General features: G+C 47.5%; 38 protein-coding genes, 2 long non-coding RNA genes, 1 other non-coding gene and 2 pseudogenes across 49 annotated transcripts in view; 22 read left to right on the plus strand and 21 right to left on the minus strand.

Moving 5' to 3' along the window:
• Positions 1-7,869: 7,869 nt before the first annotated feature.
• On the minus strand, positions 7,870-12,108 carry LOC117852693 (uncharacterized). The gene is made up of 2 exons (XM_034734899.2): positions 11,296-12,108; positions 7,870-9,429 (listed from the first exon to the last, which is right to left on the minus strand). Exons 1-2 carry the CDS (start codon positions 11,772-11,774, stop codon positions 8,118-8,120), a joined length of 1,791 nt encoding a protein of 596 aa, XP_034590790.1. The 5' UTR covers positions 11,775-12,108; the 3' UTR covers positions 7,870-8,117.
• A 10,058-nt stretch (positions 12,109-22,166) lies between these two features.
• Positions 22,167-27,022, minus strand: LOC117852692 (ruBisCO large subunit-binding protein subunit beta, chloroplastic). Of its 3 annotated transcripts, none has more exons than XM_034734897.2 (14): positions 26,907-27,022; positions 25,778-25,936; positions 25,559-25,684; positions 25,111-25,248; positions 24,693-25,031; positions 24,368-24,602; positions 24,121-24,290; positions 23,955-24,032; positions 23,791-23,862; positions 23,526-23,630; positions 23,313-23,405; positions 23,128-23,220; positions 22,552-22,675; positions 22,167-22,421 (listed from the first exon to the last, which is right to left on the minus strand). In XM_034734897.2, the coding sequence occupies exons 2-14, from the start codon at positions 25,928-25,930 to the stop codon at positions 22,408-22,410; spliced, it is 1,740 nt and encodes a 579-aa protein (XP_034590788.1). In that variant the 5' UTR covers positions 25,931-25,936; positions 26,907-27,022; the 3' UTR covers positions 22,167-22,407. The 3 variants fall into 3 exon arrangements, with proteins under 3 accessions (XP_034590788.1, XP_034590789.1, XP_034590787.2); XM_034734898.2 differs by having other exon boundaries at positions 25,778-25,932; positions 26,907-27,016; XM_034734896.2 differs by lacking the exon at positions 26,907-27,022.
• A 1,604-nt stretch (positions 27,023-28,626) lies between these two features.
• On the minus strand, positions 28,627-28,698 carry TRNAD-GUC (transfer RNA aspartic acid (anticodon GUC)). Its single transcript has one exon. It is a non-coding gene; the product is annotated as a tRNA-Asp (tRNA).
• A 104-nt stretch (positions 28,699-28,802) lies between these two features.
• Positions 28,803-37,234, plus strand: LOC117854251 (pentatricopeptide repeat-containing protein At5g48910). The gene is made up of 2 exons (XM_034736550.2): positions 28,803-30,405; positions 36,876-37,234. The coding sequence occupies exon 1, from the start codon at positions 28,834-28,836 to the stop codon at positions 30,394-30,396; it is 1,563 nt and encodes a 520-aa protein (XP_034592441.1). The 5' UTR covers positions 28,803-28,833; the 3' UTR covers positions 30,397-30,405; positions 36,876-37,234.
• LOC140222472 (uncharacterized) lies at positions 32,356-34,626 on the plus strand. The gene is made up of 3 exons (XM_072293131.1): positions 32,356-33,424; positions 33,569-33,642; positions 33,808-34,626. The coding sequence occupies exons 1-3, from the start codon at positions 32,356-32,358 to the stop codon at positions 34,624-34,626; spliced, it is 1,962 nt and encodes a 653-aa protein (XP_072149232.1).
• Positions 37,235-41,551: 4,317 nt separating the features above from the next.
• Positions 41,552-42,784, minus strand: LOC140222473 (1-aminocyclopropane-1-carboxylate synthase 6-like; annotated as a pseudogene).
• A 965-nt stretch (positions 42,785-43,749) lies between these two features.
• Positions 43,750-53,543, plus strand: LOC117851222 (uncharacterized). 5 transcript variants are annotated; one of them, XM_034732996.2, is made up of 15 exons: positions 43,750-43,892; positions 44,073-44,258; positions 44,350-44,614; positions 44,713-44,941; positions 45,068-45,233; positions 45,543-45,665; positions 45,791-45,907; positions 48,231-48,731; positions 48,825-48,883; positions 49,172-49,223; positions 49,365-49,781; positions 49,890-50,060; positions 50,170-50,336; positions 50,693-50,761; positions 52,791-53,543. In XM_034732996.2, exons 2-15 carry the CDS (start codon positions 44,097-44,099, stop codon positions 52,885-52,887), a joined length of 2,595 nt encoding a protein of 864 aa, XP_034588887.1. In that variant the 5' UTR covers positions 43,750-43,892; positions 44,073-44,096; the 3' UTR covers positions 52,888-53,543. The 5 variants fall into 5 exon arrangements, with proteins under 5 accessions (XP_034588887.1, XP_034588885.1, XP_034588886.1 ...); XM_034732994.2 differs by having other exon boundaries at positions 43,755-43,892; positions 44,045-44,258; XM_034732995.2 differs by having other exon boundaries at positions 43,766-43,892; positions 44,048-44,258.
• Positions 53,544-53,849: 306 nt separating this feature from the next.
• Positions 53,850-60,101, minus strand: LOC117851510 (uncharacterized). Of its 2 annotated transcripts, none has more exons than XR_004639566.1 (5): positions 59,973-60,101; positions 59,318-59,880; positions 55,725-57,452; positions 55,518-55,591; positions 53,850-55,029 (listed from the first exon to the last, which is right to left on the minus strand). It is a non-coding gene; the product is annotated as an uncharacterized lncRNA (long non-coding RNA). The 2 variants fall into 2 exon arrangements; XR_004639565.1 differs by having other exon boundaries at positions 55,518-55,596.
• Positions 60,102-61,294: 1,193 nt separating this feature from the next.
• Positions 61,295-65,484, plus strand: LOC140220045 (uncharacterized). Its single transcript, XM_034733523.2, has 2 exons — positions 61,295-62,250; positions 62,342-65,484. Exon 2 carries the CDS (start codon positions 62,343-62,345, stop codon positions 64,161-64,163), a length of 1,821 nt encoding a protein of 606 aa, XP_034589414.1. The 5' UTR covers positions 61,295-62,250; position 62,342; the 3' UTR covers positions 64,164-65,484.
• Positions 65,485-65,492: 8 nt separating this feature from the next.
• Positions 65,493-71,006, plus strand: LOC117851656 (uncharacterized). The gene is made up of 12 exons (XM_072292981.1): positions 65,493-65,757; positions 65,947-66,167; positions 66,259-66,846; positions 67,176-67,301; positions 67,426-67,542; positions 67,708-68,261; positions 68,555-68,606; positions 68,703-69,107; positions 69,212-69,370; positions 69,480-69,640; positions 70,028-70,099; positions 70,724-71,006. Exons 6-12 carry the CDS (start codon positions 68,023-68,025, stop codon positions 70,812-70,814), a joined length of 1,179 nt encoding a protein of 392 aa, XP_072149082.1. The 5' UTR covers positions 65,493-65,757; positions 65,947-66,167; positions 66,259-66,846; positions 67,176-67,301; positions 67,426-67,542; positions 67,708-68,022; the 3' UTR covers positions 70,815-71,006.
• Positions 71,007-72,223: 1,217 nt separating this feature from the next.
• LOC117851876 (uncharacterized) lies at positions 72,224-74,092 on the minus strand. Its single transcript, XM_034733785.2, has 2 exons — positions 73,059-74,092; positions 72,224-72,902 (listed from the first exon to the last, which is right to left on the minus strand). The coding sequence occupies exons 1-2, from the start codon at positions 73,148-73,150 to the stop codon at positions 72,479-72,481; spliced, it is 516 nt and encodes a 171-aa protein (XP_034589676.1). The 5' UTR covers positions 73,151-74,092; the 3' UTR covers positions 72,224-72,478.
• Positions 74,093-74,247: 155 nt separating this feature from the next.
• Positions 74,248-76,553, minus strand: LOC117851877 (uncharacterized). Of its 2 annotated transcripts, XM_072292982.1 has the most exons (5): positions 76,355-76,553; positions 75,167-75,267; positions 74,831-74,932; positions 74,597-74,746; positions 74,248-74,486 (listed from the first exon to the last, which is right to left on the minus strand). In XM_072292982.1, the coding sequence occupies exons 3-4, from the start codon at positions 74,922-74,924 to the stop codon at positions 74,601-74,603; spliced, it is 240 nt and encodes a 79-aa protein (XP_072149083.1). In that variant the 5' UTR covers positions 74,925-74,932; positions 75,167-75,267; positions 76,355-76,553; the 3' UTR covers positions 74,248-74,486; positions 74,597-74,600. The 2 variants fall into 2 exon arrangements, with proteins under 2 accessions (XP_072149083.1, XP_034589677.1); XM_034733786.2 differs by lacking the exon at positions 75,167-75,267 and having other exon boundaries at positions 76,355-76,544.
• A 205-nt stretch (positions 76,554-76,758) lies between these two features.
• LOC117851872 (uncharacterized) lies at positions 76,759-80,335 on the plus strand. The gene is made up of 8 exons (XM_034733782.2): positions 76,759-77,101; positions 77,684-77,792; positions 78,119-78,234; positions 78,332-78,451; positions 78,561-78,650; positions 78,934-79,067; positions 79,330-79,594; positions 80,016-80,335. Exons 1-8 carry the CDS (start codon positions 76,808-76,810, stop codon positions 80,166-80,168), a joined length of 1,281 nt encoding a protein of 426 aa, XP_034589673.1. The 5' UTR covers positions 76,759-76,807; the 3' UTR covers positions 80,169-80,335.
• A 402-nt stretch (positions 80,336-80,737) lies between these two features.
• On the plus strand, positions 80,738-83,185 carry LOC117851873 (gluconokinase). The gene is made up of 4 exons (XM_034733783.2): positions 80,738-81,648; positions 82,001-82,043; positions 82,394-82,473; positions 82,607-83,185. Exons 1-4 carry the CDS (start codon positions 81,447-81,449, stop codon positions 83,044-83,046), a joined length of 765 nt encoding a protein of 254 aa, XP_034589674.1. The 5' UTR covers positions 80,738-81,446; the 3' UTR covers positions 83,047-83,185.
• LOC117851875 (protein DESIGUAL 2) lies at positions 83,138-86,025 on the minus strand. The gene is made up of 3 exons (XM_034733784.2): positions 85,696-86,025; positions 84,543-84,745; positions 83,138-83,690 (listed from the first exon to the last, which is right to left on the minus strand). Exons 1-3 carry the CDS (start codon positions 85,789-85,791, stop codon positions 83,369-83,371), a joined length of 621 nt encoding a protein of 206 aa, XP_034589675.1. The 5' UTR covers positions 85,792-86,025; the 3' UTR covers positions 83,138-83,368.
• A 2,893-nt stretch (positions 86,026-88,918) lies between these two features.
• LOC117852412 (uncharacterized membrane protein At1g75140) lies at positions 88,919-91,095 on the minus strand. The gene has a single exon (XM_072292983.1). The coding sequence runs from the start codon at positions 91,032-91,034 to the stop codon at positions 89,118-89,120; it is 1,917 nt and encodes a 638-aa protein (XP_072149084.1). The 5' UTR covers positions 91,035-91,095; the 3' UTR covers positions 88,919-89,117.
• A 266-nt stretch (positions 91,096-91,361) lies between these two features.
• Positions 91,362-93,161, minus strand: LOC117852580 (acyl-CoA-binding domain-containing protein 1). Its single transcript, XM_034734719.2, has 4 exons — positions 93,001-93,161; positions 92,416-92,533; positions 91,912-91,974; positions 91,362-91,818 (listed from the first exon to the last, which is right to left on the minus strand). The coding sequence occupies exons 1-4, from the start codon at positions 93,010-93,012 to the stop codon at positions 91,736-91,738; spliced, it is 276 nt and encodes a 91-aa protein (XP_034590610.1). The 5' UTR covers positions 93,013-93,161; the 3' UTR covers positions 91,362-91,735.
• An 8,155-nt stretch (positions 93,162-101,316) lies between these two features.
• On the minus strand, positions 101,317-102,183 carry LOC117851777 (putative cyclin-dependent kinase F-2). The gene is made up of 2 exons (XM_034733673.2): positions 102,042-102,183; positions 101,317-101,965 (listed from the first exon to the last, which is right to left on the minus strand). Exons 1-2 carry the CDS (start codon positions 102,057-102,059, stop codon positions 101,564-101,566), a joined length of 420 nt encoding a protein of 139 aa, XP_034589564.1. The 5' UTR covers positions 102,060-102,183; the 3' UTR covers positions 101,317-101,563.
• LOC117851776 (superoxide dismutase [Fe] 1, chloroplastic-like) lies at positions 101,946-104,169 on the minus strand (annotated as a pseudogene).
• Positions 104,170-106,136: 1,967 nt separating this feature from the next.
• On the plus strand, positions 106,137-109,990 carry LOC117852357 (protein CYCLOPS). The gene is made up of 12 exons (XM_034734411.2): positions 106,137-106,404; positions 106,506-106,778; positions 107,019-107,065; positions 107,524-107,664; positions 107,752-107,800; positions 107,932-107,984; positions 108,062-108,696; positions 108,878-108,924; positions 109,007-109,052; positions 109,278-109,326; positions 109,422-109,550; positions 109,657-109,990. Exons 2-12 carry the CDS (start codon positions 106,584-106,586, stop codon positions 109,775-109,777), a joined length of 1,512 nt encoding a protein of 503 aa, XP_034590302.1. The 5' UTR covers positions 106,137-106,404; positions 106,506-106,583; the 3' UTR covers positions 109,778-109,990.
• A 959-nt stretch (positions 109,991-110,949) lies between these two features.
• On the minus strand, positions 110,950-112,032 carry LOC117852361 (uncharacterized). Its single transcript, XM_034734417.2, has one exon. It carries the CDS (start codon positions 111,928-111,930, stop codon positions 111,184-111,186), a length of 747 nt encoding a protein of 248 aa, XP_034590308.1. The 5' UTR covers positions 111,931-112,032; the 3' UTR covers positions 110,950-111,183.
• Positions 112,033-112,393: 361 nt separating this feature from the next.
• Positions 112,394-114,558, plus strand: LOC117852363 (small ribosomal subunit protein uS8my). The gene is made up of 3 exons (XM_034734418.2): positions 112,394-112,648; positions 113,522-113,682; positions 114,175-114,558. The coding sequence occupies exons 1-3, from the start codon at positions 112,519-112,521 to the stop codon at positions 114,271-114,273; spliced, it is 390 nt and encodes a 129-aa protein (XP_034590309.1). The 5' UTR covers positions 112,394-112,518; the 3' UTR covers positions 114,274-114,558.
• A 2,767-nt stretch (positions 114,559-117,325) lies between these two features.
• LOC117852358 (cyclin-dependent kinase F-4) lies at positions 117,326-122,007 on the plus strand. The gene is made up of 18 exons (XM_034734412.2): positions 117,326-117,510; positions 117,591-117,719; positions 117,859-118,052; positions 118,144-118,222; positions 118,354-118,422; positions 118,501-118,590; positions 118,687-118,825; positions 119,452-119,554; positions 119,635-119,687; positions 119,781-119,847; positions 120,150-120,258; positions 120,363-120,428; positions 120,525-120,593; positions 120,669-120,735; positions 120,822-120,941; positions 121,047-121,081; positions 121,163-121,244; positions 121,326-122,007. The coding sequence occupies exons 3-18, from the start codon at positions 118,045-118,047 to the stop codon at positions 121,583-121,585; spliced, it is 1,416 nt and encodes a 471-aa protein (XP_034590303.1). The 5' UTR covers positions 117,326-117,510; positions 117,591-117,719; positions 117,859-118,044; the 3' UTR covers positions 121,586-122,007.
• A 696-nt stretch (positions 122,008-122,703) lies between these two features.
• Positions 122,704-125,970, minus strand: LOC117852359 (growth-regulating factor 5). The gene is made up of 4 exons (XM_034734414.2): positions 125,314-125,970; positions 124,488-124,839; positions 123,149-123,588; positions 122,704-123,030 (listed from the first exon to the last, which is right to left on the minus strand). Exons 1-4 carry the CDS (start codon positions 125,594-125,596, stop codon positions 123,023-123,025), a joined length of 1,083 nt encoding a protein of 360 aa, XP_034590305.1. The 5' UTR covers positions 125,597-125,970; the 3' UTR covers positions 122,704-123,022.
• A 2,628-nt stretch (positions 125,971-128,598) lies between these two features.
• On the minus strand, positions 128,599-133,022 carry LOC117852360 (syntaxin-43). The gene is made up of 8 exons (XM_034734416.2): positions 132,705-133,022; positions 132,013-132,289; positions 131,816-131,905; positions 131,650-131,727; positions 130,193-130,270; positions 130,012-130,077; positions 129,850-129,930; positions 128,599-129,133 (listed from the first exon to the last, which is right to left on the minus strand). The coding sequence occupies exons 1-8, from the start codon at positions 132,902-132,904 to the stop codon at positions 129,026-129,028; spliced, it is 978 nt and encodes a 325-aa protein (XP_034590307.1). The 5' UTR covers positions 132,905-133,022; the 3' UTR covers positions 128,599-129,025.
• Positions 133,023-133,415: 393 nt separating this feature from the next.
• On the minus strand, positions 133,416-135,592 carry LOC117851556 (chloroplast protein FOR GROWTH AND FERTILITY 1). Its single transcript, XM_034733379.2, has 2 exons — positions 135,249-135,592; positions 133,416-134,687 (listed from the first exon to the last, which is right to left on the minus strand). Exons 1-2 carry the CDS (start codon positions 135,540-135,542, stop codon positions 133,845-133,847), a joined length of 1,137 nt encoding a protein of 378 aa, XP_034589270.1. The 5' UTR covers positions 135,543-135,592; the 3' UTR covers positions 133,416-133,844.
• Positions 135,593-139,187: 3,595 nt separating this feature from the next.
• LOC117852525 (protein ENHANCED DISEASE RESISTANCE 2) lies at positions 139,188-147,305 on the plus strand. Its single transcript, XM_034734638.2, has 22 exons — positions 139,188-139,604; positions 140,397-140,471; positions 140,719-140,772; positions 141,286-141,351; positions 141,742-141,842; positions 141,952-142,010; positions 142,124-142,240; positions 142,349-142,389; positions 142,489-142,589; positions 142,664-142,759; positions 143,362-143,426; positions 143,508-143,579; positions 143,677-143,832; positions 143,988-144,199; positions 144,286-144,325; positions 144,437-144,570; positions 144,658-144,759; positions 145,722-145,766; positions 146,157-146,297; positions 146,373-146,468; positions 146,585-146,686; positions 146,775-147,305. The coding sequence occupies exons 1-22, from the start codon at positions 139,341-139,343 to the stop codon at positions 146,877-146,879; spliced, it is 2,244 nt and encodes a 747-aa protein (XP_034590529.1). The 5' UTR covers positions 139,188-139,340; the 3' UTR covers positions 146,880-147,305.
• Positions 147,306-150,635: 3,330 nt separating this feature from the next.
• On the plus strand, positions 150,636-153,018 carry LOC117854090 (multiple organellar RNA editing factor 2, chloroplastic). Its single transcript, XM_034736372.2, has 4 exons — positions 150,636-151,070; positions 151,184-151,281; positions 151,388-151,453; positions 152,660-153,018. Exons 1-4 carry the CDS (start codon positions 150,697-150,699, stop codon positions 152,800-152,802), a joined length of 681 nt encoding a protein of 226 aa, XP_034592263.1. The 5' UTR covers positions 150,636-150,696; the 3' UTR covers positions 152,803-153,018.
• Positions 152,992-155,002, minus strand: LOC117854089 (formiminotransferase cyclodeaminase-like protein). The gene is made up of 2 exons (XM_034736371.2): positions 154,090-155,002; positions 152,992-153,767 (listed from the first exon to the last, which is right to left on the minus strand). The coding sequence occupies exons 1-2, from the start codon at positions 154,598-154,600 to the stop codon at positions 153,244-153,246; spliced, it is 1,035 nt and encodes a 344-aa protein (XP_034592262.1). The 5' UTR covers positions 154,601-155,002; the 3' UTR covers positions 152,992-153,243.
• Positions 155,003-155,121: 119 nt separating this feature from the next.
• On the minus strand, positions 155,122-159,980 carry LOC117854241 (chaperone protein dnaJ GFA2, mitochondrial). The gene is made up of 17 exons (XM_034736542.2): positions 159,776-159,980; positions 159,589-159,672; positions 159,389-159,480; positions 158,940-159,023; positions 158,803-158,841; positions 158,457-158,591; positions 157,911-157,961; positions 157,747-157,834; positions 157,585-157,649; positions 157,433-157,507; positions 157,012-157,084; positions 156,825-156,913; positions 156,654-156,725; positions 156,144-156,200; positions 156,004-156,052; positions 155,643-155,709; positions 155,122-155,555 (listed from the first exon to the last, which is right to left on the minus strand). The coding sequence occupies exons 1-17, from the start codon at positions 159,891-159,893 to the stop codon at positions 155,456-155,458; spliced, it is 1,338 nt and encodes a 445-aa protein (XP_034592433.1). The 5' UTR covers positions 159,894-159,980; the 3' UTR covers positions 155,122-155,455.
• A 5,652-nt stretch (positions 159,981-165,632) lies between these two features.
• LOC117852413 (aspartyl protease family protein At5g10770-like) lies at positions 165,633-166,236 on the plus strand. Its single transcript, XM_034734514.2, has 2 exons — positions 165,633-165,690; positions 165,803-166,236. Exons 1-2 carry the CDS (start codon positions 165,633-165,635, stop codon positions 166,234-166,236), a joined length of 492 nt encoding a protein of 163 aa, XP_034590405.1.
• A 4,307-nt stretch (positions 166,237-170,543) lies between these two features.
• LOC117852049 (uncharacterized) lies at positions 170,544-171,810 on the minus strand. Its single transcript, XR_004639728.2, has 2 exons — positions 171,313-171,810; positions 170,544-170,820 (listed from the first exon to the last, which is right to left on the minus strand). It is a non-coding gene; the product is annotated as an uncharacterized lncRNA (long non-coding RNA).
• Positions 171,811-178,161: 6,351 nt separating this feature from the next.
• On the plus strand, positions 178,162-179,155 carry LOC140222432 (uncharacterized). The gene has a single exon (XM_072292984.1). It carries the CDS (start codon positions 178,325-178,327, stop codon positions 178,973-178,975), a length of 651 nt encoding a protein of 216 aa, XP_072149085.1. The 5' UTR covers positions 178,162-178,324; the 3' UTR covers positions 178,976-179,155.
• A 13,672-nt stretch (positions 179,156-192,827) lies between these two features.
• LOC140222474 (uncharacterized) lies at positions 192,828-193,348 on the plus strand. The gene is made up of 2 exons (XM_072293133.1): positions 192,828-192,940; positions 193,141-193,348. The coding sequence occupies exons 1-2, from the start codon at positions 192,828-192,830 to the stop codon at positions 193,346-193,348; spliced, it is 321 nt and encodes a 106-aa protein (XP_072149234.1).
• A 17,671-nt stretch (positions 193,349-211,019) lies between these two features.
• LOC117854044 (aspartyl protease family protein At5g10770) lies at positions 211,020-212,899 on the plus strand. Its single transcript, XM_034736325.2, has 2 exons — positions 211,020-211,195; positions 211,295-212,899. Exons 1-2 carry the CDS (start codon positions 211,048-211,050, stop codon positions 212,617-212,619), a joined length of 1,473 nt encoding a protein of 490 aa, XP_034592216.1. The 5' UTR covers positions 211,020-211,047; the 3' UTR covers positions 212,620-212,899.
• Positions 212,900-219,064: 6,165 nt separating this feature from the next.
• Positions 219,065-220,888, plus strand: LOC117851620 (aspartyl protease family protein At5g10770). Its single transcript, XM_034733466.2, has 2 exons — positions 219,065-219,301; positions 219,495-220,888. The coding sequence occupies exons 1-2, from the start codon at positions 219,193-219,195 to the stop codon at positions 220,736-220,738; spliced, it is 1,353 nt and encodes a 450-aa protein (XP_034589357.1). The 5' UTR covers positions 219,065-219,192; the 3' UTR covers positions 220,739-220,888.
• A 17,765-nt stretch (positions 220,889-238,653) lies between these two features.
• LOC117852934 (uncharacterized) lies at positions 238,654-241,538 on the plus strand. Its single transcript, XM_034735242.2, has one exon. The coding sequence runs from the start codon at positions 238,834-238,836 to the stop codon at positions 241,282-241,284; it is 2,451 nt and encodes an 816-aa protein (XP_034591133.1). The 5' UTR covers positions 238,654-238,833; the 3' UTR covers positions 241,285-241,538.
• Positions 241,539-241,675: 137 nt separating this feature from the next.
• Positions 241,676-243,033, plus strand: LOC117852935 (uncharacterized). The gene is made up of 2 exons (XM_034735243.2): positions 241,676-242,424; positions 242,553-243,033. Exons 1-2 carry the CDS (start codon positions 242,320-242,322, stop codon positions 242,853-242,855), a joined length of 408 nt encoding a protein of 135 aa, XP_034591134.1. The 5' UTR covers positions 241,676-242,319; the 3' UTR covers positions 242,856-243,033.
• Positions 243,034-247,100: 4,067 nt separating this feature from the next.
• Positions 247,101-248,198, plus strand: LOC117853869 (uncharacterized). The gene is made up of 2 exons (XM_034736148.2): positions 247,101-247,501; positions 247,592-248,198. The coding sequence occupies exons 1-2, from the start codon at positions 247,335-247,337 to the stop codon at positions 247,791-247,793; spliced, it is 369 nt and encodes a 122-aa protein (XP_034592039.1). The 5' UTR covers positions 247,101-247,334; the 3' UTR covers positions 247,794-248,198.
• Positions 248,199-249,723: 1,525 nt separating this feature from the next.
• On the plus strand, positions 249,724-250,185 carry LOC140222475 (uncharacterized). The gene has a single exon (XM_072293134.1). The coding sequence runs from the start codon at positions 249,724-249,726 to the stop codon at positions 250,183-250,185; it is 462 nt and encodes a 153-aa protein (XP_072149235.1).
• Positions 250,186-250,661: 476 nt separating this feature from the next.
• On the minus strand, positions 250,662-253,582 carry LOC117851618 (uncharacterized). The gene has a single exon (XM_034733463.2). It carries the CDS (start codon positions 253,389-253,391, stop codon positions 250,908-250,910), a length of 2,484 nt encoding a protein of 827 aa, XP_034589354.1. The 5' UTR covers positions 253,392-253,582; the 3' UTR covers positions 250,662-250,907.
• Positions 253,583-255,728: 2,146 nt separating this feature from the next.
• LOC117853177 (aspartyl protease family protein At5g10770) lies at positions 255,729-257,601 on the minus strand. Its single transcript, XM_034735547.2, has 2 exons — positions 257,307-257,601; positions 255,729-257,165 (listed from the first exon to the last, which is right to left on the minus strand). The coding sequence occupies exons 1-2, from the start codon at positions 257,410-257,412 to the stop codon at positions 255,925-255,927; spliced, it is 1,347 nt and encodes a 448-aa protein (XP_034591438.1). The 5' UTR covers positions 257,413-257,601; the 3' UTR covers positions 255,729-255,924.
• A 14,368-nt stretch (positions 257,602-271,969) lies between these two features.
• LOC117853090 (aspartyl protease family protein At5g10770) overlaps positions 271,970-272,849 on the plus strand; it is a 2,039-nt gene continuing 1,159 nt past the window's right edge. The window contains exons 1-3 of the mRNA XM_034735457.2: positions 271,970-272,234; positions 272,374-272,645; positions 272,744-272,849. The exon at positions 272,744-272,849 is cut by the window's right edge and continues 1,159 nt beyond it. Coding sequence (XP_034591348.1) covers positions 272,093-272,234; positions 272,374-272,645; positions 272,744-272,849 — 520 coding nt within the window. The 5' untranslated portion in view covers positions 271,970-272,092. The remainder of the gene's footprint in view (positions 272,235-272,373; positions 272,646-272,743) is intronic.

The raw sequence follows: 272,849 nt of genomic DNA on the forward strand, positions 1-272,849 counted from the left end.
GCCAATATATAATTTATTAATTTGTTTCCACGTGACACCCGCTAACAAATTAAGATGGCATGTGTTAAGTATTTTGATGTGAATAATACAGCAGAAAAACAACTACTCCCTCCGTTCCAAATTGTAAGTCATTCCAAGAATCTTGGAGAGTCAAAGTATCTCAAGTTTAACCAAATTTATATGATAATATAATAACATTTATGATGTCAACTAAGTATCATTAGATTCTTTATCAATTATATTTTCATAGTATATCTATTTGATGTCATAAATCTTTATATTTTTCTCTATAATTTTGGTCAAACTTGAGATGCTTTGACTCTCCAAGATTCTTGGAATGACTTACAATTGAGTACTCTTCTAAGGCAGCAAATGCTTGAGGAAAAGATGACAACATCTATCCTCATAAGTACAACTATATTGCAGCAACTATATTGAACAAGGAGCCGAAAATATATTTTGTTACGCGTCAAATGCATGGCCTCGCACGATATTTCCATCTGCAAAAGACGTCTGGTGTGAGCCGGTGTCATCTTGCAAGAAAAAGAGCGCTGAATCCATCAACACATCTCTGCACCACCAGCATCAGTCCAGCATGCATCATTTATTCATTTGGAGCCCTGCAAAAATATCTATTCTCGAAAACTGGCGCCAAAAACTAGGAACACAAGCCAGTAGTATTTGGGCCACTTGGTGACGTGGGCTGGACCACACTAGCAACAATAAAAGGGGCCCATCCTGGGCTGGGCCCAAAAGAAGATTCAGCAAGGAAAGCGTCAGCCAGCCTAGCGATCTACTAGCTTGAGTTGTGCCGTGTCCATTATTTCATCACGGGGATTCCCTCCCTCCCTCCCTGTTCAACGGCTTGCCTTCCTTTTTTGCAGGAGCCAAACATGATTGATGTCCTGTTCCTCTTTGGCGCCAAAAAACATTTGAGTAATCGTCTCAACTGTGCAAGATTTCAGCCCTGCACTGCCCTTTGCTGCAGCCATTAACTTGGTTTTCAGCAACTCTAACACATTTTTTGTGTCATTATCCTCCTCTTTTCTCAAAGTTATATGCTCATTATCCAGATTTCATGAATTATTTTAAAGGTCATCCAATCAGCAGGATCCCAAAGTAAAGGAATAATCCATCACCACATTTTTTACATGTGGCTATCGCTTTGTTCATCCTTTTGGGTCAAAACTGCCGTGATGCTATTGCCCCCTCATGTTTACTTTTCTTCCTCTCGAAAGCATGCATGGCCCTATCATCATCATTTGGAGGCCTGCAAGTACCTCAACATCTTGATGGCTTTTGCATCGGCAGTTTTTCACCAGTGGAGAAAAATCAGACGCAGAAACTTGCACATCCACGAGCATATGGCAGATACAAGGAACGGGAGAGGACTCTAGACTTTGAATTTCTGGACTTCTTTGGCTTTGAGTGCCAAGAATTTCAAACAAGTCATGCAGGCATGGCTATCCACACACTGACACCTGGTCGTGCAGGTAGTCCAATGTGACTGACCGGCCGGCAGACCAATGCAGGCTCAGTCTCACCACAAATTGGGCAACTTTCAAACATGGATGGGAACATATTTCCCTTTTTCAACGAAAATAAACAGGAAATTTGCATCGTTTTCGTAAAATGGAACTGGGCGGTGAAAACGATGATATTGCTTGTATTGACACTCTAATTAATTTTGTGTGCGCGCATAATTCAAAGTCCTCATTTTGTCTAGATTCTTCCTCCCCCTGACTAGACTGTTAGTATGATTTCGCCAAGGGTCAATCAGGTATAAATTGAACTAATGTTTTTTTTTCTAAAAAAATTAAATTGAACTAATGAGATGAGGCATGGTTTGAGATGAGCTTCATGAACTCAATGGGTTCCAAGAGAGGTACTTCAAATGGATTGGGTTTTCTTTATTTATTTTGGGGGTAAATAAGCTTTCCTACTCCATTTCTTCCTATCCTATTTGTACCTTTTTATCTACCTTTTAATGAGAGACAAGCAGTTCTCCACCTGTGTTTTCAGAAAGTCGCACTCATTTTACTTTTGAATTTTCATAAACGAAAAGAGGAAACCACACGTCATAACCAATAAAAACTTTTGGTGTCACATCTACTAAGAAAACACATATGACAAATAGCAACCTGACAAGCACATCCCTGTTGTGTATATCCAAAAGAAAGAGAGAATCAAATAATTGAGAAAAAAAAACCATAGATTTTGTTCAGTCTCCATCCATACACAGGAGTAGACTTGTATAACACACATGACAGGGAAATTGTGTGTAGGAGTGGATGAGATGGGTTGGAATTTCATTTGGAAGATGCCAAGGGCATCGTTAATTCAGACCTAGATAATAGACTTTGTGGGCGCATGTCACCTCTGCTTTTTTTTTATATATTTGTTTTCTGGCTTCCTCACCTTGAGAGAAAATGGGATTGGGTGTGATGTCTCTTTTGCATATGACACTAGCAACTTCTAGACAAATGTCATGTGTACTTCCTCCCACTGTTCACACCGAAAGCTTACATGGTGCTCTAATGTTACAGTATGACAGTCAATCAATTCATCCACTCCATTATTCCAAAATAGAATCATCGTGCATAAGAAAAAACTCTCTGACTATTCCTTCACCAACAGTTGTCTTCAGAAGGTAAAAATGTAGAGGCTGATCAGAATTCAGAACAACTAATACCAAATGCTAGCGACTGAAAACGGTGGTCTAGAAAATTAGTTTTGCATAGATGTACAGACAGAATGTGTTAGTAGTGTCCATATACACGAGTAGCTTGTTGCTGCTTTATTTCCTGAATCTAGGGTTCTTGAAACATACTCATCATGGTGTTGGCCGCTGCACCCGCACCAACTCTCGCACTAGGAGGATTAGCGCTTTTGTGGCCAGGTGCCCTGTCGATCCATGTGAGAACATTGCGCACTGGATGTTGGCCGCCGTGGCTACACAATCTTGAGCATCAAGTGACAGACAACAAGTACTAATCCTCGAGAAAAATAAAGGCATGTAGCAGTTGTATCTTCAGTTAGTGCTCAGAGGTAGCTGGACACTTTGCAGTTTGCATATACCAGCACATGACATTGCTTGCAGCTGGGGCCATTTGCATTAGACTCATGCATGTATAACTTGTACGAACAAATTAAAGCAGCTAGATGATCAGATATTTCTTGTAATTATGGGTTCATGTATGTTCTGAATTGAATTTGTGCACCAGTATATGAAAGTGCTAATCATGAGGTCATAATAGTAAGAGAGGAACACACAAAATAACATTTAGGCCTAAATTTTCAGCAGTTCAGTGGTCAGTAATTATATATTTACATCTTTTCGCCTCCATTTGTCTACTTGTTTCTAGTACAGCATGCAGGACATCATATAAATCTGTCTCCTCTTCAATGAAACTTCAATGAGAAAAAAAAAAGAAAAGAAAAGAAAACAGGAGTAGCTAATAAGCAGCAGGTACTGCTTGTACTGTACTAACTAATTTTTTGGTTAAATTTAAAAAAAGTAATCGGAGAGCTCGGTCAGCTTAGGATGGTGCGGATAAAGATGAATCTCAGTCTCACCTAATAATGCTCCTTTTCCCTGGTCTCCCCAAATTCAGCGACATTAAACATTAACAAAACGGCAGGATATATAGTAGAATGTTTCTTTTTTCCTTTTGGCCGTTCAAAAGGAGTTGGCGCGCTGGCTTTCTCTCTCTCTCTCTTGCTCGTAGGATTGTTTTGATTTTATTAATGCAAAGGACATGATAAAAGCAATTTGAGCCTGGCCGATCTTCAGAATCAGAAAAAGTGCACTACTCTGGTCAGGGCCTGCGGTAGCAGCTGCCATTCTTCTTAATTGCAGTGCAATTACCATTGCCTTTTGTTTCTTTGTTAAAACACTACTCCTTCCTTGTAGATCGTTTTAATTTTTTAAGTTCATAGATATTATTATGCATTTAGATGTAGTGTATGTCTAGGTAAAAAAAAAAGTTAAAAACGACATCCAATTTGGAACGGAGGGAGTACTAAATAAAGCATGCAATTATATTGGTTAGAGAAGTAACTACCTGCTGATCTCTGGAGAGGCAAGCTTAGGCAGGCAAGCAAGAATCAATGGCCAGTTGAGGCTTCACTATATCCATGGCCATGCTGCTGCAAGCAGAAAACAACAGGAGCAAGCTACCATCAAGAAGACAACACTGCACATATACAGTTGCAGGTCTGCTTGATTCCAGGGCACATTGATAAAACAAGTGATTAGGACCCCATCAAGGGCTATTATTTCCTACTGCCTACACTAAGGGCCAATCTTAGTTACTACTATCCTTTTGTTAATTGTCTACAGTAGCATCAACAGGAGTACTAACAACAAACTATTAGGTGCATGTGCGCTGGTCAACTCTCTTCCCTCGGCCAGCCTGCACCTGCCGCATGGGACAGGAATAGAATTCACAAGTGGTCTAACCGGCGATTAGAGCGGCCAAAAGCACATTAATCAGTGGCGATTAAATTACACTGGGTACTGGTTGGTATTCCATTGAAGCACTGTACTTAGAGAGAGAGAGAGAGAGAGGGAGGAGAAGGAAGACGGCAGGAAGATTTGGATTTTGGAACAACAGCACTTACTAAGCTACTGATTGACACTCAACCGTTGCTTGTTAAGCCTGTGACAACACTACAGCAGTGATGCACATGCTGCAGCACTATTCGAACTTGAATGATGCTTGTGCGGCAACACTATTCTCTCTCTCTCTCTCTCACTGCACATGTGCACCGTGCGCTCTCTCTCTCTCTCTACATGACCGTTGGGCCGGCGGGCCTGACACAGAAGCTACAGTAACGGCTAGTACAGAAACGGGTCAACATTACATTTGCACTCAGATGTAACGGGAAGAGAGAACAAACGAACGGGATTCTTTGCGTTACAGTGGTCAAGCGGTCAAGCCAAGAAGGCAAGAACTGAAGAAGAAACAAGCCTGCACCTGTCATCATCACGGATCAGTTTCAGTTTCAGGGCATGGCTTTCCTCTAGCAGCTCTCCCTCTGCAGGTCTCCATGGCCATGGCCTCCCCTTCCCTCTATCGTCTGTCCGTCTGACCGCTCTTTGCTCAGCCCCAGCTACTGATGTGGGGAATTCTTTAATAACCGTGCACACATGTTTGTCTTCCAAGGTGTTTGGATCTAAAATTTATGTCACATCGAATGCTCGGAGGCTAATTAGGAGGACTAAATATAGGCTAATTATAAAACTAATTACACAGATGGAGGCTAATTCACGAGACGAATCTATTAAGCCTAATTAATCCATCATTAGCATATGTTTACTGTAGCATCACATTGTCAAATCATGAACTAATTAGGCTTAATAGATTCATCTCGCAAATTAGTCTCCATCTGTGCAATTGGTTTTATAATTAATCTATATTTAATACTCCTAATTAGTATCTAAACATTCGATGTGACAGAAATTTTAGGAGGTACTAAAGAAACAAACGCACCTTAACGTGGTAAAAAGAGAGAGAGGAGAGACTGCAGGTCTGGCACCTCTGGCTACCAGTTTTTTTTAAAAAAAATTGGCAGGTACAATACTATTTTTCAAAAATAAAAAGAATGCTTTTACCTTCTACCAAATTTACCTAGCTGAGATGAGTCGGTAAAAAGGGCACGAGGCCGTCTGTTTTGTCGTTAGCTTGTTTCTGGTGCGCACACACCCTTGCCCCTCGCTTATTTGCTTTCTTTTACAATGACAGCGGGGCCCGCACTGCACTGCACGTGACAATCATCATCCTCACCACACTACCACACCAGGCTGCACACAGTTTTTGAGTGTGACAGCACCTTAGCAGGCCACAGAAATCATGAAAAACCTACCCATTCTCACACAAATATCAGAGGACAGACATGGAATACAAAAACAAAGAGTGACAAGGGACAACACGACCCCGTGCATGAGGCATGGCATCAACCAGACAACCACCCATGCCCCCTGCCGTGCCTTGCCTGCCTTGACTATGCCTATGTGATGTGATGTTCATTATGCCACCATGATAGTAAATCCTAAGTATTTGTAGTAGGTTAACCAAACAAATGCCCTCTTGCAAGCTCATCTATATCCCTGTCAAACATGACACCATGATGATGTAGCACTCAAAATCATACTGATAGAAAACAACAACTAGTTGCATGAGAAAAAAAATTCTTTCAAAAAGGTTGCATGAGAGTTTTTCAAAAAAAAAAGTTGCATGAGGAAACTAGATAGACATATGACCAAGTTTGCCAATAATACTAAGATTCCTTGAATTCTCCTATATTCCCTCCATTTTAAAACATATAACGTTTAAAACGAACAAACTAAGATTCCTTTTAACAATAACAAGCAGTTAACAGGACCCAAATGTCCAGGTAAACGCTTTCTACAACCATCCCACTATCCAAAATCTTAAAACCTACCACAACAATCTTTTTCCATTGACACAGAATATTAATGTGCACTAGCACTCTTAATCACCTCTTGCTTTCTCCTTAGCCCCCTGTACTTTAGTCTTTGTATACACATCATTAAGTCCAACCATCATCTATTGAATTATTGGCACGCAGAAAAGTCGCACTTGCACATCTGAAAATTGCGGTTAAATCTTCTCCAGCACGCCCCATAGAATCCTTGAAAATCCACTGATAATTCCATGGCCACTGAGTTGTTCAGAGGCCGCAAGACTTTGCACAAAAGCATTGTTCTTGTTTTTTTTTTTGTGAGGATAAAGAAAACTGTTCTTCATGTCTCCATCTAACCCGGTCTAGAAGGTAGCAATTAAGTTGACTCTGGCAATAGAACAAGTGAGATTAACAAATGGAGCATGAGACCATTAACATGCCGTAATGCTGACGCTCAGACCTGCTCTGGTCGTGTCTGGATGTGTACGTCGAGGCCGTTGGACGTAGACGGCTCCGTAGACCTCCTTGTACTTATCGCGTATGCCAATTTGACCTGCCACTCACCACTAGAGTTTTTTTTCTTTTCTTCTTTTTTTTGCTGTGTTGCTTTTAATTCTGGCGTAAATTGACTGCAATTCCAGCGAATTGGAGTCTTTTTTGGCAGGAGTCGTCTCTTGACTTTTGGAGCTTGGTGAGGTGAGATATTCTCCGTTCATGTGAATGAAGACAAGAACGCAAGCAAAATATGATTAAACCTGGTGCGAAAAGCTGCCCTCCAACAGACTCTGAAAGAGCAACTAAGGCTTAATTTTGTCATGATGCTGTTTTTTTAGCCGTTGATATCTTGTTATTATGCAAAGGGGGTACAATGTGTGTCAGATGCTCATAGTCACAACATGATGAAAAAAAAGAATGTAACTTTTTTAATTCCTTGTTCTGATGTTTGCACAATTTAACTAGTGGGCGGAAGTACAATGTCTTGTGCAATGATTAGCAGATAAAGTCAGAAGGAATTGCATCACATGCTGTTGAAATTACTCCAGATGCAGCCTTCAACGAGATTAAAATTGGCTTCAGTAATCTTTGTTTATAATGGCCTCTGCAAGCCTGATTATTTGGTAAAAAGGAACTCGCAGGCATTACATCATTGGCTTCAAAGTTCAAACAAAAAGAAAATACGGTACTTAGTTTGATCATATAGCTAGCTACCCGCAACTCGATGAGCATGGCTGATCAAGACCTTGAAAGTTCTCTACACAGAGATATACTGAAACGGCACTTGGGTGACCGACCACTGAAATGCATATGGAACATAAGACATCGGAGCCAATGAACACTAGAGTTTACAGCAGAAGTTTATTTCACTCTACACAATCACATTTTCCAACAGAAATTAAATTATGAATGAAGCTTGACTGCTAGAGATTTTTGGACGGGTGGTGAACAAAGAACCATATCATCAGTTACAATTGTCTTGCAAGCAAAAGAATAACACATTAACAACTAGCACACTCCTCTACCACTATGTCATCCATCATCATGCATCAAAGGGGCAACGCACTGGGATTAACAGTGTCACTGAAACATGACCAAGAAACAAGAAAGAAGAGAACAAATCCTTCTCACAAACACAACCTCCACAGCAATGCAGTCTTTTCCTCCCAGAAATACACCATCTTGAATCGTCATCATACCCTCCCCCTGCCTTCGCCGGAATCCGCAACAGCACTGCCCATGCCCTCGCCTTTCTCCATGCCAAGACCACCCATCCTCTTCTCATCGTCCATTCCCTTGAGGTGCCCAGCAGCCTTCAGCGCCCCGATGTTGCTGACATTGCCGAAGATCAGTACTATGATGCCCAGGAAGCTCCCAAGGAATGCTGCAGCAAATGATCCTCCGGCACGCCCAGGGCCAGCCGATGCAGCAGCATAGCCAATCATAGCACCAGTGCAGCGGACAAATGCATACCAGACAGCAAATGCACCCTCCTTCCCCGGCGGTGAGGCATCAAGGAGCAGAATGCGGCCAAATGAGTACAATATACCGTTGGCGGTGCTCTGGACAAGGGCGATAACAATGATGTGGGCAGCTCTCCACCTGTGGCTCTTGAAGTAGAACCCGGCACCAGACACAAATAGGCAGATTATGAACCCAAGCAGCTGCATGCGCACAGCATCGGCACGGATGATGATCTGGATTGGGTGGAGAAGTGGAAGCGAGATCAAGGGGAACAGGAAGTAAAGGATCCACAGCACGAGCACAAGCACCGGCTTGATGCAAACACCACCAATAGCATAGAGTGTGCCACTGGTAAAGATGCACATTGTGGCGAAAGATGACAGGAACACTGCAACCAAGCTGCCAATGGCCTGTGGGTAGCGCAGAAGGGTCATGCTGTAGCCAAGCTTGGTGAAGAAGTTGGGCTCAAATGCCGTGGCAGGTGATGAGCTGCTGGGCCTGTTTGTGAAGAGACCGTGGCAGATGCCGATGAACCAGATAAGGCCACTGAAGATGGAGACAACCCAAAGGCCAGTGAGCTGATCAGTGCGCCGCAGCATGTGGTACATGAATGCGGCCATGAGGGCTGCCCCAATGCCTCCAATGGCAGTGCAGTACAGGCTGAGCTGGCTGGCAGCAGCGCGGCGGCGTAGAACAAGGTGCTTGCCTGAGTCATGAGCAGCAAGGCCACGGATCATCAGTCCAAGGTTGCGGGTGTGCACTGCCTCAGCAACAATGATCGATCCTGCAATGAAGAGGATGTAGAAGAGGAACACCCAGACTGTCTTGAAGAAACCAGTGAGCAGGCAGAAGAATGACCCAAAGGACGTGGCAGCAATGAGGATGAGCGACTGATACTGGCCACGGTCAAGGTGGTGAGCAGTCTGAGTGAGGATCGGCGCCACGATGAGGATGCCAATTGCCCATGACAGACCACTCCAGCCCAATGGTGACAAACGCGATCCATCAATGGCGATGGAGTGCCTAGTAAGCCTTTGGTACCTGGCCAGTCAACAAATTTGATGTCAGCAAAGTATGTTTTGTTGCATACCATTAACTTTGAATGGTAACTACTGAAGAATGAACATGAATGTAACTACGAACTTTACAGATTAACAGAGTCAGAAAGAACATTTGACATTAGAGAGTTGGGGTGTCAATGTTCATGCATTTAAGGAACAGCAATCCCCCTCCCCTTTGCAATCAAGAGCAATTAGTTGGCCTGGTGGATTTTAAGCATAACAAGCTGTAGCACACCTACCAGTTGGCTGGGCCTGCAGTTGGCCACCAACAGTATTTTGCGAGCAGAGATCTCTGTAATTGCAACGTTAAAGACCCTCTTTTCCTGTTCAAAAGGAAAAAGGGCCAAGGCCAAAGAGATGGGGCAAAGCATGGGCCTGCTTTTGCGCACTCATTTTTCTCGGTTCTATCAAAAGTGAGACAAAAGGCAATGCAACCCCCCAGCTGTGCCAACTAGATCTATCAGCCAACAATGTACAGATTGCAAAAGAAATTTACTGCTAGGGTGTGAGCAGTAACTCCTTGAATTTGGTCAGCGTTTCATCGCGGTAATGCGAAAACTGGAAGCTATCTGTAGAATGGATTCAAGTTTCTGAGCAATTTAATGAGATGCACAGGCCTCCTCTTGGCACCTCATAAATTTCACACTTATGGCTCCCTGTGCTCCTTTCCCATCTCAGGAATAGCCTCCCTATTTCGATTTCACCACCAAATGTTCAACGTCACAAAAGATTTTAAAAAAGTTTTACAGACACACCCACCTAAAGATTTCCTGTTTGACCTTATCCTCCCAGAGAGCTAACAAAAAGATACTGACAAAAAAATGCGTATTCCAAGACCATGTATAGAGAGAGAAAATCTAATAAATAGATAATAGCAAAAACGAAAGAAATGGGTGGTATGAGATGCCTAGCTAAACTGCTACTCAACTAGATAGGGCCAAACAGTAGCATCTTTTGGAGCTTTGCTCATGAATCTCTTATCTGCTACTAATAATTGAGAGCACGGAAATAGGGAATCTCTAAGGAATCAGGGTCTTTTCTTTTGGGTTTTCTTTCGCATATACACGGGATATATGTAGACTAAAGCTACGAAAAAAAATCTAGTTTTTTGTGCTTCATCGGAGTTTGCTTCCACATTTAGCGTACGGGGCAGGTAAACAACCGTGGTAGAAGGAAGAGTAGGCATGTACAACATCACAAAATGAATAGGACCAACAAAAACAAGCTGAAAACTTCAGAGCTGAGCGCCAGATAGACAGAGAGCCCGGTGACACAAACAAGGCAAAAAGAACATGTTTTCCAAGTGAAGGATGCAACGTATGCTTCCTAGTTTGCTAAACAAAACAAGATTTGCTTTTAAGAAGACATCAGGTGGAAACCTGAAAAGCAGACACCAACTTAAGAGCTTTTAAACAAGATGAGCAAGTGGATAAACTCTACACACTTGGGGAAAGGAAACAGCCTCAAAGCAAAACTCACTACTCAGTAGCTCAAAGTTTGAAAAAAAAGAAGAGGTAAAAATCACAACCTGCCACATGGAAACACAACTTGCTGAAAGGAAAAAATTTGAAAGGCACAGCTCTATCTAGTTCAGACGCACTCTTGCTCTGCACTTAAATCTTGGAAGAAGGAAAAAAGAGACAGAAAATTACACCAAGAAAAAGACAAATCACTAAACCTCCGAGAAAGAAACAAACTAAAACGCCCATCTAAACCCCAAGAAACAACCACCAAGAACTCAAAAAACAGGGGAAGAAGGGGGAAAGGGCTGGGAAACAAAGGAAAAATATCAAGAACACGCAAAGGGAAGGAAAAGGGCTGGGAGAGGAGATGGTGTGTCTCTTACATGGACATCTCATGGACGGAGCAGATGGCGCCCTTGACGGTGTACTTGGGGTCCGGCGTGAAGTCGGAGGAGGGGAAGGCGACCTGGGTGATGATGGCCGGGAAGAGCACCGGCAGCAGCAGGTGGGTGATGAAGTAGGAGCAGAAGCCGTAGAGGTACCAGCCCACCGACTCCACCATGGCCGGCGGCTCCTCGGGGATGACGTACGCCGGCGCCGCCGTCTCGCGCCGGTACGCCTCCCTCACGACCTGAATCTCCCGGGCCGTCTCCTCCCCGGACTGGGGAGGCCCTCCGCCGTTGTTCCCGCCGTTGCCGCCCCCGTTCTTGCCCCCGCCGTTGCCGCCGCCGCCGCCGCCGCCGTTCTTGGGGACGGCCGCCTTGTCCTTGGCCGCCGCCGCGGCGGCCTTCTCCTTGTCCTCCTTCTCCAGCGCCTCCCGCATGCTGCTCCGAGGCTGCGGCAACGGTTGCTGCTCCGACATTGCTCCTCCCCCTTGGCTCCCCTTCTCTTTAAGCCGCTGCAGCTAGCTGGGAGGAGTGAAGAGGAGAGAGAGCGCGGTCACGAGCTATGAGGAGGGAGTGGTTCTTTTGAGGAATCCTTGGCCTTGGGTTTGGTTTGCTTGGGGTAAAGCAGAGCTGAGCTGAGCTGAGCTACGGGGGTAGGGGAAGTGTGACTCTGCGCGTGCTTGTGTATGTGTGTATGTGCAAAAGGTGGCGGATTTCAAACCTGGGATTGAACTGGGGTTTATGGGAGGGAGGAGAGAGGGGGGGGAGGACGGCTTGCTGTGCTGGGGGATGGAGTGGTGCTCGCCATTCGGCCAATGGAGGGGTGCTTTTATGGGGTGGGGTTCTGCTAGGGGGACCAAGGAAGAAGGACGGGATTGCACACAACACACAAGTTGGTGTTCGTGAGTTGGCCTAGGCCTCCCTTCGGTTGCACTGGAGGTGTAACCGTCTGTATACAGGTGATCAAAATATTCTATCGCTCTCCGTATGCGTACTCGTTCACATGTAATTTTCTAAACATGTGAAACCAAAGCTAGGGTGTTCTCTTTTGTGTTTTTCTCATCCTGAAGCTATATATTGCCAAACGGCCGGTGTGCCACGAGTAGAAAGGTTAGGACTCATATATCTAGTAGTATTTAACTAAATTACTTTGTAATATCAAAATACATGGTACAGTACTACTTTAGAATCGTGATCATATATAGTTGGCGCTTCATGAGAAAAAGACGCATGAGGACAAAATAAGAGTTGGTTAGTTTTGTAGCTATCGAATGTGCTTATATGATTTGTTGGCATCACCTTTCGTTTTCTCTCACAAGTACTTTAATATATAGATAGAAATGAATGGTTTGCCGGCACATAATTTGCAAGGGTCACATTATTTAATTAAATTTTTAGCATCACAAAAAATTATAAACTCCATGTTTTATCTGCACGGAGCTATTTTCTTCCTGTATAGAAAGTACTGTTACCACTGGTAGCAGAGTACCCGAGTTGGGGGGACCTATAGCAGTTCCTCCTGATGGAGAGGAACATGGGCCTTTGGATACCTAGCTCCATTTACCTTGCCCTATGCCCTAGGAGACCTGCTCCCGCAGGTGGTGGTCGCTGCTTTGAGAATCGGAAATTTTGTTCATATCGGTGTTTTTACATTACAAACGCCACTGTACTTATCCTCCACCTTGCATGCCGTGCAGCTCAATGCATTTCCCCCATTTTTCACCTTTTATGCACTACTATTTCACCACATTCCGTTTTCCTGAGGTCACGTTTTTGTACGCTTCTCTCTCTACTCTCTCTACTCTCTCTCTCTCTAGAGGTGAGAGGTGCACGCATGGCCCTCGGCCCTCGCCACATCCATTGAGGGCAGGCAACCTCCATTTCGTTGTCTTGACAAGCAGGTCATATGTCACAACAATACTACCAACTTGTACAACAAACTGCTGCTGCTGCGACTTTGCCTCGTAGCAACTAACGTTTAAGCAATAATGGCCGTCTGAACAAGATATAGTTTGGGCCTACATCCATCCATCCATCCATCCAACTGCTACGTCGTGGACAGCGATACGTAGTAACAACGCTGCGATGCGGTCATCAGGATGTCACGCGCCACGGTCACCCCAAAAGCCGCTTGCGTGAACGACATGTAACCCTTGTGGCGTCTGTTTGTATAAACACCCAGTGGATGATGGAGAGATCATGCCAAGATTCGTGTGACAATGACCCAGCCTAAACCACATTACAGATTTTCTTTCTTTCTTTCTTTTGAAACAATAACATTACAGACGTTAACAAAGCACTCCCTGTAAAATTGCAATCCATCCATTTCGGTGGCCCTTCAGAGGGGTCCGGCCGGCTGGCTGGTCATGGTGGATTCCATCCAATCCATGCATGATGCATGTGAAGGAGCAGCTCAAAAACAAAGAAAAGAAAGAAACTGCGAGTGTGCTACAGTGAGCATAAAGTGAAGCCCGGGTGTGGTTTTTAACCTCACCCCAGCCGAGGTCCTACCATGTGTGCTCCAAGAGGCATGGTCACATGCTAGGGGTCTCGAGCTAAAAGCCTAAAACTTACCCCTGGGAGGTTTATTTTTGCTCGCCGGGCGGTTGAGGCAAAAGACAAAAGGACCACCCTTGCCCCCAAAAATGCCACTCGTCCTCGTCGGCTCAATTATTACCAGCTTACGCGCACAATGCAACCAAAACTGTGGATCAGCTTAGCTGGCCGTCGAAAACATGTCTCACTTGCATTAGTGCTAATCCGAACTTACTACTGCTGCAGTGAGTGAGCCTCACTTGCACTGCATGCATCCGAGCTGAGTGTGTGTTTGGTGCGTAATGTTCGTTTGGCTGATGAGAGGGGAGGGGGGTCCAAGAACTTTGGTGTTCTCTTCTCATGGTGTTGCCCTTTACAGAGAAACCGTCTTGGATTCCAACGAGAGCAGAAAAGAGGACACCGGTTGCGCAATGATGCCGGCATGCCGGAGCAGCAGCAGCCCAACCACAGCCAGCAAGCCCTTTCTCTTTCCCGGGCGGCCCTTTTGACTTGGAAGCTGGGTCGAGGATCGGATTGCAAAAACCTCACCTTTGGCCCTTGGCCCCCCAAGAAGTATCATTTTTTGCACAAAAGGCCCCCCCTCTTGCTAATGATATGCAGGCCAAGACAGCTGGTGTTGCTGTTCCCCAGGACCCCCCCCACAAAGCATCCCATTAATGGTTTGTTTTCTTCAAAGAAATCAAATGCGAAAACAACTCATTTCACAGCGTCCCAACGATCGTCTCCTTCTGCAGCTGTCCTCCTCCTCTGCGTGCATTCAGGATTCAGCACTTGTACTGTACAAGTAGAACTGCTATTCATAATATTTATAAAAGCTTCTCTATTTTTTTTCCTTGCTCACCTGTACTCTAGTTAAGACAGGTTGCCACTATCTGGCAGCTAGCGAGCAGGTGATGTTCAGCATGTGGGAGTTTGCTTCCTGGGCTTAGGTTTGATCGTTGGACAAGAGAATATTGCAGAGCTTCCTCTGCAGAACGACGACTTCTCCCTTTCTTTTCTTTGTTTTTTTAAAAAAAACTTTGTTTCTTTGGTCAGGGTCGGTCACTCCAGTTCGTTCCCAGCTCCCAGCTCGACATTTTCAGTTGGACAAGCATTGCATTTACATGTTGCCCGCAATGATGGCTGCTAGCTCATGCGGCACGTATCGGTGTCTCGCTGGAACCAACCCAACCAGCAATTCTGTGGCAGAAAAGAACACTCGAAACAAACCTTGTAGCAAGTAGTACAAACTATGCACGGTTGTACATTAAAAAAAAATGAAAACAGAGCCTCAAATGTAAATCCAACAAGACTCCTAGGCTCCTACAAATACATGAACTACTGTAAATGTACGTGAAACACTCTGTGCACCATCTGACGGTGCACTCGATCTAGCGATGCATACGAGTGAAACCAAAACGTACCCAACAGTTAGTACACACCTAGAGGTAGCATGCGTACAATGGTCCGTAGAGATACGAGTAGACCGGACAACACTGGAGGAAGATACGGCCACAGAGCAGGAATGAGTACAAAGTCCTGGAGGCAAGGCTACCATGGTCCGGTGCTGTTTGTCCCTGTCCAACGGCCACAACTGGCAGGAGACGCTGGATCACCGCAAGCGGTACACACAATGCCCAGGGCGGGGATTTTCTCCGCATCTTGCATATCCATCCGATTACCATTTACATAATGTTCTGGACTTTGTACTAACCTAACCGTACAAAGCTGCCAAGTACTTTTTTCTTCTTCTGTAGAGTACACTTGAAACAAATGATGCGTCAGGGCAGGTGCAACAGCTGTGAGACGTGAGATGGATGGAGGAGGAGCTGTTTGTGCGAATGAACAGCACGTTGCAGCATTGCAACGTCCGCGGTTTGTAGTAGCTTGTATGGCTGCCTTGGAAGGTACCCTTGGGTTGGGTTGGGTTGGGTAGGACGTTGTTTTTAAGGTGTCAGGCTCCCGACCCCCAAGTGCCGAGCTCGAGCAAGCATCTGGGCGAGGAAAGGAATGGAAGCTGGCGAGGGGACTCGGGGCTCTGAATGTGAAGGAAGATGGCATTGCTTTTGGGGACGGCGTTTGCAGTTAAAGGAAGGTGATGCCGTGATGATTGCACTCCCACATTGGTTGGGGGATAATCTGGCAGCTCAGCTAGGAGGAGAAAGGGTGAGCTGGGAGAGGGAGACGCTTGACTGTACCACTGGCACACCACCAAAAGGACGTACGGCGCGTAGATGTGAACCTTGAATGGCACATTCACATCCTCCCAGACTGTAAAAAATCTTCGCGCAACAGGCATTAAAACCTCTCTACGTATGCAATACGGTGGATGTGTGTACTAGTACCAGGAAAAACCTCTTTTTTTTTTCTTTACCAACACAAGGGGTAGGAGAGAATTTTGCTAGGGAACTAGAAAAGAAAGCAAAGGTTCAACCAAAGGTGCAAAAGCAAGGAGGGAGAGATCAATCAAACGGATATATTTGGTAATCCACAAGAGATATTCCCCTCACCTTTTGACCCTTTTACACAAATAGCTTGGCATATTTTCTGTACGTACGTATCTTTTGCCCGTAGACCCGGTCCAATACCAGCTTTGTTTTGTGTAGCATGCATGCATAATACTACAGGAGGAGGAGCATCTTCTCAAGCCACTGTCATATGAGCAGGATGGTAGTGCTATCAGCCAAGCCAGACACGCGAGGATCAATATTTTAGTCCAGCGCGATGCGTGGTTTGGAGTTGGAGCACTAGCAACTACTAGCAGAGGGGGTGGAGCAGCAGGATCGGGTGCACCAGCGGCCACACGACGCAGCAGCACACTGGAAGGGAAACGGCGAACGGGAGTGAGCGAGCGTGCGTGCGCGCTGCGCGACACGGCGCACGGGTAGGCCAGAGGGCCAGGCCGCGGCAGTAGCTAGGCGGCATCCAGAGCAGCGCCAGAGAGGCAGAGAGAGAGAGGAGCAAGGCCGCCGCATAGACTAGTAGTTGTTCACAGCTTTCCATGCAGCGAGGGCATCCGGAGCTCATGCACACACAGTCACAGAGAGAGAGGACGGGGGAATATTAATGGCCAGCCGGCCGTTGGGCTCTCCCGTCGGCTGCCCGCCGCTGCCCTGGATAAGATGCACGGCACGGACGCTTTCAAGTGGTTGCTGCTCGGCTCGTATGGCCGGCGCACCCCGCCCCGGGTGGTGGATCTGTGTGTGTCGTCGTCGTCGTCGTAGCCTAGCCTCCCTGTAGGACGGCGTTGCACTCGACCACAGTCCATGCTACTCCCTCCTCCTCCTCCTGATAAAACTAGCCGGGACGAAGGCGAGCCCGTACACGCTTGGGGGGATGATGAGATAGGTTACGCTATACACTCACCTGGCACCACCAACACCAAAGGCTGTGGACAACGCGTGCAACAACATGCGTACGAGCACCTGTACTGCGTACTCTGCGCAGTAAAAGTACACCAGAGGCTTGGCTTCGATTGGAGGATCCAACGGTATCTCCGTTCGTGCTCCAAAGGAGGAGCTCGCGAGCTCCCCTGACACGGCGGGGTTTTGGAGTTTCCTCCCGTCCTCCGGCTTCCGGGCTCGGCCGGCAGCTCGAGACCACCACCTCGAGCAATGTAAAAAGGTCAAGGCTGGGGCTGCCTGTGTGAGAGAGAAACGACTACGGCCGGGCCCCCACTGGGTTCGCCGTGCTGCTCGCTACGCTACGGTACTAGCCGCGTACCACCAAACCACTGCTCCTCCTGGCTGCTGCTCACTGCCAAAAGATCGCGCAGCCGCAGCGGCATCCGATGTGCGTGCGTGCGTGAGCCTCATGAGCCATGACCCCTCCTCCTCGGCTCCTCCTCCATGGAAAATCTCTGCTTCTTCAATACAATTGATCAATGAGCAGCACGATGCGTTCCAGAACCAGAATCCAACGAGGACGTACTTCACTAGCCTCCGTACTGCACCGTGTGCTATACTTTTCTACTGGGACAAGATGATGAACAGCATGATGCACATTTTGAGGATGAAACAAAGCATGCATTCTTCGTCTGAAAAAAAAGATGGGCATGCGTGTGGTGTATCCATGGAACATATATGCATTGCCGAATACAGAAGCGACATGACATGCATACCTGAGTTGGAGTAGAATTTCGATCCCCATTGCTGAAAAATAAAACCGGAGCACCTTTCTGGTCGGTCGGTTAGAATCCAAGGCCTGCTGAACGTGACACCAAGACATGGATTAAGGACCGGTCAAAAAAGCTTCCAGGGAATCAGGTAGCCTAGGCTAGGCAACAGAGTCGGCCGTTGGTTACGTTTTACCAGCAGCCAGGCGTTCAGGGGTTCAGCTGTTCAGTTCAGGCTCCTCCGCTCGGCGTGAACATCCACGCCCACGCCAGAACTCGGAACTGATGAGTGTCTTTGCCACCGACGCAGCATGATGTTCCAAGGATCCAAGCAGCACATCACGACCTTCTGTTTACCACCAGAGGAAACAATCGACCTGAAAATGTAAGGAACATAAGGTTCCACTGTACTAATGTTCCTACTGTGCACCGCAAATGTTCCACTGTACTAAGGCACCGACAACACATGATAACTATGCTATTGCCCCAGAAACTACTGCTTGGAGCTAATTTCCCTCTAGCTCTACTCATCGTCAGAATTATTTTTTTTTCTCAATTCAAGCAAACAAATGATTGTGGAGTTAAAATCCTTTTGCAGTTGAGAAATGCATCAGACTGTACACACAGGGGGGAAAATAAAAAGGAACGCTTAGCAGCATTTAGAACAACATTTTATATAAGGTTATTATGGGAGTTAATCAATAACCTAATAAAAAAAGAAAATGATAAAATCTTCGTAGGTGCCGATGACCAGAACTCCATTACAAAATGCCATAGCTTAGAGACCTAGCAGCCATCTTCTCTTGTTTGCTTGGAGACCTAGCAAAGCTGCCTGGCTCAGGCAGCAACCTCAGGCGCACGATTTCGTCAGCCTAGGGTGGAGATTGCTGCCTGGCGCTGCAGCTGCCTGCCAGGCTGCAACCAAACAGCCCTCACTGAAAAGAACCTGATTGCAGAGATCTATTTTCCAAATTTTATACTCACAAGCTGCGAAAACCACTCAACCATACTCTATAACTGAAAGGTATTCAAACCTTCTCAATCACAGGTTGATAGCACTGCTCATCTATTTACAATAAACTTAAGCGGATAATTCAGAGCGTTCCTCGCAGTTTCAGTCCCAACGACTTTCTATTCATTTCTTCTTTTTGGTTTCATACAACAGAAGGCCCGTATACTCACCTTGGTGGGGACTGACTGCTCTCGGCACACTCCGATACCATTGATGTCTAGTAGCTTTGATAGTAATGGCTGGATCTACCTACAACAATTTTTACAACATGCCACTATTTGGTAGCTGCAAACATAACTTCCAACTAAAGTTAGACATGAACTGGTAAAATAATAGCTTTGATGAGTTTAGACATGATGACGGTCTTCTACCTGCTGCGTATCATTCTCAAGAGATTCTATGATGGAATCAACTTTTGATGCCAGCCTCAAAAGAGTACAGCCATCACCAACAATTCCTTCCTCAACAGCAGCCTAACAGAAAAGCAAATGACAATGAATTAGCAACTGGATACTAAAAAGTGTAGATAGTTAATACATTGCTACAGCACATCAGGCCCCAGAAGTTAATGAACTGCTACGGGAAACATAGCAAGTATGGTGGTTGAAGATGCAAAAGAGCATTCACCTTTGCTGCATTCAGAGCATCTTCAGCCAAGGTTGAATACGTTCTCCAGCCTATATGGCAAAATTGGGTGACTCCCTTCTATTTAGTCAAGAGCCACTGGAAAGAACTGACCGACATACGAGCCAGACTGTCAAGTAGACATACCTTAATAATAGCAACAAATAAGAGAGCTTAACTAACCTGTCATTCAAGAGGTTCTGTTTCTCATACTCTAGCTCCACAGCTTGAAAGATAAGGTTAACTCAAGAGTCAAGACATTCAGATCCTAAGATAAGAACTAGAGGAATTTGATAAATAGACGTTCAAGCAAGTAAGCAGACATGAGAATCAAGTTCACATTGTAGCAAATTTGGAATTATGGATATACTGGCCATAACAAGTAGTACCATATCTTGGCCAGAACATCCTTTCTTTGGCATTCGATTGGCTCCTGCGGAAACCACTTATAACCTGAAAAATGTTAAACTTTGGTTCTCTTGCAAACTAATGGCTGAATTCCAAGCATTTACAATGCTGTTTTTATCTTAAAACCAGCGGTTTCATCCCCCAGTCAAATCACTGGTCCTAGAAACTACTCTACTGACCAATGTGGCTCCAATATTTTCTAATGGATCCTCAAGGTCAACCTGCTTCAGTGTAAAATATCTATTTTAAACAACTATAACTGGGATCACGATTGTTTTAGAGGTCTAATGTTTGTGTGAACTAACAGGTTCAAGTAAAATCATCAATGAAGTAGACACATACCATGATCCTGTGGCTTTAATTGTTCAATGAAAACAGAAAACTTATGAAGAAAGAAACAAAGAGCAAAACCAAACTGTGATTTCAGTCTGAGGCATTCGAAACGATGTAGCAAAGGGTAAAGATGGCTTGATGTAAGGATAGACACCTCTGCTATCGGACAACCAGTACTAATGCTGTGGTAACTAGTGTAACACGACAATAGTCACAGAATTGCAGGTAATAACATATGTCAGCCTATTTTGAGTGCTTTTCGTTAGAAGAGTGCACAACTTTATTACTTTTAATCTACTTTGAGGGAGAAGATGGTGCTACTAAGCATATCATGATTCTCAGTAAATAATAAGTTACCTCTTGCATTACTTGTAGCACCATTGTTGACAATGTTAGGTGACTCACACATTCTCAAGTAGACTGAGCCCCTTTCAGTCCACGAGTAAGTCCAACAATGTCTTAAGCATATTGGCACTAATATACATAATAACAGCAGACTTATCCAAAGAGAAAGTAGGGAGTCATATTTGGCTGACCTACAGCCAGAGTTGAAGAAAGGATATGACACACAGAACATACGAAATTGCTAGTCACTCTGACGAATTTAGTATGCCATTATGAGAAAGATGAGGTGGATAACTCACTTGCAGCTTGTTGACAGCCAACACATTCCGTGTTGAAATGCTATTCATTTGCAGCAGTGAATGAGTAAGACTGCACGTTTGCGGAATGGCCCGGCCCAAAGGTTGAAGCCATAACTGTTGGACTGCTGCAGATAATATCAGTTAACACCACTGCTGGTTCAACAGCACACGCAGAAAGAGAAGTCAGGAAACTGTACTCGGCTGATCAACAGTAGCAGCAGAAGAAAGGACTGCTTCACACTCGGGAACATACGAACCACTTATCTCAATAGTCAATATTTCAGCGATCCCAGGGAGAACACAACGTCACGGTCAATCAGAAAATAACACACAATGATATGATGGATAATCCACAACCAAATCATGTTGAGAAGTACACTTGCACCAGCTCATGGATACAGCCGTACAGCACGTAAACAGCAACAGAGTACATGGCTCAGGATGGCCCAAACTACACCGTTCAAGCAATTAGAGGACCTAAGTTATCCTCAAATGAGTAGCAAGCAAGGCCAGAAAGCAGAGATGAGCCCCCAAGTTACTTGCTGTTGCTGACCGACCAGCCAACCATCAAACTAGAGGAGGACTGGACAATCCAGCTGCTTCTCCAATACGAGGACTACGAAGCCGACCAAGTGGACACCGCAGAAGGGTACACCAATCGTAACGGTCGCGCCCGAGATCTGCAGCAGGCATCGCCGAATCGAACACAATCGCGGCGGCACTACACAGCGGCGATGCGTCCGGTAACCACACCAGTGCAAACCCCAGGAGCCTCACCCCCGATCGGAGACGATGCTTGGAATCCCCCAAAATCCCCTGAAAAAACTCCCCGGAATACACGCGATAGACCAAGCTGCGCGAGTCCGATCAACTGGGGGACGGAACGGAAATTCACGCACAAGCATCGGGGGGTCAGCTAGATAGGGAGGGGTACCTGTGCCTGCGCCGCCGCGCGCGATGAGGCAGGGCCGGGCTAGGGTTCTAGGCGCGGGGGACGGAACGGCCGTCTCTTTGGTGCTCCTCACTGGAAGAAGGCGGCCGTTCGAATGCGCATCAGCGCAGTGTCATTTTGGGTTTCGTTGTGTTTGTTTCGTTGTTCCATCACCACCAAGAGCTGGTGATGCTTAACATCACAAGTTCTTAGCTTATAGAACGAGAGCGCGGCCACGATGGACAATAGCTGGAACCAACGCTATCATCAGTTTCAAAATCTTTCAGCAATTTTTTGCTTAACTCGACTGCTGTTCGGTTCCAGTTACATCGCATCGCAAATTTGGACTACAGTTCCTCAGCTTATTCAGCCTTTCGGTGGTACAACAATTTCACCTCTTTTTTTTTTTATCTCAAATCTACCTCAACCGACCTCTGAAGACTCGCCTACCAAAAAATACGGTGGAACACCTTCTTCCCAGGGGCAACCGTGGCTTGGCCATCACTCATCAGTATCCGTAGCCTGGTCGTGGCAAAAAGTAGCAACAGTTAGCAAAACATCTCTGAGGTGCAAACCGTTTGTGACCATGAAATGCAAAGCATCATCGTTCCATAAAAAAAAAGAAAAAGAAATACAGAGCACGGTCATGTACCAGAGTTGTCCATCGGGTTAGTGAGGGGAGCTGCCTCAGGCTCCTTGATCTCGACGACCACGACGTCCGATGTGAGGAAGGTCTTGGCCACCGACGCAGCGTGCTCCAAGCAGCATCTCACCACCTACACAGTTCATCATAGTTTTGAGATGTTTGGCTCGGGGAAAAAGTTAGGAAAGAAAGCTGGAAAAAAAAGTTATGTAATAATCATACTGTCAACCACGTGCAAGGACTGAAATATTCATTTCTACTGGCTATTACTGTTGCTTTAGCTTTGGGCAGTTCCCGAAGTTCTTTTTATATCTATTTTTACTTGAGGCTCAACTAAAGAACTGAGCTACTTAAATTAGGTTGGCTTAGCCATTTCACGCCTAGATCTAGTCTCTACATCAGAAACTAATGAACTCAATATAACTCGTCGGCTTAGCCATTTCACCTAGATCTAGTCTCTACATCAGAAACTATAATGAACTCAATATAACTCAACAGCAGGGTACAAGCATTGAATGTCTGAAGCTGCAAGATCAACTAACCAGCATTCAAGCAAAAGGATAGGAAAGCAACTGGGCTACAAACCTTAGTGGGGTCAATGATACCAGCAGCCATCAAGTCCTCGTACTGTCCGGTAGCAGCATTGTAACCATACTTGAAGTTCTCATTAGAAAGAACCTGGCGCATAAAAACATTTCCATGAGATTCAGAATGTCAGATCCACACCATGAAATGCAGAACACACAATAACTTGAGTGAGCGACCCATACCTTCTCAGTGACAACGCTGCCATTAACACCGGCGTTTTTAGCAATCAATTTGAGTGGGTAGCTCAGGGCCCTCCTCACTATTTCAGCTCCAACCTACAAATATTGACAGTTCAGCGCATCACTTTGGATTGCTCAATGGTGCAAGTCTAAGACGTTTCTGCACTGTAGCCTCCTCTTTGAAATGAATGAACTCATTACTGATTTCGTTCTCACCTTCTGCTCATCATTCTCCAGTGTGTCCTTGATGGCATCAACTTTAGCAGCAAGCCGCAAGAGAGTGCACCCTCCACCAACAACAATACCTTCCTCAACGGCAGCCTGTGGAGAGGAAGAAACCATTTTAGTCACATGTGACCAGAAGAAAATTCAGCAGAAAATGTAGAATGCTTCAGGAAGTACTACAATGCAGAATTCTCGTTCCTTGTGAAGCAAATAAGAATCTGGCAGCACAAAATATTAATTACTCCGACAGACTTACCTTAGTTGCATTTAGGGCATCCTCAACTCTCAACTTCTTCTCCTTTAGTTCAGTTTCTGTTTGTGCTCCCACCTGTTGAGCAACACCAAACATGAATTACAGTTACCTACCATCCTTGTAACATTGAATCGATGAAATGCACGATCCATGTACTTTCACTATACCTGAATGACAGCAACACCACCAGCAAGCTTTGCTATCCTCTCATTGAGCTTTTCCTTTTCATATTCCTGTTCTGCTACCTGAAATTAGGTCGATAAAAACATTGCTTCAGACTTTCGCGTGAACAGTAATACTAAGTCAACTGAACAAGACAGGAAAAGGTCAGACCTCAATGAGATTTTTTATTTGTGCAACCCTCTTAGTAACTTCTTCCTGGGTGGTGCCGTCACCAACAATTGTTGTAGACTCTTTGGTAAGCACGACCTTTGCAGCTGTTCCAAGGACTGATTTGTCCGCCTTGTCAAGTGAGAGCCCAACTTCATCTCTGATTACAGTTGCTGCAGAAACGAAGAATGCTTATAAATAAGAAGCATACATGAGCATAAGGATGCTCCAGAATAGAAGTTCAGCTGACCTCCGGTAAGGATGGCAATATCATCCAAGTACTGGGTCTTGCGCTCTCCAAAACCAGGTGCTTTGATAGCAGCAATCTTCAATGATCCTCTAAGCTTGTTAACAACAAGGGTAGCAAGAGCCTCCTGCTCGATATCCTCAGCAATTATCAGGATTGGGTATGCACCTCTGATGGCTTCCTCCAAAACATTGATAAGGTCCCTTGCGTTGGTGATCTTTTTGTCCACCAAAAGCAGCTGAACAAGAAAATATAGTAGCATCAATAATCTGAAAGTCATACAATGAACAGCAAAAAAATCAAATTGATAGCTCAGATTCCATACTACCTTGCAGTTCTCATACTCAGCGGTCATTTTCTCACTGTCAGTTACAAAGTAAGGAGAGATGTAACCACGCTCAAATTGCATTCCCTCCACAACATACAGAAAGTTCTCAGAACTCCTCCCCTCTTCAAGGGTAACCACACCCTTGCGACCAACCTTGCTCATAGCCTCTGCTATCATGTTACCAATTTCATAGTTGTTGCCGGCACTGACTGCGGCAACATCTGCAAGCTCACTATCTTCAACCTCCTTTGACAGCTTCCGTAGTTCATCAACTAGTGCTTTTGCTGTTTTCTCGATACCACGGGTAATCTGAACAGGATTAGCACCAGCTGCCACAACCTGTACAAGAGAGTATTTAGCTTACAAGCGATTCATCGTTCAATTGTACAGGTAGCAAAATTCCCAGCTAACGGCATACCTTAACACCCTCAGCAATCAGCCCCTGAGCAAGGACCACGGAAGTAGTTGTCCCATCTCCAGCTAGATCATTGGTCTTAGCTGCAGCTTGCCTGACTAATTTAGCTCCAATGTTTTCAACTGGATCCTCCAGCTCAACCTGCAGTACAACAACAATTACTATAAAACTCTGCATGGACTTGAAAGCTATGCCACAAATTGCATGACAATCCAAAAGCCTTCAGAACAGACTGGTTCATTAGCGAAATTCAATTATTTGCAATGCTCTTTAGGATAACAAAACAAAGGGTGCACCATCAATATGGTATAGACAACAGCTAACAAGTTTATGCTTGTGTTCTCTTTTAAAGTTTAGGTGTCATGAGAATGGAAAAAATATATATACAAGCAAATTCTAAGTAGAATGCTGATCTCTCTAATTCTTTGAAATGATAACATTTGCACTGTACCTCTCTTGCAACTGTAACACCATCGTTAACAATCTTAGGAGACCCATACTTGCTCTCCAAAACCACATTCCTTCCCTTTGGTCCCAGTGTAACTCCAACTAGGTCTGCAAGCTTATTAACTCCAGTCTGGAACATAGAAAAAACTTATCAATGTCTGGTTAAGACACAACAGTACATCATCATTAAAAACATAGAATGTCCAAGAACGGTGAACCTCACCTGGAGCTTCTTGATAGCGGAGCCATCCTTGTTGAAGTACAGCTCCTTAGCTGCTTTTACTCTGAAGTTAGCCCTCCTCTGAAGGCGCACATTCTTACCGGTTGGAGCAGCCATAAGGCCAACCGTAGAAGTGGCACCGAATGTGGAAGCCATATCTGCCTGTGCACAAGGAACTAGATTAGCATGCCAAAACAATTGGAGCGGACACATAATCTATAATCTTAACAGCTCTCAAACAGAAACTAACAGAATCATATTTTGACTGGATAACATAAAACATCACCCTTACAACATGTATCGAGGTACCAATACCAAAGGGTAATCAAAACCAATTTTCATGGTGGATTAACCATTGCTGCAGATATACCTTATCTAGTTTCAAACGAAAAGGACCCACACATATCACATATGCACATCGCCCAGTGGCACCGAATGTGGAACCATTGCTATTCACCCAGTCCTACAATTTTGGCAGCTTCTAAGGACTCAATAATCACTAACAAACATAGCATTTCTGGCATTTTCCACTACCCAAGTGGCAATTGCACAAAGCATGTACATCTGGTTTTGGCTAGCTGAAGGATATCATAAACCCGACGAAGGCAATGGCAATGGAAAGCAAAAGCGTGCTACCGACAGATAGCAAGGCCCCACCTTTTGGCATGCAGTGGCAGGCAGATGAAATATGTATCCCAACCCACCCTACAAACAGTCAGGGCATGAACCAAGGGACCTTTAAGTACCCTGCTTTAGAAATTAGATAAGACTAATGTGGCAATTCTACTGAGCTAACTACACCTCAACCACAAAACCCTGCGAGATTCATTAGGCCCAACCGCCCACAGCATTCGGGCGAAACTACTACTAGCTCTACATGGCGAAAAGCGCCCACGAAACAATCCCGAACCCACGCGCCATCAACCTACGCGGACGAACTGTACCCATCTCGCTCCCAAACCACCCGCGGAATCGGAGCCAAACGCGGCACACGCAAACCAGCTCGGCCCAATCCTCGAACCCACGGCTCGAATTGGCAGCTAGAACGCGCCGCCGAACCGGGGGGGAGAGCGCGGAGGAACCTCGAATCCGGGGCGGGGAAGGAGCGCAGGAGCTCGGGTTAGGGATTCACCTCGCGGATTGGAGCCGGAGGATGGCGGAGGCGGAGAGGATAAGGCTGGTGGCGGCCTCGGGGGGGTTGGGTTGGGTCGCTGCTGCTGCGTGTGTGAGAAGGGGTTTGGGGGCGGGGCAGAGGGGAAGGGATGAGGTGTTAAATACACGCGAGGGTTTAGCAGGAAGGCTACCCGTTCGCGCATACACCCCTGGGATTATGGCAATTTGTTAAAGCACCATTATCGTACACTTCTTTTCATTCACCGAAAACATTTAGCTAGTTTTGACGTATGTTTGATTGTATCCACAGCCATCGAAAGATTCTGCTCCAGCTAACTAGCCACTGATTTAGAAAAGTATGACTTTTAGACTTGTTAAAGTTCTGCGAAAATTCTAATTGTTATTTTTCCAAGAAAATTTGATTGTTGGATAGAATATCATGGCAAATATGAAAATCATATCTTAGTGTGACACCTTATATTACCTTTTCAGCATGTGTACTCCCTCCCCCGCAATACCTAAGACACGAGTTGACCCAATACCACCTCCAACACCACACTTTTATCGTTGATATATCATATATTATGATGTTTATAGCATTAACATAGTTTGGAAGTGCTTTTAATATAAATCCAACAATATCAAATTTGCATCTATAGTATAATCTACAAATTTCTTAAGGCAAGTGTTCGGTCAAAGTTTGAAGAGTTTGAATCTTGACTTGTGTGCATACGTTAATTAAAAAGAATCATTCGATAAAAAAAATTTGAACTAGTGGACGGTTCGTGGACAAGGTTTACCTTGCCTTGCCACCAAGAGCAAGCCTCACCTTGAGTTAGCCAAAATGGTACGCCGTTGGAAGCAAGGATTTTGTCGAGGCTGCTTGCTTTTCAACTAAACATTAAATCTTCTTTTGTAGATTCTCGCTGGTGAGCCTTGCTTATTTGAGAATCCAAATGGCCCTAGAACAATACATGGACAGAAAAAAAATTAAAGATCTAGTTTTGCAGAAAGTGCATATAGAACACTAGAGATCTCCGCTAGTGACAAGATGTAACAAACTCATATTACTCGTATCATGACTAATGAGGATCACTTGTATGAAAAAGTAAAACGCATAGTGATAAAATTACAAAGTACTTTCTCTGTCCCAAATTATAGGTCGTTTTGACTTTTTTATATTCATATATTTTGTTATGCATTTAGATATACCATATGTCTAGATGCATAATAATATCTATATATTTAGAAAAGTCAAAACGACCTATAATTTGGGACAAAGATATAATTTGGGACAGAGAGTAGAATGTGTTTTGTTATAATCACCATACAAGCTAGATGTAAAATACATGGCACCGCATTGCGACCTATAACGGGATTGCAATAGTTAAATCGTTGCTGAGGAGAAAAACCTCAGAGCGTGATGGATTAACAAGATTCGAATAGACACTTAATGCAAAATCCGACAATTCCTGGGGTGCAGATGGCGAAGGTGTGGCTGGATGGGCAGGACGAGCGCCAGCCATCGGATGCGGTTGATCCTGAGCGCACCCTCGACCGTTGTGGAAGCGTCTAGAAGCAACCAAGCGATCACGGTGAGCGTCGTTGTCGTGGGCTCTGGATGGGCCTCGAGCTAACAACCCCCTGGGCTTGACAACTTGCTGTTGGTTCCACGGGCCTGGCATGAGCATCGGTCGGCCCAATAACTTCAGGCAGGGACAAAAAAGGAAAACATTAATCGCCGTTGCCGGGGATCGAACCCGGGTCACCCGCGTGACAGGCGGGAATACTCACCACTATACTACAACGACTTTCTTGATGAAGCAAAGGATGAGACCCTAAAAATCTAATGAAAAGTAACACCTACGTAAGCCTCTCGTTGCTTATCCAAAACTCCGACCAGAGACCACGGCGCATTGCCACTTGCCAGTGTGCCGCTCACTCACATGCCCATGGCGCAGCAGCCACTCCATCTCCCGCACAGCAGCAAACACGCGACTCCAACTTACCATCGCCGGCATGGAAATCCCAGGGCCGATGCTGTGTCGCCAGTGTCGGTATCGCTCCGGCAAGGCGCCCCGACCGACGCCCGCGGCCTCCGGGCGCTCATCAAGGCGCTGTCCGCGTCCCCCGCCGCTGCCGCGGCCAACGAGGCGGCGGCGGTGCACGCCCACGCCGCCAAGCTGGGGCTGGACTGCGAGCGCACGGTCCGGAACGGCCTCATCGCGCTCTACCTCGCCCGCGGCGACCGCGCCGCCGCGGGGGCCCTGTTCCACGGGTTCCCCGACGGCCGGGACGTGGTTTCCTGGACGGCCATGGTTACCGGCCACGCTCGCCTGGGGTTCACCGACGAGGCCGTGGCGCTGTTCCTCGACATGGTGGGCGGCGATGACTGCGGCGTGGCCGTCGACGCTGTGGCCGCCGCCGCGGGGTTCGCGGCCTGCGCGGAGGCGAAGGACATCGCACTCGCCAGGGAGGCGCACCGCCGCGTCGCGGCCGCGGAGGTCGCGCTCGACGTCGTCGCGTGGAACGCGCTGGTGGACATGTACGCCAAGTGCGGCGACGTGGCGGCGGCGCGCCGGTGGTTCAGGGCGATGCCGGCGGGCAAGACCGTCGTGTCGTGGAACACGATGATCTCGGCGCTCGCCCGCGCCGGCGAGCACCGCGAGGCGCTGGCTCTGTTCCGGGAGATGCAGCGCGCGGGGGTGCGCCCGGACGACGCGACGCTCGTCGCCATCCTCGGTGCGTGCGCTCATCTCGGCGCGCTCGACACCGGCCGGTGGGTGCACTCGTACATGGGCAGGCAGCTGGGCCGCTGCGAGGCCGCCGACGGCATCGTCGGCAACGCCCTGCTCGACATGTACGCCAAGTGCGGCGCGGTGGACCAGGCCATGGCGGTTTTCGACGCCATGGAGCGGCGCGACGTGTACACGTACGCGTCCATGATCATGGGGCTCGCGACGCACGGCCGCGCCGAGGAGGCCCTGGCGCTGTTCGCGGCCATGCGGCGAGCCGGCGTGCGCCCGAACGGCGTGGCGCTCCTCGGCGTCCTCTCCGCGTGCTGCCACGCCGGCCGCGTCGACGACGGCGTCCGGTACCTGAGCGACATGGCGCGGTGCTACGGCGTGACGCCCGGCATCGAGCACTACGGCTGCGCCGTCGACATGCTCGGCCGCGCTGGGAGGCTGGACGAGGCGGAGGCGCTCGTCGCGGCGATGCCCGTGCCGCCCGACGCGCTCGTCCGGGGCTCCCTCCTCGCGGCGTGCCGGGCGCGCGGCGACGTCGAGCGAGCCGAGCGGGTGATGCGGCGCATGAACGACGGCGGCGACTCCGGGGACTACGTTCTCATGTCGAACATCTACGCGTCCAGGGGACGACACGGCAGGTCAGTGCGAGTGAGGAAGCAGATGAGGAAGAGCAATGTGAACAAGGACCCCGGTTGCAGCGTCATCGAGATCGACGGCGTCGTGCACGAGTTCCGTGCTGTTCCGGCCAACTCCATCTCGTGATTTCTACAGGTTCTCCATTAACTTACTTCATACCTTCCCACTGTAAAATGAACTGATGATCTGATATTGGTTTAAACTTACGTACTCATCACTGTACTATGTGATGAGTACTTCATACTCCCTCCATTTCTATTTGTAAGGCATACACGCATATATATTAAGATTCAAAGTTTACTACTCCCTCCGTTTTTATTTATAAAGCGCACACGCATATTAAGATTCGAACTTTGCAATCTTTGATCAATAATTTAATTATTAGTTTATTTTTATAATATAAACTTTATATGATTTGATTCGTAATCAAATATACTCTACCGTGATTATAAGTTTATAACCATAAGTATTAAGTATTATGATATAAGATAAATGAATGGTCAAATTGCTATTTGGAAGACTGTACCAAGTCATGGTGTGCCTTATAAACATAGATGGAGGGAGTATCTTTGACCAATAATTTAGTCAACAATTTTTTATTTCTGTACTGTAAATTTGACAAGATTGGATTTGCAATCAAATGTACTCTATAGCGAATATAATTTTATAACCATAAATAATATAAGATAAGATAAATGAATGGTCAAAGTCTAATTTGATAGACCACGGTGTGCGGCAGCGGCACTGGGGCAAGTGGGTGGCGGAGATCCGCCTACCCATGAACCAGATGCGGCTGTGGCTCGGCACCTTCGGCTTTCGCCGAGGATGTTGCGCTCGCCTACGACAAGGCGGCCTTCCGCCTCCGCGGCGACGCGGCACGCCTCAACTTCCGCTAAGGAGGAGCGAGGGCGGTGGTGGGGAGGAGCGGGGACGGTGGCGCCGGCGTGGGTAAGAGAGGGGGCAGTAGCGGCAGGGAGGGGAGCGAGCGAGGGAAGGGTTCAGGATGGGTGGGAATGGACAATAAATGAGGGCTAGGGTGTCCTCCTGAATTTTAGTCTACTTTAATCACGTGAAGGATGAGAAGACTAAACCTTTTAGTCCTCCTTTTATAGTTCCTATGTTTAGCAGTTTAGAGACTAAAAGAGTACTAAAGTAGTCCTACGGAACCAGGATCTAACTGTAGTTGGTGTGGTGCTCTTCCTTCCAGGTTAAGGGGGTGTTTGATTCTTTAATCCCTCCTAAACTTCCTATCACATCGAATGTTTAGATACTAATTAGAAGTATTAAACATAGATTAATTACAAAACTAATTGCACAGATGGAGACTAATTTACGAGATGAATCTATTAAGCCTAATTAGTCCATGATTTGACAATGTGATGCTATAAAAACATGTGCTAATGATGGATTAATTAGGCTTAATAGATTCGTCTCGTGAATTAGCCTCCATCTGTATAATTAGTTTTATAACTAGCTCATATTCATCCCTTTCCACTGCGCATTTTTCGAACAAAGAAGACTACTAAAGGATCGAATTCGCTTTTCGTGGTGAACTGGGCCGTCCCATACCTTCATTTTTTCTCATGTGTGTTGAACATTGTCTTCCTCGGTTCCAGCTTCACTGATGTAGGTAGGGTTGGGCAAATCTTTTTAATTAGCCTGCAAATATTTGATGTGACATGAATTTTTAGTGCGGACGGCCTTAAGTCATTTCGAAAGTTTGAATCCGAGCGAAATTTGGGCAAGCCGATGGATGGATGCGTGGGACACGGCCTGTGTGAACCTCGATGGATGGAGTACCCGGATCTCGACGCGTGCGAGCAGTGGGATACTACAGCTCGTAGACCCTCCCTCGTGTAGAGTAGAGTAGAGTAGAGTAGTAGGGCAGCGCCACGGAATGGAAGAGAAGCCGACAAGCGCCTGCTGCCCGCGCGCATCGGATTCCTGCGCGCGCCTTCCGAGGCAGGAGCCAGCGAATGGAGGCCGGGGGGAATTACGGACGCGCCCCTCGGTTCGCCCGTTGGGGTTGGGGGTTGACCTTGCCTGCCTCGGGGCCAGCTACTTGGATCCGTTGGGGATGGAACCATGCATTCTCCTGCGTCGCGCCAGTGCCTACTGCTGGTCCTCCTCCTTCCGCCCCCTTCTTCCTCCGACGCTTCTCCTGCCACCGCCTTCAAACACCTCGCCGCCGCCGCCGCCGCCGTGACCATCGGAGATATTGGAGTACCCGCAGACATCGGAGAAGCCATGGATATTAAGAGTTCCACCACAACCTTTACCCAGAGCTGGGGCAGCACTCAAGGCCGGCTGGTGCGCGTGGAAGTCCTCGTCCTCTTCAGCGCCTTGATCTGGATCCTCCTCGAGCTTTTTGGCTCACGCCGGCGGCGGTATAGCCAGGGGTTCTTCCGCTTCTTCGTGTGGGCGGTGTACACGCTCTTCACCGTGCTGGGCCCCTACACCATCGGATTGCTGCAGGATGGTGCCTTCCGTGACCAGACTTTCGTCCTGTGGGGCACCATCCTCCTCTTCATCCAAGTGAGTGTCGATTCCCTCTCAGTTTACAGCATACATGACATTGAGCAGAGGAAGAGGATGCTTGTGCAGCACTTGATACAGATCATCCTTGTGCTATGGCTGATTGTGAATTGCAAAGGTCACAGCAGAACCTACACTGCAAACATCTGGATATTCTGGATTCAGAGCGTCATTTTTACGTATAGAAACTATCAGAGTTCAAGTAACGCGAGCAAAAAAGGAGGTTTACTGAAGCTGTCTAAAGCAGTCGCTGATTACATGATGATTGAGCATGAGCAAATACCTCTGGGCTTGAACCCTAACCCTAGAACCATGGAAGGGTACAAGTACATTTTCCACGGTGAAGAAAAAGTAGCTTCCCTGCTTCCCACCGCACCTGAATATAGAGTTGAATTTACAGAGGCCACAAAGAGAAAATTCACCACCATTGATTCCGTGTGGCGATGGATTGAGAGTCAGAGCGCTTTCAACCAGGAAGATAAGGAAACACTAAAGGACATTGCGCTCTCCTTCTCACTGTTTAAATTGTTGAAGCGGAGGTTGTGCGGATACCAGATTGGTGAAGCTGGCCTCGCCAAGACAAAAGATTTCGTGCTTCATGGGCTCATCTCTGGACAAGGTAACTATGTTCGTGCTTTTGGAGTTATAGAGATGGAGTTGTCATTCCTATATGATTTTCTCTATACAAGGTTCGACACACGGTATTCTTGGTTTAAGGTCTTGACAGCGAATCTTGTCGTATTAACCGCTGTTTCAATCTCAGGAGCATTTCGCAGCATGCACTACCATCGCAGTAGTTTGGAACAGAGAGTTCATGGAATCGATGTTACTCGTTGGGTAACCATTGTGCTGCTTACCATTGTGTCAGCATTGTTTTTTGTAGTAACTCGCACCATACGACACACTAGGTGGGTCACGGTGTTAGATCTCCATTCCCAAAAACGACCGTCAAGTTTCGATGAAACTCCTAATGTAAAACGGGAAGAAAAAAAATCGTGGCAGAGAGCGCTTGGGCAGCACTCCCTGTTACTCAACTTCGACTACCACCCGAGAAATGTGCTATCGCTTCTGTCACTGGGTTTGGTCGACGCAACAAGAGAAGGACAGAAGGCTGGGGAAAAGATCAAGTTGACAGATGAACTCATCGAGCGCGTCCTTTCTGGGTTCAAAGAGAGCAATAGGCAGTTACAAGATGGGCAATCGGCTCTAGCCAAAAATCAGCTGGGAAGCCAGTTCTCATGGGCCTGCACCCTGTCCACACATATACATAAGATTCTTGTATGGCACATCGGGACGACCATCGCCATGGATGGTCACCCGGTTCCTCCAACCGGCGACCACCGTGTCGCCAAGACGCTATCGGACTACTGCGCCTACCTGGTGGCTTTTGTTCCAGACATGCTACCCGGCCATCGCTATGATACCCAGCGCATCTTCGACGCCGTGGTCGTGGAAGCTCGGAAAAGCATCACCGGTTGTGACAGTATAAGCAGCCGGTGTGAGAAGCTGGTGATGGCGGTCTTGCCGAGCAACAGCAGCTGCACAATCCTGGAGCTGGGGGCCAGGCTCGGGAGGGAGCTCAGGGGCGTGGTTCCGGAGGAGCAGAGGTGGAAGGTGTTGGCTGACTTCTGGGCCGAGTTCATCCTCTTCCTCGCGCCATCAAGCAATGTCGAGATCCACACTGAGACGCTTGCCGCCAGTGGGGAGTTCATGACCCATCTCTGGGCACTGCTCACACACGCCGGCATTCTGGAGCGCCCCTCTACGACCGACGGTGCGCGAGGTAACAATGGTGCCCCTGCACAGGATTTACCTGTTTGAGGGATCAAAACATTATGGTCTGAAGCGCACTGCTAGCACTTCTGCTGGAGTGATACGTTTGTGATGATTGCTGATTCGTCAGATTTGATGTTGATTTGGGTGAATCTTGTTTTCACATGGTTGCGTATTTGTGTTGTAAGTTAGCACTTAGCAGTGTGCTGTGATTCATTTACTTTATGTATATGTACTTTCTGTTGAAATAATGGGCCTAGCCCATAAGCAATTTCAGAATTTCAAACAAATCTCAAAGGTCCATGTGGGCAAGAGGTGGAGTGCAAAGTCTTTAGTCCCACATTGCTAGTGGAGGGGAGGGATGGCCAAGTTAAATATGGAAGTTGTCTCCACTCCTCCAAGCTATGTGTGTGGGGAGGGAAGGAGAGCTCCACACGCGCGCGCTCGCTCGCCTCGCCACGCCTCGCCGGGCCGGGCGAAGGGCGCGCGTCGCCGGGCCGGGCCGGGCCGGGCGGGGCGAAGGGCGCGGGCGCGCGGCACCTGCGTGAATGGTTCACCGAAATCCGGCCCCTCGCCTTGCGGGGGCGCGGCTTCCTTTTGCCGTTTTATTTTTTTGGTTACTTGGTCATTAAGTCAGCGAGATATATGGAATCCTAACCGGTTTAGATCACGATCGCGACGTGATAATCGTGGGCTCTCCTATATATGCGACCTATCGACCTCTACCAGAAACAGATCTATTCGAGCTAGGGGTTTTGCCTCCTCTCGCTGCTGCGCCGCCACCGTAGTCTACTCCATCCCGATTGTCGGCGTGCACCGGCGATTGGGAGAGTAGGTCTCCGGAACTGTCGTCTTCAGCGATCCTGCACCGGGAGAGGGCGAATAAGGTTTTTGGGAAGCGCTCTGCGCGACTGCTCGATCGCTTCCTCCGCTTCGTCAACTTCTTCGTCGACTCTTTCACCACGGCTCGTCTACCTCTTCGTCGCTCGGGCCTCACTCGTCGTCGCGAACAACGTCAGGCTGCTGATCGTCGTCGCCTGCTGTATCCGGTAGTCGTCCAGGAACCGGTTTTCATCAAGAAAGAAACGTACGTTCTCTTAACTCACATTATGTCTTCCGTACTAGCTATTATGATCTGTTGCAGTCTGATAGCACTGGATAGTATGGTAGAATGTCTGATTCTATTTGCAATAATAGACTTGTCTAGATCTTGCGTAGACATGTCGAGTTTAATCTGCTGCTTGTTCATCATATTCATGATTTATTTCTGGATTAAGTTAAAACTAAAAGTGCTTATATATCCAACAATCCAAAAACCTTATTGTAGGCACTTTAGTTTTATGGCTGGATTTCTTGATGCACTGAGGCCAGCACCGTTTGCTGGCGTGCACTTCAAGAGGTGGCAGGTGAAAGCCACGCTATGGCTTACTGCCATGAAGGTGTTCTGGGTGTCCAATGGCAAACCGGAAGGGGTTCTCGCTCCTGAAAAGGAGAAAGAATATTCGGAAGCCAACACAATCTTCTTGGGCGCTGTGATTGGTGCACTTGCAGAACATCTGCAGGATGTGTATCTTCATCACACGGTCGCAAAGGAGTTGTGGGATGATCTGACTGCCAACTACGGTGGCTCAGATACTGGCACTGAACTGTACATCATTGAGCAGTATCATGACTACAAGATGGTTGACGGAAAATCTGTAGTCGCTCAGGCTCATGAATTACAGTGCATGGTGAAGGAACTCGATCTGCTAAAGATTGTCGTGTCCGACAAGTTTGTGGCTGGGGGCATTATTGCCAAGTTACCTCCATCCTGGAGGGATTTCACCACTTCTCTCAAACACAAGAGGACAAAAATTTCTGTTTCAGACTTGATTGCGTCTCTTGATGTTGAGGAGAAAGCTCGGGCTAAAGATGGACGATCTAAAGCTGTTGAGGGTCAGACCAGTGCCAATATGGTGCACCAATCACATCACAATGGCAATGGTGGTAAGGGCAAGGGCAAGAACAATAAGCCTAAGCAGTCCACTACCTTCAAGAAGAAGAAGAACAAGTAGAACGAGGGATGCTTCGTGTGCGGTTCTACTGACCATTGGGCAAAGAAGTGCCCAAACCGCAAAGGAAGAAAACCTCCACAGCAGAAGTCTGTAAGCATGGTGACCAGCGCTGGAGATGGAAATAGTGGGTATGGTAATTTACCTTCTGTTTTTTCAGTGTTTCATTCTAGCAATACTTGGTGGCTTGATACTGGTGCTAATGTTCATGTGTGTGCTGATGCCTCCTTGTTTTCATCTTACCAGGTCGCTCGGGATTCCTCCGTCCTAATGGGGAATGGGTCACATGCTTCTGTTCATGGTGTTGGTACGGTAGATCTGAAGTTTACTTCGGGAAAGATCGTGCAACCGAAGAACGTGCAGCATGTCCCTTCTATCAGGAAGAATCTAGTTAGTGGCTCCCTTTTGTGTAGGGATGGCTTTAAGGTAGTGCTTGAGTCTAATAAAATTGTCGTGTCTAAGAGTGGACAATTTATTGGTAAAGGCTATGAGTGCGGAGGCTTGTTCCGCTTTTCCCTTACAGATTATTGCAATAAGTCAGTGAACTATATTTGTGATGGTATTAATGAGAGTGATGCTAGTGTTTGGCATTCACGTTTATGTCATCTGAATTTTGGTTCTATGTCTTGACTTTCCAGCCTGTGTTTAATTCCGAATTTTTCCATTGTCAAAGGGTCTAAGTGCCATAGTTGTGTGCAATCTAAACAATCTCGAAAACCTCACAAGGTAGCCGAGGAGAGACACTTGGCACCACTTGAACTCATTCATTCTGATATATGCGAGATGAATGGTGTGTTGACCAAAGGTGGAAAAAGATATTTCATGACTTTGATAGATGATGCGTCTAGATATTGCTATGTATATTTATTGAAAACGAAAGATGAGGCTCTTAACTACTTTAAAATCTATAAGGCTGAAGTTGAGAATCAGCTTGAGAAAAAGATCAAGAGAATTAGGTCTGATCGTGGTGGCGAGTATTTCTCTAATGATTTCGACTTGTTCTGTGAAGAACATGGTATTGTACATGAGAGGACGCCTCCCTATTCGCCCCAATCAAACGGGGTTGCCGAAAGAAAGAATCGCACTTTGACTGACTTGGTGAACGCCATGTTAGACACCAGTGGATTATCTAAGGCATGGTGGGGGGAGGCTGTATTGACTTCATGTCATGTCCTGAATAAAGTACCCATGAAGAATAAGGAGAAAACTCCCTATGAAGAATGGATTGGAAGAAAACCATCACTTTCATACTTACGCACTTGGGGTTGCTTGGCCAAAGTTAGTGTGCCAATCAACAAGAAACGTAAGTTGGGACCTAAAACTGTGGATTGTGTCTTTTTGGGATATGCTCATCATAGCATAGCCTATAGATTTTTAGTGGTTAAATCAGAGGTGCCTGATGTTCATGTTAATACCTTGATGGAGTCTCGTGATGTTACTTTCTTTGAGAATATATTTCCTATGAAACAATTGCATAGTATGTCTAGACTATCTTTTGATATGATTGCTGAGACAACTCCTGAACCTATTGTGCTTCCTGATCATGCTGAACAAACACTTGAGCCAGCTCATGAGGAGGTTAACAGTGAAGCTCCTAAGTGGAGCAAGAGACAAAGAACTGCAAAGTCCTTTGGTGATGATTTCACTGTCTATCTCGTAGATAATACTCCTAAGACCATTTCAGAGGCATTTGCATCTCCAGATGCAGATGATTGGAAAGAAGCTATCCATAGTGAGATGGACTCTATTCTTTCTAATGGAACTTGGGAGGTTGTTGATCGACCGTATGGTTGTAAACCTGTGGGTTGCAAGTGGGTGTTCAAGAAGAAGCTTAGGCCTGATGGTACTATTGATAAGTACAAGGCTCGACTTGTGGCTAAGGGTTATACCCAGAAAGAAGGCGAAGATTTCTTCGACACTTACTCACCTGTTGCGAGATTGACTAGTATTCGAGTATTACTTTCCCTTGCTGCCTCACATGGTCTTCTCGTCCATCAGATGGATGTTAAGACAACTTTCCTTAATGGAGAGTTGGATGAGGAAATTTATATGAATCAGCCTGATGGATTTGTAATAAAGGGTCAAGAGAACAAGGTGTGTAAGTTGCTGAAATCTTTGTATGGCCTGAAACAAGCACCTAAGCAGTGGCATGAGAAATTTGATACTACACTCATATCAGCAGGCTTTTCTGTCAATGAGGCTGATAGATGTGTGTACTACCGCCATGGTGGGGGTGAGGGAGTTATATTGTGTTTGTATGTCGATGACATACTGATATTTGGTACAAATCTTGACGTGATCAAAGAGGTCAAGTTATTTCTGTGCCAAAATTTTGACATGAAAGATCTGGGAGAGGCTGATGTAATTCTGAATATCAAGTTGATCAAAGGAGAGAATGGGATTACTCTCACGCAATCTCATTATGTGGAAAAGGTCTTGAGCCGGTTTGGCTTTAAGGACAGTAAGCCTTCTCCCACACCTTATGATCCGAGCTTGATACTTCGAAAAAACAAGAGAATTGGTAGAGACCAATTAAGATACTCTCAGATTATTGGATCACTTATGTATTTAGCCAGTGCTACTAGGCCTGACATCTCATATGCTGTTTGCAAACTGAGCCGGTTTACCTCTAATCCGAGAGATGATCATTGGCGTGCGCTTGAGCGAGTCATGCGCTATTTAGTTGGTACTATGGATTACGGAATTCACTACTCCGGGTATCCTGCGGTGCTGGAAGGCCATAGTGATTCAAATTGGATATCTGATGCTGATGAGCTGTATGCCACAAGTGGATACGTCTTCACTCTTGGTGGTGGTGCTGTTTCATGGAGGTCATCCAAACAGACTATCTTAACGAGGTCTACCATGGAAGCAGAACTTGCAGCATTAGATACAGCCACAGTTGAGGCTGATTGGCTACGTGAACTCTTGATGGACTTGCCTATTGTCGAGAAACCTATGCCGGCAATACTTATGAATTGTGACAATCAAACGGTGATTGTCAAAGTAAACAATTCTAAGGACAATATGAAGTTATCAGGACACGTTAAGAGACGTCTGAAATCTGCCAGGAAAATGAGAAACTCCGGAGTAATATCAGTGTATTACATCTCAACTGATAAGAACTTGGCAGATCAGTTCACTAAGGGGCTGTCACGTAATGTGATAGACAATGCATCAAAGGAGATGGGTATGAGACCCATATGAGCTACACCATGGTGGTAACCCAACCTATGTGATCGGAGATCCCGTGAAGTAGGATCTGGGAAGAACAAGCCATGGGATAGCATGAGAGTATCCTACTAACCCACTCGAGAAATGATGCAACACTCTCAAACCACTGCATGGCAGGCTGGCTACTGCCTTAATATATTTTGTTGGCTTTAATTAGCAAAGATGTTGCCCTGCAGAACATCTTGGAAAAATATACCTATATGAGCCCGACTGTTGTAAGGTCGCAGTCTGTGAGACTTGGGTAATCTCTATTAAGCTCATGAAGAGACCAGGGGGGTACGACCTATATGCCCCACCCGCGGGGTAGGCTACAGGCAGCCAGGTACTAGTCCCGACTTTGAGTGAAACTTGTCCGCACAAAACTTGCAATTCAAGGCTTTGTCCATTGTTCAAGTTGTGGATGAATGTAGCTTGAAGCTCTAGGTGAGAGTTCAACTTAACAGTCCTCGCCGAAACACTAGTATATAAACAGCAGTGAGAAACAGGCAAAATCTCTGATGGGCATTTGAGATCTGGTGGGGGATTGTTGAAATAATGGGCCTAGCCCATAAGCAATTTCAGAATTTCAAACAAATCTCAAAGGCCCATGTGGGCAAGAGGTGGAGTGCAAAGTCTTTAGTCCCACATTGCTAGTGGAGGGGAGGGATGGCCAACTTAAATATGGAAGTTGTCTCCACTCCTCCAAGCTATGTGTGTGGGGAGGGAAGGAGAGCTCCACACGCGCGCGCTCGCTCGCCTCGCCTCGCCGAAATCCGGCCCCTCGCCTTGCGGGGGCGCGGCTTCCTTTTGCCGTTTTATTTTTTTGGTTACTTGGTCATTAAGTCAGCGAGATATATGGAATCCTAACCGGTTTAGATCACGATCGCGACGTGATAATCGTGGGCTCTCCTATATATGCGACCTATCGGCCTCTACCAGAAACAGATCTATTCGAGCTAGGGGTTTTGCCTCCTCTCGCTGCTGCGCCGCCACCGTAGTCTACTCCATCCCGATTGTCGGCGTGCACCGGCGATTGGGAGAGTAGGTCTCCGGAACTGTCGTCTTCAGCGATCCTGCACCGGGAGAGGGCGAATAAGGTTTTTGGGAAGCGCTCTGCGCGACTGCTCGATCGCTTCCTCCGCTTCGTCAACTTCTTCGTCGACTCTTTCACCACGGCTCGTCTACCTCTTCGTCGCTCGGGCCTCACTCGTCGTCGCGAACAACGTCAGGCTGCTGATCGTCGTCGCCTGCTGTATCCGGTAGTCGTCCAGGAACCGGTTTTCATCAAGAAAGAAACGTACGTTCTCTTAACTCACATTATGTCTTCCGTACTAGCTATTATGATCTGTTGCAGTCTGATAGCACTGGATAGTATGGTAGAATGTCTGATTCTATTTGCAATGATAGACTTGTCTAGATCTTGCGTAGACATGTCAAGTTTAATCTGCTGCTTGTTCATCATATTCATGATTTATTTCTGGATTAAGTTAAAACTAAAAGTGCTTATATATCCAACACTTTCTCAGCCGAAGGAGCATTCGCCAATTCTTTTGCGCTGAGTTGTTGTCCACGTTAAATACCTTATTTACTATACATGATTACCAGAATTTTTGTGGAAGTTTAGAGACTGTAGCCCATAGCTAGAGTTGGAACCTCTGTCAACACATACATCAAATTTCGAGGATGATATTATGAGAATAATTTTTCGTTTTATTTTGTTGATGTCTCATTTCTTCATCTCAACAAGGCCTTTTCTTTGATTTCTTCCCCAATTACTAAGCTCGAAATGGCATATTGAGTTGCCTGAGGCATTTTGGTCAACCTCCACAAGTTCAGTAGATGTTTGATGTTTCCTTCCAAGAAACAAGTAAAGATTTCTTTTTGAAATTGAAAACAATTAAAGATTGCAACGCAGAATTCTTCTCATTATTTCCCCACCCCTCCATTGACTGAATTGTTCTGCTCATGAACCCCCCCAAAAAATAAATCGTTTTCAGTCACAACGTATAAACAGCGTCCAAAACCCTGGCACATGCAGGAACCATTGCTTTACAAAACCCGAACCTGAACACTAACTTATGTAACCAAAGAACCAAAAGAAAAGGAAAAAGGAAAAAAACAAACAAGAGCCGATCCGGACGAAAGGATTGGCTCGGCGCCTCAACCTTACCACCAGATGGGCAATTTGTCATCTGAATCACCAGAGTGCTGCAGCATCATTGCTCATCAGAAACAGCAGACAGTTGGCCAATAGAAACATGTAACCCTCCTGAGCCTTTCCACCAAGACAGGAATGTCCTCCTCACTCAATGCTGTGAAACAACACCTGAACCATCCAGGCTCAATGCAATGGCAAGATGAACCTGGAGTGACATTGACCTTTGCCTCCTCCAACAGCCTGTCCCAGAGCTTGGGTTCTCCTTTCTCGCTGTAAGACCGGATGTACTTGCTCATGTCTGCCCAGCAGTAGAACCCTCCACTGCTCTTGAAGCATTCAACCCCCACTTGTTTCAAAGCACTGACGAACAAATGGTACATTTTCTGGAGCCTGTCTCTGTTAACCTTTAGGTATTCTGAAATGAACTTTTTGTCTGAAAGCATGGAAACAAGCAAGCGTTGTGTTGGCGTTGACACTGACGAGAATCGAGCAATTTTAGCAGCAGCTGTGACAATGCTTTCATTGCAGGAATATATCACTCCAACTCGAAACCCAGCAAGATGTAACCACCCTGGGTAGGAATAGAGAGTGAGCAAACATTACCCTGGGTAGTAAGGTGATGGGACAAGAAATGCATTTCCTGGATCAGCAATACAGAAACTCAGTGTATTTCCATTGCAGGAGTTGCACCAGATGTAACCACCATTTGAGATGGGTCCAAGGATACTGATTCATGCATGATTTGCCTCATGAATCCAGCAAGAGCCTGAAACAGAAACCGAGTTCATATTGGGAAATTAATTACCACACCAAAAAAAGAAAACAATTTAGCTGCCACGGTCTCTGATTATGCAGTCCTGTGTGAAGCATGTTCCGTTTCTCCACCACAAGACCAGCAGTCTCCATAAAAGCAGGTAGCTGCTGCATCGTGAAACTCAAAGACCACACCACCTCCACGGCCCATCACTAGTAGTAGACACCAACAGATGGGCCCGGTCCATATAATCAACGCATTTGGCCCAACCACCTTGCTAGGCCGCTGGGCTGTCCGAGCCCCTTCTCTCTCGTCTGTCTCCATCACACCCACCCACCTCACAGCTCAGATTTCAGAAGAAGAGATGAGCTCTAAAAAAAGGAGGAGGAGGAGAGATAGCCTGCCTGATGATGAATTGATGATGGAAGCAACTTGGGTGTGTCGCTCTCCCCGCTGCCAGATCAGACGCAGGCGCAGCGCAGCAGATTTGGTCCAGTCCAATCAGCACGCAGCGGCTGGCCTCGACAGTCGACACTGTAGAGACTAGAGACGATACGACGATCGCCTACTGAGCGGCTGGAGATCTGATCGGATTGTAACCGGACGATGCATTCCTCGGTGACTGGTACTAGAAGAAAAACAACCATACTAAGCTCTATGTGAAACTTTTTTTGAGTACTGTGTTCTTACCCCTATTTCAAACCTCAATTATGATTTTACCCCTATTTTTCTTCACTTTGTGTTTTTACCCCTACTTCATGGAAACGAATCCTCTGCTTACCTCCATTCGTAACTCTGTCAGTTCCATCCGAAATAAATAAACGAAATAAAGAAAATAGGAAAACCCTTCGTAATATGGTGAAAAGGCACCAATACCCCTGTCCCTTCCTACCCCTCCACTCCCACCCACCCGACCAGGCAAGTGGCGGCGCCAGCACCGAAAACGCGTGTGGCCAATACCGTGTGGAAAAGGGGTTTACTTGGACTTGTTCTGTATCGAATCATTGAAAGGGGTGGACTTGGACTTGGACTTTTACTTGTTTCCTGCCATACTCTAGTTGTTGCTCTCTAGCTACTTGGTCGCGCACCTCCGGTCATTGCTACTCCCTCGACACTTGCTTTGGGCCTCCCGGTCCTGGTAAGTTGTGCTAGCTGCTGAATACTTGTATTTGTGCTAGCTGCTGGAATTTATGCTAGTTGATTGAGAGTGATCATCGCCTGCTGAATTTTATTCTTCTATATCTGTTTCCACTTCTCTGAGTTTAGTGTTGCTTGTATTTATTGGTAAAGGAGATTTATCAGGTATTACTCGTCCTAGGCAGCAAGGTTCTTGTATTAGAAGATGGCTCGCGATCAAGAAGCCAGCCGCCTTGCCCTGGAGAAGGCGTTGCATGATGAAAGCGTGGAGCCAAGCTTTGTTCCTCTCTCACTTCTCGAGGACATCACAGGGAATTTCTCCGAGGATGCAAAGATTGGCCGTGGAGCATTTGCAACGGTATACAAGGTGTGTAGTGTACCCTACGAATGGAATGTATAACCCCTTCTTGACCTGCCTCTGCTACAAAATAAGTAACAACCAACGATGTAATCTGAAGGGAAGGCTTGGGAATGGAATGGTTGCAGTGAAGAGGCTAGAGAAGATTAAAAGGGAAGACTATAAGTTTCAAGATAATGAGCTTAGTTGTCTGATAAAGGCTAAGCACAAAAATATTGTAAGGCTCTTAGGATACTGTTGTGTGGCAGAAAAAGAATGGGTGCCCATGCCCGGACCAGAAGGCTGGTCCTGGGAAGACGCAAATCGCCAATTGCTCCTCTGCTCCGAGTACCTGCCTAATGGCAGCCTTGACAGGTATATCAAAGGTAGGATCAATCATGTACGCATAACAAAATTTACTTCTTGCAAATCTTTTTTTGAATTACTTGACAATTGACATATATATGCTGCATATTCTCCGTAGACGAATCTTGCAGATTCCAATGGAGCACACGCTATCAAATAATAAAGGGAATTTGTGAGGGCCTAGCCTATCTTCACCAGCAAACTAAGCCTATTATTCACAGGGATCTCAAACCTGAGAATATACTACTAGATCATAACATGGTGCCAAAGATCGCGGACTTCGGTCTATCAAGGATCTTTAGCGAAGGACAAATCGACGCCTCTACTGTAAACTTCGCTGGAACTTTGTATGCTTCTGATCGAGTCCTCTGTCAGAAACCCAGCATTTGTTTTGGCTTCAACTACTAAGTATGTTGCATACATAGCCTTCAATTCATCCATTAACAAACGAAACTACATGAATTATTTTGCAGCGGATATGTGGCACCAGAGGTGTGCAAATTTGGCACCAGGGGATTTAGGATCTCAAGAAAGGCTGACATATATAGTCTTGGCGTTATAATCATGGATCTTCTCGTGGGACATGATAAAAATAATTTTCTTTGGAATGAACAAGGGGGACGCTGCAAAGTTGATAAGGTAATAACCATCAAAATGACTGTTCCCAGTTACAGCATAACATCCTAAAAAGTCAGAAAAGGTATTAAGTACAACTGACAATATGTTATGGAAACAAGTCTTAGATATTAAGTCATCGGCAAAATAATGATAGATATTAAGTCATGATGTACAGCAAAAAAAAACATTCTCCTCTGCATTGTTTTATTTGTTTGTTCATGGGGATCGCTGCATGTGGTTTATACAAACATTATGTGTGTTGATCTCCTCTGCATTGTTTTATTAAGAATGCCGTTCCCTTTCTAAAACTCATTGTGGTTGTATTCGTAGGTACTTCAGATTTGGGAGGAAGCGTTTAAGACACTAGCATGGAACCGTAAACTAGTTAAACAACAAGTAAAGTTGTGTGCTCAGATAGCCATGAAATGCATGGACATGGATCCACGAGATGAGGTAAGAGAGAATAGTAGCCTTATCACTTCTTTTTATCGCATTAGTATGTCTGACAAAAATTGCCTAGGGTGCTTTTGTTTTGATGATGTCTAGCATCCATTTTTCATTTTTTATGTTTGTCGCAGACCACTGGCGCCTCAGTTTCCAAAGAGAGGACGACCCCTGAGCAAAGGCCTACGGCATCTGAAATCACCCGTAGGCTTGCTAAAATGGAACAATCAAACTTGCCAGCACCAGAGAAGGTATGTGTGTAACCAAAGTAGTCACGATGACAGAAACTTCATTTGAATATATTGTTATGCAATACCTCTCTGGTATCTTCCTTTTCATTTTTCAATTTGCTGTGCATAGTTTTTTTAAAAAACTTTTTGGGATAAGGTGTGTTATTGTAGGAAGAATAGATTGCGTATAATACATGCATTGTATTGCATTGAGGCCTCAACCGGTATATATAGAGTACAGAGACTTGGGGGGCAAGGCTCCCCCGGATACATATGGAAATCTACGATACGTATATCTACAACATCCAAATATACTCTAACATCCCCCCGCAATCACAGTGGGAGCACTACAGACGGTGAGACTGGAGAAGAAGCCGAAGGCAAAGCTGACGGACTGACATCTCCCTGTAGTGATAACGTCGGTGCGGTGCGGATGCTGTGACTGGAGAGAAAACCGGCGAGTAACTCATGCAGATGATAGCCCTTTGCGCCGATGTCGAGATAGCCGAGCATGAGGACGAGTAGCCGTGGTTGACGTAACAATCGAAGTTGTTGCCAAAGACGAGGGAGCTGCACATGAAGCCGCGGGAGCACGAGGAGGCGCCGTGAGGATGGTGGTGCATAGAGGAAGACGCCAAAGACGAAGATGGTGACACGTCAAGGCAATTGTAGGAGGGAAGGGGGGTCGATGCCGAAGTCGATGTAGTCAAGCTGACATATACGAGGCATATCCGAGTTTGCCAAGCTCGAAAACGCGTCGGGGATGATGGCACGCACTAGTGTTGCCAATACTGGACGTGTGAGGTAGAGAGCACCAACCATGTGTCAACATCTAAGGGACTAGCAGAGAAGGTCTCCAAGACGGTTGCAGGTGCATAAGAATGGCGAGGTAGAAGATGCTGATGCAGCCTGCGGTTGTTGGAGTAGATGAATGAGGTGGAGATTAGACGGCGACGAGATGGTGCTAGACGAAGCGAGGAGGTAGACCCAGATGATTTGATGCAAGGCCTGATGATCCGGATGACGCGGCGGCGGAGCTCGAATGAGACGGCGAAGAACTCCAACAACCTGATGAAGACCATGCGCGCAAGGCGCAACGACTTGTAGTCGACGACGAGGTCATTGATGCGGTCGGCGGCGGTGAGGATGCAATGGTGAAGAAGACCACGGGTGGCGCCACCACTGCCCGAAGAGGCAATGCAACGGTAGCCCTCCATAGTCGGGGAAGAGGTGCGCAATACAAGGACGAACGTCATAGGAGCTGGGCAGATCACACACATCGGCTGATCAGATCGAGTATGCGCGAGGCGAGGCGACAATGGGCGAAGTCGGTGGAGGCATCCCGATTGGTGAAGGCGACAACGAGCCAGCGGAGGCCGACATGCGAACGAAGCAGCGAGGAGGGCGGTGCACACGGGCGTCCCCTAGGGCACCGTCTATCTCGCCAAGCCGCACAGTCAGAGACAAGGCAGGAGCTGGTGAAGTCGATGCCGATGTCGAAGTAGAGGTGAGAGGTCGCCGGGTGGTGGGCGACGCAATCCCGATCTTTGATCGGGCAAAAGAAGAAGACACAACAAGAGCATCTCGTATAGAACCTCCAGGTGCACATAGCAGACCTTATCCCTAAACCCAGCTCACTCGTTCGTTCATCTTCCTACCTCCGTGGTCAACGACGGCAAAGAAAACAAAAAAAAACAAAGAGAGCAGAGGGACAGGAGCAATCGGGCTGAGCAGGGACCAATGATGGGGCGCGTGGCCGAGAGCGGCAGTGCGAGGAGCGGGGGTCGGGGGGGGGGGGGGGGTGGAGGGGAGGGGGGCGGCCTAGGGTGACGGTGCGAGGAGTAGGGAGGCGCGTGGCTGAAGGTGCGGAGCTGAGGAGGGAGGATGTGGCCAGCTCATGGAGGATGACACCCGGGCAAGTTTCTTCACAATCTGATCTTGTTTGACGATGGAGGGCGGCGGATTAATTGGATCCGCCGCAAAGACGGAGGGCGCTGCCCCCGGCGGAGGTCATGGGCAACCTCTCGAGGGCGCGCTAGGAGGCCGTCGAGGGGGCCCGCTGGATGTGCGCCGTGAAGGACGGCCGGCGGTGCGCGGTAAGCAGGGGGGACGAGCGGAAGCGGAAGGTTGGACCTAGGATCTGAAACACTAAACTCATGATACCATGTAGGAAGAATAGATTGCGTATAATAGATGGATTGTATTGCATTGAAGCCTCAACCGGTATATATAGAGTACAAATACTTGGGAGCAAGGCTCCCCAGATACATATGGCAATCTACGATACGTATATCTACAACTACCAAATATACTCTAACAGTTATTATTACATGTGTTGTCGCAGCTAAGCCTTGTTCGACCAACCGAGAGTGAGGCACTATCAGCACTCGACATCCATCCTCGCGTGCTCTGCTTTCACTTCAAGGCTGGTTTGGGAAGCAGATGCTTATTGAACCTAACCAACAGATTCGATGATCATTATGTTGGCTTTCAAATTGAAACTCCTCAGGGCATCTATGCCGGTACGAAATACGGAGGCATTGTGGGTCCACTGAATACTCGTGTTGTCAAGGTGACGTTAAATGGATTGTTGTCAAAGGGATTGGATGACCCACCTGTGGACACGGGCGTAGTCAAGATACAGACAATAAAGATGAGCAAAATGCGGGTGGATGACCTGAGCAGCAAGGGGATCATTGATAATGAAGGGTTATTCGCTACAAAATTTCGTCAAAATCAGCTTGAAAATATCAGCAAATCAACTGAAGACGCCTCATTTGGGGGCAAATGGTTGCATGAGACGGTGCTGACTGCTGTCATCTGCCCATCATCGTCAGTAGGTGAGGTATGTGTATGCCACATTATATCTTTCAAGTTAATTAAGGCAAGGCCATGGGGGTGGATTCTGGTGATCTCAGCTAGCCTTTTGTTTTGACAGGTCGCAGGAGAAGAATATGATAAAATTCATTCCATAGATGTGCATCCGGCCAAACCATGGTATGCGGGCTAGAAATCCCTCCGTCCACAACCTAATTAGTTATTAATGCGTTGACATAATTTAATGTTAAACTTTGATGATCCAGTATTAGGTTGATATAATTTGTGAGTTGCTATATGACAGAAAAGTGGTTCTTTACAATTATTGTGTGTCTCTTTTATAAACACGTTCTCTCACGTTCAGTCATTAATCATTACAATTATTGTGTGTCTTGTAGCTTTTGACCATGCAATTTGTTCCCCCCCCCCCCCCCCCCCCCCCCCCCCCCCCCCCCCCCCGCTAAACAGGATTTTGATGAGTCACGGAGAGACCATTTCCATTTGGAACTACGAGGCGCAGGTAACAGTACATAACACCGACACAACTAACTCATATACAACTTGTTGTGTTTCCATCTTGACCTGCTTATATTTATTTATTATCTCATCATATATACGCGTGCATGTGCATGCATCAGGCTAATGTGTTCAGTAATCTCAGGAGCAAGAGAAAAGCTTTAAACCCGGTAATAAGGAAGGCACCTTCAAACGTGGCCGAACTACGATTAAACTGGTCAAATTTATGCCAAGAGACACAGAACAATGGATCGTGACCGGAGATAGTTCTGGTGTCATCCGTGTGATCTTGTATGATAAAGAGAAAGAAATGAAAACATTCCGACATGACACGGGTGCTGCTATCACGTCGCTGGCAATCCACCCAGAAAAACCACTCTTGCTATCGGCGGATGCAGATGGTGTGATCTGGCTAGAGACCTGGCAAGATGATAGTGTCATTGGGAACACCTGCAATCACACAGCATCTCATGAGGTACCCGCCAGGAGGACCCAAGTCAAGTTTAACCCAAAGGACTACTACAACACCTTTGTTAGCACTGATGAGCATGGCCGAATGAAGGTTTAATTGTGTTTTCTGTTGAATGCACTACCTACTTCATCATCTGTTTGGTAATTGGATCATACATCAGATTAATTTTGGTCCTCTCTACTCGAAATTTATTTAAAGGTCTGGAAAGTTAACTATTCCACCCAGCCACCTACCGCCATGCTAGAAGAAGGAAAGTTGGGGCAAGATAACGGGTTGTCCACAGAGCCATTTGATTATGTTTGCGCCGATGACAGTGGTCAGCAGTATATGATTACAGTGAAGAAACTGGTTGGAGGGGCTATCGCATACGTATGGCACCCTCCGCTAAAGAAAACACACAGCACATCTAATTCTTGTTTGCATCTTTTGTTAGTGATCTGTGCAACTAACGCTTTTCCTTTTTCTTCTGTTGAATCAGAAATGGGATTGGGATTTGCAGGCAGAGGAAAATCCTTACACAATTGTTTTCCAAGGCCAGTTAATTACCGCGATGTCGTGCCACCCAACACTTCCAGTAATAGTTTTAGGTACATGGTCGGACTCGGACCCCTGCGCTATTTCCTTGTGGAACTCCACTAATAACAGGTAAAACTCTCTTTTTTTGTTGTTTGTATCCATAGGCACGTCTGATGTTTTGTTCTTCAATTTTCCTTGCACCTAACTTTTTCAACGAAGAAAATACAAAGGTAATAAATATGCAGAATAAGCTTTCTCATGTTCTTCCTCCGTCTGTTTCCATTCACTTTTGGAAAAGATAAGCGTTCTAGCTTCGCACATTATCATTTGGAAAAAATTTGAAACACCCAAGGAACAGTGCCTGACCTAGATGTTTTCCAAACTGCATGTTCCAATGATTCGATAACTTTTGCTGATTTTTTATGAGTCGGTTATGTCAAATGGTGCAACTAAGTTTGGTATGTGCACACTTCTTATGTTTACAGGGTTGAAAAAGTGTTTGATGGCTCAGACTTACATAAAATTGAAGAGTTTGGTTTTATAGGCTCAACAAGGTAATTGATCTTACTACTACTTTTGTACTTTGCTAACATTAAAATTGCACATGTACATACATATATGTGAATAAAGCTGCAATTATGTGAATAATATCATTTTTGCATAAATAAAAGTAGTATTGGCTAAAGTGCGCTTCTCTCTGTATGCATAGAAATAACGTTGTTTAGAACCTAAGAGTAGAATAACATATTCTACTCTATGGTTTACATTGAATATTTAGACTACCACATGGATCATATGAAATTGCACATGTACCCTAAGAGTAGTGAAACTATCAAACATAGAACATATGGAAGGTTCGAAAAAATTATTGTGTAAACAATTGCCAAAGCTATGTCTATTCACTATCCTTATGATATTATATTGATCAGTTATTTCAGTTTCTCCGATATAATGTCCTTACAACAATTTTAAGATTTGTTCAATGCCCTTGCAATAAGTTCCATCTACTTGCAATTAGTGTTGGGATACGAGGTAGGCTACACTAGCACAAATAAAAAATTTCTACCGCGTAAACCAGGAAAACTGCCGTATAAGGATCACGGGATTACCACTCGACGCACTACTGGTGCGGAAGATGTAGATTCGCGTCGATGCAGCGAAGTCGATCAGCGTAGTCGTACGTAGTCGATCACGTCGACGTCCAGCAGCTCCTCAGCAGCTCGTCCACGTGCAGCAAGATCGCCCTCGTGCCGCGGCTCGTCGTCAGCTCGTCGTGGCTCGTCAGCGGCTCGACGTGGCTCGTCAGCGGCTCGTCGTGGTGCTGCAGGCGCAACACCTCCAAGGTATCCACACGTGCAGGGAGGAAGCGTCGCAAGCCGGACTGCTAGATCCGTGAGTTGCAACAGGCAAGGGCGTGGGAGGTGCGGCAGATGTGTTTCGCCAAAAGGTGTAAACCCTAGGGTGCCCCCACCCCTCTATTTATAGAGGTTCCTAACGGGCCTCTGGGTCCAAGGCCCATTAGTACTTCTAAACCTAATCCAACTCGGATCACATCCGAATTGGGCTTCCAGCCCCTTAAGTGTGTGACCCTATGGGTTCGGATACGTATAGACATGGCCCGAGTACTCCTACTTGGCCCAATAGTCGGTAGCGGCCTCTAGCAAGACGTGCCAACTCCTATACGCACACGAAGATCATATCAGACAAACCATCACAACATTATATACATGCTATTCCCTTTGCCTCACGATATTTGGTCTAGCTTCAAACCGACCGCTCTTTCTCGATCCTGTGATTCGAAATCCCTTTGTAGGTTAACTCTTAACCGTACGTAGCATGGCCATGCATTTTCGGATCCGATCATTCGAGGGACCCAGAGATATCACTCTCAATCAGAGAGGGGCAAATCTCATCTTGATTGACCATGTCTCACAGCATGCTTCTTAACAAACCCGAAAGCTACCTTTATAACTACCCTGTTACGGCGTAGCGTTTGATAGCCCCTAAGTAGGTCGATCCACATCTTGAATACATGCGACAATCTCAGATCTAAGGACAAAGCGTATATGTTATTTAAAGAGAGAACTATTTCTCGTGTTGGGTCAGTCCTAGCACATGTCTCCACATGTGCCCACATTATTAGTTCAACATCTCCATGTCCATGACTTGTGAAACATAGTCATCAACTAATACATGTGCTAGTCTAATACTCATGTGTGTCCTCACATGAACTCCGACTAGGGACAACTTTAGAATAACCATACAAGTAAAGAGTTTCACACACAATTCACATAATTGCAAATTAGTTCAAGTAGCCTTTAATTGATATTCAAGGAACACAATATAAATCATGGATACAAATGGAATATCATCATCTCTATGATTGCCTCTAGGGCATACCTCCAACAATTAGTTCATTTTCTTGTTGCAGTTGTTATGGTCTCTCAGTTGCAGCTACAAGATGGGTGCGTTCTTAACGGATAATCCACTTTGTTGTATTTTAGCCTCGCCGTTGCATTTCGACTTGTTTGTTTTTTATCTCTATTTTCCATACTTGTGACCTAAACCGTTCAAATTGTGTAGGCTCGTCGTCAGATATGAAGGAGATGAATACAAAGGAATTAAAGATGGAATAAGAGTCCTGGAAATCGATATGACAAGAATAGCATATCAGCAATAGCAGCAACCATGTTGGACTTGGCGCTCCATACTACCATCAGTCCATCACAAATGATCTGCCAGGACTCGGCATTACCTTTGATCGATTTGATTTGAAAAATCAATTTTTTTATGTATGTGTTGACGGGAACAATAATGCAAAGTGCCACTGTGCGTGGAAGAGAGATTGCGTAGTAAATAGAAAAAAAAAATTCAGACTAATCAAAGGAGGAATGGCAAAATGGCGCGGTGCTCTGGCACCCAGTGCTGCTGGTCTTGTGAGCCGTCAGTGCCGTTGCTGGTTGCCTCCACAGGAGGAATGAAGACCCTCATCTCTTGATCGGACATCCACTCTTCATCCATGGATCCGGGTCGCAAAAACCTAACTCGTCGCTAATGAGCTTTTGGGCAATCATAGGCCAATCTACCACTACCCTTATTTTTCCTTTAAACATGAGGGTTGCTGATGAGCTTTTGTGCAACTATTGGACCTGTAACCTCTTGTTCAAGTCGCTAACTTGCTAGTGTCGCGTGGAGACAAAGAAGATCGGTGGACCATAAATCACCTCACAAAGCCAAGAGGTCATAAATTTGGCATCATATCAAACATGAGATGGTGCATGTCATCAAACTAAGGGTCATAAATTTGGCATAATACCGTTGATTTCCTTCACATTACATACCCATTGATTCCCAAATTGCCACTATAGCTGATTTCAACACTACCCTACGGAGCTAGTCAACTCCATCGTGAAACCTACGGTGTAGATCTTCACTTCGCATGTGAATAGGCATTGATTAATTACCATGTTGATTGTGTTTGTCATAATTTTTTGCTTTGCCTTGGGAATGAGCCTCTACCTTTTATAGTCTTTCTCCTAATTATTTTCATACTAAGATCATACCCGTGCGTTGCTACATGCGAAACAAATCATTTCCATAAACATTAATTTTCATTGTATAAATTTTTTGTAACAACATGTATAATAGAAGCATTCACTTTGTTTTAAACAGAAGTACAAATAATTGTTAAAAATAGAATGCCAGTTTCATGTAATCTTTCTGCCGCACAACTATCAACCTACTTCCACCACCCAGACGCTGGCAGAGAAAGCTCCATGCTGGCGTGCTGCTAGCAGCTAGCGGCAACCTCCTTTGCTGCCACTTCCCATCGTCAACTGCTAGCATCTAGCGGCAACCTCCTTTGCTGCCACTTCCCATCATCAACATCTCCATCAGCACGACCACCATCCCTCACACTGCCAACTGACCATCCATCCAACCAGTCAATAATGCAACGGTTCAAGAAAAAGAAAATGATGTCAATATAAAATCACAGGTTAGGATACGAGGCCTCATCATATTACTACATACCTTCAATAAAACCTACAATATGCTACCGATATTGGTAATTGGATGGCACAAAACAGATTATATACTTATTTTAGTTTTCATACAAGACCTAGAACTTTTTTATTTCTAAAAGGAAATAGCAATTCATTTTCTTACCTACACAATCAAATAATATCAATGGTTTCAATAAAATTACGATCTCACACCTAGCTACTTGCCATGCTAATTTATATTTCAGACAATGACTAATTAAACATGATGCTATGTTTCAACCTAAATGCAATGCTATCTCTACCTAAGAAAGGACTGATTTTTCAGGGCAATAGTAAAATGCAATAACAAAATGAGCTTATTGTATCCATTCCACTTCCTTCACGAGTCATAACCCAACACCTCATTTCCTTTTTCTATTTTGAACTGTAAAAATCTGGTGCTTAAAATGTGCAAGGTGCAAGTCACTATCACAAGTTGCTAGGCAGACTACAACCTACAGACCAGCACGTATCTCCAACTACCGGCGCAAAGAACAGCAGGTGGTAATAACTTGCAAGGCTGTACCATGAGCTTTAAGTAATAGCAACATCTGCAGGCTGCCATACGCAATCAAAGCCTAACATACTGCGAAATTAAATTAACTTTCTGGATCAGAGTCTTGGCTTTCTCAGCATCTTCCTCCATCGCATCGGTGACCGCCTTAATCTCCAAGGCGGTCTCCTTGAGATTTGAATTGATAGGGAACGCGTCGGCGACCTCGCCAGTGACCTTCTCCATCGTCTCTGCCACCGTGTGGATCACAGTTTCCAGATGAATTCTAAAAATTATTGATCAAATTAATCAAATGACTGCTATGCCAATAAATGAAATAACCAAGATGTGGGTAACCTTCAGCAGCAGGTATTGGATGGGCACTATATGAAGACATAATGACACAAAAATATGTTTTATAGCACCCAAATGAAAATAGAGGATTATAAGCAGTGGGATCAGCTTTCCTTGAGCTATTTGAGCATAGCATTAGGATTAGCTTCCCTTACATTATCATTTCAATATAGGAAATACAACTTTGGTTTACCCACCAATTAGGTGCTCACAAATTTCTAAACATTACCTCCACCAGGACAGATGTTTACCACCCAATATGCCAAGGATAACCTATCTAATAGACTGAGTTAAACAACCAAACTTTTTTTACTTAGAGCCAGTACAATATGAAGCAAGTTAAATTCAGTCCAATTTCTTACTTCAGCTAAGAGCATAGACTGGAACAAGATAAGTAGAGAAATGACCATCTTGCAATACCTTTTCCACCATAAGATGATTCAGAACATCAAAATGAGAATTTTTAGATAACAGGTTCAGATTGTTCCTTCCTTCTATCCTTGAAAATCCAAAGGTGTGGGACCAATCAGATCATATCAGTGATTGCCCAAAAAATTCAGGCTGCAGTTCTAAGGAGACAAGTGGAAGGAATTGGACACTGGCGTTTAGTGGTCAGAGTGCACTTACCGGCGTAACATGATATACTGCCAACAGCATAGCATGCAGCCCTTCAGTTATTTCGTGAAGACAGTATGGCTTCATCATAGAAAACACATGGGTATAACTCTAACCAGCAGGAGCTTTGCACCTCACAAAAAAAAATGCATACAAGTAGATGAATGGATTCTAGCAATGTGAGAAAACAATCTTAAAAGACACAAGTGTGAAAAAACAGTTTGAACAAATGAGATTGAGAACTCATATAGAGCCACCAAGATTTTTTTTTTGAGGGTCACCGGTGGGGAGATCCCCACCTGAATTTCATTAGGGCCTATAGCAGGCCAAAAGTCTTGTACAAGGTTTTCAGCAGGAAAAAAGGGGGAGGGGAATTGTTTTACAACTCTTGCTAAAGGATTTACATTGAAGTAAACAGGGCGCACCAGGCATCAGTTACGAATTGCTCTTCCTGTTTGAAGCGTAGACTCCAGAGCCTGGCCTCATCTCTGCATTGTATCCAGAACCTGGGAAGATTCGGCTGTTGGTGTTGAAAGACAAGGTCGTTTCATTGTTTCCACAGAAGCCAGCTGACGAGGAGCAAGAAGGCTGAGAATTGACGCTTGGGAACTGTTGCCGGACGGGCTACAGTCCATAGGAGCTTCACTGTGGCATCTGCAATTTGGAAGCCAAGCGAGCTCCAAACCTGGGACGCGAAACTGCAGTGGAGGATGATGTGATCGCAGCTTTCCTCCTGCCCACATAGCGCACATGAGGAGTTCGTCAGAATGTTCTTCTTGGCAAGGTTCACTCTGCACTGAATTCGCTCTTGCATGAGGAGCCATCCGAAGAACTGGATCCTGGGTGGCGCGTGATTGCGCCAGACGAAAGCAGCAAAGGCTGAGTTGGTTGAGCCAGCAGCAGTTTTGAGTTTGACGTATGTGTCAACAGAGGGCAAGAGGGTAGTGTCGCGACAACAGGGATTAAGCCACGAGTCCTCAGCTTCACCGAGCGACACATGCTGCAGCAGATCGCGCACCTTTGCCAGTTCCGAAGCTGCTTGAGCTGTTAAGCGTGTAGTTAGGTGAGCTTCCAAGCCGTCAGTCACAACTTGGGCTACACTCACGTTATCATCAGTTGCATGGCTCAGGAGGAGGGGGAACAAATCCGCAAGATGCCCGGCACTTAGCCATCGGTCTCGCCAAAAGCTGGTGTTGGATCCATTGGAGACCGCTGAGTAGGTAAGAGTCTGATATGTTGGTAACAGGCTTTGCAGATCCTGCCAGTGGGGGCTTCAAAGATTTCCTTGGAGGTCAGTGAGGTTGACCAAGCTTTGCACCCAGCGTGCCCATGAAGATCCATTAGGATGGTGTAGCCGGTGGATTAGCTTTAGGAGCAAACTCCTATTCTAAACGGCGAGGTCCTTTAGCCCGAGACCACCATGTTCTTTCGACTGACAGGCCCTTTCCCACGCCACCAAGATTTGATATCGCATCCTCAAGCACCTCATCAGAGGAGTATGTGACAAGACCAAACCCCCTTGACCTCCCATTCTCCCTGTCATAGATGAACCTAGCTTCCAGGACCTCCCCTTGCTTGTTGAACAGGTTAGCAAGCACTAAATTGTTCACACTCCATGAAAGGTTGCCAACATACCCCCTATCGGCTTCACCCGTGGACCCTCCAGGTGAGGACTGCTCCCTGGATAGTGGGTAGTGTTGACCCTGAATGCAGCAGAGTCAAACTCATCCTATCAAGTACCTGATTTCAGAGATAGAGGTTAAGCTAAAGAACTATGGGAACAAATTTGAAAACATGCTTCCTCAAATATTTTTTTTGAAAACATGGTGTAATATAGCATTTGATTAAGCAAAGCAAAACAGCTCAATAGCTAACATATATACTTGACTGCAGGCTAAAGTGTAAGAATGAGCTCAGAAAAGAAGAGAGTTGCAGAAGCAGGTAGCAAAGCAAAGCAACCACCGGGCTTTCGGCCAGCCACAAAATAGCCAGCATATTATCCAAGATCCAATGTTATATGCTTTATATCAGAACCTAGACAAATATGCTAGCTAGTAGTCCTGAAGTGTTGTAATTAACCATTGCTAGATAGTAAGCACGAATGACTAAAAGACAAGGAATGAAAAGTCATACATTTATCATCCTCTACAATCGAAGCAATATCCTAAAGCTAATCTTTTAATGCAAGCAATATCCCATCCATCGAGCCATTTCACAATACTGACAGTGTTGGTGTTTAGACCCGGCAACCTAGGGGTGCCCGAGGTAGTGTTTGGTTTGTGGGGCTTGCCGAGATCAGGAACTTGAAGGTGAACACATACACACGATTTAGACAGGTTCGGACCGCTAGATCTCGTAATAGCCTACATCCTGTATGTTGGTTGGATTGACTTTCTTCATTGTTGTTTTCTGGTAATAAATTAATATAGATATCAATTGTCACGATAGTGTTTTAAACCTAATTTTTCTTTTTCTTTTGTTTTGATGCATCTCCTTAGCAGGTAGCACCATGGAAAGCACATACATGAACACCACCACCATGTCCATGCATTTGGTGATGGTCAAACCCCACAGGGTTGGGCTGAGCTCCCACATGAAGTTTTGCACTCCATTATTGAGTTGTTGAGCTGCACTTGCCTTGATCGCCACCTGCCGCAATTGGCGTGCAGTCTTCATGAAAGCCAAATCCTCTTTCTGCAAGCTCTTCCCACATCTGATGATCCGAAGCTGCGCCCAATTAGAGCGTGATTGGTAGCTGGGAGGGCACTATCCGCTGCATGACCCCGAACCTTCCCGTGCACTCTCGCGTGTTCGGTTGGCCTTCTGGAACCGAAACGCCGCACCCCCCGTTCCTTTCTCCCATTCCATCCCGCATCGGCCCGTCCGCCCAGAGGGCTCCTTCGCTCGTGAGCTGGGATGGAGCGATGCTGGCGGGAATTTTTCGGCGGAGCGCGGGAGATGGCGCCGTCCCGGGGCTAAAGGCGCGGGAGGCTTACGGTGACCTCCCATCCTCCCACCACTGTCTTCGCTCCCCTCCTTCCTGGTATGCCTTCTCCTCTCCCTCCTCCTGTTCGACCTCGGTTCGCCGGTGGATTGAGATACTCCGGCGGCGCCCTGTGCCCCCGCCGGTGCTGCGACGGTACATCTCCCCCTCCTCTTATGCTGCTTCATCCCCTCTCCCTCGCTGATCTGTCGATTCGTCTTATTTTGGTTGGTGTCGATGAACCCTAGGTTCTTCTTCTCTCAGATCCATGCGCTCCTTTTGTTGTTCTGTATCTGGATTTATGGTTGTGATGAACCCTAGGTACTTTTTATGATGCAGATCTATGGTTGTCACATATAGAGGTCGATCTGATTTTTTTTGTTCTTGTACCATCCTCCCGGTGGGTCGAGGTCCTCCGGCGGCACCCTGTGCCTCCACCGGTGCTGCGACGGTACATCTTGCTTGGTGTCAATGAACCCTAGGTTGTTTCTGATACGGATCTATGGTTATTCTGCATCTGCATTTATGGTTTTGATGAAACTTATGTTGTTTCTTATGCGGATCTATGGTTGTCATGTATCTTTGTCAATCAGATTTTTTGTGTCCTTGAACCATGGCTTACTCCTTTGTCGAGTGGGTTGGCGTGGATGGTGACGCGGTTGTGCCTGATCTCGGCGAGCGGCCTGTCCCCCCGGTCCTGTGTCTGCGCCTTCTCCATGAGGTCGAGGACCTCGAATCCGTGGATGACCTTGGCGAAGATGGTGTAGTGTCCGTTGAGGTGCGGCTGCTTGACGTAGGTGATGAAGAAACTGGCTGCCGTTGGTGTTTGGCCCGCTGTTGGCCATCGACATGATCCCCCTTGCGTTGTGCTGCCGACAAATTAATCCAATCCAGAAGTCAGTAAGTTAGCGAGGGTTGGTTGGGTTTCGTCAGAGGAAGGAATCGAATTCGATCGACCAGCGAGTCAATCAATCATCAGATCAGATCAACGGTACACTCCCTGAACTCGTCGGCGAACTTGGCGCCCTAGATGGATGCGCCGCCCTTGCCGGTGCCGGTGGGGTCGCCACCCTGGATCATGGATCCCTTGATGTTGCGGTGGAAGACGGTGCCGTCGTAGTAGCCGCTGGCGCAGAGGGCAAGGAAGTTCTCCGCCGTGCGGGGCACCTGGTGCAGCGTCACCGACTGCGAAGCATATCCATCCCATCCGTCCGTCGATTCGGTCAGTAACAAGGGGTAGAAATCGAGCGAGAGAGAGCGAGGGGGGAGAGTATCACCATGGCGCCGGGGCAGAGCGGGAGAGGCGGCGGGGGGAGAGAGACGGGGAGACAGACGACGGGTGGTCTGCAGGGCAGCAAGGGTAGTGTGCGGGCCGGACGGACGGAGAAGACAATCAAGTCTGGAAGAAGAAGAAGAAGGCGGTGTGGGCGTGTTGGGCCGCCGTATAGGCCGGGATTAATTTGGTGGAACGAACGGTGAATTTTTTTATTTTTATTTTTTTCAATTTTGCCGAAATAAATAGTTGAATTAAAAATTTGCAAAAATAGACGTACGCCGCCGAACCAAACGGCGGTAAGGTCCTTTTCGCCGTATGAAATGGTAGAAGGGTGCCGACCACCACGTGCTGCATGCCTCGTCGGCTGAAACGGCGGGGTCCCCCGCCGTTTCAGCCGGCGAGGCAGCGCCCTGACGGGTTGGCGACCTATAGCCAGTTGAAACGGCTATAAGGACCTCTGCAATTATTTTCCCTTCATTTTTTAACTTTTATCAATTATTTTTGCTTTATTTTTTTTATTATTTCAATTATGTAGTTGTATGGCAATACGTAACTCGTCATTTGAGGTTATACCTCTATCTTGAATATTGTTCCTTTAAATTTTTATGACATTTTTGAGAGAGGTAGTGTGATTGCACGAAATCATTTAAAATCATGAAACTCCCGATCTAGATAGAGTAGTCTGCAGATGATCACACATCGTGCGCTTTACAATTGTACACATGATAGCCTGTACCGGTGTACAAAAGATAAAAGAAGTCTTACGCACTAAATGTGTCATCACCTTGAAACAAGGCCGGTCACCCCGACCACGACCATGCCTCGCTGCTTGCCCTCCTTCCTTCTCCTCTCCCTCCCTCCCTCTCTGGCGCACTCCCTCTGGCTTGCTCGCTCGGTTTGGCTCGCTCTGGTATGGAGCAGGGGGAGGCGGTGGGGGCACCCTGCGCGCCTCTTTTATAAGGGGCAGCCTCGCCAGCTTGTCTGGCGGTAAGGGATCCCTTCCGCCATTTTAACTGGCGGGGAACCCTTACCGCCGAATGAAACGGCGATGGTTCCTTGAAACCGACGCTAGTGGAATCCGTGGGCGGGCTGCCGGTTTGGGAGGCGGTAAGGGTCTTACCGCCGTTTCACCCGGTGGCAAGACCCCATCGCTATTTTGTTCGGCGGCATACGTCTATTTTTACAAATTTTTGATTCGATTATTCACTTCTGCAAAATAAAAAAATATAAAAAATATAAAAAATCAAGAGCTCTCTGCAAATCATTTTTGTCTAATCTAATTGAAAAAAAGAGCTATCTGGAAATGAAGCGCGCACGCCGCCCGAGCCCTACCGTTTCCTGTCGACCTTGGGCGGCGGCCACCGCTCCGCTCCCCACACCGGCCGCCCGCCCCAAGCGCGCCTCGTCGGCAACAGATTTCACACCCCGCGGCCCTGGCAGCCGTAGCCGCCTCCCCTACGCGTCCCGGCATGCCGCCTCCGGCGTGCGCGCACGACGCCGTGGCACCCAGACAACAGAGCCTTGCGCTGCACAGCTCGCCACAGGGCTGCGTAAGGCGGCGCAGCAGCGGAGCGGAGGAAACGAAGCGGGATGGCGAGCAAGCAGGACGTCGCGGTCCTCCGCACTGGCCTTTACTCGAGACTGGCGCCGTCATCATGAACTTTCCCCCGGCAGCGTAGCTGATGCTCGCAACATGCTCGACAAAATGCTGACCGCATGTTCGGCAAGGTTTCTTTTTCAATATCGGCATGATATAAGGCAGAGGCTGGCACGTGCGATGCCCAACAAATATGGCCGTGATCATCGAGAGAGTAAGGGGATGAAGCTGTTAGTGGCTAAGTAGCGCTTCACCAGATGATGCTTGCCTGCTGCCTGCTATTCAGCATTCAGGGCCTTTGCCATCATGCACCGGTGAGTACAGAGATCAGATTAAATCCGTCTGCGTAAGTATCTGTCTATAAAATGTTGTCGGATCAGATTTAGAGTAAAAAATGGGCATATGCATATCAGCTTTGAGAATTTTAGATTGCACCACAAGCCAAGCAAAGAATTATGCTTTTCTTCCGTGTGTGCTCTCCATATCCATGACCATTGGAAGGTGCTGCAAGTACCGAGCGTTTGAATGTTGTAGGATGATTTTGCCGTGTACGTTCCATCAATATTCCATCTCTGGGTGATCTGTTCTGGTTGATCATTGAATTGCACTTGTTCTACTGCATCTCATCGCAATACAAACTCAGCCATTTCTACAGCAGCGGACCATTCGCCAAAGCCCTCAGGTCCGGTTCTGATTCATGACATCCTCCCTCACTTTTTCATCACCATTCATGTTAATTTGGTCTAATTATCTCTTCTTCTGCCTCCAACTAGCATGGACAAGTTTGGAGTACCCGCAGTCACTGGAGAAGCCATGGGGATCAAGAATTCCACCACAGCCTTTACCCAGAGCTGGGGCAGCACTCAAGGCCGGCTGGTGCGCGTGGAAGTCCTCGTCCTCTTCAGCGCCTTGATCTGGATCCTCGTCGAGCTTTTTGGCTCACGCCGGCGGCGGTATAGCCAGGGGTTCTTCCGCTTCTTTGTGTGGGCGGTGTACACGCTCTTCACCGTGCTGGTTCCCTACACCATCGGATTGCTGCAGGATGGTCCCTTCCATGACCAGACTTTCGTCCTGTGGGGCACCATCCTCCTCTTCATCCAAGTGAGTGCCGATTCCCTCTCAGTTTACAGCATACATGACATTGAGCAGAGGAAGAGGATGCTCGTGCAGCACTTGATACAGATCATCCTTGTGCTATGGCTGATTGTGAATTGCAAAGGTCACAACAGAAGCTACACTGCAAACATCTGGATATTCTGGATGTTGAGCCTCATTTTGACGTACACAAAGTATCATAGTTTAAGCAATGTGAGCAAAAAAGGAGGTATGCTGAAGCTGTCTAAAGTAGTCGCTGATTACATGATGATTGAGCATGAGCAAATACCTCGGGGCTTCAACCCTAACCCTGAAACCATGGAAGGGTACAAGTACATTTTCCACGGTGAAGAAGAAGTAGCTTCCCTGCTTCCCACCGCACCTGAATATACACAGGCCACAAGGACGAAATGCACCACCATTGATTCCGTGTGGCGATGGATCGAGAGTCAGAGCGCTTTCAACCACGAAGCTATGGAAACACTGAAGGATGTTGCGCTCTCCTTCTCACTATTTAAATTGTTGAAGCGGAGGTTGTGCGGATACCAGATTGCTGAAGCTAGCCTCGCCAAGACATTAGATTTCGTGCTTCATGGGCTCATCTCTGAACAAGGTAACTATGTACGTGCTTTTGGAGTTATAGAGATGGAGTTGTCATTCCTATATGATTTTCTCTATACAAGATTCGACACAAATTATTCTGGGTCTAAGGGCATGACAGCATGTTTTGTCATAATAACCGTTATTGCTTGCAATAGTATCTCAGGAGCATTTAACTGGGGGCACTACCATCGCAGTAGTTTGGAACAGAGAGTTCATGGATTCGATGTTACTCGCTGGGTAACCATTGTGCTGCTTATCATTGTGTTAGCGTCGTTTCTTGTAGCAGCTGCCAACCAAGGCTGGAGGTGGGACATAGTGGAGGAGCTCCATTCCTACGAACGACCCACGTGGTGGTCGTCAGGTTTGACTAATACTTCTTGGGTAAAACGGGAAGCAAAAAAATTATGGCAGAGAGCGCTTGGGCAACACTCCCTGTTACTCAACTTCGACTACCACCCAAGAAATGTGCTATCGCTTCTGTCACTGGGTTTGGTCGACACAACAAGAGAAGGACAGAAGGCTGGGAAAAAGATCAAGTTGACAGATGAACTCATCGAGCGCGTCCTTTCTGGGTTCAAAGAGAGCAATGGGCAGTTACAAGATGGGCAATTGGCTCTAGCCAAAAATCAGCTGGGAAGCCAGTTCTCATGGGCCTGCACCCTGTCCACACATATACATAAGATTCTTGTATGGCACATTGGGACGACCATCGCCATGGATGGTCACCCGATTCCTCCAACCGGCGACCACCGTGTCGCCAAGACGCTGTCGGACTACTGTGCCTACCTGTGGCTTTTGTTCCGGACATGCTGCCCGGACATAGCTATGACACCCAGCGCATCTTCGACGCCGTGGTCGTGGAAGCTCGGGAAAGCATCACCGGTTGTGACAGTATAAGCAGCCGGTGTGAGAAGCTGGTGATGGCGGTCTTGCCGAGCAACAGCAGCTGCACAATCCTGGAGCGGGGGGGCAGGCTCGGGAGGGAGCTCAGGGGAGTGGTTCCGGAGGAGCAGAGGTGGAAGGTGTTGGCTGACTTCTGGGCCGAGTTCATCCTCTTCCTCGCGCCATCAAACAATGTCGAGATCCACACTGAGATGCTTGCCGCCGGCGGGGAGTTCATGACCCATCTCTGGGCACTGCTCACACACGCCGGCATTCTGGAGCGCCCCTCTATGACTAACAGTGCGCGAGGTAACAACGGTGCCCCTGCACATGATTTACCTGTATGAAGCGCACTGCTAGCACTTCTGCTGGAGTGATTGGTTTGTGATGATTGCTGATTCGTCATATTTGATGTTGATTTGGGTACAGGGTGAATCTTGTTTTCACATGATTGTGTATTTGTGTTGTAAATTAGCACTTTGCAGTGTGCTCTTCGTGTGATTCATTTACTTTCTCAGCCGAAGGAGCATTCGCCAATTCGTTTGCCCTGAATTGAATTTTGGTGGAAGTTTAGAGACCGTAGCCGATAGCTAGAGTTAGAACCTCTGTCAACACATACATCAAATTTCGAGGACGATGTTATGAGAATATTCTTTCATTTTATTTTGTTGATGTCTCATTTCTTCATCTCAACAAGACCTTTTCTTTGATTTCTGCCCCAATTACTAAGCTCGAAATGGCATATTGAGTTGCCTGAGGCATTTTGGTCAACCTACAGCGCTATAAGGGAAGCAACCGAGAGCCACAGGGTGTAACCATCCAGAGTGCTGCAGCATCATTGCTCATCAGAAACAGCAGACAGTTGGCCAATAGAAACATGTTTCCGGAATCCCATTCATCCCATTCTTTTTTTTATTTCAAAAAAAGAATCCATTCATCCCTCCGCCAGATGAGGGGCTCCTAGCAATTGTCTGTTCCCGTAGCAAGAAGACACTGAATTTCAGAAAAAAAAAAGGAAAAAAAGGAACCTAGTCTTTTAACTGTTTGACTTGACCCTCCTGAGCCTTTCCACCAAGACAGGAATGCCCTCCTCACTCAATGCTGTGAAGCAACACCTGAACCATCCAGGCTCAATGCAATGGCAAGATGAACCTGGAGTGACATTGACCTTTGCCTCCTCCAACAGCCTGTCCCAGAGCTTGCGTTCTCCTTTCTCGCTGTAAGACCGGATTTACTTGCTCATGTCTGCCCAGCAGTAGAACCCTCCACTGCTCTTGAAGCATTCAACCCCCACTTGTTTCAAAGCACTGACGAACAAATCGTACATTTTCTGGAGCCTCTCACTGTTAACCTTTAGGTATTCTGAAATGAACCTTTGGTCTGAAAGCATGGAAACAAGCAAGCTTGCCTTGGTTGCCTCACCAAGGTTAGAATATTTTGATGTCCTTGATTACCATCTTTTGATGACGGGTAAAGTGCAGTGCTTCCGGTTCTTAATTATTTCCACCCACACCTCTTCACACCTTTAATTTGATTACTTGGTCGCGCACCGCCGGTCATTGCTACTCCCTGCTCTCCCTCAACACTTGCTTTAGGCCTCCCGGTCCTGGTAAGTTGTGGTAGCTGCTGAATACTTGATTAGTGCTAATTAATGGAGATTAGACGACCTCTCTTGATTCTACATGTGGATTCTGTATCCACAATTGTAACTGGAATTTATGCTTGTTGATTGAGAGAATTTTATTCTTCTATATCTGTTTCCACTTCTCTGAGTTTAGTGTTGTATTTATTGGTAAAGGAGATTTATCAGGTATCACTCGAGCATCGTCCTAGGCAGCAAGGTTCTTGTATTAGAAGATGGCTAGCAACCAAGAAGACAGCCGCCTTGCCCTGGAGAAGGCGTTACATGATGAAAGCGTGGAGCCAAGCTTTGTTCCTCTCTCACTTCTCGAGGACATCACAGGGAATTTCTCCGAGGATGCAAAGATTGGCCGTGGAGGATTTGCAACGGTATACAAGGTGTGTAGTGTACCCTACGACTGGAATGTATAACCCCTTCTTGACCTGCCTCTACTACGAAATAAGTAACAACCAACGATGTCATCTGCAGGGAAGGCTTGGGAATGGAACGGTTGCAGTGAAGAGGCTAGAGAAGATTAAAAGGGAAGACTTTAAGTTTCAAGATAATGAGCTTAGTTGTATGATAAAGGCCAAGCACACAAATATTGTAAGGCTCTTAGGGTACTGTTGTGTGGCAGAAAAAGAACGGGTGCCCGTGCCCGGACCAGGCTGGTCCTGGGAAGACGCAAATCGCCAATTGCTCCTCTGCTCCGAGTACCTGCCTAATGGCAGCCTTGACAGGTATATCAAAGGTAGGATCAATCATGTACGCATAACAAAATTTACTTCTTGCAAATCTTCTTTTGTGAATTACTCGACAATTGACATATATATGCTGCATATTCTCCGTAGACAAATCTTGCAGATTCCAATGGAACTACATGAATTATTTTGCAGCGGATACATGGCACCAGAGGTGTATACATTTGGCGCCAATAACAGAGATAGGAGATTAATGATCTCAAGAGAGGCTGACAGATATAGTCTTGGCGTTATAATCATGGATCTTCTCGTGGGACGTGATAAAACAAAAGATTTTCTTCGGAATAAACAAGGGGGACGCTACAAAGTTGACGAGGTAATAACCATCAGTATGACGTACTGTTCCTAGTTACAGTATAACATCCTAAAAAATCAGAAAATGTATTAAGCACAACTGACAATATGTTATGGAAACAAGTCTTAGATTATTTGACTTCTTATTAACCCCTAAAAAAAGGCAAAATAATGATAGATATTAAGTCATGATGTACAGCAAAAAAAAAAACATTCTCCTCTACATTGTTTTATTTGTTTGTTCATCAGGATCGCTGCATGTGGTTTATACAAACATTATGTGTGTTGATTTCCTAGTATATATTAAGAATGCCGTTCCCTTTCTAAAACTCATTGTGGTTGTATTCGTAGGTACTTCAAATTTGGGAGGGTGCGTTTAAGACACTAGCAGAGGAGCACCGTATACTAGTTAGACAACAAGTAAAGTTATGTGCTGAGATAGCCATGGAATGCATGGACATGGATCCACGGGATGAGGTAAGAGAGAATAGTTGCCTTATCACTTCTTTTTATCGCATTAATATGTCTGGCAAAAATTGCCTAGGGTGCTTTGTTTTGATGATGTCTAGCATCCATTTTTCATTTTTTATGTTTGTCGCAGACTACTGGCGCCTCAGTTTCCGAAGAGAGGAGGACCCCTGAGCAAAGGCCTACGGCATCCCAAATCACCCGTAGGCTTGCTGAAATGGAACAATCAAACTGGGCAGCACTAGAGAAGGTATGTGTGTGTAATCAAAGTAGTCACGATGACAGAAACATCATTTGAATCTATTGTTATGCAATACCCCCTGGTATCTTCCTTTTCATTTTTCAATTTGCTGTGCATAGTTTTTTAAAAAACTTTTTGGGATAAGGTGTGTTATTATTACACGTGTTATCGCAGCTTTGCCTTGTTGGACCAACCCCAACCGAGAGTGAGGCACTAGCAGCACTTGACATCTAGCCTCGCGTGCTCTGCTTTCACTTGAAGGATGCTGATGATCACTTGAAGGATGCTGATGATGAGGAAAGGACATGCTTACTGAACCTAACCAACAGATCCGATGGTTATGTTGGCTTTTGGATTGAAACTCCTCAGGCCATCTCTTGCGGTAAGAAATGCGGAGGCATTGTGGGTCCACTGAATACTCGGGTTGTCGTTTTGAGGTTAAAAGGTCCACCTGTGGACACGGGCGTAGTCAAGATACGGACAATAGCGATGAGCATTTTGGATGGCCTGAACAGCAAGGGGATCATTGATAATGAAGGGTTATTCGCTGACTATCTACTGGAAATGATCTGCAAATCAGCTGAAGGCGCCTCATTTGCTGGTGGAAAAAGGTTGCATGAGACAGTACTGATGACTGCTGTCATCCGCCCATCATCATTAGTACGCCCATCATCAAGACGACAATATGGTCAAATTCATTCCATAGATGTGCATCCGGACAAACCATGGTAAGCACATACTGCAATTAGTTATTAGTGCGTTGACATAATTCAATATTAAACTTTGATGACCAACATTAGGTTGATATAATTTGTGAGTTGCTATATGGCAGAAAAGTGGTTCCATTATATTCTTATTTATAAACATTACCATTATTGTGTGTCTTGTAGCTTTACAATAAATTACCCACAATATTAGATTATATCTATCTAAGGGGCGGCGGGCCGGGAGTAGCCTTTTAGGTCAAACTGTGCAGGCACTGGTGTGATCCATGCAATTTGTTTTTCCCCCCTTAAAACAGGATTTTGATCAGTCTCGGAGAGACCATTTCCATTTGGAACTACGACACGCAGGTAACTCATATTGTGCTCCCATCTTGACCTGCTTATATCTCATCATATATACACGTGCATGTGCATGCATCAGGCTAATGTGTTCAGTAATCTCAGGAGGAAGAGGAAAGCTTTGCACCCGGTAAGCAAGGCAAAGGCAAAGGTTATGACCTACGTAATTATATTGAACTGGTCAAATTTATGCCAAGAGAGGGAGAAGAATGGATCGTGACCGGAGATAGTTCTGGTGTCATCCGTGTGATCTTGTATGATAAAGAGAAAGAAATGAAAACATTCCGACATGACACGGGTGCTGCTATCACGTCGCTGGCAATCCACCCAGAAAAACCACTCGTGCTATCGACGGATGCAGATGGTGCGATCTGGCTAGAGAACATGGATGATGGTAAGGTCATTTGGAAACAAAAGGTACCCATCACCTCCAGGTGGATCCATGCCAAGTTTAACCCAAAGGACAACTACAAAACCTTTGTTAGCATTGACAAGTATGGCGTAATGAAGGTTTGTGTTTTCTGTTGAATGCACTACCTACTTCATGATTTGTTTGGTAATTGGATCATACATCGGATTAATTTTGGTCCTCACTACTCGAAATTTATTTGAAGGTCTGGGAAGTTAACGATTCCACCCAGCCACCTACCGCCATGCTAAAGGAAAAAAAGTTGGCGCTAGATAACTTTTTCGATTATCTTTGCGCCGACGACAGTGATCAGCAGTATATGATTATATCGAAGAATCCGGTTGAAGGAGGGGCTATCGCATACGTATGGCACCCTCCGCTGAAGAACACACACAGTACATCTAATTCTTGTTCGCATATTTTGTTAGTGATCTGTGCAACTAACGCTGTTCCTTTTTCTTCTGTTGAATCAGAAATGGGATTTGCAGGCAGAGAAAATAGCTCACAAAATTCTTTTTTTCCAAGACCTGGGAATTACCGCGATGTCGTGCCACCCAACACTTCCAGTAATAGTTTTAGGTACCTCCATACATGGTTCCTGCGCTATTTCCTTGTGGAACTCCACTAATAACAGGTAAAACTCTCTTTTTTGTTGTTGTTTGTATCCATAGGCACGTCTGATGTTTTGTTCTTCAATTTTCCTTGCACCTAACTTTTTCAACGAAAAAAATACAAAGGTAATAAATATGCAGAATAAGCTTTCTCATCTTCTTCCTCCGTCTGTTGTTCAAGAAAAATTCCATTCACTATTGGAAAAGATAAGCGAACAATACATATTTCTTCTGGCTTCACACATTTTCATTTGGAAAAAAAATTGAAACACCCAAGGAACAGTGCCTGACCTAGATGTTTTCCCAACTGCAGGTTCCAATTATTCGATAAGTTTTACTGATTTTTTCTGAGTCGGTTGTGTCAAATGGTGCAACTAAGTTTGGTATGTGTACACTTCTTATGTTTACAGGGTTGAAATAGTGATTGATAACGACTACTCTGGTGCTGCAATTAAAGAGTTTGGTTTTATAGGCTCAACAAGGTAATTGATCTTACTACTACTTTTGTACTTTGCTAACATTAAAAATTCCATATGTATATACATATATGTGAATAAAGCTGCAATTATGTGAATAATATCATTTTTGCGTAAATAAAGTAGTATTGGCTAAAGTGCGCTTCTCTCTGTATGCATAGAAATAATGTTGTTTAGAACCTAAGAGTAGAATGATGTATTCTACTCCATGGTTTACATTGAATATTTAGACTACCACATGGATCATATGAATTTGCAAATATACCCTAAGAGTAGTGAAACTATCAAACATAGAACATATGGAAGGTTCGAAAAAATTATTGTGTAAACAATTGCCAAAGTTATGACTATTCACTATCCTTATGATATTATATTGATCAGTTTCACCAATATAATATCCTTACAACAATTTTAAGATTTGTTCAATGCCCTTGCAATAAGTTCCGTCTACATGCAATTGGTTCATTTTCTTGTTGCAGTTGTTATGGTCTCTCAGTTGCAGTTACAAGGTGGGTGCGTTCTTAACGGATAATTCACCATTGTATTTTAGCCTCGCCGTTGCATTTTGACTTGTTTATTTTTTTATCTCTATTTTGCATACTTGTGATCTAGACCGTTCAAATTGTGTAGGCTCGTCGTCAGATATAGAGGAAACCCGTTGGTCAAAGATTTCATAAGAGTCCTGGAAATCGATATGACAACAATAGCATATCAAAAATAGCAACAACCATGTTGGACTTGGAGCTCCATACTACCATCAGTCCATCACCAAATGATCTGCCAGGACGCGGCATTACCTTTGATCAATTTGATTTGAAAAATCAAATTTTTTTATGTGTGTGTTGATGGGAACAATAATGCAAAGTGCCACTGTGCGTGGAAAGAGAGGTTGCGTAGGAAATTTGTTGGCAAATTTCTGTTCATATACGTTGAAATGTTGTCTAAATATATGTAGCGAAATAGGGGTATGAACACCCTCGTCTCTTGATCGGACATCCACTCTTCATCCATGGATCCGGGTAACTCATCGAGACGCATTTTTCTCCTTGTCAGGCATAAATTTGTCAAACATGAGGGGTGCGGGGTTTGTTTTAATAAAAACATATACCTTGCATGCTCTTATAGATGGTGCATAACTTTGACGTAATACCGTTGGTTCCCTTCACATTATATACCCAAATTGCCGCTATAGCTGATTTCAACACTACCCTACGGAGCTAGTCAACTCCATCGTGAAATCTACGGTGTAGATCTATCTTCACTTCGCATGTGCATCGGCATTGATTAATTACCATGTTGATTGTGTTTGTCATAATTTTTCCTTTGCCTTGGGAATGAGCCTCTATCTTTTATAGTCTTTCTCCTAATTATTTTATTTTCATACTAGGATCATGCCCGTGCGTTGCTACGGGCGAAACAAATCCTTTCCATAAACATTAATTTTCATTATATAATTTTTTAAAAAAATATATATAAGCATTCACTTTGTTTTAAACAGAAGTACAAATAATTGTCAAAAAAATAGAATGCCTAGCTATTTGAACACTTGGTAACAGATTCTTTCCATTGCTAGTTTCATGTAATCTTTCTGTCTCACAACTATCATCCTATTTTCACCACCCAGACGCTGGCAGAGCAAGCTCCGTGCTGCTAGCAGCTAGCGGCAACCTCCTTTACTGCCACTTCCCGTCATCAACATCTCCATCAGCACCACCACCACCACCATCCCTCACACTGCCAACTGACCATCCATTCATCCAACCAGTCAATAATGCAACAGTTAAAGGAAAAGAAAATGATGCCAATATAAAATCATCTGCTATTGCCATTTGTTGGATCAATCGCTGCTCAGGTAAGTTGGTGCTTCGATAAAGACTTGTATTGGTTGGTGCTTCTTTGGCTTCGATAAAGACCATGTTTATGGATACATTGCAAAATGCTGGTGTTTGTACTCTCGATGTACCTGTGAACCCTTTTTCCCCCATTGAGTTGTTGTTGCTTTGTTTCCATTTTTTTTCTTTATACGGTATGCTTCATTTTCTTGAGGTCGCACCAGCTGACAGGCATGGCCCAATCTATACGTATCGAGAATGCTCATCCATGTGTCAACAAGTCAACAGAGAACAGGGGTACCGGGTACAGATACAGTGCCTTCACAGGTGACACAGACTACACTGGAATGTGTGCAGGTTACTGAAGTTGCCATTGCCAAAGAACTTGAGATGCGAACTCTTGGAGCTCTGAACTGATAACTTCTGGAACGTTCTAGAAAGAGGAGACACGGTTTATTCCATCATCAGAAAGCTTATTTGCTACAGGCCTACAGCTATCGTCCGGGGTGAGAGCCTACACGGTCGTCGCCGGCGGCGCGCATGGTGGGGTTGTTCACTTGGCGCCGCCGTGGGCGCTGGCCATGTCGACGGGGGGCCTCTCGACGTCCTCCATGTCCTCGCGCACGAACACCGCCTGGTCCAGCACCGACGGCCCAGCAGGCTGCTCGTGCGGGCCGCCGTGGCCGTTGCCGGCGGCCTCCTCGGCGGGGACAAAGACCCCCGTCTCCTGGTCGGGCACCCAGGCGTCGGCGGCCTCCTCGGCGCCCACGCCGCCCAGCGCGTCGGCCGCCTCGTCGGGGAGCAGCGTCGCGGACCGGTCCCCCTGCACCACCTCCACGTTCTTGCGGTTCAGCGACGCCTCCACCTGCGCCGCGGTGACCGCCGCCGCCGCCGCCGCGTCGTGACGGTCGCCGGCGCTCTGGTCCTCCCGGCGCTGTTGGGCGCTGCTGTGCGACAGACCCCGAGTTCCTCCGCTCCTGCAAAAGACCAACGCAGACATGAATAGTGATGCGCATCAGGATCGTAAAGCTTGCGAGGACGCAAGATCCGAGGAAAGGGAAGAGCTTGCTGATCGAAATGCACCCATCGTCAACTCCGAAACGAGCTCAGATGGTCTGCTTGTTATATGTTACCTGCACGACGAGAGAACGGCGGCGAGCCCACTCTGCTCGGCCGCCCGGCGGCCGGTGACGACGGCGGCGAGCGCTCTCGTGGCCATGGACATGATGGAACGGTGAAGAAACAGCTAGCCTGAGGCTCTGAGCAGAGGCGGATCAGCGAAGGAACGGATCTATCCAAGGATGAGAGTAAGAACTTATCCGTACGGTCCTTTCCCCTGCTGGAGTAAAGTTTACTACTCCCAGATCGGGGAATGCGACGACGTGTGCGGGAATCAGCGGAGGTGGTTGCTGGTGAGTAATGGCGTGGCGACACGATGCCATGAGGGGCCGGGCGTGGTATTTTATAGGGCCTGGCGCTGGTCGGTGGAAGAAAAGCAGGGAGAGCCGAGGCGAGGCCGGCCGGCGACGACGACGCCACTCGCTGCGAGTGCGTGGCACCGGCCACCGCCCTTTTCGCAAATCACGTCAGCAAATCCGCAGAGTCTTGACACCTCGAGAAAATTTACTTGCTCATTATTCTTAAAAAAAGAGAGAGAGAAAAAATTCCTCGATCATAGTTTCTTGTATCAAACGGAGTCTCAGTGCTGCAGCTCGATTTCTACTATCCATTTTCTAAAGAAAATCTTGAACAAACTTGTCTCTCATTTTCTTTCCTTCTGAAATCTGATCATGCTGATATTTCGTGATGATAAGCTCAAGGGTCGAATGAAAGATCCCGAACAATTCTTTGTCTGAACAGCTCGTAAGCCAAGTCTGAACCTCGCTCCTTGGCAGAACGCTGTGGAGACTACTACTGGCGGAGAGTTCAGTCAAAACGCGAGATCTTCCAAGATGGGAGGATCTACGCTAGCTGTTTCTACCTGATAGTATAAAAATTTACAGCTGTGTCAACCATCCCGTTGCGGATCACCGCACCTTGACCAAAGGAGTTAAGCAAAGCAGCTGCGTGCATCGCTAACAGACACGCAGATATGCGTGAGGGACACTGGAGAAGCGCCTGGAGAACGGCAAGATTTTTTTTTTCCTCTTGCGAAGAGGTTGGCTACTGAAACTTGCAGTAGCTTCAGATGGAGAACGGCATCTGGAAGCTGGGGTTGAAACAGCTGCACCAGATCTTCTTCTTTTTTCTTGCATCGGAGACAAGGCACATATTCCAGTCACCCAGCGCGACAGATCACTCGACAACCACAGACAGAGCACAGGCACAAAGTTCAGGCTACTGGCTACACAGCATAAGAACAATCATCCAGGATGACAAATGTCTAAAGGAAATATGCCTCTGAAGAGACAAGACTGCACTAGACGAAAGGTAGCACTGTGATTTATTCAGACCAAGTACTACGAATCCGGGAACACAGCACAGGCAGCCTGTAGCTACAACCATCAGTACATCATCGTGTCCAGTTTGGGCCATCAGACCACGACCATCACCACCTGAACCTGCAATTGAAAGTTCAGGTTCAGAACTTCAAATCCAACAGGGTGAGTGAAACAAGTATTGCCAACGGGCAATTGTTCAGGCAAATGGCACGAAAGACTTTGCCTCCAACCTGATCAAGGCTTGATATCCTTGACGATGAAGTTCTGGCGGCTGATGGGGTTCATGACCACCGGCGGCCCTGCGGTGCGAGGCCAGGCCTGGAACTGCTTGTCCGTCGCCTCCCACCACTCCTTGTCCGACACCGTCCTCGGTGTTGTGCCTGATCACCATTCAATACAAATTGTAAAAAGAGCAGAGATGTTTTGCAGTAGTAACTACTCGAGATCGGGCACACCATTCTTACCTCCAAAAACCTTCTTCTGTGCCACTAGGACATCGGAAGCATATGCGATGGCGGCGGAGGCAGCAAGGGCGGCGATGATGTACTTGCCAGACATTGCTGAAACTACAGAATTTAGCATGCAAGAAGTCAGTGATGCAGGGAAGGAGCGTGTTACACAGTAGACGTGCATGCAGGAAGCATGGGCATACCATACACAATGGAAGAAAGGAAACAAAAGGCAAGTGTCATGCAAGAGGCATGGCTTACAAGGAAACATTTAGTTGGGTTATTAATTTTCAGAGGGTAGAAAAATCAAGTGCTTTGTATCCGCCCAGGATAGGACAATGGCTAGATAACCTGTTGTATTCTCTTTCCCACCCTCCTCTTTGCTTCTCCGCTTTGTAAATACTCCGCTTTAATTTTATCCAATATATACAACCAGTAGGGGGCAACTCCTCCTATTTCATCCCAAAAAGAAAACAAGGGCTGCATTCAGAAAACTACAAGTATGCCATTCAGCTGAAAATGGAATCACAGGAAGCCTGGCCTAACTGATCTATGGGAGTACAAGTCTACAACATGAAAATGAGAGGTGAAGAGGGATAAATTATGTTTATCCCCATGTAGGCATCCAAGTTACCCTTGAGACCTTCCAAAAAATAGGTTACCCTTGAGAAATCGGAACACATTACATAGGATTGTATCATTTAGTCTGATATAGGATATTCTCTAAGGGCCCCAACTGAAACTAATCAAGGGCCACATTACATATATAGTATTCAGCAAATAAGCGGTTTATCCAATTCTGCATTCATAACAATCTTCTTACTCAACATCAAAACTGTATTGTAAGGAAAAACTAAAACTGAACCCAACCAATTCCAGGCCAGCAGGGATGTTACAAAGACCCTTAACAAACCCAACAGTAATGCCTCTTGCAGGCACTACAGATTCAGAGTCAGGGTAAATAAATGCAAGTTACTAGCCCAAAAATTATGACCTTTCTGTGCATTAGTAACAGTGGATAGACCAAAACACAGGAGGGACAACAGCTCCTCCATGGAGACTGCAATGGTACAGCCATGCTGGTATACTCTTTGCTGATGCATCAGATCTGCCACATCCACATCCCCCCTTGGCACTTGCTACTGTTTGCTGCTCACACATCGATGCCCAGAGCTCCGATACCCGGGCGAAGTTAAATTACGCTAGATAGCAGCACAATGCAAACAGGTTTGGACGGTGAAGCCTCGTAATCCCTGCCACTTGCTGCAGGTGATTATACTATATATAACACAAGTGGCGATTCAAACTGCAGCTTCGTACGCTTGCCCCCAGGAAAGAAAGAAAGAAAGAAAATCCTACCCGCGGAAAGGCACAAATCCCGATTATTATACACAAGACTAGCTGTCGCATCTTCAGATCTTTGGGGTGGGGAGAAGTTGAGAAGAGAACCGAAAGAGATGCCGGAGGCCAGTAACAGTAAAAATTCAGGCAGGGAAGGGGTTAGGAAAGGGGTGGATTTGGATTCCTCTAATTTTATACCTCTGGGTCGTGGCTTTCCCGCTCCTGATCGAGGGGTTCTTGTTCTTGGTTGCCACTCCTCTTCAGCTCGCGTTCTTGCTGCTCTCTGTATCTGTTCCAATCTCTCTCTTGCTGCTGCCGATGCGGAGCGGAGGGTTCTGGAGAGAGCGAGAGATGAGGGTGGGGGAGAGGGAGACAGAGACAGTGCGCCGTCGTCTCGTCGGACCACCAACGTACACGTGGAGGGATACACAGGACAAGACACAACTGCAAGGAGAGGAAATGAAACAACCGGGCTGAAAAGCGAGCAGGCGATCTCGGCCCAAACGTATGCGTAAGTGGCCCGATTAAATGGGCCTACAGAAATTACGGCCCATATAGGCTTTTTCCCTGAGACTCCTGCAGTCTGCCTTCATTCAGTTGGGCTGAAAAAAAGAGAGCCCCGGACCCCCGTGCTGGTGCGGAGGCTACTGGATGGAGCGCGCAACTCCCCACGCCCACGGCCGAGACGCGATGGCCGCCGGACCGCCGCCGCTCGCCGGCGCCGGCGACCGGGGTTCCTTCTCCTCCTCCAACCACCATCACCACCCGCCTCCCCCGCCACCGCCCAAGATCCTCCTCGCCAAGCCGCCGCTGCCGCACGCCTCGTCCTCCGGCGCCGACGACGAGGGGGGCGGCGCCGGGGCCCGCGCGCGCCAGGCGCCGCAGCCGGGATCGCTCAGCCTCGTCTCCGACGCGTGGGAGGTCCACACCGACAAGATCCTCCCGGTGCGCGCAGCTCCCGCCCCCCTTTGCTGTCAGTTGTCCGCACAGCCAGTGCAGAGGGCTTCACCTTTACTGGTTTCCGTACATACAAGAGGAGGCTATGTTAGGCACTTAGGATGTGCTGATCAACGGAAAACGATTATTGTTCTTGTGGGCTGCAGCTAGTTTTAGGGCTGTTAAGTGTCTGGGTTTAGCGTTCACGCTGTTATGTCGCATTGTTCAGTCTAGCTTTACCTTTTAGGGCAGATTCTTGTAGTTGTTTCTGTTCTTGGTTGGTGATCATGTTCAAGTAAGGCTCCTATGTGCAGTGGGTTGTTTGATTTTTGCAAGTGGTTCGTGGTTCTGTACATTCTTGTACAATGTGATTCTGCATTCAAGTGGGAATCCTGCTGTGTCTTTCTATGTTCTGCACTAACCATATCCTACCTATATGCAGTTGTTACTGTGATTATTTGCATAAGCATGGCCGTTCTACCATTTAAACTTTAAACAGGATATGAGGCTTGGATAGTGTCGAAATTAGTGAAAGTATTTTCTTAGTTCGTTCCTGAAAGCTTACTGATGTGCCCTGGCTGTGTTCTGCAGTATTTGACAGAGAACAATGACTTCATGGTCATTGGGGTAATTGGTCCACCTGGTGTAGGCAAGTCAACCATCATGAACGAGCTTTATGGATATGATGCAAGCTCGCCTGGTACGGTACTACTTCACTTCTCTTATGTTCTTTTCATATATTGAGCAAACATTCCGATTTGCATTGATTGTCATAGTGGTATGCACTTATAAGCATTATTGTCTACATCCTCTTTGCAGTTAATGACATGAACACTGTTTCAGTTTCCACCATATAAAATTTAGCTGCCCACAGTCTTCTATCTTCCACAGTATAAGCACTATAAACCTCTTTTGTGTCCATAATGCTGCCGAACAATCCTTTTCTTTTTTCTTTTTTGCTTCACTGTTTGTTCTGTACTAACACTTAGATCAGTCAAAACTCATATTGTTGAGCATTGTGTTTAGGTATGCTTCCTCCTTTCCCTACACAAACTGAGGAAGTCAAATTGATGGGGAAACACTGTACTACTGGTATTGACCTCAGACTTTCTAATGAGCGAGTTATACTCCTTGACGCTCAGGTGAGCTTAAATTATGTTTATTCTGTTTCTGCAATACAAACATGTTCTGAATATCTTGCTTGCCAATTTGTCAAATGAAATCCCTTTTTCCCTGCAGCCAGTGTACAGTCCCTCTGTTCTAATTGATATGATGAGGCCAGATGGTTCGTCCACAATTCCTGTCCTTAACGGCGACCCCTTATCAGCAGACCTGGCTCATGAGCTAATGGGAATCCAGGTAAAGACGATACTTCAATTGTTAAACTTGGTTGTGCTACTGCTAGTACTTTGGGCAATACCTAATAATTGATCAGTGTTTTCTATTGTTCTGCAAGGAATTGCTGTAGCTTGGTGTTTTCTTGGCATCTGTTTGCAATATATTACTGGTCGTGTCAGAAGGGATGAATGATTTGTCTATGTGGGACCTCATGCTTACAGTAAGTTATCTGCTATAATTCTTACCTTCTATTGTTCTTCTATCAGCCCATCTGGAAGAATAGAGAAAATTACATCTATAGCTTCTTGGTTGAGGATCTGAGTTTTCACCAAACTTCCAAGAAAACTGGGCATGTATTTCTAGTGTTTTGATGCTTCTATACCATATACCTGCTTCTCCCATCACAGTTTTCTGCCATATCCTAACTAGTTTACAATATCTTGGCTTTTGGGAGTTGGCAGTAATGCAGAAGGCTGAATGAATGCTCCAATACATTTTTGCAGGTTGATTTACTGAAGCATAACATACCTGATCCATCCTTGTTGACCTCAGCAGCTTCCCAAGACAAGGAAAACAAAAATGATGACCAATCGGGCAGTGAAGACTACATTTCTGATCTCTGTTTTGTGCATGCTAGGTCAGCAACTCTGCATTTCTCGCTGCTATGATCCTCTTTTTGTTAATTAAGGGAAACTTATAGGTTCATTTCTATTTTGATGAACAAAGAGATCTATGCCATTTTTTGTCTTGTTAAAAGCATTTATTGTTTCTTTTCAGAAAAGATTAATTTTGTTGCGTTATAAGAACACAGCACTTCCACACCTAAATCAGCTTTGTTCTTGTTTATTTAATCTAAATACTTAAAGAACCTTAATTGTTGTGGCTTTCTGATGGAACAGATTGCGGGAACAAGATTTTTCTCCTTCAAAACTCACGCTTCTAAGAAAAGCTCTCGAGAAGCACTTCAACTCGTCCTCTTTCAGAATTGGTAGCTCCAGTGCGACAGGTCAAGTTTCTGATTCATCAGTTTCTTCAAGTACAAAATTTGTAGACTTGTCCTCCAGCCGGCAGGACATATTTCTTCTTCCCCTGAGAGGACACGACAACTCAACAAAGTTTGAGTATGGAACACACTCATGCATGCTAGGGATGCTCCGTGATCAGGTATGGTTGCTGCACTTAGAAGTTTGCATGATGGAAAGGGAATATTCTAGGCTTGCAAATTGTACAATTTTTCCAACATAGCTTATGAACAGAAAATATGTCAGTTACATGGGAAAAAATAAAGATTCTGTTAAGGCGCAGCACAGCGTATTTATTATGTTACTCTTGTCCCAGTCCCATTTCATCCAATCATCCTTTGCACCCATATTCTAGTAAATCATGGGGAGCATTACTTGGTTTGCTGCTTTTAACTGGACCTGATAAGTTAGTTCGAGAAGCTAAGGTTACATCAAGATTCATCTTTTTGAACTCATTTCAGCAAGAAATGCCCACTGTACTATGTAAGCTTAACCTGTTTGGCACATTTCTTCTGTACCCGGTCAAGTGAGTCTGACGCGAATGAATACTTGTGTGGTTGCAGATCCTGTCGTGGCCAGCAAGGTCATTCTCGAAGAATCTCTCAGAGCGCGACTGGTTGAGAAGCTCAGCGAAGATCTGGGACATGGTGAAGAAATCCCCCGTCATCGCGGATTACTGCAAGGCGCTTCAGAGCTCAGGATTGTTTAGGAAGTAGCCATAGCTGTCTCTAGTCCCTCACTTGGACCGACTCGAAGACTGATGAATCAGATGAACTTGACGGCACGACAATGTGCGTCGAAACTTTGTACCATCACTATTCCAGTGTAAACATGCTCTCATTAGCGATAATATATTTCTAGGTACCGTTGTATGTTTATACAATCGTCAGGCTGCCTTTGCTTCCCTCATTCAGTAAAGCGAGTATGCTATGGAGACGTTTGCTCGCGGATAAGCCTATGTGTTAAGCTGAGTTACCACCACATGGATGGTCAGTTGTCTGTGAAGTGAGCTACCTGGTTCTCAGTTCCGTGTAGGGCCTATCTGTTTCCGCTTATAAACGGCTTATCGGTGGAAATTAGTGAAAATCCTACTAAATATTTTGTTTATTTCCACCGATTCTCGCTTATGTGGTAAGCCGCTTCAGAGATTTGAACTTATCGGTGGAAATTAGTGAAAATCCTACTAAATATTTTGTTTATTTCCACCGATTCTCGCTTATGTGGTAAGCCGCTTCAGAGATTTGAACTACAAGAAGTGAAAAGCGAGAAGCGGGAAATTTTTGCTTAGATTATAATCAATGCATGGTTAGGAGAAGCGTATCCAAATATGGCCTAGGAGGCTCATGCTTCCAAGTGCAGTGCTAGCAAGTAGCATCTCGCAAGAGTAAGCTCTGAATTGCTACGATCTGAATTCTGAACTGAGCATACCTGGTATGCTCACGCCTGGATTCACAAGGCATGGAACGGCACTCTGGCAATGGGCATCATCGCCTGGATTCGCCTCTCACTGCACTGACACACCCCCACCATGACCTGACCTGAAGCAGAGGAGTGCGAATTGGAAGAAGCTGCCGACGGAGGCTCGGGGTGCCGCCGGAGAGGCCGTACTTGGTTGAAGTGCGCCTGGCGTCGCGGCCCTCGAAGACGACGGAGAGCACGTCGACGCCGTCCGCCGCCGCCTTGAGGGATGTCCGCCGTCCTCCCCAGCTGACAGATAGCGGCGCACTCCTCCGCCGCGCGGCTGGGCGCGCACCCTGCTGACAGATAGCGGCGCGAAATGTACTTCGGTCGGCTGTAGCGGCGGTCGCCGGTGACAGGCGCGGCCACGCCGGCGTCCCACGGTCGCCGGCGGGGAATGTTTGGATCGCGATTAAAGTCGCGATCCAATATGTTTTAGAAAACCCCCTGGCATCCTGGAAATTTTTATAAATGAACCCTCCTCCTCTAGATGGGCAGTCCTCTCGACGATCCGCCGGCGTTCTTGGACTTTTGGGATGAAGCTGAAGTCAGCAACTTGGGCATCCCAGGTCTGGAGAAGGACAAAACGGAACCGAACAAGAAGCGCGGCTGTTAGCTGTCGCCGTCGTCGGCATCAACTCGCCATCTCCTTGTCCTTGACTGGAGAATCCGTGGAGGAAGAATCAAGGAGGCGGCGGAGCGCCATGGCGGGCTCCGACCCCCGCCTCGCGCATCCAGGTCAGTAGGATCGTTCTCCTGTACGTGCTTCCTGTCTCCTCGATTTCTTCGTTGAGGCAAGACCGCATCTGCGATTGAGCCGCCAGTTGCACGCTCCCAAATCTTCCTCGACGCTCCTGCTTGCTAGTAAATTAGCGTCTCGCAAGAGATTCAGTTCTCAACTGCTGACGAGTGCCTGTAGGTAGCGGCTGTTTATCCGCAGATGGGTTGCGATCCGAATTCTGAACTGAGCATACCTGCTAGTGAACATCCAAGAATTGGGATGCGTCGAGTAGTTCAGTGCTGCTAGCACAAGTGGTTTGAGATTGGATGGTTGCTAACTGATTACTTTTGGGGGAAATTTTGGTTGCAGGATTAGCAATCGTGATCATGGGAGTCAGTGGCTGCGGCAAATCGTAAGATCATTCATCTTCTCCGGTTACTTCTTCAGTTTCTTTACATGGACTATGCTGTCCCCGGATACCATGATAAGCGCAAAGCATCAAATGAGAAAAGAGACCGTAGAGACAGAGACATTATCAGTAGATTATGACATAAGATGCAGGATATGCCTCATGGTTGTGATGTTGATGCCAACATTTCTTTTTCGTTTCTTAGGAACATGAGAAAACAACTGCCGTTCGTTTGTCTTGGCCTGAATTTTCTTGCCTTCCAGATTCTTGTCTTGGAACGGTTGATTTGATGATATTCTGCTAATGATAGTCCTTATGGTGAGTGAAACTTTATTTTTTCTGGGAATTCGCAGGACCGTCGCTGCATTGCTCGCTGAAGCCCTGGGCTGCAGCTTCATCGAAGCAGATGACTACCATTCCCAGGCAAACAAAGGTACATCGCCAATCGTTATGCATTATCTTTTCCAAAACTGTATCTTCCGCCAATTTCTTTGTCATCTCTGAATATCTCCTGAACTGAAAGCCAATTCTGAACTTTCTCTACTCCTGCCTGTCCATGGAAACAGCAAAGATGAGCAAGGGCATCCCCCTCTCCGATGCCGACCGCACGCCATGGCTGGAGTCCCTTCGGGACGCCATCAGCGACCGACTGGACCGCGGTGAGGACGTGGCCGTCAGCTGCTCGGCGCTGCAGCTCAAGTACAGGGAGGTCCTCCGGGCGGCCGACCGGAGCTACAAGCCGGGGGACTACGCCGACTGCAGGGTGAAGTTCGTGTGCCTGAAGGCGTCGGTAGAGGTGATCACCGAGAGGATGCAGAGGAGGTCAAGCGAAGGGAAGCACTTCATGCCGGCGAGCCTGCTGCAAAGCCAGGTCGACCTGCTCCAGATCAACGCCGCCGAGGGGATCACCGAGGTAGACGCGACGGAGCACCCCGGCGACATTGTCCGTGATGCCATTGCTCAGTTCAGGGAGGAGCTGGCATCGACAGATCCTCCTTGTTTCTGAAGGCTATGCGATTCCATTCAGTGTACAAAGAGAGATCATTGATCCCTTACTTCATAGCCATGGTCCAACTGGTCATGTAGAACCTCCCACATTTGCAAACAAGCTCGTTCAACATTTACCCAGTTCATTCAAAATCAAACATCCGTAGCGATGAAACAGGCATGCCGCGGAACAGTGCTCGATAAGCAAGGGCAAGAAAACCCTTAATCTAGCTAACAACAATTCTGACTGCTATTGTTCTAACCTGCAACCCTATACAGACCCAGCATAAAACCATAAGGTCACCAATCAGAGTGACCATCAGAACAAACGAAGATCAATGTCACGGGAACTGTTGCCGATTGTAAGTGTCCTCATGGACAAACACGGGCTCGCTGCTCTGCTGCGGGATCACAGGTTGGCCCATTGCGATGCCTTGGTTCTGAGGGGTTGCTAATGTCGGCGGAGGACTTTTTGATGATGTCAGAGCGACATAGTAAACTATCGCAAGTGCCACGCTGGCAAGAGATAGCACTGCTCCCCCGGAGAAGACCCCTGGCTTCACCACGTAGCAGAAGCTCCCAAAGTACATGTTCTCTGCACCTCTCTGATCATTCAGTGCAGCTCCAGTCAGCAGGAGAAGGAATGCGATTATGAAAGTGCACCTGCAGAAAGTAAACAGGTCCATGATGTTATCAGGTGCTAATGATTAGAACAAGAAGTTTGCACGTTGGTAGAATATCATATTTAAGAATCATTTCTTTGCACTTCTGAAGATAACCAGCGAGATAACCAACAAAAACCTATACAGATGAACATATTAGCACATATATCGCCTATTACAAAAACCAACAAGTTAACCAGATGTTCCTTGGATAAGGCAGAATTGCACTGCCATGTAACTTGTACTTGGGATCTATGCAAAAGCTATTATATAGATCCAGCATGTGGACTACTCATATGCTTCCAAGGATTACAATAAACACCAGCTAGTTAACAATGTGCTAACTACTAGGCCAGATCATGTATTTAGTAAAGGTTGCAGATTAAAGCATCAATGCTACACTGTTTCTTTCGAAGTGTTTCCCTGATGCAACATCAAGAATAATGAAATGATTCAAATACAGTCAAGAATTTGAGATGTATAAAATAATCCTGAGCATTGGCCATTACCATGAACAGAACAATTAAACTTGAAAGAAGTAACTAGAATGCAATGTATGTAAAACCATCATATCAAGGCTAAGCCTGAGTGTTTGGCGTTCAACATAACCAGCAACATTCAGAGTTCTGAAATTATTAAACTGAATTACTGAAAGGCTATGCTACTTATACAATGCGGAACAAGAATAAAACAGGTACTAATAACCTTCTAAGGCAGAATGCTTGACATTCAACATAGCTTAGTAATATTCAGGATTTTATTATTGCTAAGCCGATTCACCAAAAGCTATGTAAATTTGCACGTTGTAGGATCAAGAAAAAACAGATCATAAACATCTAGGGCAGAAGTTTACCATGATATGATAAATGAGATCAGAGCTACACTCCAGTTAGTGTCTGATGGAACAGGATGCCTCTTACAACAGATGCAACCAGCAACCGTATTTATAGTAGACTGCGCAAGCATAAGACAGACGGCAGATATTAACCCCAGCGCTAAGGCTGGGCTTCTTGGGTATATGCATTCACCAGGAGTAGTTGTTTGAACATCTGAAACCTGCATGGGTCACATGATGAACATTACATTTGGACATGAGCATAAATATATGCACAATTCATTAACACTAGAATGACTGCCATTTCTAGAACCTCTCTTTACACCAAATAATGTGAAATAGTCAAATACTGATAAATTTGCCGATTCTGATATGGTAAGCTAGCTTGAAGACAATGAATGCATTTTAACGTAGAAGAATAGCAGGTGACCCTACTCAAATAACAAAATCTGTGATACAGCTTAGGATTTGTAAGTAGTAGTGACACACAGCAATTACACCTGAAGCTAGTGATACCTCATCACTAAATGTGTAATAAGAAAACTTTAAACCGTTGTTCTATTAGGCAACAAAGCCTAAGGATATGTGTTCGCAAAGATGAACATTTCTAATAAAAAAGGCAAAATTCCCACGAAAAATCCAGATTATCGGGTGATGAGTTTCAACTAAGATCAAACCAATCAAGCACAGAACCTGACACGATCACAGCCTACCGTTTCCATCACGAGGCCATTCGCTCAAAGATTTCACCTTTCATCATACACCCAAATGAAAAGCTGTATTGGAGTCCTGGTTTCATCACACCGGCGAGCTACACACACGATCACTACCATCCTCCCTCCAATGCGCAAGCCTAGCAAGATCCAAAGCCCCAAGATGTACACCAAAAACAAGCATAATCTTTTTCTTTTCCAGCACTGCACGCTAGAAGAGACCCCCTACTGCAGCCAACTCAGGTGGCCGCCACAAGAACGAGCCCAATCTTCCCCTGCCGCGAAAAGGAACCGAGATCTAACACGGCCAAGCAAAGCAAGGCCACATCTATCTAAGTACTCAAGAACAGGGGCAGCAGCAAGAGCCAAGAGGGGCAGCGCGTCATCCAAGAACCGGCCGCCGGCGTGGCAGACGGAGTCACGGAGAGGGAGAGGGAGGGGAGCAAAGCGAGGCGCACCTTGACGCGGGTGGCCTCCGCCGCGAAGCCGAGCGCCGCCGAGAGGACGCCGAGGAACCCGACCACCGCGCACACCGCCACCACCTTCCGCTCCATCTCCCCACCCACCTCTCCTCTTCACTCCACCAATCAACCACCGACTCTTCTCCTCCTCCCCTGGCCCTTCTTCCTCCGGTCGCTGCAGCAGCGACGGCAACTGCAAGCAAAGCAACGAGGGAGATAATCTGGCGGTTCGGTCCGACCGGGGGGTGGAGAGGGATTTTCCACCGAATTTTTCTCGCGACGAGTTCGCGTTTATCCCGCGGCTGGCTCTGCCACCGGCCGCCGTCGCTTTTCGCGTCTCGTCGCTTCGGGTTTGGGGAACCGGAACCGGAGCACGCCACTGCGTCGTGGGGCCCACGAATCCTCGCGGCCCCACGCCCCAGCGACTTTCACGTGGTTTTGTCTTCCATGGGACTAATGGTCAGCGACTTTCACGTGGGGCGCCGCACGGGGTGGGGGCGGTCCACGGTAGACCCGCACGACTGCGCTGACCCGTTGGGCCCACCGGGCGTGGTTCCTCGGGCGGTGCGCCGTGGACGCGGTGCAGGAGGTCTTTTTTTTTGCTTTTCGCTGGAGTAGTGTGTTCTTTTGCTTTGGATTTGGCAGCTTGGCTTTGCTTCGCTTCGCTTTGCTTGAGGAATGGAATTTCCCATTTGAAACTGATGAAAGAAAAGAAGGAAATAAAGATGCTAGGAGCACCAACGAATGGAAGGTGAGCTATATTTTCTTCCTCCCAAAATAGACCGACCAACTAAAGTGCCCAACAGCACCGATAAAATCAGTTTTTTTAGAGTACCGATAATAATCAGTTGCTTAATATACAGGCTGTACTAAGACTATCTTGTAAATGTGAAATGAGCAACTGGTGTGCTTTGTAATTAACAAGCAGTCAAGCAGTACACAGCTTGTAACATGACCATTAGTCCCATGCAAGACAAATCAAGGATCAGAATATGCTATGGTATACTAGAGCAACGGTGTAAACAACCACCAGATATGCTCGTGTAAAAACAAAACAAGGATAGTGTTGGTTCTAGGTACTGCGGTCGGTCCACGTGAGCTGAGCTCGAGTGAAAGAGACAATCCCACCAACACTCCACCAGTTTACGTGCAGCACAGCGACTGTCGGCTGTTCTTGATCGATCTTCAGCACCGGAAAAATGAGAAATAAAGGCGAAAAGAAATAAAGAAAAAGCTATGCAGCACCATCATGTAAAGTTTCCCAAATACCAGCAAGAGCAAATTGTAAGTCGTTTAGATACAAAATTTTACTACGCAACTAGATACATTTATATCTAAATACATAGATCTATACATAGCAAGATTTATGTATCTTGAAAAATCAAAATAATCTACAATTTAAAACGGAGGGAGTAGCGTGTAAGGAGTCAAAGAGTACAATACTTAAAAGAAAATTTGTGGCAAAAATGCACCGCTTACAGCAAGAAGAAATATCCCTTTTTAAAACTTCGTCGCTAGCTGGCGCTTATTTTCTTTCCAAGAAACTCCATCGTATTGAACAGATCCAATAATGAACATGAACATCAGGCTAATGCAAAGTGCAATTTTTTTCTATCTATATGCTTGTCTTTGTTATATTTACAAATAGCAATAATAACGTAAAAAGATTAAAAAAAAACTATGCAGAATGCAGGGTAGGCTTGAGACAAGACCACACCTGAGGCCTAGTGAACAGCCCCAAGGTCTAGGTAATGCTCTTATCCAAAAAAAAAAAAAGGGTAGCATCACACATATGCCCGTTCATTTGGATGGTGTATTGTTTCCTGAGCGTAAAGGAGTTATCACATCATAGCTGATTGCTAGTTTTATGCTGTAAGGTTACTGTGGTCTGGATTGCTCCACGTATACCACTTTTTCATGAAGGCAAATAATGCATGCAGTATTGATGTGAGCAGCTAAAGTTAAGATAGTGATTCAGTCATTTGCTGCTACAAACAAATATCATCATGTTTGTTTGGTTTTTTCTATCAACTCCCTTTTTTCACAAATCTGTATTTAACGACCTCACATAATAATATTGTCCAGGCCGGCATCTTGCATGCCATAATCTCCTTTTTTTTTTAAAAAAATACTCAAGCGATTTCATACATCACAGGAGGCCAGAACTGTTTAGAAGTCTTCATAAACTTTAGCTATTTTCACATACCAGTAAAAAGCCAAAAAAAAAAAACCTTGGGCATCCCTGCACACATCTTGTAGATGAGTATATTTTTTGAAAAGCTTCTTATAAAAGGACTGTAAATCAAACAAATTCAACCCATAATTTGCATGTTTTTCCACCCAGCAGGCCAGCATCATATTTAAAGGGCCGTAGTGTACTCGTACGATACAACATTCTTTTGAGTTACAATATACAATAACACTTAGTAAATCGCTAGCATCCTGAAGGATCTTCAAAGTTAGATAAAAGTTTAGGGGACTGCCTACTGGACCCAGCCAAACCCTCAGTCAACATAATCATCTACTACAGCCTGGTTGTTTGAGAACGTGTCGCTTTTATCGGGGAAACCCAGGGGCTCCATACCTAAGCCTCGGTACCCATAAGACCAATGTGAATGAATATTTACAATCAAGTTCTTGTCATACAAAAACAACGCAAACCAAGCAGTAGAAACAGGTGCCTAAATTCTATTTACATACACATGGGAAGCAATCCACACAATATGTCAAGCAAGACACAAACTTTGCCGGTTACAGGCACAGTACAAGCGTAGCCCATATCACAATCAACAACTTAAGATGATACAGCACCATCAGATGCTATCAAAATATCGTCAACAACAGAGAAGCTGAGCATATCCGCGTTATCTTGATGCAACATAAAGGTAGGTACCAGATAGTGATACAAATTGCAAGTTCAACTGCATCATGTGATGTATCCAGCTTTGAGAGTGCCAAATGTGTCAGTCACCAATTACTACAGCAACTTTCAAAATAATATCTTTCATTTGCTGTTCCACAACATAATTTTGAGACATGGATTAGTTAACAAATGCCAGTGATCTTCTTCACATTAGTTAACAACTAGTAACACCTCTAGAATTTGAGCAATTACATACCCATCACTGTTTAAAGATCACCGTAAGCTTTAGCAATCTTAACATATCATTAAGATGAAAAGCACAGCAAAAAATGACATAAATACTTTATAAAAGGAGTATAAAACGAACAAATGCAACCCATAATTTCCTTATTCATCATATGCAGCATCATATATAAATGGCCGTAACATACCCGTACAATACAACATTCTTTTGAGTTATAACATACAACAACACATGCAGATCACTGGCATCCCGAAGGATCTTCTAAACCAGATCAAAATTTAGGGGACTGCCTACACCGACCTAGCCAAACCCTCAATCAACATGATCATCTACTACAGCCTGGTTGTTTGAGAACAATGTGTCCCTTTTCTTGGGGAAACCAGGGGGCTCCATACCTGGGCCTCTGTACTTCAGCTCCGAAGTACCCCTAAGACCAGGTTCAGCCGAAGCAGGCCGGTATTGAATTCCGGATGTCCCAGCATATCTAGTAGGGGACACGTACCTTCTTGGAGCGCTCCTCAACGCCCCGCCCCGCAGATCCACGGCCCTAGTAGCATCAGCATAACCTCGGTCCGTGGTTCTTGTATTGGAATCCACATAGCTTCTATCGCTGGCTCTTGCTGTTCCATCTACATAGCCACGATCACTAGTTCTTGCTGTGCTATCTGCAAAAGCTCTGTCACTAGTAGGATGATTCAGAAGGCTCCCTGTTGGAGCTGTTACAGAGGTGTTAAATGTCTCCTCCGGTGTCCACCCCAAGGAATCCTTCTTTTTCACATATACTTGCCAGATGCCAATCAAGAACAGGAGGAAAAGCAATGCTGGACCACTCCACACTACAGCATTGCTCTCTGGCTTGTACACCGGGAAGTTGGACCGATAGATGGCAATGTGGCCATCCCCAAGACCCAAGATCACCAGCTTCTCCCGGTCCGCTGCGATAACAGGCTTCCCAGCTGGTGCGGAGGGCAGCACGCCACCAGAACCCGCAAACACAGATTTGATGTCCTTGATGGTTGTGGCAAACAACGGCCGTGGTGCACCGACCCTCCCATAATACTGAGATGAGGTGTTGTACACAAGGATCTTATCATGGCTCGCCACCAAGAGATAACCCTTGACCGTCTGTATTGCAACGGGGCTGTCAATCTCAGCCTTCTTGACAGCACGAACCCGGCATTTGAGGCTGGAAACATCACCAAGCAGCAAGACATGCACGAGGTCGCCAGCTTCAGTGAAGCCATAGGCCTTGAATCGCTCAGAGGGGTCAAAAGAGTAGGCCTTGACGCTGGTGCCATTGAGCGCTTCAGCAAGGCCCTCACAAGGCGTCTCCCGGACGGACATGGAGCGGAGGTCGAGGGAGGCAGCTCCATCCTCGGTGAGGAAGAGGAGGCGCTGCTTCACAAAGGCGAGAGGGGTCGACGAGGAGATGGCGGTGCCGTAGAGCGTACCGTTCTCCGTGAAGACGCGGATGCGACCGCCGGCGTCGCAGGAGAGCACGTAGCGCGCGCGGCCGGCGTGGTGGGCCTCGAGGTGCGCGACGGGGGCGGCATCGATGCCGCGGACGAGGAGGCGGGAGGACGCTGCGGCGAGGGTGAGCCAGTCGTCGCCGTGCGGGGACGACTCGATGAGGCGGTGCGCGGCGATGGAGCCGTCGGCGTGGCCGGTGAAGAGGAGGCAGTCGGTGCGGCGCGGCGAGAGGTAGGCGAGGAGCGCGGTGACCCGGGACTCGCCGGAGGCGGCGGCCTCGAGCTCGAGCAGCGCGTCCCCGGCGGCGGAGAAGACGAAGACGCGGCCGCGGGAGTCCCCCACGGCGAAGTACTTGGTGAGACCGTCGGCGTCCTCGTAGGGCAGCGCGGCCGCCGCCGCGGCGTACGCGCCCTCCCCGAGCCGCGCGGCCGCCGCGAAGTGGAACCGCTCGGACCAGACGGGCCGGCGCTTGGTGACCGCCACCCCCTGCGGGGCGCGACGGTCCCCGACGGCCGCCGAGGCGGCGCCCGGCGGCGGGGGATCCGGGTCCGCGGATCTGGCGAGCGCGGACTCAAGCGCGCGGACGGACCTGTCGAGCGACTCCGCGAGCTCCTCCAGCCTCGCGAGCTGCGCCGCGTGCCGCTCCAGCAGCGCGGCCTCGGCCTCGGCCGACGCCCCCGCCACTGGAGCGGCCGCCGCTTCCTCCGACGCGGCGGCGAGCGGGAGGAGCAGGAGGAGGGCGGCGACGCGGTGGGGCATGGCTGTCAGCGGAGTAGGGTTTAGAGTAGCTTTTGGTTCTCGGGAGGCTGGATTAGGAGGAGGGAGGGATCGATCTGGGGGAAAGGAGGCCAGAGCGGTGCGGGTCCACTTGTCAGTACCTCGGTGGGGTGGGGTGCACGGGCGGCTATGCTGGAAGAAGGGCGTTGACTGCCAGCTCCGGTGGGGCCAGGGTGTCACTGAAACTAGTGTTTGATGCATTTGACACAAGTCAAAATCATGACCAAACTCCAGGACCTGAACTGGGGTGAATGCTGGAAAGTGGCACAAATCAATGAATCATGACCAAAATTCACAGAAAACACAAAATAAACAGTGTCTAATTAGACACATATCTTCCTCATACATATATCATGGTCAGGATACAGGAAGATGTGTGAAGAGGACCACATCCTGAACTTGTGCAGCAGATTATTCAATGGTTCCTGCAGAAACATGGCTGCAAATGTGGCTGCCAGTTTAACAGAGATGAAGATCCATACAGTGATGAGCTGAGGTAGCATCCATGTGTTTTCACAAGAGTTTTACAGCCTTATAAACGACGCTGAACATCAATGACGACGAACAGTTACATGTACAGATGACATCATAAGCGCCATCTGGCAGATAACAATCTTATTACTTATTCATGCATAATAACATAACTATGTACGCAGCACTACGGATGATGGTGTTTCCATAGCCTAGGAGGTGGATGCACCAGCCTCCTCCAGCAGCTGCTTCACCTTGGTGATGTAATCGCTCATGGCTTCCTCCTTGGATTTCCCTGTTCAGACAAGAGTAGCATGGATACGTAAGCGTCGACTGGGAGATTGGTCAGAGATAGAGATTTGGCATTCAAAACAAAGTCTCAACAAACCTTCAACAGCCTTCCAAGCATCCCATTTGGCTCTGTCTTTCATGTTGAAGATGCCAGGACGCCCTGGCAGATGAAACAGGAAGGTTTAGTGTGACCATTTGATACTAGCCAAAAGATGATTCAGCTTTCCTCAGAAAAAAAAATGGTATACAACACATCACTCATAGCGGTAGCATCCTTTTTTCCTCGAAAGAAAAGCCTAATCACAATCTGAAGAACTGATCTTTTCGATGAAACTCACAAGGTGTTCCATGATAATATCTATGGGTCTGAACACATAAGCATGAAATCCATGACAAATCAAGCACACCAAAATCAAGCACACCGTAAGACAAACAAGCCTGCTGCCACTAAAAACAATATTTTTGTTGCTGTTCAATTGCCATGAAAGAACCCTGAACTAACTGCTAGCTTATGCAAGACAGCATGCGACTAAACTTGAAAGCTTGCAACATCTGAGCCGTAAGAGTTTCATCTTTCAAGAAGATAAAAAGGAATGTATACCAGTGTTGACATCACCAACTGTTGCCTGCTTGTAGAGCCCGTAGAGGATCAGCTTGTTCGCATTCGTGGTAGACTCAGGCAAGGTCTTGGCCTTCTCGGCGTGCTCCTCAAACTCCTCCTGTCAGAGAAACACAGAGAGATTGGTCAACCAAGCTTCCATCACCATGGATGGCTTTGCAAGCGGTAACAGAGAACACTACCGTGCTAGATTGCACAAGTGGGAAAAGGGGCGCAATATTACTTTCTGGAGAAACTGTAGATGCTACGCTTTCAGAGTTAATGAGTATCACTATCTTGCACGCAATAACCATGCGCGCAAACAGGTTAGCCGTGACTGATGCAGACAGCAAAGGGTGTTTCAGTTTTGCAGCAACACACACTTGGTCAGATAATCCAGACTTAAAAAATAAAAAGAGATAACTGAGACTCTGATCTTCTCATCACCAAGCACAAGCATACTACTACAGGACCAAAACAAAATCAGGCAATCGCAAATCTAGAACCGAATCTACCGCATCAGCTCGGTCAGTTCCAAGAAACGGAAACCCCTCTGAACCTTACAAGCCTAGGCGAAGGATTTCGTACCTGCAGACCCATGCCGCCGACGACGCTGCTCTCGCTCGCCCCTCGGCGGCTCGATTCTTTCGCGGTCGATTGCTTCGAGGGGGGTGGACGGTCGGGACGGGAGGTCCAAGGATCGGGTGATGCGTTTGTATATACGCACAACAGCACAAGGGGAGGGATGGATCTTCCCGAACCGGGCCTCCCGCTTCAACTTATTTACCAACTGGTACCAGGACTCTCTCACACGTGTCACGATCTGGGCCGTTGGTGTCGTGGACGGCAGCGAAGAGGCGGACACACCCACCAGCGCGGTGCGGTGGACGCCAGACTTCGGAGGCGAGACGACGAGAAGATAAGCGGGCGCGCGGTGGATTGCCTTGTGGGCTCAAACTGACCACGGCCTTTCAGCCTCACCATCATCATGGACGCTACTGGGCCTCACTTTATTTACAGGCCCGTCTACTGAATTCATTTTGCTTGTGCACCGTCGTCGTACCCGCCACAGCAGGATACTATCCGTCTGAGAACAACTGGTAAAGCTATGACAGCACAACACAAAGCTCCTCTGTGTTCTGTTGTGTCGAAGGGTTCTTTCTGTTGAACACAGAAAGCTCTTCTGAACAATGGGGCCTAGTTCAGAAGCAGACGGCCTACAGCAGGGAATGAAGAACGAATTAGACAATTCTAATTTCATTCGTACGCCAAGTAATTAACCATGGTGGCAATAACCAGACGACGTAACGGATCAGTGCAGAACAATAGAGACGACGCCTGATCCTGAGCTAAGGTTGCGTGGCACAACGCGCACGCAACACTACCGCATAGCATTGGCCGTAGATCGATCGTCGGCTACACTTAGGCGGGCTAGCTTCTTCTTCCACCTCCATCTCCACCGATTCTTCCTATTTTTCTTTTTTCCTCTCTTCCTCTTCTTCCTTTGCTTCGAATGGAGTTCGTGTGTGTGTGTGGGGGGGGGGGGGGGGGGGGGCAGCCCCCTGTAGATCCACCGCTGACGGCAGCCACAAGCCAGGAGCAGGACGACGACGACCCACGCTGCAGCGTGCTGCCTCCCGGCCCCAAGCATCAGCGCCATCGCTTCTTCCTGCTGCAGCAATCGAATCATCAGTCACATCAATTGAGGGGAGGAACGGGCGGCGGAACGAACGAGAGGGGCGGAGGGAGGACTCACCCAAGGTGGCCAGCGAGCGAGAGGGCAGGCTAGGCGATGGATCGGCAGGGACAGTTTAGGGGACGCGAAGGCGACGTGAAGGCGGGGAGGAGGAAGCAGGGGAGCGAGAGGGCAGGCTAGGCGCTGTATTGGTGCCACCGCGCTGGGCCGCGCCAACCGCCGCCGGGGGCGCCGACGGGCCCGGCCGCAGAGCTAGGCGAGCAAAAATCGTCACCGCCGCCCAGGACGCGCAGGTCCCCGAGCCGGCACAGCACCGCCGCCCGCCTGCCGCCACCGAGGTCGGAGCCGTCCATGCCGGAACCAGCCCGGGACGGCCAGTGGAGCGCGGATCCGGTCGCCGGTCGTGTCCAGGGCGCAGGAGAAGGAAGAGCGGAGAGGGTGAAAGAAGGGAGGGGAAAGGAGGGGGAACGAGGGAGATGGCCCCGCCGCCACCCTCCTCGCTGCTCACCGGACTTCCGGCGGCGGCGGCGGCGGCGGAGGCAAAGAGCAGCGCGCAGGGGTGGGGTTGTGCGGGGTGTCGGGGGAGCCACCCGAGTCGCCCAGAGAGGACGACGTGGGAGTGTACAACAATGCTTCCTCGATACCCGATGCTTCAGGTTGTTGAAAAGCACTCTTCAGTTTCCAACGGATCGGATAGACAGATTGGTGTCGTGCATTTTCATTTATCCGCCACATGTTTATTGTCTTGAACTCTTGATGTTGCATATAAGCAGATAATTCTCTTCACGGATAGCGTGAGCTACTTTGGACTTGAGCATCTTTATTAGACAACCTGGTTCATGGATTCATGGAGTAGTGATCTTGGGGAGAAGAAGGTTTGGGGGGGGGGGGGGGGGGGGGTTAAGAAGAATAAAAATAAAAAAAATCACTAAAACAACTGGCAGTAAAACGTCAATATTCTTCCATCCCATATCACAGTTCAATCATCGGACCAATGACTTAGGCCTTAGTAAACCTAGCGCGGATCCAACGAAAGATATGGCCAGTGAGCTCAACTTGCTGGCCATGGCGGCGATCTTGGTCCTCTCCGTCTCCGAGACAGGAGCATCGTAGTCGTCCTCGTTGAACCATGGGCACCGGAGCGCGGCGGTCGCCGTCAGCCGCTTCTCGGGTGTCATGAACTGACGAAGGCGGATAGAAGACAGGAGTTAGAAAATACGCTTTTGTTCTGATGTTTACGTTTTGTGTAATGCTGTCATGTGGGACCGGTCGGTCAGTGTCTGTAACCGGAAGGGAGTCGGGCTTATACCGTACCCGATCCAAAACTGATGTTCATCTTCTGAAACAAAGAATAGAACACTCGTTCAAGGGGATCAGGGTCCTCTGCCCTCCCCACCGATATCCACCGTGTCTCTGCTCACGTCGACGGCGGTCCGCTGGCGGCCACGGGTGTTACAGTGGTATCAGATTCCGTTCGTCCTCGGCGCGCTGCTGCTGTGCCTCCATTATCTCGGCGATTGACCTCGCACAGCGACTGGTAGGGTGAGATCGGGTTTTGTGCCGTGCAGCATCGGCCACTACCCTGATTTCCTCGTAATTCCTGAGCACGCGGGTCGATTTACGGAGGGGGTTCGCCTCGGCACGTCCGATTCTACCGGGTCCCTTGCTCATTGGGTCCGTGACATCTTCTCCTACCGGAATTTTGTGGATCTGGTTTTCTTCCTCATCTATCTGGAGGCGCGGGTGTTGGGTTCATTGGCGGAATTTCTCTTGAGAGGTGGCGTGTGGTGGCGGTAGAACGGAGCAATTCACTGTCCTGGGCGTCACGTCGATCTTCTCCGACGCGTGTTTGCAGGAGCTGCTAGTCGATTGCTATCATCCGCAGCTTGCGCAGTTGCAGCGCGTGCCCCTGACCAGAGCTAACACCAGCACGCCGTGCATCTTGTTGAGCTTTGGGTGTAGTCACAACGGCTCCTCCTAAGCCCTCAGTACAGACCACCTTGCTGTTAGCAAAGATGGAGGAACAGGCAACTAAAGATGATGCAAGATGGGAACAAATTACTGAAAGTCTGGATCTCTTGTTTGCCAAGGTGGGTGAGATTGATGTAAGTCAGCAGAAATTGGACACTCGCTTTGATATGTCTACAAAGGTCCTTGAGCAGCTGTTAAAAGATCAACAGGTCTTGGCTAAGCAAATGGAAAATACAGGCCAGGTAGTGGCACAGCTCACATTGGCACAGATGGCAGCACGGAGAGACCCCCCAAGTCCTACAGCATCAGAGGTGTCCATGGAGCAGCCATTCTATCAGAACACGACAAGGGATTTCAGACGAGCAAATGGATTGTGTTATTTATGTGCTGAACCATATGATGCCAATCACAAAGCTGTCTGTACAAAAAGACCTCAACCTCCAGCTCAAGCTAATGCTTTAGTGCTAAATGACTTGGATGTGATATTGACTAATAAGTGTTGAACCAGCTGGCAATAGAGGATACTTTGGCTGCAGATTTCTGCCAATTATCTCTGAATGCAATTGCTGGCACCGAAGTGGGAGAAGCTATGAAGATTCGGGCATTAGTCAACAACAAAGTCATGCTAATTCTGCTAGATAGTGGTAGCTCCCACAGTTTTGTGAGCAGCTCTTTTTTATCAACTGTGGGGATTTCTGCTATACCAACCACACCAAAACAGGTCAGATTGGCAAATGGTGACACAATACTTACTGATCACTGGGTTCCTCAGCTATCATAGTGGGCCAATGGTCATACACTACAGACTGATATGCGAGTACTACCTTTGGGGGCTTATGATGCTATCTTAGGCTATGATTGGCTAAAACCTCACAGTCCCATGTGTTGTCATTGGGAAGACAGGACTATACAATTTCTGGATAAAGGGAAGGAAATTGTACTCAAAGGAGTACCACCACCAGCACAGAAGCTGCAGGAAGTACCTACCCATCAAGTGGTGAAATGGTCAAAAGGGAATGATGTTTGGGCTCTGGCAGTTGTTGGGGGGAAATATTAACGACCTCCTAATACTGCTTAAAACAGCCGTCACGAAGGCCCTGGCCCAACTGCGGTAATTACGATTACCGCTGACCCGGTAGAGGCAGAACATCCTACTCCGTCTCGCCCGACCCAGGGCCCCGGGGTCGGACGATCCCGACCCCTCGATGGCAGGACTCCGCCTCGCCCGACCGCGGTCCCAGGGTCAGGAGTGCCTGACCCCTCGCCGCAAGACTCCGCCTCGTCCGACCGCGGTCCCAGGGTCGGGAGCGCCCGACCCCTCGCCGCAAGACTCCGCCTCGCCCGACCGCGGTCCCGGGGTCGGGAGCGCCCGACCCCTCGCTGCAAGGCTCCGCTTCGCCCGACCCCGGGCGTAAGAGGTCGGGCTCATCCCGGCCCACGAGACAAGAGTCCACCTCGGGCGCAGATCTCGTGGGTCCCCCTGTCGATCTCACCATAAATGCGTCGCAGACCTGGCAGGGAGAAGGGTGACCGCGCTCCTCACGCAAGCCGTTGCGCGTACCCATGCACAACCACACTGTACAAGCTACAGTGCTGGCGGCTCCCTTCCATTCACCGCAAGGTACTCATGGCCTGCGCCGACCGGAGCAGAGGGAAGACTCGCCCGTCCTCGGGCCCCGCGCGCCCTCGGGTCCCGCGCGCCCGGCAGCGGGGATGTGACGCCCTCTCTCTAGAAGCCATCATCAGGGCGGTGGCATCCGCCGTCCTTCCCAACGGACACCGAAGTGACGACAAAACACCCTCATCATGACCCGGCGACTACATTCGCCGAGGAGGCCATCGACAGGGCGCAACGACAGTTGGCGCGCCGCCATCCTCCTCCAGCATGCGCGTCGACAGACGTCAAAGGCCGGCGAGGACGCCGGGAACCTGGGGACTTGGTCCCTCCCTTCGTGTTGTACTTTTTACCCGGCTGTGTTTAAACTCTTTACATTTCTCCACGTCCGGTCTCACCTGTAACCCGGCGATCTCCTTACGATATAAAAGGAGCATCGGGGGCCTGAGATGGGGGGGATTTTTATCGGCTTCTTCTCCCACAAGCCACAGCACACTACTTCGCTCCCTGAGAGCACAAGCACAAAGAGACTTGGGACCAGTCCCTCTCTCGTCGATCTGTAACCCCTACTACAGAACCCCGCGTGGGCAATACGAGCATCCTCGATACTGGACGTAGGGCTTCCCTTGCCCGAACCAGTCTAAACTCGTGTCTCCCACGCCACCATCTGAAGCCTTACGCGCATAAAAGAAATTTACTAGTCTAAGTCTTGATCCGCGAATCTTGACAACGACAGCAGTGGTGGAAGCAGTCCAGAGAAGTGCAGGATGCAACAGGCGATGACAGTATTCAGCAATTGCTCCATAACTTTCAAGATGTCTTTCACCCACCAAATAATTTACCACCTTCCAGGTTCTATGACCATCAGATTCCATTGATCCCCAATGCTATTCCTGTTAATTCAAAGCCATATAAATATTCCCCTCAGCATAAGGATGAGATTGAGAAACAGGTCAAAGAGCTATTAGCTGCAGGTCTCATTACTCACAGTACTAGCCCTTTTGCCAGCCCAGTGTTATTGGTGTTAAAAAAAGATGGAACTTGACGTTTCTGTATGGATTACAGGAAATTGAACTCTCTAACAGTGAAAAACAGATTTCCAATACCTTTAATTGATGAGATTCTGGATGAATTGGCTGGTACCAGGTATTTCACAAAATTAGATATGAGAGCTGGCTATCACCAAATCAGAATGAAAGAGGAAGATGAGTACAAAACAGCCTTTAAGACACATCAAGGGCACTATCAGTTCAAGGTAATGCCTTTTGGCCTGACTAATGCACCTGCTACTTTTCAATGCATAATGAATGAGATTTTAGCTCCTTTCCTTAGAAAATTTGTTATGGTCTTCTTGGATGATATTTTGGTATATAGTCCATCTCTGGAGACCCATATTCAGCATCTGGCTCTAGTCCTTCAACAGCTAAGAGAGCACAAGTTGTACATGAAAGCAAGTAAATGTTCCTTTGCACAACCACAACTAGAATATTTAGGCCATATTATCTCTGCTGAAGGAGTGGCAACAGATCCAAACAAAACTCAAGACATGCTCAATTGACCACCACCTACTTCAGTTACTGAATTGAAGGGATTTCTAGGTCTCACTGGTTATTATAGAAAATTTGTTAAGCATTATGGTTGGATTGCAAAGCCACTAACAAACCTCTTAAGGAAGAATCAGTTCAGTTGGAATCCTCAAGCTCAGCAAGCTTTTGATGCTCTCAAACAAGCCATGTCCAGCACACCTGTACTAGCCTTACCAGATTTCAACCAACCTTTTATTGTGGAAACTGATGCCTGTGATGGAGGTGTTGGAGCTGTCTTAATGCAAAAAGGCCAACCTATAGCATTTCTAAGCAAAGCATTGTCCAACCAACATAAGCATTTATCCATTTATGAAAAGGAGTTTCTGGCCCTTATTATGGCAGTTGAAAAATGGAGGCAGTACCTGCAGAACCAAGAGTTCATCATCAGGAATGATCACAAAAGTCTGCAATACTTGACTGAGCAAAATCTGCATTCTGACATGCAAAAGACAGCCATGGCTAGGTTGATGGGAATGCAATTTAAAGTAGAATACAGGAAAGGCAAGGAAAATGTGGCAGCTGATGCTTTATCAAGGATACCTCATTTATTTGCTATTCAGGCTGTTTCATCTGCCCAACCAGATTGGATACAAGAATTGCTTAACTCTTATACCACAGATCAGACAGCTCAACAATACTTAGCACAGCTTGCTATTACTAATCATGATGCTCAAGGATTTAGTCTAAACAGAGGTCTCATCAGATACAAAGGGAAATTGTGGGTTGCCCAGAATTCTGCTCTCAGAACAAAGCTTATACATGCTTTACATTCCAGTGCTATTGGGGGTCATTCAGGCATTCAAGCCACTTTTCACAGACTCAACAAGCTTTTCTATTGGAAAGGTCTCAAGCAAGATGTGGAGGATTTTGTGAAGCAATGCTCCATTTGTCAACAAGCTAAGCCCTCTAATACTTTACCTTCTGGTCTCCTACAGCCTCTTCCAATTCCAGCAGGAGCATGGCAGGATATCTCCATGGATTTCATAGAAGGCTTACCTAAGTCAGAAGGGTACAATGTCATCTTGGTGATTGTTGATAGATTTACCAAATATGGCCATTTTATCCCACTTAAACATCCTTTCACAGCCAAGACCATTGCTAGAGTAGTTTTTGATAATGTGGTCAAACTCCATGGAGTACCTAAATTCATTGTCTCTGACAGAGACAAGATATTCACCAGTGTCTTTTGGAAGGAGTTGTTTCAGTTATTGGGAACTCACTTACTTATGAGCACAACCTACCATCCGCAAACTGATGGACAGACTGAACGAGTCAATTAGTGTTTGGAGATGTACCTGAGGTGTGCAGTACATGAGGCACCCAAGCAGTGGAAAACATGGCTGTCTCAAGCTGAATTTTGGTATAACACATCCTACCATACTTCTTTGGGATGTTCTCCTTTCAAAGCCCTCTATGGACACGAGCCTAATATTGGAGTTGTTCCTACAGTCTCTCCACCTACAGCTTCTTCAGGGGCAGAGATGGTTCAAGAACTGCAGGCCCAAGCTTCTGTTCTTAAGGAACACTTATACCGAGCTCAAAACAAAATGAAGACTCAGGCTGTTCGTAAAAGACGGCCACAAGAATATCAAATAGGTGAACATGTGCTCCTCAAACTGCAACCTTATGCACAGAGCTCATTGGTGAACAGACCTTACCCCAAGCTGGCTTTCAAGTATTTCGGGCCCTATCAGGTTCTGGACAGAATTGGAGGAGCAGCCTATCAACTGGATTTACCGGAGGACTCACAAATCCATCCGGTCTTCCATGTGTCCCAGCTCAAACCATTTTTACCTAATTACACACCAGTTTTCTCTGATCTTCCTAAAGTTGCAGCTCTTGATGGCAAAGACGTGGTGCCTGAACAAATCTTGCAGCGGCGCTTGGTCAAGAAAGGCGGCAAAGCAGTCCCTCAAGCTCTCGTCAAATGGACTCATCTACCGGCGGATGCGGCGACATGGGAGGACTGGTACGTTCTGCAGAAGCGTTTCCCTGAGCAACTTGCTGGAGGACCAGCAAGCTCTGAAGGGGGGGAAGATGTCATGAACTGACGAAGGCGGATAGAAGACAGGAGTTAGAAAATACGCTTTTGTTCTGATGTTTACGTTTTGTGTAATGCTGTCATGTGGGACCGGTCGGTCAGTGTCTGTAACCGGAAGGGAGTTGGGCTTATAATGTACCCGATCCAAAACTGTTGTTCATCTTCTGAAACAAAGAATAGAACACTCGTTCAAGGGGATTAGGGTCCTCTGCTCTCCCCACCGATATCCACCGTGTCTCTGCTCACGTCGACGGCGGTCCGCCGGTGGCCACGGGTGTTACATCGGGGTCACACGTCAAGAGCCCTTTGAGCACCTGGAATCCGTCCCTTGACAGCATCTCCTCCGGGAACATCTCGAGCAGCCGGTTGCGGTGCCGCGCTCGCAGCTGCCGAGCCCGCCACACCAGCACCTCATCGTCGTAGGCCTGGGGCTTCATGGCCTGCCACGCCCTCTTGCACGGCACGCCGAGCACGTCGAAGATCTTGAAGAGCTGGTCGGCTTCGATCTTCCCCAGTGACGGCGGCATGCCGGTGAGGAGCTCCGCCATGACGCAGCCGAGCGACCACGCGTCCTCTATTGTCCATGACTCCGTCATGTTCTCTAATACACTTTTGTAACCACTATTGGTTAAAGACATATTCTTCTAACAAAAGCAAGGTTCATATATGTCAGGGTTCCACTGAATAGCAAAGTAAAATTACACAAGGACCAAGATGCACCTCAGTTACCAGCTGCATCGTTATGCTTCCACAGAACTGCTGCTGGCGACTTCATGGTCACACCTTGCCTCTTGCGGAGTGCGAGACCTAGCTCTATTCTGGCCATTGGCCTGAGCTAACTGTCGTTTCTTTAGAATTCTTTTCATGAGATGCCCATCTCTTTCTACCGCCCGTTGTACGGCTTTTGTGAGCCTCGACTCAACCACTTCCCACGACACAAGCTTCTCTAGGACTGCAGCAACATAATCAGCCCTTCGGTCCTGCAAGGATGTAAAGAAAGACAAACAAGTCAGATAAAATGTCTTATTTAATTACTGACGAAACTCTAAGCATCATTCACCATCTAACCTCGTAATCCAGGTAGTATGCATGCTGTTCCCAGAAGTGAGTAGAATTGTTAGTAAAGATGTATTTTTAGGGAAAAACTAAGAAACAAGGGAAATGAACATATACTGCAACATCCATACCTCACAAACATCAATCGCGAGGAGTGGCTGCCAAAGAAATGGATTCATGAGACTAACAGATATGGTCATGATGATGTAAGGAAGGAAAAGTTGCAGAGTTGAAGATACTCACAGAGTGGCTCCAAACAAGAGGATTGATGGCATTTGGAGTCTTTGAGATGACCAGCCTACCATAATTGTCAGATGGGATTGGACTTCTTGATTTCACGTAAGGCAACTTGCTTTCTTTGTCTACAAGCAGTCATTAGGAAAGAGTTATGTTCATTACACCAACATGTGCAAGCTACATATTAGAACAGTGAAGGTAAGAGGCAAGGTCATTAGCATCACTTACAAGAAAGCCAAACCCATCCAGAACCAAACTGAGTCAGTGCAGCATCCATGAATTGTTGGATCATGTGCTCATAGGAGCCGAAGTCTCTGTTAATAAACTTCAGAAGCCGTTCCGGTGGTTTGCCCCCACCGCCAGGTTTCATGGATCGCCAATAAAAATCATGGTTCCATACCTAAAAACATGGCCAAGAATTAGGCACTTGAAGTATACACAAGTCGGCAAAGATGCCTTGTATAAAATGGTACCTGGGCAGCATGGAAGAAGGGAGGATGGGGCTGCTCCCTGCCCTCGTTGAAAGAGGAAAGCATCATCTGCCCCAGGGACATGCCTTCCCACTCGCTGCCACCGATGATACCATTGAGCCTATCCACAAGCATCTGCTGATGAACTCCCCAGTGCTGCTCAACCGTCTCTTTGCTTTATGGCTCCAGCACATCCTACATAACCACCCCCATGGTGATTCCATTCACTACTTAATCTTTTAGCAAATGGACACCCTGAGTACTTACCAAAGGATAAGGAAGTGGCTGCTGCTTTATCCACTCAACATCCTCAGGCAATGAAGACTCTAGTTCGTCTTCGGTATGTCATCAGTGTCAGTCTCAAGGCCTGTTTCATCATCAGTAGCATCAGCATCCAAAGTGTCATCCTCAGTCGCCACATTCGCCTCATTGGCACAATGAAATATCAGGGAACTCCGTCTCCTCGTTCCCTCTCCCTGATGAAAAGCAATCACTTTATCAGATCAAATCAAACATGTAGTTGGGGAGGCCTCCTTTACCCAAAAATGATACAGTTGAAATGAAGATAGTGCTGCAACCTGCAGGTCCTTAGTTCTGCAGTGAAAGATGGTCGTTTTCTTCTGACAGAAAATGCTGTGGCTAACCTACTGCTTGACATTGGATATGAAATCAACAAGAGGCCAAAACATGACTTGTTATAGCACTGGTTAACATCACAAAAATAAAGTAAATGTTGTTGCATAGAAGAACGCATGAACCATTACTGACAAGAACTAACCAATACACAATAGACCACAGATGCCAAGCATGGACTACCTCCCCATCCAAGCTACCAACTGGTGAATGACAAGACGAAAAGGGGAGGCGGGAAACACTCACCCCCGCGCCTCCTCTCCTCAGGAGGACGAGGCGGCGGCCATGCCGTCGGAAGCCGCCACCGGCGCGCTTGGAGAAGGATGCGGCGACGAGACAGAGAGAGAGGCCGCCCCCCACACCCACCAGCGCGGTGGACGCCATGGACGCGAGCTCCGCTTGGGCAGGGTAAAAGCCTTCAGGTTCAGACTTCGCAGGCGAAGACGAGTTGAGGCGGAGGAGATAAGCGGCCGCGCGGTGGACTGCCTTGTGGGCTTAAACTGACCACGGGCTTTCAGCCTCACCATGGACGCTACTGGGCCTCACTTTATTTACAGGCCCGTCTACTGAATTCATTTCGCTTGTGCATTTACCACTTCCATCCATACAAGCTCACAGATCTTCTTGGTCTGATTTTTCTTTTAGTTTCTCCCGGCCCAGAGTGCACCGCTACGTGAAGGCGTAATTTGAAAGTTACGCCTCGCCAACGCCAAAGCGTAAACTAAAATTCTGAAGTCAAGAAGCACCTGCGCATATTGTATTGTACTCTAGACCCAATCACAAGCCGCTATTTCCAAATATGATATCTTTGTGTTTGTCCGGCCCTGAATTGATCACCCTGAATTGATCTGAACCCGCTCCTCGCATCGACACCTAGGACACTGTCAAAGCCCTGAGATTAAACAAGCTTGCAGTTTGGCACTCCGGCGACATCGGTAGGGGATTTAAAGAAATGCGATCACTGAGGTCAGACGATGGTTGCGGTCGCCGTCGGGGATGCGCGTCGTGTGCCGGCGGCAGAATCCGTCGTCGGGGCCTGTGCCGCCAGGTGCGGCTTGCAGCAATGGACAACAGCTATGGGGCTATGAGCACAGCCTGCAAGATTGCAAGGTACAGCTTCTGCTGAATGCCTAGTTGTTTTTAGGTTCTTTGTGTAGAATACTTGCTCTATGATCGTAGCTGATGCTGACAGGCCACCTAATCGGGATGTACCTGGACGGTCAAGAGAGATCTTGGTTGATTGTCGTGGTCAGACCTCACGGAGTCTTTGTTTCTCTAAATGGAAAATTGGAAATTGGTAGGGAAGAGTACAGTCACTGTCAGTGAAAATCATATGCACATTCATGTGAATTCACCTATACTCCTGCAGTCAGTTCAAGGAACATAGAAAGCGCAGCTTTCTTCTGTTACCTAAAAGCAGTAAAATGGTGCTTTGACTCAAGCGTCTAAATCAGCATCTGAATTTTTTATGTTGTCTTTTTTTTCCCTCCAAAATTTGCAGTTGAAGATTTACAGCTCCGTGTTTGAGTTACAGTAGGAAATTAAGTGGAGCCTTGTCAGCATCAGCAGATGCTTGCAAAGCAAAGCTTTTTTTGTGCCCTCAAAACATCGACAATTAAACGTGACGAGAGGATCAGTTTACCTGACCAGTAATAGAAGAAAGGATCTTGTTACAAGTTCATGTCAGGGAGGCTCCAAACCGGCGCTTTTGAGCCTTGCGTCAGTATTATCATTCAAATATGTCGCTGTAATGCTGTGTAGGCCTATGAGCACTTAGACTGGCCATCCACTTCCTCCAATTGCTGCATTATATTATATTAACATGCATATCATTGATGCTGTCACCACCTTAGACCAAGCTGCCACGAATTAGGGGGTGTTTGGATACGAGGTGCTAAACTTTAGCAGGGTCACAGCAGATGTTCGGATGCTAATTAGAAGGATTAAACATGAGCTAATTACAAAACTAATTGCATAGATGGAGTCTAATTTGCGAGATGAATCTATTAAGGCTAATTAATCCATCATTAGCAATGGTTACTGTAGCACCACATTGTCAAATCATGGATTAATTAGGCTTAATAGATTCGTCTCACGAATTAGACTCCATCTGTGCAATTAGTTTTGTAATTAGACTATATTTAATACTCCTAATTAGTATCCAAACATCCAATATGACAGGTGCTAAAGTTTAGCATGGGTATCCAAACACCCCCTTGATCCCTGGATTAGAACTCTCAAAGTGTAAAACAAAAAAGATACAAATAGTTCAAACCTTTCATATTTCAGACTAAGTATAGAACATCACAAGTGAAATCCGGAGCAACTGCCAAAAGATTTATCTGATATTTAACTTGTGTTGCATTTTTTCAGACCAAGTACAGAAGCTGTCAGCATATCAAGACGATTTCAAGCAATGCACAGCTCTTCTGTTCATATATACAGACCTGGTATAGACCGTATTTACAGCTACATCATTGGTGCAAAAGCAGCCAAATTCTTCATAGGCCAAATTTTCCACTGATGAGACAAAATTAGGAGAATGGAATCTTTGCCTCCACTGAAGAGGAAGATACCTGCCACCAGCTTTGTTAACTTCCAGCTAGTGCAACACTCAACTATTACATGTCTTCTGTGATTGAACTCTTCTGCCAAGCTCCATTTTATTAGTTTTATGAGTGCTTTAGGTGGGATTCTATTTTATATTATCTCATTTGTTTCATTACTTATGTTGCTTGAATTTCAAGTGATCGCCCTTAGTGACCCTACTACTGTTGTACTACTAAAGACAGCTTTTCGGGAGTCCTATTATCAATCTGGTCAAGTGATTCATCAGGAGAGGGGAGATTGAACTGAGAGGGGGTTCATGCAGATGGAGGGCAGGGGCCTGTCTGACTTGTTCAGGAACACCAGCGAGGAGATCTTCCTCAAGGCGATGATGGAGAACTCTATGGGTGTGGCGGCAGCGCCAAGTATGGAGATGTTGGGGTTCAGGAACATGTCACAAAGTTTCAGAGAAGACAGCGAGGAGTTGTTCAACAGCTGGCTTACCAATGGAGAGGCAAGAATTTTGAAACTTACCTGCCATTCTTTTCTGTGCTTCAAAGGTGAAATAGTTCGTGTTTCAGAAGATAGGGTCCCTTTTGCTGGGGATCACTCACTTCTTCCACCATCTCAGAAAATACATAACAAGTATATTCGTAAGCTATATGAACATGAATAGTGAAGTACTACTTACTACACTGGCTGATCTCTCTCATTCAAAATCTATCACCTAAAATTGCTGACTGCTTATTTGCAGATCCCAGGATTTGGTTCAGTTAACAATCGCCCTCGACAGCCCTCTAGGTAATATATTGGTAAATGATGCAAAATTAATTAAATTCATTTGATCTTGTAAATACGACCTGATCGATGAAATAGTGTACTTGGATGGAGTCAACACCTTAAAATAATGATCGGTGATTGAATTGAAACTAATAACAGAAAAGGCTATCTAAACTTCATATGCTTCAAGATACCAAATAGATCATATTATTACCCATCTGAAGGTCGGATATCATGAAGTAGCAACTCCTACTGTAATCACACATTTCCAGGAAATTTCTTTCTGCACTGCATCTATATTTTATTGAGCATGTAGATGGTACTGAACATTTTCTTTCGAGGAAATGTACTGAATTTTTACACAGCTAAATGAAGTTAACACAGAAATTTTCATAAACTTGAGCTATTACCATGGATGCTAGATTTTTTATGGTTAATTGCAATTACTAACTCACAAGGTGTTGTGTAAAACCATGCAGGTTGTCATCAGAAGCTGCAGGCCTTCCAAATCAACAGCATGACGTTACCCAACAAAATTTTCTCACTGACAACTTTGTTCAACAGAGTTCAGCGATTCCTTCTGTTGAATATCCAAATAATCACAACCAGCAATCACTCAAGTACATACTTTGCACACCAGCATCATCATCTAGTATAAGATGTATGTAGTTCATGTAATATTAATCTTGTCATTTGCCCTACAACAGGAATGCTGCCGAGAAAGGAATGCAGGCTAGTGACCTACTTCTGGCAAAGGTTAGCCAATATCACTATCCATTTGTGTTCAAATAAAAAAAATCAATTTCCAATTACTTCTACCTTGACAAGATTATCAAGCAAGTAAAGGCGTTTTTTATTTCTCATTTTCCTAATTTGTTCATGTGTAGGCCTGGTTCCATAGCACTCAACCAATGACTAGAAGCCGTTCTTCAGAACTAAGGCAGGAGTTTCAGATTTTATATGTGCTACTACCTTCCCAGATGAAATGTATGGTGCTTGATTTGGTTATTTTTGCAGGAGGAGATATGCTGCAATGCAAACTCATGTGACACCAATAACTGCAGGATGTGTTGAACCAACTATCCAATTAAAACAAGATTTTACAAACATAACAAACAGTACTCCGGTGAGCAACACACCTGTTCAGACTCCAAAATTTGTATCTCCTTCAAGTTCATCAACATCCCCTCTGGATCATATGGTGGCACAAGATGCTGTTACCTCAGTGGTGAGTATGCTCAAGGACACGCTGGAGCGCAAGAAGCTTGGTAGCCATGCTAACAAAGATGCCTCAGTAGGCAATTCTTTTGGATTCTATGACCCTCAGCAGTTTCAACAAAACATTCTTGGAGGAACAGATATATTTTCCCTAGTGACAACTGCACAAGTTCAGGATTCCCCAATGCTTCCCAAAGCTGAGAGGCCCATGGAACCAAATAGTGGTAACTTCGTTGCTCCTGCAAACCAGGTTTGGTTCGGTGCAGCATCTCGAGAGCCTTCGCACAGCGGCTCATCTACTGCTATGACTGCTCATTCAGCTGGATTTGAAGTGTGTGATGAGCTACCTCCTATGGGGCAAGCAATGTCTGTTTGTGAGAGCACTAGAAAAAATGCTGCAAATGGAACAACTGACTGCAGATCAAAAGGCAAAGGTATACTTCTATCGATACATTTATCCCTGAGTTGTAGCAAAACATTACTTGGCTTCATGCCAACACCGATTAGTTGATACAGCATGGATGTGAGAATGTTTGATCTGTCCACTTATACTGATGTCATTTTTATCATGCCATGGGAGAGTAATATAGTTATTTTTTCTGTTTAAATGCACAGAATACAGGGAGAGGGTACTAAAGGATAATGTGAAAGATGACAAAAAGGTAGGCTCTGATTATTACTTCTGGAGCATCCAAAGTTCCGTCTGGTAGAATATTTCAATATGATCATTTTATACATTGGCAGAAAGGGGCATTAACTCGAATGGGATCCATTTCATCAGAAAAAGCAGGTATATCCAGAAGACAGCTTTTTATATAGGCACCAAATATGTGGCATATGGTTACCTCTCAAAATAATTACTCACCAGTATATATATACTGGGGAAACATTAAATATATCAATTATGATATGCTTGCGCCAAATGAGAACACTCGACTAAAAAGACGTGGCATATGCTTTGGCTTGTATACTGTTTTCTTAATCACCAAACGACCTAATTAATGAGCTTGTGCAGCTGATAATGGAGATCCTACGAAGAAGCGCAGGGTTGAGCGCTCACGCAAGTATGTGATGGTTCTCCCTCTTAGAAAAATGGCCTTGCACAATAAGTCCTAATTAGCATGCAGTATATGATGTTGGATTACATTTTCTGGTTCAGAATGGCAGAAGCAAAGGAAAGAAGTTCCACACCAGTAATTCCATCCGACATGCAAGCCGTACTTAAGCGTTGCGAAACCCTAGAGAAGGAAGTCCGATCACTGAAGCTTAACCTATCCTTCATGAACAGGTGAGTCCACTGCCTCAAGGACACATGTTTCTAAGGAAAATTCTTGTCCAGTAACCATAAGCCTTTTTTCTAAAGATAGTTACTCAAATATTTCAATCAATTACAGGAAAGATTCAGAACAGACCAAACAGATCGAGGAGCTTCAGAAGCAAAACGAGGAGTTGACCGAAGAGAAGGAGCGGCTACTAGAGGAGATCGAAAGAATCGTCTCTGACTCCAACACATGATCACCCAATCCTTTTTGACCCGTTTCTTTGTACTAATAGAATTAGACTTGAAAAGGTCCTAGATACAAATACATACAAAATCCAGAAGGGCAACAAGAATTACAGTACTGCCCTGAATGTACCATTCTTTCCATATTGTTACCTCAAGTTTACCATATACAAGTAGTCCAGTACCAACAACCAAACAGATCAAGGAATACATTTTACTTCCTATGGCATGTTCATGAAACTAATTATACTATTATAGCATGAAACTGAAAAAAAAAAACAGCATGCTCCGACACATCAGAACAGGAACTGCATTGTTTCAACTTTATTTCAGAGACAAGCATACCCATATGATGCCTTTAACTAGCCAAATGATTGGAATCCACATTTTCCTTAGATTTTATAGAGTATGTGATAGTCATTTGATGATACAGAAGACAGCACCACACAAAACCATTAAATGCAACATGTTCAGACATCAGCTAGCAGCAACGAGTCTTCCAACGCTACTTCAGAAACAAAAGCACTACATTTCATCGTAGTTTTAACAAATCAAAAGATGGTAAATGATTCCCATTTTCTCAAGATGTGATAATCAGCATAGCTTATGTTCAGAAATCAAGACAGAATATGTTATTACAGGGTTAATCCAGAGATAATCATCCACTCCATTTCATCATCATTCTAACATCCAACAACCACACAATCACACATTACATTTCCAAGACTACCATCCCACACAATCGGGAAAAAAAAAAGACCTAACAGATCAGGAACTAGATAGCATTACTTCCTATGGCATGTACATTAAACTAATTACAGCATTAAACTGAACAGCAAAAGAACTGATGACATTCTCTTGACATTAGAACAGTGCATTCTTTCAAAGTTATTTCAGACATAAGCATACACATATGATTTCTCCAATTGGTCAAATGATTAGGATCCGCATTTGATGATACAGAAGATAGCACCACACAAAACCAACAAATGCATCATTGTTCAGACATCAGATAGCAGGAACGACTTGGCCATTTCAGTAACAAAAGCACCATATTTCATCTTAGCTTTTAAAAATAAAAAAGACAACCATTTCCATTTTCTCAAGATGTGATAAGTTCATATCATACTACAAAAATAAGAACCAAGACACCACATTAAGCAGAACCCAAGAACGCAACATGTTGGGAAATCAAGACAGCCACTATGTATTCCAGGGTTAATCCAGATATAATCATCATCCATTCCATTTCATCATTCCAACATCCAACGCCATTTAGAATAAGGAATAGCTTTCCAACATCCAAATTCCAACACTAGCCACACAATCACACATTGCATTTCCAAGACTACCAACCTACATGATCGACAAGACGTAACAGATCAGGAACCAGAGTAGCACATACAGCGACCACCGCTCAGTGCTTGTTCCTCGGCGAGGTCCTCCTTGCCCCAGCCACCGGTGCGGACGCGGCAGCCTTCCTCCTTGGCGACGCCCTCGCCGGCGCCCCGGCAGCTGGAGCTGGTGCGGAAGCCTTCCTCTTCGGCGACGCCCTCGCCGGCGCCTTTGCCGCTGGCGCGGAAGCCTGCCTCCTCGGGGACGTCCTCACCGGCGCCGCGGCCACGGCCTTCTGCTTCTTCTCCAGCTGCTGCTGCGCGGCGATGCGGTCGAACTCGTCGCTGAGCTTCCTGGCGCGCTTCTTCTTGGCAGCCGTAGCGATGTTCGCGAGGGGCTCGTCGTCGCCCTCCTCCTCCTCCTCTTCCTCCGACTGGTCGGACCCGTCAGAGTCCTCGTCGTCGTCCACGACCTCCCGCTTCAGGATCCGCTCCTGGACCGCCGCCTCCTCCTCGTCGGAGTCGCCGTCGCTGGCGTCGTCGTCGGAGCCGAGGGCCGCGAGCGACGCGGGCTTGTGGCCGGCGGCGCGGGCCTTGGCCCTGGCGTCCCGGCGCGCGCGGCGGCGGAGCTTGTCGATGGACCCCTCGATCCGGCCCTGGAGGTGGAGGCGCTTGACGCCGAGGCCGCCCATGGACCAGTGCGCCTCCTGCGCCCAGGCGAGGAGCGGGTCGGTGACGGACACCGGCGGGTCGACGCGGTCGCCGGGGAAGAAGCGCGGTCGCGGGAGGCTGCTGCCGTAGAACCGGCCGGGTCCCAGCGCCACCACCATGGTGATTGATGATCTCCCTCTACCCCTCTCTCTCCCTCCCTCCCTGCAGATCTGTCCCTCTCACTAGATCTCTGCAAGCGTGTCGCGATGTGGGAAAGGGAGATGAATTTGGGGGGGGAGTTTATAGGAGGAGGGAGGGAGCGCGTGGCGGGAAAGGCTAGGGGAGTTTGGCGCCAAGAAAATGGCGGTAAAACGATGGGGTGGAAACGGGGTTCGTGCGCGGGAAGCCGCCGCCGCGTCCTGCGAATGGGGAAATGGTGGGAGCCCTCTCGGCTCTCGCAGCGCTGCAACTGGGCCCCACCGAACCGAGTTAGGCCCATATAACACGTGCCCGTTTAACTGCACCGGCCCAGTGGACATCCTTGGAAAATTCAAGATTTGGGCCTCCACAGGCCGAAACAGAGCGCTAGCCAAGGCCTAGGCCCACCCCGAGTTTCTGAGAGGAGAGCGCGTGCCCTCGCCTCGCCTCGCCTCCCTCGCTCGAGAGCGCCGCCGGCTGCCTAGGGAGGAGAGACCGAGAGAACGTGAGCGCGAGCGGCGGCGGACGGAGAAGCGAGCAGATCCACCGGCCGTGGACACGGGATCGCGATGGGGCGGCGGATCCTGAACGACGCGCTGCGCACGATGGTCAACGCGGACCGCCGGGGGAAGGCGACGGCGCTCCTCCAGCCCATCTCCGGCGTCATGGTCTCCTTCCTCAACATCATGAAGCACCGAGGTATGGAGAGTGTTCCGCTCCTTAGTCCTTACTAGTAGTAGAGTAGAGTAGTAGTTACCTCTTTCCTTTCTAGGACTAGTAGTGAGTTGCAATTTGCAACCTCGCCTCGTCCGTACCCCGCCTCATCCCGTCGTGCGGTGGGTCTGCCCAATTGGCACACTAGGGTTTCACCATTGGTGTCAAAACTAGGGCTTCGATGCTAATTCAAGTCGTTACCCAAGTAATGGATCCCATTTCTAGAACGAGTGTATGTATTGGGCGATTCACGAGTGTAGTGCTGCTTGAGGGGTTGGGCTGACAAGACATATAGGCCATGCCGACATCCAAATTGGCTTCTTCAGTACCATATGCTTGTTATCGGCTCATTGTACATTGATAAAATGTGGTGACGCCGATATCTCGGCCCCAATTTTAATGCATGTCCAGTGTCAGGGTTGGCAAATGTCATTACAGGGATGAAGGCAAGAGGCCCACATTCAAATTCGTTAGATTTTAACAAGTATATTACCGTTATCTTCCACCAAGCTCTCTTTTGACTTTCGAGGATCATTTGTGAGAACTAGAAAAGAGTTGAGATTTGAGAGCCAAGAAGTACTGTAGTGGCATGCATGCACCCACTCTCTTATATTACCGTCATTTTGAGGACTTTCCACCAGTTAGAGTTTTCAACTCCAGGCACTCTTCAGCTTATTTTTCATGGATAACAGAGCTCAATTGAGCACAAAGTGACATTGAATAGCGGTGTGCTTTTACCGTGTTTTAGCCGCTTAAGTGTGCGGATTGCAAACTGATTTTCTGAGACTGCATATTTACAGGATTCCTTCCTTTGTTGTTCTGAAGATTTGTTCTCATGATTTGTTTGATGCTTCACAGGGTATATCAAAAACTTCGAGGTCGTTGATCCGCATAGAGTTGGGAAAATTAATGTGGAGCTTCATGGACGTATCAAAGATTGCAAAGCTCTTACTTACAGGCAAGACCTCAGAGCTAAGGAAATAGAACAGTACAGAGTTCGGATGCTCCCAACACGTCAGGTATTTTATCTACTCATATCTTTGGATATTTGCATGTCATTTTAGTTCCATAGATTTTGTTGTATTAGCTTCCTCCAAAAACTACTGCGATTAAAGTTTCAGTTTTGACATGAAAATTCAGCAAAAGCACATACTCTGATGACAACTATATCAGGTGGTGCATGTGTGTGGTTTTGGGGTACTCCATTCTGATTGTACTGACCTGCACCAATGGCATCCCTTCTATGGTTGGGAGTGGGTCCAAAAAAAAGTCATTGATGTTACCTCTATAGAATCATGGTGTCATCTCACAGAATTTACACTAGCCAATATCAATTTTCTATAGAACTTAGCAAATTCCATTGCTGTCTAAGTACAACATGGAATGTCCCTGGATCCGCCCCTGGTTGTCTTTTCAGTTTAGCTTCACATGTGGAGTATGCTTATCATTTGTAGCTTAGGATGGTATCATTAACACCCTTTCCTCTTTATTTGGTGTGGTTTGCTTCGCAGTGGGGCTATGTTGTGATTACTACTCCAAATGGTGTTTTGGATCACGAGGAAGCAATCAGGCAGAACGTGGGTGGGCAGGTCCTTGGTTATTTCCATTGACAAGGAGCACCCTTCTCTAGCCGTGAATGACATTACTAGTGTTGTTATTACTGAACCCATTCTGTTTGGGTTTTGAGAGCAGTTTGCTTTCCTTCATGTCCAACAAGAAATGCAATAACATGTCCGGCTCACATGTCCGGCTCACGGCACTAGGAAATGCTAGCTGTTAAACAGGAAGACTGTAATTTTCATTTGAACTGATATATCTTGTACATCTGTTGTGCCTGCTTGAGATTCTATGATCCTGCCAGGAATGGTAGCTCGTTCCTGTGGAGTTGTCATGTATGCTTTTTGGAGATCATTCCTTCCTGTAGCCTGTAGGGAGGGTTGAACACGCATTGGCAGTTGGGTCAGCGTCTGGGCTGTTAGTTCCTGAGCTTGTTTTGCTTCGCCGCACCACCGGCATCTTTGTTAGAACTGCACTCTTGTGTTTTCATGAGTGAAATTGTAAGGACAGTCCCATTGCCATTCAACCAAGTCTTAAGTGTCTTCCTTACCTTTCAGCTGTTCCGATAAAGTTACCGTACAGTCGTGTAAAAAAGTTTCACTGTTACCATAGGTTTACTCATTGCGATGTAGTGGAACCAGAACATGTACCCTTCAGAAATATTCGAAATGCTTGTGTGCAGCGTGGGTAGAACGAAAAATATTATGAGAAAATGCAGGAAAGATGACACATTGCTGACTGTAAAGCATATCAAACTAATCATGCCACCTAAACTACAGATCAGTCGTACCTGGACCGCCATTGATAATGCTGCCATCCGCAGCCCATGGATTACCTCGCGTTCATCGACTGCAATCCTGTAAGGCAAGTCCACGAAAGCAAATATAAGGATATGTTACTAGAGTTATGAAGAAAGACATGATATATGTTTCATCTAGATAAAAACTAGGTGCACGTTCTTTTATATTTTATTTTTTTGAAAAAATATAACTATGAGAGAAAAAAATCAGAGAGAGATATTGAGAGAGGATCCCAAATAAAACAAAAGAAAGATTACGTACTATGTTAAAATAGTATATTCACATTCAAATACTCGGAAAAAGAGCGTTGAATTTGGAGGTGGTCATCTAGCCACCGTTGAAGAGACCCAATTAGGTGAACTCTAGCGAAAGTGAAAAGTTACAACTATTGGGTGAAATTAGAGAGATAATAAAAGAAGATGAATAGAAAGAAAAAAATATGTACAGCATTAGGATCAATATATTCGCGAGAGATCGGCTGGTTGCCGTTAAAAGGCCATGGTATTGGTTGTATGATACGTGAATCCTAGAGATATAGAAGGATCGAAACGTAAAAACACGTGCCGCCTTAGACAGATAAATTCAGCTTTAGGTAAAATCAGAGATAACAAGATAAGTCTGAATGAAAAAAATCTATATACAGCTCTAATATCACTATATTGACGTTCAAAACTTCAAATATCCGGAAAGCGTGTTGAACACTCACATGGTCAGGATGGAACTAGGAAGGAGCTGTAGGGGCCATATAGCTCAAAACTTTTCTACTATAGTTCATCATATGGTCTACATTAAAATTTGTTTAGATTTATTTCATCTAAGCTCGATTTATAAGAAAGATATAATTTGTCGTGGCCTCATGGGCTCCGTCCTGCATGTGGTCGGCTGGCCAGCGTGAAACCGCGGCGAGGCCAGTTTTGTGATATGCGAGTCGTAGAGGGGCTGAAACGCAAAAAAACGATCCACGTTGGAACGGACGGGCAGATAAATTAAACGCGGGGGCGGCAGAAAAATCCCCGAAGCAACCCGTCCCTCGCCCACCCGTCCGTCCACCCCCCACCTCCCCGGCTCCTCCTCCTCCACACCGCGCGCGGCGGTGTTGACCCACCCACCCGTCCCTCCCCCACCCCATCAGCGCTGGAGGCGGCGGCGGGCAAGTCCCCTGGACCCTTCGGCGGCGGCGCGCGGTTATGCCGAGAGGCTCCCAGGTGCGTCCAATTCGAGCTCGGTTCCGTCGAATTGGGGGGGGGGGGGGGGCGGAGCGTCTAGGGGCGCCTCGAGGGTCTGGTGAGATTGGTTGGGGCTCCAGCTGGGTGGGAATTTGGCGAGGTCGATCGATCGGGGCGCGTGGGGATCGTGGCGTGGTTGACCGATCGGTGCGGTGCGTGTGAGATCCGGGGAGGGGATGTGGGGCGCGTTTCGTGTGGTCGGATCCATGCGAGATTTGTGAGCTCGGGGGGGCTGTTTTGATTCAAATTTCGTGGGAGGTTAATCAGGGGGTGGAGAATTTTTGTGCCTGGGGAACATGTGGGGTGTTTGATTTGTGAAATTGGGCTATGTTTTCGGTGCTTTGATTTGTTTAGGGTTTCGTCCCCATTCTGGTAATCATGCTCAATTACGAAACAGTGAATGATCATACCGGTTTATGCTCAAATTGTGTATTACTACTGGTGCGATGCCTAATTGGTGATCGTGTTGTACGCTTGTACTCGTAGATTCTGGTGTGCCTGTAATTGCGCCCAGTTCCTCTGCTTTTGTTTATCAGAAGTATATCTGCTAATTCGGACTCTTATGCGAAGACATTCAACATGAGAGATAGGAAAACATCAATTAAATCGAATTGTTGAGGCCTTTGAGCATAATTCCATTGATACATACAACTTTATAAATTGTAGAAGAATCTCTTGGCACGAACTGTTGATTGCATCCATGCATGCTTGTGCTCTGTTTATTCTATCTTATTGCTCCTTTCTGTTTTGCGTGGCCTACTTAGTTAGGTTCTGTTGTCCCGTGTTGCTTCTTTCTCACATGTTCATAGCGGGCCAAATTGTTGCTTAATTACCACTTTATATACTTCTATGCAGGTTTCATTACCGCGCTCTGCTGGAGTCATAGCATTTTCAGCAAGGATATGGAGTACACCCCTTACACAGCAAGTTCCTCTGTATCCCACATCTCGCTGCTCGAGGAAGTTCTTGGCTGGAGGTTTTGTCTTTACGGAGACTTCCTTGTCATCTCTTTTGTCAACTGCACCTGAGGATCACACTGCTTTTAGCGACTGCTTTGCCTGGTCCCATGCTGTCAGACATTAGGGTCGCCAAGTGATTACAGTGCAGCTGTAGCACACTTATTTGAGCATGGTGGATCTGTTTCTCAGGCAACATTTCGGTAATATTTGTCTTGGCACTGATCAGCCAGCAAAAGTTACCGTCAAGACATCTTTGGACACTTGGATCTAACACTTAGAGCTTTCTCGTCACATATAAGCTCTAGGTATGCTTTCATTGGAGAAGCTACTAGTATTATATATCCTGCCTTTTCCTATTCTCATGCATCTTTTTTTTCCTTGACAGGTTCTGGTTTTCTTTGTTTCTGCTAGCTTTCTTCTACCCTATCACCGTAAGTTTTCAGTTTGATCAGTCCAAAGTTTGGTGTGTATTGGTTACGTTTCATCAGGCTTGCTTGGGATGGCATAACATTAGGTATGTGTGCGTCCTAGACATGGTCTATTCATCATTCTTCTATTCTTTTTATCAAACACATCATTCTTCTATTCTGCAAAACTAAAAACATAATTGTTTTTCTTTTCCAATACCCTGATCCATTATGTGCTAATTTCAGAGCAGAGTTGTTCAAGATTTTGTTGTCGCAAAGCATGGGTATTGCCTACAGAGATTTGAGAAGAGTCTCCAGTGACTTTGATGTTCTAACATCCAAAGACACTGCTGTCATACATATATGAGTCTTGTTTGTGACTATACAACTGTTCTAAAATAAGGGCAGTTTTGTGCACCACCAGCTAAAAAAATGGAGAGGTAAATATCCTCCATCATCAGAGATTACTTATAATCCTTGTCTAAGCTGTCTTGGATGTCTGCTTACCTTAATTTTTGTATTGAGTTCCAGGTATACGATTATCAAGGAAGTTGGTGATGGAACATTTGGGAGTGTTTGGCGCGCAATCAATAAAGAAAGTGGTGAAGTGGTATGTCATTCGGCTTGCCCTTTTTCCTTTTTCCTTTTGCTTTTGTACACCTTAACTTTTTTCAGTAGCTACACAGTTTGGCTCCCCATTGCTCTGTTTTTTAAACCTCTTTAACGCACCTGCGTTGATAGGTTGCGATCAAGAAAATGAAGAAAAAATATTATTCTTGGGAAGAGTGCATAAACCTCCGTGAAGTGAAGGTGATTGTTGCTTATAACCTGTTTAATATTTATCATGTGTTCTGTGGCATTCTCTTGAGTTACTTATTTTTTTATCAGTCCCTGCGGAGGATGAACCACCCAAACATCGTGAAGCTCAAGGAAGTCATACGAGAGAACGATATGCTGTTCTTTGTTTTTGAGTACATGGTATGAACAATTTGCAACCCTTGTACGCATTGTTTCTGTGCTTGTAGTCTGTAAAGTGACTGAACTTGTGCTTTTTGTTCTTTCTGGTGATTTTAGGAATGCAATCTCTATCAGCTGATGAAGAACAGAGGGAAGGCCTTCTCGGAGACTGAAGTCCGAAATTGGTGCTTTCAAATATTTCAAGCTCTGAGTCACATGCACCAACGTGGATATTTTCACCGTGACCTTAAGCCTGGTATATTGTGATTTTGCACTGGGCTTTTACATTTAATGTTACAATGGTTGAGCTCTGTGTCCTTTTTGTTGCAAAACAGTCCTCATGAGCTCAAGAACAGTTGTCTTATAAATTTTCTATGTAAGCTGCATCTTTTCAGCTTAAAATTGCTGTAGTTAGATAAGGATGTTGTGGTTGCCATTTGGTTATTTTCAGATTCTTTTAGTAGTTTGCCTATCATTTATACACTGATGAAACTTGCAACTGTGGTAAATGTTCTGCTCATGCCCTGTGTATAGTTGCATAGAGATTCACAGAACCAGGAAATGCATCATGGTAGTGGGCAATGGATTCTAGGACCTGTGTGTATGTAAGAGCAAACAAATTAAAAAAAGTAGAAATAACGAAATGCTGGGGTACTGATCCTTATTTAATGTACATGTGATGTGTTCCCATCTGGGATGTGTTCAGTGGAATCAAACACCTGTGTGTATTAAGATCAAAAAAATAAAAAGTAGAAATAATTAAATGCCGGGGTACTAGTCCTTATTTAATGTACATGTAATGTGTTCCCATCTGGAATGTATTCAGTGTTGTTATCAAACATCAATCTTCATTATTGATCTTGTAAGTTATGCAATTTTCAGAAAATTTGCTGGTTACAAAGGACCTCATCAAGATAGCAGATTTTGGGCTTGCTCGTGAGATTTCTTCTGAACCTCCGTATACAGAATACGTGTCGACTCGTTGGTAGGCTATTTTTCAAGTCTTATGTTGCTTAAAGTGCACCAAATAATAGGATAAATGTGCTAATATTTACTTTTAACTAGGTATCGTGCCCCTGAGGTTCTTCTTCAAGCTACTGTTTATAATGCAGCAGTTGGTAAGTAGAGAATATTTATGCCTTTACCAGACAAATCAAGAAAGTAAATCGATACCATTTTATTAATATGTTTATTCCTCATTGCATTTTCAGACATGTGGGCAATGGGTGCCATAATTGCGGAGCTTTTTTCGTTACGACCTCTTTTTCCTGGCTCAAGGTACACATGTCTTGCCAATCAATTGAACATATACATTCACTCCATGTTGAACTGGGGCTGCTTACTAGGAAAAGTGCGCCACATAGGTGAAGAGTATTAGTTAGCTATTTTAATAAAAAGATAACAGAATATAAGGCTGTCCTATTTTGTAATTATTTACAATCGAAAATTGTAAATACTTGCCAGCATAGCTTTTGTCAGAAATAGATTAACAGTTGCCTTACAGAAACTAATTATATTCGTCCAAAGTTATTATTCCGTACAGAAAGGTTATTCATAGCTCTATGTTTTATCTTCTTCAGTGAAGCAGATGAACTTTACAAAATCTGTGGCATTCTTGGCACTCCAAATCAGCGTACTTGGCCTGAAGGTCTGCAGCTTGCAGCATCTATCGGTTTTCAGTTTCCTCAGGTATAGAGATGAATCTCCCTCCCTCCCTCCTTCACTCCAGGTTAAGACTTAAGATATTAGTGATTGTTAGTGTTACTTAAATGTGTTATGCCATATTTGTACAGTGTGAAAGCGTTCATCTTTCAGAAGTGATTCCCTCAGCAAGTGAAGATGCAATCAACCTTATCTCGGTAAATGTCAACATTCAATACTCTCTACTTTCTCTGCTCTTTTTTTGTTGTTAAAGTGTCCAGTGTAAATGATGGGTAACAAATTATCTCCCACAGTGGCTTTGCTCATGGGATCCTCGTAGAAGGCCAACAGCAGTGGAGGTTTTGCAGCATCCCTTCTTCCAGGTCATATATCTGACAGATTTCCATACTAGATGATGAATTAATTTACTTCATGACCTTACCATCATGTGTTTGCAGCCATGCTTCTATGTCCCTCCTTCACTTCGCTTCAAATCAACTGGATATGCATCAACACCACCATCAGGTATCTCAACATCCTTTAGATCTGCATATTCATGTTCTTTTTCATTACTGCATTTTTTAACAAGTTAAAATAATGGATCTGTACAGTTGGGGCTAAAGGAGCTGTGGATCAGAAGAATGGTAGGAGATACTCCATGGGTACTGTACCCAATGGGAGGCCAACAGTTAATTACTCATACCTGAGCAATAACGCTCCAGTAAGAGCAGGTAATAATACATTCGGGCTGGCATGGCATACTCAGTTTTCCTTGTGAAGGATTTCTGGCTTTGCTTCTGGAGTTCATAACTTTTTCTGACTTGTGAATGTTGCAGCTGGTGTGCAAAGGAAATTGGAGTTGGATCATCAGGTGAATATAAACTATTTCGCTGTTCATATAGTTGGTTCCTACATTTTCAGCAACTCAATATTTATCTATTATCTTCTGCAGCCGCAAGAGGCTAACCATAAAGTGACAAAGGCGAACGCGATGAATCAGTCTTGGTCCAGATCAGCAGCAGTAAGGAGCAACGGTGAGTACCGTTTCTGAACATTCTCTTCTCTGTTTGCATAGTCTAGTTACTCGGACTAACATTGCAAACTCTGATTTGTAGGCAATTACCTTGCGAAGGACCAGAGCTCCCGTGCATCTGACCTCGCTGAGAAGCTATCTCAGCTGTCAATGGGCCCCAACAGGGTGTCTGGTCTGGGTCCCGAGAGGTTCACAGACCTGAAGCCTAGAACCCACGGCAGCGCCATCAAGCGCCCCTTGCCCGTGGGATCCAGGGCGTGGCACGGCCCGGCAGACCCCTTCCGGCGCCCATACGAGATGCCAGGTGATAGAACTCTCCTTCCGAGGAAGCTCGTGAGCTGAAGCTCGAAGAAGCAGATCTTCGACGCCACCCAAGTGTCACAACTACACTTCACCACCATTCCCCTGACAATAAACCGCCAAGCTCCTTTGCAGCGACGGATGTTGCCCAGTACTAGTGTCTATTACCATGCTTTTTCGCGATTTGAATAAGAGGCGTTCCGGCTCGTGCATCATCCCGTCAACCCTGGAGGCTCTCCGGGGCTGGGACATGCGAGCACGGCAGGAAGCGTCTCCATGGGACATTGTGTTTATGCTTTGTGTTCTTCGCTGTAACATTGTGCCTGTGAGTGTGACGCTGGTTCAGTTATTCTACATTGTGACGTTGGTTTGCTTGTTCAGTGGGGTCTTGTATGGATTGTGACGGACATGTGTTTGCTTTGTTCAGTTGTGGGCTGCATGCATTGCATGGCCTGTTTCTTTTCTCCTGCTATCATATACTATGATGCCATGTTGATTGCTGGCAGGGCAGAAGCAATGCATTGGTTTCTGAGCAACAAACAATGCAATGCAGGTGAGGAGAGGCATGGCCGCCGCTGCGCTGTGGGCTTGCTTTGTTGCACGACGTGACGTCGTTGTGAGTACCGATGCTGGTGGCTCTGGGCATCGCGTTTGACTATGCCTCCCTTTTAGACGGAGGCGACACCTGCCAATTACTCGCCAACACCGGCAGCTGCAGCCGGCAGGCCGCGCAGGCGCAACAGCCTTTCCGGCCACCCAACCCAGCTGCCCCTGCGTGCAATATTTTGTGCTTGAGCACAAAAGCTGCTGCGAACTTCGGAGCCATTCCGCCCTTTTCAGCTGCGCACGAGAGACCAGTCTCACGTGCAGCGCTGCAGGCTGCTTCTTTTCTTTCTTCTTCTCCGTCTTGCGTCCTTTTAAAAAAGGAGAAGATAATGAACGCATCAGAACGTCACATCCGTGTTGAATGCGTACGAGGAGATAAACAAGTAATTAAATAAAAGGTGTATCTGCTATCGCGAATACGGAACCAGCATCAGATCTGCATCCATTTATCGGAACAAAATCAGCTAGCATGACGACCATTGGGCTACTGGATTGGGGGCACCGGATGCCGCAATTCAGATTTCGACATCAGATTCACAGATTGCACAAGCTGCTGGAAAGCACACAAACACTTGCATCATCTACTGCAACGACAACCGAACGGTGTTCTGGGTTCTGGGGTACAGTACAAAGCGTGGTACAACCTTAGAAACAGGATTGGGAGTTCTATGCCTCCAAGTGATCCATAAGGGATCCTGCTGCTCTTACGAAGAGTTCTTAGTGGGATACAGTGAAGGAAATAACTACGGCAAAGGAAGGACATGCGGCACCATGGCTGATCAATATCTCCGTAGAAAATCTCTCTAACGGCGAGTACAATGCTGATGCTCGTCAGACAACACCCCACACCTCACCTAGAGGCTGCCGAGCTTATCAATCGCCTGCAGAAAACATGGTGATCGCTATGATCAGTCGATGTTCAATGTGATTCAGAGCAGCAAGCAAAAAAAAAGAGAGAGAGAGATGGTAAAGGTAACACGAAACCGATAGGAAACTCACATCGAGGCATCGGGATGGAGATTGATAGCTGAGTTGTCGAGAAGGAGGTCCTATTGGACCTCGCGTCATCCATCTCCGACCACGAATCCCGCGTCCCAGGCCACTCGTCGAAGAAGGGCCTCAGCGGCTGGTTCTCCTGCTTCACATTTCCGAGCAACCCACCAGCTCCACTGCTGAAAGAGTGGCGCTCCTGCTCTTGGGACAGGGAGGCGATGGTGACCTGGCCAAGCTCCTGCGGTGTCTCAAGTTGGGAATAGGAGTAGGTACCGGGCAGAAGACCAGAATCTCTACTCTTCGACAGTGTAAATGGTGGCACATTGGACGGCAGCGAGTTCCATGAGTTATCTGTTGGAGAATCAATAGTGAAGCCCCTGGAGTTTCCTGATGCTCCAGAGAAGAAGCTCAGTTCGCCAGCATCAGCTTTAGCTCCAAGAGGGTACCTGCACAATCAATTAGTTAAGGATACATGACAATTACAAGTTGCTACAAATATTTGTGAACTGACAGAAAATTTGTCAGGCCAGTAGTATTGCTACGACTATATGATGATAATTCTACCTACAGCAACCAGCTAGATATGGATTTGCTTCGAATGAAATGAAATGGGTCTAGGGGTGATAAGTTGGACATCAAGCTCACAAAGCAACTCAAATCGGACATCACTACTGTCTAGTTTCGGAAAAAGGAAAAAGGTCAACAGCAGCACGATAAGTTGCTAATCTCAAGTTACTGCAATTGCAGATCCCCACATCCTCACAAACTTAAAACTATAGCATCTTCAGGACACATGAAAAAACAATGTGTGAAAGAGAGAGAGAGAGAAAATGGGGGGCCCAAAAAGGTATTTTGTCTCAAAGACAGGCCTATGTTGTAGACTGTAGAGGGCATGGACATGGCAGCTGCCAGCCATAGTTCTTCAGAACATATAAATTTATAGACATCTATAAGGTGGCAGAACCAGCCAGGGGCAGGGCATAGCAGGTAAGGCAGTTGACCTTACAATAAAACTACAAAAAGATTAATATATTAATAATATAAGGGCTAAAACTGCAAGAAGCGAGCGGGCAGACTTGCTTTTGTCCTCGAGTTAATACGCTCAGTTTAGTTGGTGTAATTTGCAATAAGTGTAAAGAGAGCCAAAGGAAAGCATGGCATCATCAATAATGGGCCTAGCTCAAAAGATATGGTAGTAACTAAGCCCCCAACCAATCATGCAAGGAAACCTAGTGTAGCAACTGTATAATTTGCAACCAAACCAGGCAATGCTGCCAAACCTTATCCAATGAGCAGTTTGATAGCGGCAATGAGAGTCGAAAGGGGATGTCGAGTGTAACCATACTTGCTGCCATAGCGATAGTGAGCATTCGAAGCATCGACGTGCAGCTGCGATGAGCCAGCCCCGCCGAGAGACAGGCCATGAGTTTTACCCCCCGCCGTGAGGGAGTCAAGGGGCGCGGTCTCACGGGTCGTCGTTGTCACGGTGGACAACTGGGGCTGCGACGGATGCGCAGGCGAGGCGGTCTTGGATTCCACAGGCTTTCTTGAACGGTTGCGGCCACGGTGCATGTGGCGCTCGCAGTACTTGGAGTCGGGGTGCGCCTCCTTGGAGCACCGCCACTTCTTGCCGTCGGTGCGGCGGCACCGCCACGGCTCCGGGTCCAGCTTCTTCCCGTAGTAGGCATAGTAACTCACTGCAGGAACCACAGATGGGGGCACATTAAATCAATCCACGCAACCATCGCCATCCATTCAATAATATTGAAAAGAAGGTGTACTGAAGCTAGATCAAAAACAAATAAACATTTGACCAACCCGATGCAAAGATGCTTTGCTTTGTTTAAAAGTTTGAATAAAGAATCCCACCGCTTGTGCAAACGGAAAAGAAAACACCAAAGATCCATATAAACAGACAAATGCTAGTATATGCTTAAGCACCCATAAATCGGCACACTATATGATACCAGACCAATCCCAATAAGCCGGCAAAAGATCTATGTATTCTCTCCCGAATGAAAAGGGTGAAAAGAAAATCCAAAAGACACCATTTGTTTTTGCCCCTATCCCAGCAAGCACGCATCCATTTCAGCGAGATTCCTGATATGATAGAAGGAGACGAGCATAATATGCTAGTAAGAGCAGAGCAGAAGAAGCGAGGGTGAGCTCACGGGACGGGTGGTGGTGGTGGTAGAAGGGCGACGTGGCGGCGGGGCCGGCGAAGGAGAAGGCGGCGGCGGCGGAGTGGGGGCTAGGGCGGACGGGGAGGAGGAGATCGGGCGGGACGGGGACGCCGGCCATGAGGTACTTGTATATGAGCGCCTGCTGCTCCAGCTCCGCCCACTGCGCGGCGGTGAAGACCGCCGCCCCACGCTGCGGCGGCGGGTACCCTCCACCACCCACTCCCATCCCCATCCCCGCCGCCGCCCCCGCCGAGGACGCCGAGCTCAGCATCGATGGCCTGGCCCCCACCGCTTCGCTCCACCCCCAGTCCCCCACCTCACCCTTTCCTTCCTCCTTTAGGCCGACCAGCACCAAGAACGAACGTACAGACAAGAGGCGTGGGAAACGGACGGCGGAGGAGGAGGCGGGAGGGGAGGTCAGGTGGGGGTTGGAGGGTTCTTGGTGGCGGCCATTAATGGAGGAGGGGGAAGATGGGAGGAGTCGGTGGAGGTGGTGGGGGATCTGCAGATAGGAGGGAGTCGCCGCTTTGGTCTCGCTTGGATTTGCTTTGCTTGCGATTGCGATGCGATGGTGTTCACCCGCTCCGCTGTCTGCTGCTCTGTCTTGTACTGCCCTGGGGGCTGCCCTGCCCCCCTCCTGCCCTTCCAGGGGCACACTCGGGTTTTCACCTCTCCGTTTTTTTTTACTTCCTCCCTCGTTTTCACTGTATGCATACAAAGCTGCTCGCTTTTCTGCAATTGTCACATGTTGGGGTTTGATGGTTGCTTGATTGCCCTTTTGCAAGGAGGTACGAGTATTTGTAGAGGTCGGGATGGTTAACCGCGAAATTCTTGTATAATTTGTACGAGTAGTGTGTGATTGTTATGGTGATGGCGAGCGTGACGTCGGTTGGAAGGTGAGAAGAAAAGAAGAAGGATAAGAAGGATTAAGATTTAGATCGCAGAAGAAATGGGATCCAATAAGAAGTTGTTGTTGAGCTTAAAGAATGGCTTGAAGGCAGGCCAAACCAATAGGGTGCTGAGGCACCACCGGTCGTAGTCCCAGTAGGCTGGTGGTGGGAAGGGATTGGGCAAAGACGGAGGATACCGAAAAGGTTAGGAACGACGGAGTGGAGGAGGGGATAACAGGAGGTGGTTTGAGCTGTGTGTCTAGGCTTGAATTGTTGGACGTTGGTTGCCAACGTGACGTCTTGTCACTAGAAGGATTGAATGGTAAGGACTAAGGAAGAAGAAATGAAACAAAAGGAAGAATGAAATGGAAAAGAGGAGGTGAAGTATCCGCGTCCTTCGCTAGAAGTAGGTCACGGCGCAAACCACGAGTGGCACTCAATCAACCTATTCATTATTAATATGCTACCATGTATATGTATAACTTATTTTAATTGGGTTGGTTTCTGGTGAGCATAGTATAAAAGTTGTAGGTGTATGGAAAAAAAAAGAGAAAAAGATCTTATGTCTCTCGAGAGTATGCTTAACATTTTTTTTAGGTTTTGCGAGTCGTCAATTCCTAATGCGTGGAAACTAACAGTTCGCTTAGTTGTGTTATTATATCGCTTCACGTTCTTGTCTAGTTGCTTAGAGCAACCCTAGTGTATCTATTTTCGCCACCTTCCAAAGTACTTACGAACTCATCAAGTCATGGTTAGGGGGAAAAAAGTGCCATAGCTTTTTCAAGCACTGAAGTCAGCACGTCTAGAACGTGCACGGGCACAGAGCGTGTGCGCACCAGAAACGTCTGGTGTGCTTCCCAAACCGTCAGCAGGAGATATCACCAACACCAACCGGCGGCACCACCAAACCTCCATCACCCATGGCAACCAAGAGCCATCACAACCACAGAGTCACGAGGCACAGCCGCACAGGCAAAGCCAAGCCAGGCGAGAGGCCCCAACAAAAGTTTGTACACTAGAGAGCAAGAGCCCCAGTGACCAGTGTACGTCCGTGCACAGTATGCGTAGCGCAGGAAAAAGCATACCCCGTACACACAACAACTGTTATAGTGTCGTGTACAGACGTAGAATAAAGGCCAAATGTACTGCCGCGTCAACAACAAAAACCTCAGAGCCATGCCCCTAAATCCCACGCTTTTACTTGTCGCCCGTACACGGTTGAGTGGGCGCTGCGCTACAGCGGCCCAAGATTTCACTGACCCCAGTAAATCTTTGTACTGCCGCGTGAACAAAGGAGGATAGAATTATGGAATGGATGAAGGTGAGGGCTGGAGAAAGGAGACGCAGAGCATTCAAGATCCTGAATCCGGTACGCCCGCTATTACCAGCACAGCACTGCCTTTCTCACAATTTTAATATCTGACTGACTGATCCTAGCTAAAAAAGATGACTGAATACCTGTGGTTTGGATGAACCTACCAGATCCTAGAAAGAAATTGCTCTCCCTCTCTCTCTAGAGTCTATTCTGGTTTCTCTCTCCTCTCACTATGTTAGAAAGATTGATATGGCAGTCTGCAGGCAGGGTTGCCCCTCCCTTCCCTCTCTCTACTAGAAAACCTAGATAGGGCAGGGGGTGGTGTGCCTAGGATGATGAGGAGGAGATAAAGAAAAAAACTGAAAGCATGCAGCATAGTTGCTGCCCCAAGTTGCAGCAACAGCTGAGGCAGGCAGAGGCACTATAAATGGGGGGCAAAAGGACAAGCCGAGGCTGGAGTGAATTTACCTCTTACAAAATGTGGGCGTGGGGGGGCACACTGAGATCTTACATCACCAGCTGCACGTACATCATCCCTTTCCTCGCCGCATGCATACCAGCAGCATATGCATCCATGGCTTGGCTTGGCTTGCTTTGGGACCATCTGGTCAAAGCCAGGCAATGCCATGGGAGAGAGAGACCAAGAGCCCAGCACCACCAGCAACTGATTGACCTTCTTCAGCTCCAAACAAACCCTTGTGGCCAGCAACAATCATCAGATAAACTTGCAGGTTGATTCCAGCAATAATCAGCAGATGAACTTGTGTCATGGATTGACTGACAGCATCAGGACTCTGGCTGCCTCACACCTGTGAAAAGAAAATCCCAATGCAATTTCCAGCTGCATGCTGTAGACACCATTGTTGCATTTTTTAACAAGGAAACAGGGTTTGTCAGGTGCATGTTAGCGGGTCAAGGAACACGAAGACAATGCAGTATGAAAACAAAAGGACGGAAAAACTGTCGTGAAAATGTTAGTACAATGGCATGCCACTTCAAAGCTAAAGCTCAGAATGGAGGGCAAAAAAAGAAATGAAGAACATCAATCATGCAGGAAATTGAACAACATTGAACAGGAACTGAAGCTACTTTTCGATTTAAGAGAACCGGATGATACAACTCACTCTATACAGAGGCGTACACAAACCTAACCTGGTTGCTCCTAGACAATCAGGAAGGCCAAAATGTGTCAACACAACTCTTCACTTTTTTTCTCCCAAAAAAATGAGGCATGTATGAATATGACATCTCTACATCTGCAGCGCTGCAAAAAAATTTGTAGCAAAGACCGAAGACAGTTGCTGGCCCAGCCATTATGAATATGGGCAGAAGAACCATCTTCAGATCAGTAAGTCGTATCGCACTATTCAAACGAACTGCGGCGTTCCCGATATGCAGGCACTGTGTAATCCTCACTCACATAATAAGAGTAGATGAGCGTGGCGTTGGCTTGGTTGCCGTCCGTCAACCATTAAAAAAGAGATAGCTATGCATGTCAGAAAATGATCTTCTTCAAAATCAGAAGGACGATCATGATGAAGATCAGAATGACAAGGACAGTGGCACACATCACCATGCCCCCTTTCTTCTGCGTCCTCTCAGCCTGCAGAACAGACGGACCAAGATATTAGACTGCAAGCTTCAGATACTGATGCTGCCAACTATTTTTCTTTATTTCAAGAAATACTATGATCATAAGGTTCTGCAAGTGAAGCACAGATGACCACCATGGAACCTCTAAAATAATGCATATAACTATTATGAATGCAGAGAGAGAAAGAGAGATCATAAAGGCACGGGACAGTGCCTGCGATGAGCAGTAAACTGAAGGGCTGGTTACAAATTTACTGCCCCTGTTCACAGTAAACGTGTCCTCTTTTACAGTGAGAGAAATAAAGCACAAGGTGCTGTTTTTTAATCAAAATTCATAAGTTTCAGTTATGTTAACACTGCAAAAATATTTGTTATGATGAATCTAGAAAAACAATCAGGGTATTTATAGATAATATTGGCCAAAAAAATAAGTTGAATATTTGAATACAAGCTTCCCATGACGACCAATTTTTACGGCTACCCAAAGACGTATAACAAAAAAAAGTAAATTTCCAAACACCTATCATGCTACTCCATAAGCATCATATGTTAATACAATCATTGTGCAGCTTGAAGTCCTGGAATATGTGATGTAGCATTAGGTAGTTCATCTTTACAAAGGGTCAATTATACAGATCTTTTTTTCGAAAACATAATTCTACAGAAATCTACAGAGGGAAAATAACACTTCTACTAGTGAGAGTAAAGGTGGTTTGAGGATGAGACCTTTTGCAATTGTTTGTAGCCCTCCTCAACAGAAGCTGCAACATTCTGTATGTTGTAGTCTATCCGGTCAATGATAGTTCCCTGTTCAAGGAAGAAATCAAGAGTCTGGCCCCAGCTAGTAATCAACACCAATCATTGACAATGAATCAGGATTTCATATACCTGATCAATCACAAGAACTGAAAGATCCTTCATGATCTGTGCAAGCTCGTTGACTGATTCGACAACCTTCAGACAACAAGCAGACAATAGCAAACAGACTTCAGGAACATGTGCTGTCAAAAGGAGAATATATATAGTATATAATTGATTAGTGGAACAATAGAAGAAATAGAAAACTCACCTGTTCGATTTCTCTTTCCCTTTCTCTGGTGAATGCTTCGCTTTTCTTAAGTTTTGACATCTGAACCTCAGTGAAACCCTGGTAATAAAACCCTAGTATGAATTACATCAACAACTAATGTAAAGAACTGCTTGACTTCTCATCATCTATTAGTCTGAATCCCAACAAGTATTTTTAGCATATCAAACTCCAATCCAGCCCAATCTACTATGCATGAATAATAAAACATCCCAAAAAAGAAAGAAAAAATAACTGATAAAAATAAAAGGATAGATTATGCCAAGAAATTTCCTAAAGTGTCTTTCTTTCAAGTGATCCGAAAGCAGAGTTTTAGTTATACGAAGCAACCATCTTGCTGGACTACATTCTGGAAGAATTAATGCAGGGGCATGGTGTTATGTTTCATTGGACTAGTGCAGTTTGCCAGAAGCAACTGAGATACATATATCATATGCTACATATATATTATTAGTCAAGCCCATCTCTTGCAGTAGACCTCAAATATGATACCACAACTTCTAAACTTTAAATGCAAAAGTAACATGTTTTTCCTTGTATACACATCTAGTTGGAGAGTCAAATGAGTTGAAGTGGAGTTAAAACATGAAGAAACGAATTCAGTTGAAATTTCTTATTTCTGAACAGGGAAAGCAGCTGCACCTACTACAGTTGAAATGAAACCTAATCAACCATACCCCTCTTAATCAGTCCAGAAGTTCTGAAGTAAATGGATAGTGGATATTCTAGGACATGCATGTCAAACATGGTCCTAGCTCGGTGCTTACCTATTTACTAGGATATTCAGCCATTGCAATTCTCTTTTATGTTATCCAAAGCATATAGGTTTGCAGCACAAAAATAAGTTCTCCAGACACATATCCAGATACACTCAGTGCCAAAAAAAAGGCTTCAGGAAAGCAGCATAGAGAGCTATCAATTTGGCCATTTGTAGCTCCAATAAATTGATATCAGCAACTCAGCATCCAGAGACAGCCTTAAAAGCAAGCTCCAATGCGATAGAATATGCCAACTACGCAACCCTCTAATTGAGTTCTCTCCATAAGAAAGAATCCTAACGCATACCCTCACCCAGTTTAAACAGAGATTCTTGACTAGATCTGATCTATGAACCTGTATGACTAACCCAAATAAACAAATCACCATTGCACATTAGGCATAACTATGTCATTGTTCTTTTCTCCTTTTATCACCACCTTCAGTTTATTTATGGATATAAAATGAAGCATATCAATTATCGGAAAATCTTTATTTCACTATTACAGAAGTCACAAGAAGTCGCAGAGAGTGAGCAATGATAAATAAAGAATGAAAGAATTACTCCGAATGTATTAGATTCTACTTAAGTTGCTATAGGTATTCCTCATGTTAATATTTAATATGCAGTTATGAACAGAATTACCAAAATCAAGCGTGTAGCATGTAAAAATAAAACATACCACATCCTCAAACTCATCATCTTCAAATGTAGACTTCGTACCATTTATACTCATTTCCAAGTCAACACCATCCTGACCCTGTACCATTCATCAACGAAGCATTTTAATCAGGATTCCCTAAGCAGCATATTAGCTCATAATGAATCTGACCACAACAGGAGGGAACCTCTTTTTGTTGGCGAAGCTGCTTTAGATAAGATGACTGCTTTTTACGGAACTCCATTGAGAGGTTTTGCAGGTCTGTAGCAAGAGAGCGCTGCACATGACAGTCAAAAGGTATTTTGTCCATCAAACAAAATAACAACAGATTTTCACACTTTAACTTGCAATAACTGCCAACGATAAATAAGGTTCTGTCATCACCTGGACATTCTTTCGGACGTTTGAATCCTCCGATGAATCTTTCATGGACAGCTTCTGCAGCCTCTTCTCTGACCTCTTCAGCAAGTCAGTTATCTCATGTGTGAGAACCTCGATTGCTCGCTGGTCGTCTCTGCCATCGCCAAATGATGGCATCAAGGCTTTAGCGTGTGCCTTAGCCAACTCTCCCATTTTCATCTTTGCCCGCTGCATGTTTGCAGATATCTCTTCGGAAACATCCACCCAGGCTGGGGGCAACCCGACCGTCACAGCACCTCTACTGCAACACAGACACCAAATGTCAGTGCCACATAATTCATCCCATCACCAGTGATGCATCAACCCCAAGTAGCTAAGCTTTGCAACCCAACATTCCAGCTAACTTCCTAAGCCACTGATCAACATGCTATAAGTCTTCCATTCGCTCGATCTAGTGATGCAAATCCCCATTTCCCAGTAAAGCAAATCGCCCCTATGCTACACAGGTCGTTTGCCTCGTAATTAGCTAATATGGAAAAGCTTGACTAGATCAGAGAAGCTAATGGGCGAGTCTAGTGATCTGCAGTCCAACCAATTCCCTTGAATCACCGGCCAATTAGCCTACTCCAGTTGTTGGCAAGGTCACCTGGCACTCGATCTAGCTGAGCAATCAGAGACCAGACGAGATGCGAGAGGGTGTTGGGGGGTTGTGGCACCTGGAACCGGAGGGGTCGTCGGTGCTGAGGGGCGCGTAGGGGCGGTCGGAGCGCAGCAGCGAGGCCATCTCGATCACCGGCCCGCCGCCGCCTCCTCCCCCGCCCCCGCCGGACGACGACGGCGCCCCGACCGGCGAGCGGACGTGGCGCAGCGCGTCGCGGTACTTGCGGTAGAGCGGCGTCCGGTTCCGCGTCGCCATGGCGGCGGGCGCGAGGCCGAGGCCGAGGCCGAGCTGGAGCTCGGGCGCGTGAGATCTCGACGGCGAAGGCGGAGGTGGGAGGAGGAATTGGAGTTGGTGCGGGACGCGAGAGACGAGACGCCGTTGGGGGGAGTTGGGACTTCACCACCAAGGAAGGAGAGGACGCGAGTCGGGCCGGGCCTTTGGGCCCTATTGACTGGGCCAAGATGGGCTATCATGGAATGTTCCTTGTGATCTCATCAAAGAAAAGCTTATTCCACTGTGTGTGTGACAGAGAGAAGGGTTCTGATTTCATAAATGTTGGTACATCTCAAAAAAAATATTCCAAACTGTTTGATTTTAGTGTTGAGCTTCTTTCTGTCCAAATTGGCAACATTTTCAGTTTGCCGTGTCTCTTGGCTCTTCAATTGCTCTACCTTTGCATGGTAAGTGCATCTGTATACACTGATGCCTTGGTACTTACAACGCAAAGTTTGGGCAGCACAAAGTGTCAATATATCACAACAGTAAAGAAGATCAAACTGAATTTCTTTCAAGTTTTCACCGATCCCTGAAGTACAACCAATACACACAATTCTCTTCTATATTAATAGAAAATGGCGCAGTCTGTGACCGTTCGTTAAAAAAAAATACACACAATAACTTATATCACTGATATTATATATGATCATCTTTATTACTCGTACGATGATCACCTAATATATGCAATTCACTCATCTGAAGATCACCTTATGCAACTCATTCATCTGATGATCAATCCTAAAGCAGTGCCTCTCGCTCGAGAGGAAGGTGCGCAGAATTCTCGCACATGACAGGAAAATTCGATCTCATACCAGGTTCCTACTCAATAGCAGCTCCAGAAATGAAAGCACCAGGGACAGGGAGGCAGAACTAGAACGGGAAGGGAGCAAGAAGAAGACACCGTTGCGATTGAATCATGTCAGTACAAGGTGATGCCGAAGGACTGGCTGACGAGGATGGCGAGCCCCATGGAAATCGCCAAGAGCGACGCCGCCCACGTGAGCTTCTCCGTGATCCGAGGGATCCTGTCCTTGAGCGCCTCCGTGCAGGAGCCGATGAAGACGGTGTAGCTCCCCATGGAGACCACAGTCCCGACGAGGAACATGCCGAGGAATGCGGCGCCGGCGACGCGCGAGGGGAGGGCCAGCGCCGGCAGCACCATCATGAGCGCGTCCGGCTGCAGGCCGTGGACGATCCCGGTGGCGAACGTCGCGAAGTTGATCTTCTTCTTCCCGCCCGGCAGGGTCTCGCCCACGGGGTGGTGGTGGTGGTGGCGGTGGTCCACCACGCCGCCGACGTCGCTCTCGCCGCCGTCCAGCGCGACGCACGGTGTGGGCACCTCGCTGGCCTCCCGGATCCCGAGCGCGCCGATGACGAGCAGCGTGAGCGCGACGACGCGGGTGCTCCAGGTGCGGATGATCTCGATGTGGAGGCGGTCCTTGAGGCCGAGGAAGAGCAGGCCGAAGATCACCTGGCCGGCGTCGTGGCCGCAGCCCCAGAGCGCGCCCACTACGGCGCTCTCCACCCTGGAACGGCCGATGGAGAGCGGCGCCAGCGCGGCGAGGTGGTCCGGGCCGGAGAGCGTGTGCAGGCACCCGGCGAGGAACCCCGTCCACGCGCTGCCGAGGAGCTCGGACTTGAAGAGGGTGGTGCCGGCTTTGGCGGTGGGGTGGTAGTGCGCCAACGCCGGAGGCGCCCAGGATGGCTGGACCAGCGTCAGGATGATCGCCGAGAGCAGAGTGACAGCTGCAGCAGAAGTCACCTGTTAGAATGCAGAAAGGAAAACTGTGAGCAAACATAGCACATACCACAGGGAACTCTGCACGCGAATGCGCTGCGACACAACATTTTCGGCATTTCAGCAGGCAAGGAAGGCTGTCAGAGGATCTGCTACTCCTTTCGTTGACATTTGAGATGCTCAACGGTACACATTACCAATTCAACAATGTTGCCACACATTTTTCATTGTTCGAAAAATCAACTTCTAAGAGTGTTCTTCTTTTGATAAATATAATAATTCTATAAAAAAATATTGCTGCGCTGTTTGCTCCTTGACCCTGTAAGTTCTTCGTGTTCAACTCCTTGGACCTTGGATTGTGGTGACTGGCGATACAAACGCATACGGAATCCTAGAACATTACAGAACTGCTGTGGTACTCACTGTTCGTACTCGAGTGGCACGAAGAAAATAAACACAACGGGTTCTGTTTCTACCATTCCTACGGCGCGAGATGGATTACTAAGCATGATGCATGGTGATGGAGGAATCAACACGTGCGCCGGTCGCGCGTGCTTGCGCAGAGCCGACCAGACAAGCGCTCACCTTCTGGAAGAAGCGGCGGCGCGTGTTGGACGCGGCATCACCCTCACCATCCGCCGCAGTTGTGGGAGCAGTGCCGGCGCCGCCGGAGGCGGCGGGGGCCGGAGGAGGCGTCGGGCGGTGCCGGGAGAGGAGCGACGCGAGGGGCGGCCTGATGAGCGAGGGCCCGAGCCCTCCTCCGTTGCATGGAGGGAACGCGACGAAGGGTGTCCTGTGTGTCCGGGGCTTGGTGACGCCGTCGGCGGCCGCGACGGGCGCGCGGCGGAGGAGCGGCGAGGAAGAGATAAGCCTCTCCATGGCGCTCCGCTGCGGCTTGGCTCGACGAGGATTTGATTTGTTTGGGGGTCGGGCCGGGGAGAGAGGCCCGTGCTAAGGCCGCGCGGAGGCGATCGCGCCCGTCCATCTTTTGCTTTCGGATTCGTGCACTCTGGGCCTGTACATTCCAACATGGGCTGTGCTTGGTTTACAGACCAAAATGGACCCATGAAGCCCACAATGGCAGCGCTGAGTTGGGTTGGGCTGTTGATGGGTTGCCACTGAGACGGGTGGGTGATGAAGCCCATTATCGGTCTGTTCCTGTTTTTTGCTGCGATGGCGGGAGGCAGGCGCACTGTCCCTTTCCTCTTCAGAAAACTCGCCGTTGGAAATGGAAAAGGAAAACAAAATGCTATGCTTGCTGGGAACGGAAAATGGAAGAAAAAAAACGTTGCACAATAGAATTATTGCGTAAATTTGTAATGTCACTGACAACAAGCACGCGCGGGCTCTCCCGTTAGACGAATTCTTTGTCGCGCACAAACTCTACGTGGATGGAGTCTTACGGCTCCGGAATCACGTCGTTTTCAGCTCAACGTAGTCGCATGGCATCGGCGATTTGGGAACCTGGAGGTGGAAGACAAGACAAGAGAATATGCCTCCACCTGGTCAGTGGCTCTTTTGAATCCAACCATGATGCTCGTCGCCGCGTCATTGACTGTCAGCGTACAGTGACAGAGGTAGGATAAAATTACAGGTGGGGCGAGTTCTAGCGTGAAAGGAGAACAAAATACAGATTTGTACCGTTGCACCAATTCAACTGTGTAAAAAAAAACTGCAATCATTCGATCAAGATCAATTTTGTAGACAAAAGATAAGCACTAACAAGATCAATCATGTGTAGATTATGCTAGTAATTTGCATGTGGGAAAAGAGCTGCTGATTCTAATGAATCGTTGGAACACATAGGACACCACACCGCTGCTCGCCTGGGCAGAACGGACCGATCCTGCTCCGTGCGCCCATCCGCCGCTACTGCTCGCGAGCCGCACTCCCGGATGCCATGCCGCGCCGCCGCCGCCGGCCCGCCGCTAAGATCGAATCGGCGAGAATAGCGCTGGGCGGCGTACACAAGCAATTGGCCACTGGACCGGGCATCTGGCCACATTACGCCCGGCCACGCATCCTCCGTGTCTCACTCTCCTCTTCATCTCGGTCTCATCTGCAGCCATGGCTTGATGCAGAGGAACAGAGGGGGCGAGGGGCGAGGGTCGACGAGGAAGATGGAGGTGGGGGTGTGAGGCAAGATGCTGGTAGCTGGGGCAGCTGCCCCACCCCGCCTCAACGTGGCTCCACCTCTGTTAGTGTACATGATGCTCTCTAAATCTGAAAAAACCCAGAGGTTATTTGGATTCCTCGGAAACCCCCACATGAGGCTTCTTATTCACTCCTCCATGTGCATCATGGAATTATTTTTTTTGACTCACTGACCAAGTCCAAAAAGTCCAAAATTATAAGGTAATATATAGGTGGCCAACCAACGTTATTTATTTACGAGGCAAGCAGAATATAAAATAATTCTGACCGGTTCCTTTTGAAGGAAAAAAAAGGCAGCAAATGAGAAAAATGTGCTAAGATTAAAAGCCACACAACAACTTTGTTTTCATCCTTTTCCCCCCGCACAAATGGAGCTATCCTTTCACCATTATTAAAGAAAAGGAAGTCCAACTAGAACCATTGATCGTGCTTGTGAAAGACGGCCAGTTAGTGCTCATCGACGAGGAAATGTTTGCATCGACTTTGTTGATCCATCTAACGAGCCACAGTCCTTTAAATGCGCTCAAAGTGTGGCAAAATGCAAGACATGTGCTTTTATATAAATCTCCATTTCGTACCGTGTTTTAAAAAAGGAACAGGAGAGAGAGAGAGAGAGAGAGAGAGGCCACGTACGTGCGTCCATGCAGGGCTCTGCAGCCGCGACATGGAATTATGGATCCATCATTCCATCACTCGCTGCCTCACGGCGCGCGAGACGTGCAAGCGTCTCTGCGGGTCTGCTGGGAAATGGGAGCTGGAGCTTTGAATCGATCGGAATCCGCACCACCAGCTTGCCACCCATGCGATCTTGTGACACTCAGTGCAAAAATATTGCTAAATCCCAATGTTGTACTCTCCCTCCGGTCTCAAACATATGACGTGCAGAAGAACGAGCAAAAAATAAACTGACTAGCTTGTCCTAAACAGAAGTATCTTTAAAAACAGATGGAATATAAAAAAGATAGCATTGTTCGTGATCAGATAATTCAAGGGGTGTAGCTAGACCAAACCCACACCTAGGACCACTTAATGGAGAGGTAATTTGCTAGTTGGATTGGACCTCTAATAACTACAGGATCGAGCATCGCAAAAAGAATTCAGCATGGGCATACTGGCACTAGGCGTTCCTTCGCCACTGGATGGTTCTATGCGTGGCTAATACATCATGTGCCTCATGCGCCACCAACAGTTGCAGATGCAGCGAATCACAAAACTATCACTTAACCTGAAGATTAGAGCTTGATTCCCACGTGTAGGTGATTTACTTGAGACCATTTCCACGAGCACGCCGGATTGGCAGTGCACGCAGCGCGCTGCACGCCCCGAGAGATCGTCCTGCCTACCGACACCAACCAACAACACTCTCACGTCGACACGAATCCAAACCATCCATGCATTAATTAATCAATTAGCAGCGAAGGAGACGGTCGACCGGTCCAGCTCGTTCGGCTGGCTGCTGCTGCTGCTCAGCAGCTGGCTGCAGCGAGCTCTCTGCCGCAGCTGGCAGCCACTTGGCTTTGGCTTGGCCCCGTAGCTTTCAAACGGCTCCCACCCCCCGTCCGGAGAGGGCCGGGGCGCCTGCATCTCTTCCCGCCACTCCGTCGCGAATTTTTTCGTGACGTGCCCCTGTGGAACACGCTAATTAACCACGTGGCCCTTTAACTCGCTGCTTTTTTTTTAACACGATGCTTTGCCTATTTTCTTTTTGCTGATTTGACTAATCAAGCCACCCCGGATGGCACGTTGTTTACTTGTTTTAGTTGGGACAAGGTTGATGTTGGACCATCTTTGTCTCTTGCTAAAATTTCATTCTTAATAGAACGAATAATAGCACTGGATCATAGTCTTTTCTCCTTAGTAACAGTAAGTCTCAAGATTTTACCCTATAATAAGTCTCATGCCATCTTTTTTTCCACTTGTTTCAACATCTACATCCGAGTTTGATTTTTGTATCAAGTTGAATTGCTCGACGAAGCCAAAGAGATACTCCCTATATCCATAAATTTTAAGCATTTTTTGCCTATGCACCTAGATAGTTACTTACCCAGTATCCTTACATTTATATTATAAAAAAGGTAAACAACGGATAATTAGATTCCGACACGTATGGAGCAACTGTTGGAACCGATACAAGTAGAATTTGCCATGTTTGACGAAGTGCAAATACACCCCTGGAACTTTGTGAATACTTCAATCCTGCTGAGTTCAGCACAGTAGTCGATTGGAGTCAAACGCAAGGTCCAAACAAGAAAACGGAGAAAAGAGATAAAAGATACGAAAACAAAAGGATTAATTAATGATGCGGTAGCAACTTTCACCTCAAACTCTCTGGCCTCCCCCCCCCCCCCCCCCCCCCCCCCCCCCCCCCCCCGCCTCGGGAGGACCCTTCCCTCCTCCGCCTCTCGCCGGACTCCGGCCGCCGCGCGGCGCGGCCGCAATTCCCGGGCCTCGCCTCCCGGGGTATGGCTGCTTGACGAGTCCAGGGGCGCTACCACGACTTGAGTTGGGGGAGTGGCGCGGAAGATGCTGAGCTCGTCGGTGTCGAGGCGGGACGCGGCGAGGAGCGGCGAGCTCCCGCGGCCTCCTGCGGCGGGTATGGCGCGGAGCGGGGAGCTGCCGAAGGGCGCGTCCGCGGGGCCGGCGCCGGCCGCGGCCGCGGTGAGGCACGAGGGGTGGCTGGTGCGGCACGGGCGGAGGAAGATCGGGAGGTCCTTCTTCCACATGCGCTACTTCGTCCTCGACAACAAGCTGCTCGCCTACTACAAGAAGAAGCCCAGGGACAGCATGGTATGTATGTCTTGCGTCGTATGTACGCTCTGAATTCTGCTGTTGGGGGTCGTTAGAACCGCTCTGAATTCTGCTGTTGTGGAAATCTGCTCTGAGCTCCTCCTCTGTTGCAAAATTTGCCTGCGGTTCTAGTCACTAGAGTTACCTGCTGAAGGTCTGATTGCTGTCGGAGTTCCTTTGCTTGTGATTCATAGGCTTTGGGATTTTCCCTCTCGCTGTTTTTGAATTTTGAGGAGGGGTTGACCAGATTGAGATGCATGGAACTGGGTCTGGAGTCTGGAGCAGTGGGCATAATTGTTTTCTAGTGTAGGAATCATTCCAGCTGATGCCAATTGCGAACCGTGGAGTTGAGGGGCCAACCAATGTTGGAATTGTTGACCATTTTGGATAATTAGATGCTTTAATGATCATTAGACTCCGGGAGGTGCTGAATAATGGCACACTTGTTAAATAGTAGAGTTTTGGTCCTCAGCTAATCATGCATCATGCAAGCAACTTGTTTGGCCTGCCTAGACTTCTTTAGTGTTCCAATCATTCAATATAATGATTAGCTGTAAAGCTATTCCTTCCACAAATGCAACGCATATTCTGTGATTAAGAATATAACCGCTAATTGAATAAAAGTTTCCTTTCTAACAAGTTTGTTTCCGTATTCATGCTGATTCTTTGCCTTAATGAATCAATCCATTCCAGTTTCATAGTAGAGCATGGTTTGATGGTTAAACTAGGTATACTCACTGACAGCATGATGTAATTGTTTTCGACTTTCTACTGAATTTGTGAGTTTTGCAGGTTCCGCTCAAGTCAATTCTTATTGATGGAAATTGCAGAGTGGAGGATAGAGGGCTTAAAACACATCATGGTCAAGTAAGATTTCTCTCCCCCTTGCAAAATATCTTTCGAAAAGCTAAAGTTTATATGTTTAGGAGGGCAGTTTTCTGATTTAGACAAATAAGCTGCAATGGCTGTAGCCTGTATTGCTAGGATTCGTTCTGTAGCTTATTCATAAATGTGATCCACACCCTCTAAACTTTTTCTGTCATTTACTCACTTGAAATTTTGAGGTAGTTTTCTTAATCGTCTTCTCATTATTACTCCTGTTTAACTTTTGCAGATGATTTATTTCCTATGCATTTACAACAAGAAACAAAAGGAGAATCAAATCACGGTTTGTTATAATGCTGAACTCTGCAGCACTTTCAGAACTATCTGACTATATTTAATATGAGTAATTTTAAAAATTGGATTTGTTGATGTCCTTTTATGAGCACTCGTTCTTTCCTATGCCAAGCTTCTTGCGGTGGACTGATTAGAGCGTTGAACTCCAGGAGTTATTGAAACTCCCATTCCGACCCCGGTTCGAAGCATGCCACCTTCCTAGTACCAAGCCGGGGGGGGGGGGATTTTTGCCTATGGTCGAGTTTTTTCTAATTATTTTTGTACTATTAGCTGTAAGAATTTATCCCTTAACTACGAAACCGACTAATGTCCACATCTGCTTCATTTTTTGAAAGTTGAGGGTACTAGGTATAAAGTTTTTGAAAGACTTGTGCAGCTTGCACTTTTTCATCCTTTTGCAGACTGCCGGATTCTCTTGTTTGAACCTCTTTTTCTTTGTGGCAATGTATATTTATATCACTGATATGAATACTATGCCAATGCTGCACTTTTCTTCAACCAGATGGGTGCATATGATATTGAAGATGCCCTAACCTGGAAGAGGAAGCTGGAGTTTCTGATTGATCAGGTACATTAAGTCTGACTTGCTTTATCTAAAGTTCTTAAAAATAATTATGTATGTGTGTATGGCATTTCTTAACACGAACAAGGATTATATATTATGATTGTCTTATTCAGCATTTTCCTGTTTAGTGGTCATGGTGTGCAAGTGAATATGGCTTGTAGTATTCAAAAACAGAATCTAGACAGTTCTGCTATTTGCCTGTTATGTTCGAAAAAAAAGTCTTCAACAGCCAATTTTCAGGAATTTCCAATGCCCTAAGTATATAAATCAGGAATCTGGTTGGTCACTTACCATAACTTCAGATGAACTAGATGTCAAATTGTGTCAAACAGCAAAATATTCTGCACATGCCACATGCCATTATGATAAATATCGGTGATCTTTATTGTGCAGCAACAGGATAGTATGACAGCTAAAAACCGTAAAGCTTTTGCTTCATTGGACTTCGACATAGATCTTGGAGGACCATTTTCGTTCTCTGATCATGACAGTGGGCAAGTATTTTTTTTCTTCCCCCCGCACCCCCCCCCCCCCCCCCCGCCCCCCCCAATAGTTGCATATAAGTCCTTTCTTTTTGTTAATTGGAGATTCATTCTACTGCAGTCCTGAAGATGAAGAAGAGCCCCGGCCCACCTTGCTTCGCAGGACAACTATAGGGAATGGTATGGAGTTCTATAACATTGTTATTCTATTAATCTAGACTTTATTTAATACTTTATATTAATCTATGGCTATGCTGCAGCTGCAGAACCTAATTTGTCGTTTCTTTTGCTAGGCCCTCCTGATTCTGTACTTGACTGGACCAAAGAGCCTGATATTGGGCTGTCAAATCAGAGTGACACCAATCAGGCTTACTCCAGGAAGAACTGGAGGCTTCTTAGATGCCAGAATGGCAAGTTTCCTTTACATAAATTATTGACCCTTCCTTAAGAGGATACTTTGAGTTCAAGTCAAATGGTGTTACACTGGGACTAAGTATCCTGTTTTTTTTCATTGATAGGATTGCGCATCTTTGAAGAACTTGTGGAGGTTGAATACCTTGTATGTACCTCCTCTTACCTCTAGACTGCTGGACAGTGAACGAAACTCCTGCTATTTCTGACAGACTGACAATACTTGTCTCTTCTTATTCATTTTCAGGCAAGAAGCTGTAGTCGAGCAATGAGGGCTGTCGGCGTGGTGGAAGCCTCATGCGAGGCCATTTTTGGGCTTGTAATGGGTATGGATGTAACACGATATGAGTAAGTGTTTCTTGCTTTATTTCCTTGTCATTCATAGATGGATGTTGACCCATATCCTGTATTCTCCTATGCAGATGGGATTGTAGTTTCCAATATGGGAGTTTAGTTGAAGAGGTCGATGGCCATACTGCAATATTGTACCATCGTTTACAACTTAACTGGTGTTCAATGTAAGTACATTTTCCTCGTGTTGCTTGTCAGTTATCAATTGTTGCTTCTTTCTAACAACTCGCACGATTATTACATTCCCCATCCTCTTGAAATAACAATGAATGAACGATACTGTCCTCTCGATAACTATCTGAGCACATACTTTCGTATATTTAAATTTGAGTTCAGAATTATGGGAACCAGATATATATTGTAGTATCATTTAGATTAGCATTGCCTGCACCCAATAGCAACTCCAACATTGTTTGATTTGCCTGGATGGCTGAATGTGCCTGTACAATTCACAGTTCAGTATATTTTGCAGTATCTGGTATATCTCGCAAAATCGTACAATGGCAGTGTATATCCTGGTCTAAGACTCTTGTGTTACTCCCAAAAGTATAAGTTTATGCTGTACCATGCAAAAGCAACTTTCTAGAGTAGCTCTGGAATGCTGGCACTTGAAATGCATACTTTGGTACCTCTAGTCAGGGATGGAAACTTGCTACTGCCACATGCAGCACCATGAGGAATTTGTTCCAAAAGATTGATTATACTGCAGACTGCACTATCTCAGATTTTGATCCTCATGCTTCCATCTTATGTGAACATGGTCATGCAGGGTTGTCTGGCCCCGAGATCTTTGTTATGTACGATATTGGCGTCGCAACGATGATGGAAGCTATGGTATTCTTTTAAAACAATTTTTTTCTTGGTTACTCATCTATCAAGAGTGATCTTTCTGATCCTTGGTACTTAAACTTGCAGTCGTGCTGTTTCGATCTACTGAACATCAGAACTGTGGCCCCCAACCAGGATTTGTGAGAGCTATTATCGAAAGTAATTCACCTTCTGCTTTTGTCAGGAATCCTACCCTTGTTATTTTTAAAAAGTTTGCCACCTTTCTTCCATTTTCCTTAACTTCCTACTAGTTCAGGTGGAGGTTTCAAGATTTCTCCTCTCAAAAGCCTCAATGGGAGACCGCGCACTCAAGTTCAACACCTTATGCAAATTGATCTTAGTGGATGGGGCGTGAACTATTTTCCATCATTCCAATACCACTCTTTGTTGCAGATGCTGAACTGTGTTGCTGGTACAAATTACACACAACTATTTACCTGCAATTACATGATTTCTTGATTATCTATCAATAATAGAGGTGCAAATAAAGCTTGGTGAAGGCTCTAAAATGCCCCTTTGCCTGATGGTCTGTGGTTGTTGAGGATTTGACATTGCATTTATTTTCAGGATTGCGTGAATATTTTTCCCAAACGGATGAAGTTCATACGGTTCCAAGGATTCCGGTGATGCATGCCATGGTTAATACAATCTCAATGAAAAAGGACCAGAAGCTTCAAGAACCTGACACGAAGACCAAACAAACTGATAAAATCTTAGATATGGTAGATGAAGAGTCGGAAGATGATGATGACTATCAAGTTCCTGATGCTGACTTGGAGGTGAACACTCATCCAGTTTCTATAGTTTGCCAAAGGTTTTGCTGTTGGTCACTTCACAATAAAATTTCATTGCAATTCATGTACAGGAAGAACCTACCAAATCTGACAGTGATGCTAAGAGCTCAGGTTTGTTTCTTTTCTAACTCCATTCTTGTAGTTTGATAACTTTGTAAGTTGCTAAGTGATTATCCATGTTTTAATCTGACAAATTTTCCATTATATTTGGTGATCCTTCAGATCCAATAGATTTGTCTTGGTTTTCGGGCATTATTCGTCAGGATGCAAATGAGAAAAGTCGTAACTGTTGGACAGTACCTGATAACAAGGTCTTTAAAGTTCGTAGCAAGAACTTTCCACATGACAAATCAAAGGTCCAGGCGTTCAAGTGGCACAATCAGTTTTCTTTTTGAAGCATAGCAGGCAATCAGGGACTTAGTATTCTGTCATTTGACTTACAGGTACCTGCAGGGAAGTACCTTATGGAGCTCGTAGCGATTGACTGGTTTAAGGACACCAAGCGAATGGACCATGTTGCTAGGCGGAAAGGATGTGCAGCTCAGGTCAGAAAGTCTGTCATAGTTGCTTAATTGCATTTTCGTATCTCAGTGACTTTTTCTGTAATTTACTGTTACTTGATTACACGGCACCTGAGCACATGTTTCTAACCTGCAAAGCAGAACTTGGAGTAATAGAATACCATTGCATTGGAGGACTGTTGGTTCGACCAACATTGTGCTTTTAAATATATAGATATAGCTGTTCCCTATTTTTGGCAAACCTTGTGGTAGCAATTCTCTTTTCTTTCATGATGTTTTGGGATTGCGGATCAAGTCCTGCTTTGGGATAGGCTAGGTTGCTGGTCTGGTCAGACTTCTTTGTGCCATGAGTAGGTCAACTTTTCTTAGGGTCGTGGGATGTGGGCTGTCCAACATCTAGCAAGTAATCGTGTTAGCTTTGTGCACCCCATGTTCATTCTTGTGGTTCGCCCTCATCTGCCGCGTAGTGTTGTTTGTTCTGTGTTCCTGCTGTGTCAATTTCTATAAGTGTTTTGCTGTGTAAACCCTCTCCTTGATGAAATACTGCATTGAAAAGATTCCCTTTCCTTTTCAAATAATGTTTAATCTAGCTGTACCTTGCATAGTAGCAAGTACATGACATGTGTCAATATCTCTATCGTACTTGTCACAAAAAAAAAAACTAACATGTGAAGAGTTAGTATGTGATACAATGTGCTCATATAAGCAGTTGGATGAACTCTGGACCACTACAGGAACAGTTGTTGGGCTATGGATTAAGACTAGGTATATTTTAGACTTTTATGCTTTAGGTCATAAATTCAGAATGATAGTATGACAATATCTTATGGTTATTTGACTGAGGTTGGCACATCTTGAGTTCAAATTGTCTTCATTTTAATATGAACATATATGCCAGCTTGTGTAATGTGTACTGAATACAGGTCCAACCCTTAATTTAGTGTTTCTGTTACATGATAATTTCAACTGAACGTTTTTTAGTGTAGGTTGCTGCTGAGAAGGGAATGTTCACTTTTCTCGTGAACATACAAGTAAGCTCGTGTTCTAACACTCCCCCCTGTTCATTTATTTCTGTCCTGCTTGTGCCTTTTCCTCACAGAAAGGCAACCACATAAAATACATGAAATTCACTGATCAGCAATCTGCATGTGTTCTTATAAATGCCTATTTTGTATTGCTTCATAAACCAAAGTTCATAAACATTACAAATAAGAGCAGGTGCGGTGTGCTACAGTAAACATTTACTTATGATAGGCATGCTTTGCATGGTAGTAAATTTATCGCCTTGTCCACATGATAGTTTCACAACTAAATAAGAAAACGATAAACTTATGGCATTCTCCTAATGCCTCCTGTTGTTCCTATTGATGATTTTTCTTCTGCACTTAGGTTATGCTGGTTAAGTCACTATTCTCTTGCAGATTCCTGGATCAAGTCATTACAGCTTGGTCCTTTATTTTGTCTCAAGCTCCTTGAAGAAAGGATCATTGTTGCAGCGCTTTGCAGATGGTGATGATGATTTTCGGAACAGCAGATTGAAGCTTATTCCATCTGTTCCGAAGGTTTGTTCAAGTGCAAAGTCATTGCAAGTGTTCATTGGAAGCTTGTTCTCATTTTAGCATGTTTGAACTCTTCAGGGGTCTTGGATAGTGCGGCAGAGCGTTGGAAGCACGCCTTGCTTACTGGGGAAGGCTGTTGACTGCAGCTATTTGCGTGGTCCTGAGTACTTAGAAGTAAGTCTATACATTAGTAAACATATAGTTGCAATTCAACTTCTTTATTTGATGAACAGCAAATCTACATCGTGAACCTACAATGAATAGGTTCTTACATCGTGACAATTCTGCAGGTGGATGTAGATATTGGTTCATCAGCAGTAGCCAACGGGGTCCTGGGCTTGGTGTTTGGTGTTGTTACCACCTTGGTAGTTGACATGGCGTTTCTTATCCAGGTAAATGAACCCCCTTAGACCATCTTTGCTTCCTTCAGGTTCCAGCATCCAATCCTAATTGCTTCTCTGCCTTGCGTTGCACCTGCAGGCAAACACATACGACGAGCTCCCGGAGCAGCTTCTAGGCGCCGCGCGGCTGTCACACATCGAACCCTCCGCAGCAGTGAACCCTGAGCTTGATAACATTTCCTGAATGGGATGACTCAAGCTGTGCAGATTCTTTCATTCTTTCCCCCATTACGCTCTCCATTTGTTCAGCCACTGCAGCATTTCGCAGTTTGATATTGGAGGTGCATACTGGAGACAGACCCTGCAGCAGTCTACAAGTTCATGTGCCTCGCCTTCATACAGTTTTGTCTTTTCTTTTTTATTCTTCTTTACTGGTGTAGTTTCTTTACAGTTAATGTGATGCAGTAGATATACCAAAGAATATACAGCATGGTTTGGAAACCAATTCATGTACATGTTGCAGCCCTGTCATCATATACATGCAGCAGTGTTAGCTCGATTATTCATCGCCTTTTTCTCTCCTTGAGAGGAACGAGCATGCAGCAGTGTTGCAGTATATTGGCTGAACAATATACACCTGGCCTGGCCGATGATATATTTTTTTGGTGTATGTTGCTTTGTACCATAGCACTGTCAGAGTATCAGTACATTTGCTGCTACACTCAGTGAACTTCGATTCATTGCATGTTTGGCGATTGAAACTGCCACTGGTACAATTCGTAATACCAGGCCTGCCACGGGCACTCTTGGTCGTATCCAAATCTAAATATATATTATCCAATGCTCACGCTCTCTATTCTCACCTATATCTAATGGATAATTAATTTTATACTGAATATTATGTATACTAGTAAATATGCCCGTGCGTTGCAACGAGAACAAACACCAAGTCAGTAATAAGTTAAACAAATCGTGGGCTCAGGTGTAAAGTACAAGTACTCCCTTCGTTTCAAATTGTAGGTCGTTATAGCTTTTCTAAGTATATAGGACTCGTTTGGCAGTGCTGTAGCTGTGGTTGAAATGACTCTGGCCCTGGCTTCTTTGGTGGAGCACAGTACATCATTCCTACATATATAACCACTTAACACCAAATTTGTTACCTCGGGAACCACCTATCCAGCAACAACTGTTTGTGACATATGAACTCACTACTGGTAGCATCACACTGCAGGTAAAAATAAAGATCTAGGGGGAAACATGAAAAAACATGGCAACTTGATTGGTAGAAAATACAGTCACAAACCAGATATGACAGCAGCCTGAAATCTAAATGACAGATAGCATAGAATGCATGCTAGAAACATCACCAGGCAACTTAATTGGCAGCACAGCATTGCCTTCTGTTCATTGAAAGCAGCAGTTGTTCTATCTAATCTGAAAAGTGGGAATAAGTTATTCCAAAGATAGTTCCTCTATTAAAGCATGTTACTTCTGACTGATCCCTTTAACATTTAATATTTTTGCTTATGCTCTTTTTTCTCAACTATGACTTTCTCTCATAGCTATGCTTCAAAATTGTAGTAGGAAATATGCTACACCTTATTGTGGAAGCCTGTATAGTCAGAAACTTATTTTTCTCTGGTTCATATATCACTTTCACCTTGTCATAGCTGGAAACAACTTTGTTTTTGTCTATAGAAGGCAATGCAGGGGACATTGATTTTGTAACAGCTATAATTGCGTCTCCACAGGTCACCACTTTGCACACCGCTGATCTAGATGCAGTCACTTGTTCTACCTTACACTGCTGCTCTTATGCATCAAGCATAGATAAATTGCTGAACTCAAGTGAACTTTGCAAATGCAGAAAATATCGGTATCAGAATTTGCTTAACACAAAAAAAGCAGTTAAAACAAGAAATAGGTAGTTAATCTTTTGTTCAGGCAATACAACAAGCAACTGGTGTGCATCAGAGCTGAAGTAGAAGGAAGGGCATGGACCTATGAGCTTTCTCCATGGTAGGCTCATCCTGATACCCTTAGTTCACCCGATAAATCTCGTTGTCCTAGGATAAACTTGACGAATCAACTTTCTCATCACCAAATCAAGCACCTACAATGACCAAATCGAAACAAAACAAACCAAAATGGAATACATATTCACAAAATTGAACTGCAGATCAACCAAATCAATCTGGATGCATAAAATTGAGGGGGCTGCGATAACCTGGAAGGGAGGGCTCTGGGAGATGAGGATGCCGGAAGGTGCGGCCCATGGATGTGAGGAGATGCTACAGTCGCGCCGCATCTTGCCCTTGCGCTGCCATCTCCCTTACTGGGAGCACTGAGAAGAGCATCATAGAGGACGCACGCGAGGGAGAGATGGTAGGGCAGCGCTGCGATGGGAGGAGAGGCGGCAGTCCACCGCTAGCGTCTCTGCTCCACCGCTACCTCCAGAGCTTCCTCCCTCCACCAGCCCCCACTGCTTCCGCTCCCGACGCCGCAGTCCGCCGGCCCCACCACCGCCTCACGTCCCATGGCCCCAACACCGCACGGCGGCCCGCACCTTCGTCCCGCGCCGTTGTTGCCATATGCCCCAGGCCGGCCGGCCTCGTCCACGCTGCCGGTCCCCTCGAGTCTGCTCCTCAGCGCACGCCGTCGGCCCGTGCCCCAGCGTTGCTGCCCACAAGCCTCGTATTCGTTCTCCGCCCCCTCCCGCACTGCCAAGCGCCCGACCGACCTCATCGCCGAGGCCGCGCGGGGCAGCGGCGGGGCGTCCCACTCCGGCCGCTGCCCGCGCCCAATCCCCTCCGTCGCCTCTTAAGAAAGGAGAAGCTTTTTCTCATTTAACCCCCTCTCTTCCCTTCTTTTTCCACCTGAGCTCCCCTCTCTTCAAAATTGGACTGCGGGTTGATTACTGAAAATTTGAGGGGGGTTTTCGCAAAATGATCACGACGGTTGAAGGATTGAAAGAAACATCCTCTCTTTAATATTAGGTATAGATTCAATGAATAAATTGCACCCTCTCCTTCCTATTTCGAATGGATAATTAATTTTCTGGTGGATGTGAATTTGAAAATAACAGTCCTACGTAATATGTGTGAAGCATTTTTTTTAATTCAAAATCTCCGATAAAAACCATCTCAATTCCTCTTAACCCAATCGACGGTGCAGATCCGGTGGGTTCTACCAGCAGCTGGTTAAACCTCACAACTATAAAGCCCATTAGACCTAATTAAAAAAATTCAGATCAACATTTAACTAAACCATTCAACATTTCAACAAATCAGATTCAACATTTTGTAAAAGTCAGATCAACATCTAAAAATATCAGGTTCAAGATTTTTAAAAATAGAAATCAACATTTTGTAACAAAATACATCATTCAACATTTTTCACTATCTATTTCAACATTTGAACAACAAGGTTCAACATTATTCAAATAAGGATCAACAATTTTTTTTCTTGTCTTCTTCCTGCGCCTACAAGCGGACGGCAGACTCGACCCCGCGCCCGAGGGGCGGCGTCGCACGCGGCCGACGTCGCGCCGCGCGCGGGGCCGCGCCCGCGTGGCCGGCAGCAGCGCGCGTGGCCGGCGGTGCTCGCGGCCAGCACCCGCGCGTGGACGGCGGCGCCCGGGGCCGCGTGGCCGGCGGGGAGCCGGGGCAGCACGGGGGCGCGTGGGGGCGTCGGGTCTCCGGCCAGCCCAGTGCGGCGGCGCCGGGGAAGGAGGCGGCGGCGCCGGGTGGACAAATCTAGGGTTGGGGAGACACATCCGACGGATGATATTGCGTGCACGAATCTCAAACAATGGAAGCCGGAAGCTATACAGGTTTCCCGTCTTGTTCTTTGCTTCACACTTTGCACTTTGTTTCACCAACTGGGCTTCATTATTTCCCAGATCCGGTCCATCAAAGCCCATGTCAGGTCCATCTCAACCCAAACACCACCGGGCGGGCCTCTAAACCCACCCCTCGCCGTCGTCACGAAGCTTTTAATAAGTTCGCATTCATTCCACCACTGCATCCACTGACTCCCAGCCCGCTAGGGGTTTTACCACCATGGCCGCCGCCGCCGCCGCCGCCCGGAGGCTCCTCTCCCGCCGCGCCTCCTCCTCCCCCCTCTCCGCGCTCCTCCGCCGCGGGCCGTCGGCGGCCGCCACGGAGCAGTCGCTGCTGCGCCCGGCCGTCGTCGCGGCGGCCTCCCGCCTCGGGTTCCCTCGCGGGATGGCGCGGCGGCCGGGCGGGGACGGGTACTCCCCGATGCGGTCGGGTGGCGGGGGCGGCGACCGCGCGCCCACGGAGATGGCGCCGCTTTTCCCCGGCTGCGACTACGAGCACTGGCTCATCGTGATGGACAAGCCCGGAGGGGAGGGCGCCAACAAGCAGCAGATGATCGACTGCTACATCCAGACCCTCGCCAAAGTCCTCGGGAGGTACGGCGTGCTCTTCTCACCCGCCGGGCCACCGCAGTTCCCTCACTTTGGAAGTTGAAATAGAGGAGCGAGTTAGTTTTGGAAAGTAATCTGACGTTTTTTCTCTGATGCAGCGAGGAGGAGGCGAAGAGGAAGATTTACAACGTCTCGTGCGAGCGCTACTTCGGGTTCGGCTGCGAGATCGACGAGGAGACGTCCAACAAGCTCGAGGGTTCGTTCGATCTATGCCCTATGATTGGTTCATTAGTTTCCTGCCCTTTTGCTGAACTCGACCTGGCACATATCTGATGCTTTGCTGTTTATGATGTGTGCTACAGGGCTTCCTGGAGTTCTCTTCGTGCTCCCGGATTCGTATGTTGATCCTGAGTACAAGGACTATGGAGGTATCTTTCTTCTCTTGCATGGCTGATATGGTTATTTGTGGCGTCACTGTATGATTGCCTATATCTTAGGATGGTATTGGTGGGTGCTCTGTGGTAGATTTGGTTGTTGTAAATATCATATCTCATCATGGAAGCATGATGAAGCCTGCACTTTTTTCTTCTTTCAATGGCTACGGAGTACTGACTGTCTGTTAGCGGTACCTGAATGAGAAGGAACATTGCGAATGTCATTGGGGCATTGTTCCATTTCAGTGCTGCCCTGTCAGGCCCAATCCTATGCCAATGGTGTTCTAGTCCATCTTGGCAAAGCTGTGAAGCCTTACAGGCAATGCCCAGCTTTGAATGCTAATGGACTAATACCAATTGTCTCCCTAACGGTTCTGCACCTCAATGAAATGGGGCTCAGATCAGTAGGGATGAGACATTACCAACACATTATTGCCAAGCTTCTACGTACTTTTACTTCAGCAGTGGAACCAGATACTAGTTTTAACCACACTGGTCTTCTAGTCCATCTTGGCAAAGCGTGGAGCCTATTTGGCAATGTCTTGCTTTGAATGCTAATGGACTAATAACAATGGTCTCTCTAACGGTTCTGCACCTCAATAAAATGGGGTACAGATCAGTAGGGATGAAACATTTGTTTTTCATTTTCACCAAGTCTTTTATCATTTTTAGGCTTTTATCTGTTTGCCTTTGGTAGTTCAACCAATGACCTTTTTTAACCATGCTGGTCTTCCAGTCCATCTTGACAAAGCATGGAGCTTAGTCAGCAATTTCTTGCTTTGAATGCTAATGGACTAACAACAAGTGTCTCTCTAACGGTTCTGCACCTTAATGAAATTGGGCACAGATCAGTAGGGATGAAACAACGCTATGAACAATGAAAAGACAATGTTACTTAGGTTTGTCAAGAGTAGGTCTGAAACATGTCTTTGTTGTTTGATTTTGTTTAGTCCATCTTGGCAAAGCAAGAGAGTCATTTTTGGCAATGTCTTGTTTTGAATGCTAATGGACTGAAAGCAATTCTCTCTTTCTGTTCTGCTCTCCATAGCAATGGAGTTATGGATCAGTGGAGATGTAGCATTAACGCATTCATGTTTCACACTGGCTGTTGCTAGTACTTTGCTTCCTGTGATTTATCCTAGTCGAGTTGTTACTCTTGGAAAAATGTATTAACGTCCTCTTATATTTCTTATGTCGCAGCTGAGCTCTTTGTTAACGGGGAGATTGTTCAGAGGCCCCCGGAGAGGCAGAGGAGGGTAGAACCGGTGCCACAGAGAACAGCAGATAGGCCTAGGTACAATGACCGGACCCGCTACGCCCGGAGGAGGGAGAACCAGCGATGAGCCGGTCGAAGACCAGAATAACAAGCCAGGGGTGGTTTCAGCTCACAAAATTAAAGGATAATACTGCATCTACCTGCCCTAATGGACAATCTTCCAGTTGCATGTTCACTTTATTATGCAGTCTAGAGTGTTTTGTTTCTGGGAGCTCAACTTGGATGTATTGTGCTCTGTAATTACTATAACTTGAGATTGAAAGTAACCTGGCTTGGGATTGCATTGATACTGGCACACTTTTACAACCTTTTGCGCTGCACATGTAAATCGGTTTCATGATTGAAAGTTTTAAACTGCTAATTTGATAGATGGACTATGGAATCCTATAATTTCATTAGTTTTTTTGCCCTTATGTTGATCTGTTCTCCTTTTCTGCCCTTGAAAATCAGTGTTCTGATATGGCATGATGCTGCCATCACTTGTTTTCACACGGTGCCAAAATTACTGTCAGTGCTGGGAAGCCTCGGCTTCAGCTGATTGCATGTACAGCTCGACGATCCTCTCCTGGGAGAAGTCGGTGAAGTACCCCTCGCCAACGGCGAGCCCCTGCTCGGCGGCGAGCTGCCGCACCCTCTCCTGCACCTGATCCGCGCCGACCCTCGCTGGGTCCAGCAGGTTGCAGGCGACCTCTGTGACGCCCTCGCCGTGCGCGAGCCCCATGGCCTGCACCGACCTCAGCCCGCCGCCGCGCTCGCTGACCGCCCGCGCGATCAGCCTCGCCGCCGCGACGTCGGCCGTGTGCACGGGCACGTTGTAGTTGTCCACCCAGGCCGTCGCGCCGATGGCCACCACGCCCTTGGACCTCGTCGGCGTCGTTGGGCCGGCGTCCGGGGCGACGGGCAGCGATGACGTGTCCGGCGAGCCGCGCCATTGCTCGCCGGGGGAGTTGGGCGTGAAGTAGCCGAGCTGCCTCCTGATGGACGCTAGTGTTCTGCCCTCCCTGTGAGCTGCTCCGTACAGATATGTTGGCACTGCAGGCATCGCATTGAGCACAATGAGCACTAACCATGCCATTCTATGATTGTTTCAGTAAAACCACACAAATATAAAGATGTTTGAACCGGGGAAAGTCCAGATCTTTTAACAACATATTTTCATGAAAACACCATTTGAACAAGGAAAAGTGGATTTTGGCCGAAACATTTGGAACAGTCGCAAGATTTTCCACAATTGTAGCATATATAAAAAGATAAATTTTTGTTGAATTTCTTGTTAACAATAGTCATCCATGAAAACTTTACCAATGTGCTAATCACAATTTGGGTGATTGGGACTTGGGAGAAACACAAGAACCTTGAAGCTTGTCTCCGATGTCAGCGGCCACCGCCCTGGTGAGCGCGGCAACGTCGTCGAGGCGGGCCCCGGCCAAGGGATGGAAGGCGATGTGGTCGACGACGCCGAGCCGCGGGTGCGCGCCGGCGTGGGCGCCGAAGTCCACGGCCTCCAGCGCCGCCGCGACCACGCCGAACGCCGCGCGATGCAGCGGCGGCGGGGCCGGGTCGCCGCCGCCGGTGAGTGGGGCGACGAGCGTGTAGCCGACTCGGTTGTAGGCGTCGTCGGCGAACGCGTTGACGAGCACGGCCGCCGGGCTTTGCGCCGCCGCGGCGCGCTCGATGGCGCGCAGCGCCGGCGCGTTGCGGGCCTCGGAGATGTAGAGCTTGCAGCACGCCAGGGCCGGCCTCAGCATCGTTGCAGCGCCCTCCCTCCTCCTCCTCTTCTCCTGCGTCGAGACACCACCACCATTTTTCTGGGGGAATTCGAGACGATAGCAACAATTTTGTTGGTGATGAGATGATGGCAGCATCTGGTTGATCAGGCTGTGGACAGGATCAAAAGCAAACCTTTCTGTATGGAGAAGAGAAAAGGCGTTCAGGATGTCAACTACTCAACGCAGTGTTTGCACGGACTATACTAATTATTGCTAGTGCTGGAGGAAAGAAAATGAAGACCCGTTTGGTTGTCAGGACTAAAATTTAGTTCCGTCACATCGAATGTTTAGATACTAATTAGAAATATTAAATATAGACTAGTTACATAACCAATTGTACACGTGGAGGCTAATTCGCGAGACGAATCTATTAAGCCTAACTAGTCCATGATTTGACAGTGTGATGCTACAGTAAATATGTGCTAATCATGAATTAATTAGACTTAGTGAATTAGCCTCCATCTGTATAATTAATTTTATAATTAACTCATATTTAATCCTTCTAATTAGCCTCTAAAGATTTGATGTGACATGAACTTAGTTTAACTCAAGGATCACAAAACCACACATGGAGTCTCTCTCCACACAAAGTCTCTCAAGGATCACAAAACCACACATGGAGTCTAATTCGCGAGACGAATCAATTAAACCTCAACAGGAGACATGAGCTTGGTGGGTACCGTGTGTTTTACATATATAGTCACCCTGATCCACAAAATTGTACAAGAGACCCTGCACGTCTTGCTAGCATTACGCACATCGGACAGGGCGGTCTGGTATTATTCCAGCTACAAAATCTCAAACAACGATCTATGTGTTGCGATTGGAATTCTAAGCAACCAACTATATCTTTGCCCCCATGAATTTCAGCCTTTCAGGCAGCAGCCTATTCTACCTCCGCCGTAAGATCAGCTAAGGCGCTAATGAAGTGTGGATGGCAACTAAAATTCGCTATCCTGATGCACTGGCTGCCTTTGCATCCTTCTCGTCTTCGCCTTGCTCTTCCTTGGCAAATTCCTCGATCAGCTCCCGCTGTTTCGGCGTCAAATTCCTGCAGGGAGTGTTATGTCAGACTTACCTGTTGGAGACTAGGAGCACATTGCAAGAGAGTAGTATTTCGTTTTGAGGGGGAACTTACACAGGGATGTTGACATTGAAATGGACGTATTGATCACCGTAGTATGATGAGTTTCTTGTCTTGATACCTGCAGGATACATAGTATTTAGGTTTATATTAACACGCTAGTTTCAAAAAGCAATGGCACTATTACATTGTCTCAAAGGCAAATTGGCAGTTCACTAAAATGCCAGTTAAATTTTCAATTCTTACTACACATAAGTTAAAAAGATTTGACACTAGTGAGATGATAGTCCAGAATTTATTTATTTATTCATTGTTTAGTTACTTTGCCACAAGAAAAAAAGCATCAAATTACTGTGTTACAACTGTCACTAGATAATACACTGAGAAAACAGAATAAACAATGTACACAATTTACCTTTTCCTCTCAGAACTACCTTCTGACCAGGTTGAGTACCAGGCTTGACCTGTGATAAGATAGTGCGGCCAATGATGATTTCACCGCTTAGTAAACATAAAAAGGGAATAGACCATGAAAGTCAATAGATCTGAACATACCTTTAGAACAACATCTCCACTGAGAGTTGGGACTTGAACTGTCCCTCCCAATATTGCCTATGTAGTATATAAGAGTAATCAAAATCAATATGCTATTAAAATATACTAAGAGAACAGTTGTGCAAGAATATTTATGTATATAGGCATATAGCCTAGCCTATACCCGACTGATTGAGTTAGTAGTAGACAGCTGTTTAATATAGAAGATGCACACGCAAGGTTCTATGTCCCTTGTTGGTGCTAACACAAGGACTCCATCAAGAGCCAGTCTGACCAAAATTAGGAGATATTGTTCTCTGTCCGACTGAGAGTTAACAAATATTTTCTATTTTTCTGTTTTTGGTAGGAGTACATAAACAAGCTGAGATACTGCCTTCAATGAACACAATCTATATATAGTAAATTGTTACACAATCTTAGCACTGTGGAAAGAGGGCTAGCACCATATGAACATTTAATCATATCCGTAGGGTGCACATGAACAAATTGTAGGAACACGCAATAAATTACCTGAGTCACATTCAGGACAGCATCAACATGAATATCACCTCTCTCTCTTCGAAATACAGGATCCTCATGAACCTGGAGAAAAAAAAAAGCCTTGGAAGGTTAACTATCTTCATTCTTTCATCATCAACAGAGCTACTAAATTGTAACTTGATCGGCACTGAAGAGACTGACCTTGAGGGTCACATAAAGATCACCCGGACGGCCATCTGGATCTGCTCCACCTGATCTCATCACCTTTATAGTATCCTCGTCGTCCGAACCTACAACAACAGAATAACATTTACATCTTGCAACACAGAACAAGAGCATCCTAACACCACTGTAACATTACAATGAATGACAATAACTTGAAACCCACCAGGCAGTATATCAAGGCGAACTGATTTCGTTCCGGTCACAACCTTGTTTCCTTTGCATGTCTTGCAGAAATCCTAGAACAACATAAAAGCATAACCACCAGGTTAATCAGAATTCATAAGATAAACTGTATAAAGAAAGACCATAGTGCACAGGGTAACTCAAGTACCTCTCCTCTTTTAAGTAGATAACATGATAGAACTAGCTTTAGGTGCAGTCAGGAAATACATCATTTATTACTAGTAGAATAACTGATGGTGAGGTTGAAAGTAATTCAGGCTTCAGAATCATCAGCCTCATTGAAATATATATGCTGAGGTTGTACTATAATGATTCATAGGAGGCCTGATACCATAACTGTACTACGCTGAATTTTTTTGCAGTTGCAGTTGGTATCTATCATTAAAAAGGAAAAATCCTACCTTCACAGTCTTCCCAGAACCACCACATTTTGTGCATGTTGATTGCATCCTGAAGGGTCCAGTTTGCATGAACATCTGTTAACAATACATAAATAAGCGCACTAGTTGAATTGAATGGATAAAAATATAAGCTTGCTGGAGGAAGAACTAACAAATCCTGTTCCCCTGCAAGTTACACATGTTTCAGGTTTGGTTCCAGGAGGCACACCAGCTCCACCTGGAAAAAGAAGTGGTCAGAAAAAAACAGATTTCAGAAGGCATATACCATAAAACCATAAAAAAGGTAGTCATGAGATAAAACTGCATCTACGTACTGCAGGTTTCACATATTACAGAAGTTTGGAAGTTGATCGTTTTGGTGCACCCTTGAACTGCTTCCATAAATGTCAATTCAAGCTCAACCTGTAAAATGGGATTAATGGAACTGCAATTCACAGAGTACAATTGGATGTGCAATGAAAATGAGTATAGAAATTACCTTAACATCACGTCCTCCAAATTCCCTATCCCTGAAAATGTTCCTAAAGAACTTCATACCAAACAAAAAAAAAGAATTAGTTTTCACAGATTTAAAAGAGGAATAAAGTACATGTACCAACGAAAAGTCATCCGTTCTGAAGCTATGAAACAAAGTAATGGAGACAAGAAATAAAAGTATAATAACCAAGTAGCCAACACAGAAGTATGTGCTAAATAACTAAATGAAAGAAACTAATAGTTATTTCCCAAATAAAAGTCGTATATAAATCAAATCATCCAGTATTGATGCCAGATAAGTTATGGTAGAATAAAATTTAGCATGCATAAGATAAGAAGACAAAATCACAATGCCTGGTGAACACAAATTTTGTGCTTAGACCAAAGAAGTTCATGAAATAATATCGCAAAATGAAATAAGCTTCAACAGAAGACAGTTTTCTTCTGTACATTCGATGACATATTATAATAAGTTGAAAGGAAGCAAAGCAACAATTGAAACATGAAAGCTAGCTATGATGAATAAGTTTATAAAGGGATGGCATACATCATTCATTCCACCGCCGCCGCCACCACCACCACCACTAAAAATATCCTCAAATGGATTTCCAAAACCACCCTCAAACGGGTTGCCAGTTCCGCCTCCAGCAGCAGAAGCTTTCTCATATTGATCAGCACCAACCTGTAGGCAAGGAGAGGTCAATTCTGATTTCGTGCTTGAGACTGCAGGTAACCTTACTCTAAAAGGTTGCTACGGTGACTCTTTGTACAGCGCAGATAATAGAACAATAAGTTATAAACATTTGACTGCTAACAAATCATCAAAATATTTGTGATAAGAACGAGAAGTAGAAATGAAAACATATATCATCAAAGACAATTTGAACCATTACCTGATCATAGAATGATCTTTTTTGCTCATCCTTCAAAGTCTACATTGAAGATGAATAGGTATTCATCAGAATCCACAGAAGTCGCAACCCTTTAAGTTAGGTAAAAAAACATACCACAGTAAACGGACATCAAGTACCTCATAAGCTCGTTGAACCTCTTGAAACTTCCGTTCCGCATCCGCATCACCTTTATTCGTGTCTGGATGAAGCTTCTTTGCAAGCTTTTGGGAGAAAAGAGACAGAAAAAAAGCAGGCATGGTAAGGTCAGTTGCAGAATGGAGAATATAATAACAGCATGCATTATCCTTAGAACACCATAGACATGCGGTCAATCGACATAACAAAAATGCTGACCAGAGACCAACAAAATTGTTGCTAAATTGGGTGAATGCTGCTGTGCTATCTAAACACGACAGTGCTAATGTCAAACATTTTCACACATTAAGATTTTTGTACTTGGAACCATGAACATCTACCAAATATCCTTGCAAATTAATTTACACCCTGAGCATGCAGTATCTATATCCATCAATGATCACAGACAGTTCTCTCAAAATGTCAGGTTCAACAGGCATCGAGATCATACCCCATAATAGGCCTTTTTTATCTCGGCCTGGCTCGCATTCTTGCTGACACCGAGCACATCGTAGTAGTCCCTTGCAGCCACCGGCCTGGTCCCTGCACCATCACTCCACCGTCAGCCCCACTCCCGAGTAGCCGAGATCACTAATCCTCCGAAATATAACGAGAGAAACAGCAAAGCTTCCCCTATCATTCGCCACTCACCGTGGAAGAACCTGTGGGCAGAGCTCGGCGACGAGAAGGGGGAACTCCGAGAGGGCGCCGCGCGAGCCGCATCGCTCCATATCCCTGCAGGGGGGCGGGAGCAGCTGAGATCACGGGGCGGCGAAGCCAGGCCCGAGGAATCGGGAGAATCCGAGAGACCTAGTGGGAGGGGGGAAGCGAGGCTCACCTCTGTGCGCGCGGGGGAAGTAGGAGGCGGTGGCGGCGGCGGAGGAGGAGGAGGACGCGGAGGAGAGGGAGCGTCGGGCGAGCAGGAGCGCGAGGCGTGCGCCGGCGGGGAGCCGCATGGCGGTGGCGGTGGTGGCGGCGGCGGCGGGTGGACGTCGTCGCGTGGCCTCGCCGGCGCCGCGCGTGTGCGTGCGGGTTAAGGAGAGGGGAGGGAGAGACTGCGAGCACCGAACGTTCTGGAAGGCGCTCCGCTGCTTCTCGGGGAGGGTCTCGAGATGGGCCGTTGGGCCTCCTGTGATGGCCACCAAATCAATGATCAAAGAAGCCCGGCTTTGATCATGTTGCTGCTTCCGCTACACGGGCCCCCAGCTTGAATGTTGGCCTGCAACAACTCAGCCCGGCTTTGCGAAGAAACTCACAAAAGAAAGCCTGGCAACTTTTTTTTTTTTGGCAAGGCAGCAAGGCCTGATTCTATGCGGTCCCGAGGTCCTCCGTCCGTCCATGCTCACGGCCCAAGTGTTGTGTGGCACCAGCGAATCTTCGCAAAGTGTTTGCATATTGTCCTCCGTGAAACGACTTCTCGATTCCGTTCCAAATCATAGGTCGTTTTTTAAGCTCCAATTGTATTGCAAAAAATACAAAGGAGTTTACAGCATTGAAGTGGAAGTCACTCTTTCACATAAGCTTGGCACGCAGGTCAGCCTGAAATTCTTAACTCAATTAGCATTAATAGGCTGACACCACACACATTACATTCCAGCTTATTCTAGATAGACAACACATTGGTCATAGCTAGCATTACTTGATTTCTTAGGTCATGTCAGTTCATTTGCAGCCATCCAGTGGCACCAGCCACATCTTCAGTTTCTCACTGAGATGAACCTCCAAGCCTTCCATCAGCTTCCAGTCAGAGAGAGCCTCTCTGGTCTTAATGCCGCCACTTCCAGCAAGGCGATCGATGCCGGTGCAGATGGTCCAATTCTTGAGCATCGCGAGCATGGGATGCCAGACCAGCTGCAAGCCCCGCCACCAGCTGCCAGACTGAAAGCAAAAATTGTTTGTAAGTTTCCATAAGCTCCACATCGCGGCAGAGCTGAACATATTCAGAACACCATGTTTCTTCTCACATAACCACCATCTAGCTACAGACTCGAAATTAGAGGAAGCCAGGCAAGTTAAATACTTCAGCTACTATAGTCCACATCTGTTTAGCTACCACACAGGCGAAGAACAGATGATGAGTAGATTCTTGTTCACAACAAAAAAGACAATTAAGATCATCGATTTTTTCCCTTCTTGAGACATTATCTCGAGTCAGTAACTTATTATAGGTTGTTTTGGTATTTTTATATTTATAGTTTTTATTATGCATCTAGATATACACTACATAGAGGTGCATAGCAAAAATTATGAACCTAAAATGTAAAAACGACCGGATTCGGACGGAAGGTCTGGCGTGCAGCATGTTCATGCACGTGGATGATGCCGTACGTTGTGATCGTCCCTTGGTTGTCTTTGTTAATTATTACTATTTTATCCTTTCCCTTACTTTGATAGATGAAAAATTTAATTTCTTTACAAAAGGTGGATGCGTCAGGCCAGGGCGCACGCTGCTGCATGTGTATGCGCATGGATACGGTCTTTCAATTGATAACTCCACGCATATAACAATACGATACGGCTACATTTCTTTACCTTTAATGGTGCATATATATTGTCCTCCATAAAAAATATGAATCTAATGGCAAATGCTAGGCAGAAGTAATATGGTTACAATCCTTGCTAGCAGAACTTGGCGTGTATCTTCAAGAACCGCCAGTTCTATGGTGTGATAACTTGGGTGCTAAGTACTTATCAGCTAATCCTATTTTTCATGCAAGAGCCAAGCATATTGAGATAGACTTTCACTTTGTTTGTGAACGTGTAACTAATAAGTAGCTGCAGGTTCAGTTCATACCAATAGGAGACCAATTGGCGGATGGATTTACAAAAGCGCTTCCTGTTTGCAAGCTGGAGAATTTCAGGAACAATCTGAATCTTCAGGTTAGCAGAAGTTTCGATTGAGAGGGGCTGTTAGAAGTAGATAATATTCCATGTAATCCGAGTTCAGGTTTGTTGGGCTCGGTAGCTTAGTTGTTAAGCTATTCAGGAGTTGTAGATATGGTTCGGTTGGTTTAGAGGTTTAGAGATAGAATAGAACTCAAATGTATCCTATAGGATTACGACTGAACCTAATCTACGACTGTTTGCAGATGTAATCTCTTGGAGGCTGTTTTTGCACCTCATGTATTAACATGCACCATGGCAATGCCAGGTTAGCAACCACGTTCCTTCTATCTTACAGAACGCCCACGTGAGCTCGTCGAAGTCCAGCAAAGACAAGCCGGGAAGGGCAACACCGTCACGGACAGTAGCCAGAGGGTAGCAGAGGTAGCAGATTAACATTGTTGCGGCAATGTCGGGAACATTAGGGAAGCAAAGTTCTCTGGTATCGCTGCACTATCCTATGCTCACGAGGAGCAACTACACAACCTGGGCGATCAAGATGAAGGTATTCATGCGTGCACAAGGTGTTTGGGGGCGTTTGGGATGTTGTTGAGCCTACTGACCTGAAAGAGAAGGTTGACCCTATGATGGATTAGACCGCGCTTGCTGCCATCTATCAAGGTATCCCGGAGGAGACTTTGCTGGCAGTGTCTAAGAAGGAAACATCAAAGGAGGCATGGGAGTGCATCAAGACAATGTACCAAGGTGCTCAACGCGTAAAGGATGCTCGTGTCCAAACCCTCAGAGAAGAGCTGGATGGATTGCGGATGAAAAGTACTGATTCAGTTGATGACTTTGCGATGAAAGTAAACTCGATCGTCAGCACGATTCGTGGATGGGGTGACAAAATTGAGGACTCGTATTTGGTAAAGAAAATTCTTAGAGCTGCTACAAACAAGTTTTTGCAGATTGTCGCTTCTATCGAGCAATTTGGTGACTTGAAGACAATGACCGTTGAAGAAGTTTTTGGGAGATTACGAGCGTATGAGGAAAGACCGCGTTGCGGTGATAATGATGATGATGATGCTGAGCATGTGTTGCTCACCAAAGTCCAGTGGAAGGCTATGGAAGAGAAGGATGGTGATGAGCATTTGTTGCTAATAAACTTATTAGAATCATTTGCATGCATGCATGGTTTCCGGCTTGTGTATCTGGTTACAAACTTATTAGAATCATTTGCTGCTTGCATTTGAAAATTATTTGCAATTGTCACCACCAAGTCATTGCCGGATATCGGCCATAAATGTGTTGTATAATAAATGAGTAGCTGCTCAACCGATGAGCTGCATTACTTTCTCTATATGATGCATGCATATACACCCAGGCCAAGCAGCTAAGCTAGTGCTGCAGCTAGAGAACAAAACCTGACCAATCAGCGCCGTCGTCATAGCTAGCCATGACGGCGGACGGTGACGGCAAGACGCGGTGGCCGCCGTGGTGACCGTGCTCATCATCACCGTCATCGTCGTCGCTATCAAGGTGGTGCTCCGCCCCGAATCGCTGAGCCTCTCGGTCGTCGGAGGCGTCGTGTCCTCGACTCCGCAGCCGGCAGCCAATATCGTGCACTTGGGCGTCAAGCTCCGGGCCGAGAACCCTAGCGGCCGCGCCCGGATGTACTTCTTCAACATCACCGCCTACCTCTTCGACAACAAGACGGTGGCGGCGGCGACGGCCGACCCGGAGGAAGACTGCCGCATCCTGTTCACGCCGGACGACGTCGCCGTGGCGCAGCAGATGGCGGTGGTCTCCGTATCGGATGTGCAGGGAAAGGATGACCCTGCTGTCATGGACCACTTCCACTTCGACATGCTGTACACGAAGCGCCAAGTCATCACTGACGTGGCGATGAGGGTGGAGGGCCGCCTGGTCACGGAGGTGAGGTCTGGGATCAACAGGACGAGTCAACTGGTCACCTACTTATGTTGGCCGCTCGTCGTCGGCGGGAGCTAGCTTGGTCGGCGGCGACGAGGTCTCCGGAGCGGGAAGGACGTGCCTTGCAAGGAGAATCTCGGGAGTCAATCCGGTGAATGATTCTCAAGGTCGCGTTTATTCAAGGAACTAAATTGTGCATTCAAAGTGTAGTAGAGAACTAGATATTGGACCTGGCAGCGGCCTGCTTGACGAATAAAATTGTGCTTCATTTGTTGTGTTTCAAATTGGTAGAACTAGATTGGATCTGGCGGCAGCCTGCTTGATGATTCGCAAGTATGTTTTGTATTTCCCTGTATATTCACCTAGCTTGATCTCTGTCGGTGTATGATGGGCATTTATGAACAGATTACGTACTATTGCTTCAAAGACTAAAACTGTATTAGACACTACTTGCGGTAAAAGAGACGCACTTTGGATTGTGACACGGTCTTTGGAATATGACTGTGACCACTAATTTTCACTGCGGAAAACTGACAATGATCATAGTTTGGCCATCCTAATCGAAGTCCATCAACCGATGCTTCTCGACAGGCTAACAATTCTAAGCCTCCCTTCAATTTGGAACAAAGGGTGACCATATGCATTTTGAAGGTCTCCCAATCCTATAAGAAAATTTTATACTCTCCTTGAGAACAAAAGTATTGCACTATACTAGTTCAAAAAAGAAAAATACATCTCTTGCCAACGCATTTCGTCCGTAGGGGAAACTGGTGTGGTGTCGCCTCCCTAGCCTCTCACACCTGCTCCCTCCTTCCCTCCATCTTCCCGCCAATGGAGCTCACCGGCGGAAGCCTACTCGAACGCAATGAAGGTGGCGGCGGGCATCGTCGTCATCTTTTCCTATCGGAGTCCCTAGTTCCCCACCTCCCTTTTCCTCTTGGCGTTGTGGCGGCTGTGCCGCCATCCCTAGGCTGGCAATGCTTGGATCTTGCACTACATGCCTTATTTCGGTGCCCCCGGTCCATTTGGGCACTCCCTGCTTGTGGATCCAATCGAGGGCCCATCAGAGATCGGACCAGAACAACCCACATCACCGAACATGAGCTTCACTTGGGCTACTGCTTCTCCATCAGCTCGGCGATTAGATGTCCTTCTACACTTTGCGAGGCACTGCCATTGCTCCATATCGGTCTGTGATAGTCCATGGAACGAGCACTATGTGGTCGTAATAGGAGCTCTAAGTTGATAAAATGAACTAGAATGTCATTCTACGCAAATAATTTGGAAGGAGAAACAAACTGTCGTAATTAATCAGCTGACCCAGAAAACTCTATTGGGTACCCACTTGAATCCCTCCCTATTCATGATGTTGTATCCAAGACTACCACATCATAAAAATATCATTAAGTTAATATAGTACTATTATATTAATGCCACATCTGTAAAAAAAATCATGTGTGTGGTATGTAATCACACTACCATTGGAACTATCCTAAGCGACCTACTATTCTGGGTGGTATTTCGAATTGTGTGTGGACTTGCTTTCGTGCTTCAGATCTGCCTGTGTGCTCGTGGCCTATACATACCTGGAAACCATGGGGATATTGAAGCATGATCGAGTCCCATATAAACCCTATCCAACATAGGCCGCAAATAGAGCAAGATCTATACTTGAGATAGTCATATATGGCGGTTGCTTTGGCTTTATTGATACTTGTGCTCTTGCCCTGTTCTTCTCAAACTGTCCTTATTGCAGCAACAGCTGGGGAACACGAGTACACACGCTCGTGGTAATCAGCTCGCTGAAACCGAAAGCTTCCTGCTCCGGACACAGGGGTACGCATCCATCTCTTTTCTCTTGGCCTAATAATTAACAATTTTCCAATCCCTAATGGAAATGATGTTAGCGTACGTGCAGTGTCTACACCACAAAACCGCACATGGGCACCGCTGAGCCTCTCGCATGGCTCGTGTTCGTCGTCGTCGTCACGCTGCCGCGTCAATCCGTCCATGGCCGAGCTGAGGAACACGAGTACATGCTCGTGGTAATCAGCTCGCTGAAACCGAAACCTTCCTACCCCGACGGGTTGTCGACGCTGGGCACCTACAGCTCCGACGTGCTACCGCGTCCTCCTCCGCGACGTCGCCGTCGGCGGGCGGCGGCTCAACGTCCCCGCGGCGGCGTTCGCCGCCGGCGCGGTGGTGGACTCCCGCACGGTGATCACCCGCCTCCCGCCGACGGCGTACCGGGTGCTGAGCAGGATGGGCATGTACCGCCCGGCGCCGCCCAAGGGGAGCCTGGACACCTGCTACGACTTCACCGGCGTCTTCGTCATGAGGCTGCCGAGGGTGGCGCTGGTGTTCGACCGGAACGCCGTCGTGGAGCTCGACCCCTCGGGGATCCTGTTCAACGACTGCCTCGCCTTCGCGCCCAGCAGCGGCGACCCCGTGCCGGGCGTCATCGGCAACGTGCAGCAGAGGACCATCGAGGTGCTCTACGACGTCGGCGGTGGGGCCGTCGGGTTCCACCAGGGCGCGTGCTGAGTGCAGGCTACCGGCGGCCGGCCCGCTACTACCAATTTAGCATTTGGCTTTTTTCAGGATGTATTTGTGTGTACTACTAGCAGTTGGCGTCCTCTCCTGCGCAGCGCCGCCGCCTTTTTTTTTTTTTTTGGAAACACGAGAGAGAGTTTCCTTGCTGGTTATATATTATAGAAATTAAAAAAAATAGATGAAGTGTTACAAATCCAAATCAAGAAAACAAAAGAACAGAAGAAGATCAAAAATATTATAATGTCTGATCTAACCATGAAGACGTGCTGCTGTTTCCAGTCCTCTTTTACTCTAAGGATAACCTGAGTAAAATAAATTGATTTAAAATGAAATAAAGAGTCTTGAACGGAAGGAGTGATCCCTTTGAAGATCCAATCATTTCTAGCCATTCAAATACTCCAACACATGATAATTATGATTTCCATTAAGAATTGAACCTGCAGCTAAATTCTGAAGCTATTTAGAATTTCATATGGTTTATCAGACAAATTAGGAAACATGCCTATATGAATCCAACATTCCTGAGCAAAAGAACATCTAAGTAGGAGGTGGAATAAAGTTTTCTCTCCACCATGCTGACAGAGTACACATTCATAGGAAGGTAAGATCATATGTTTCCTTCTAAGAACGTTTCTTGTGCTGAGTCTGTCTTTGAGGACTAGCCGGAAAAATACTTTATGCTTATTCTGACAACGTGATTTCCAGAGCCATTTAAAGACCTGATGTACCTGTCTATGACCCGTGAGATGACGATAAGCTTTTGATGATGAATAATATGGGCTGCCTAAATGTATGTCCATATATCTGGTTCAGATCCTCCAAACTGGTAGCCAGATGCATCAGTTGATCAAGTGCCTGAGTTGAAAGAGGAAGATGGAACAATTGCTGAACATCTACTATTTCTTGGGCTTTCTGAATTGAAATTTCTTGCTTTTTGGTGAAGGAGAGGAGTTGGGGGTATGCCTGAGCTGGCACTCGATCTTTCCACAGATCATTCCAAAGAGAGCATGTGCATCCATCATTAACTGAAACCGTTGCAAGTCCTTTATATTTATTCAAAAGCTTCAGAACATCTTTCCACCAGAAAGAGCCCTTCCTTACATGACTTGGCAGTTTTCCATTAGAGTAATATTTCTCCCATAATAGATGCACCTAAGGAATATCTGCTCTGTTAAAGAACTTATGTAAGAATTTGAGTATTAAGGCTTCATTTGTGTTTTGAGATTCAGAACTCCCAAACCCATCCCCCTTCTTTCTTTGGAAGGCAGACCATTTCCCAGGCTGCTTTAGGTGATTTTCTATTATTAATGTCTAAACCTCTCCAAAAGCAATGCTTCCTATATTTGTCAATCTGCTTATACACTATGAAATATAGGTAGAGCAGTGAAAATTGAATTAGTTAACTGAAGGCGGACGAGCCTTGCAAGCCCACCAGCCGAGCTGGGTGCCGCCGTCGGCTTTCCGCATGATTCGCCGCGTTGAAGCATTGCTGGAGAAGGCCGACGCTGCCCCGAGCTTCGCCTCACCAGGCCGCACACCCGCCGCCTCTTCTTGTCGTCATACCGCCGTTGGAGCGCCGCCAACCACTGAAGCCCGGGCCGAGTACCGCCGCCGGGCTTGGCAGCTCGATTCGACGCATCGAGGTACCACCGGAGCCGGCCAACACCACCAGGAGCATCACAATGTCAAGCAGTGTGCTTTTCACCGGCCGTCATCATCGATTCGCCGCCGCACGACCTCGTTCCCATGAAGGTTGAGCCAATCACCGTCTTCCACCGCGGCTGAGCCTAATTCCGGCCACTACCGTCGTCCTCCGCCGCCGGTGAGCACATCCAAAATCTCCCCTCGACCTCCCTTATCTACCTTGCCGCTTCCCCTCGCCATAGCCGGCCGGAGCGCCGCCTATTTTGGCTGGCCGAGCCACCATTCGTCATGGGAGCAAGCTCCTAGAGCTTTTCAAGTTAGCCCCTATGCTTTTGCATGTAGACCCTCGAGCTAATCTGTAATATCTGGTCGATTCTTTGTTCTTGGCAGATTTATAGAATGACCCTTAAACCTTTTAGATCCTTTCAACCTAACCCAAGCTGAGATCTTTTATGGATCTAACCCTGAGTTCCAACCTATTCGCGAGCACTGTTCAATGTGTCTCGGGAATCTTCCTTGCTAGCACCTATCGTCTATGGTCAATCACGATTAGATCCTTAATCCTTGTTTAACCAATAGAATTCATGTTTTACCTCCGTTTAACCTGGTTCTTGTTGCGTTAGATTCATGTCAACTTAAATCACGTATTAGAAGCAGTGTTGATCATATTCTCTATTTTATAATTTATTCAAAATATTAATGTGATTAAGTACTTATACACTTGCTTTCCTAATAAAATCTAATTAGAGTTAACCCCGTGTTTTCACATTAAATGTTAATTTGATTAATGTTTATTTAAATAACTCCTCCAATTAAAAGCTAATTAGAGATATACCTTGGCTTTCCATAAATTAAACTCAATTTGATTAATGTGTATTCAATTTGTTTTATCAATAAAAGCTACATAGGTTATATCTCGAATTTTCATGATTAAATGTTAATTTGGCTAAAATGAATATAAATGATATTTAATTATATTTGGTTAGTTCAACCCGAATCATAAAGTTCTACGCTTAGATGCTTTTACATACTTCTTTTAAAATCAAATGTTTAATTTGCTTAAATTGTTCTTAAATATTTAGAAATAAAATTAGACTAAGCTTTACATTGTCTTTTCATATGTAAATACCAACTAAGGATATTTTCTGAAATATCTTTACAATGTTTTTCTCGGCTAAAATAAATGAAACATGTAGCTCTTGTCTTTTCTTTTACAATCCAAACCGCTCGATAGCTTTGTCTTTTCAACCATAGCGCCGTTTCTAGTCTTTCTTGCAGCCTTGCGTTCCTAGAATCGAGCCCTATCCTTTCGTATGCTGTTTTAAAGCTTGTCTTTTGATTGGTGTACTGTTCTTAGTTGTGATTGTTTGTTTGCTCTGTATACTTGTGCCCGATGATTGCTTCGAGTAGAAAGATCGCTATTCGAAAGATTTAAAGGTTAAGAGTTTCAAGAGAGTAAGAGCTGAAGAGCACTAAGAGTAACTTTTCTTTGAAGAAAGGCAAGTGTCCCTAACCACCCTTCTGTCTATACTTATTTATAATACCATGATAATGTTAATTGGAATATGGATTGACCACTCAGGAAAACAGTACAACCACAAGAACTATATGATTCTGGTCTTAGCTAATTAATTAGAGACTCTAATTTGGGATAATCTTACCGAAAGGGCAAGAGGGGAGGCGTTGATGGGGTATAGCCCGACCCTCAGGCTGATCTGCTTTATGGTAGCTTCGCAGTTTTGAGAGAGGTTTATGCTCTGCTTCAACCTGAAACCTTAGCGGGTTGCCACTTATTAGGGAAATCTTTGTAAAGTTCTCGCAGCGTCCCTATGCAGTGACATCTCGGTAGTGTGATGAGTACCTGATCAGCACAGTATGGTTGGGTCTAAAGTTTTTCAGAACTTTTACGCGACTTGTGGGTAAAGATGTACAACCTCTGCAGAGTGTAAAACTGATATATCAGCCGTGCTCACGGTCAAGAGTGGCTTGGATCCTCACATGATTAATAAACTTGAGATGGATCTAAAATCATTTATTTTGGTTATTTCATGTGGCCTTGCTGAGTACCAACCATACTTGCTTACTGCTGCTCAGAAGAAGAAGGTGTGTGAAGTTTTCTGAAGATGATGTTGAGTTCTAGGCGTACGCAACCCGCAACCCCCAGTCGATTGCCTGTGAAGTTTGGAGCCTTCATTTCCAGGATTAAGCTGTATATCTCTGATAGGCTCGTAAGTCATTATTTATATTCCTTTACGTGATACTGTTACTATTATTCACTAATGATGTCACTATATGTATGAAACTAGATTCTGACATACATATAGGTAGCACTTGGTTTTGTTTTAAAACCGGGTGTGACATACCCCCTCCCAACCACTGATAACACATCCCTGGCTAAATTAAGCCAACTGAAGACAACCGCAAAACTTCTTATAAATACGGACCACTTCCCTACATGCCCAAATCACCTCCACATTCAACTTGGTCAGGTAAGTAGCCATACCGGTAATATTTCGGCCAGAATTCACTTCTATCCTCAAATTCCAGTTAAAATCTGTCCATATTCCAAAATTTTCGCCCAAAAACCGGCATGCCGGCCCTACCTCTCTATTCCACAAGGGTGCATGAACACTGTATGATACACAAATTATACATTCCATGAACTAGTTATCCATTTCTAAATTGATTAAAATAGAAATACAAACACGGTGTTTGTTTGAAAAAAGTTGAATATTTATGAAACCAATATTGAAAAAAATAGACTGAGCTGCTGGTGGAATCTATCTAACCCAGGGAATGAAGCAAAGGACAATTACTTTATTCGACATGCATGCTGCTGGTTCATATGCTTCTCTCAAGGCCAGAGATGTAAATATTTCGATTTGGGCATTAGTGACGGTCCATCTCTAGATGTGACTTTCACATAATTCTCTGTAAAAATGACAAATTACAACCTTATGAAATATTTTCACAAGTCCAAAGCGATTATTTTTGTCAGAATTTATACGTGGGTGTAGAATAAACAGCTACACCTAAAATATATACAATAGCACTTACACGTTTATTTATTGATGGCTGAATGAAGTATATACGAAATAGATAAGCATACTCCTCCTTTAATTTATACATAACTTATACATATAAATTATACATATAAATTTGACGCATAACTTTGTACTAACAATTTTTTATGGGATAATTTTTCAACACAACTTCTCTAAAGGATAACTTCATTCTTTATTTTAGAAAGTTATAAATTACACGCACGATTTATACACACAAATATTTTTCTAACAACAATTTACGTGATAAATTTTGTAACAACAATTTACGCAGGATAGAACCGCATGCAATTAAGCATCGGTACCAAGTTTCTGACGGCAGGTGTGGTCGCATGCATGCGCTCGGGATGGAGGAACTAACCGCATGCATGGTTCGCTGTGCCTGTTGTCGTCATCTTGGGGATCAACGACGACGGAGCCTGGCACTGGCACCACCGTACCGGCAAACGGCTGGAGAACGAGGGCTGGCACGGCGGACCAGAAAGAAACACGAACAAGCCAAGCCTCGGGCCGCGCCCATGATCCCTGCAAGAACAATCGCCACCGAGCCCAATGAACTACGTACTGTTTTTTTCTCTTCTTGATCCAAAGGCCGCCCCAACCCGGCCAGCCCGCTTGCAGATCATGCACCGGCTAAGCCTTTGTTGGTGGATCCAAGTGATGATGATATATAAAAGAAAGAAAAAAGATGCACACAAATAATTAAAAAGACCAAGGGCCCAAGGCATCGTGTCGTCCATGATGACTTGGAGCTTCCCCTGTCCACTGTAATCAGTGCACACCATGTGCGCACATCCACCTTTGCTAAAGAAAAGGATTAGACAAAGACCAAGGCAAGAATCTAATTAATTAATTAATATGTGATACCCCTCCATTTCAAATTGCACGTCCTTTTAGTTTTTTAGATTATAGATATTATTTATGACATATAATTTGGAACGGAGGGAGTACTATAATTTATGACATATAATTTGTATTCTAGTGGATAGTTTCTTCAAAATAAATTTTATCCAATCCCCTCTCACTACTGAAAAATTGAGCATTCGTCCTGAGGCTAATGTGGGTATTAGTATCGAGCCTAACGGATAGTTCCCGAGATGGCCCACATGATCCCCTTTAGTACCGGGTGGAGGCTCCACCCGGTACTAAAGCTCCCATTCGCCCCCTCTTTCTCTCACAGACCCCGCTGCTTCTTATCCTCTCTCTCCTGTCCGTCTTCTTATCCTCACACTTCCTCTCTCTCTCTCTCCCGTCTATCTGCTTCTCTATCTCTCTCGATCTCCTTTCTCTCACCCTCGCACTCTCTCTTCCTCTACCTTCCCTCCCTTCCTCCCTCCGCTCGCCCCTCACCGACAATGAGGAGCAGCGGCGAGGTGAGGCGGCGGCGGGCAGGTGGGAGCTGGTGGAGAGGGCGGCGGGGCCGGGCGAAGGTGGCGGCGGGGGCCGGGTGAGGCGGGGGCCGGGCGGAGGCGGAGGCGGGGGCCGGGCGGAGGTGGAGGCGGCGAGGTCGGGCGGCGGCAGGCGGCAGGAGCGTGGGCGGGCGGGCGGAAGCTGGCGGAGGGGGCGGCGGGGCTGGGCAGAGGCGAAGGCAGAGGTGGGGCCGGGCGGAGGCAGAGGGGGCGGCGGAGGGGTGGAGGGGAAGCGGGGCATAGGCGGAGGTGGGACGGAGGGTGGAGGACGGTGGGGGCGGGGTCGGGCGGCGGGAGTCGGAGGGGCTGGGCAGAGGTAAGCGGAGGGCGGTTGGAGCCGTGGAAGGCTGGGGTCGGCGGTGGGGTGGGGGCGGCGGGGGCTGGCGGCAGGGCAGGGCCGGCGGTGGATTTCTTTATTTTTATTTTTTAATAGACCTTTAGTACCGGTTATTTCAACTGGTACTAAAGGTCCCCCTTTAGTACCGAACTATCAGTACCGGTTGCGAAACTGGTACTAAATGGGGGTTCCCAGTCGGTACTAATGACGCATTCCCCAGTAGTGTCTCTTCCGTCTCATCCCTTCCTTGGTTATCGTGCTGAGCTGCCATTCTCAATGGAGTGGGGGTTTCATGAGATAGTTTCTAAGACTATGGCATCATCTAAACTAATTGGACGTACTCAGATGAAATGAAACTATGTAGTTCTCGATGTCAATTTTACCATGTACTCAGATGAAATGAAACTATGTAGTTCTCGATGTCAATTTTACCATGTACTCAGATGAAATGAAACTATGTAGTTCTCGATGTCAATTTTACCATGTTTCATAGGATCTGTTTAGCATAGCTCCACCTTCGAGATCCATGTTAGGTCTGTACTCTGTAATCTAAAATAAAATGATTTAAATATTTGTGTTTAGTCTAAATTATAAACAAAATATTTTAACTAAATGTTCCTGATAGACCTGCAGCTCTAAATCTAATACCTAGCTCTAAGTGATCCAAGTTTTTTCCCGTAACTCTGCCGAATAGGGTTATAGTCTTAGGAACAACGTATACCAAGTTTTATCCAAACGAAATCCATATCTTCTCTCTTCTTATAAATACTTTATCATGTCATTATATTTGATGAGGCGACATGCCATTTAACAAGAATAACCACGATAATGACCTAATAAAAAAAAAGACAAAAAGGCCGAGGCCCAACGCATCGTGTCCCTTACTTGGAGCTTTCCCAACCCTTTTATAATCAAATTGCACATCATGTGCGCGCATCCACCTTTGCTAAGATAAAGAATAGACAAAGACCAAGGCAAGAACCTAACAATTGTTATCACATCTCAAAAAGCAAAAGCGATCGAATACGTTGCATGCACATGCAGCGGCATCATATATTATGTGCACCACAAAGGGCCCTACTCATCCTATCCAGGCAGGTATGCTTTGCTGTCCTTGCATTGGATCTTTTCCTTCGTAATGCATGCACCTTTAGCTCCGAATTCCTCAAAGGGAGAGGAAAGAATAAAGAAGGACCGACGCCGCAATGAGATCAAACAATCACATAGAAATGAAAAAAAACAAAAAGACGAAAAGGACCAACAATCGTATCATGTGTGCATGATTATTTACTCGAAAAAAATGTGCGTGATTATTGCACATACACTCTTAAGGAACCATGTTGAGTTGTGCTACACATGTGGTTCAACATGTTAGTGACGAGAGATACATGCATATTGACTTGTCGAAATGGTTAGAGCTTTTTTGGACATATAGTTGCTTTACTCAAATTGGTTATACATTGTTAATTTATTGGGGATACCGTAAGATCCTCATATAACTAAGCATAGTGGATTCATTAGGTTCCTCGTAGTAGAAGCATTCCACCCGGATTTGAATCCTAGACTTAACACTTCTGCTCATTATAGGAATAAATGATGCTATTTTTTAAGTGGAAGGTAGCATGCCTATCGGCAGCAAAGGCTGCTTCTATGGCAACTTTGACAATCCCAATATCTACTTTCAGTCAGGCCACTGGTCTCACGAAGGTACTCGTAAGGATAGGGCGCGATTGGTTATGTTTATAGGGATGAGTGTATGTGAATGTTTACCTCTATACTATGTTTCATAAAAAAGGTTAAGTATGCAACAAATGAGGCAGATATGGTAGACGATATGCCTCAAATAAAGGATCGCAAGAATACATGCGCAAGGCACAATATGTTATCTTAGTTTTGTTCTATTGCATTTTGAGCGTATAACTGAATAATATGCATGGCTTCTTGCTCTGTGTTGCTCCCTTTTGCCTATAGGACTCAATCTATCAAAACTTCATGCGCACCAATACTAGTTAAAAAGAAGTCTTCATGTCACGAAGTCGTTCGTGGTACACATTCAACAAGCTCCATCCGAGAATGCATGGTTGCATAATAATGCTTGTTAGGTTCATATTCATTTTACCTCACCTACAAGCAAATTTCACTAGTGCCATTGAAGCTAATCTACAAGGCTTGAGATAGTGTATTCTTGGAGTCAACAGAGTGTAGTTCGACCCATGGATCCTGTCGCATGCGGCTAGTAGGTTTAAGTGATAATTGGACTAGTTTATGTGCACGTAATGATACGGTATATGCATGGTGTGGAAGTTGTTCTAAACTCGTGCCCGATTACAACTTAAGTATGTGGTGCATTGAACTTATATTCGAATAATCTCGATCTGATGCATGTGAAAGCAACCAATGTGTTCATGTGTGAATGAGTGTTATATCATATGCTACTTTGTACGTTTAGGGGTGCAAATTAGTAACTCTACTAAGAGTCTCACCACGTCTCTGTAGTCCAACAAATTGTACTAGCTAATCAAAGGTGACAAAAAATGCATCGGGCATGGCAGCCTCTGGCACACAAAATTGTAGTACAAGTGTACAACAGAAAGATATACTCTAATCCTAGAACCAAATCAAAGCAACCATCACGTAAGTTCATATCTGGAAGCACACAAATGATCATAAGATTTAAATTTCTTAAAACAAACACACAGGTCGAACCGAACTAATAATCGTGTCGTCGATTCCTTGTCCATGATGCACTCATGCCAGTTAATTATTTAACTAGCCGCAAAGAACCGGCAGGGGAGCTGGTTCTACGCCGCTCACTTCAGCGGCGGCGGGGAAGAAGCTGACCGGCGCGCATGTCACCTTGATGTCGTACAGCCGCGTCTGCGCGAAGCCGACCTTAAATCTTGCCACCGCGGTGACCGTCACGGCGAAGGCATTGTTGGTCATGTTGCGGGTGAAGGAGCGCACCATTAATGGCTCTCCCTTGAGGGCCGAGAACAGCGTCGCGTTGATCCTGATCTCCTTGAGCTTCGGCTGGAGCAGCGGCCTGGCCACCGCCGCCGAAATGTCGGCCCTGAACGACAGTCCTCCCGCCACCGTGCTGTTGCTCACGTCGATGTAGATGTTGTCGTACTCCACCCGGGCGCGCGTGCTGGTGTTGTTGACGGAGAGGGTCAGGGCAAGCTCCACGCCATCGGCGGTCTTGTGGCTGCTCGCGTCGGCGACGGAGATGAGGATGCGCGCGGGGCTCAGCACGATGAAGAAGACGGTGACGATGATCGCCGCGACGAGGACCGCCATCAGAGCTGCTATGATGTATTGCTTCGCGGTCGGGGCCTTCACGCTCTTCGTCGTCGTCGTCGTCGCAGCCGCCTGAGGCGCCGGAGCTGGAGGTGCCATGCTTAAGCTCGTATTGGTTTGTGCCTTGTGCAGATAATATAATGTATTGGTTTGCATCAAAAATCAAAGTGGCGCGCTGTCTGCCGCTGAACGTTTTTTTAATAGATCGCACGCGCAGGCGTTGCGGGATGTGTGTGTGTGTGAGAGAGTAGTCATGCTACTGACCATGCATGTTTGTATGATTGTTTGAAAACAAGAGTTAGTTAGTGGCATTTTTGTATGAAAAAAGGTCTTTATTAGCAAAAAGATCGATGCTTTGTCCATCAAAGGCAGCACCAATAAAGAAGGACATGATGCACGCATCTCGTACTGATTCTGAACAGCTAGAAGAGTATAGCTGTTATTCGCAAGAGTGCTTAGAACGTTGTGTGTTAAGGACACTGCCAAGAATTGGATCGAGCAAAGGCAAAGCAAAAGGCGGATAGATATGATCTTGCGGTCATGGCGGTCAGATGGTGACAGCGCCATATGGAGTAGTCTTCAGGAAGAAGTTTCCTTCTAGAGATTGGAGAGAAGCTATTCTTGCTAGAATCATCACTCGGTGTGCAGCTTGATTTATTTGCTACTGCGGATCGGGCGGGACGGACATGGCAGATTATGAACTATATTATAGATTTGATAACTGGTACGGAGTGGGTTATGAAGACATATATGGATGGGCGTGTTCTGCGGTGGTGAGTGTAATTTTGCATAACTGGTTCACCTCCTAAAATTTGATTGTTCAGATTGATTTGATCTCTTACCGACTTGTTTTTCAAAAGCCATGCATGTACATACTCCCTTCGTTCCAAACGAGTAACTATATTTTGGAAGTAGGTATCATGGACCACTTTTAAGTTGCTACATGAGAATCCAGCAAAAGGAATCTGTCTAATCCAGTTATTGAGGAAGCAAAGCAAAAAAGAAAAAGAAAAAACGGGAATCAAAGGTGACAAGTTCGATAGTGCTTTACTTTGATTCGACGAACTGCGGAAAAAGATTCGATGAGAAGCACGTGAAATTGGGTATCTATTTAGCTGTAAGGCTGGAACTAAAATGCTTTAAAAAAATTCGGTAGTCGCGGCAAACAAAAAAAAGAGTGCTTTACTTGCTTTATTATTTGACATAGTGGTCCAAACATCTTTCTAAAAAAATTTGGGAAGAGAATTGAAGGTATGGTTCTTCTTTTAAATTAAAGGAAGAGTACTATGCTTATCTATTTCGTATATACTTCACTCAGCCATCAATAAACAAACTTGTAAGTGCTATTGTATATATTTTAGGTGTAGCAGTTTATTCTACACCCACGTATAAATTCTGACAAAAATAATCGCTTTGAACTTGTGAAAATATTTCATAAGGTTGTAATTTGTCATTTTTACAAGAGAATTATGTGAGATGGACCAAATCGAAATATTGTACTACATCTCTGTCCTTGAGAAAAGCATATGAACCAGCTGCATGCATGTCGAATAAAGTAATTGTCCTTTGCTTTATTCCCTGGGTTAGATAGATTCCACCAGGCTGAGTCTATTTTTTTCAATATTGGTTCCATATATATTCAACTTTTTTCAAACAAACACAGTGTTTGTATATATCTCTATTTTAATCAATTTAGAAATGGATAACTAGTTCATGGAATGTATAATTTGTGTATCCTACAGCCTTGTGGAATGGATAAATACCGGAGGTGGTCGGTAGGGCCGGTATGCCGGTTTTCGGGCAAAAATTTTGGAATTTGGACAAATTTTAACTGGAATTTGAGGATACAAGTGAATTCTGGCCGAAATATTACCGGCATGGCTATTTACCTGACACCACCGGTAGGATCGAAATTCACGAAAACCGGCCAAAATCTAGAACCCTATGTATATATAGTTTGTACATGCCCATAATTCAAATACATGCATTTAATTAATGGATAAGTAATTCAAATACAACCTTAATAACTAGTATAAGATGATCATCTACACTCACATGGGTAGGCCATGCAAGAATTATATATGTGGAAATACAAACAATTCTTGCTAGAACAATTCTTGCACATGTGATATCTCATATCTGTATACGTATAAGCCCAGGCCATGTACACAGAGAGATGGGGTTAGCTCGACTTTACATGCCATTTGTCTCTATATAGTAGGTGAACTCAACCTATCAATTGCTTTTATAGTAGGCCACCAAGCAAATCATAAGCCAGGACACGGCGGCCAAAAAAAATTAATCTGACCGCCGGCTGTCGTCGTAAGAGCATGGCAGCGGCCGGAGCAGCAGGTGACGGCGAGAAATCAGGGTTCCGGTGGCTAGACTTGGCAAGGTACGCGGTGGCCGCCGTGGTGACCGTGGTGATCATCGCCGTCGTCGTCCACGCCATCCAGGTGGTGTTCCGCCCCGACTCCCTGACTCTCTCGGTCCTCGGAGGCTCCGTGTCCACGAACTCGTTGCCGCCGGCGACGGACCCTTCCCTGTCCTTCTCCTACACTCTCCGTGCTCGGAACCCCAGCGGCCGCGTCCGCATGTACTACTTCAACATCAACACGTTCCTCTTCAACAGCAGCACGCCGGCGACCACGCCGGAGCCGATGGCCGACTGCTTGGTCTCCTTCCAGCTGCCAGACATGTCGGTGATGCAGATGCGGTTCACGGACAGCCTGATACAGCGGACTGTCCAGAGGAATCCTAATGATATCATGCCGTTCGCCTTCGACGCATTGCACAAAACCGGGGGCAGCATCAAGGACGTAACGATGCTAGTGAACGGCACGCTCGTCACCGAGATCAGGTTCGGGTTCAACACCACCCCTCGGGTCGTCAAATACTACTGCAGGCAGCTCGTAGTCGGCTTGTACGACGTCGCCACGATGAAAACTGATCAGGAGACCAGCTGCACAACGTCGTCGTGATCTCGTCATTTTCCTTCAATTTTTCTGTGTTGAAATTAAGTCGGATTTGATGTAATGTACCACACCTCCCATTCCTTTAGCGTGTGTGTTTTTAATTTTTCAGGTAATTCTGCTTTTTCTACGAGCTGTGTATCATCTGATATCCTGTCTTCTAATATATATATATAACATTAATAAGTACTCGGGTGTGATACGATTTCTGGGTAGTTAACTTGATCGTCCTTAGGCTAAAAACAACATGTCAAGAATAACCGAGAGGGAGAGAAATAGTGAGAATAGAGACACCCACCATCGGGCTTGGAGGATGAGCTCGCCATGGGCGGTGACGGCGGCGTTGATGGCGAGTGTGGGAGGCGGCGGCGCGGCGTAGGTGGCGCTAGGACGGCGGAGCTTCCCGCCGCTTCAGCCCTAGATTGATTGGGTCTAGGGTTTGTTAGGTGGGTTTGGCGGGCACGTTCAACCTCGGCGTGCGTGCCCCCAGCCCACCTCTCTCTTTATAGCGGTGCGCGATGGGGGCCCGCAACCATGAGTTGGTTGTGCACCCCCGAGCAGGGCGCGAGATAGGGTCCGACTCAGTCGTTGGACCAGATCAACTCTAACATTCTCGCCTGATCTCACCTTTTGTTTAAACTTAGATTTAAACTTTAACACTTAACTTGGCACCCATTTCATTACAGATTAGTATGTAGAGCATGCCTCGTCATGATAGTCAGTTATGTACTATTGGATTCAATAGCTGTTTTAAAACAAATTCTTATCCTAGGCCTTTAGTATCCAGGGATCATAGGCTTTCTCGTAAACCCATGCCGGCTAAGTGTTCTCTGAGCACATTAGGCGGTAAGCCTTTTGTGAGTGGATCCGCGAGCATTTCATTTGTTCTTATATGCTCTGGACTAATGGTATGATCATGAATTTTCTCTTTCACAACATAAAACTTGATGTCAATATGTTTGACAGCACCACTTGACTTATTGTTGTGAGCATAAAACACTGCTGGATCATTGTCGCATTACATCTTGAGTGGCTTTTGAATGCTATCTATCACTTTCAACCCGGGTATAAATTTCTTTAGCCATTTGGCCTATCCTGTGGCCTCATAACATACTACAAACTCAGCATACATCGTGGACGATGTAATGACGGTTTGCTTGGAGCTTTTCCATGATATTGCTCCACCTGTGAGAGTGAATACATAACCTGACGTGGACTTTCTATTGTCTACATCTCCCACAAAATTTGAATTTGAGTACCTTTCTATTTCTAGGGAATCAACTCTTCTGTATGTTAACATTAGGCCTTTTGTGCCTTGCGTATAACACAATGCCTTCTTTACCATTCTCTAGTGATCCATTCCTGGATTATCCTGATATCTGCCAAGTATCCCGATCACAAAAGCTAAGTCAGGACGTGTACATACTTGAGCATACATTAAGCTTCCGACAACCAAAGCATAGGGAACAACTTTCATTTGATCGATCTCATATTGGTTCCTAGGACACTGAAATTTCCCAAATCTATCACCCTTGATTATGGGAGCAGGCGTAGGTTTACTCGCATGCATACTATATTTCTTTAGATTTTTTTCCAAGTATGCCTTTTGCGATAATCCTAAAATCCCTTTTCTTCTATCTCAGTGAATTTCAAATTCCTAAAACGAATGAAGCTTCATCGAGATCTTTCATATCAAAATTCGAGGACAAAAACTTCATCTCCAATAGCAGATTAACATCAGTACTAGCGAGTAAGATGTCATCTACATATAGGATGAGAAAAATAAATTTTCTATTCTTGAACTTTGCATAAACGCAATTGTCCTCCTTATTCTTATTAAACCCAAATTTTCTTCTTGTTTCATCAAACTTAAAATACCACTACCTGGAGGCTTGTTTTAATCCGTAAATAGATTTCTTCAGGCGGCATCCCATACATTCTTTTCCTTCCATGACAAAATCTTTGGGTTGTGCAATGTAAACATCTTCATATAAATCTCCATTGAGGAATGCCATCTTTACATCCATATGATGTAATTCCAAGTCATAGCGCGCCACTAAAGCTATTATAATTCTAAAGGAATCCTTACATGAGACTGGAGAAAATATCTCATTATATTCTATTCATTCTCTTTGCGTGAACCCTTTTGCCACAACTCACGCTTTATATCTTTCCACATTCCCTTTGGAGTCACATTTTATTTTGTAGACCCATTTACAGCCTACTGTCTTGGCTCCTTTAGGAATTTTTTCTAAATCCCAAACATTATTGCTACTCATAGATCTTATTTCATCTTCCATAGCTTCAAGCCATTTTGATGAGCGAGCGCTTCTCATGACTTCTTCAAACGAGGTGGGATCTCCCTCCATTTAAACTTCTTCACTAACATAGACTTTGTAGTCATCAGGAATAGCTGGTTTTCTAACTCTGTGAGACCTTTTGGGGGCCTCAACATTTGGCGCATCTACCATATGGGGCTGCTACAACTCTTCCTCATGTGTAACAAGTTCTATAGGATCCTGAAGGACAGGTTCCTCATCTTCATTTGTTGTTGCTATGGGAGAACTAACAATAGGTGATGTTACCATAGTGTCATGTACTGTTGGTGTAGCAACAATAGGTATCGAGAAAAACAGTTCCTGAATAATCGGAGTGGGTACGTATACTCGCTTCTCCTTGAGGCTAATTTCTCGGGCTAACATGCTCCCTCTGATCATCTCATCCTCGAAAAGTACAGCGTGTCTTGTTGCTACAAACTTAGTATGTCTGTCATGACAGTAGAAATGATAACCTTTTGACTTATCTGGATAGCCAATGAAATGGCAAGTGACGATCCTAGGATCCATTTTTCCAATATTCGGGTTAAATACTTTAGCCATAGCCAGACAGTTCAGTGAGGGCTCTCTTCCAGTCCACAACTCATATGGTGTTTTAGACACCAACTTATTGGGAACCTGATTAAGAATGTGAATGGTGGTTTTTAATGCCTCCATTCACAAATTAATCGGTAAAGTGGAGTAACTTATCATACTTCTCATCATATCCATTAATGTACGGTTGCGTCTTTCAGCAAATCCATTTTGCTGAGGCTCGCCTGGTGTGGAGTATTGGGCAACTATGCCGTTTTCTTGCAAGAACCTTGCAAAAGGTCCAGGAGCTTGGCCATATGGGATATGTCGACTGTAGTTCTCCCTCCCCCCAACGGTCAGATCTTACTATCTTAATCTTTAAATTGTGCTAATTTTCTACTTCAACCTTAAATATCTTAAATTTATCCAATGCTCCTGATCGTTCCTTAATTGGATAAATGTAGCTATAACGTGAATAATCATCTGTGAATGTTATAAATGAATTATAACCATCCACAGATATCACAGGAAAATGATCATAGATGTCTGTGTGAATTATTGCTAAAATTCCTGTACTTCGTTTGGCGTCTTTCTTAATTTTCTTAACATACTTTCTCTTAATGCAATCAATGAATTGCTCTAAATCTGAAAATTCTAAGGGCGGAAGAATTGATTCCTTGATTAATCATTCAATTCTCCCCCTCGAAATATGGCCTAAACGACAGTGCTATAATTTTGAAGATACATCATCAATTCTTTTCTACTTATTTATTACATTCATAGATGAGGAGGCATTCACATTCTCAGTGCTTACAACATTCACATTCTCACCAAGTGATAGCAAATAAAGCTCATCTTGTCTGAAGGCAAGACCAACACACTTGTTATTAAACTTAATCTTACATTGTCCATCACCAAAGTGACAAGCAAATCCATCATTGTCTAAGTGCGAGACACTTATTAAATTTCTACGCAAAGAGGCCACATAGATAACATCTCATATATGAAGTACAAAACCATCAATTAATTCTAATGGTTCTTTCTCCTCTTTGGAGGGTCCTCCTCTTTTGGAATCCCTGTAATGAATTTGTAACATGAATTTGCAACATGAATAATTGCACCTGAATCAATCCACCAAGTAAATTTTGCGTAACTTAAATACAAGGACTCGTCTATGAATGTAATAAGGTCATCACCTTTCTTACACAGATGCTTCAGGAAATCCACACAATCTTTCTGATACTGTCCCTTCTTCCTGCACCACTTGCAAGTGTCCCTGTCTACCACTTCATGGTTTGATCTTTGATGGTGATCATTTTCTGGAGCCTTTCCATGTGCCTTAGAAGAGGAAGTATTTGTTGGGATACGAGGTAGGCTATGCTAGCGCGAAACAAAGATTTTCTACCGTGTAAACCAGGAAAACTGCCATATATAGATCACGGGATTACCACTCGACGCACAGGTGCGGAAGTTGTAGAATCACGTTGGGGCAGCGAAGTCGATCAATGTAGTCGAACACGTCGATGTCGAGCAGCTCCTCAGCAGCTCATCCACGTACAGCGAGGTCCTCCTCATGCCGTGGCTCGTCGGCAGCTCGTCGTGGCTCGTCCAAGTGCTGCAGGTGCAACACCTCCAAGGTATCCATATGTGCAGGGAGGAAGCGTCGCAAGCCGGACTGCTAGGTCCGTGAGTTGCAACGAGGCGGTGGCGTAGGAGGCGCGGCAGCTGTGGTTCGTCCAAAAGGGATAAACCCTAGGGTGCCCCCCACCCCTCTATATATAGGGGTCCCTAACGGGCCTCTAGGTCCGAGGCCTATTAGTACTCCTAAACCTAGTCCAATTCAGATCATATCCGAATTGGGCTTCCAGCCCTTTAAGTGTGTGACCCTATAGGTTCATATGCGTATAGACATGGCCCGAGTACTCTTACTCGGCTAATAGTTAGTAGCGGCCTCTAGCAAGACGTGCTAACTCCTACACGCACACGGAGATCATATCAGACGATCCATCACAACATCACGTACATGCTATTCCCTTTGCCTCACGATATTTGGTCTAGCTCCAAGACAACCACTCTTTCTCGATACTGTGATTTGGAATCCCTTTCTAGGTTAACTCTTAACCTCACGTAGCATGGCCATGCATTCCCAGATTCGATCACTCGAGGGGCCCAGAGATATCTCTCTCAAATAGAGAGGGGAAAATTCCATCTTGACTGACCATGCCTCATAGCATGCTTCTTGACAAACCTAAAATACCTTTATGACTACCCAGTTATGGTGTAGTGTTTGATAGCCCCTAAGTAAGTTGATCCACATCTTGAGTACATGCACAGTATTAGGTCTAAGTACAAAGCGTACACGTTGTGTAAAGAGAGAACTACGTAACTCGTGTTGAGTCAGTCCTAGCACATGTCTCCACATACGCCTACATTATTAGTTTGACATCTCCATGTCGATGACTTGTGAAACATAGTCATCAACTAATACATGTACTAGTCTAATATTCATGTGTGTCCTCACATGAACTCCGACTAGGGACAACTTTTAGAATAACCATACAAGTAAAGAGTTTCACATACAATTCACATAATTGTAAATTAATTCAAGTAGCCTTTAATGGATATTCAAGGAACATAATATAAAACATGGATACAAAGGAACATCATCATCTCTATGATTGCCTCTAGGGCATACCTCCAACAGTATTGTCCTACTAAGGTTTCCCTTGTGGCTTAGAATTATTGTTATGATAATTACTCTTCTTATTTTGCCTCACGTAGTTGATAGAATCACCACGTGAGCCCTTAATTCTCTTCTATCTTGCACACACATGGCAATAAGCTTTTCAATGCCCCACTTGTCAGGCTGTGAGTTGTAATTAACAACAAAAGCCTCAAACTCCTTAGGTAGGGATGCAAAGATCAAATGACTAGAAACTCATCACTGAGCCCCATGTACATAGGTTAAGCTTAGATGCCATACTGCTCATCATCAATATGTGCTCCCGTACCCCCCCCACCAGTGTACTTCTCAGTAACTAGCCTCTTAATGAGAGGGCTTGCATAAGCCTTTGAAGAGCCCGTAAACTGACTCTCCACCTTCCTAAGCCACTCCTTAGCGGTGGTACACTCTGGGATTGCCCCCCTTATAGCATCCACAATGGAGCTCTTAATCACCATCAAGCATTTGCAGTTCCACTGATCAAATTGCACATGATCAAGATCGTACTTCATTCTAATTGGTGCATGATCATGCGCTCGAGCGAAATCTGAAATTTGTCTTCCATTTTTGACTCGAGATCGAAATCCCCTCCTTCTAATTGCTGAGACGAAAACTTTTCCGACTAGATCTACACTCTAGTGTTAGGCGGAATTCTGGGTCTCTAGGTGTGAATCTAGCGGGTAGTTAACTTGACCCTTTGTCTAAAAACAACATGTCCTATGGCTAATAAAAAATAGGGAGAGAGAGATAGTGAGACTAGAGATACTGACCATCGGGTTTGGAGGACGAGCTTGCCATGGGTGGTGATGGCGGCGTTGACGGCTAGTGTGGGCGGCGGCGGCGCGGCGTAGGTGGCGCTAGGGCGGCGGAGCTTCCCACCACTTCAGTGCTACATTGATCGGGTCTAGGGTTTGTCTGATGGGTTTGGTGGGCACATTCAACCTCGACGTGCGTGCCTCCAACACCCACCTTTCTCTTTATAGCGCTGCGCGATGGGGGCCCACAACCATGAGTTGGTTGTGCGCCCCCGATCAGGGCGCGAGATAGGGTCCAACTCAATCGTTGTCTGTTCCCTTAATTAATGAAGGGTCAAAACTACTCCTTCCATTACTAGGGAAATGGCATTCATTACCGGTTGGGAACCCCCCTTTAGTACCGGTTTCGCAACCATTATTGTTAGTTCGGTACTAAATGGGGAGGCCAACCCGTACTAATTCATTTTTTTCTTTTCTCATTTTCTTTTCTATTTCTTTATTCTATATTCGTATTTCATATTTATTTGCTTTACATATACTAGTTCTAATACGCTAATATATATAAAGTTGTATTTATCTTCAATATTACATTTGAGATACTATTATATATATAAACATATTGTGCATACACATATATGAATAATATTACATTGCCTCAACTTTCCAAATTCAACATTTTGTATCAACTATTCTGATCCCAAGGCCTGACGGTGATGTAGATTTGATCCATCATTATGAAACTCCCCCGCTGGATTTACTACCACGTCCAAAAAAATCCACAGAGTTATTCTTGAATTGCCCTGATGCAGTTTGTGTCGAGGACTCTTTCCTTCTTGTACATCATCTGTGTCATTGGCAAAGGTTATTATATATATAGTAGATCAATGTGTTTGCACAATTAGAACTAATTTATTATTAATAATTTTGTATACGTACGCTTAATTCGTGGTCGGTCATACGCTTTGGACCTCCAAAGCCATAGATGAACTCACATACATAGTATCTGCATAAATTATTCCCCGGCTCCTGTCTCCAACACTATATATATGGCAAAAAAAGTTATAAAATATTTGTTGTGTTTAAGGAAGTGTCACATGATGTGAAAATTCAACACATATCAGGAACTCAGTCTTCCAATAAAGTTCCTCCTTGAATTCACCCACGTGATTTCTACGGAATTGAGCCTATGCTTTGTTCAAAACATCTATGAGGCCTTTGTATTCATCTCTTGGTTTCCTCAAAGAGTCCATGACAATTACTGTGCTCATATTAGGCATGACAACAATGAGTATCCAATGGAAGCTGTACAACCAAAGCTAGTTAGTTTTATGTTTAACTATTAGTTCAAAAAAGAAAGAGATGGGAAACACACTCACTTGAAGTTGTACGGTAGTAGTATGTACTTCTTGTAATGTTGCTTGTCGAGGAACTTATATATATTCTTCAATGTCTGATTTGGTTTATCTCTTAGAGTTGACTCGTTTACAACATCGGGGTCCATGAAGCCTACATCATAGTATCCTTTCCTCAGACAATTTTGAATCTTCATCCTGCATGATACAAAATCAAATCGGAGTTAAGACATCGCACAATGACTAGAGAGGGAATTTTGAAGTTAGAGCAAATTAAAGACTTATAGATCTTAGGAATTGATGAGTGATTTGTCAAGTGCGTGTTGATTGTAAAGGTAATATAGTTCCTCCAGCAGCACATTTATAATGTTTTCCCCACGAAAATAATGTTGATCTTTAATCCGAACTTCGAGCATGAAGAAACCATTGGCTGAAGCCTCCATGTACCATTGGTGCAACTTGTACATCTTCGTTGGAAGACAGTCCACCAACTGTGGTCACAGAAGCATTTTCCCGTACTCATATTTCCATTTAGCAGCCCCAGGGTGCTTTGGGTTGTGATCCTCCCCTTGAAGTTGAGTTGTGGTGAGATTTGTATCTTTGGCGAATTGTAGAAGGTTCTGATCAAACTCCGAAAGCATCTTGAGAGAGGCAATCAATTGGTTGGATTGGGCTCAACGACTTCGCCATGGAAGAGCTCTGATTCTACGAGGAAGGGGACAACTACCACTACCAGGGGCTCAAGCTCCATAAGGATGAGAGCTACTTTCAGTTCCTGGATTTCGGGTAAGCACTCCTTGATGGTATTGCAGGCTGTAGAGAGCTGGGGGATAAAGCTTCGTGGGGGAAGTTTTGGAGGGCTAAGAGTTCAGAGATGCAAAAGCTTGTGGCTTGGAGCAGGTTACTGGGGTGGTGCGTATTTGTAGGCCGGATTGGAGAGGATTACTGGACTAGTACAGCAGCAGAAGCCGATTGTTTGGTTCAGATGGTGAGGAAGGAGAGGAATGGCGTGCCACGCGGAGGAGTCCACAATTTATCTCGCTCACATTTGCCATAATTTATTTCGCTCATATTTGAAAAATACTAAACTATGAAATTATTCCTCTAACATCATATCAATATCTTTGACTAATACGAAATATAGCATCCAAAAAATTGTAGCTTATTCTAAAAATCACAAATATGAGCTCTAAATAACACATTCATATAAATGAAAATTTTCTCCATTGTACCTTATTCTAAAAATCACAAATTACTCTAGCTGTAAAGCATAAAACTTAGTATACTAACCATGTATCGAGAGAGGATGAAGTTTCTAACTTTTAGAACACTTGAATAAGTGAAATCCCCAAGAAATGGTCTTCAATCCGGTAGCACCTCCGCTATGACGCCATGGATAGGGTGAAGCTCGAGTTGTGGTGAATGGCTCAGGCAGGAGGAAGAAGGAGGCAGATGTATAAGAAGAAATTTAGTACTGGTTGGGGACACCAACCGGTACTAAAGCCCGGCGGCACATTAGTACCGTTTGGTTCCCTCATCCGATACTAAAGGCTTGGTGGCACATTAATACTGGGTGGGGTAACCAACCAGTACTAATGTGCACCCTTTAGTACCAGTTGGTGCCCCCAACCGGTACTAAAGGTGCTCACACGGCCAGCCTCGGGAACTAGCTGTTAGGCCCGGTACTAATGCTCACGTTTGTACCAGATCTAAATGCAACCGGTACTGAGCCTCGGGATGAATGCTCAGTTTTTCAGTAGTCCTCCGTACTAAAAAAACAAGCTATTTTGTAATTAAAAATTCATCCCAAAATAAATATGCATGCAATAGTTAGTTAGCAACAAATATGGCTAATATATAGGGAACTCCTTTTCTTAATACTAATTGTCAGGCTCAGCTGGATTAGTCGCCGCCCTACACTACTAGCACTTACAAAGACGAAAGCAAGATCATTTTACCTTTTTGTTAATCTATTCTAAAATCTCTTTTTTAAGGATGGGGAAACATATATATATATATATTGTATTGATAATTTTTTCTTGCAAAATAGTTGCATTGACTTAGTTTTAGTTGATGGGGGTATCGTTGCCTTGTCTTTGTTTCTCTGCTTGGCAGCCCTTCCTCATCTCTCAACACCATGCATGCAACACATATCCTTACGACACCTCAGGCAAATGACGATGCCGTGAGCAAAGGTTAATCACGATCCATAGGGATATGACCATTCTCGGGGCTTTTCTAAAGAAGAAGCACGACCTTCTTCTGGCAGAGGGGAACTTTTGAACCAAATCCGTGACTTTATACAAAAGCATGAATGAAAGGTCTTGTTCGGTTAATTCCCTTCCCAAGGGGATTGAGGGAGATTTTAACTTGTAGGATTTAATTCCTCCCAACCCTCTCCAATCCCCTTCAAACGGAATAAAGCCCACGGAGAAGAGGACAGGGGGCTTATTTTTCTCACACAGGCAATTAATAGTGATGGGTCCATAGATCCGGGGTCCCCAACAGGACTGTTTCCAGTAAGATTGAGCCCAACAAAGACCGTGGCGATAGCAAATACTTGGGCCGGCTTGACTACGTACAGGTTGACCAAAGCCGCGACCCAGCCACCAACCAGCTTCCCCCGACTGGGAGAACTGATTGACGAACCAACTAGACGGAGTCCACCAGGGGTGGGACCATAGTCCGACCCCGACCAGTGTCTCCCACTAGCTCTCCTCGGATTGGCACTCCCCGACCCGTTTTCCCGACCAGGCTCCCACCATACCACTTGCGACAACCCCCCGACCATGGATGGCCACCAGGAGTGGGCCCCAGGAGCAGGTGGGATGGATAACAAGGCAACTCCTGGGTCAGCCGGCTGTATGCGGAGCCACGCCGCACCACGCCCTGCACACGTCTGCTCAGTGGCACCATAAACCTACCCGCTACGGCGTGACGGCTCGACATTATGGCATAGTGGCCTGACACCATGGCGTGATGGCCTGACGTAGCAGCATGATGACATGATGAGGAGAATAGGGACTGAGGATGGAGGTCATACCATATCTGCTAGCAAGGGATTCGACAAGACTAGCCAGTGCCCGTACACCCACTCTCTCTTTCTTCACCCGACCTGTAAGGGCCGCCCCCTTGTGCTATAAAAGGGCGCGGCCCCTCCCCCTCTAGACACGAGCATACATACACATGCACACATACGGAAGAGAGGCACAACAAACAAACGAAGCACACTACAATAGAAGATCGACGCACATGCACATACTTTCACTTGTAGCGCACTCCACCTCCATCGCTTAGCTCATGTCTGAGCTCCGCTTACACCAGGGCTCAGACACCCCTCTTCTTCCTCCTCTTGTTTGTACCCCCACTGCAAACTTTGAGTACTTGAGCTCAGGAATAAAGTCGATGACTGACCCCCTAATTGGACGTAGGGCACATTGCCCGAACCAGTATAGATCATGTGTCATTGAGTGATAGGCCATATCCGATCAACGCAACGGCAAAACTACGTATAATTATTTGTCAGCCAGATTTCGCACTGACAGTTGGTGCCATCCATGGGGAAGACGCCGTTGCATTCTCATTTTCAGGTCATCGGATGGCCCATCTCGTTGCTGTAGCTGGCATGGTGATCGTCAGCGATACAATTTGTTTTGGCTCGCTGGAGTTCCCTGCTCCCGCTCTTGGTGGGACGTGGCTTCCGTCGGTCTTCGAACCACTCCAAACCTTCCACTTCGGAAACCTGGACTTCATCGCTGACTGGCTCAGCGTACTTCATCTCTGTGAGGAGGCAAACCCCCCGGCATCCCTTGGAAAGGTGGCCCGCATCATTGCCGACGAGCCACTCGACAACCTCAACGTGGAAACCCTTGCGCTCCGCATCGAGTCCGTGCTGGGCGCTAGCCCCACGACCAACGACGTGGATACCATGGTGTATTCACTCGTCAACACTTTCAATCAGCTTTCTAGGGGACCTCCGTTGTCCTTGCCAGGCCCGCCGTGAGGATTCTTTCCTTTCGGCCTATCGTCCCCTGTGAACGCGTACGCGTGGGACCTCTAGAGGGTCATGACGCCGTTTGCCCCCCCGTGTGAGTACATGGGGATGACGGACTATGCCCCCGTCTCATTTCTTGAGCTCCTTTATGATGAGTTGCTTGAGAGCGACAGCTCCACCGATGGTGACGTGATGGCGCTCGATCATCCTCCGTCTTGTGAGCGCGCCATGGCGGACACCACGGAATCGGTCCCTGAGGTGGCGGAGTCCACCGAGACTCGTACCCCGTCGGATCACCGTGCAGAAGCGCAGGTGTGGGCTTAGGGGCATAGTGATGCGCTGCGGTAACACTCGCCATCGGTGCAGCCACCGCTGCCGCCAGCGCGCCCGGCACACCACTCTGCGCCTCATGCACGCAACCCAGGAAGTGGAGCCCGAGGCCGCGCCCGTCAGGTCCAGCGCAACATCATGGCTGAAGGGGATGATCCCCGTAGTTCGCTCAGGCTGGACAGAACATCGCCGCTGCTGCGATGCTTCTACGTAGCCTCCCTGAGCCAGCTGACCCTAAGGAGCAGGCCATCCACTGGAACCTCCAGGCGCTGGGGGAAACCACTGCCGTACAGCTGGCGTAGAGCTCCACCTCGCACCAACAACATGCGGTCTCTTTCCCTACAGGGGTAGTGGGGGCGCAGCAGTTGAATCGTTCGGTTTACTCTCCCCCATAGCCATGTCGCACCATGCATAGTGCTGCGGTAGCACCTCAGCCTGCCCCAACGCTAGCACCGGCATCACAGCGCCAGCCTATGCGTGAACGGGTTCGGCAAAACTGCGATGTGCGTAGTGTCATTCACGCACGACGCCTGGCACGACACGAAGCTGACGTCGACCACATGGCGGCAAAGGCGGCCGATGCGGCACACAACCGCTCCAATGAGGAGTGCGAGGACGTGCACCCTAGGCGTGCCCGCCATCAGAACAACCGAGACAATGCCCAAAGCCCTAGCCTGAACGGACTGGGGCTGCAGACCTTCGGACGGAACATCTGGAAGGCGCCTTTCCCGTAGTGTTTTCGGCCACCCACCAACATCGTTAACTACACTGAGAAGACGAACCCCAGCGTGTGGGTTGAAGACTACCGGCTCGCCTGTCGAGCCGGTGGTGCTGATGATGACCTCTTCATCATCCAGTACCTCCCCATCTGCCTGGGGGAGTTTGTCCGAGCCTAGCTCAAATTCCTTCCGCCCAATAGCATCCGTGACTGGGCAGGCCTTGAAAAGGTCTTTGTGGGGAACTTCCAGGGGACCTACGTCCATCCTGGGAACACCTGGGATCTCAAAAGCTGCAAGTAGGAGCCTAACGAGTCCCTGCGAGACTATATTCGCAGGTTCTCTAGGCAATACGACTCCCTTCATGACGTCGTCGACGTGGAAGTCATCAGCGCTTTCCTTAGAGGGACAACCTGCAAGTCCTTGGTTCACAAGCTTAGCTGCGTCAAGCCCCGGACGACCCGCGACTTGCTGGATATTGCCACTAACCATGCCTTCGGTGAGGAGGTGGTCGAGGCGGTCTTTAGTGATGGCCAAGAGAAGGCAAGGCCAAGTGTGAGGACCAGGACACGGGCCCTTCCTCCCGATAGGGGAAGAAGAACAAGAAGGAGCGGCGTCGAGTGGCTCACCCAGCTATAGTTGCGGTGACCGACCGGCCAGAAAAGCCACTTCAGGAGGGCCGCAATGACCACTTCGAGAAGTTGATGAAAAGTCCCTACACCAACCATCCTTTCCCCATCAAGCACCTCTACAAGGCATCTTTGCATGGAAGCCAGCTGACATGCTCGGAATCCCGAGGGAGGTCGCCGAGCACGCACTACGCATCACCCCGGGCTTGAAGCCCGTCAAGCAGCATACACTGTTTCGATGATGACAGGCGTAGGTCCATAGGCAAGGAGATCGCCAACCTCTTGGAGGCCAGTTTTATCAAGGAGGTGTACCACTTTGACTGACTCACCAACCCAGTTCTTGTAAAAAAGAAGAATGAGAAATGGAGAATGTGCATTGACTATGCTAGCCTAAACAAGGCGTGCCCTAAGGACCACTTTCTTTTGCCGCGCATAGATCCGATAGTCGACTCCACTTCGGGATGTGAGATCCTCTGTTTTTCTGGATGCCTACTCTGGCTATCACCAGATCGCGATGAAGGAGTCCGACCAGCTTGCGACCTCCTTCAACACCCCGTATGGTTCATATTGCTACGTGACCATGCTGTTCCGTCTAAGGAACGTTGGTGCCACCTACCAGCAGTGTATGTAGTGGTGCTTCACCGACCAAATCGACCCACCCGACCGGCCTAATGGGACGGAACGGCCGAAGGGTACCATCACAGTCTACGTGGACAACATAGTGGTAAAATCGGCTCGGTCAGGTGACCTGATCGCGGACTTGACCGCCACTTTCGTGAACCTCTGAAGGTTCAACGTCAAATTGAATGCGAGAAATGTGTGTTCAGGGTCCCGAAGGGAAAGCTGCTCGGATACATCATCTCCGAGCGCAGCATTGAAGGCAACCCTGAAAAAATCTCGGCCATTTCCAACATGGGCCCAATACGCAATGTCAAGGGTGTACAAAGGCTCACCGGGTGCTTGGCCGCCCTGAGCTATTTTATCTCCCGACTCGGTGTGAAGGGAGTGCCACTCTACAAGCTCCTGAAGAAGTAGGACACGTTCATCTGGACGGAAGAGGCACAAAAGGCCCTAGTGTGCCTCAAAACGTTGTTGACTTCAGCCCCGGTCCTCGCCGCGCCCGAGCGAGGGGTACCCCTCCTACTCTACCTCACGGCAAGGGACCACGTGGTCAGTGATGTCCTCGTTGTAGAGAGGGAGGATCCTGGGCACATGCTGAAAGTCCAGTGACTAGTGTACTTCGTCAGCGAGGTACTCACCGATGCCAAAGCGCGCAACCCTTGGTACAAAAGCTTCTGTACGTCATGTTGATGGCCAATTGAAAGCTCTTGCACTATTTCACCGAGCATGAGGTCATCGTTGTCACCTCATTTCCGCTTGGTGAAATCGTTCGAAATCGCGATGTCGTGGGCCAAATCTCCAAATGGGCTCTCGAGCTCATGGGGCACAACATCAAATATGCCCCCCGAACCGTGATTAAGTCTCAGGTCCTAGCCGACTTCATCGCCAAGTGGACGGAAGTCCATCCTTGACCCCTAAAGTTACCCATGAGTACTGGACGTTTACTTTGACGGGTCAGTCATGGGAACCGGCGTGGGGGCTGGGGTGGTCCTGATCTCCCTAGAAGGAAACAAACTCTGCTACGTGACTCGTCTCCACTTCAACGCCTCGAATAACGTTGCAAAATATGAAGCCCTCATCAATGGGCTATGTATCGCCGTCGAGCTCGGTGTGACCTGACTTTACATCCGTGATGACTCCGAACTTGTGGTCAACCAGGTCATGAAAGAGTCCTCCTGCAAAAGCCCACTCATGGCATCATACTGCCAAGAAGTGCGTAAGCTCAAGGACAAATTTCGAGGGATCGAGCTACACCATGTCCCACGAAAGGACAACGACATCGTCGACACTCTAGCGAAAATGGATGCCAGACGGGAACCGGTTTTGGATGAGGTCTTCACGAATGACCTCCATGAACCATCAACCCGTGTACGGGAGAGTCTGCCCCAAGCATAGACTGGCCCAGGCCAATTGCTCGGGGGCTCAGGTGCCATGTCACAGCCCAGTTGTGACCAAGCACTCGGGGGCTCCGACCTCGACACGGTAGTAATGGCGCTCGTCTGACCGATTGGAGAGCATCGCTACATGGCTACATCCTCGATGCAGTCCTTCCGCTAGAGAAGACTGAAGCGCAGGGGGTCGCCCGACGCGCCAAAACATTCTTCACCATCGGCGACGAACTCTATAAGTGATGCCCGTCGGGAGTACTCATGAAGTGCATCCCGACCGACCAAGGGAAGCAGCTTCTTCATGAAGTCCACGCTAGAATCTGTGGGCACCATGTTGCCCCGCGCTTGCTGGTCGGGAAAGCCTTTCGTCAAGGTTTCTACTAGCCCACGGTGCTCCGCGACACAGAGGAGGTGGCCTGCAGATGCGAGGGGTGCCAATTCTACACTCAACAGACCCACCTGCTGGTGTAGGAACTCCAGACCATCCCCATCACCTGGCTATTTGCGGTCTGGGGACTCAACATGGTCGGTCCCCTCAAAAAGGCCCCGGGCGATCACACCGACCTACCCGTGCCGGTGGATAAGTTCACGAAGTGGATCAAGGTGAAGCCCATCACGAACATTTGCTCGCAAGAGGCTGTCGAGTTCTTCCTTGACATCGTCTACCGATTTGGCGTCCCTAACTGTATCATCATGGATAACGGAACAAACTTCACCGGCAAGAAGTTTTTGGATTTTTGTGATCGGTACGGCATTAGGGTTGACTGGGCTTCGGTCGGACACCCACGAACAAATGGCCAGGTTGAGCAAGCCAACGGCATGGTCCTCATGGGACTCAAGCCATGTATTTTTGACTAGCTCAAGAAGTGTGCTGGGCAATGGGTTGTAGAGCTTCAAGTGGTTCTCTGGAGCCTGAGAACGACCCCCCAACCGATCAACAGGGTTCACCCCCTTCTTCCTAACATACCGCTCGGAAGCAATGTTGCCATCCGACCTCAACTACGGCGCCCCGAGGGGAAGGGCATTTGACCCTGACCGAGCCATGGAGGCCCAACAGGACGCGATAGACCTGCTCGAGGAGGCACGTCAGATGACGCTCATCTGCTCCACCCGTTATCAACAAACCCTTTGCAGGTACCACGGAAGAAAGATTCGGGGAAGAACCCTCAAGGTCGGTGACCTAGTGCTTCGAAGGACCCAGACGACCAAGGATGAGCACAAGCTTTCTCCACCATGGGAAGGACCGTACGCAGTTGCCGAGGTGATCCAACTAGGCACCTACCGATTGAAGGACCAAGATGGCAACATCCTCACGAACACTTGGAACATCGAGCAACTATGTTGTTTCTTTCCCTAACTCGCTTCCTTTCCAATCGTTTCTTTCACGCACTTGCTCCAAAAGCACCTCAAGCCAAGCACACTCGGACCAGGTTGCTTGGGGGTTCCACGGGATTGCACTACCCCCTCTTTACTTTTTGCATCATCATGCATCCCGCCCGAACGAAAGGGTTTCTTGCCCTTCGGACTACCCCGAGTAGGTCACGGACCGATCGAACTCCGCCACAACTGTGGTTTCGAGCAACTGAGTCTCGCGGACCACGCCCGAGCTCTTAAGGTTGCAGCCTACGTCAACGGGTAGGTCCGAGAAGAAAGGGATGAACCGGGTGTCAGACAGTAAGACCAGTTAAGAAAAATATATACTTGTGGAAACGTAGCATGCAGGGCATGCATCCTCATCACGAACGACGGATACGGACTCCACTTGGTAGCACCCGCCAGCGGAACCCTCAACTGGTCGCTTGAATTTCTAGGATAAGTAATGATAGCCTAGCCCCTATGATTACTAAATTTGCAGAAGGGACGACGCCCGAAACTCCCCGACTAAGGTAACATTTCCAATCCCCCCATTTACTCTTCCTTTTTTCGCGAGCAAACATCTCATTCATTCATCTGCATCATGCCATACATGCATGCATTCATTCATACATCATACATTCATTTCATACTTGCATTCATTGCATCTCAATTGCTTTGCGTCGTGTCACAAAGCAATAGTGGCTCGTCCAGAATGAGCTGCGACCGACTGAGGTTAGAAGGACGACCTGCGGAGGGCTCAAGGCCGCCTCGCGTCAAATGCAGATGGAGCCCCAGCGGCCTCCGCCCAACCTGCTCAGTAGCAGCTAGGGACCATCTCGACCTTCTGGTTCAATCCCAACCTCGAGCCGTGCCCACAGAATCTCCATCGAGGGGAGGCCAGCGGGCCACCTGAGTTGGTCTCTGGAATGACTCGAGCATCTACTAGGAGGCGGGTTGAGGAGTAATGGAATGCCCCATGCGGGCTATGCATACCCTGTTACGAACGACAAACCCGGATTCCACTCGAACAGGCCCGTTAGCGAGCTCACCGAGCGCGTCACTCGAGCCATCAAGGCAAGCGGCATTAGCTCAACCCCTCCGGTCGTGGAGACCAAGAATAGGGTGATGCATGAAACCCAACAGATGCTGACCGAGTCTAACTGGGCTTAGGGGCTCGAGCTGATTGATCCCAACTCAGGGACACAACTAACAACACGAGTCGTATTCGGGACAAATGCGGGCAAAAGCTTCCGACCAAAACCTCACTCTCCTGATGGACGAGGATGGTTCGAACCACAGCCTTTGAAAAAGAACGACCAAGTGCTTAGCCTCTGACCAACTCTCCAGTCGGCCGCAGGCTCGGGGGCTAGACCCACTGGGTCTGCTCACATGAACCTAGTGGAACACAGACTAAGGGTGAGTCCCTGGAAACTAGATACCCTAGCACAACTCGGCACGCTCCTGCGGCCCATGCCAGCTATCTCCTCGAAAGTTGGGCATTGAAACCGATCTGATGCGCCCCCTGCGACCTCTGCCAAACGTCCTATCGAGAACTGGGTGCCGATACTTGCTCAAGGACTAGCGCACCCAAACTAACTCAACTACCCTACGCAACACGGCGAACGGAAGGGAAAAAATGCATCTCAAATCTAGGAACCACCCCAATGGCGCGATGGACACACAAATCACAAACAAACTTTTTCATTAACATGAAAATACAAGCCGGAGGCATTTACAATATCACACAAAGCGTGCGAACTCAAGGACCCGAAGGCCTTACAATATCATGCAAAGCGTGTAGGCACAACCTAGGGATTACCCTACAACCTGGGACCAAAACAAAGAAAACAAGTGCGGGCTGCACAAAATGGCCGCGCCCAAAACCTCGCTCGTCGACCCATCCTCGCCTGATTTTCTTCAATGTCCACCCCCTGAACAAAAGGCACCAAGTAGAGAGGAAGATGAGGAAATTGAGAGAGCGAAAGGTGCTACCTCCAAAGTTCCTCGGGTCCTCCTCCTCCAACCAGGACAACCAAGATAACAAGGGAGGAGAGACGCAGAGGGAGTACGAGTACCGCGCCTTGGTATCGTGGGCAAACTGGCTCTCACTAACTCCTAGTGAACCAGCACCGACGCCTTCATCTTGATGAGCACCTCCTCTACCGCACCACCACGTGTAGCAAACGAGGACGGCGAGATGAGGGTTGAGCACTCGGAAGGTCAAATCAATGACCTCCGGCGATTGGTGACCCAGGGTACAATCGCGGCACGGAGGATGAGGAAGCCCTGTCTTCCCAACCTCTCGAGGCGGCTCCCTTGTCCTCTCATCCAACCCCTTATTACACACTGGATCCATATTATGAGAGTTCTTCCCACAATATGACATCCGAGCTCACAGGGAGAAGCTAAGTGAAAGACGAGGAATGCCTATTACGAGAATTCTTTTGGCAATCATGTGGAGCAGCCAAAGCCGCCTAGGGCAAAGAGCAGGAGTCTCAAACCTACCGAATCTACGGTCTGAGCCATGGCGTCTACAACTCAAGCCATGGGGACTCCGAACGTGGCAACCCCCCTATTTATAGCCGGGCAAATGGCCACAATCTGGGAGTGGTTTCCATCTGCACCCATGGACGTGCGGTAAAAGCGCTTGACACCAAGGTGACCCTTCGGCACCCCGCATTAAAGGCGTCGTGCCCTGATATGATGGTTTGCATACCTCATGCCGAAAACCGAGGGAAAGTACTGGGCCATGAGGCGACGGTATAGCTTCACGCGGGCTACGTCCGTATCCTCTTGGATAAGGGGCTGATCCTCTCAATGGGGACCAGTCGGTCTTCATATGAGACAAAAAACAAGCGACGCCCCTGAGCATATCTCCCCTCAGCATAACTTCCCAACGCTCAGCCCCTTCGCGACTTCGACTAAGTCCCAAAGGGGCTCGAGGGCTCTTGACGGGTCCATAGACCTGGGGTCCCCAACAAGACTATTTCTCGTAAGATTTAGCCCAACAAAGGGTGCAGCGATAGCAAATACTTGGGCTGGCTTGACTACGTATAGGTAGGCCAAAGCCGCGACCCAGCCACCAACTAGCTTTCCCCGACCAGGAGGACTGATCGATGAACCAACCAGATGGAGTGCACCAGGGGTGGGACCATAGTCTGACCCCGACCAGTGTCTTTCGACCAGCTCTACTCAGATGGGCACTCCCGGCCCGTTTTCCTGACCAGGCTCCCGCCGTACCACTTGCGACGACCCCCCGACCAAGGATGGCCACCGGGAGTGGGCTTGGGGAGCAGGTGGGACAGATAACAAGGCATCTCCCAGGTCAGCCGGCCGTACGTGGAGCCACGCTGCACCACGCCCTGCGCACATCTGCACAGTAGCATCATAAACCTACCCGCTACGGCATGACGGCTCGACGTTACGGCATAGTGGCCTGACACCATGGCGTGATGGCCTGATGTAGTAAAATGATTAATTGATGAGGAGAATAGGGTCCAAGAAGGGAGGCCATTGCATATCCGCCGGCAAGGGGTTCGATAAGGCTAGGCAGTGCCCGTACACCCACTCTCTCTTTCTTCTCCCGAGCTGTAAGGGCCACCCCCTTGTGCTATAAAATGGTGCGGCCCCTCCCCCTCTGGACACGAGCATACGTACACATGCACACATACGAAAGAGAGGCACAACAAACGAATGAAGCACACAACAACAGAACACCGACGCACATGCACATACTTTCACTTTTAGCGCACTCCACCTCCATCGCTTAGCTCACGTCTGGGCTCCGCCTACACTAGGGCTCAGACACCCCTCTTCCTCCTCCTCTCCTTTGTACCCCCACTGCAAACTTTGAGCACCTGGGCTCAGGAATAAAGTCAACGATCGATCCCCTAAGTGGACGTAGGGCACATTGCCCAAACCAGTATAGATCCTGTGTCATTGAGTGCTAGGCCACATCTGATCAATGCAACGACAAAACAACATATAATTATTTGTCGGCCATATTTCGCATCGACAAATAGAGTCATTGCCTTGCTGAGTTGTCCTCCCTAATCTTGGGTCTTCATCTCTTGAAGATCCTTACTAGTCCTATATCTAGCGTGACTGAGCTTTGTGCCAATAAAGGCACCGGCCATAGGATCAGGATGGTTGAACTAGCAAGGTGAGTGTGATGCCTCCTAAGGAGAAAAAGGAAAGAGTCCTTGAGCTACTGAAAAGACAAAGAGGAAAAAGAGAGAGAAAAAAAGTAAAGGAGCTCCATGCCCTCAAAAGTTTCAAAATAGAGATCCATCTAAATAAGGAGTAAAGTAAATACCATTTTCCTGAATGCAAGTTTAGTGCGTTCAGCTCATTAGTACTTCTGTTCGATTCTATTCCTTGACACGAGTCAATTCTCTCTGAAACGAACCGGATTTTCATTTTCGGAAAATCCAACTCCTTGTACCCTTGATCCATCTAAATAAGGAGTACAGTAAATACCAATTTCCTGAACACAAGTTTAGTGTGTTCAGCTCATTAGTACTTATGTTTGATTCTATTCCTTGACATGAGTCAATTCTCTCTAAAATGTACCGGATTTTCATTTCTGAAAATCCGACTCCATGTACCCTTGTGATAGTCCCTGCATCAATAGCTATCACGTATAGAACTCATTTCAGCCCAATATCATTTCCACAACAAAATCAGAGTACAAGATTTAATATCTACAACCGATTCAACTCGGAATATGAATACCGTACAAGCTCTTTGGGTGTAAATGACAAGAAAAACTCATACGCAGCGGTAGCTAGGCCTTACAGTCTTCATCTTCGATCTTCACCACAAGCATCCTTGAGCGAAGCAACGCGACCCTTCCTTCATAGATTCTTTGTGATAAGATTTTCACTCCAAGTCCATACCTGCACACTCATGAAATGTCCTCAAGGAATAGGACAGGTCCACGTCACCATCCGTATGCAAGCTTTAAGTGGCTAAATGGTACTATTCAAAAGTAATCAAGGAGTAGGCTTGGGTTTCCTATGCAGCAGCAAGCATAAAGAATAAACTTCCATATCCATCATCCCAATCCTCTCAACACATTAGGAACAACTGCCTCAGCAGGGTCCCTCTCATCATCTTCCTATCTCCATACTAGGGTCGATGCGAAAGCTCCCTCCCTTCACATCTCAACAATTACAGCCAGATCTAAAAGAAAAATGGAGCAACTTCTCCACTCCCCGACTGCAATTGCAGCTCACCACACTCACATATAGCTAAGGGGAAGGGAGAGATATCCCAAAATAATGGAGAGTCATGATGTCACAGGGTTGTCCATGACTGAGGACGCAGCTATACGTATAGTTTTAACTGTGCAGAGTGTGTACACCTGGACCCATCTCGAAGTGAGACAACAGGTGATCAGCCGACTGAACATCACTCTACCGAGCGAAGAACCTGGGAGTTATTATACCATCCTGCATCCGGGCTCGGATGCGATCCCCTGTAGTAGACCACCCCGGAACTGTGAAGCACTCCCACCGGGGCCAATCGGGGGCAAAAGCAAATTGGGGGGCTAAAGGTCAACACTACTCCCCCTGCACTGATACTCTATCCTACGGTAGGTATGGTGCCTCACTTGCAAGTATCGACCTTTGCCTAAACCCATAATTCGGTGAGTGGAGTGCACGTTTAACATATTCTCGTGAAGCATAGTGACCCACTTTGTTCTAGACCAGGGCAAGCTCCTAACTTGCAAAAGCGACTCCAGACCATGGTTCACAACGGTACCCATAATAGGTGTCACCCCCAACTCCTATGCTCCTCGACAAGTACCAAACTGGGAATGCTTGCAACAAGTACCAAACAGGGAACGTCCGCAAATGGACCTTAAGCCCCCAATCATAAGATTGGGTTGTCAAAACTTCACCCCCATCAAATATCCTAAAAACACCTTCTCCTGCCGGTTTTAACCCCACTCACACCAAGAATCATAATCACAATATCCCATACACATGCAAGCATCGCACGTAGCATATAAAAGTAGTATGGTAGTAGGTCGAACAAGGATTCAAGGCATAAAGTAGGCCATGCATGGTTTATCATCATCATGTGAAGAAATAAAGTGCTAGCATACTAGTTAGCAATACCTAACGGGTATTCAAATCAAATGGGCATGAACCCTAAGTTGAATTCTTCCTTGTAGTGGTCCTTGAATGACTCCGGCTCCGACTTTGGCTCTGAATCTTCGACAAGTCCTAATTACAGGATTTTCCTAATTATCAAGGGTCTATTTGCAAATAAAATCAAAAAGAGATCCATAGAAGACCCAAACAAGATCAAGGACTAGTCTATCATGTTCTTCATGATTTTATAAAATTATGAAACTGGTTTCATAATTTTTGGAGTTAAGATGAATTAGTTATGAATTTATGAAGTTTAAATCATTTTTTGGATTTTTAAATAATTCGTGAAAATAAGAAAAATGACAGAAGCAACATGTGGCAGCACTAGAACATGCCACGTGTCTTGCTGACGTCATCAGTGACCCCGGATGACGTCAGCGTAGACTGGGTCAACGGTCAAAGTCAATGGTCAATGGTTGATCGGTCAACGGGTCCATGGGTCAATGGGCCCCACATGCTGATGTGGCACCATGGTAGCTATTGGCTAGCTATAGGTTGTCTTTCGCTGGTTGTTGTCTATCTGTAGTGCTTAGGTGGCGCACATGCGTTAGCCACGCAGCTGCTGAGTCAGCGTCCACGTGTGGTCTTTAAGCAGCTTAAGGGGCCTATAGGCTGGCGCTAAGGCTAAGGTGGTACTTGAGTGTCACCCACGTGGCTGCCACATACACTGGCATACTGGGGCTATAAGAGGCTATAGGTCGACTATAGGATGATGGTTAGGCTTGCATGGAGATCCACGCGGCGATGACGTGGGCGCCACTTGGGCTCGGCTCGGGTGGGGATCCTCTATGGCCCGTGTGGCCATGCCTTCCTATGGCCCCCCGTGGTGCGCGGTCCACGGTGCGGCTCGAACGGTCAATCCACCATGAATCATAGACTGTGGCTCACATGGACCGTGTCCACGGTCAGGTGTGCCAGCGGCGACGCGCGTTTTCCTCCTCCCCTCCGCCGCGGCCACTGCAGGGGCTCGCCGAAGATAGCTCTCTTGGCAGCCGTACGGCAAGTGGCAGCTGAAAAATGGCCGCCTGGCCCTAACTTTCGCCAACAAAATGGATAGTAGTGTTATTGGGTGGTGGTAGGTAGTGGATCTCTAGGTTCTTGGGTGGCAGCACTTGGGTGGTCTAGGTTCTAGGCACGCTAGCGTCACTCCATGGCCATGCAGGCGCTCAGGTCTCCTTCTCAGGATCTAATGGCAGCGGGCGGCCACGACACCATCGGCAGGCAGTGTCGGCACGCCGAGGAGTGGCTGGGCACGTCGACAAGGGTGGTTAGTGTGCGGTTAGGCTAGTTCCGGCAAGACAACGCTCGATGGGGTGCAAAGGTCGCGCCTTTAGGGCTTCCTAAGGGCTGCGGCGGTTGCCATGGTGGCGCGCCAAAGCGGTGGTCTACGGTGAGAGCATGGCGTGCGCGCGGCAGTGGCGAGATGTGTGATGGCACCTACACAACACGTGGCATGAAGGTCGGGTAGAAGCAGCGCGCGACAGTGAGGCTGGCGAGGCGTGCAGGTCCGCGGTTGACCACGACCGTGGCCTTGATCACGGCGGCGATGCGATAGCGAAAAAGGAGGTAGGAGAGCTCACCTTGGAGGCTCAGGGGCGCGATGCTTGGCACGGTGGCGAGGTGAGTTCAGGCGGGGCCAAGGTCGTGCAGGGTGCGCAGTGATGATGGTGTAGTTGTTTGGGGTGCCAGCTTGTCAGTTGCGGTATCACGGACTGCTCCAGGTGGCGGCAGCTACCCTCCTCTGTTGTGGTTCCCCCCTTCCTCCTTTCTCCCTCTTCTCTAGTGGTGGCGGTGGATGGGGAGAACCCCTAGGGCAGCAGTTGGCCAGAATAGTACACGGGCGGAGGTTTAATAGCGGCGTGCCTAGGGTTTGGGTGCCGGGACTAGGACGAGCGGCTGGCGATCTTTGAGATGTGCCCGCGGGGTGGCGTGGCGAGCATCGGACGGCTCCTAGGGTACGCGTTGGTGCGCGCGGGGCCACGGGGGTGCAGCGCAGGGCTTCTTGAAGGCTCCCATGGCCTCCTTGTCGTGGAGCGGGAGCGGCGCATTACGGGGCGGTGTGGCGCAGGGCGTCAACAGAGGAGGTGGGAGGTTGATGAAAAAGCTGACAGGTGGGACCTACCTATCGGCGAGCACGAGAGACGTGTGGGCGCGGTGCTGTCGCAGGTGGGCGAGCAGGCCAATGGGCCAGTTGCTGGGCCGCGGAGGCGGGAATGGCTTTGGCCCAGGCGGAGGGTTAGCAGGCTGGCAAAGTGAAGGAGACCGGCGAGGTTTCATGGGCCATGGTTGATTTCAGCCTAGGTGAGTTTAGGGATTTGGTTTTTTATTTTTCTAATCTGAATTTTGAATTTAGAATTCATATTTGAATTCACCCAAATAAGATCCAATTAAATCCAAATAAAAATCCAACTCATTCATGCAAGGGTCATGACTAAACATTTTAGTGCACCATTTTTATTTACTAGATATTTTGGGAGAGAAAGAAATTTTTAGCCCTAATTTGTGAACTATTTTCATGGCTCACACAATTCAAACAATTTTTTTTGAAATTTCACTTTTTATTAAAATTAACATTTTGCAAAATTGCGGGATGTTACAGTCTCTCCCCACCCCCCGCCCCCCCACACAAGAATTCCATCCCCAAGATTAAAGCCCTTCTTCGCACTCAAGAGGTGCGATTATTCCTCCTAACATCTGTCTCCCGATTCGTAACTGTTTCCGAGACATGGTGGTTGCGAGATGCTGTCGTGAACTTATCCCAACTCCTCCAAACCTGACATTCATTCCAATCAAGATTGTAGTTAAAGGTTACTCTCGAAGAATTGGTTAGAAAATTAATTAATTAAATTATTAATAGAAATATAAGTTGAAGCACACAAGCAATTTCACACAAACAATAAGAAGCATAAGAACCAGAATATCCATGAAACGCCATGTCACTCATGCATAGGCACCATACAAAACAAGTGTATGTTGAGGTCTGCAACAGAAACCTTCAAGATGACACGAGGGTAGTCATACTACTACATCGGACATCATGAGATGGTAGTCTCTAACACTATGACATCATGGTGAGCCAAACTCAATCCTAGTTCTAGATCAGAAGCGGTTGTCTCAATCAGAGCATGGGAAGTCATCGTCATCCACGTCCCTGTCCCCAGGGTGGTACTCGGGGGTAGGGCCTCTCCACGGTCCTAACTTGTTGTTTGAGTACACCGGCAGCTCCAGCGAGTCTCCTCCGTATGTCTGAGAGAGTGTAGTCAGGGCTCGAGTCATCTCCTCTGTAGCAACTCTAGCTGGTGGGTGCAGTGCCTAGGTGTACAACCTGGTAGGCAGTAGTGCGAAGCTCTCCACATGGAGCTCCCTCCTGTACCTGCGCGATACCCATGCTCTCAACTCCTCCAACTCCATCTCCCTCCTGCGGTCAGAACACTCCCACGTGAGCTGAAGTCTCTCTCACAGGTAGTAGTGGGAACCGAGGTGGAGTAGGTTGTGGTAGTTCCTGTGTAGGCGGTGGTGTAGCTGCTTGATGTTCTTGCTCTTGTCCACCAGTGCTGCGTCTAAGGTAGCAATCAACTCCTCTTCCTGAGCATCATGTCCGCTCGTCAATCATCTCATCTTAGGTCCTCAGTGCCTCCTCCATACGAACAAGTCTTGCCTCCAGAGTAGCAACCCTCCGTGAGTCCTCCTCATCGTGAGGGTCTAGGGTGGCGTCGAGCTTGTGCTGCAAGCGCAAGTTTGTCTTGGTCAGTGTAGTCAAGTTGCGCTTGAGCCCCACTATCTATCCCTCCAGCATGGCCTAAGTCTCGATGCTGTCGTCCTAACTCTTGCGGTGAAGGTCCATCTCCCTGTTGTACCAGAACAATGCCAGGTCCTGAGCGTGGATGCAGTGAGAGGGGAATCTGAACTTCTAATCTGGCTCTACGTACACATCCTTGTAGTACTCGCGAGCTACTCTCTCGAAGTCTCTTGGCCTGCGGTACAATCTGGGCAGGCAACGGTAGGGGGTGTGTGCCATTCGGTGATGAAGCTGCGCGTGCACCTCTCGCACGACCCTCCTGGCTGCGGTCCTGTGAGCCTCCGTCATTGGGATCTCAAATGCGAACACCTCAACTCCCTCACACTCTAGCACGCTGGGGTCTACTGGTACTGCCAGCCTCACGTCTGTGGGTATGGCGTCCTAAGTGCCCCTCATGCGTCCCTCGTAGAGCACGCCCTGAGTGCTGACTCCAGCCCTCTCCAAACACTCCTTGAGAAGGGTGCAAAAGCCTCCGTAGCCCTCTCTATTTTCGGCAAACATGCGCCACTCTTCAGTTGTCATCTGTTACACGCAGTTAAGGTTTGTTAGTAACTCGTACAAGTTAGAGAAAAAAAGGTAGTAGTAGTAAATCAAAGAAGTTGTATAACAATGAAGGAATATATATAGCAACAGAGCGTAGGGAATTTCTTATTGCTAACGACCATGTCTAGGGCCACGTGCTACGGTCAAGTATGGCTCTGATACCAACTGAAATGATCCGGATTTTTATTTTTGAAAATCCGACTCCCTATACCTTGTGATAGTCCCTGGATCAATAGCTATCACGTACATAACTCATTTCAGCCTAATATCATTTCCATACAACAAAATCAGAGTACATGATTTTATATTTACATCCGATTCAACTCGGAATACGAATACCGTACAAGCTCCTTGGGCGTCAACAACAAGCAAAACTCATACGCAGTAGTAGCTATTCCTTCCGATCTTCATCTTCGATCTTCACCACAAGCATCCTTGAGCGAAGCAACGTGAACCTTCCTTCATGGATTCTTTGTGATCAGATTTTCACTCCAAGTCCATACCTGCACACTCACGAACAGTCCCCAAGGAATAGGACAGGTTCATGTCACCATTCGTATGCACGCTTTAAGTGGCCAAATGCAAGTATTCAAAAGTAATCAAGAAGTAGGCTCGGGTTTCCTATGCAGCAGCAAGCATAAAGAATAAACTTCCATATCCATCATCCCAATCCTCTCAACACATCAGGAACACCTGCCTCGACAAGATCCCTCTCATCATCTTTTTATCTCCATACTAGGGTTGATGCGAAAGCTTCCTCCCTTCACATCTCAACAATTACAGCCGAATCCAAAAGGAAAAGGGAGCAACTTCTCCTCTTCCTGACTGCAATTGTGGCTCACCACACTCACATATAGCTAAGGGGGAGGTACAGATATCCCAAAACAATGGAGAGTCGTGATGTCACAGGGTTGTCCATGACCAAGGATGCGACTATACGTATAGTTTTAACTTTGCAGAGTGTATACATCTGCACCCATCTCGGAGTGAGACAACAGGTGATCAGTCGATTGAACATCACTCTACAAAGTGAATAACCTCGGAGTTACAATACCATCCTGCATCCGGGCTTGGATGTGATCCCCCATAGTGGAGCACCCCAGAACTGTGAAGCACTCCCACCGGGACCAATCGGGGGCAAAAGCAAATCAGGGGGCTAAAGGTCAACACTACTCCTCCAGCACTGATACCCTATCCTACAGTAGGTATGGTACCTCACTTGCCAGCTTCGACCCACGCCTAAACCCATAATTTGGTGAGTGGCATGCATGTTTAACATATTCCCGTGAAGCATGGCGACCCACTTGGTTTCAGACCGGGACAAGCTCCTAACTTCCAAAAGCAACTCCACATCGTGGTTCGCAACGGCACCCATAACAGGTGTCATCCCCAATGCCTATGCTCCTCAACCATGTACTCGCAACATGTACCAAACAGGGAACATCCGATTGCGGACCCTAAGCCCCCAATCCGAAGATTGGGTTGTGTAAAGCTCACCCCGTCAAATATCCCAAAAACACCTTCTCCTGTCGATTTTAACCCCACTCATGCCAAGAATCCTAATCATAATATCCCATACACATGCAAGCATCGCACATAGCATATGAAAGTAGTATGGTAGAAGGTCGAACTAAGATTCAAGGCATAAAGTAGGCTATGCATGGTTTATCATCATCATGTGAAGAAATAAAGCACTAGCATAATAGTTAGCAATGCCGAATGGGTCTTCAAATTGAATGGGCATGAACCTAGAGTTGCTTTCTTCCTTGTAGTGGTCCTCAACCAGCTCCGGCTCCAACTTCGGCTCCGAATCTTTAACAAGTCCTAATTACGTGATTTTCATAATTACTGAGGGTCTATTTGCAAACAAAATCCAAAAGAGATCCATAAAAGACCCAAAAAGATCAACGACTAGTCTATCATCATGTTCTTCATGCTTTTAGAAAATTATGAAACTGGTTTTATAATTTTTGAAGTTAATATGAATTAGTTATGAATTTTTGAAGTTTAAATCAATTTCTAGATTTTCAAATAATTCGTGAAAATAAGAAAAATCACAAAAGCAACACGTGGCAGCACTAGAGCATGCCACGTGTCTTGCTGACATCATCAGTGGCCCCGGATGACATCAGCGTTGTCTTGGTCAATGAGTCAACGGTCAGCGGTCAGGTGGCACACACGCGTTAGCCCTTGTCTGTCATCTGTCTGTAGTGCTTAGGTGGCACACACGCGTTAGCCACGCGACTGCTGAGTCAGCATCGACGTGTGGTCTTTAAGCAGCTTTAGGGGGTCTATAGGCTGATGCTAAGGCTGAGGTGGTGCTTGCGTGTCACCCACGTGGCAACCACATACGCTGCCACGCGGGGGCTATAAGAGGCTAAAGGTCGACAGTAGGACAGCGGTTAGGCTCACATGGAGATCCAGGCGGCAATGCACGCCTTCGTGTAGCCCCCTGTGGGGCGCGATCCACGGCGTGGCCCAGACGCCCAGTCCACCATGAACCATAGACTTTGGCTCACGTGGACCGCGTCCATGGCCGGGTGTGCTTGCAGTGGAGCACGTTTCCCCCCTCCCCTCTATCGTGGTCACTGCCGAGGCTTACCGGAGATAGCTCTCCCGACAGCCCTACGGAAATGGGGTTGTTGTTGGGCGGTGGTAGGCAGCGGGGCTCTAGGTTCTTGGGTGGCGGCGCTCGGGTGGCTCCGGCGAGGTCGCAAGGCGCGCGCTTGGCTCCGTTCTAAGGGCCAAAAACATGCGTGTTGGCACGAGGGCATCACACCGCGGCCACACGGGCGCTCAGGTCCCCTCCTCAGGCTCTAACGGCAGCGAGAGGCCATGGCACCACCGGCGGGCAGCGTCAGCACGCCGAGAGGCGGCTGGGCACGGTGGGAAGGGCAGTTAGGGCATGGTTAGGCTTGGTCTGGCGAGACAACGCTCGCCGGGTCACAAAGGTCGTGCCTTTAGGGCTTCCTAAGGGCTGCGGCGGTCGCCACGGTAGCGCGCCAGAGTGGCGGTCCGTGGCGAGAGCGCGGCGTGCGTGCGACGGTGGAAAGACGTGCGATGGCACCTACACAACACGCAGCACAAAGACTGGGCAAAAGTAGTGCACGGTGGCAAGGCTGGAGAGGCGCGCGGGTCTGTGGTTGACCACGACCGCAGCCTTGATCATGGCGGCGAGACGACGGCGAAAAAGGAGGCAGGAGAGCTCACCTTGGAGGCTTGGGGGCGTGGTGCTTGGCACAGTGGCGAGGTGAGGCTGGGCGGGGCTGAGGCCATGCAGGGCGTGCAGGGACGGCGGTGTAGTCGTCCGGGGCACCGACTTGTGCGTCACGAATGGCTCCGGGTGGCGGTGGCTCCCCTCCTCTACTCCGGTTCCCCCCCTCTTCCTTCTTTCTCCCTCTTCTCCTGTGGCGGTGGTAGATGAGTGGCAGCAGTGGATGGGGAGAACCCCTAGGGCAGCGGTTGGTTGGAACTGGACATAGGCATGGCTTTTATAATGGCGCGCCTAGGGTTTGCGCGCTGGGACAGGGACGAACGGCCGACGATCTTCAAGATGCGCGCGCAGGGTAGCATGGTGAGCATCGGACGGCTCCTAGGGCACGGGTTGGTGCGCGCGGGGTCACGGGGGTACAGCGCAGGGCTTCCGAAAGGCTCTCGCGGCCTCCTTGTCGCGGAGCGGGAGCAGCGCAGTATGGGACGACATGGTGCAGGGTGTTAGCGGAGGAGGCGGGAGGTTGACAAAAAAGCTGACAGGTGGGACCCACCTATCGGCGAGCGCGAGAGACGGGTAGGCGCGGTGCTGGCGCAGGCGAGCGAGCAGGCCAGTGCGCCGGTTGCTGGGCCGTGGAGGCGGGGATGGCTTCGGCCCAGGTGGAGGGTTAGGAGGCCGGTGAAGTGAAAGAGGCCAGCGGGGTTTCATGGGTCGCGGTTCATTTAGGGATTTAGTTTTTTGTTTTTCTAATTCGAATTTTGAATTTAGAATTCAGATTTGAATTCTCCCATTAAATCCAAATAGAAATCCAACTCATTCATGAAAGGGTCATGACTAAATATTTTAGTGCACCATTTTTATTTACTAGAGATTTTGGGAGAGAAAGAAATTTTTAGCCCTAATTTGTAAATTATTTTCATGGCTCACACAATTCAAACAATTTTTTTTGAAATTTCACTTTTTGTTAAAATTAACATTTTGCAAATTTGCGGGATGTTACACTCTCCCTCACCCTGAACATTATTTTCCAGTTATTGGAATGCGAATTGGTACAATCTTCATTGGGACTAATATTTTACTTGGCAATATGCACAGCATATATATGTCTTCTTTATCCCGATCTTGAACTCTACGTATGCCAGTAGAATATTTTAAAAAAGAAAAAGCCTATAGATTGTAGGATTGTAGAAAGGATAGCCAAAAGGCTTTACGAGGAATAAGATTACCACTCCGAGAGTACTTCTGGCGCTATTCTACACTCAATAATAAATAATGACTAATTGACTGTGAACTACCGAATGTAATGCACTTGATACTGAACCACATTCGGTAGAAGGGCATAGAGGTGGCGGTACGTAGGATAGTATTTGTATATATTGAGTTGCATGCACCAACCATTAAACCTAAAAGTTTAATCTGATAGAGAAGTACATGCGACGCCTAGAACGTGCAATCTAGCTATTGCCAAACGTTTTGGCCCACTGTATTTAGATGGGCTAGGTTAGAAGCCAAACAACTATAACATGCAAAATAAAGTTGGTATCTATTCATTTTAGAAACAAAATTAGAAAATAATATACACTTGTGCCCGCGGCCTATATATATCAAGGCACTATGGGAACGCTGAAGCATGGTCGAGTAGCACACAATCAGCCATGGCGCCTGTTCTGCCACTGCTACTTCTGCTCCTGTCCTCTTCTTCTTCTCCAACAATCCGTGCAGCAGCAGCAGATGAGGAGCACGAGTACACACTCGTGGCATTGAGCTCGCTGCAACCAAAAGCTACCTGCGCCGGACACAGGGGTACGATCGATATATATATATATTATCTTTCTCACAGGAAGGCTCCTAATGACAATAATTAAATTAAATACTGATGATGATGATGTTATTGACTCCCAGTGGCTCCGCCCCAGAACACGACGTGGGTGCCTTTGAACCTCCCCCATGGCCCATGCTCGCCGCTGTCCGGCGGCGCCACCACGCCGCCGTCCGTGGCTGAGCTGCTCCGCCACGACCAGCTCCGCGTCGACGACATCCTCACGAGGCTGTCCGGCATTCCCATCAACGACAGCAAGCCGACGCGCTCGGTGGGTGGACCCAACGCCCAAATGAATGGCAACTTAATCGATGTCGGCGTGGGCCCAGCACAAAGCCCCCCGTCGGCGTGGGCCCAGCAGCAGCTCTCCGGTCTGAGCGGCGGTATTGATGCAGTCGCCGCCCAGTCGAGCCTGCCGGCCGGAGTGCTCCGGCAGACGGTGGTCGTGGACACGGCCAGCGACGTGCCGTGGGTGCAGTGCGTGCCGTGCCCCATCCCGCCGTGCCACCCGCAGACCAACACCTTCTACGACCCGACCAAGTCGCGCACCTATGCCGCCTTCCCCTGCGGCTCCCCAGCTTGCCGGCAGCTCGGTCCCTACGCCAACGGCTGCATCAACAACCAGTGCCAGTACAAGGTCACCTACCCCGATGGCTCGTCGTCGTCGGGCACCTACAGCTCCGACGTCCTCACCTTCGACGCCACCCACGCCGTCAGCAACTTCCAGTTCGGGTGCAGCCACGCTGAGCAGGGCAGCTTCGACAACCGTGCGGCGGGCATCATGGCGCTCGGCGGCGGCCCGGAGTCGCTGCTGGCCCAGACGGCGTCCCGCTGGGGGAACGCCTTCTCCTACTGCATCCCGCCGACGTCGAGCAACTCCGGCTTCTTCGGCCTCGGCGTGCCCGGCGGCGTCGCCTCCTCCAGGTACGTGGTGACGCCGATGCTCAGGTACCCGAACCTGCCCACCTTCTACCGCGTGCTCCTCCGGGCCATCACCGTCGGCGGGCAGCGGCTCAACGTGCCCGCCGCGGTGTTCTCCGCCGGCTCCGTGATGGACTCGCGCACGGCCATCAGCCGCCTGCCGCCGACGGCGTACGCGGCGCTGCGGGCGGCGTTCAGGAACGCCATGAGGATGTACCGCCCTGCGCCGCCCAAGGGGAACCTCGACACCTGCTACGACTTCACCGGCGTCGCCAACGTCAGGCTGCCGAGGATCGCGCTGGTGTTCGACCGGAACGCCGTCGTGGAGCTGGACCCGTCGGGGATCCTCTTCAGCAGCTGCCTCGCTTTCGCCTCCAACCGCGACGACCACATGCCGGGCATCCTCGGCAGCGTGCAGCAGCAGACGTATGAGGTGCTCTACGCCGTCGGCGGAGGCGCTGTCGGATTCCGCCGTGCCGCGTGCTGAGCGCCACCTCGCCCTGCCATCCAATCCATCTGTCTACTGGCATTATATTGTTGCTTTACTCGTTTCCACACCCACTGTTAACTACTATATGTAAGACCTATCTGGTCAATGGTCATGGATTTCTACAAGCTAATCTCACAGGGAGGTGAGGTAGTTTGTTGCCCAAATAAACCGAAGATTTGCAAGTTGTATGTGATCCTGCCGGCTTATAAGCTTGTACTTCTATCAGAAATTTGTTATATTGATCATGTCCGGAAGGAGAAGGGACTTTGTTTTGAAACCGTAAATTTGTTCAACGTGTGCATTTTTGTTTATTTTCTGTGTCCTTCAAGAAAAGAGTACAATATTATACTTCGTCCGTTTCAAATTGTAGAGTATTTTAACTTATCTATATACATAATTTTTGGAGTGAAATACTCCAGAGGTCCATCAACTTGTAAGACGGTGCCATTTAGATCCATAAACTCCAAAAGTGTATTTTTAGATCTAGAAACTTGTTAAGTCGTTCACTGTAGGTCCATACCTCTCCATAGTATCCGTTTAGCATAGCTCCAACTTCGAGATCCATGTTAGGTCTGTACTCTAAAATCTAAAATAAAATAATTTAAATATTTGTGTTTAGTCTAGATTATAAATAAAATATTTTAGCTAAATGTTCGTGATAGACCTGCACCTCTAAATCTAATACCTAACTCTAAGTGATCCAAGTTTTTTCCAGTAACTCTACCGAATAGGGTTACGGTGTTAGAAACAATGTATACCTAAGTTTTATCCAAATGAAATCCATATCTTCTTTTTTCTCATAAATACTTTATCATGTTATTATATTTGATGAGGCGACATACCATTTAACAAGAATGACCACGATAATGACCTAATAAAAAAAGACAAAAAGATCTATCCTATCTAATTTGTCGATTCAATAGAAGCCCAAAGAGGTGCATATGGTACCATCCCTTCCTTGGTTATCATGCTGAGCTGCCATTCTCAATGGAGTGGGGGTTTCATGAGATAGTTTCTAAGACTATGGCATCATCTAAACTAATTGGACGTAATTGGACGTACTCAGATGAAATGAAACCATGTAGTTCTCGATGTCAATTTTACCATGTTTCATAGGATCTGTTTAGTATAGCTCCAACTTTGAGATCCATGTTAGGTCTGTACTCTGTAATCTAAAATAAAATGATTTAAATATTTGTGTTTAGTCTAAATTATAAACAAAATATTTTAACTAAATGTTCCTAATAGATCTGCAGCTCTAAATCTAATACCTAGCTCTAAGTGATCCAAGTTTTTTCCGGTAACTCTGCCGAATAGGGTTGTAGTCTTAGAAACAATGTATACCAAGTTTTATCAAATGAAATCCATATCTTCTCTCTTCTCATAAATACTTTATCATGTCATTATATTTGATGAGGCGACATGCCATTTAACAAGAATGACCACGATAATGACCTAATAAAAAAAGACAAAAAGACCGAGGCCCAACACATCGTGTCCCTTACTTGGAGCTTTCCCAACCCTTTTATAATCAAATTGCACATCATGTGCGCGCATCCACCTTTGCTAAGATAAAGAATAGACAAAGACCAAGGCAAGAACCTAACAATTGTTATCACATCTCAGAAAGCAAAAGCGATCGAATACGTTGCATGCACATGCACCGGCATCATATATTATGTGCACCAGAAAGGGCCCTACTCATCCTATCGAGGCAGGTATCCTTTGCTGTCCTTGCATTGGATCTTTTCCTTCGTAATGCATGCACCTTTAGCTCCGAATTCCTCAAAGGGAGAGGAAAGAATAAAGAAGGACCGACGCCGCAATGAGATCAAACAATCATATAGAAATGAAAAAAAAAACAAAAAGACGAAAAGGACCAACAATCGTTATCATGTGTGCATGATTATTTACTCGAAAAAAATGCGCGTGATTATTGCACATACACTCTTAGGGAACCATGTTGAGTTGTGCTACACATGTGGTTCAACATGTTAGTGACGAGAGATACATATTGATGACTTGTCGAAATGGTTAGGGCTTTTTTGAACATATAGTTGCTTTATTCAAATTGGTTGTACATTGTTAATTTACTTACCAAAGGGGATACCGCCGGTAAGATCATCATCATCATCATCATATATATATATATATATATATATATATATATATATATATATATATATATATATATATATATATATATATATATATATATATATATACACACACACACATAGCATATTGGATTCATTAGGTTCCTCGTAGTAGAACCGTTCCACCGGATTTGAATCCTAGACTTAGCACTTCTACTCATTATAGGAATAAATGATGCTATTTTTTAAATGGTAGGTAGCATGCCGACCTGTCGGCAGCAAAGGCTACTTCTATGGCAATTTTGAAAATCCCAATATCTACTGACTCACTAGTCTCACGGAGGCGATTGGTTGTGTTTATAGGGATGAGTGTATGTGAATATTTAACTCTATACTATGTTTCATAAAAAAGGTGAAGTACGCAACAAATGAGGCAGATATGGTAGATGATATGCCTCAAATAAAGGATCGCAAGAATAGATGCGCGACACAATATATTATCTTAGTTTTATTCTATTGCATTTTGAGCGTATAACTGAATAATATGCATGGCTTCTTACTCTGTGTTGCTCCCTTTTGCCTATAGAACTCAATCTATCAAAACTTCATGCGCACCAATACTAGTTAAAAAGAAGTCTTCATGTCACGAAGTCATTCGTGGTACACAATCAACAAGCTCCCACTACTGGAAAAATCACCTCTAGCACCGGTTCTAAACCCCCCTCTAGTATCGGTTGTGCAACCGGTAGTGGCCATCCGGTACTAGAGGGGGTCCTTTGGTATCGGTTCAAATAACCGGTACTAAACGGCACCCTTTAGTATCGGTACTAAAGGGCTTCCCACGCCACGTGGGGAGGTGCCCTCATTACTACCGGTTGGTATCCCCAACTGGTACTAATTTCTTTTATTTTATTTTCTTATTTTCTGTTCCTTTATTATATATTTGTATTTCGTATTTATTTCCTTTACGTACACTAGTTCTAATACGCTACTATATGTAAAGTTCTATTTATCTTTAATATAACATTTGAGATAATATTATATATATACACATATTGTGCATACACATACATGAATAACATTACACATATTTATATATAGACATATTGTGCATACACATATCGTATTTAATTACTAATCTGAACCTGAGTCCATATTGTGCACTAGTTGAGATCCATCATTATCAAACTCCCCCGCATATTTGTGTCCTCGTACAGAAGAAATCCACATAGTTGATCTTGTATTGCCCTGAAAACTTCGGTGTCGATGAGTTTTTCCTTCCTGGTCATCATCTGTGTCATTAGCAAATGAATTAGAAATATTTAATCTAAATTTGTTGAACAATTGAAACTTTTTTAAGTATAAGCATATGAATTGAAATACATAATCTAATTTTTCTAAGTATATACACATGGATTGGATTTTGAGGTATAAGCATATGAATTGAAATACTTAATCTAATTTTTCTAAGTATATACTCTTGGATTGGTTTTTGAAGTATAAGTAAATGAATTCAAATACTTAATCTAATTTTTCTAAGTACAAGCAAATGAATTGGTTTTTGAAGTACAAGCATATGAATTGAATTACTTAATCTAATTTTTCTAAGTATATACACATGAAATGGTTTTCGAAGTAGAAACATATGAATTGAAATACTTAATCTAAGTTTTCTAAGTATATACACATGAATTGGTTTTTGAAGTATAAGCATATGAATTGAAATACTTAATCTAATTTTTCTACGTATATGCATATGATTTGGTTTTTGAAGCACAAGCAAATGAATTAATTTTTGAAGAATATACACATGAACTAATTTATTGTTGAGAATTTTGTATATGTACGGTTAATTCATGTTCAGTGATATGGTTCGGGCCCACAAAGTCATGGATGAAGTCACAAACGTAGTATCCACATAAATGAGTACCCTCCTGCTATCTCGAACACTATATATATGGAAAAAAGTTATGAAATATTTGTTGTGTTAAAGGAAGTATCACGAGATGTGAAAATTTAACACATACTGAAAATCTATCTTCCAAACAAGTTGCTCCGTGAAATCACCCTTGTGAGTTTGATGGAATCGAGCTCAGCATTTGTTCAGAGCGTTCATGATGTCAACGTATTTTTCTTTTGGTTTCCTCAAAGAGTCCAAGACATACACGAAGCTCCAAGCGGGGATAATAATGAGTACCCAATGGTACCTGTACATCCAAATTGAAGCTAGTTAGTATTATGTTTAAGTGCTAGTTCAGAAAAGAAAGCGATGGGAAAAACGCTCACTTGAAGTTCCACGGTAGTAATATGCGCTTCTTATCCTAATGCTTGTTGAGGAACTTCAATATATTCTTCAAGATCCATTTTGGTTTATCCTTTAGATTATCCTGGAAATAATTGACATCATGGTATCCCATCCTACGACAAGTTTGAATCTCCATCCTGCACAATACAAAATTAAATAGGACTTAAGACATCGCAAATTGACTAGAGCGAGGATTTTCAAGTTAGAGAAATATACTAAAGACTTACAGGACCCAGCAACTGATCAGTGACTTGTCTAGTGCGTCTTGATTGTATGGTGAACAACATCATTAGTGGGTAACATAACGAAAATCATTTATAATGTGCACATTGTAATTAACCTGATGGTGTAAAAGAAAATATTATAATGCATATTGACAATTATCGCAGTAATGAAGGCTCCATCTTTCGTATGCAGTCATCAGTCGGGGGTGCGCCAGCCTAGAAGTTAGAACTCTTAAGTCTTCACACTGTATATTGATCGCAGTAATATAGCGAATATCATTTATAATGTGTATATTGTAATCTGATTTTGGATTGCTTGGGGAAGCGACCCCTTAAACACTTATGAGGCCCTTGCAAAGAATCAACCAGCCTGACAAGCACAACACAAACCCATAAAGCCCCATTTAATTTGTGCCACTCAGTTCTTGTTATTTAGCCACATACTAAATAGTATCAATCATGGATATGTAGACCTGCACATCTAATATGGTAAAGTTATAGTGATAGTGTCAACTCTTAGTATATCTTCATTAATCTAGTATATGTATATATAAATGCAGTGAAGTACCCAGCAACTTGGATGAGCCTGGGTGCCTTCATTGTACAGCTCTACGTATGGTGCCAATCAATAGCTAGGCATCGAATAAGCTAAGGATTAGTAATGGATTTAGCAGATGGTGAGCTCGGGCAGGTGCCTATGGTTGCCGGGCCCTGAGTTCGCCACTCTATAAATGCACTATCCTTAGTCTTATAGGGCACATCCAATACCTCTCCATATAATTTTAAATAAAAAATTTGTCAACTACAAAAATTGATATAGAGTTTATCTGCATATATATGAGGTCATTTGAACTTCAAAAATTCCAGATTTCAAAATTTGAGATCTTATATAATTTTTTGGACTACTAAACAACATCAAATAATTAAAAAATTATTAACTAAAATTTTTAGATCTCGTCGAGCTATACAATTTTGATATAAAGTTTTTGATAATGGTCACCATTTGCAGGGCGAATTGCCTCACGGTCCGCACCGAGAAATCATTTCTAGGGACGAATTCATTTGTAGCGGCGGCTGATCACGTGGTACGCGCCTAGAAACTCATTTCCATGTGCGCATCAGTCGCTACAGTGTGGCTCCATCTTTGTTGGGCTGGTGGACCTAGAGACGCATCCCTTTAAAAAAGAAGCGCGAGTACAAAACTTTTTAATACAGGAGCATCGTCCGTTACTCAAATAGCAGGATGCCAGGATTAGGACCAGGTTCCTCTAGGACTAAACTAAACTTTAGTCTCTCTTATTCACTAGATTAAACTTTAATCTTCTCTGTTTGGTTCTGGTTCTAGTGACTAAAGACTATTAAAGTAATTGAAAAAAAGATAAAACTACCCCTAATCAATGCCTTAGGGACGTCGGCGGCATGTCCATGGCTGGACAGGGCCTGCTCCGACGGCGGCGCGTCCAAGTCCGAGCGTGGCAAGAGCAGGGCAAGCTATGGGGCGGTGGCGCGTCAACCAAGCAGGGTGAGCTTGGGGGTGGCACGGCGGCGGCAGTGGAGAACTGCACCAATCGCGGCTGCTCTACGAGCTCTGCGCGCTCCAGCTAACCGTGCTCTGAGCAAAGGATTGGATCAGGAGGGGGGATGGGGCAGTAATGAGGGGCAGATCCCGCAACCTCTTGGAGACTAAAGGTTAAAGTCTAGGGACTAAAGTTTAACCCCCTTTAATCACTATATTTGATAGTTTAGGGACTAAAAGGACTAAACTTTAATCCTAAACTTTAGCGGCCCAAACCAAACAGGACCTTACAACTCCACTCAATTGCAAGCCTCAAGGAGAGCTACAGCCGCCACCTATTTATATAAACTCATATAGCTTGGTTCGAATCACAACATATTATTCTACGATCGAATTAGAGACAAACCTCGTTCGAAAGAAAACAAAACCATGATTCCCGTTTGGCCGCTGCTACTTCTATTTTCTATTTCTTCTCCAATTGCTGATGCAACAAGAAGCTCGCTGATGAAGTCCAACGCCGTCTGCTCCGGCCAGAGAGGTAACTACAAGAAAATTTGTTTGTCATCTCAAGTCACAAACAGAAGAACTGATGAGTAAACCATGTTCGTTTTGAAAGAAAGTGCTGATGAAATGAAACACTGTGTGTTGAGCACAATAGATTCTTAAAGACATTATACTAGTTTGTAAGCACTAACGGAAATCTAATGAGACACCCTGTGCTAACTTGGCAGTGAGCATTCCATCCTCTAGCGGCGCTTGGCTGCCGCTGAACCACCGCCATGGCCCGTGCTCGCCGTCTCCTTCCTCGGAGAGGATACCGTCCACGGCCGACGTGCTCCTCAGCGGCCGACTCCGTGCCGACAGCATCCGGAGGCGCTTGAACGGCAGTGCTGCCGCCGCAGAGCGCAGCGACGTCGTCACCGTTCCGACCACTCTAGGCACCTCCCTGGGCAACTACGAGTACGTGGTCACCGTGGGCCTCGGCACGCCGGCAGTCACCCAGACGGTGATCATGGACACCGGCAGCGACGTCTCGTGGGTGCAGTGCCGCCCGTGCCCCGTCCCGGCGCCGTGCCACGTCCAGAAGGACCCAGTGTTCGACCCGGCCGGGTCGGCCACGTACTCTGCCTTCTCCTGCAGCTCGACGGCGTGCCTGGGCCTTGGCCGACGCCGTGCGGCCTCCAATGGCTGCTCCGGGTCGTCGCCGTGCCAGTACATCGTGAAGTATGGCGCCGGCTCCAACAGCACCGGGACGTACAGCTCCGACAAGCTGACGCTGACCCCGGCGTACGCCGTCGACGGGTTCCGGTTCGGCTGCAGCCACGCCGACCCACTGTTCAGCGACCTCACCGACGGGCTCATCGCCCTCGGCGGCGGCTCGCTGTCGCTCGTGTCGCAGATGGCGGAGAAGGCCTTCTCTTACTGCCTCCCGCCGACGGCGAGTCACTCCGGGTTCTTGACGCTCGGTGTGCCGCGCGTCTCCTCCTCCAGGTTCGTGGTGACGCCCATGCATAGCATCGGCAACATCAAGACGTACTACGGCGTGCTCCTGCAGGGCATCACGGTGGCCGGGAGGCGGCTCGGCATTCCGCCGTCGGTATTCGCCGCCGGCTCGGTTGTCGACTCGGGCACGGTGGTCACGGAGCTGCCGCTGACGGCGTACCGCGCGCTGCAGGCGGCGTTCACGAAGGAGATGAGGATGTACCCGCAGGTGGCTCCGAAGAACGGTTTCGACACGTGCTTCAACCTGACCACCGGCGGCGAGGTCAAGCTGCCGAGCGTTGCCCTGGTGTTCGACCGGGGCGCCAGCGTGGAGCTCGACCCGTCTGGGATCATCTTCGACGGCTGCCTCGCGTTCGCCTCCACTGGAGACGACACCTCCTTTGGGATCATCGGCAATGTGCAGCAGAGGACGTTCGAGGTGCTGTACGACATCGCCGGCCAGGCTGTGGGATTCCGCCGCGGCGCTTGCTGAGCTTGAGCGTGCTTGGTTGACCGATCAAGAATAATGAATTTCTGAGCAGAGCATGTTGTTAAGTTGTAACCACACTTTGCTACTATTTCCTAAGTATTGTGTCATCTATAATTCTATATAAGAAAATGGCCAACCCTCCAATTTATCAAAGTTTCTAAGTTTGAGCAAAAAAATATAGAAAAATATGTTAGCATATCTACACTACCAAACTGTTATAAAACACGTCATCAATGGTTGGATCTTCTAGAGACAAGACATAAGTACGAGGGACTATTCTAGAGACCATCAGACCATTTAACTTTAGGCTCTCCATGGTAACTTTAGGCTGACTTGATTAATGTATGACGTCAAACTAAGCTCCTTTTATCAATACACTAAGTAAGGCACAACAGAGATGTAGATATTCGAGTTAAGTCAATTTATTACCGATAGTCAACTTAATAAAAATCCCTAAAAGATTTAAACAAACAACTAATACAAAAAATTTAATCACACTGAAATTAGTTAAGGACCTAAAATGCAACTCTATATAGAGGTAGTTTCTTTGATATAGAAATATTAGTAAACAAATAAATATTAATTATACAAGCATGCTTTAATGCAAAAGGATTCTGCAAAAGCTTCGCCCTTCGGCCGTCTCTAAAAGAATTGTAGATTTTTTCAATAAAACTAAATAAAAATCCAGTTAAATAAGAAGACAAGAAACATACAAAAGGTTTATGAAAGGTCGATGTGCAATTGCATCAGCCAGTAGCTAGATGTCTTGTTATGGTTCGGTACCTAACGTATAATTTTACTACTACTAATCGGAACCTTCTTCTATAGCCTCCTTCTTTTGTAGCCTCCATTGTCAATCTTCACGAGACATGTTAGGAAAAAAAATAACTCCTACAAATTCTCACAGAAGTCATAAACATTTAGCCATTAACCCGCTAGGCTATATGAATGTTGTGTCAAGGGAATGAGAAGGGGTAATTAAATATTTTTTATTATTAGCTATAGGCTTAAGTTTTTTACTTTTTTTTTTACTTTTGATGCCGCTCAAAACTTTTAGTCCCATGTGAGAGTACGGTGGACGGACTAAATGAATTTAATTATTGACTTTAAATTTGGGTTTGATTACAATTTCCCTTTAAATCATGCAAAATATTGTGCCATCTATTCAGCTAGTTGCTAATAAACAAGCAAGCAAACTACTAATTTTGTTTGAGGGGAAATAGTCGAGCATCATTCAAGATCCACGTAAAAATACATTGGTGACATCAGTCGTCTTGTGCATGGTCATGAAGGTGTAATGACACAACTACATTGGTGAACTCATGCACCATTGCTGCGATGGATATTTTTCTTTCCTTCCATTGATTTACAAACTAAGAAGATACAGTGCAACGAGACAACTAGGAAGATGAGATTCCACCACCATAGTCCTCATGTGCATCAACACATTTCGGAATAGGCTGACTGGGATATAAAGAAGGGACAGAGAAGTGCAGCAGTATCCAGCTACAGAAACAAAAGGACCAGATCAGATGCTCCCAGCAATAACCTAACCGGAGATCGAGCTGATGCTGATACCGTAACTAGAATTTGCTCATAATAAAAGACTATCGACTTCCTCTCCACAACTTTACAGTTGTCTTACACATGACAAAAGCTCCTGCATTACATACAGCTGACAAAAAGTTGCATAGCTCCAATAATATAACGTGAATCAGGTTCGTGGCCCTGTACGTCCTTGTTGCTTTGGCAAACATCGGAAAAGAAAAGAAAACATGGAACAAATACCGAAGACAAAGACGGAGAAGAAGAATAAAAACAAAGACTGCTATCTCATCACGTACGTGATGATCAGCAAGAGCACATCTCCACATGCCAAGAGCCCTCTAAACCTGCGACGCCGTCTCTTGATCCACACATGCATCGACAATCCATCGATCCATCTCAACGTACTTGACCCCAAAGCAAAACAAGTTTACATGGCATGCACGCGATGCCATTCGACGGACGATTGACGACGACAATGACCGATATGCATGCAGGGCATACTAGCCCACGACTGAGCATTAGTCCCAGTTGCTAGACCTCAAAGCTCTCCAATACTTAACTGGGATAAAATTTTCAAGACGAAAGGGGGTTTTTAATCCCAGGTTACTCTACCGGGACTAAATACCCCCTTTAGTCCCGATTGGTGTTACCAACCGGGACAAAAAACTTTTAAAAAAATTTAAAACAAAAGCCCACGCCCCACATCGGCCGCCCAGCGGCCGCCCATGCCGGCTTCGCTCCGCCTCCGCTCCGCCCCATGCCGCTGGGCCCGCCCGGCCTTGCCCAGCTCGCTACCGCTCCTCACTGCCAGTGAGGAGCGAGCAGAGGAGGAAGGGGTGGGAGAGGAAGAGAAGGAGGGGAGGGGAGGGGGCGGGAGAGGAAGAGAAGGAGAGGAGGGAGAGGCTCCGGCACGAGGAAGATAAGAAAGACCTGTGCGCGTGAGAGGAAGAGGAGGAGGTAGAGAAGAAAGACCTGCGCGCGGAGAAGATAAGAAAGACCTGTGCGCACCCTTGTGTTTGTCCCGGTTGGTGTTTCCAACCGGAACAAAAGCTCCCCTTTTGTCCCGGTTGGAAACACTAACCGGGATAGAAAGGGGGAGGGCGTTGGTGCGATATTTTCTATCCGTTACAAGCGGGACTAAAGGGGGATTTTAGTCCTGGTTGGTATTTATATCCGGGACTAAAGCTCCCTCCCCCCACCCCCTTACGGTGGCCTTCGGTGGCAATATTTTATCCAGGACTAAAGCTAGTTTAGTCACCTAGCACAATGTTAACCGGGACAAAAAGGGTAGATGGAAGGTCAGTTCTCTACTATTGTAGTATAATTCAGAGGGGGCTCAGTTGGATTGGTCGCCGCCCTACACTACCGGCACTTACAAAGACGAAAGCAAGATCATTTTACTTTTTTATTAATCTTGTTGGGGGGAAATATTAACGATCTCCTAAACACCAACAATCGTGAAGGCCCAGGCCCATCCGGGATAACGAAATCGCCGTAAGGCCCAACATGAGTCGGACTCCGCCTCGCCCGACCGCGGTCCCGGGGTCGGGAGCGTCCGACCCCTCGCCGCAAGGTTCCGCCTCGCCCGACCCTGGGCACGAGGGTCGGACTCACTGGGGTCCATGAGACGAATATTCCCCTCGGGCGCGGACCGGATGATCAGGGTAGCGATCCCGTGGGTCCCCCTTGTCGACCTCGTCATAAATGCGCCGGAGGTCTGGCAGGAAGAAGGATGATCGCGCTCCTCACGCAACCCGCTGCAAGTACCCATGCACGACCACACTGTACAAGCTACAGTACCGGCGGCTTCCTTCCATTCGCCGCAGGGTACTCATGGCCTGCGCCGTCCGGAGCAGAGGGAAGACTCGCCCGTTCTCGGGCCCGCGCGCCCGGCAGCAGGGATGTGACGCCCGCTCTCCGCAAGCCATCAGCAGGACGGCGGCATCCGCCGTCCCTCCCAACGGACACCAGAGTGGCGACGAAACGCCCTCATCATGACCCGGCGGCTACGGACATCGGAGAGGCTATCTGTAGGGCGCGACGACAATTGGCGCACGGCCACCCTCCTCCTCCAGCATACGCGCCGGCAGACGCCGAAGGCCGGCGAGGACGCCGGGCACCTAGGAACTTGGTCCCTCCCTTCGTGTTGTATTTTTACCATACTACGTTTAAACTCTTTACTGCTCTCATCACCCGGTCTCACCTGTAACCCCGGCAGCCCCCTTACGATATAAAAGGGGCATCGGGGGCCAGAGATGGGGATCGGATTCTTCTCCCTCCAGACAAGAGTACACTCTCACATTCCCTTAGAGCACGAGCATCTTCAAGAGACCTGGGATCAGTCCCTCTCTCACCGATCTGTCACCCCTACTACAGAACCCCGCGTGGGCAACACAAGCATCCTCGATACTGGACGTAGGGCCTCTTTTGCCCGAACCAGTCTAACCCCGTGTCTCCCACGCCACCATCCGAAGCCTTACGCGCATAAAAGAAATTTACTAGTCTAAGTCTCGATCCGCAAATCTTGACAACGACAGTTGGCGCGCCAGGTAGGGGCCCTTTGCATGTACATCTCCGGCTTCAGATGGCCAATCACGATATCAACTTCGCCCCGGGCTCCCTGATTCGTTTCGGGAGTCTGGACTTCCTCGCCACCGGGGAAGGGATCGAGCTGATCCCCATCCTCGTCTTGCCCACTCGTCCCGCGATCCTTGGCCCCGCCGCCGGGGCAGCGGCGAGCGGCCGGGCGCATGCCAGGGGGTCTTTCCCAGGAGGACGGCTTTTCGGGCTACGCAACGCCGCGGAGACTTACGGCCGCCTCCTAACACGGTCCATGACCGTGTCGCCCGCAAGCAACGAGCTCGCAGGCGCGGCGAGGACGATCTCCGATACCGGCTCCAGCAACGGGAGCCCCCACCCCTCGCGTGAGTGCCTCATGGCCGACATGCACTCCGAGGGGTCCAACGACAACGACGTCGGGGGGAGACAAAGGACTCCCCCCTCGCGCGCCGCGGCCACGACCGGAGTCTTACCAAGGGCCCCGGAGTGCTCTCAGCAGCCGGAGGCGCGCGCAGCCTCCCGCCAAGAGGCCGAGCGTCCCCACCACGAGGGCGGAGCACGACAACGGGCGCGCGACGTCCAGCAGCGCATTTGCGCGGACGAAGAGCGTCCACAGCTCTTCGCCCGCGCTAGCCAAAACGTCGCAGCCGCGGCGGCCTTGCTCCGGCAACTCCCCGAGCCGGCGACGCCCGAGGAGCAACGGGCACGCCAAGAGATGCGCAACTTGCTCGAATGCGCCGCCGTCCAGCAGGCGGAAAGTTCCGCGTCCCGGCGACGTGGGCAGAACGCCAGCAGGGCGACGCCCGACGCGCCCCCGGAGAGACGGGGGGAGTCTGTCCACCAGCCCCCTCCTAGGGCAAACCAGGCCGCGTCCGCCAGACAGACGCCACCACCCGCGGGAGGCGGGGCACGATCCAATAACCAGCGCGTCGGCCCCATCCGCGATGCCCGCGACACCCTGAACGCGCGGAGGCGCTCTCGCGCGGACAGGGAGGACGGGGTAGATCGTGGCTACCACGTTCACCGCGGCGGGCGCTACGACAGCGGGGAAGACCGCAGCCCGAGCCCCGGCCCGGCTGGGCCCCGGGCCTTCTCTACGCGCATCTTTAACGCGCCCTTTCCGCCGCGCTTCAGGCAACCGACAAATGTAGCCAAATACTCAGGGGAGACGAACCCTGGGGTTTGGCTCAGTGACTACCGGCTTGCATGTCAAGCCGGCGGGGCGGATGATGACCTGTTTATCATCCGCAACCTACCCCTCTTCCTGGCCAACTCAACGCGAGCTTGGCTGGAACATATCCCTTCGGGACGAATCCGCTGCTGGAACGACCTGAAGGAGGTCTTCATAGGAAACTTCCAAGGCACGTACACGCGCCCCGGCAACTCCTGGGATCTCCGGAGCTGTCGCCAGGGAGCGGACGAGTCCCTCCAGGATTACATCCGGCGCTTCTCCAGGAAGCGCACTGAGCTCTCCAATGTCGCGGACGCCGACGTGATAGGGGCTTTCCTAGCGGGAACCTCCTGCCGGCCCCTCGTCCACGAGCTAGGGCGCCGAGGCCCGCGAACCACGGAGGAGCTCCTCAACATCGCCACCAGCTACGCCTCAGGCGAAGAGGCTGTTGGAGCGATCTTCGACCGCTCCAAAGGTAAGGCAAAGCGGGAGGAGGATGTTGACGAAGGCACCTCCAACCGCCAGCAGAAGAAGAAGGGCAAGCAGCGGCGCGAGGCTCCCCTCGTGGCCGCTGTCGAGCGCAAGCGAGGGCAGCCGCCCCCCGAGGGCACTCCTGGCTTCTTCGACAAGCTGCTTGAGGGATCGTGCCCGAACCACGAGTTCCCCATGAAGCATGCCTACAAAGACTGCAACCTCATGAAGAGGTACTTTGTAGGCAATCCGGTGAAGGGCGACCGGAAACGAAAGCCCGATGAAGAGAAGAAGGGCGACGAAGAGAAGGAAGATGGCTTTCCCAAGGTGGACGGCTGCTTCATGATCTTCGGCGGCTCGGCGGCGTACGATTCCAAGCGCCAGCAGAAGCTGGAGCGCCGGGAGGTCTACGCGGCCGAGCCGGCAACGCCGGCCTTCCTCGACTGGTCGGGACCAGCCATCACCTTCGATCGGTCCGACCACCCTGGACGCGTTCGGCATCCAGGACGCTACCCCCTCGTCGTCGACCCCATCGTCGGCACGACGCGCCTCACCAAGTTGCTCATGGATGGGGGCAGCGGCCTCAACATCCTCTATGCCGAGACCCTCGACGCTATGGGGATCGACCGTTCCCGCCTCCGTCCCAGCAAGGCACCATTCCACGGCGTCGTGCCGGGGAAACAGGCAATGCCTCTCGGGCAAATCGACTTGCCCGTTACTTTCGGGACCCACTCCAACTACAGGAAGGAGGTCCTCACCTTCGAGGTGGTGGGGTTCCGCGGAACCTACCACGCCATCTTGGGACGGCCATGCTACGCAAAGTTCATGGCCATCCCCAACTACACCTACCTCAAGCTCAAGCTGCCGGGGCCCAACGGGGTCATCACCGTCGGCACGTCCTTTCAGAAGGCGTATGAGTGCGATGTGGAATGCTGCGAGTACGCCGCGGCCATCACCATCACGAGCGATCTGGCGGTCCAGCTCGCGGAGGCCACCGAGGGCCAGCCCGACTCCAAGCAGCCGGCCACCTCCTTTGAGCCCACCGAAGGCATCAAGGAGGTCCCCCTCGATCCCAGCAGTTCCAACGGCGGGGTCGTGCGGATCAGCGCTACCTTATCCCCCAAATAGGAAAGCGCGCTCGTCGACTTCCTCCGCGCGAACAGCGACGTCTTCGCGTGGAAGCCCTCGGACATGCCCGGCATTCCGAGAGAAGTCGCCGAGCACTCCTTGAACATCAAGGCCGGCTCCAAGCCAGTGAAGCAAGGACTGCGCCGCTTCGACGAGGAAAGGCGCAAGGCCATCAGCGAGGAGCTCCAGAAGCTTTTGATGGCCGAATTCATCAAGGAAGTGTACCACCCCGAGTGGCTAGCTAATCCTGTTCTTGTACCGAAAAAGAACGAGAAATGGAGGATGTGTGTTGATTATACCAGTCTAAACAAGGCGTGTCCAAAGGATCCGTTTCCTTTGCCACGCATAGATCAAATAGTCGACTCAACCGCCGGGTGCGAAACCCTCAGCTTCCTCGACGCGTATTCCGGCTACCATCAGATCGCGATGAAAGAGTCCGACCAGCTCGCCACCTCTTTCATCACCCCCTTTGGCCCCTACTGCTACGTTAAGATGCCATTCGGCCTCAAAAACGCGGGGGCTACTTTCCAACGATGCATGCTAAAGTGCTTCGGGGACCTCATCGGGCGGACCGTTGAGGCTTACGTTGATGACATCGTGGTCAAATCCAAGAGGGGCGATCAGCTCGTCCCCGACCTTGAACTAGCCTTCGAAAGGCTGAGGGATAAGCGTATTAAGCTCAATCCCGAAAAATGTGTGTTCGGAGTCCCAAGGGGCATGCTGTTAGGCTTCATCGTCTCCGTGCGCGACATCGAAGCAAATCCGGAGAAGATAGCGGCCATCAGCAACATGGGACCAATCCGGAACATGAAGGGAGTCCAGCGCGTCACAGGATGCTTAGCGGCCCTGAGCCGCTTCATCTCACGCCTCGGTGTGCGGGGGCTTCCTCTCTATCAACTCCTAAAGAAGACTGACCGCTTCGAATGGACCCGCGAGGCCCAGGAGGCACTTGACCGGCTCAAGGACCTCCTGACGAAGGCCCCGATCCTGGTCCCGCCGGCCGACGACGAGCCCCTTCTGCTTTACATCGCGGCGACCACCCAGGTGGTTAGCGCGGCCCTGGTGGTGGAACGAGAAGAGAAGGGACACGCTCTCAAGGTGCAACGCCCGGTGTATTTCATCAGCGAGGTCTTGTCCGAGTCCAAGACGCGTTACCCCCAGATCCAGAAGCTCATCTACGCCGTCCTCATCACGAAGAGGAAGCTGCGCCACTACTTCACCTCCCACCCGGTGACGGTTGTTTCGTCGTTCCCACTAGGCGAGGTAATCTGAAACCAGGACGCCACGGGATGGATCGCGAAGTGGGCGCTCGAGCTCATGGACCAAGGCATCACATACGCCCCCCGAACCGCCATCAAGTCCCAGGTACTCGCCGATTTCGTAGCAGAGTGGACAGAGATCCAAACGCCTTCAGCGCCGGAGAAGCAGGAGTACTGGACAATGTACTTCGATGGATCGCTGATGAGGGCCCGTGCCGGAGCGGGTCTCGTCTTCGTCTCCCCTCTAGGCGTGCACATCAGGTACATGATCCGCCTCCGCTTCCCTGCGTCCAACAATGTCGCCGAGTACGAGGCCCTCCTCAACGGGCTGCGCATCGCTGTCGAGCTGGGCATCCGCCGGCTAGACATCCGGGGCGACTCCCAGCTAGTCGTCGAGCAAGTCATGAAGGAGTGGAGCTGCCACGACCCCAAGATGACAGCCTACTGCAACGAGGTTCGCCAGCTTGAAGACAAGTTCGACGGGCTGGAGCTCAACCACGTCGCAAGGCGCTTCAACGAAGCCGCCGACGAGCTGGCGAAGGCAGCATCCGGCCGAATGCCCGCCCCCGATGGCGTCTTCGTCAGCGACTAGTTCAAGCCTTCAATCCGTCATCCAGAGCCGGCGCGGGTCGGCGAAGCACCCCCGGCCCCGGGGTCGGACCCCGACCCGAGGAAGGTCGGCGACGCGCCACCCGTCCCAGGCCTTGACGCCGGCACCAACGGGGTCGGCGCCGCTTCCCCCGACCCGACCACGGAAGTCGACCCCTCCGGCCCCATGGTTATGGAAATTGCGGCAGACCCCGCGGCGGGGCCTGACCCCCCAGCCGACTGGAGAGCCCCGTACCTCGATTACCTCACCCATGACGTGCTCCCGGCGAACAAGACGGAAGCCCGTAGGATCGCACGCCGCGCCAAATCCTTTGCCATCATCGATCAGGAGCTCTACAAGAGAAGCCACACCGGCATCCTCCAGCACTGCATCCCGGTCGAACAGGGAAAGGCACTAATCCGGGACATCCACGCCGGAGCCTGCGGCCACCACGCTGCGCCAAGGACCCTCGTCGGCAACGCCTTCCGACAAGGTTTCTACTGGCCGACGGCGGTCGCCGACGCCACCCAGGTAGTCCGCACCTGTGAGGGGTGCCAATTCTTTGCGCGCCAAACTCACCTGCCCGCGCAGGCGCTACAAACCATCCCTATCACATGGTCGTTCGCGGTCTGGGGACTGGATCTCATCGGGCCCTTCAAGAAAGCGCCCGGGGGCTTCACCCACCTACTGGTCGCCGTTGACAAGTTCTCTAAGTGGATCGAGGCAAGACCAGTGGTGCAAATCAGGTCCGAGCAGGCGGTACAGTTCTTCACTGACATCATCCACCGTTTCGGGATCCCCAATTCCATCATCACCGACAACGGCATGCAATTCACCGCGAAGAAATTCCTCTAGTTCTGCGACGATCACCACATTCGAGTGGACTGGTCGGCCGTGGCACACCCCCGCACGAACGGGCAAGTCGAGCGAGCCAACGGCATGATACTCTAGGGTCTCAAGCCACGAATCTTCGACCGCCTCAAAAATTTCGGCGGACGGTGGGTCACCGAGCTCCCCGCAGTCCTTTGGAGCCTGAGGACGACCCCCAGCCGGGCGACGGGCTTCACCCCGTTCTTCATGATTTACGGGTCTGAGGCCATCCTGCCCACCGATCTGGAATACGGATCGCCGAGGGTCAAGGCATACGACGAACAAGGGAACCAGGCATCGCTCGAAGACGCACAAGATCAACTCGACGAGGCACGAGACGTAGCCCTGCTGCACTCGGCTAAGTACCAGCAGGCCCTACGGCGTTACCACAGCCGTAAGGTACAAGGCCGAGCCTTCAACGTCGGCGACTTGGTGCTCCGCCTCGTCCAGGACAACAGGGGTCGGCATAAGCTAACTCCCCCTTGGGAAGGCCCTTTCATCGTCGTGCAAGTGCTGCGGCCAGGCACCTACAAGCTGGCGACTCCCGACGGGCAAATCTTCAGCAACGCCTGGAACATAGAACAGCTAAGGCGTTTTTACCCCTAGCCTTTATTTCCAAGTTCTGCACAGATTTGTCTGCAATTTCGATAGTTTTCTTTTTGCGGAAAAAAGAAATTCCAAGCCGTCTCTGTTCAGGCTTTTCCCGTCAAGCTCAGGGGTATCCGACCCTGGCCTCGCTCCAGGGCCGCATACCCCTCGGGGGCTATCAGGGGCTCCGGCCCAAGCCACTTGGCACCATCTAAAAGAAACATTTTTTCATTCGAGCCGAGCCCCCCTTTCTAAACTTTTGGACACAAAAAGGAAGGAGTGCGCGAACGGTGTTCAGGCAAGATTGATCGGACTGCGAAAAAACCTACGCCCCAGCGGCTACAGTGCCTTCGCTCATCAAAGCTTACTGACACGCCCGACAACGCACTCTAAACTTTAAGTCCAAAGGAACAATAAAGGGGATCGGAAACTTTCGCACGGCAAAGTTATAGAAAAGGCCTCTATGGCCACCACAAGATAAGTCCGAAACTGATATATTTACAATTTGGGCGCCAGCCCGGTACAGTTAGCTCGACGGGGAATCTTCGAGAGGGACGGCCTCATCCTCCAAGAGCTTCGCAAGGGCCTCCGCCGGGGTGAACACCGCCGCGTCAATCTCGTCCAGCTCGGCCTCGGAGTAACCGGTGGCGTATCCTCCGCTCATCCCGGCAAAGTTGATGCCAGAATAATGGGAGCCGAAGACCCCGAAGGCTCGCCGCACGCCGGTGTGAAGCGCATCCACGGCGATCTCGCGGCTCCGGCGGCGCATCCCGAGGACACGAGCCGGCAGAGAGCTCGACCCCTCCTCCGGAACCACAGCGAGGCCGTCGCAGACGACGCGGACCGCATCCCGCAGGGCGCCGTGCTCACCACGCTCCGTATCGAGCAGGTCCCTCAACTTGGCGAATTCGCCTGCAAGAACCATCCGGAAGACCCACCAAGTTAGAAACCACCGCAACACCACGGAGACGCAGGAATGGAAAGAAGTCTCACCGTCGGATCAGGCCTTCAGCTCACGCTCCCGGTCGGCTCCCTGAGACACGGCGGTCTGGAGTCCCTGCACTTGCGACTGGAGTTGGCCGACCTCCGCGCTAAGGTCAGCCGCCACCTTCTCGACCTCCTCCTTCCGGACCTTCTCGGCGTCCCGGTCCTGCCAAGCCTTCAGCCGCTCGCGCCGGATGCGCTCGACGGTCTTCTGGAGGGCTTCATGCTCCCCCTTCAGCCGTGCGAGCTCCTCGGCATCGCGGTGGGCCTTTTCGGCGGCAGCTTGGAACTCCTCGCGGTCAAGGCGGGCCTTGTCGATGACGGCTTGGAGTTTGGCTTCCGACCGCCGTGCCTCCTCCTGCGCCGCTTCCTCACGCCTTTGCAGGTCGCCGATGACCCCCTGGGCGGCAGCGACCTGCATGGACAGCTCCCTGGTTCGCTCCCTCTCCACGTTGAAGCGCTCCCAGAGCCCCCGCTCCAGCCGGAGGAAATTAGATTTCCCCCGACTGCACTCTTGGAGAGCCTGCGAAGCAACACGCCATCAGGGGCAAGGCAACAGGAAAGGGACAATCGCCAACAGGAGGGGTGACGTACCTGGCTACCAGGGAGGACGACGTTGTCCAAAGCCCCCATCGCCGAGGACAGAGCCGCGCGGGCGCTGGCGAGGCCACCCTGCATCGCCTGCCACTTGTGCCACTCCGCGGCGTCATCCAGGGTGAAGAGGTGCCTCGGCGGGTCCTCACGGGATGCCCAACGCAGGATAGACCCTCTCCACGCCCTGGGAACAGCAGCAGCCAAGGCCGAGGCGGGAGCCGATCCTGGCGCCACCGTCGAAGCAGGCTCCACCGTCCCGGAAGCCGCCAGGTTCACCGACGGCCCCGGCGCCTGCGCACCCGTCGCCGCCAGGGCCGCCGCGGGGTCGCCGCGGGGTCGCCCGACGGCGGCGCCGCCTCCGACGCAAGCGGCGGAACAGGTACCCCCGCGGCTACCTCGCCCTCCGCTGCAACCGCCGAGGGAGGCTCCCCCGCTCCTGCCGGAGCCCCTCGAGGGGGCTCCTCCGCCTCCGCCGCCGGTGCCACCTCCGCTGGGATCCCCGGGGCGGAGGTCCCCGTCTCCGTCGCCGCTGCCTCCTCCGCCGCGGCCGCGGGGGCAGACGCTCCCTCCTCTATTGTCGCCGCCGCCGACCCCGTCACGGCTGCGGGGACAACCATCCTTCCTCCTGTCACCGCCGTCCCCTCCGCCTCGTCGGCGTCAAGGTCGATCACCTCCGTAGGGTCGACCGGGGGAACAGAAGGCGGAACGGGGGCCACACCCTCTCCCACACTCGACACTGCCGCCACTCCGCCGGTCGCCGTCATAGGGGTCGCTCCCGCGGCGGGATCCGCGACCTCACCAGGGACCCCGCCGCTCGCCGCGGGCGGGACCGCGGTCCGCCCCACAGAGGAGGACGACACCCGCAACGCCTTCTTGGGCGCTAGCTGCAGGACGAGACCACGGGGGGCGGCGCTGTGAAACAACGAACAAGTGTTAGCAGAGACGAACACAAAAGGGGGGGGGAGAGCGAGGTTCACGAGGAAGTCCAACTTACGTTCCTCCAGAGCAAGGACGGCGCGCGCGCTTCGCCTCGGAGCCGGACGCCGACCCCGGGGCATCCGGCAGCGGCCGCTTGTCGCCGCTCCGCTGCCCTCGAGTCTCGGGCGTGACGGCGGGGGCGGGCTCCGCGGACCTCCGGGGAGCGCTCCGCGCTGACTCCGGGGGGACGTCCCGCGCCGGCTCCTGGGCGACGGCGGAGGCGGGCTCCGAAGACCTCCGGGGAGCGCTCCACGCCAACTCCCGAGGAGCGTCCCGCGCCGGCTCCTGGGAGGCGCCCCGCGCCGGCTCCTGGGAGGCGCCCCGCGCCGACCCCAGGAGGGCGTCCCGCGCAGACCCCTGGGGAACGCTCTGCGCCAACCCCTGGGGGGCGCTCTGCGCCGACCCCTGGGGCGCAGCCCCGGAGCCTTGCGGAACCAAGCCCCGGGCGGACGTCCCCTCCGCCTCATCCCCCGCGGCCATTTGCGGGCGCACCTCCCGGATTACGAGCGCACCCGACCGAAGGGAGGAAACCAGCTCTTCCTCCTCTTCATCATCTTCCTCATCTTCCTCCTCGTCATCATCATCGTCGTCGTCGTCGTCGTCGTCCGACACGACTTGCCCTTTCCGCCGCCGTTGGAACTCCTTGGCAGCCTACTTCTTCCTTTTCGCCGTCTCCTTGTCCTTACGACGCTTCTGCTCTTCGGCAAGGAGACGGTTTTGCGTCCGCCGATCGGCGTCCTCCGGCACCGGCGGGTGCGAGTCCACGACCCGGGTCAGCATGCCCTGTGAACATGAAATGGCCTCGCGTCAGGGCGACAACTACGAGACGTGAAAAGAGAAGGGAGGCGCCCCAATCCCTTACCAGGTCGACGAAGCCCTCGTCCGAGCGCATCGGCGGGTGCCCAGGCACCGGGTAGTCGGCATCTTGTCCTCCAACGCCTCCCGAATCTGTTGCCGGATCTCGAAGGCCGAGCGCGCCTGCCACCAGGGTGGTGCCCTCGGTCGGCGCGTCCGAAGTCATGGCGGCGAGCGAACGGACCCGGAGCATCAGCGGCGCCACCCATCGAGCATGGTACGCCCCAATGACCCTGGCGCCGGTAAGCCCCTTCCTCTTCAACTGCTCGATAGCCTGCAGCAGGTCGAGGATCCTCTTCTTCTCCTTCTCCACTGGGCCATACGACCACACCTCCGGCGCCACGTCGATGGTGCGGCCGGTGAATTCTGGCAAGGGGGAGTTCGAGTAGTTCTTCACGTAGAACCACTGGTTATGCCACCCCTTGTGGGACGCCGAGGTCTTCATCGCCATATACTCCTTGGAGTGAGTATGGCGGAGGTGGATTCCGGCGCACCCAATCGGCACCGGGGGCGACCGCTGCTGGCTCCCCCTCTTCTCCGTCTTCTGGTACAGGCTCACCGCGAAGAAGTACTTCCACAGCGAGAAGTTGGGCTCAATGCCCAGGAAACCCTCGCACAGTGCGACAAACGCCACGATGTTCTGGATCCCGTTGGGGTTGAGGTGCTGAAGCTCGAGCCCGTAGTAGTGGAGGAGCCCCCGGAAGAAGCGGCTCGGCGGAGTCGCGAACCCCCGCTCATGGAAATGAGCGAAGGAGACGACGTAGCCGGGGGGAGGCGACGGCACCTGCTCCGACCCCGGCAGCTCCCACTCGCCCGCCTCCGTCGTCTCGCAGAGGAGGCCTTTCCTCACCAGGCCTTCGGCGCGCGAGGAGTTGAAGTGAGAGATCCCCCAAGATCCCATCGCCGGAGAAGGAGGAAACCTGACGGGGGTGGGAAGAAAGGGCGTAGCTTGGAGCGGACGAAGGCGAAGCGGACACAGGTGAGCTAAGGGCGAGTCTGGAGGGCGAAAAGGCTCGAAAGCAGAAGGCGGGCGGAACCAGCGAGGCGGGGCTTCCGTTTTTATAGGAAAGGCGCGGGGGAAGCAGAACCGACGTCCCTGTCGCCATAAATGCGGCGCCAGGTACGCCCCCGTCACTCCCACTTTCTTTTCGGAAACCGCGCGCACGATCGGCCGCGAAAACATCCTATCCTCCTCGATTCGTGGGTCGGCGCTCTCCATAACTCCGTCTCCCGGAAGGCACGCCCACGACGTCCCCCACTCTCGGCCTAGAGCGCAACGTCCACCCCGATTCGGCCCAAGGCCCGCCGAAAGGTAAGAAAGGGATACGGGGCTGAAAACGCCCCTACGGCCCATTACGATCCAGAGGTTTGAAGGCTAGCCCGCCACGGGTTCGACAGCTCCCTCAGGACATCCCCCGAGCGAGGGGTGAGAAGGGACGGGTCCGCTAGCAGCCAACACCCAGGCGAGCGAAAGCCAAGGGCGTCCCGACCTCGCGTTCGAGTCCTGACCGGCATCAAAGTTCATGGTTTTTCCACGAGGAAAGGCAACGAGCCCCCGGATCCGGCCGAACGGACCCGGGAACTATATGAACTGGCCGGCTGGAGATTGGAGTACGCCACCAGCTTGGCCCGAGCCGGACCCCCCCGAACGGGGACCGAGACTCCACTCGAACCTACCCATTCGCAGCTCAACGAGCACCACGGTTCGTCCAACAAGGATAACGTGGCACGGCTCAACCCCTCCGTCCTAGCGAACGGATGCTTGAGGGGCAACGATCAAAAGTCGACCTGGCCTCCCGATCGGTCTCCTGCAACGCGCGGGGGCTCGGGGGCTAGCGTCGCAACCAACAACCACGCGTGTGGTCACGATTCGTAGGCTCCCAGGCCAAGCTGGGCTAACAACGTGCCCTACCCCCGATCAAACCGACGCCCCTATCGCCATAAAATGCGGCGCCAGCTTGCAGGACGAGCAGAAGATCTCCGGCAAAACGGCGAAAGAAGCCTCCGGAGGAGCACTCTTGCTCCACCACAGGCTCGGGGGCTACTGTTGGGGGGAAATATTAACGATCTCCTAAACACCAACAATCGTGAAGGCCCAGGCCCATCCGGGATAACGAAATCGCCATCAAGCCCAACATGAGTCGGACTCCGCCTCGCCCGATCGCGGTCCCGGGGTCGGGAGCGTCCGACCCCTCACCGCTAGGCTCCGCCTCGTCCGACCGCGGTCCCGGGGTCGGGAGCGTCCGACCCCTCGCCGCAAGGTTCCGCCTCGCCTGACCCTGGGCACGGGGGTCGGACTCACTGGGGTCCACGAGACGAATATTCCCCTCGGGCGCGGACCGGATGATCAGGGTAGCGATCTCGTGGGTCCCCCTTGTCGACCTCGTCATAAATGCGCCGCAGGTCTAGCAGGAAGAAGGATGATCGTACTCCTCACGCAACCCGCTGCAAGTACTCATGCACGACCACACTGTACAAGCTACAGTACCGGCAGCTTCCTTCCATTCGCCGCAGGGTACTCATGGCCTGCGCCGTCCGGAGCAGAGGGAAGACTCGCCCGTTCTCGGGCCCCGCGCGCGCCGGCAGCAGGGATGTGACGCTCGCTCTCCGCAAGCCATTAGCAGGACGGCGGCATCCGCCGTCCCTCCCAACGGACACCAGAGTGGCGACGAAATGCCCTCATCATGACCCGACGGCTACGGACATCGGAGAGGCTATCTGTAGGGCGCGACGACAGTTGGCGCACGGCCACCCTCCTCCTCCAGCATACGCGCCGGCAGACGCTGAAGGCCGGCGAGGACGCCGGGCACCTAGGAACTTGGTCCCTCCCTTCGTGTTGTATTTTTACCATACTATGTTTAAACTCTTTACTGCTCTCATCACCCAGTCTCACCTGTAACCCCGGCAGCCCCCTTACGATATAAAAGGGGCATCGGGGGCCAGAGACGGGGATCGGATTCTTCTCCCTCCAAACAAGAGTACACTCTCACATTCCCTTAGAGCACAAGCATCTTCAAGAGACCTGGGATCAGTCCCTCTCTCACCGATCTGTAACCCCTACTACAGAACCCCGCGTGGGCAACACGAGCATCCTTGATACTGGACGTAGGGCCTCTTTTGCCCGAACCAGTCTAACCCCGTGTCTCCCACGCCACCATCCAAAGCCTTACGCGCATAAAAGAAATTTACTAGTCTAAGTCTCGATCCGCAAATCTTGACAACGACAAATCTATTCTAAAATGATTTGTTTTTAAGGATGGGGGAACATATATATTGCATTGATATTTTTTTTCTTGCAAAATAGCCGCCAGTCCTCCCCCAAGCCGAAGCGCCTCTTCCTCTCCCCGACCTCGAGCGGTTGTATTTTTTTCATGCAAATATAATTATTGTATAAAAGAAAATGTAATAATAAATGTGGTGTTTAAAATTTATGGATTGCAATTTTCATGAATAATTAATATTTATTGATATGTATAAATCCATAAATAATTTTTAATTGCAAGTATTACAATTTTGCATATTAAGAACGATGAACAACAATGAGAACAGTGGGACTGTCGTGTGCTAACTTCTTAATGGTAATATATCCTAATTTTCATTTGCTGTATACCTGCAGATGCTTACCATCAACAGTAACTATAGCAAGATTGAAGGCAAACAAATCGACAACATTTGTACGGACACGGTGAGGTTCATCCTACGCGAGATTTGTTACGAGGATGGAGCATTCTTTGATAAAGATGGCGTGTTGATGGCGGACAAATGCACAAATCTTCGTTGAATTTTTAATAATGTGAATTATATATTATGTACAATGCAGTTTTGAATAATGTGAATTATTTATTATTCAAGTTTGTTGTCATGTGGGAAATAAAAATTATAAATAACTCACAGGAAATAATATATTGAATGGAAAAAATACATATTCCTGACGGGTGGCATAAGCACGCGCTAGCACAGAAACAATATGTGCTGGCGGGTGGCTAACGTCGCCCGCCAGCACAGACGGCATCTGTGCTTGCTCAAGGTTGCTGGCGGGTACGATGTCCATCAGCACAAACATGTTCTAGCCACCGGCACAAATGCTTCCTGGCGCGGTGAATTTTTAATTAGTGCAGCCTTTTCAGCAGATTCTCCGTGTTAAAGCATAGCTCCAATAATATAATGTGAATCAGGTTCGTGGCCCTGTACGTCCTTGCTTTAGCAAACATCGGAAAAGAAAAGGAAAAATGGAACAGATACCAAAGACAAAGACGGAGAAGAAGAATAAAAACAAAGACTGCTAGCTCATCACGTACGTGATGATATGATGCCAAGAGGCCTCATCTAAACCTGCGACGCCGTCTCTTGATCCACACATGCATCGACAATCCATCGATCCATCTCAACGTACTTGACACCAAAGCAAAACAAGTTTACTTGGCATGCACGCGATGCCATTCGACGGACGATTGACGACGACGGTGACCTTGCACACTGGCCTATATATGCGTGCAGGGCATACATGGTAGCTAGCATCCCTGAAAACCCTCAAGCTTGTAGAACGATGGGTCTCCCCAGCTGCCAAGTAGTAGAAATTAACTCGTACATCGGAAACCTAACGTCATCCTACACGGAGAAGAGCAATGAGCTCAGCATGGTGGCCGCCTCCGTCATCATGTTCGTCCTCGTCGGCCTCTTCTTCAACCTCAACCTGTTCAGCGGCATCTCCGACATCAGCGCCATCCTCGACCCCAAAGTCCGCCTCGTCCTCACCTCGGCGCTCTCCCTCTTCCTCCCCGTCATGTCCTACCTCTTCTCCGAGGCCAAGAACACCGGGCACTTGCAGAGCTCCACCACTGCTGGGAGCACTCAGGTGGCTGACCTCCCGCTGAGGGCAGGGCTGATCCTGGCATGGATGCTCCTGGTGGAGCTCCTCCGCAAGAAGGTGGATGAGATCCGCATGCGCGGGTTCTCAGGCACCATCCAGCGCGCCGGCCGAGTTGTTTGGCTGGGAAGCCTCGTCTTCTTCAACATCGAGAGCGCTGGCCGGAAGGCGGTGTTCAGCATACTCTGGATCCTTTGTGCCACCAAGGTGTTGCAAAGAATCGCCTTCACCGAGGTGGGGAAGCGTTCATACGCACATGGCAAGAACGCCCGGCTCATCAGCTCCTACATGTCCCAGATGCTAGAATGGGAGCCGCCTCAAGATGCCCACCTGCAGCAGGAGGATGACGACGACACGTTGATCAAGACGTGCAATTACATTGTCATGGGCGAAGAGAAGCTGGTGGATATTGAGCCCACTGCAGATGGTTACAAGCTGGGAAAGGCCAAGTCCCCAGGTTATGATAGCATCGTCAAATTGCTGGAAGAAAATGATAGCATCGTCACTGTACGTAAAGTTTGGGAGCTCGATGACAAGGACAAGTTCTTCTCCCTCCAGCAAGTTCAAAGCTTGAAGAGAATCTGCCTCTCATTTGCTCTCTTCAAGCTGCTCCGTCGAAGGTTCGAGCACCTGCCGGCGGTGACCAAAGAAGAAGCTCGCAACTCCCAGAACCTTATCTTGAAAGGCCTGTACAACAAAGGCCAAACCAGCTCGTCGGCGGAAGCAGTGTTCCAAGTTCTGAATGATGAGGTCAACTTCCTTAGTGAGTATTATCACTCTGTTGTCCCAGTGGTTCTTGCAAGCCCCTTCTTCCTCTTCATAAACTACTTTCTTGTCAACATAGTCGTAGCTTTCCTGTGCTTCATGACAGTTATTCTCTGTGGCAATGGAGATGTCAGGTACGCACTCTACAGCCTCGTTGCAGATAACTACACCTTACAATATGGTGTTGGCAATATAGCCATATGCCTTCTGCTCAAAGCCACAAGTTCACCTTCAGCCTTCTTTTCCATAGTAGACCTTTCCATCACTATCCTTCTATTCATAATCTTCTTTTATGAGGAAATATGGGAGTTCTTTGTTTTCCTACTCTCCAACTGGTTCATGGTATCATTGGTCTACAACTACATCGCAAAACCAAGTTGGCTTAAGAGGTCCACCTTTCAGGGGGCCTTGTATTGGGGGGGCTTCAGTATTATCATGTGGCTGCGGACCAAGATGAGTCATGCTGACCTTAGGATGAAGCAATTTTCTGTGTTGAACCTTCGTTGGCCACCCAAGTTACCTCTCTTCGCCACATTCACCAGCATGGCGGTAAAAACAGTGGTGGTGCCAAGTAGTGTGAAAGAATCCATCATGAAGTACCTTGCCAACCAGCATGACGATCCCCAAGCAAACCCTCTTACCAATGGCATGTCCACACTACATAATAGGAACAACAACCTTTATTGCCAGGACCTCTCATGGGCATGCAGAAGCAATAGTGTTGCTGAGGTGATCCTCACGTGGCACATTGCCACCAGCATCATGGAGGTCAAGTGTGACACCCCTCAGAATGGCGAGGACATAAGCAGGAGGAAGGTAGCCTTTAGGCTGTCCAAATACTGTGCTTACTTGGTGGCTTTCCACCCGGAGCTTCTGCCTGACAATCCAGAAAAGGTCGAGTGTGTCTTTGAGGACATGAAAGCGGAGTTGAAGCCCATGCTGGGGTGTCAGGACTACTATCTCTCGTCGCAGCACAAACGAGTCCAGAAGATCATGGACGAGAAAACCACACCCCTAAGGCAAAACCAACCTTCTTCAACTGCAGGCCAGAGTGATGATGACAAAATAAAAGTTGTACAAGACGGTGTAAATCTTGCAAGGTCACTAATGACAAAAACTAACAAGTGGCAGGTGTTAGCGGACGTGTGGACGGAGATCATCATATACTTGGCCCCGTCGAGCGACGAGGAGCGTGTGAAGGGGCATGAGGAGGTCCTGGTGCAAGGAGGTGAGTTCATCACCGTGCTCTGGGCGCTGACCACCCACATCGGCATATCTAGGCCCAGCAAATCGGAGATAAATGTTGGCCATTCTGCAGCTTGAGGGATCGAGAAGACACGGGCCTGAGTGTGCATGGCGTTTCCATACGTGCTTTGCCTTTGCATTGCACCCACCTTGATATTGTTTGCTCTGCTTACGTGTGCAATTTTTTCTTGGCGTGCTTTCATGGAGAGTTTGTTTTGTTTGATCTCAGCTACTTCCACAGGGAGCGGATGTGTGTGTGTGTGTGTGTGTGTGCAGGAGGATTTGTAATTAGCATCAAGTTTTCATATGAACTGCGAGAGCATTTTACCTAATCGCTTATCTGCTTTGCAAGCTTCTGCCTGGACTTTTGAGTTCTATTTCGTTTTGCAGATTAATACCTTACCGATGAAGCGATGACATTTATTTATTATCGTAATCCGAACTGTAGTTGAATGATGTGCATCCATAGTAGAAATATATTTCTTTGTTTTGGTAATTGTACTGAATTTGCTTGCGTAATATATGCACTATGTCTAAATAAATAGGATGGACGGCTCAGGCCAAATGGACTTCGGCTTCGCGCTACAGCAACGCACACTATTTAGCACTGTGCGTTACTGTAGCACGAAGCTGGAAACGGATACTGATACCTTAAAATGAACTGGGAAGGAGGTGAATCAAAAAAGTAGCTCCCCACGACTTCGGCTCCGCCTGCTACAGTTGCGAAGTCAAAGGCCCCCTAAGCCATACCAAATGAGCCCTTACGACCCCTTACCCATTTCATTCACATATATCACTTCCCGTGTTGTTGTTAATTGGACAACAATGGGATGGCACCTTGAACTAGTAAGACACAACAAGAACCACAAGTATATGTCATCTACTACTATTTTTGGAACCAAGTTGTGCATTACCCCCTCCCAACCATTGATAACACATCCTTGGCTAAATTAAGCCAACCAAAGACAACCACAAAAACTTCTTATAAATACGGACCACTTACCTACATTCCCAAATCACCTCCACATTCAACACCTCCTCTCCTCCACCACTGACCAATAACCCCGGCTGCCGCCGCCGCCGCCGCAACCTTCACAGCAGCCGGGGGCAACCATGGGTGCCTGTGCAACCAAGCCCAAGACGCTAGAGGGGAAGGCCCCCGCCGAGGCCCCCATCTCCACACCCAAGGTTGCACCCGAGACCACCGTCCCCACCGAGGTGATGACGATGCATTCTGAAACTCAATTTATAAACAAATTTTGTTCGATCACTATGCATGCCTTCAATTTTGTTTCCTGAAGTGATGAACATTCGAACTCGCTGTATATTATCAATTTGATGAGCAGGTTGCGGCTGAACATGTCGTTGAGAAGGTGGTGGAGGAGGCCAAGGAGGAGCCGGCGGCGGCAGCGGTAACAGAGCCGCCTGCCACCGCCGAGCCCGAGCAGAAGGCTGAGGCAACACCAGAGGCGATCGTCGAGCCCGAGCACAAGGAGGAGCAAGTCTTGGAGAAGATCGTTGAGGAGGATCAGAAGCCTGCAGCCCCTGTCGAGGAGAAGACCGCCGCTGCCATTGAGGTGGCGGAGGAGCCCACGGAGGTGAAGAAGGACGCCGGGGAGGAAGAGGAGGAGAAGCCGACGCAGAGCTGACCGACTGTCCATGGCGTCAGTTGGCTCCTGCCTGAAATCTCTAGAGTCGTCGGCTTATATATAGCTCGGGAGAGAGATCCACTGCGTGTAACATTCTTTGATGCCTCCCGTTTTTCCTCCACGGGGTTCTGATAAACGATATTATTGGGCTTATTATTGAACATCTTGGTCCCTAATATTATAGTTTGCCTTCAACTATATATTCCTTGATAATAATCCAGGATATCACACATTCATATGCTGAAATTTTCCGATCCCCAAAGTTTGAACGCAAATTCAAATGCTCAAAACAATGCACCTACAGGACAATGTGGTCGAGAATCGAGACTGATGCGTAGTTTCAAATTCATAACATACAGCGAGTTCGAATGTTCAATCAATGGAGGTCAAGGCGGCACAGAGACGAACCGTTCTGATCCCGCCCGTGTGACGATGCATCATCCATGGACCATATGGCCATGGCCTCCCCTCCGTCACCGGCGTTCGACGGCGCATCCGCGGCCTGTGCCCATGGCCCTGGCCTCCGATCCGTCACCGGCGTCCTCGCGCGGGCAGCGAAGGCGTGGAGCACTGGAGCCATCACCGCCGGCCGGCCGTAGCGTGCACCACCGATGCACGTCGTTCGGGTTGATGATGAGAACCGTGGAGGCCTTGCTCGAGCCCATGGGCCGAACTGTGGAGGGATTCTTCGACGGGCCTAGTGCGTTTGGGCCAGCACTCTGTTGGGCTATCGGCCCAAAAGTTCCACGGGAAGAAGAAAGGGAGGAGGGCACGCACTCCCCCCACCCCCATCTCTCTTCTCCATCGGAATCGAGGGCGGCCGCCGGAAGACGATCTGCAGCGAAGCGAAGGGAGAAATCGAGGAAGAAGCGAAGATGATCTACCGCAACTGGTCGCTGCTCTCCTCGACGGTCGTCATCTGGGGCGGCGTCGCCACCGCCGGCCTCGCCGGGATCTTCCTCTTCGGCGGCAAGGTACTAACCCTCGATCCCCTTCCTGTAGCTACGGATTCCATCCCAGATCGCCCGTGGGACTGCGTATTCGTCCGTTTCCGCCCCCGCATCTGCGTGGTTTCTGTACGATGTTTTGGTTGCTCCTGCGCCTGTGCTCGTTAGGTTGGTGGTGGTATGAACATTGGATCCGGTTGATGCGTCGGTGGGGGATTCGCGTCTGGTGACCATTGCGAACCCGGGATTCGGGGCGGATTTTGGGTGCGATGCGATAGAGCTGTTCTCTGCAGGGTCAGATTCCTCTGTTTAGCTTAGGGCGGCCAGCAAGTCCTGATTCGAGGCAGATGTTATGTGGTTTTAGGTTGCTACATGCCGGTCAGGTCAATGTGTTCTTGATCTTCCTGCCATGCTTTGTTGTATGTTCTTGCCTGAGATTTTTTTTTTCTTGTAAGCCCTGTTGTATGTTAATCTCAAAAAATCCCTTGCTGTACTGAGATTTTTCTTACTGGGTAGGGCAATAGGAGATTAGAGGCCTGTTGGGACATTCTTTAGTTTTAAGGATTTTAGCATGCTGGATTAGATTCTGGTGTGACTTGCAAGAGTTGATGCTGATGGTTGGGGGTGTACTCTGACACTTATTCGTTGATTTCGTGGGAGATTGGACAATGCTCTACGTGCATAGGTCATCGAAAAATTGAGTCATCTTGATGTGTTACAGTTCACCTATGTTGGTCAATTCATAACTTCATATACTCAGGTGATGTTCTTTCATTGCATTTTTGTACTTGTTGGATGCGTTAGTGGGCGTTCGACACATCCAGTTTTGTTTTGGGTACTAGTATAGCTGTAGAGTATAAAGAAGCCTTACATGTGTGTATTTTTGGAAGATTAGGTGCTCAATGTTTTTTTGGCTTCCAAGTTTCCCTATTGTTTTAATTTCCAGCAGAAAAGGCTCAGTTTGCCTATTTGTAAAAACACAGTAACCGATTAATACGTTCTTGAATGGAGTAGCCAGCAGTGTGGGTAGAACTATGGATGCATTTTGAAATCATGAACTGTCAAACTGAGTATTAGAACAGGTATCCTAAAGCACTGTACAGTCTTGATGTCTCCAATTAAGATGATACTTATGTATTCTGCTGATTTGCTGTAGGAGACGATGACTTTCATAAATATGATTGTGGATGGAATGAAAGATTGCCATATTGACTAAGATTTTTGAGTTTTGATGTTGGTAGTTTTGTGCACGTAGGGATTCAGTTGATAATTGGTCATAGAACTGAGTTATATACCGAGTGGTAGGTCTGTTGATGCGTCATGCATGAGATCATCCAATACTTGTGTAGCAAGAAGATTACTGAATACTCACTCCACTTCTTCATTACTTTATAGGTAAATTAATCTTGTTTATATTCTAAGATTTTCAACATAGTAACTTGGTCGGTTTCCCATGTCCACCAACTTGTCCAAGCTGGTTTATTTGGATGCCTAACCAGCATTTAATTATTTTTCCGCATTGCTTCAAGCGACTCTTAACATTGTACACCAGTTCGATGAGAAAGAAAAATGCAACTGTGTCAGATTGCTGATATGCATGTCTTGTAACCTTGATTGAGATAGCAGCCTTTTATTAGGCTTCATTTGTGTTTATATTGGTGCTAGCAGGTATCTTAAAACATATGGGTTTCTCTTCCCACGATTGGTTATGATATAACTATATTGGTTCACATGTTTGCAGGAGAAATTCCAGGACTACCTTTGCCGTGAGGGTGAGAGGCTTAGGCGGCAGGACAGAGCCGCGGTGGGCCGAAACTAGAGAGGAAGCCAAACCTGATGGATATCAACGATCGGAGCAACATTTGAATTTGACAAGAAATCCGCCCCTCTACTAGAGCAAGCCCCCCTTCTAGAATGGAATCCTTCTGAATTGCTTTCGCTTTCGTGAGCCGAACTCGCTCCGTAACAATAAATCTGACTGCACCCTGTGTAAATCATTGAAGAGCTAACGCTTTTGCCTTTTTGGCCCGTGGTTTGTCAAAGCTTGTGTGCTTGTTTGGCATCGACTGGCTTGATGCCCTGAATAAAGGTTGATGCATTTGACGGGACATCATCACAAATATCTGGCCTCCTTGTGTTGTTCAATTTGCTACCAAAGGCTTGTCTTTGACGCTTTGTGTGCTTGTCCAGGGTGGGCTATTTGGCTAATGTATTCCTCCTAATTGTGTTTAGCTACATCTGATCCTGTTATAGCAGCATATTTCCTGCGATTTAAGCCTTGTCGCTGTATGAGCCCAAGGCGGTGATCCATGAGTGTATCGTTGTATCTTATTCTTTGTGTACGTTGGGATCGCCGAAACCTAAACACCCATAAGCACCATCCACAGCATGAAAAACACTCTGACCTCGCAAGTTCTACATCAAATATAAAAAGGCGCGGAGCCCTTCTAGCCTCGCGAGTTCCAAACGGAGAAGTAAAACTTAGTTACCGTCGAACATCGTTATCAGGTCTTAAGACTAACCTCGCAAGTTGCGCGTAAGTAGCAAGGAAAGCAGAACTCCTTCAACCTCGCACGCTGTTTGGAGGCACCTCTAATATCGGTTCCGAACACCGAGCTTTTATCTTCTTACTCTTTTATCTTCTTACTCTTTACTCTTGAGGCTAGGTGTTCGTCTCGGATGGTGGATAAAGCCTCGAGGCTAGATGACCGGCTCAAAATGAAGACGAAGTTTCGAGGTTAGAGGGCGGAAGGCGTGAGAAATGTGACCACGTGGAAGAGTTCAATTTGTACACGTTTCCTTCAATGTAAGGCATATCTTAGGATTATAGTGGTTGAGAAAGGATACTGTAAAAGGAAGTCCTACCACATTGTAAAGGGGATCAGTTTTTCCAATTGCAAACATTATTCCCATTATAACTTGGATCTATTTGGTGTCAAATTCCTTTGAGACCAACAGTGTATCTTAAGTACTGTAATGATTTGCTTACTGGTGAAGTGTTGCGTCTGCTGGAGCCTGTAGCAGGGAAGCAACTGATATTCCTCTGCTCAACTTGCAACTCTCTTGCGAGCCCGACAAGGTAGCGCGCGCGCGTGCACGGCGCGGCCCGTCGTTTTCTCGTGTGGCGGCCAACTCGATCGTCTGCGCCCGCGCGGCCGTAGAAGATTACAACGGCGTGACGTCCTCCCCAGCCGGTGCACGGTCAGGCTCAGGCCTGTCTTGTCCGGCCGAAGCAGAGCTGAATGAAACAAACCGGTGGGAGAGCGCGGCCGTCAGTTTGTAGAATGGAAAAGCCTCGGCTGCCGACGCCCGCCGGAAGACGCAACTTGCCGAGCCACACCACCACCACCCGCCGATTCAGGAGGAAACCGAGGTGCGCGGGCGCGCGTATAAAACAGCCGGCACATCGCCTTCCGCTCCGGCATCACCCCTGCAGGCCCCAGCGCAAGCAAGCAAGTCAAATGCTAACCGAGTGAGCTGCTAGCTAGTTCTTCACTAGTTTTTGCACGGCCGGAGAAGACGATAGGTGGGGATGGAAGCGAGGTACGTGAAGGTGGCGTCCCGGTACTTCATCGTCGGCAACGGGAACGCCGGCGACGGCTGCGGTGGTGGTGGTGATCATCGCCGCCGCCACTTCCTCGACGCCTGCTTCCTGTGCAAGCGGGACATCACCCCGGGCCGCCACATCTTCATGTACAAGTACGCACGATGCTACCCGACCATCGATCGATCTGTGTGTATTATTCTTTGACGACTGACCTCATGTCCGCTACGCGCGGGCGCATGCAGGGGCGACGCGGCGTTCTGCAGCGACGAGTGCAGGCAGGACCAGAGGGCCATGGACGCCGCGCTCAAGGCCGCCAGGCGCCGCCAACGCTACCTCCAGCGCAGCGCGTCCCTGCCGGTGCCTTCGTCGGCCGCGGCGGCGGCGATGCCCCGGAGGCCGACCGTCGCGGGCCTCGCCGCCCACGCCCCCGTCCTCTCCGGCTAGAGCTAGCTCCTCGCGGTCGCCGATCCATGCTGGGGGGATACGAAGATGTGCGTGCTTGAGTTCGTCGTGCTCGTGTGCCCCGGCGCCCGCTTGATCGGTCTGGGCAATTTTCGTGGCCTGCTGGTCCGGCGCCGGAGAAGATGCACGCTGGCACACGGAGAGATAGCAGATATTGCGGACAAGTTTACAGTTGCATGATATGCCCGATGCAAAAAAAGCTACAGTAGCAAATTATTAGATGCATCATCTCCTCGCCGGTTCACAAGTACCTAGAGACAGTACTGCTAGCTAGGAAAAAAATAAATTAAATAATAATGTAATAACCATCTGTTCGATCCGTAGAACATGTAATAGCTATTAGTACTTGCATCTTATCACTAGCAGAGAAGAGACTTTCGTCCAACATTTTTAGCCCGGTCATTTTTTGACCTTAGTCCTCCCGGTCATTTTTTGACTTGGGACTAAACATCCTTTAGTCCCGGGTCAAATGGCCACCACCGACGACGGGAGCTTTAGTCGCGGTCAGTAATATCAACCCTCCTCCTCTCCCTTTCTTCCAGGCAGGCGGCATGGCGCTGGCGGACTCAAGCCTGGCGGGCGAGATCGAGGAGGTGGTGTGGTGATCGAGGTGGAGCTGCAAGGGCAGCGGCACGAGCAGGCAAGATGGTGGGGGTAGCCTTTTTTTTTATTTTTTTGACCTTTGGTCTTTAGTCCTGAGTGAATGATCCGGAACTAAAGAGAGGGATCTTTCGTCCCGAATAGTTAGTCCCGATTGGTTTTTCGGGAGCTATGAGGCTTACCAACCTGGACTAAAACTCGGTTTTCCACTACCTCCGATGCCTCAAAGAGATCCTCGACACCTTCACGGCCGCCACCTAGGGTTGAAAACGGACGGGTAAAATACCATCCCGACCCGCCCCATTTTCCACATTGTACCCGCCTGTTTTTGTTTTTTCGAAAAAATCCGGGTTCAGGACGGGTCACGGATTGACGGGTTGCGGGAGCAGGATGGAAACGGGTGAGGCTCTATCCCGGTCGAATTCTTAGGATCCCGTATTTGATCGGGATGGACCCGGATTTAACCTGAATTTGACCTAGATTTTCAGCCCATGAGAAAAAACAGCCCAACATCCCAACAATTAACCCTAACCGAGTCAGTGAGTCACCACCCCACCCGGCCACCCCCACCCGCGCCACCATCCCCTCTCAGTCCGACTCCCACTGTCCGCCTGTCCCGCTCAACCACTCAGGCCGTACCGCCACCCCTTCTCCTCCGCCACCGGCCGACCCGCCGCGACGTCCTCATCTGTCGTGCCACCAAAGGCGCCCCCATGCCGCTCCCACTCCTAACCGTCGCCGCCCGGGCCCGGTTGCCCGTGCGCTCCGCGTCACCCCCCCTCGCCCAGTCGCCCACCACCCTGCCCAGCGGCCTCCTCGCACCCACGCCGGCAGCCCGGCACCGACACGCCGCCTCCCCGGTCTCCAGCTCTCCACCTTGTGCCCACGTCGGCTCCCCACCTCCCTGCTTGGCGCCCACACCGCCGGTTGCCCGGCTCCAGCACGCGTCGTCGTCTCCCGGCATCTCCATCCTCCGAAGATGTCACGAGCCGCCGTCTCCCGCCATCCTCCCTTGTTTTGTGCTGTGCTGTGTGACTGTTGTTCACTGGCCGAATGAAGTAGCCAGTGAAGTGATGTGTGATGAGGGTTCTTGGGCCACTTGCTGTTGGCCGAATGTTTTGTGCTGTGTGACTGTTGTACACATCAGTTGCCTGTTAGCCGAATGTTTTGTGTTGTGTGACTGGTGCGTCCCAACTAAAGTTTTCGGTTACTGTCCGTTTTTATCGAGTTTCCAGTCGTATTGGTTCATTTCCATACACTTGTATAACCTGCTCCGTTTCCGCTCTCGGCTGTCCTGCTCCTGCTCCCGACGATGAAGGAAACGGGAGAGGGGTTTTCCCGCCCGTTTCCATCCGTTTTCATTGCTACCGCCACCGGCCTCCACACCAACTTCCACAAAAGTACCTTTGTGCCGATCCATGTGGAGCCGGCGGCCGCACTGGAGCTCGCCGCCATCCTGGGATGCCCTGTGGCCGGCTTCTCCCAAACTTATTTGGGGCTGCCGCTCTCCACAGGGAAGGTCCCCGCGTCGGTGCTGGATGCGCTTGCTATCAAAGTGGTGCGCACGCTGCCGGGGTGGCGCACCTCTCTCCTAACTCCGGCGGGGCGCCTCAACCTAGCCAGCGCGATGCTGATGGTGCAGCCTCTCTCCGCCATGGCTGTCATGCCGCTCCCCGTTTCCACCCTGGACAAGCTCGACCGGCCTCACAAAGGCCTGTTCTGGAAAGGCGCCGCCAAGTGCTCGGGTAGCGACTGCCTGGTTGCATGGCAGTAGGCGTGCCGTGAAGCGCCTACAGCCGTTCTGGGCACCTACAGCCGTTCTGGGCGCGCTTCCTCCCCGGGCACGCACCGCCGGGGTCTGCCCGGGAAGCGGCGGAACCTGTTCCCCCCCTCCCACTCTCTGGTGCTGAGGTCGTGGAGCCTCCTTTTGTACTGTTGTTGCTTCTTTGAGAAATGGTATTTCAATTTAAGTAAATAGGCCACGGAGACGATAGCTATATGGGCCAATATGCGGTTCAGTAAATAGGCCAGCGTCGCGATGATTACCACCAAGTGGGCTTAGGTCCACCGCTGCGTGGCCATCATATTGCCGTGGCCTGGAACAGCCGAGCGAGGGAGGTGAAGGCCAATTCATGGGCCGTCGTCGCGTAATTTCCGAGCTGCTTTTCGAATTCCGATGAGTCAGTAAGTTGGTTAGGATCAGTGATGAGTCTCTTTCGTCACTGTATATTGGCTTATAAGAAGAACTGATGAACCAAGCAAACATTATTATGTACACAACAGTCCACTCCTCACGCACATCTCCTTCACCGCCCGGGAAGGATCCGAGTTGGGGGAAATCAAACAAGAAATCTCTCAACAAGAACATGCCAACGTACAAACACACACTCGGATGCAAGAAACAAGAGTATCAAAAAGCTGGCTGCACAGTACACTGAAGCACAAACGAAACAGCCAAATGCATATCCAGTTTTGATTTTTTTTCCCTTTCTTCCCTCAAGGTCCTGGAGTGGATTGCTTGGTCTGTGGCGGCGGCCGGGCTACGCCGATGTGGGTGGTCAACGCCCAAAGCACGGTGATGAACTCGCCTCCCTGCACCAGCACCTCCTCGTGCCCCTTCACGCGCTCCTCGTCGTTCGACGGCGCGACGTAGACGATGAGCTCCGTCCACACGTCGGCCAGGAGCTTCCACACTGCTTCAGGATCAACCTCGTCCATTAGCAGCTTCCCTAGCTTTGCGCCGTTCAGTACAACTTTGCTCCCATCACTCTTGCCTGCTGCGGCTTCCGTTTTCTTGTTGTCTTGCTCGCTGTGACCTGGTGTTTCCACTTCAATGTCCCTTATCTGCACTGCTGTACTGGTTTCCTGCTGCTTGTTACTCTCATCCTCTGTACTGGTTTCCTGCTGCTTGTTACTCTCATCCTCTACGGCTTTCATCATCTTCTCGACCCTCGTGCTCTTCGATGACAGGAAGTACACTCGGCACCCGAGCATGTCCTTCAACTCCTTCTTCATTGCCTCAAAGACATCCTCCGCTTTTTCCTTGTTGTCGGGGAGTAGCTCAGGGTGGAAGGCCACCAAGTAGGCACAGTAATTGGACAGCTTAATCGCCACCATTCTTACATCTTCATTTTTATTGCTCGGAGGGGCACACTTGGCCTCCAAGATGCTGGTGGCAATGTGCAATGTGAGGATGACCTCGGCGGCGCTATCGCTCGTGCAAGCCTCCCTTAGAGCATGGTGTTGAGGAATGTAGTGCTTCTCCTTCTCCAATGCGGATGTGCCTTTGGTAAGGGGAGTGTTATTAGGATGGCGATCATGTTCCACAAGACAATCCATGATGGACTGCTTCAAGCTGTTGGGTACACCCTCTGTTCTTATCGCCAAGAAGAGTGGGGAAAACAATGGTAGGTGGGGTGGCCAACGGAGGTTCAACATGGAAAATTGCTTTACCCTAAGGGGGGCATGGCTCATCCTGCTCCGTAGCCACAGGAGACGGCGGAAGGCTCCACCAAAGGTGGGGCTCCGAGGCCAGTCGTATTTGGCCCTGAAGCTGCATAGCACTGAGACCATGAACCAATTGGAGAGTAGGAAAACAACGAACTCCCATATCTCCTCGTAGAAGAAGATGATGAATAGAAAGGCAGTTATAGAAAGGTCTACTAGGGAAAAGAAGGCTGGGGCCTTATTATCGATGGCTTTGGCTAGAAGGCATCTGACTATTTTTGAAACTCCATGCTGCAAGGTGTAGTTGTCTCTACCGAGGCTTTTGAATGCATATCCAACATCTCCATTGCCGCACAGAATAATAGACATGAGGCACAGGACGGTTACGACTATGGGGAGAAGAAAGTAGTTTGCTATGAGGAAGAAGGGGCTCGCGAAGACGACAGGGATGACAGAGTGGTAATACTCACTGAGGAAGTTGACCTCATCATTCATCACTTGGAATAGTACATGTGCATCCTCCTTTCTTCTTTGGCCGTACAAGCCATTCAAGAGGAACTTCCGGCAGTCGCGTGCCTCTTCATCGCTCATCGCCGGCTGATGCTCAAACCTTCGACGCAACAATTTGAAGAGAGCAAACGAGAGGCAGATTCTCTTGAGGCGTTGGATTTCCTTGTGCTGACTGCCTGTCTCGGGAAGCTCCCAAACTTTACCAACAGTGATGACGCCATCGTCGTTGGTCGGAAAAAAGAACTCATACCCATCTGCAGTAGCCTTCTTCACCAACTTGTTTTCTCCCATGACAATGTACTTGCACTTCTTCAACAGCTCGTCTCCGTCCTGGACAGCTTGGTGGCGCTCTGCTTGATGCTCCTCACGTTCTAGCATCTGAGCCATGTATGAGGTGAGTACAGAAGCGTTCTTGCCATGGGCATATGAACGCTTCCCCACCTCGGTGAAGACGAATCTCTGCGCCACTTTTGTGGCACAAAGGATCCAAAGGATGCTGAACACCGCCTTCCGACCAACGCTCTTGATGTTGAAGAAGACAAGGTTTCCCAGCCAAACAACGCGGCCGGCGCGCTGGATGGTGCTCGAGTGCCCGCGCATGCGGATCTCGTCCACCTTCTTGCGGAGGAGCTCCACCAGAAGCATCCATACCAGGATCAGCCCGGCCGTCAGCGAGAGATCAGCCACGGTGGTGGCACCCGCAGTGGTGGAGGAGCTCGTCGTGTTCCTCGCGTTCTTGGCCTCGGAGAAGAGGTAGGACATGACGGGGAGGAAGAGGGAGAGCGCCGAGGAGAGGAAGAGCCGGACTTTGGGGTCGAGGATGGCGCTCACGTCGGAGATGCCGCTGAAGAGGTTGAGGCTGAAGAAGAGCCCGGCGAGGACGAACATGATGGTGGTGGAGGAGACAATGGTGGGCTCATTGCTCTTATCTATGTAGGATGATGTGAGGTTGGAAATGTACATAGTCATATTTTGATCGCAGAATTCTCTCGGGTCAAGCTTGAGTGCAAAGTGAAGGACCATTGTGTGGTATACGGACGATTACTTGAGAGTAATCTTGAGTTTATCGTAGCTGGGGTTTGGTTTGGTTCATCTCTGGAGCATTGCATGGCTATATAAGCTAGTTTGGTGTGTGCAGTAAGCTGCGTTCGCGGTGGCCAATGGCGAATGGCATCGCGTGCTTGCCATGTTTTTTGTTTGGTGTCCGTTACAGAAGCTAGAGTACGTTCAAGCTCAGATTATTACTGGTTGACTGCGACTGGCATCACTTGCTTGCCAAGTCTTGAATTGATACAAAGTGCTTCGCATGATTATCTGCTCTAATTAATAATATTCGATCTGTGAGCTACTTTATTCTGTATGTGTTTGCCTTTGGTATTTATTAATCCCAGAATATTTTCTCTTCTTTACCAAAGGACACAGAGGACGACCATGACTCCATGAGAATACGTGAGCTAGTTTCTTTAACTTTTCTGTATTTTGTCTTTGGTATTATTAATGGCGAAATCTTTCTTTATCAAAGGAATGCAGATCACCATGAGAATGCGTTAGTTTATATTAGTTCTCCTGCCTTTTTATCTTCTGTGTTTCATAATTCCACACTATCTTTACTTTATACCAAATTAAAGGGCGCACTGTCTCGGTTAGGCTATTGTAGGCCCTTTTGTTTTATCATGCTTTTAAAGATGCCATGTCATATCAACACAGAACGATTATCAATAAACATAGAGAGTAATTAAATAGCCTTAAATTATTCTTATTATACGATTCGCATGATATGGTATATGTTGTTGCAATGTTTAACCATCTAGTATGATGAAATTCCTTAGTAGCTATCTTAGCACCATTCTAGGCATTCTTGAACCCTACGCTTTCATAAATGGAGGAGTAGGGTGGCACAAAGAGGATCACTACTGGAAAAATGACCTATCGTCCCGAGGCTTAGTATCGGTCACTTTTTGGCCCGGTACTATTGTTAGCATTAGTATCAGGCCTAAGGAATAGTACCCGAGGAGACCCTTTAGTCTGGTGGGGGCTCCACCCAGTACTAAATCCCGCCCCCTCGCCCCGGCGTTGCTCCTTGATCCGTGCGGGAATTCCTTCTTATCTCCTTCCTCTATCTCCTTATCGCGCTGCCTCTCTCCTTCCTCTATCTCTCACTCTCTCTCTCCCACACGGTGCCTCTCTCCCTCCTGTATCTCAGCTCTCTCCCTCCACTCCTCCTACCTCCCCTCCCCTCCCACCTCCACTCGCCCCTCACCAGCAGTGAGGAGCAGTGGTGGAGCGAGGTGAGGTGGCGGCAGTGACGGCGTAGGAGGGGCGGGGCGGAGCAGCGGCAATGGCGGAGCGTGTGGCGGGGCGGAGCGGCGGAGGGGGACGGTGGTGGGGCAGCGGGGGAGGGGGCCGGCGAAGGAGGCGGAGGGCGGAGGAGGCGGAGGAGCGGAGTGGCGGCGGCGGAGGTGGCCGGTGGAGGAGGTGGAGGAGGGGCAGAGAGAGGAGGGGCGGAGGAGGAGGCGGAGGAGCGGGGCGGTGGGGGCATGAGTGGCGGGGGATTTTGTTTTTTTTAATTTTTTAACACCTTTTAGTACCGGTTATTTCAACCGGTACTAAAGGGACCCCGTACCGGATTGCTAGTACCGGTTGCACAACCGGTAGTAGAGGGGGGTTACGGACCGGTACTAGAGACGATTTTTCTGGATACACTGGCCGGTGCTAGTTTGTATATTGAGTAGGAAATTGGGTGGTGGATGATGCTCGACTAGTAAAATTAGTAGAGGCTGTAGATCTAAAAATCTAATTATATATGGCAATGTATCTAAGAAGGGAAGAAGTGAAAGGGTGGCACTTGTAACTGCACAGGGAGCCCGTGCTTCAAGAAGATCTGACTTGTTAACTGCACTGTGTGATTTACTTGGTCATTAACAAGCGAGCTCAGATGTCGCAAGGTCCACATGTCAGGCACAATGTCACATATTAATTACTGTAGAAAGGTATAGCCAACGTGGTTTGATGTACAAGAATACAACATGAATCTACGAACATCTTGAAACTCTCAAGCATTTTGTAAGAGAAAAGGATGGAGGACTGATTCAATCTCACGAGGTAGTTTGCGACCACGTCACATGTTAAACCATGTTCTTGAGTGGGCATAGACCCTATTTGAAATTGTTGGACGAAAAATAATTTTCTCGTTCACATCCTGATCAAATAACAGAATCTAACATACATATAACATGTTATAAAGATCACATGAATTTTTTTTTCTCATTTCAACCTGTTTTCAACCACGAGAACAAGAAGAGAAGGATGAATCTAGAATAGTGAATGATTTGGGGATAAAAAAATCTTGAGACAGATTAATAGACAGACATATACCCTTTATTTATTTATTTTTCAGGAAAACAAGTACATAGAAAAATTGCGTACAATGAAGCTGATCAATACTGAATGATTACTGAGACTGACACGCATGACATTGTTCCAAACTTCCAAGCAACATAGATGGTCAAGATTGCACTGTCGATCGAGTATCCTCCATTGGCTAAGCAGTCAGCACTCAGCAGGCGCCACGGCGGAATCCGACGGCCCCGCCGCCGATGTCATACAGCACCTCAAGCGTCCTCTGCTGCACGTTGCCGATGATCCCCACGGACTCGTCGTCGCCGGTGGACGCGAAGGCGAGGCAGCCGTCGAGAATGGTCCCCGACCGGTCGAGCTCCACCGTGGCGCCCCTCTCGAACACGAGGGAAACGCTTGGAACCTTGACGTCGTCGCCGACGGCATCGCTGATGTTGAAGCACGTGTCCAAGATCGCCGACGACGACGCCACCCGCGGGTACATCTTCATCTCCTTCCTGAACGCCGCCCGAAGAACACGGTACGCCTTCGGGGGCAGCCGCGTGATGATCGTTCCCGAGTCCATGACCGCGCCGGCGCTGAACGCCGACGGGGGCACGCGGAGGCGCCGCCCGGCCACGGTGATGCCCTGCAGGAGCACGAGGTAGAAGGTGTCGACGCTCATGGTCCTGTACATGGGCGTGACCGTGAACCTCGACGAGGAGGCGCGCGGCACGCCGAGCGTCAGGAAGCCGGAGTAGTTCGCCGCCGGCGGGAGGCAGTAGGAGAAGGCCTTGGTCGCCGTCTGCGACACGAGCGACGGCGAGCCGCCGCCGAGACCCATGAGCCCGTCGGCCTTGTCGCTGAACAGCTGCGCGGCGTGGCTGCAACCGAACTGGAAGTGGTCGACGGCGTACGCCGGGGTCAGCGTCAGCTTGTCGGCACTGTACGTCCCGGTGGTGTTGGAGCCGTCGCCGTAGTTGACGATGTACTGGCACTGGCGGCGCTTGGAGCAGCCATTGCCGTAGAGATCACGGCTGAGACCGTTGCAGGCGGCGGAGCCGCAGCCGATGGCCGAGTACGTGGCCGACCTAGCCGGGTTGAAGAGCTTGTCCTTCTGGGGGTGGCACGCCGTGGCGGGGCACGGGCGGCACTGCACCCACGTCACGTCGCTGCCGGTGTCGATGTGCACGGTCTGGGTGACCGCCGGCGTGCCGAGGCCCACGGTGACGACGTACTCCAAGGTGTCCAGGGAGGAGCCAAGCGTGGTCGGGACGGTCACGTCGCGGCGCTTTGCTCCAGCAGTGCCGTTGAGGCCCTTCCGGATGCGGTCGGCGCGGAGGCGGTCCCGGTGGAGCACGTCGGCCGTCGAGGGTATGGTCTCCGAGGAGGGGAACGGTGAGCAAGGGCCTCGCCGGTGGTTCAACGGCAGCCAAGTGCGACTGGAGAGTGGAATGCTCACTGAAAATCAACATAGGTAGGGTGATCAGCTGCGCATTAGTAGTACTTAGTTACTTGAAAATTAAATGTGGCTGGATGAATATAGTACCGCAACCATGGATTTCTTTTCAGAAAGGATAAACAAAAGGAGTAAAAATTAACCTCTGTGGCCGGAGCAGACGGCATTGGATTTGAGCGTGCTAGTTGTTGCATGAGCAATTGGAGAAGAAACACACAGGACAAGAACTAGCGGCAAAACAGGAATCATTGTAAATTCTCTCTAATTCTTTTTCTTCAGTGAACGTTTCTTCAAAATTCTAGCTAGCTAGTGCAGCAGGTTTGCTTCGAAACTCTAAGCCTCGAACATATATAGGCTGTGTGGAACTGCACAGTTAGAACAGAAAGCCATTTTTCATGAACTTACATTCTAACTGATCATTAAGGCACAAAAGAAATCATACGAGTGCAACTATCTATGGGGAATATTCAATATACTCTACATGCACTATGATATCTAGTGTAGAGCATACGAGTACCCTTGAAAAGTTTCATTCCATAATTAATGAAATTTAGGATTCAAAATTTATCCCGCGAAAACACAATTGTACTTTTGGACAAGCTTGCAGGACTGTTGTGCTATTTTCTGCATGTGCATCAAACTCGTCCATATAATAATTAGGAGGAGGATTCCTGTTCTTTTCTTTAAACTTGTGCATACACAATTAACTATAACATGTGACCAAAATGCCATCTGCATGAGCATGAAACTCTTACATGCATAATGGTTAGAAGCATCTAAGTCATTTTCCTTCATCACTATTATTCTATCTAAAGATTTCTACGATTGCATTCTTTGCAAAATGGAGGGATACTATGTATATATAGATAGTAGTGAAGTATTCTAGTTGACACGTACATGTGGTGACTTCGTAAATCTCAAAATATGTTGGCTCAATCTCTGTTAGATATCTACAGAGATAGGGTGTGTGCACGCGCGCACACATTTATTAAGTTGAATGTGTACGCACGTATGTGAGTGACTGTACTTCAGAAAAAAAAATGATCCAAACCCTTGCTCAGGTTTTCAATCCCGCGTGTATTACTGTAAATGACGTGCCCAACAACCTCAAGCAACCAAACACACACATCCTTCATATTCCCGGGTCGTCTCTCCAGCCTGCAGACAATTGAGCTTAGGAATGCAAGCAAGCAAGCCCTAAACCTTTCAGCCCAAGTAAGAATCAATGCAATACGTCATATCAGGCCCCTTAAACTGTTGATATATATGGTTCCTAGCATTTTATTAAACTTTATTTTTGTGATAACATTTTTAAGAGCGACTGCTCCAAGCTTTTGGAACCTGGTTCTTTTTGGAAGGACCCATATGTCTAGAATTATTCGTTATGATGATAAGAAACTTTATTTATTGGAGTAGAAACGATAATGCTAACTTAAAAAGTAGGCAATAACTTAAAAAACTTTTGTATTTCTTTCTGCAAGATGACTTGTGCTCTCTCCGAATTGAACCTTTGGTGGCCCTCTCCTTGATTTTGTGAGATGAGCCCAAGCCAAGTTTGTTCTCGGTTACATCATCATGGAGGCATGGACATCACCGAAGAGGACTGTTCCAAAATAGCAACTGCCACGTCTGCCCTCACATGGCTAAGCATAGGAGGTTAAGACCAACACCTTTTGTTTGTGTGTGTACGTAACCAAGCTGCCAATTACAAGGAGTACACTGCTCCTTTTTATGTTATAATGCAAATGCATGTGCTTTCTATATAACCAGGAATAATCAGCAATCTTGGAGGCTCAAAAGCTTCCAGGTGAAGCCACCTAAGATTCCTAGGTGGACACTCTAGAAAAAGTGAGAAATCCTAGAAATTCTCATAAAAAAGTAAAATATTCAACCATCAATCTATAGATTCAAATCATCATAGCCATTGGATCTATTATATTTTCTAAAAAATTACCCACCTATGCCATTATGAAAATAGACTAAAGTAACCCCTAATCTTAATCAAAATTACCCACTTATGTCATTGTAAAAAATATTTAAAATAACCCCCTAATTTGCGACTGAATTGCCTACCACTATTACTTAAAAAATTTAAAGTAACCCCTTACATCTATATTACCCACACATGCTATTATTAAAAATAACATGAGGTAACCCTACGTAATGTACAACAATATATGATTCTAAATTATCTATATCTTGCACTATTGGTATACGATATAATAATTAAGGTCTATACGCATGATGTGTGTCACCATTTATAATTAAAGATATAAAGTGATGGGAATATAGATTTCTATGCTAAATTAAAGATATAAAGTGATTGCATAGAGTAATTATTAATTAAAAATTAATCACAACTGAATAAAGATAGGTACATACCTATATAAATATTATGTTGAAGTATTGAAAAAATAAGAGAGTAGTAGGTAAATAATTTTAATCATTAGCTAAGAGTTTAATTTCTAAATAATTTTTAAATACAATAGCTTCTAAAAATATTAATCCGTGCGGGAGCACGGGTTGATGGACTAGTGACAAGATCATATCCGCCTTTTGCTTTGCCTTTGCTCCATCCAATTCCTGGCAGCGTCCTTAACACACAACGTTTTAAGCACTCTTGCGAATAACAGCTATACTCTTCTAGCTGTTCAGAATCAGTACGAGGTGCGTGCATCATGTCCTTCTTTATTATTGGTGCTGCCTTTGATGGACAAAGCATCGATCTTTTGACTAACAAAGACCTTTTTTTTCATAAAAAATGCCACTAACTAACTCTTGTTTCAAACAATCATACAAACACGTACGCAGGGTCAGTACGTATACCCTGTACGTATCTACGTACAACTAGCATGACTACTCTCTCTCTCTCTCTCATCCCGCAACGCCTGCGCGTGCGATCTATTAAAAAACGTTCAGCAGCAGCCAGCGCGCCACTTTGATTTTTGATGCAAACCAATACATTATTAGCTGCACAAGGCACAAACCAATACGAGCTTAAGCATGGCACCTCCAGCTCCGACGCCTCAGGCGGCTGCGACGAGGACGACGACGAAGAGCGTGAAGGCTCCGACCGCGAAGCAATACATCATAGCAGCTCTGATGGCGGTCCTCGTCGCGGCGATCATCGTCACCGTCGTCTTCATCGTGCTGAGCCCTGCGCGCATCCTCATCTCCGTCGCCAACGCGAGCAGCCACCACTAGGTCATAAAATATATGTGCTAGCGGCTAAAAGGGGTCTGTGCTGGTGGACCGAGCACCCACCAGCAACCTTGAGCTAGTACAAATAGCGTCGGTAATGGCGGGTGCTCGTCCGCCAGCATAGATCGCTGTGTGCTGGCGGGCGACGTTAGCCACCCACCAGCACAGATGCTTTCCAATCCAATATATTATTTCCCGTGAGTTATTTATAATTTCTATTTCCTGCCAGTTGTTAGCCCGTGAGTTATTTATAATTTCTATTTCCCGCTAGTTGTTAGCCGTTAAATTGAAATATGTATCTCCAACCATTAGTACCGGTTATCCTAATTGTTAGCTGGTTGGCGGTGGGATTTCTTTTTTTATTTTTTAATACTCTTTTAGCACCGGTTATTTGACCCGGTAGTAAAGATCTTCCTTTAGTACTGAAGTAGCAATACCGGTTGTACAACCGGTACTAAAGGGGGATTAGTACTGGTATTGAACACTTTCCCCAGTAGTGTTCCTATGCCGCTCAATTTACCGGCGTACCACCAGCTCCCCTGCCGGTTCTTTGCGTCTAGTTTACCTAATGGCCACTCAAGCTCAAGTCTCAACTAGTGCACTAAAAAGCAAAATCAAACCTATAAACCCAGCCCTCGAACACGTATATGTTCCTTTCTTCAAACTCTTTGAAACAAAAAAAAAGAGTGTGCTAAGTACTTCGGTTCCATATCTCTTCTTTATTTAATCAAAATCAAACTTTGGTCCTGCTAGAGCGAAAACGAGATTGTTGGCTTGATGACTGGGAACATTAGCTTACAAAGATGGAGTATCACACAATCAAAATATGCAATAGATAAATCAACTACTGACCCGAGATTTTTAATGTTTAAGACTAATTATAAAGGAATTTCCTGCAGGGAAATGGGGATAAGAGCCCATTGACACCTGATTTTGTTGTATGGAGACTCAAATCCTACTACTATGACTCGAGAGGGTTGTTATTAGGATTTGTATTAGAAATTGAGTGTTGGCTCCTACAAGCATGTTTGAGGGGTTAAGAGTGACTATATTACTGTATAAACAAGATTTGGAGACCATAATGATCAATCAAGCCAAGAGGAAACAAATTAAGGAAACACAAGATCTCATCTAAGATTTGCAAGGTAGGAGCGCTCAAAAGGTTTAGGCTAGGTAATTTATAGTACTAGATTCTTGTATAGGATGAGAATCAGAGAGTTCTAAAGGATCAAGTAGAGTTGTGAGCAAGCGACAATCACTTATACTTGTGTAGAGTTCTATTTAAAGGCCTTGTCAGCTTTGCCAAAATATTATCCTATTTGTTGTGGTTGCTTCAACGCCTTCATCAAGGGTCCTCTACAAGGTTCATCTACATCATCATTCTTCATATGGTGTAAGCTTGTTTCATACTCACAATATCCATTCTAGATCTGAGGATTGTTGCCCACAATTAGGGTATTAGAACTTGATAGTATTCAGGGTGTTCTCCAACGAGGCAATAATTGAGAGGTGAGACAATGAAATAAGGTCAAAACTATTCAGCTCAAGTAGCTAGGAACCAATATGCAATAGGATGACATTCCTTCCTTCACACTAGGCCAAAAAATGTTTTTGCTAGTGGCTAAAATAGGTTTATGCTGGCAAGTATCGCACCCGCCAGCAACCTTGAGTCAGCACACTAGTGACCGGATGTTGGATGAGAATCCGGTCGGTACTTTCAACCCGCGCAAGCACCTGCATATAGCCAATCTCTCATCTGGTTAGGTTGTAGCTAGCCGGGGGAAGGTATTGCTTACCATTAGGAAGTTCTTGTGGGTGGAGCTCTGGCCTGATTTTAAGGTCAACCATATCCTTACGTGATTTTAGTTTGTCCTTTGCCTTTTCTGATAAGCCCGAGAATCCGATGGTGCTATCAAACACATTCTTCTGAAGATGCATCCCATCAATGGCATGACGCACCACTAGCTCTTGCCAGTATGACAAATACTTAAAGAAGATAGATATATTCTTAAAAGGCATGTCAGCGATGCATGTAGTTTCAGCTTGCTTCCTTCCCATTTTCGTATTATCAACACCAGCTAATGACTTCATACCGAGTTTGAACTTGACCTTCTCACACATTTCAAATACTATTTTACCTATAGCCGGTTGCGGAGCAAAATCATTCTCATTGGTGCCATCGAAAAAGTCCTTCATCCTGCTATATTTGTGTATCTTCAATAAGAAATGTGTATGCTGCATGTCCACTGTCTTCATAGATCCCTTAAGGTACACATATGATGTTCCATCCAAGCAAACTACGCATACTTTCTTACCTTTTACCTGACCTGTCAGGAGAAATAGGGCTGGATAATCATTGATGGTAACAAAGATAATGACCCTTAGTGTGAAGTGCTCCTGTTTGTACTCATCCCACATCCGAACCCCATCCTCCCAAAGCTTCTGCATATCTTCCATCAATGGCTCAAGGAAAATATCTATGTTGATGCCAAGTTGCTTTGAGCCTTGTGTGGGAATGGTTAGCAAAAGGAACTTTCTCTTGTGACGTAGCCATGGGGAAGGTTGTATATGGTCCTCGGCACTGCCCATGTGCTGTGCGTGCTGCATCTTTCACCAAATGGATTAATGTTGTCTATACTCAACGCGAACCGTACATTCCTTTTTTCATCTGAAAACTCTAGATGATTGGCATTAGAGGTCCTCCACTGGCAAGCATTAGAAGGGTGTCGAAGTTTTCCGTCAGCCTTTACTGGGCGATCGGCATGCCAAGTCATCAGTTCAGTAGTTTTTGGGTTTGAGAATAAATGCTTCAGATGGTCCACCACCGGCAAGTGCCACATCACCAAGGTAGGAACTCTTCACTGATTCATGTTAATACCTATACAAGATTCATCCTCCACTTGAACACTAACATTTTTCTTTGCACCCTTCTTCCTCTTATTCCTAATGGAGGAACCAGGGTCCTCATAGAAATCGGCAGTACTTTTGCAATAGCTAGAATCGCAATTTGAACACTTTTCCAATGCTGCGTACTCACCATGGTATAATATGCAGTGGTTCCTACACGCATGTATCCTTTGCACATGCATCTTCAATGGATTGATAATCTTCTTTGCTTCGTATTTGTTTTTGGCACAAATTTAGGCTTTGGGAGCAATTTTCCCAATAAGGAGATTATCGAAACTATTGTCTAACTAGCCGAATTTAGCCTTCAGGATCAGAAGATGAAGGACAAAATGCAAGACTATCCACTCCTTCCCACAGCCCTCATACATACGGTCCTTTGCTACCTTCTTGAGTGTCTCAAAATTCTCTAACCCTTTAGGACTTCCTAGCAACACTTCCGGTTCAATGTGGCGCAACATGTCCTCCATATCAACATTACGTTCTTCGTCCACCTATGGTTCCACACGTGCATCTGTTTGATCACCATTTTCATCTCCATGGTCATATAATCATCATCCATCATAACATGATCATTTTCATTTGCATCATCACCACCCACTTCATCATAGCCAGTGTCGATGTCTATGTTGTTGAAAGTACCTCCTGCCTCACCATGGTAGGACCAAATTGTGTATCCATCCACAAAATCTCACTTTATCAAATGCCTCTTGATAAATCCTCCCATATAATATTGTTGCTGCGGTCAAAACGCGGACAATGTATTTGCATTGTCTGGCAACTACGACCGTACTTCTCCGCAGCCTCGATAAACTTTGATACCTCTAACATCCATACTCTATGATCCACCTTTAACTACCTATGACAATAATTAATAAGTTCGAAGAAAAATAATCAAATTTCATTCTATAGTAAATTAATCAAACACAATTCTATATTACATTAAATGAAAATCAATTAAACTATGGATGTAATAAATAATAAGTAGGAAGAAATATAATCAAAATCAATTCTATATTACCCTAAATGAAACTCAATTAAACCATAGATGTAATAATTAATAAGTAGAAAGAAAAAACAAACTCAATTATATATTAAATTCAATCAATCTCATTAATTAAACTATGGATCTAATAATTAATAAGTAGGAAACATATAATCAAACTCAATTCTATATTACTTTAAAATGACAAACATAGCATTGTAATGGTTATAATATGACCATATAATTTTATTTACAAAAATAATCCATCTCTAATTTATTTCTCTCTCTTCCCTCCTCTCTCTTCTAGGTCTAGATCTAGATGACAACCTAATGAAGCTAGAAATGATGGATAGAAGTTAAAAAAGAAGATTAGAATGGCACAAGCTCACCTTATATAGCCACCTCCTCCAAATAAATCAAGAGCAAAACATTCCCCTTGAATTTGGTGTTTCTGGAGCTTTTCCCGAGCTTCTCTTGGGCAAACTCCCAATGGAAGGTTGGTTAGGGAAGAAGCTGTCCACGGCCTTATCCGAGCGAGATCTGTGCTGGTGGGCAACATAAGCTACCCGCCAGCACGGATGGGGTGCATCTGTGTTAGCGGGTGCTTAGGTCGCCCGCCAGCATAGTGGCATCTGTGCTGACGGGTGCTCCCCTGCCGGCCCAAGGAAGCTTTGTGCTGGTGGGTGTCAATCACACCCGCTAGCATGCTAAATTCCCTATGCCAGCACAAATCAATTCTGGCGTATTGTCATGCAGTCTGGAATAGGAATTTTTTTCTTTTCTTTATGAATACACACATTATTAAAGTATCCATCCACTCAAAAAGACTTGTTTCAGGTTTTGTGTCAATTTGTTTAAACATTGGTGATCGTTACCATCTTTTGACGTAAATTGATCTTATGAAAGAATAGAATTATCTTGAAATTAAAGTCGATGTCATATTATAAAAAATTCTCTACATGTTGTATAGATTGATATACGCTAGTAATGAGTAATCAAGATAATGTATTGGCAACCATGCATGTTGTCAATATCTAATAAAATGAAACTATTTCGCGACTGTACCTGAGGGTGCTCCTGCCACTCATTAGTTGTATTAAAGCTACGGTTTCTAAACATGTAAAAGAAACCCAAATGCTTATCGCAAAATTTACTCAAATGCTGGCAGCCATGCATCAACGACTTGACATCAACGACTTGACGTCATATCTATGCATCATATCTTGACATCATCAAGATATGATGTCAAGTTGTTGATGCATGGCTGCCAGCATTTGAGTAAATTTTGCGATAAGCATCTGGTTTCTTTTGCTAAAACAGTTTTTAAAAGTGGCTGCCCACCTCCAACAATAATCCCATCCCAAGTCTGCTAGTTCTTTTAAAAATGTTGAAAGGGCCCATGCGTAGCTCTTATAAAATTATTGACGATAAGAATATAATAAAAATGATTGTGCTAACCCAGAGCTGACACGGACTAGTCTTTTGCTTTCCGGATAGATGGAAATCGTTAGCGCTCTCTTTTTTCTATGGCCAAATGATACTCTCTTCTTTACTTGTCGGACATTATGTTGGCATCAAACGATCACACCATGCATGGAAGTCATCTCCCGTGCCCATCATCATGCATATGCATCGACGAGCAATACTGGACAAAGTCGCCACTGCCAGTGACCGCCCTCTCCCTTGCCACACGCTGCGTTCATGTTCTTACCAGCCAGGTTTTACAGGAGGTCAGGGACGTATGGATCCAATGCCATGAGGCAGCCCCGGCACGCCATCACCGGCTAAACCTTAAGATACCCCGTAGGGCTTGCTAAATTTTTAGGGTGTCAACAAGGCTATATATGTTAAATCTCTACAATTCAGAGTTTGCAAGCACAAGTAAGAAATCTATCAATGTCAAGATATAACATTGTAAGAAAACGAATTAGAGTTTACAATTTAAAAATTTGTGGTTGTCTTGTGTTACACATATGTGTGTAAAAGAACCCTAAGAGTTTGCAAGCTGCTACATGCCACTGACAGTTTGATGCATTAATAATATTACAACGCCACAAGTAAGAAATCTATCAATGTCAAGATATAACCTTGTAAGAAAACATACAAGAGGTAGTGACTACCCAATTGAGACGGATCGCAAGCCCACAAGTTATCTTTACTCTTTAATCGGTTACACGGAATATGAACACACACACACACATGGTTACTAATGTGTGTGTATGTTAGTACACAAGATAAAGTAACTGATTCTGATGAGATATTGATCATGTGATATCCCAAGAATTTTTGGTGGAGAAGAACTAAAGGGACAAAAGAAGGGGGGAGGCTAGGTGGCAGGAGTGGAGGAAACAATCTAAGGACAAAGTGATCCCATTACCAAAAAATGAGTGGAAGAATCATTTGCTAAATTAGCAGTTTAAAGTTTGTTGACTTAGTTTAAAGCTGGAAACTCATCATTGTTCCCAAAAGATTTAGCAGAGTAGAAAAATGCAGGAGGTTGAGCCTTCTGAAGCTTTCCTGCTTTAAGGATTTGGCATCTCATAGACAATCTTACGGTAGAATACTTTATTTTTAGCTTCCATTTCATTTAATCATGCACTCGTGTTTCTCACCCATATTTCATATACAAGGAAGGGGGGCTATAGCCTATATGGCCTTCCTTTTCTCCAATGATGTTGTCTTGTCTCTCACTTTCAAAGCATCATACTTCATCAATTTATGAAGCAAACACCGAATGCATGGTTGCCTTTTGAGATCACGATATATGTAATAATTGTGATTAGGAGCTTTGCAGCATGGAGGAGTCCTTAGAAGGTTCCTTTCTCCGCTTTTCCGATATGATGTTTATAATTGGTGGTACTTCATCGTTGCATTTTGGAGGGCTATAAAAGATCTATATTTATCGTTCTAGACATTACAGCTAACTCATCGCAGCCATAAAGACCTTCAAAACAGTAAAGAATTTTCATTGAGCCAAATTCAATTAAGAATCGGTACGTGTTTCATGCATGACTATAAAACACTTTAAGAGTACCTTCGTTCCTTTGCTATAGTTGCTTTGGAACTTCTTTTCTTTGTCAATGCACACACTACCAATGCAAATTATTTGATGCTCTAATGCTAATCTTTGGGCCATGAAACAAAGAATTAGAAATGAGCCACATATTAGGTTATTCTACTCCTTTTGAATCTGATTCTCTCCTCGCACAATAACCTGTGAAATTATGTTGGCTCATAGCCTCCGGAAAATATGTTACAAAATATTCATCCGTTGCAAAGGGCGCAGTTATTGCAGTGTCTCTACCCACAAATTAATGAGGAAGAGAATTTGTTGTATTAAGGCGTGTTTAGCAGCAATACTTCAAATGTCTGGAAGAGGTGCCATGTAGGATTTTATCTGACATGTAGGTGAGAAAGAGATACAGTCTAGCAATTAACAATGGGCATGAGAGAAAACCCTTTATAGACAAAATTTTTCCCTATTATAGAGATGTCTTCTATTATTTATGGCCACACATTATTATTTAACCGTTAGAGCTATAAACTGACATGTGATAGCAACTTAACTCCGTTGACGGCAAATAGGGAATGCAATTTTGAGCTGATAGCAAATAAGAAGGTCAAACTTTTTCGGTGGCCAATAAGAAAGCAATATAAATTCCGATGACAAATAAGGAACATTCCCTTGTAAGCACGCATCACACGGCAGGTCCGACCGTATGACACGCTCATCATCAGCCACCGAAAGCTACTACGATTTGTTACTGCGGTTAACTTGGCACAGTAAAACTTCATCAATTAACTTGAGTTATGCCCTTCCGTGGGTAGTTAAAATAAGCTCATTCATGAAATTATAAAAAAAAGAAACGTTCTCTGATTTGAGTGCGACCTTTCATGGCATGTGCTTTGATTTTTAGCTGCTAGCTAGCAGCTTACAGTGGGATGAAAACAAAATCAAGAAGACCTTTGTCTCTACTTGTTATTAATGCTGGACTGAAAACACATGGAAAGGGAAAAAACTGCATATTTTGTATTGGTAGGAATGAAGTGAAAAACATAATAAAACTATAAACCACTACGGGAATCAGGATGTTTGGGCACTACGGGAATCAGGATGTTTGCCGAGTGCCCCAGGCACTTGGCGAAACCCCAAAAACACTCGGCAAAGTGTTTGCCGAGTGTAACACTTGGTAAAGAGCACACGGCAAAAAATCACTCGGCAAACAAACTTTGCCGAGTGTTTTTTGTCGGGCACTCGGCAAAGGGTGTGCCCAGCGTCCAAAAAACACTCGGCAAATAATTTTTTCAAAAAAAATAAAAAAAACATGCCCAGGCCACCGGGGTAGCTCCAGCTGGTCGCCACCGCCACCGTCTCAACCCTTGCGACGCCGCCACCACGCCCAGGCCATCTGTGGCAGTTCCAGCTGCTCGACGCCACCACCACGCCCGGACCACCAGCTCCGGCTGCTCCGCCGCCGCCACCACTGCCTGCTCCGCCCACCTTGGAGTGCGCCGCCGCTGCTCCATCCCACTGCCGCCCGAGCTGCCTCCCACCGAGCCCCCTTCCTACCGCCGCCCGAGCTGCTTGGAGAGGAAGGGGAGGGAGCGGCGGATCCGGGGGGGAGGTGGCGGTGCCGGATCCGGGGGTACGTCGCAGCGCCGGCGGATCCAGAGGGGAGGTGACGGCGCTGGCGGATCCAACTTGGAGGAGGGGCGACACGGCGGTGACGGCCGGATCCGGCCCAAAGGAGGGGCGGCACGGCGGTGGCGGCCGAATCCGGCCCAGAGGAGGGGCGGTGTCGGGATGAGGGAGGAGAAGGGGAGGGGGCAGTGGAAACGAGGGAGGGGGAGGGAGGAGGGGAGGGGAGGGGCTGGCCGCCGGCAGGGAAGAAGAAGGGGAGGGAGGGGAGGGGAGGGGCCAGCGGTGGAGGGAGGGGCCGGGGGTGCGGATGGAGGGGGAGGGGAGGCTGGGTGCAGGAGGCGGGGGGGCTGGGTGCGGGAGGAGGATGAGTGCGGGAGGGAGGGGAGAGGCGGGTGGGTCATTTTAGGGCGGGTGGGTTTTTTTCCTTTGCCGAGTGTTTCTAGTATAGCACTCAGCAAAGCATTGTTTTGCCGAGTGCCGATGGGGAGCACTCGGCAAAGTTTTTTTCCCTTTTTCTCTTCTTTTCTACAATGTTTTCTTCTACATTTGTTTTGATAAACTCAACAATACCTCATCAAATTCACTCAACAATATGTATTTGATTATTCTACTCATATTATTTCATTATTTTATGCAGTTATAGCTCCAATTCAATTTATATCATTTAAAATTCTATAATTGCACTTAATACATTAAAATTATCAAACGGTTCCAAAAAATTACCAAAATTTCACATGAAACAATATATGTTCTCTATTGCCTATACAAAAAGTTTTGTAGTCAAATCTAAATTCGACCGTCACTTTGACTCCAAATCTTATCGAATCCTTCTCAACGCTACGATTCTTCTTATGAGATGCTTCGATTTGTAAACATTGTATGTGATAAAATGTGCAAAACTTTCTCAATTTTTTACCACAACCTCCATGTATGATACCATCACATCATGACAAATCTCATAATTTTCCAACTTTGTTTGCCCTTTTTACAATTTAAAAATCATTCGGTCATATCTTTGTGGTTGTGTTTCCTGAACAAGATGTTTGAAATTTCTTTTCATTTCATGGGTAAGGCCTCAAACTGGCTAAATAATATAAATATCATTTTTCTACTCATTTTATTCTATAAGTTGAATCACTTGTGCAAATTTGACTTATACCAAAAATTCCCTTCAAATGCAATTAATTAATTAAATATAGAAAACAAATCCAAAAATATACCAAATTTTAATATGAAGTACCACATGTTGTATGTTGGGATTAGAAACAAATTCAAGGTGAGAAGAGGAAAAAATCTTGTTGTTTTGCCGAGTGTCAAAAAAATACTCGGCAAACCCCCCTCTTTGCCGAGTGTCTTTTTTGACACTCGGCATAGCCCCCTCTTTCATATTCCCGAACTCTCCATTTTCTTTTACAATACCACCATAAAAAAAATGAACTAAACAATCCACCTACAAAATACAAACACTTCACCATGTCATGTACATTACACATTGTATATATTGGACATATCAATTAGACACATTCCACATATTGGACATATCAATTGGACATATCGCAATAAAAAAAACTACCCATGTCATGTACACTACACAATTTTATGAATATCTACCTAAATCGAAGCATTCAACAAGTTCTACACGTCAATATCATGGGCAGAGACTCTATTGCGTATGAACTACACATAACAATATTGTATTTTATCCAAATTTGAAATAATCAACCTAACCCTAGGTCACCTAAACATCCTCCGATCTACCAAATGCAACGGTAAAACAAGGGAAAAAGTTGGGAGATACCTTCCACACGACGCGGTGATGAATTCCCACTACTTTCCCCAAGCCAAATCGCCGGATTTAGGGGATTTGGGGGTGGGGCGGCGGCCGGCGGCGTGGAAGAAGCTCGGGCACGGGTGGTTTCTGGAGGAGAAGGAAGAGAGGAGGGAGGAAGGAGGGAGCCGGCGCGCGTCTATAGCAGAGGAGCTGCCGCGCCAGGCGGGCTAGCACGACAACCTCCTGCCCACGTCAGCACCACGCTGGCCCGCCTCCCACGCCGCGCCAGCGTGGTGGCCTCTGCCGCGCCAGTGCATGTGGCACGGCAGAGGCTTCCTGCCGTGCCATACGCGCTAGCACGGGCAAAAGGATCACCCAGTGCAAATAAACTTCCGGACAAGTTATTTTTAAGAATTTATTTAAAAAAGGTTAAAAATAAAAAAAAATCTAACCTATATGGCCTTCCTTTTCTCCAATGATGTTGTCTTTTCTCTCACTATGAAGCATCATACTCCGGAGATTACTAAGTTCTGGATTTTTTTTTCCTCTGAGCAGTTTACGCCCATAAGAACATCACTTCATCAATTTATGAAGGAAACACCGAATGCATGGTTGCCTTTTGAGATCACGATATCTGTAATAATTGAGACTAGGAGCTTTGCAGCATGGAGGAGTTCTTAGAAGGTTCCTTTCTCCGCTTTTCCGATGTTTATAATTGGTGGTACTTCATCTTTGCATTTTGAAGGGCTATAAAAGATCTATCGGCCTGTTCGCTTCAGCTTATAAGCCGACTGAAAAGCTGAAACGGCTGATTTGTTATGAGAGAAAAACACTGTTTGGTGGCTGATAAACCGGTTGAACAAGCTGAAGCGAACAGGCCCTATATTTATTGTTCTAGACATTACAGCTAACTCATCGCAGCCATAAAGACCTTCAAAACAGTAAAGAATTTTCTTTGAGCCAAATTCAATTAAGAATCAGTACGCGTGTTTCATGCATGACTATAAAACACTTTAGAAAGAGTACCTTCGTTCCTTTGCTATAGTTGCTTTGGAACTTCTTTTCTTTGTCAATGCACACACTACCAATGCAAACTATAAACTTACGACAATTTGGATGAAATGCAGGCAAAATTTGTGAATCGATCGGAAGAGACTTTTGACATAAGAAAGCAACCATGAAAATGGGAAGAAAGCAAAATGGAAGCATAAAGAGTAAGGCACCTGCCCATGCTTGAATTATGCATATTGGCACCTGGAGCTAGCATTCTTTGATTTAAGTATTAGGTGTTTGTGCCTATAAATTTTGCCCAGAGACCATGGAAACTTCCAGGCATGGTCGAGCAGTCGACTGCAGTGGCTGCGTAGAGGAATAACCAAAATACAAACCCTAGCCAATTGAATAATCCAAACAAGCAAGCAGAGCCATGGTTTGGGTTTTGGTGCCACTGCTCCTCCTCGTGTCTGGTTCTTCTCCAGTTGTCCATGCAGCAGACCATGATGGAGGCGACTACATGATCGTGGCAATGAACTCGCTGAGACCGGAAGCCACCTGCTTGGGGCACAGGGGTAAGTACACGCGCCAACACCTCTCTTTATTCAACTGATTTTTTTTAGAATGCAACCTGTTGATCACCCATCACCGTGTGAAATGAAACAAAAATTAAGCTATAGCTAGCAGAACTGAAACATTAATATTTGGTGACAGAGATTCCACCCCAGAACGGCACCTGGGTACCATTGCATCACCCGCTTGGGCCGTGCTCGCCGTCGCCATCAGGTGACGCCGCGAAGCCGCCGTCCTTGGACGACCTGCTCCGGCAGGACCAGCTCCGCGTCGACCACATCCACAGGAGGCTGTCGGGAGACGTCGGCGACGTCAAGGGCTCCTACAAGGATCCGGCTCCCACCGAAGTAAGCCAGGTTAACCACCAGCCCTCTGGTGATTTCAGCGTGGGCTCCGCCAACACCAACTCCAAGGTATGTAGGAACTGATTTGAGTATCTGAATTGGTTTTACTATGAAAAATCTTCCTCCAGAACCTCACTATCACTACTGTCTCTTACAATGTCTTGCAGCCGCAGAGCATTGATCTGGCGGCGACCGGCGGCGGTCGGCCGAGGCTGCCGGGAGTGATCCAGACGCTGGTGCTCGACACGGCGAGCGACGTGCCGTGGGTGCAGT

The sequence above is a fragment of the Setaria viridis genome, chromosome 4 (genome assembly GCF_005286985.2).
Source record: "Setaria viridis chromosome 4, Setaria_viridis_v4.0, whole genome shotgun sequence".
In the NCBI taxonomy this organism is placed as follows: Eukaryota; Viridiplantae; Streptophyta; class Magnoliopsida; order Poales; family Poaceae; genus Setaria; species Setaria viridis.

What these genes read in the sequence shown, in the direction of transcription:
- LOC117852693 (XM_034734899.2), bottom strand. Translation starts at nt 11,774, where the DNA reads ATGTCGGAGCAGCAACCGTTGCCGCAGCCTCGGAGCAGCATGCGGGAG. An exon ending in TCCGTCCATGAGATGTCCAT is followed by an intron (nt 9,430 to 11,295) that starts GTAAGAGACACA and finishes TTGACTGGCCAG; the next exon opens with GTACCAAAGGCTTACTAGGC.
- LOC117852692 (XM_034734897.2), bottom strand. Translation starts at nt 25,930, where the DNA reads ATGGCTTCCACATTCGGTGCCACTTCTACGGTTGGCCTTATGGCTGCT. An exon ending in TATTGCCATCCTTACCGGAG is followed by an intron (nt 24,291 to 24,367) that starts GTCAGCTGAACT and finishes TCGTTTCTGCAG; the next exon opens with CAACTGTAATCAGAGATGAA. An exon ending in GCAGCGTTGTCACTGAGAAG is followed by an intron (nt 23,221 to 23,312) that starts GTATGGGTCGCT and finishes TTTATGCGCCAG; the next exon opens with GTTCTTTCTAATGAGAACTT.
- LOC117854251 (XM_034736550.2), top strand. Translation starts at nt 28,834, where the DNA reads ATGCCCATGGCGCAGCAGCCACTCCATCTCCCGCACAGCAGCAAACAC.
- LOC140222472 (XM_072293131.1), top strand. Translation starts at nt 32,356, where the DNA reads ATGCATTCTCCTGCGTCGCGCCAGTGCCTACTGCTGGTCCTCCTCCTT. An exon ending in TGGGCTCATCTCTGGACAAG is followed by an intron (nt 33,425 to 33,568) that starts GTAACTATGTTC and finishes TTTCAATCTCAG; the next exon opens with GAGCATTTCGCAGCATGCAC. An exon ending in GAATCGATGTTACTCGTTGG is followed by an intron (nt 33,643 to 33,807) that starts GTAACCATTGTG and finishes AAATCGTGGCAG; the next exon opens with AGAGCGCTTGGGCAGCACTC.
- LOC117851222 (XM_034732996.2), top strand. Translation starts at nt 44,097, where the DNA reads ATGGCTCGCGATCAAGAAGCCAGCCGCCTTGCCCTGGAGAAGGCGTTG. An exon ending in CATTTGCAACGGTATACAAG is followed by an intron (nt 44,259 to 44,349) that starts GTGTGTAGTGTA and finishes TGTAATCTGAAG; the next exon opens with GGAAGGCTTGGGAATGGAAT. An exon ending in GACGCTGCAAAGTTGATAAG is followed by an intron (nt 45,234 to 45,542) that starts GTAATAACCATC and finishes TTGTATTCGTAG; the next exon opens with GTACTTCAGATTTGGGAGGA.
- LOC140220045 (XM_034733523.2), top strand. Translation starts at nt 62,343, where the DNA reads ATGGACAAGTTTGGAGTACCCGCAGTCACTGGAGAAGCCATGGGGATC.
- LOC117851656 (XM_072292981.1), top strand. Translation starts at nt 68,023, where the DNA reads ATGAGCATTTTGGATGGCCTGAACAGCAAGGGGATCATTGATAATGAA. An exon ending in ACAAGTATGGCGTAATGAAG is followed by an intron (nt 69,108 to 69,211) that starts GTTTGTGTTTTC and finishes ATTTATTTGAAG; the next exon opens with GTCTGGGAAGTTAACGATTC. An exon ending in TGGAACTCCACTAATAACAG is followed by an intron (nt 69,641 to 70,027) that starts GTAAAACTCTCT and finishes TTATGTTTACAG; the next exon opens with GGTTGAAATAGTGATTGATA.
- LOC117851876 (XM_034733785.2), bottom strand. Translation starts at nt 73,150, where the DNA reads ATGTCCATGGCCACGAGAGCGCTCGCCGCCGTCGTCACCGGCCGCCGG. An exon ending in GCCGTTCTCTCGTCGTGCAG is followed by an intron (nt 72,903 to 73,058) that starts GTAACATATAAC and finishes GGTCTTTTGCAG; the next exon opens with GAGCGGAGGAACTCGGGGTC.
- LOC117851877 (XM_072292982.1), bottom strand. Translation starts at nt 74,924, where the DNA reads ATGTCTGGCAAGTACATCATCGCCGCCCTTGCTGCCTCCGCCGCCATC. An exon ending in ACAGAAGAAGGTTTTTGGAG is followed by an intron (nt 74,747 to 74,830) that starts GTAAGAATGGTG and finishes AATGGTGATCAG; the next exon opens with GCACAACACCGAGGACGGTG.
- LOC117851872 (XM_034733782.2), top strand. Translation starts at nt 76,808, where the DNA reads ATGGAGCGCGCAACTCCCCACGCCCACGGCCGAGACGCGATGGCCGCC. An exon ending in ACACCGACAAGATCCTCCCG is followed by an intron (nt 77,102 to 77,683) that starts GTGCGCGCAGCT and finishes TGTGTTCTGCAG; the next exon opens with TATTTGACAGAGAACAATGA. An exon ending in ATGAGCTAATGGGAATCCAG is followed by an intron (nt 78,452 to 78,560) that starts GTAAAGACGATA and finishes GAATTGCTGTAG; the next exon opens with CTTGGTGTTTTCTTGGCATC.
- LOC117851873 (XM_034733783.2), top strand. Translation starts at nt 81,447, where the DNA reads ATGAAGCTGAAGTCAGCAACTTGGGCATCCCAGGTCTGGAGAAGGACA. An exon ending in CCCCCGCCTCGCGCATCCAG is followed by an intron (nt 81,649 to 82,000) that starts GTCAGTAGGATC and finishes TTTTGGTTGCAG; the next exon opens with GATTAGCAATCGTGATCATG. An exon ending in GTCAGTGGCTGCGGCAAATC is followed by an intron (nt 82,044 to 82,393) that starts GTAAGATCATTC and finishes GGGAATTCGCAG; the next exon opens with GACCGTCGCTGCATTGCTCG.
- LOC117851875 (XM_034733784.2), bottom strand. Translation starts at nt 85,791, where the DNA reads ATGGAGCGGAAGGTGGTGGCGGTGTGCGCGGTGGTCGGGTTCCTCGGC. An exon ending in CGGAGGCCACCCGCGTCAAG is followed by an intron (nt 84,746 to 85,695) that starts GTGCGCCTCGCT and finishes TGACCCATGCAG; the next exon opens with GTTTCAGATGTTCAAACAAC. An exon ending in ATCTCATTTATCATATCATG is followed by an intron (nt 83,691 to 84,542) that starts GTAAACTTCTGC and finishes TACTTTCTGCAG; the next exon opens with GTGCACTTTCATAATCGCAT.
- LOC117852412 (XM_072292983.1), bottom strand. Translation starts at nt 91,034, where the DNA reads ATGCCCCACCGCGTCGCCGCCCTCCTCCTGCTCCTCCCGCTCGCCGCC.
- LOC117852580 (XM_034734719.2), bottom strand. An exon ending in AGTTGGTGATGTCAACACTG is followed by an intron (nt 91,975 to 92,415) that starts GTATACATTCCT and finishes TTCATCTGCCAG; the next exon opens with GGCGTCCTGGCATCTTCAAC. An exon ending in TGCTTGGAAGGCTGTTGAAG is followed by an intron (nt 91,819 to 91,911) that starts GTTTGTTGAGAC and finishes TTGTCTGAACAG; the next exon opens with GGAAATCCAAGGAGGAAGCC.
- LOC117852357 (XM_034734411.2), top strand. Translation starts at nt 106,584, where the DNA reads ATGCAGATGGAGGGCAGGGGCCTGTCTGACTTGTTCAGGAACACCAGC. An exon ending in CGCCCTCGACAGCCCTCTAG is followed by an intron (nt 107,066 to 107,523) that starts GTAATATATTGG and finishes AAAACCATGCAG; the next exon opens with GTTGTCATCAGAAGCTGCAG. An exon ending in AACCTATCCTTCATGAACAG is followed by an intron (nt 109,551 to 109,656) that starts GTGAGTCCACTG and finishes AATCAATTACAG; the next exon opens with GAAAGATTCAGAACAGACCA.
- LOC117852361 (XM_034734417.2), bottom strand. Translation starts at nt 111,930, where the DNA reads ATGGTGGTGGCGCTGGGACCCGGCCGGTTCTACGGCAGCAGCCTCCCG.
- LOC117852363 (XM_034734418.2), top strand. Translation starts at nt 112,519, where the DNA reads ATGGGGCGGCGGATCCTGAACGACGCGCTGCGCACGATGGTCAACGCG. An exon ending in CAACATCATGAAGCACCGAG is followed by an intron (nt 112,649 to 113,521) that starts GTATGGAGAGTG and finishes GATGCTTCACAG; the next exon opens with GGTATATCAAAAACTTCGAG. An exon ending in GGATGCTCCCAACACGTCAG is followed by an intron (nt 113,683 to 114,174) that starts GTATTTTATCTA and finishes TTTGCTTCGCAG; the next exon opens with TGGGGCTATGTTGTGATTAC.
- LOC117852358 (XM_034734412.2), top strand. An exon ending in TAAACCTCCGTGAAGTGAAG is followed by an intron (nt 118,423 to 118,500) that starts GTGATTGTTGCT and finishes TTTTTTTATCAG; the next exon opens with TCCCTGCGGAGGATGAACCA. An exon ending in TGCAGCATCCCTTCTTCCAG is followed by an intron (nt 120,594 to 120,668) that starts GTCATATATCTG and finishes ATGTGTTTGCAG; the next exon opens with CCATGCTTCTATGTCCCTCC.
- LOC117852359 (XM_034734414.2), bottom strand. Translation starts at nt 125,596, where the DNA reads ATGCTGAGCTCGGCGTCCTCGGCGGGGGCGGCGGCGGGGATGGGGATG. An exon ending in CCACCACCACCACCCGTCCC is followed by an intron (nt 124,840 to 125,313) that starts GTGAGCTCACCC and finishes TGGTTCCTGCAG; the next exon opens with TGAGTTACTATGCCTACTAC. An exon ending in CACTATCGCTATGGCAGCAA is followed by an intron (nt 123,589 to 124,487) that starts GTATGGTTACAC and finishes TTGATTGTGCAG; the next exon opens with GTACCCTCTTGGAGCTAAAG.
- LOC117852360 (XM_034734416.2), bottom strand. Translation starts at nt 132,904, where the DNA reads ATGGCGACGCGGAACCGGACGCCGCTCTACCGCAAGTACCGCGACGCG. An exon ending in GACGACCCCTCCGGTTCCAG is followed by an intron (nt 132,290 to 132,704) that starts GTGCCACAACCC and finishes TCTGTGTTGCAG; the next exon opens with TAGAGGTGCTGTGACGGTCG. An exon ending in CAGTTCTTGTGATTGATCAG is followed by an intron (nt 129,931 to 130,011) that starts GTATATGAAATC and finishes TTCCTTGAACAG; the next exon opens with GGAACTATCATTGACCGGAT.
- LOC117851556 (XM_034733379.2), bottom strand. Translation starts at nt 135,542, where the DNA reads ATGGAGAGGCTTATCTCTTCCTCGCCGCTCCTCCGCCGCGCGCCCGTC. An exon ending in GCCGCCGCTTCTTCCAGAAG is followed by an intron (nt 134,688 to 135,248) that starts GTGAGCGCTTGT and finishes GCATTCTAACAG; the next exon opens with GTGACTTCTGCTGCAGCTGT.
- LOC117852525 (XM_034734638.2), top strand. Translation starts at nt 139,341, where the DNA reads ATGCTGAGCTCGTCGGTGTCGAGGCGGGACGCGGCGAGGAGCGGCGAG. An exon ending in AGAAGCCCAGGGACAGCATG is followed by an intron (nt 139,605 to 140,396) that starts GTATGTATGTCT and finishes TGAGTTTTGCAG; the next exon opens with GTTCCGCTCAAGTCAATTCT. An exon ending in ATGGATGTAACACGATATGA is followed by an intron (nt 142,590 to 142,663) that starts GTAAGTGTTTCT and finishes TCTCCTATGCAG; the next exon opens with ATGGGATTGTAGTTTCCAAT.
- LOC117854090 (XM_034736372.2), top strand. Translation starts at nt 150,697, where the DNA reads ATGGCCGCCGCCGCCGCCGCCGCCCGGAGGCTCCTCTCCCGCCGCGCC. An exon ending in GACGTCCAACAAGCTCGAGG is followed by an intron (nt 151,282 to 151,387) that starts GTTCGTTCGATC and finishes TGTGTGCTACAG; the next exon opens with GGCTTCCTGGAGTTCTCTTC. An exon ending in TGAGTACAAGGACTATGGAG is followed by an intron (nt 151,454 to 152,659) that starts GTATCTTTCTTC and finishes CTTATGTCGCAG; the next exon opens with CTGAGCTCTTTGTTAACGGG.
- LOC117854089 (XM_034736371.2), bottom strand. Translation starts at nt 154,600, where the DNA reads ATGCTGCCATCATCTCATCACCAACAAAATTGTTGCTATCGTCTCGAA. An exon ending in CATCGGAGACAAGCTTCAAG is followed by an intron (nt 153,768 to 154,089) that starts GTTCTTGTGTTT and finishes CGATGCCTGCAG; the next exon opens with TGCCAACATATCTGTACGGA.
- LOC117854241 (XM_034736542.2), bottom strand. Translation starts at nt 159,893, where the DNA reads ATGCGGCTCCCCGCCGGCGCACGCCTCGCGCTCCTGCTCGCCCGACGC. An exon ending in CTTGCAGGGGAACAGGATTT is followed by an intron (nt 157,508 to 157,584) that starts GTTAGTTCTTCC and finishes TATTGTTAACAG; the next exon opens with ATGTTCATGCAAACTGGACC. An exon ending in GGTAGTTCTGAGAGGAAAAG is followed by an intron (nt 155,710 to 156,003) that starts GTAAATTGTGTA and finishes TGTATCCTGCAG; the next exon opens with GTATCAAGACAAGAAACTCA.
- LOC117852413 (XM_034734514.2), top strand. Translation starts at nt 165,633, where the DNA reads ATGGGCACCGCTGAGCCTCTCGCATGGCTCGTGTTCGTCGTCGTCGTC. An exon ending in CGTCGTCGTCACGCTGCCGC is followed by an intron (nt 165,691 to 165,802) that starts GTCAATCCGTCC and finishes GGGCACCTACAG; the next exon opens with CTCCGACGTGCTACCGCGTC.
- LOC140222432 (XM_072292984.1), top strand. Translation starts at nt 178,325, where the DNA reads ATGGCAGCGGCCGGAGCAGCAGGTGACGGCGAGAAATCAGGGTTCCGG.
- LOC140222474 (XM_072293133.1), top strand. Translation starts at nt 192,828, where the DNA reads ATGAAGGAGTCCGACCAGCTTGCGACCTCCTTCAACACCCCGTATGGT. An exon ending in GCCACCTACCAGCAGTGTAT is followed by an intron (nt 192,941 to 193,140) that starts GTAGTGGTGCTT and finishes ATGTGTGTTCAG; the next exon opens with GGTCCCGAAGGGAAAGCTGC.
- LOC117854044 (XM_034736325.2), top strand. Translation starts at nt 211,048, where the DNA reads ATGGCGCCTGTTCTGCCACTGCTACTTCTGCTCCTGTCCTCTTCTTCT. An exon ending in TACCTGCGCCGGACACAGGG is followed by an intron (nt 211,196 to 211,294) that starts GTACGATCGATA and finishes ATTGACTCCCAG; the next exon opens with TGGCTCCGCCCCAGAACACG.
- LOC117851620 (XM_034733466.2), top strand. Translation starts at nt 219,193, where the DNA reads ATGATTCCCGTTTGGCCGCTGCTACTTCTATTTTCTATTTCTTCTCCA. An exon ending in CGTCTGCTCCGGCCAGAGAG is followed by an intron (nt 219,302 to 219,494) that starts GTAACTACAAGA and finishes CTAACTTGGCAG; the next exon opens with TGAGCATTCCATCCTCTAGC.
- LOC117852934 (XM_034735242.2), top strand. Translation starts at nt 238,834, where the DNA reads ATGGTAGCTAGCATCCCTGAAAACCCTCAAGCTTGTAGAACGATGGGT.
- LOC117852935 (XM_034735243.2), top strand. Translation starts at nt 242,320, where the DNA reads ATGGGTGCCTGTGCAACCAAGCCCAAGACGCTAGAGGGGAAGGCCCCC. An exon ending in AGACCACCGTCCCCACCGAG is followed by an intron (nt 242,425 to 242,552) that starts GTGATGACGATG and finishes TTTGATGAGCAG; the next exon opens with GTTGCGGCTGAACATGTCGT.
- LOC117853869 (XM_034736148.2), top strand. Translation starts at nt 247,335, where the DNA reads ATGGAAGCGAGGTACGTGAAGGTGGCGTCCCGGTACTTCATCGTCGGC. An exon ending in CGCCACATCTTCATGTACAA is followed by an intron (nt 247,502 to 247,591) that starts GTACGCACGATG and finishes GGGCGCATGCAG; the next exon opens with GGGCGACGCGGCGTTCTGCA.
- LOC140222475 (XM_072293134.1), top strand. Translation starts at nt 249,724, where the DNA reads ATGAAGGAAACGGGAGAGGGGTTTTCCCGCCCGTTTCCATCCGTTTTC.
- LOC117851618 (XM_034733463.2), bottom strand. Translation starts at nt 253,391, where the DNA reads ATGGTCCTTCACTTTGCACTCAAGCTTGACCCGAGAGAATTCTGCGAT.
- LOC117853177 (XM_034735547.2), bottom strand. Translation starts at nt 257,412, where the DNA reads ATGATTCCTGTTTTGCCGCTAGTTCTTGTCCTGTGTGTTTCTTCTCCA. An exon ending in CGTCTGCTCCGGCCACAGAG is followed by an intron (nt 257,166 to 257,306) that starts GTTAATTTTTAC and finishes GTTGATTTTCAG; the next exon opens with TGAGCATTCCACTCTCCAGT.